The 227,198-nt window shown below is 40.8% G+C and overlaps 5 protein-coding genes across 5 annotated transcripts; 1 reads left to right on the top strand and 4 right to left on the bottom strand.

The window, feature by feature from the left end:
* Positions 1-50,926: 50,926 nt before the first annotated feature.
* On the bottom strand, positions 50,927-56,797 carry LOC142963579 (high-affinity choline transporter 1-like). Its single transcript, XM_076104080.1, has 8 exons — positions 56,620-56,797; positions 56,027-56,140; positions 55,360-55,515; positions 55,111-55,259; positions 54,687-54,830; positions 54,317-54,470; positions 52,178-52,395; positions 50,927-51,580 (listed from the first exon to the last, which is right to left on the bottom strand). The coding sequence occupies exons 1-8, from the start codon at positions 56,795-56,797 to the stop codon at positions 50,927-50,929; spliced, it is 1,767 nt and encodes a 588-aa protein (XP_075960195.1).
* A 3,959-nt stretch (positions 56,798-60,756) lies between these two features.
* On the bottom strand, positions 60,757-61,871 carry LOC142963563 (claudin-14-like). Its single transcript, XM_076104079.1, has 2 exons — positions 61,617-61,871; positions 60,757-61,263 (listed from the first exon to the last, which is right to left on the bottom strand). Exons 1-2 carry the CDS (start codon positions 61,848-61,850, stop codon positions 60,757-60,759), a joined length of 741 nt encoding a protein of 246 aa, XP_075960194.1. The 5' UTR covers positions 61,851-61,871.
* Positions 61,872-65,517: 3,646 nt separating this feature from the next.
* On the top strand, positions 65,518-69,179 carry LOC142963547 (F-box only protein 47-like). Its single transcript, XM_076104078.1, has 10 exons — positions 65,518-65,798; positions 66,091-66,252; positions 66,496-66,572; positions 66,847-66,921; positions 67,146-67,254; positions 67,404-67,583; positions 67,704-67,856; positions 67,963-68,105; positions 68,626-68,785; positions 69,079-69,179. The coding sequence occupies exons 1-10, from the start codon at positions 65,603-65,605 to the stop codon at positions 69,177-69,179; spliced, it is 1,356 nt and encodes a 451-aa protein (XP_075960193.1). The 5' UTR covers positions 65,518-65,602.
* An 852-nt stretch (positions 69,180-70,031) lies between these two features.
* LOC142963531 (ADP-ribosylation factor-like protein 6) lies at positions 70,032-72,697 on the bottom strand. The gene is made up of 8 exons (XM_076104077.1): positions 72,575-72,697; positions 72,130-72,191; positions 71,886-71,954; positions 71,697-71,791; positions 71,214-71,343; positions 70,695-70,750; positions 70,543-70,555; positions 70,032-70,065 (listed from the first exon to the last, which is right to left on the bottom strand). The coding sequence occupies exons 1-8, from the start codon at positions 72,695-72,697 to the stop codon at positions 70,032-70,034; spliced, it is 582 nt and encodes a 193-aa protein (XP_075960192.1).
* A 3,210-nt stretch (positions 72,698-75,907) lies between these two features.
* On the bottom strand, positions 75,908-206,519 carry LOC142969242 (ephrin type-A receptor 6-like). The gene is made up of 17 exons (XM_076109035.1): positions 206,441-206,519; positions 197,557-197,621; positions 173,045-173,708; positions 136,890-137,045; positions 134,178-134,513; positions 101,100-101,224; positions 99,822-99,984; positions 97,251-97,359; positions 90,520-90,590; positions 88,307-88,432; positions 87,646-87,831; positions 83,042-83,103; positions 82,327-82,536; positions 80,462-80,611; positions 77,091-77,284; positions 76,587-76,736; positions 75,908-76,022 (listed from the first exon to the last, which is right to left on the bottom strand). Exons 1-17 carry the CDS (start codon positions 206,517-206,519, stop codon positions 75,908-75,910), a joined length of 2,961 nt encoding a protein of 986 aa, XP_075965150.1.
* Between the last annotated feature and the right edge of the window lie 20,679 nt (positions 206,520-227,198).

Raw genomic sequence — 227,198 nt, 5'->3', positions numbered from 1 at the left:
TTGCCCTGCATAGCGTTCACTATGCAGGACTCAAGAGCGCGACTGAGGCTTCCCCCCCAGTTCAAACACTCACCGTCAGCATTGGTTCCGGGAAGCCAGGGCTACTACCTGCATAAGACAGAACCACGGCAGGAGGCAAGACCAGGGTCCAGATATAACCATGATCCATAGAAACCTGTGAATGAGAGCATAGAAACACTGTCCTAATGTAGGAGGTTAGAGTAAATCACAACATTTTACAGTTAATTATTTTACAACTGTATGATTATAAACACTATATTTCAAAATATCACTCCTATAAGCAAAGCTCTCTAGGTTTTACTGTACTTAACTCTAAGTAAATGATCAATGTTAACAATTTGATATTCAAGGAGTGATTTGGTAATCCTTAAATTATTATGGTGGCACCAAACATCCTGAGCCAAATTACGAAAAGTGGTAGCAGTCAAAGTCTATTCTGAATCCAAAGTTACAGGTCAGATATGCTACTGGTTTACACGACAGGAGTTTGGTGAGAGTATCTTACCCCATCTTCCTACATCGGACACACCGGCAGCCTGTAGTGAGCTCTGAGATAGACGGGTAGCATTGAAATCTGGCCAACCATCTCTACTGGTGCTGACGGCAGCCTGCGGCTTGCCCTGCATAGCGTTCACTATGCAGGACTCAAGAGCGCGACTGAGGCTTCCCCCCCAGTTCAAACACTCACCGTCAGCATTGGTTCCGGGAAGCCAGGGCTACTACCTGCATAAGACAGAACCACGGCAGGAGGCAAGACCAGGGTCCAGATATAACCATGATCCATAGAAACCTGTGAATGAGAGCATAGAAACACTGTCCTAATGTAGGAGGTTAGAGTAAATCACAACATTTTACATAGTTAATTATTTTACAACTGTATGATTATAAACACTATATTTCAAAATATCACTCCTATAAGCAAAGCTCTCTAAGTTTTACTGTACTTAACTCTAAGTAAATGATCAATGTTAACAATTTGATATTCAAGGAGTGATTTGGTAATCCTTAAATTATTATGGTGGCACCAAACATCCTGAGCCAAATTACGAAAAGTGGTAGCAGTCAAAGTCTATTCTGAATCCAAAGTTGCAGGTCAGATATGCTACTGGTTTACACGACAGGAGTTTGGTGAGAGTATCTTACCCCATCTTCCTACATCGGACACACCGGCAGCCTGTAGTGAGCTCTGAGATAGACGGGTAGCATTGAAATCTGGCCAACCATCTTTACTGGTGCTGACGGCAGCCTGCGGCTTGCCCTGCATAGCGTTCACTATGCAGGACTCAAGAGCGCGACTGAGGCTTCCCCCCCAGTTCAAACACTCACCGTCAGCATTGGTTCCGGGAAGCCAGGGCTACTACCTGCATAAGACAGAACCACGGCAGGAGGCAAGACCAGGGTCCAGATATAACCATGATCCATAGAAACCTGTGAATGAGAGCATAGAAACACTGTCCTAATGTAGGAGGTTAGAGTAAATCCCAACATTTTACAGTTAATTATTTTACAACTGTATGATTATAAACACTATATTTCAAAATATCACTCCTATAAGCAAAGCTCTCTAGGTTTTACTGTACTTAACTCTAAGTAAATGATCAATGTTAACAATTTGATATTCAAGGAGGGATTTGGTAATCCTTAAATTATTATGGTGGCACCAAACATCCTGAGCCAAATTACGAAAAGTGGTAGCAGTCAAAGTCTATTCTGAATCCAAAGTTACAGGTCAGATATGCTACTGGTTTACACGACAGGAGTTTGGTGAGAGTATCTTACCCCATCTTCCTACATCGGACACACCGGCAGCCTGTAGTGAGCTCTGAGATAGACGGGTAGCATTGAAATCTGGCCAACCATCTCTACTGGTGCTGACGGCAGCCTGCGGCTTGCCCTGCATAGCGTTCACTATGCAGGACTCAAGAGCGCGACTGAGGCTTCCCCCCCAGTTCAAACACTCACCGTCAGCATTGGTTCCGGGAAGCCAGGGCTACTACCTGCATAAGACAGAACCACGGCAGGAGGCAAGACCAGGGTCCAGATATAACCATGATCCATAGAAACCTGTGAATGAGAGCATAGAAACACTGTCCTAATGTAGGAGGTTAGAGTAAATCCCAACATTTTACAGTTAATTATTTTACAACTGTATGATTATAAACACTATATTTCAAAATATCACTCCTATAAGCAAAGCTCTCTAGGTTTTACTGTACTTAACTCTAAGTAAATGATCAATGTTAACAATTTGATATTCAAGGAGGGATTTGGTAATCCTTAAATTATTATGGTGGCACCAAACATCCTGAGCCAAATTACGAAAAGTGGTAGCAGTCAAAGTCTATTCTGAATCCAAAGTTACAGGTCAGATATGCTACTGGTTTACACGACAGGAGTTTGGTGAGAGTATCTTACCCCATCTTCCTACATCGAACACACCGGCAGCCTGTAGTGAGCTCTGAGATAGACGGGTAGCATTGAAATCTGGCCAACCATCTCTACTGGTGCTGACGGCAGCCTGCGGCTTGCCCTGCATAGCGTTCACTATGCAGGACTCAAGAGCGCGACTGAGGCTTCCCCCCCAGTTCAAACACTCACCGTCAGCATTGGTTCCGGGAAGCCAGGGCTACTACCTGCATAAGACAGAACCACGGCAGGAGGCAAGACCAGGGTCCAGATATAACCATGATCCATAGAAACCTGTGAATGAGAGCATAGAAACACTGTCCTAATGTAGGAGGTTAGAGTAAATCACAACATTTTACATAGTTAATTATTTTACAACTGTATGATTAGAAATACTATATTTCAAAATATCACTCCTATAAGCAAAGCTCTCTAGGTTTTACTGTACTTAACTCTAAGTAAATGATCAATGTTAACAATTTGATATTCAAGGAGTGATTTGGTAATCCTTAAATTATTATGGTGGCACCAAACATCCTGAGCCAAATTACGAAAAGTGGTAGCAGTCAAAGTCTATTCTGAATCCAAAGTTACAGGTCAGATATGCTACTGGTTTACACGACAGGAGTTTGGTGAGAGTATCTTACCCCATCTTCCTACATCGGACACACCGGCAGCCTGTAGTGAGCTCTGAGATAGACGGGTAGCATTGAAATCTGGCCAACCATCTCTACTGGTGCTGACGGCAGCCTGCGGCTTGCCCTGCATAGCGTTCACTATGCAGGACTCAAGAGCGCGACTGAGGCTTCCCCCCCAGTTCAAACACTCACCGTCAGCATTGGTTCCGGGAAGCCAGGGCTACTACCTGCATAAGACAGAACCACGGCAGGAGGCAAGACCAGGGTCCAGATATAACCATGATCCATAGAAACCTGTGAATGAGAGCATAGAAACACTGTCCTAATGTAGGAGGTTAGAGTAAATCACAACATTTTACAGTTAATTATTTTACAACTGTATGATTATAAACACTATATTTCAAAATATCACTCCTATAAGCAAAGCTCTCTAGGTTTTACTGTACTTAACTCTAAGTAAATGATCAACGTTAACAATTTGATATTCAAGGAGGGATTTGGTAATCCTTAAATTATTATGGTGGCACCAAACATCCTGAGCCAAATTACGAAAAGTGGTAGCAGTCAAAGTCTATTCTGAATCCAAAGTTACAGGTCAGATATGCTACTGGTTTACACGACAGGAGTTTGGTGAGAGTATCTTACCCCATCTTCCTACATCGAACACACCGGCAGCCTGTAGTGAGCTCTGAGATAGACGGGTAGCATTGAAATCTGGCCAACCATCTCTACTGGTGCTGACGGCAGCCTGCGGCTTGCCCTGCATAGCGTTCACTATGCAGGACTCAAGAGCGCGACTGAGGCTTCCCCCCCAGTTCAAACACTCACCGTCAGCATTGGTTCCGGGAAGCCAGGGCTACTACCTGCATAAGACAGAACCACGGCAGGAGGCAAGACCAGGGTCCAGATATAACCATGATCCATAGAAACCTGTGAATGAGAGCATAGAAACACTGTCCTAATGTAGGAGGTTAGAGTAAATCACAACATTTTACAGTTAATTATTTTACAACTGTATGATTATAAACACTATATTTCAAAATATCACTCCTATAAGCAAAGCTCTCTAGGTTTTACTGTACTTAACTCTAAGTAAATGATCAATGTTAACAATTTGATATTCAAGGAGTGATTTGGTAATCCTTAAATTATTATGGTGGCACCAAACATCCTGAGCCAAATTACGAAAAGTGGTAGCAGTCAAAGTCTATTCTGAATCCAAAGTTACAGGTCAGATATGCTACTGGTTTACACGACAGGAGTTTGGTGAGAGTATCTTACCCCATCTTCCTACATCGGACACACCGGCAGCCTGTAGTGAGCTCTGAGATAGACGGGTAGCATTGAAATCTGGCCAACCATCTCTACTGGTGCTGACGGCAGCCTGCGGCTTGCCCTGCATAGCGTTCACTATGCAGGACTCAAGAGCGCGACTGAGGCTTCCCCCCCAGTTCAAACACTCACCGTCAGCATTGGTTCCGGGAAGCCAGGGCTACTACCTGCATAAGACAGAACCACGGCAGGAGGCAAGACCAGGGTCCAGATATAACCATGATCCATAGAAACCTGTGAATGAGAGCATAGAAACACTGTCCTAATGTAGGAGGTTAGAGTAAATCCCAACATTTTACAGTTAATTATTTTACAACTGTATGATTATAAACACTATATTTCAAAATATCACTCCTATAAGCAAAGCTCTCTAGGTTTTACTGTACTTAACTCTAAGTAAATGATCAATGTTAACAATTTGATATTCAAGGAGGGATTTGGTAATCCTTAAATTATTATGGTGGCACCAAACATCCTGAGCCAAATTACGAAAAGTGGTAGCAGTCAAAGTCTATTCTGAATCCAAAGTTACAGGTCAGATATGCTACTGGTTTACACGACAGGAGTTTGGTGAGAGTATCTTACCCCATCTTCCTACATCTGACACACCGGCAGCCTGTAGTGAGCTCTGAGATAGACGGGTAGCATTGAAATCTGGCCAACCATCTCTACTGGTGCTGACGGCAGCCTGCGGCTTGCCCTGCATAGCGTTCACTATGCAGGACTCAAGAGCGCGACTGAGGCTTCCCCCCCAGTTCAAACACTCACCGTCAGCATTGGTTCCGGGAAGCCAGGGCTACTACCTGCATAAGACAGAACCACGGCAGGAGGCAAGACCAGGGTCCAGATATAACCATGATCCATAGAAACCTGTGAATGAGAGCATAGAAACACTGTCCTAATGTAGGAGGTTAGAGTAAATCACAACATTTTACAGTTAATTATTTTACAACTGTATGATTATAAACACTATATTTCAAAATATCACTCCTATAAGCAAAGCTCTCTAGGTTTTACTGTACTTAACTCTAAGTAAATGATCAATGTTAACAATTTGATATTCAAGGAGTGATTTGGTAATCCTTAAATTATTATGGTGGCACCAAACATCCTGAGCCAAATTACGAAAAGTGGTAGCAGTCAAAGTCTATTCTGAATCCAAAGTTGCAGGTCAGATATGCTACTGGTTTACACGACAGGAGTTTGGTGAGAGTATCTTACCCCATCTTCCTACATCGGACACACCGGCAGCCTGTAGTGAGCTCTGAGATAGACGGGTAGCATTGAAATCTGGCCAACCATCTCTACTGGTGCTGACGGCAGCCTGCGGCTTGCCCTGCATAGCGTTCACTATGCAGGACTCAAGAGCGCGACTGAGGCTTCCCCCCCAGTTCAAACACTCACCGTCAGCATTGGTTCCGGGAAGCCAGGGCTACTACCTGCATAAGACAGAACCACGGCAGGAGGCAAGACCAGGGTCCAGATATAACCATGATCCATAGAAACCTGTGAATGAGAGCATAGAAACACTGTCCTAATGTAGGAGGTTAGAGTAAATCCCAACATTTTACAGTTAATTATTTTACAACTGTATGATTATAAACACTATATTTCAAAATATCACTCCTATAAGCAAAGCTCTCTAAGTTTTACTGTACTTAACTCTAAGTAAATGATCAACGTTAACAATTTGATATTCAAGGAGGGATTTGGTAATCCTTAAATTATTATGGTGGCACCAAACATCCTGAGCCAAATTACGAAAAGTGGTAGCAGTCAAAGTCTATTCTGAATCCAAAGTTACAGGTCAGATATGCTACTGGTTTACACGACAGGAGTTTGGTGAGAGTATCTTACCCCATCTTCCTACATCGAACACACCGGCAGCCTGTAGTGAGCTCTGAGATAGACGGGTAGCATTGAAATCTGGCCAACCATCTCTACTGGTGCTGACGGCAGCCTGCGGCTTGCCCTGCATAGCGTTCACTATGCAGGACTCAAGAGCGCGACTGAGGCTTCCCCCCCAGTTCAAACACTCACCGTCAGCATTGGTTCCGGGAAGCCAGGGCTACTACCTGCATAAGACAGAACCACGGCAGGAGGCAAGACCAGGGTCCAGATATAACCATGATCCATAGAAACCTGTGAATGAGAGCATAGAAACACTGTCCTAATGTAGGAGGTTAGAGTAAATCACAACATTTTACATAGTTAATTATTTTACAACTGTATGATTATAAACACTATATTTCAAAATATCACTCCTATAAGCAAAGCTCTCTAGGTTTTACTGTACTTAACTCTAAGTAAATGATCAATGTTAACAATTTGATATTCAAGGAGTGATTTGGTAATCCTTAAATTATTATGGTGGCACCAAACATCCTGAGCCAAATTACGAAAAGTGGTAGCAGTCAAAGTCTATTCTGAATCCAAAGTTGCAGGTCAGATATGCTACTGGTTTACACGACAGGAGTTTGGTGAGAGTATCTTACCCCATCTTCCTACATCGGACACACCGGCAGCCTGTAGTGAGCTCTGAGATAGACGGGTAGCATTGAAATCTGGCCAACCATCTTTACTGGTGCTGACGGCAGCCTGCGGCTTGCCCTGCATAGCGTTCACTATGCAGGACTCAAGAGCGCGACTGAGGCTTCCCCCCCAGTTCAAACACTCACCGTCAGCATTGGTTCCGGGAAGCCAGGGCTACTACCTGCATAAGACAGAACCACGGCAGGAGGCAAGACCAGGGTCCAGATATAACCATGATCCATAGAAACCTGTGAATGAGAGCATAGAAACACTGTCCTAATGTAGGAGGTTAGAGTAAATCACAACATTTTACAGTTAATTATTTTACAACTGTATGATTATAAACACTATATTTCAAAATATCACTCCTATAAGCAAAGCTCTCTAAGTTTTACTGTACTTAACTCTAAGTAAATGATCAACGTTAACAATTTGATATTCAAGGAGGGATTTGGTAATCCTTAAATTATTATGGTGGCACCAAACATCCTGAGCCAAATTACGAAAAGTGGTAGCAGTCAAAGTCTATTCTGAATCCAAAGTTACAGGTCAGATATGCTACTGGTTTACACGACAGGAGTTTGGTGAGAGTATCTTACCCCATCTTCCTACATCGGACACACCGGCAGCCTGTAGTGAGCTCTGAGATAGACGGGTAGCATTGAAATCTGGCCAACCATCTTTACTGGTGCTGACGGCAGCCTGCGGCTTGCCCTGCATAGCGTTCACTATGCAGGACTCAAGAGCGCGACTGAGGCTTCCCCCCCAGTTCAAACACTCACCGTCAGCATTGGTTCCGGGAAGCCAGGGCTACTACCTGCATAAGACAGAACCACGGCAGGAGGCAAGACCAGGGTCCAGATATAACCATGATCCATAGAAACCTGTGAATGAGAGCATAGAAACACTGTCCTAATGTAGGAGGTTAGAGTAAATCACAACATTTTACAGTTAATTATTTTACAACTGTATGATTATAAACACTATATTTCAAAATATCACTCCTATAAGCAAAGCTCTCTAAGTTTTACTGTACTTAACTCTAAGTAAATGATCAACGTTAACAATTTGATATTCAAGGAGGGATTTGGTAATCCTTAAATTATTATGGTGGCACCAAACATCCTGAGCCAAATTACGAAAATTGGTAGCAGTCAAAGTCTATTCTGAATCCAAAGTTGCAGGTCAGATATGCTACTGGTTTACACGACAGGAGTTTGGTGAGAGTATCTTACCCCATCTTCCTACATCGGACACACCGGCAGCCTGTAGTGAGCTCTGAGATAGACGGGTAGCATTGAAATCTGGCCAACCATCTTTACTGGTGCTGACGGCAGCCTGCGGCTTGCCCTGCATAGCGTTCACTATGCAGGACTCAAGAGCGCGACTGAGGCTTCCCCCCCAGTTCAAACACTCACCGTCAGCATTGGTTCCGGGAAGCCAGGGCTACTACCTGCATAAGACAGAACCACGGCAGGAGGCAAGACCAGGGTCCAGATATAACCATGATCCATAGAAACCTGTGAATGAGAGCATAGAAACACTGTCCTAATGTAGGAGGTTAGAGTAAATCCCAACATTTTACAGTTAATTATTTTACAACTGTATGATTATAAACACTATACTTCAAAATATCACTCCTATAAGCAAAGCTCTCTAAGTTTTACTGTACTTAACTCTAAGTAAATGATCAACGTTAACAATTTGATATTCAAGGAGGGATTTGGTAATCCTTAAATTATTATGGTGGCACCAAACATCCTGAGCCAAATTACGAAAAGTGGTAGCAGTCAAAGTCTATTCTGAATCCAAAGTTGCAGGTCAGATATGCTACTGGTTTACACGACAGGAGTTTGGTGAGAGTATCTTACCCCATCTTCCTACATCGGACACACCGGCAGCCTGTAGTGAGCTCTGAGATAGACGGGTAGCATTGAAATCTGGCCAACCATCTTTACTGGTGCTGACGGCAGCCTGCGGCTTGCCCTGCATAGCGTTCACTATGCAGGACTCAAGAGCGCGACTGAGGCTTCCCCCCCAGTTCAAACACTCACCGTCAGCATTGGTTCCGGGAAGCCAGGGCTACTACCTGCATAAGACAGAACCACGGCAGGAGGCAAGACCAGGGTCCAGATATAACCATGATCCATAGAAACCTGTGAATGAGAGCATAGAAACACTGTCCTAATGTAGGAGGTTAGAGTAAATCCCAACATTTTACAGTTAATTATTTTACAACTGTATGATTATAAACACTATATTTCAAAATATCACTCCTATAAGCAAAGCTCTCTAAGTTTTACTGTACTTAACTCTAAGTAAATGATCAACGTTAACAATTTGATATTCAAGGAGGGATTTGGTAATCCTTAAATTATTATGGTGGCACCAAACATCCTGAGCCAAATTACGAAAAGTGGTAGCAGTCAAAGTCTATTCTGAATCCAAAGTTACAGGTCAGATATGCTACTGGTTTACACGACAGGAGTTTGGTGAGAGTATCTTACCCCATCTTCCTACATCGAACACACCGGCAGCCTGTAGTGAGCTCTGAGATAGACGGGTAGCATTGAAATCTGGCCAACCATCTCTACTGGTGCTGACGGCAGCCTGCGGCTTGCCCTGCATAGCGTTCACTATGCAGGACTCAAGAGCGCGACTGAGGCTTCCCCCCCAGTTCAAACACTCACCGTCAGCATTGGTTCCGGGAAGCCAGGGCTACTACCTGCATAAGACAGAACCACGGCAGGAGGCAAGACCAGGGTCCAGATATAACCATGATCCATAGAAACCTGTGAATGAGAGCATAGAAACACTGTCCTAATGTAGGAGGTTAGAGTAAATCACAACATTTTACAGTTAATTATTTTACAACTGTATGATTATAAACACTATATTTCAAAATATCACTCCTATAACCAAAGCTCTCTAAGTTTTACTGTACTTAACTCTAAGTAAATGATCAACGTTAACAATTTGATATTCAAGGAGGGATTTGGTAATCCTTAAATTATTATGGTGGCACCAAACATCCTGAGCCAAATTACGAAAAGTGGTAGCAGTCAAAGTCTATTCTGAATCCAAAGTTACAGGTCAGATATGCTACTGGTTTACACGACAGGAGTTTGGTGAGAGTATCTTACCCCATCTTCCTACATCGGACACACCGGCAGCCTGTAGTGAGCTCTGAGATAGACGGGTAGCATTGAAATCTGGCCAACCATCTCTACTGGTGCTGACGGCAGCCTGCGGCTTGCCCTGCATAGCGTTCACTATGCAGGACTCAAGAGCGCGACTGAGGCTTCCCCCCCAGTTCAAACACTCACCGTCAGCATTGGTTCCGGGAAGCCAGGGCTACTACCTGCATAAGACAGAACCACGGCAGGAGGCAAGACCAGGGTCCAGATATAACCATGATCCATAGAAACCTGTGAATGAGAGCATAGAAACACTGTCCTAATGTAGGAGGTTAGAGTAAATCACAACATTTTACATAGTTAATTATTTTACAACTGTATGATTAGAAATACTATATTTCAAAATATCACTCCTATAAGCAAAGCTCTCTAGGTTTTACTGTACTTAACTCTAAGTAAATGATCAATGTTAACAATTTGATATTCAAGGAGGGATTTGGTAATCCTTAAATTATTATGGTGGCACCAAACATCCTGAGCCAAATTACGAAAAGTGGTAGCAGTCAAAGTCTATTCTGAATCCAAAGTTACAGGTCAGATATGCTACTGGTTTACACGACAGGAGTTTGGTGAGAGTATCTTACCCCATCTTCCTACATCGGACACACCGGCAGCCTGTAGTGAGCTCTGAGATAGACGGGTAGCATTGAAATCTGGCCAACCATCTCTACTGGTGCTGACGGCAGCCTGCGGCTTGCCCTGCATAGCGTTCACTATGCAGGACTCAAGAGCGCGACTGAGGCTTCCCCCCCAGTTCAAACACTCACCGTCAGCATTGGTTCCGGGAAGCCAGGGCTACTACCTGCATAAGACAGAACCACGGCAGGAGGCAAGACCAGGGTCCAGATATAACCATGATCCATAGAAACCTGTGAATGAGAGCATAGAAACACTGTCCTAATGTAGGAGGTTAGAGTAAATCACAACATTTTACAGTTAATTATTTTACAACTGTATGATTATAAACACTATATTTCAAAATATCACTCCTATAAGCAAAGCTCTCTAGGTTTTACTGTACTTAACTCTAAGTAAATGATCAACGTTAACAATTTGATATTCAAGGAGTGATTTGGTAATCCTTAAATTATTATGGTGGCACCAAACATCCTGAGCCAAATTACGAAAAGTGGTAGCAGTCAAAGTCTATTCTGAATCCAAAGTTGCAGGTCAGATATGCTACTGGTTTACACGACAGGAGTTTGGTGAGAGTATCTTACCCCATCTTCCTACATCGGACACACCGGCAGCCTGTAGTGAGCTCTGAGATAGACGGGTAGCATTGAAATCTGGCCAACCATCTCTACTGGTGCTGACGGCAGCCTGCGGCTTGCCCTGCATAGCGTTCACTATGCAGGACTCAAGAGCGCGACTGAGGCTTCCCCCCCAGTTCAAACACTCACCGTCAGCATTGGTTCCGGGAAGCCAGGGCTACTACCTGCATAAGACAGAACCACGGCAGGAGGCAAGACCAGGGTCCAGATATAACCATGATCCATAGAAACCTGTGAATGAGAGCATAGAAACACTGTCCTAATGTAGGAGGTTAGAGTAAATCACAACATTTTACAGTTAATTATTTTACAACTGTATGATTATAAACACTATATTTCAAAATATCACTCCTATAAGCAAAGCTCTCTAGGTTTTACTGTACTTAACTCTAAGTAAATGATCAACGTTAACAATTTGATATTCAAGGAGGGATTTGGTAATCCTTAAATTATTATGGTGGCACCAAACATCCTGAGCCAAATTACGAAAAGTGGTAGCAGTCAAAGTCTATTCTGAATCCAAAGTTACAGGTCAGATATGCTACTGGTTTACACGACAGGAGTTTGGTGAGAGTATCTTACCCCATCTTCCTACATCGGACACACCGGCAGCCTGTAGTGAGCTCTGAGATAGACGGGTAGCATTGAAATCTGGCCAACCATCTCTACTGGTGCTGACGGCAGCCTGCGGCTTGCCCTGCATAGCGTTCACTATGCAGGACTCAAGAGCGCGACTGAGGCTTCCCCCCCAGTTCAAACACTCACCGTCAGCATTGGTTCCGGGAAGCCAGGGCTACTACCTGCATAAGACAGAACCACGGCAGGAGGCAAGACCAGGGTCCAGATATAACCATGATCCATAGAAACCTGTGAATGAGAGCATAGAAACACTGTCCTAATGTAGGAGGTTAGAGTAAATCACAACATTTTACATAGTTAATTATTTTACAACTGTATGATTAGAAATACTATATTTCAAAATATCACTCCTATAAGCAAAGCTCTCTAGGTTTTACTGTACTTAACTCTAAGTAAATGATCAATGTTAACAATTTGATATTCAAGGAGTGATTTGGTAATCCTTAAATTATTATGGTGGCACCAAACATCCTGAGCCAAATTACGAAAAGTGGTAGCAGTCAAAGTCTATTCTGAATCCAAAGTTACAGGTCAGATATGCTACTGGTTTACACGACAGGAGTTTGGTGAGAGTATCTTACCCCATCTTCCTACATCGGACACACCGGCAGCCTGTAGTGAGCTCTGAGATAGACGGGTAGCATTGAAATCTGGCCAACCATCTCTACTGGTGCTGACGGCAGCCTGCGGCTTGCCCTGCATAGCGTTCACTATGCAGGACTCAAGAGCGCGACTGAGGCTTCCCCCCCAGTTCAAACACTCACCGTCAGCATTGGTTCCGGGAAGCCAGGGCTACTACCTGCATAAGACAGAACCACGGCAGGAGGCAAGACCAGGGTCCAGATATAACCATGATCCATAGAAACCTGTGAATGAGAGCATAGAAACACTGTCCTAATGTAGGAGGTTAGAGTAAATCCCAACATTTTACAGTTAATTATTTTACAACTGTATGATTATAAACACTATATTTCAAAATATCACTCCTATAAGCAAAGCTCTCTAGGTTTTACTGTACTTAACTCTAAGTAAATGATCAATGTTAACAATTTGATATTCAAGGAGGGATTTGGTAATCCTTAAATTATTATGGTGGCACCAAACATCCTGAGCCAAATTACGAAAAGTGGTAGCAGTCAAAGTCTATTCTGAATCCAAAGTTACAGGTCAGATATGCTACTGGTTTACACGACAGGAGTTTGGTGAGAGTATCTTACCCCATCTTCCTACATCGGACACACCGGCAGCCTGTAGTGAGCTCTGAGATAGACGGGTAGCATTGAAATCTGGCCAACCATCTCTACTGGTGCTGACGGCAGCCTGCGGCTTGCCCTGCATAGCGTTCACTATGCAGGACTCAAGAGCGCGACTGAGGCTTCCCCCCCAGTTCAAACACTCACCGTCAGCATTGGTTCCGGGAAGCCAGGGCTACTACCTGCATAAGACAGAACCACGGCAGGAGGCAAGACCAGGGTCCAGATATAACCATGATCCATAGAAACCTGTGAATGAGAGCATAGAAACACTGTCCTAATGTAGGAGGTTAGAGTAAATCACAACATTTTACAGTTAATTATTTTACAACTGTATGATTATAAACACTATATTTCAAAATATCACTCCTATAAGCAAAGCTCTCTAGGTTTTACTGTACTTAACTCTAAGTAAATGATCAATGTTAACAATTTGATATTCAAGGAGTGATTTGGTAATCCTTAAATTATTATGGTGGCACCAAACATCCTGAGCCAAATTACGAAAAGTGGTAGCAGTCAAAGTCTATTCTGAATCCAAAGTTGCAGGTCAGATATGCTACTGGTTTACACGACAGGAGTTTGGTGAGAGTATCTTACCCCATCTTCCTACATCGGACACACCGGCAGCCTGTAGTGAGCTCTGAGATAGACGGGTAGCATTGAAATCTGGCCAACCATCTCTACTGGTGCTGACGGCAGCCTGCGGCTTGCCCTGCATAGCGTTCACTATGCAGGACTCAAGAGCGCGACTGAGGCTTCCCCCCCAGTTCAAACACTCACCGTCAGCATTGGTTCCGGGAAGCCAGGGCTACTACCTGCATAAGACAGAACCACGGCAGGAGGCAAGACCAGGGTCCAGATATAACCATGATCCATAGAAACCTGTGAATGAGAGCATAGAAACACTGTCCTAATGTAGGAGGTTAGAGTAAATCACAACATTTTACAGTTAATTATTTTACAACTGTATGATTATAAACACTATATTTCAAAATATCACTCCTATAAGCAAAGCTCTCTAAGTTTTACTGTACTTAACTCTAAGTAAATGATCAACGTTAACAATTTGATATTCAAGGAGGGATTTGGTAATCCTTAAATTATTATGGTGGCACCAAACATCCTGAGCCAAATTACGAAAAGTGGTAGCAGTCAAAGTCTATTCTGAATCCAAAGTTGCAGGTCAGATATGCTACTGGTTTACACGACAGGAGTTTGGTGAGAGTATCTTACCCCATCTTCCTACATCGGACACACCGGCAGCCTGTAGTGAGCTCTGAGATAGACGGGTAGCATTGAAATCTGGCCAACCATCTCTACTGGTGCTGACGGCAGCCTGCGGCTTGCCCTGCATAGCGTTCACTATGCAGGACTCAAGAGCGCGACTGAGGCTTCCCCCCCAGTTCAAACACTCACCGTCAGCATTGGTTCCGGGAAGCCAGGGCTACTACCTGCATAAGACAGAACCACGGCAGGAGGCAAGACCAGGGTCCAGATATAACCATGATCCATAGAAACCTGTGAATGAGAGCATAGAAACACTGTCCTAATGTAGGAGGTTAGAGTAAATCCCAACATTTTACAGTTAATTATTTTACAACTGTATGATTATAAACACTATATTTCAAAATATCACTCCTATAAGCAAAGCTCTCTAGGTTTTACTGTACTTAACTCTAAGTAAATGATCAATGTTAACAATTTGATATTCAAGGAGGGATTTGGTAATCCTTAAATTATTATGGTGGCACCAAACATCCTGAGCCAAATTACGAAAAGTGGTAGCAGTCAAAGTCTATTCTGAATCCAAAGTTACAGGTCAGATATGCTACTGGTTTACACGACAGGAGTTTGGTGAGAGTATCTTACCCCATCTTCCTACATCGGACACACCGGCAGCCTGTAGTGAGCTCTGAGATAGACGGGTAGCATTGAAATCTGGCCAACCATCTCTACTGGTGCTGACGGCAGCCTGCGGCTTGCCCTGCATAGCGTTCACTATGCAGGACTCAAGAGCGCGACTGAGGCTTCCCCCCCAGTTCAAACACTCACCGTCAGCATTGGTTCCGGGAAGCCAGGGCTACTACCTGCATAAGACAGAACCACGGCAGGAGGCAAGACCAGGGTCCAGATATAACCATGATCCATAGAAACCTGTGAATGAGAGCATAGAAACACTGTCCTAATGTAGGAGGTTAGAGTAAATCACAACATTTTACAGTTAATTATTTTACAACTGTATGATTATAAACACTATATTTCAAAATATCACTCCTATAAGCAAAGCTCTCTAGGTTTTACTGTACTTAACTCTAAGTAAATGATCAATGTTAACAATTTGATATTCAAGGAGTGATTTGGTAATCCTTAAATTATTATGGTGGCACCAAACATCCTGAGCCAAATTACGAAAAGTGGTAGCAGTCAAAGTCTATTCTGAATCCAAAGTTGCAGGTCAGATATGCTACTGGTTTACACGACAGGAGTTTGGTGAGAGTATCTTACCCCATCTTCCTACATCGGACACACCGGCAGCCTGTAGTGAGCTCTGAGATAGACGGGTAGCATTGAAATCTGGCCAACCATCTCTACTGGTGCTGACGGCAGCCTGCGGCTTGCCCTGCATAGCGTTCACTATGCAGGACTCAAGAGCGCGACTGAGGCTTCCCCCCCAGTTCAAACACTCACCGTCAGCATTGGTTCCGGGAAGCCAGGGCTACTACCTGCATAAGACAGAACCACGGCAGGAGGCAAGACCAGGGTCCAGATATAACCATGATCCATAGAAACCTGTGAATGAGAGCATAGAAACACTGTCCTAATGTAGGAGGTTAGAGTAAATCACAACATTTTACAGTTAATTATTTTACAACTGTATGATTATAAACACTATATTTCAAAATATCACTCCTATAAGCAAAGCTCTCTAGGTTTTACTGTACTTAACTCTAAGTAAATGATCAACGTTAACAATTTGATATTCAAGGAGGGATTTGGTAATCCTTAAATTATTATGGTGGCACCAAACATCCTGAGCCAAATTACGAAAAGTGGTAGCAGTCAAAGTCTATTCTGAATCCAAAGTTGCAGGTCAGATATGCTACTGGTTTACACGACAGGAGTTTGGTGAGAGTATCTTACCCCATCTTCCTACATCGGACACACCGGCAGCCTGTAGTGAGCTCTGAGATAGACGGGTAGCATTGAAATCTGGCCAACCATCTCTACTGGTGCTGACGGCAGCCTGCGGCTTGCCCTGCATAGCGTTCACTATGCAGGACTCAAGAGCGCGACTGAGGCTTCCCCCCCAGTTCAAACACTCACCGTCAGCATTGGTTCCGGGAAGCCAGGGCTACTACCTGCATAAGACAGAACCACGGCAGGAGGCAAGACCAGGGTCCAGATATAACCATGATCCATAGAAACCTGTGAATGAGAGCATAGAAACACTGTCCTAATGTAGGAGGTTAGAGTAAATCCCAACATTTTACAGTTAATTATTTTACAACTGTATGATTATAAACACTATATTTCAAAATATCACTCCTATAAGCAAAGCTCTCTAGGTTTTACTGTACTTAACTCTAAGTAAATGATCAACGTTAACAATTTGATATTCAAGGAGGGATTTGGTAATCCTTAAATTATTATGGTGGCACCAAACATCCTGAGCCAAATTACGAAAAGTGGTAGCAGTCAAAGTCTATTCTGAATCCAAAGTTACAGGTCAGATATGCTACTGGTTTACACGACAGGAGTTTGGTGAGAGTATCTTACCCCATCTTCCTACATCGGACACACCGGCAGCCTGTAGTGAGCTCTGAGATAGACGGGTAGCATTGAAATCTGGCCAACCATCTTTACTGGTGCTGACGGCAGCCTGCGGCTTGCCCTGCATAGCGTTCACTATGCAGGACTCAAGAGCGCGACTGAGGCTTCCCCCCCAGTTCAAACACTCACCGTCAGCATTGGTTCCGGGAAGCCAGGGCTACTACCTGCATAAGACAGAACCACGGCAGGAGGCAAGACCAGGGTCCAGATATAACCATGATCCATAGAAACCTGTGAATGAGAGCATAGAAACACTGTCCTAATGTAGGAGGTTAGAGTAAATCCCAACATTTTACAGTTAATTATTTTACAACTGTATGATTAGAAATACCATATTTCAAAATATCACTCCTATAAGCAAAGCTCTCTAGGTTTTACTGTACTTAACTCTAAGTAAATGATCAACGTTAACAATTTGATATTCAAGGAGGGATTTGGTAATCCTTAAATTATTATGGTGGCACCAAACATCCTGAGCCAAATTACGAAAAGTGGTAGCAGTCATAGTCTATTCTGAATCCAAAGTTGCAGGTCAGATATGCTACTGGTTTACACGACAGGAGTTTGGTGAGAGTATCTTACCCCATCTTCCTACATCGGACACAGCGGCAGCCTGTAGTGAGCTCTGAGATAGACGGGTAGCATTGAAATCTGGCCAACCATCTTTACTGGTGCTGACGGCAGCCTGCGGCTTGCCCTGCATAGCGTTCACTATGCAGGACTCAAGAGCGCGACTGAGGCTTCCCCCCCAGTTCAAACACTCACCGTCAGCATTGGTTCCGGGAAGCCAGGGCTACTACCTGCATAAGACAGAACCACGGCAGGAGGCAAGACCAGGGTCCAGATATAACCATGATCCATAGAAACCTGTGAATGAGAGCATAGAAACACTGTCCTAATGTAGGAGGTTAGAGTAAATCACAACATTTTACAGTTAATTATTTTACAACTGTATGATTATAAACACTATATTTCAAAATATCACTCCTATAAGCAAAGCTCTCTAGGTTTTACTGTACTTAACTCTAAGTAAATGATCAATGTTAACAATTTGATATTCAAGGAGTGATTTGGTAATCCTTAAATTATTATGGTGGCACCAAACATCCTGAGCCAAATTACGAAAAGTGGTAGCAGTCAAAGTCTATTCTGAATCCAAAGTTACAGGTCAGATATGCTACTGGTTTACACGACAGGAGTTTGGTGAGAGTATCTTACCCCATCTTCCTACATCGGACACACCGGCAGCCTGTAGTGAGCTCTGAGATAGACGGGTAGCATTGAAATCTGGCCAACCATCTCTACTGGTGCTGACGGCAGCCTGCGGCTTGCCCTGCATAGCGTTCACTATGCAGGACTCAAGAGCGCGACTGAGGCTTCCCCCCCAGTTCAAACACTCACCGTCAGCATTGGTTCCGGGAAGCCAGGGCTACTACCTGCATAAGACAGAACCACGGCAGGAGGCAAGACCAGGGTCCAGATATAACCATGATCCATAGAAACCTGTGAATGAGAGCATAGAAACACTGTCCTAATGTAGGAGGTTAGAGTAAATCACAACATTTTACAGTTAATTATTTTACAACTGTATGATTATAAACACTATATTTCAAAATATCACTCCTATAAGCAAAGCTCTCTAGGTTTTACTGTACTTAACTCTAAGTAAATGATCAATGTTAACAATTTGATATTCAAGGAGTGATTTGGTAATCCTTAAATTATTATGGTGGCACCAAACATCCTGAGCCAAATTACGAAAAGTGGTAGCAGTCAAAGTCTATTCTGAATCCAAAGTTGCAGGTCAGATATGCTACTGGTTTACACGACAGGAGTTTGGTGAGAGTATCTTACCCCATCTTCCTACATCGGACACACCGGCAGCCTGTAGTGAGCTCTGAGATAGACGGGTAGCATTGAAATCTGGCCAACCATCTTTACTGGTGCTGACGGCAGCCTGCGGCTTGCCCTGCATAGCGTTCACTATGCAGGACTCAAGAGCGCGACTGAGGCTTCCCCCCCAGTTCAAACACTCACCGTCAGCATTGGTTCCGGGAAGCCAGGGCTACTACCTGCATAAGACAGAACCACGGCAGGAGGCAAGACCAGGGTCCAGATATAACCATGATCCATAGAAACCTGTGAATGAGAGCATAGAAACACTGTCCTAATGTAGGAGGTTAGAGTAAATCACAACATTTTACAGTTAATTATTTTACAACTGTATGATTATAAACACTATATTTCAAAATATCACTCCTATAAGCAAAGCTCTCTAGGTTTTACTGTACTTAACTCTAAGTAAATGATCAATGTTAACAATTTGATATTCAAGGAGTGATTTGGTAATCCTTAAATTATTATGGTGGCACCAAACATCCTGAGCCAAATTACGAAAAGTGGTAGCAGTCAAAGTCTATTCTGAATCCAAAGTTACAGGTCAGATATGCTACTGGTTTACACGACAGGAGTTTGGTGAGAGTATCTTACCCCATCTTCCTACATCGGACACACCGGCAGCCTGTAGTGAGCTCTGAGATAGACGGGTAGCATTGAAATCTGGCCAACCATCTCTACTGGTGCTGACGGCAGCCTGCGGCTTGCCCTGCATAGCGTTCACTATGCAGGACTCAAGAGCGCGACTGAGGCTTCCCCCCCAGTTCAAACACTCACCGTCAGCATTGGTTCCGGGAAGCCAGGGCTACTACCTGCATAAGACAGAACCACGGCAGGAGGCAAGACCAGGGTCCAGATATAACCATGATCCATAGAAACCTGTGAATGAGAGCATAGAAACACTGTCCTAATGTAGGAGGTTAGAGTAAATCACAACATTTTACATAGTTAATTATTTTACAACTGTATGATTATAAACACTATATTTCAAAATATCACTCCTATAAGCAAAGCTCTCTAAGTTTTACTGTACTTAACTCTAAGTAAATGATCAATGTTAACAATTTGATATTCAAGGAGTGATTTGGTAATCCTTAAATTATTATGGTGGCACCAAACATCCTGAGCCAAATTACGAAAAGTGGTAGCAGTCAAAGTCTATTCTGAATCCAAAGTTGCAGGTCAGATATGCTACTGGTTTACACGACAGGAGTTTGGTGAGAGTATCTTACCCCATCTTCCTACATCGGACACACCGGCAGCCTGTAGTGAGCTCTGAGATAGACGGGTAGCATTGAAATCTGGCCAACCATCTTTACTGGTGCTGACGGCAGCCTGCGGCTTGCCCTGCATAGCGTTCACTATGCAGGACTCAAGAGCGCGACTGAGGCTTCCCCCCCAGTTCAAACACTCACCGTCAGCATTGGTTCCGGGAAGCCAGGGCTACTACCTGCATAAGACAGAACCACGGCAGGAGGCAAGACCAGGGTCCAGATATAACCATGATCCATAGAAACCTGTGAATGAGAGCATAGAAACACTGTCCTAATGTAGGAGGTTAGAGTAAATCACAACATTTTACAGTTAATTATTTTACAACTGTATGATTATAAACACTATATTTCAAAATATCACTCCTATAAGCAAAGCTCTCTAGGTTTTACTGTACTTAACTCTAAGTAAATGATCAATGTTAACAATTTGATATTCAAGGAGTGATTTGGTAATCCTTAAATTATTATGGTGGCACCAAACATCCTGAGCCAAATTACGAAAAGTGGTAGCAGTCAAAGTCTATTCTGAATCCAAAGTTACAGGTCAGATATGCTACTGGTTTACACGACAGGAGTTTGGTGAGAGTATCTTACCCCATCTTCCTACATCGGACACACCGGCAGCCTGTAGTGAGCTCTGAGATAGACGGGTAGCATTGAAATCTGGCCAACCATCTCTACTGGTGCTGACGGCAGCCTGCGGCTTGCCCTGCATAGCGTTCACTATGCAGGACTCAAGAGCGCGACTGAGGCTTCCCCCCCAGTTCAAACACTCACCGTCAGCATTGGTTCCGGGAAGCCAGGGCTACTACCTGCATAAGACAGAACCACGGCAGGAGGCAAGACCAGGGTCCAGATATAACCATGATCCATAGAAACCTGTGAATGAGAGCATAGAAACACTGTCCTAATGTAGGAGGTTAGAGTAAATCACAACATTTTACATAGTTAATTATTTTACAACTGTATGATTATAAACACTATATTTCAAAATATCACTCCTATAAGCAAAGCTCTCTAAGTTTTACTGTACTTAACTCTAAGTAAATGATCAATGTTAACAATTTGATATTCAAGGAGTGATTTGGTAATCCTTAAATTATTATGGTGGCACCAAACATCCTGAGCCAAATTACGAAAAGTGGTAGCAGTCAAAGTCTATTCTGAATCCAAAGTTGCAGGTCAGATATGCTACTGGTTTACACGACAGGAGTTTGGTGAGAGTATCTTACCCCATCTTCCTACATCGGACACACCGGCAGCCTGTAGTGAGCTCTGAGATAGACGGGTAGCATTGAAATCTGGCCAACCATCTTTACTGGTGCTGACGGCAGCCTGCGGCTTGCCCTGCATAGCGTTCACTATGCAGGACTCAAGAGCGCGACTGAGGCTTCCCCCCCAGTTCAAACACTCACCGTCAGCATTGGTTCCGGGAAGCCAGGGCTACTACCTGCATAAGACAGAACCACGGCAGGAGGCAAGACCAGGGTCCAGATATAACCATGATCCATAGAAACCTGTGAATGAGAGCATAGAAACACTGTCCTAATGTAGGAGGTTAGAGTAAATCACAACATTTTACAGTTAATTATTTTACAACTGTATGATTATAAACACTATATTTCAAAATATCACTCCTATAACCAAAGCTCTCTAAGTTTTACTGTACTTAACTCTAAGTAAATGATCAACGTTAACAATTTGATATTCAAGGAGGGATTTGGTAATCCTTAAATTATTATGGTGGCACCAAACATCCTGAGCCAAATTACGAAAAGTGGTAGCAGTCAAAGTCTATTCTGAATCCAAAGTTGCAGGTCAGATATGCTACTGGTTTACACGACAGGAGTTTGGTGAGAGTATCTTACCCCATCTTCCTACATCGGACACACCGGCAGCCTGTAGTGAGCTCTGAGATAGACGGGTAGCATTGAAATCTGGCCAACCATCTTTACTGGTGCTGACGGCAGCCTGCGGCTTGCCCTGCATAGCGTTCACTATGCAGGACTCAAGAGCGCGACTGAGGCTTCCCCCCCAGTTCAAACACTCACCGTCAGCATTGGTTCCGGGAAGCCAGGGCTACTACCTGCATAAGACAGAACCACGGCAGGAGGCAAGACCAGGGTCCAGATATAACCATGATCCATAGAAACCTGTGAATGAGAGCATAGAAACACTGTCCTAATGTAGGAGGTTAGAGTAAATCACAACATTTTACATAGTTAATTATTTTACAACTGTATGATTATAAACACTATATTTCAAAATATCACTCCTATAACCAAAGCTCTCTAAGTTTTACTGTACTTAACTCTAAGTAAATGATCAACGTTAACAATTTGATATTCAAGGAGTGATTTGGTAATCCTTAAATTATTATGGTGGCACCAAACATCCTGAGCCAAATTACGAAATGTGGTAGCAGTCAAAGTCTATTCTGAATCCAAAGTTACAGGTCAGATATGCTACTGGTTTACACGACAGGAGTTTGGTGAGAGTATCTTACCCCATCTTCCTACATCGGACACACCGGCAGCCTGTAGTGAGCTCTGAGATAGACGGGTAGCATTGAAATCTGGCCAACCATCTCTACTGGTGCTGACGGCAGCCTGCGGCTTGCCCTGCATAGCGTTCACTATGCAGGACTCAAGAGCGCGACTGAGGCTTCCCCCCCAGTTCAAACACTCACCGTCAGCATTGGTTCCGGGAAGCCAGGGCTACTACCTGCATAAGACAGAACCACGGCAGGAGGCAAGACCAGGGTCCAGATATAACCATGATCCATAGAAACCTGTGAATGAGAGCATAGAAACACTGTCCTAATGTAGGAGGTTAGAGTAAATCCCAACATTTTACAGTTAATTATTTTACAACTGTATGATTAGAAATACCATATTTCAAAATATCACTCCTATAAGCAAAGCTCTCTAGGTTTTACTGTACTTAACTCTAAGTAAATGATCAACGTTAACAATTTGATATTCAAGGAGGGATTTGGTAATCCTTAAATTATTATGGTGGCACCAAACATCCTGAGCCAAATTACGAAAAGTGGTAGCAGTCATAGTCTATTCTGAATCCAAAGTTGCAGGTCAGATATGCTACTGGTTTACACGACAGGAGTTTGGTGAGAGTATCTTACCCCATCTTCCTACATCGGACACACCGGCAGCCTGTAGTGAGCTCTGAGATAGACGGGTAGCATTGAAATCTGGCCAACCATCTCTACTGGTGCTGACGGCAGCCTGCGGCTTGCCCTGCATAGCGTTCACTATGCAGGACTCAAGAGCGCGACTGAGGCTTCCCCCCCAGTTCAAACACTCACCGTCAGCATTGGTTCCGGGAAGCCAGGGCTACTACCTGCATAAGACAGAACCACGGCAGGAGGCAAGACCAGGGTCCAGATATAACCATGATCCATAGAAACCTGTGAATGAGAGCATAGAAACACTGTCCTAATGTAGGAGGTTAGAGTAAATCACAACATTTTACAGTTAATTATTTTACAACTGTATGATTATAAACACTATATTTCAAAATATCACTCCTATAAGCAAAGCTCTCTAAGTTTTACTGTACTTAACTCTAAGTAAATGATCAACGTTAACAATTTGATATTCAAGGAGGGATTTGGTAATCCTTAAATTATTATGGTGGCACCAAACATCCTGAGCCAAATTACGAAAAGTGGTAGCAGTCAAAGTCTATTCTGAATCCAAAGTTGCAGGTCAGATATGCTACTGGTTTACACGACAGGAGTTTGGTGAGAGTATCTTACCCCATCTTCCTAAATCGGACACACCGGCAGCCTGTAGTGAGCTCTGAGATAGACGGGTAGCATTGAAATCTGGCCAACCATCTTTACTGGTGCTGACGGCAGCCTGCGGCTTGCCCTGCATAGCGTTCACTATGCAGGACTCAAGAGCGCGACTGAGGCTTCCCCCCCAGTTCAAACACTCACCGTCAGCATTGGTTCCGGGAAGCCAGGGCTACTACCTGCATAAGACAGAACCACGGCAGGAGGCAAGACCAGGGTCCAGATATAACCATGATCCATAGAAACCTGTGAATGAGAGCATAGAAACACTGTCCTAATGTAGGAGGTTAGAGTAAATCCCAACATTTTACAGTTAATTATTTTACAACTGTATGATTATAAACACTATATTTCAAAATATCACTCCTATAAGCAAAGCTCTCTAGGTTTTACTGTACTTAACTCTAAGTAAATGATCAACGTTAACAATTTGATATTCAAGGAGGGATTTGGTAATCCTTAAATTATTATGGTGGCACCAAACATCCTGAGCCAAATTACGAAAAGTGGTAGCAGTCAAAGTCTATTCTGAATCCAAAGTTGCAGGTCAGATATGCTACTGGTTTACACGACAGGAGTTTGGTGAGAGTATCTTACCCCATCTTCCTACATCGAACACACCGGCAGCCTGTAGTGAGCTCTGAGATAGACGGGTAGCATTGAAATCTGGCCAACCATCTTTACTGGTGCTGACGGCAGCCTGCGGCTTGCCCTGCATAGCGTTCACTATGCAGGACTCAAGAGCGCGACTGAGGCTTCCCCCCCAGTTCAAACACTCACCGTCAGCATTGGTTCCGGGAAGCCAGGGCTACTACCTGCATAAGACAGAACCACGGCAGGAGGCAAGACCAGGGTCCAGATATAACCATGATCCATAGAAACCTGTGAATGAGAGCATAGAAACACTGTCCTAATGTAGGAGGTTAGAGTAAATCACAACATTTTACAGTTAATTATTTTACAACTGTATGATTATAAACACTATATTTCAAAATATCACTCCTATAAGCAAAGCTCTCTAAGTTTTACTGTACTTAACTCTAAGTAAATGATCAATGTTAACAATTTGATATTCAAGGAGTGATTTGGTAATCCTTAAATTATTATGGTGGCACCAAACATCCTGAGCCAAATTACGAAAAGTGGTAGCAGTCAAAGTCTATTCTGAATCCAAAGTTGCAGGTCAGATATGCTACTGGTTTACACGACAGGAGTTTGGTGAGAGTATCTTACCCCATCTTCCTACATCGGACACACCGGCAGCCTGTAGTGAGCTCTGAGATAGACGGGTAGCATTGAAATCTGGCCAACCATCTTTACTGGTGCTGACGGCAGCCTGCGGCTTGCCCTGCATAGCGTTCACTATGCAGGACTCAAGAGCGCGACTGAGGCTTCCCCCCCAGTTCAAACACTCACCGTCAGCATTGGTTCCGGGAAGCCAGGGCTACTACCTGCATAAGACAGAACCACGGCAGGAGGCAAGACCAGGGTCCAGATATAACCATGATCCATAGAAACCTGTGAATGAGAGCATAGAAACACTGTCCTAATGTAGGAGGTTAGAGTAAATCACAACATTTTACAGTTAATTATTTTACAACTGTATGATTATAAACACTATATTTCAAAATATCACTCCTATAAGCAAAGCTCTCTAGGTTTTACTGTACTTAACTCTAAGTAAATGATCAATGTTAACAATTTGATATTCAAGGAGTGATTTGGTAATCCTTAAATTATTATGGTGGCACCAAACATCCTGAGCCAAATTACGAAAAGTGGTAGCAGTCAAAGTCTATTCTGAATCCAAAGTTGCAGGTCAGATATGCTACTGGTTTACACGACAGGAGTTTGGTGAGAGTATCTTACCCCATCTTCCTACATCGGACACACCGGCAGCCTGTAGTGAGCTCTGAGATAGACGGGTAGCATTGAAATCTGGCCAACCATCTCTACTGGTGCTGACGGCAGCCTGCGGCTTGCCCTGCATAGCGTTCACTATGCAGGACTCAAGAGCGCGACTGAGGCTTCCCCCCCAGTTCAAACACTCACCGTCAGCATTGGTTCCGGGAAGCCAGGGCTACTACCTGCATAAGACAGAACCACGGCAGGAGGCAAGACCAGGGTCCAGATATAACCATGATCCATAGAAACCTGTGAATGAGAGCATAGAAACACTGTCCTAATGTAGGAGGTTAGAGTAAATCACAACATTTTACAGTTAATTATTTTACAACTGTATGATTATAAACACTATATTTCAAAATATCACTCCTATAAGCAAAGCTCTCTAGGTTTTACTGTACTTAACTCTAAGTAAATGATCAACGTTAACAATTTGATATTCAAGGAGGGATTTGGTAATCCTTAAATTATTATGGTGGCACCAAACATCCTGAGCCAAATTACGAAAAGTGGTAGCAGTCAAAGTCTATTCTGAATCCAAAGTTACAGGTCAGATATGCTACTGGTTTACACGACAGGAGTTTGGTGAGAGTATCTTACCCCATCTTCCTACATCGAACACACCGGCAGCCTGTAGTGAGCTCTGAGATAGACGGGTAGCATTGAAATCTGGCCAACCATCTCTACTGGTGCTGACGGCAGCCTGCGGCTTGCCCTGCATAGCGTTCACTATGCAGGACTCAAGAGCGCGACTGAGGCTTCCCCCCCAGTTCAAACACTCACCGTCAGCATTGGTTCCGGGAAGCCAGGGCTACTACCTGCATAAGACAGAACCACGGCAGGAGGCAAGACCAGGGTCCAGATATAACCATGATCCATAGAAACCTGTGAATGAGAGCATAGAAACACTGTCCTAATGTAGGAGGTTAGAGTAAATCACAACATTTTACATAGTTAATTATTTTACAACTGTATGATTATAAACACTATATTTCAAAATATCACTCCTATAAGCAAAGCTCTCTAAGTTTTACTGTACTTAACTCTAAGTAAATGATCAATGTTAACAATTTGATATTCAAGGAGTGATTTGGTAATCCTTAAATTATTATGGTGGCACCAAACATCCTGAGCCAAATTACGAAAAGTGGTAGCAGTCAAAGTCTATTCTGAATCCAAAGTTGCAGGTCAGATATGCTACTGGTTTACACGACAGGAGTTTGGTGAGAGTATCTTACCCCATCTTCCTACATCGGACACACCGGCAGCCTGTAGTGAGCTCTGAGATAGACGGGTAGCATTGAAATCTGGCCAACCATCTTTACTGGTGCTGACGGCAGCCTGCGGCTTGCCCTGCATAGCGTTCACTATGCAGGACTCAAGAGCGCGACTGAGGCTTCCCCCCCAGTTCAAACACTCACCGTCAGCATTGGTTCCGGGAAGCCAGGGCTACTACCTGCATAAGACAGAACCACGGCAGGAGGCAAGACCAGGGTCCAGATATAACCATGATCCATAGAAACCTGTGAATGAGAGCATAGAAACACTGTCCTAATGTAGGAGGTTAGAGTAAATCACAACATTTTACAGTTAATTATTTTACAACTGTTTGATTATTAACACTATATTTCAAAATATCACTCCTATAAGCAAAGCTCTCTAGGTTTTACTGTACTTAACTCTAAGTAAATGATCAACGTTAACAATTTGATATTCAAGGAGGGATTTGGTAATCCTTAAATTATTATGGTGGCACCAAACATCCTGAGCCAAATTACGAAAAGTGGTAGCAGTCAAAGTCTATTCTGAATCCAAAGTTACAGGTCAGATATGCTACTGGTTTACACGACAGGAGTTTGGTGAGAGTATCTTACCCCATCTTCCTACATCGGACACACCGGCAGCCTGTAGTGAGCTCTGAGATAGACGGGTAGCATTGAAATCTGGCCAACCATCTCTACTGGTGCTGACGGCAGCCTGCGGCTTGCCCTGCATAGCGTTCACTATGCAGGACTCAAGAGCGCGACTGAGGCTTCCCCCCCAGTTCAAACACTCACCGTCAGCATTGGTTCCGGGAAGCCAGGGCTACTACCTGCATAAGACAGAACCACGGCAGGAGGCAAGACCAGGGTCCAGATATAACCATGATCCATAGAAACCTGTGAATGAGAGCATAGAAACACTGTCCTAATGTAGGAGGTTAGAGTAAATCACAACATTTTACATAGTTAATTATTTTACAACTGTATGATTATAAACACTATATTTCAAAATATCACTCCTATAACCAAAGCTCTCTAAGTTTTACTGTACTTAACTCTAAGTAAATGATCAACGTTAACAATTTGATATTCAAGGAGGGATTTGGTAATCCTTAAATTATTATGGTGGCACCAAACATCCTGAGCCAAATTACGAAAAGTGGTAGCAGTCAAAGTCTATTCTGAATCCAAAGTTGCAGGTCAGATATGCTACTGGTTTACACGACAGGAGTTTGGTGAGAGTATCTTACCCCATCTTCCTACATCGGACACACCGGCAGCCTGTAGTGAGCTCTGAGATAGACGGGTAGCATTGAAATCTGGCCAACCATCTCTACTGGTGCTGACGGCAGCCTGCGGCTTGCCCTGCATAGCGTTCACTATGCAGGACTCAAGAGCGCGACTGAGGCTTCCCCCCCAGTTCAAACACTCACCGTCAGCATTGGTTCCGGGAAGCCAGGGCTACTACCTGCATAAGACAGAACCACGGCAGGAGGCAAGACCAGGGTCCAGCACACAAGACCAGGGTCCAGCATACACTGGCAGCCTGTAGTGAGCTCTGAGATAGACTGGTAGCAATATTGAAGATGACGCGTCAACATTCTAATTCGAGAACATGCATGTTCCATCCAGCGTTCCATTCTATTCTCAATCGAATTTTATGAATTCTTTTATGAATTCACCATTTGCTAGTTCAGCGATCACCATGTTTTCCATGGCACAGTTTTCACAAAACTCCACACATTATGACCCATTAGCAGTAATGAAATAACACTGTATGTGGTCTCCAACCTTTTTTGCACCACGGACAGGTTTCATGTAAGACGATATTTTCAAGGTGTGGTGGAAAAACACGACGAAATAAAATGAAACGATTGGCATGAAAACAAATATAAAATGCATAAATAAATACAACTCACAATAACGCGGAATCAGTGGGAGCCCAGAGCTTGTTTCTCTGCAACGAGACGGTCCCATCTGGGGGTAATGGGAGACAATGGGTACATCCCAAGTCTCTTAATTGCATCCCCGTTTCCCTCACTTGGGTCCTTTCCTTGCGTCTTAGTCAAGAGGCTCAGGCGATGAAATTGCGAGAGAATCCGGTCATTTTTCAAAATAAAACTTCTTTCAGACTGATAATCAATAAAACGGAAATAATATAATATTTATTCTTTCTGTGCGGCCCGGTACCAAATGATCCACGGCCCGGTACCGGTCCGCGGCCCGGTGGTTGGGGACCACTGTGTTACGGTGACAAACCTTTCCTGTGAAAAATAGTCTTGTCCTAACAGCGACAAAAACTGAATGCACATTTGTTATATTGTCTATGTGAGTTAAAATTGTTTATAGGGCATGAAAAACAGCTATTAAGTTAAAAGAGCAAAGGAAGTTTATGCTAGAGGTGCTAAATAATTATATATTGTGATTGGGAATATTTCTAACTTTCTTGCGAGAGAGATACAACTCTCTGTTTGGTAAATATGAAACTACAGTCAGTTAGCTTAGCTTAGCATAAAGATTAGAAACAGCGGAAACCTACCAGCACTTAAAAAGGCTCACTAATTAACCTGTTATATTCATACCAAAAACCAAAGGGTAAAAACAACACATTTTTACAGGGCACTGTGGCTTTCGTTGTCCATTAGAGAGAGCCAGGCTAGCTGTTTCCTGTCTTGTGCTAAGCTAAGCACACTGGCTGCTAGCTGTAGCTTCATATTTAGCATACGGGCATATGAGTGGCATCAATCTTCCTATTTAAATCTTAGCAACAAAATTAACTATTGCTTAAAAAGCTTGTTGGTCTCAGCCATCACTTGAGATTAATCACTGTAGTTGTAGAAAGACTGAAGTGGGAGGTAGAATGAAGTCGTTGTCCTCTCCACACTTCATTCTACATTTCCTCCTCCATTCACTCCTCCAGCACACAGCTCTCGATCTCCCAGCCAATCAGGGAAAGGTGACTTTGGGGGTGGCGGGTGGAGTGGTTATGTCACTGACCCCTACAGCGTGATTGAAGCCTCTCAGTGGGGCCTCTTCAGAGACCTAGAGAGATGGAGTCGTAGATTACGCCTTCATCAAAACATTGGTATTTACATTTATTTGAATACATTTTTCAGATAACATTGTTACCTTTACTCAGCATTTATAATGGTCCACCTCTTTTTTTTGTTTATTGCAAACTGCATTTGTTTTCTCCCTGACATTTTACCTCCCCAGACTGGCAGTACCATTTATAGGTTTGACATTTTAACATATGGCTTTGACATTTTAATGTATTAATGAGGGAATTGAACCTCTCAGATTGTTCTTTTCACTACCGAGGCTGAGAGAGCGGGGTCTCTAATAAATACACAAAGATTACACTCCTGAAAGATGACAGAATATTTCATTATGTTCTGAGCTGCTGTTAATAGAGTTGGCTCTTTACGTAATAGGTTAATAGTTAATAAAAAAAGTCTGAGTGCCATAATCTCAAGAGAAGGTAATCGGAGGTTGTATATCAAACATAGCTGTAAATGAGAGGGACTAGTGAGTATTGAATCTCACAGATTTGTGATATACAGTACTTTGTGTTTGTGCGTGTACATGTGCAGCAGTGGACCCGTCCTGATGCTCGTCTATAATTGATGATGTCAGAGTCGCATCCCGTCGTTGGCATCTGATGAATCCAAACAGTTGACCTTTGATCTCAGCGACGATCCGGCTCACAGGTTGTTCTAAGGCAAGAAGCCGCCCGGTCCGCCACAAAAAGTCAGAGACAATAGACTAGCGTCAGTAGTCAGTCATCAGTTGTTTCTTATCAGTAATTATCAGTCAAATTTTGAATGGCAACTGTGAGTAGAGGAGTATAAGTGAGGGAGTGATGAGCGAAAAAGAGCAGTAGGTTTAGTAGTTTTCTCTTCCATGTCCATTGGCTGTCAGTGTGTTGATTATAAATAGTTTGGTGGCTCAGCAGGAGAGCAGCACTTCATCAAGGACTACGGGCACAACCTGCATCCGTCTGCACTTACACTAGCGCTCAGCCTTGATTACAACAGTTTTCCTCTCTTCCTCCCCCCACTCAGTTCCCTCCTTTGCCCTCCTCTTCTATGTGCTTACGGCACATTCTGCACATCCTGTAGATTCACTGATTTGTTTCCTCCAACAGCGGAGTTGAAACACGGTCACCTTTCTCCAAGATAACACACAACAAGAACGTAGAACTTTTCTTATTATTTGTATCTGGCGTTTTCTGCTGTTTTTAAAGATTTTTATTTTTTCAGTGGCGCTCTTACAGTATGTGTTGAGTAAAAACATTGAACATATTGCACTTCAATGTTTGAACATTGCATCCACAGAAATTTAAGGCAATCAGTAAATACTTAATGCAACCCAGCCTGACCCGATGGTAGAATTCATGTTCCATTCACATGAGTGACAAGCTAACAGGTGACTTCAGGTTTGTTGTTGTGGGGGGATGTTTTGCAAAGTCTTACTTTTATCCACAATTTTTCCATGCTTCCACACTTTATTCTTCACAAATATGGAATTTTGTAAGTCGACTTACAACCTTTTTTTCCCCCCTATCACCTATGTAGATGGGAAGCTATGTAGGAAGATGATGTGCCCATTCTTAATTCCAACTACAAAGCTCTGATTTGTCCAACTGGGAGAAATAGTCGTGAGTGAGCCCAACACCATACCTATTTGAATCACTGAACAAATTGGGACATGTGGGCAATTTTTCAGAGGTCTGGAACCAGCAGCTTGTAGACAATGTTTGAGCACTAATAGAGGTTTGCACTCGACTAGGCCAGTTGTTTCAGAATTGCAAACCCTTTGTCTTAAGACCATCAGTGAGCATGTTAATTTTCTTTATTGTCACTGTGTTGTACATTACTCTGTTGTGCAGTGGCCATGGAAGCTAATGTACATGTTCACTCAGCCTTGTGAGGCAGCCCTGAAATGACAGCCCTGTTTAATGCATGGTCCTTTAATAACACAACCCAACAGACATAATTGCAGATACAAAACACACACACACACACACACACACACACACACACACACACACACACACACACACACACACACACACACGTGAGTGCATGCAGCGGGCCAGTGTTGATTTCATTAGCAGCGTTGGAGAAACAGAACAGCAGCTGATGGCTTAAAGAGTGATGAGGCGTCTTGTTTCACCACTGACAGCCGTTTGCTAAGTGTGAGTGAAATACTTTCTCCCTCGCTCTCTCATGCTTCTTTTCTCTCCATCTTTTCCTCTGTTTTCTGTTTCTCCTCATTCATTGTCAATCTGCAGGAGCTGTATCTGTAGCTGTGTGTGTGTGTGTGTGTGTACATGAGTGTGTGACTCTTAACCTCAACTGTATTTCATCTCCACTGGCTCAATTTTAATCAGAGCTAATGGAAGTGCTGGCCAACGCTCAGATCAGCCCTGATCCTCAGCACACACACAACTAAAGCACCGCATGCACGCTGTGTGTAATAAAGTCCGTCCAGACAAGCTCAGCATTCGCAATAAACTGTAAACTTTCCCTTAGATTAAAGAAAAATGCTACTCAGCAATAAGACAGTGGTTTCCAAATTGAAGCATCGTTTTGGTCCTATTAATTAACTAATTGAATAATTAAGATGAACCAGCAACATAGGTGTATTCAAGTATATGAAGACATGCTTTACCCAAAAATAACTGACTGTTAACCTCCACTGCAATGGTACAGAGACTGTGGGCATTTTTGCAATGTTACAACTGTATATCCCGTCTCAATGGAAACCACCATTCTGTGTGGCTGTATTTGCTATCTGTTTGGTGCTGAGCAGGTAGTGCACAGTGTGTTTGAGAGGTTTTTCACTGAAAACAGCTGCTTGCTGCAGCCAACAGCGACGCTATGAGAGCGGTGAGAGTGAACCAGAACAGTAAAGTTGCGGGCCGAACAGATAAAGAATGAAGTCAAAGACCCCCTCATGGTCTTGGATGATAATTCATTGTCCCATTGTTTTCACATTGTCTTTTGATACATCACTTTATAAATTATAGATTATAGCTGCTTTAAGCTAAGAAAAGATTGTGCTGATTTCTTCACATTCATGTATTTTGTCTCACTTTTAGTCTATTACAATACAATACATATATTTTGTAATATTATATAATTTTTGTGCCCATTTTTGTCATTGTATATTCACTCGTACAGAGTTTGCATTCAGTGTTTTACTGCACACATTCACATGGTGTAATTGTCCTTTTTGTGTGTGTATAGCTCTGTAAAATAATGGCTTTTTATTTTGTTCATGACAAATGAAAAGTCCTGATTCAGCACTCGTGTTCAGACTTATCATTTAATACTGCTCCCTTGTGACCCCCAACAGGATGTGCTTAAGTGTAACACATCGTGGGTACCGTGAGGAGAGCTCCTTCACCGCTATGCTGTATTTAGCAACAGAATGGAACCACCCTCTATTTTTTTCAGCAATTAGGCAACATCAGTCACTGTCAAAAAACTGGCCCTGAATGGTAAGCACTCCATTAGTGCAATTACTGCAGCTTCAGAGACTGTTGCAGAAAGAGACGGGGAAACGAGGGAAGTTAATGAATTCCAATTGGTAATCCATCAGTTGTGGTATGCCTTCAGCAGGAAACACTCGCTGTGTAAAGCAGAATCTGAAAATGACTCATACTTAAAACACTACTTAAACCTACAGTATAGTCTACAATAAGGAGTAAATAATGAACTGTTAGCATTTTCAGGTGGATAACGGCAGAAACAGTAATTACAGTGTGGCCTTTTTGAGGAACTCCAGATGGGCTGACTGGGAGACTGCGTCTGATGCTTCTTTGGCTGAATGCTTAAAAAACCACTAATTGAGTAAGAAAAAGTTCCTAATTACGCAGCAGCATGGTGCCTGTTTGATTTAGGAATACATTTAAAGTACAGCTTTATTAATAGATTTGTTGACTACGGGATAGAAAGTCAGCTTTCTACACACTGTCTCCCTGATGCAGTTTGAATAGGCATCTGTTTTGGCTTGAGTCTACATTAAGCTTTATACCAACAAAAATACTATTTTGATGTCCCAAGTTGTACCAACATTTAGCAGTGGCATTTTTCAACCACGATAGCAATGCTTTGTTAAAGTCCTTGTAACAATGTCAAAATAATTTGTTGGTTTTCTACCAGCACAATCAGCAAGGCCGTCAAAACATCTTGGTCTCACAACATTTTTTGAAATGGCCACCACATGTTAACAGCGCATAATGTGGTGGTGGCGGCCCCTATTTTTGTTAAAAAAACGTGTCGGCACCACAGAAACAATGCCAGTGGAAAGTCAATTTGGAGGGGAGGTAGACGGGTCAAACAAACACAAGACTTTCCACCATGAGACCGGCGTTCGAGACTGGTGTTCCCAACTGTTGCTGAGTTATTGTGAAGTGATCTCTGTGACGTTCGTGATGTTCGTAATGGTACATTTTCGTTTTGACCTAAACTTTACGTACTTATACTAAGCTCAACCATGCTGCTTTTCCTGAAGCTAACTTAGTGTTTCGTTGACACGTAATTTGAACACATTATGTGCCACCACCACGTAATGCGCTGCTAACATGTTGTGGTCATTTAACATATTTCTTTGAGATCAAGTTGGTCAAAAATAACAATTCAAAATTTGGTTAAGTTTAGGCTACTAAGACTACTTGATTAAGGTCAAAAAGAGATTCTGCTCATGGTTATAAGAAAGCAATATTACAAAGTCTCTGGTGTCAAAGTGTGACACTTTGAACACTCAACCATCCACCTGACCTCCTCTATGACTGGTTTTCTGGCAGAATAAAAACATCACACTACTTCTGCATTTACCTCAGCTCAGAGACAGTCATTATTCACATGAACACAGGGGATTGCTCGTCAGGATAATGTAACCAAAGTTGTTTTAATAACCAAGTGGCTGATGATTGTCAGTTGACTTTTCTTTTGTTATTCAACTGTAGTCCAAAACTTCCCAGATGAAGCACTTGTGGCGATAACACAGTGAGCCAGAGAGCATCCGAGAAAAATCCCTCATGTGTTGTCTGCTAAGTAACCAGGTAATTAAGGTCAAAGGTTGAGTGACGGGTAAGTGATAAGTAGCCCAGCTCACCCCAAGGCCCTGGATAAGCATTCCTGTTCTCAACTCAAATCACTGGACAAATGAGACTGGCTATGATGGCCTTTTACAATCACACTCTGTAACCTCCTTCATTACTCACCCTGAAAGTTCATTTAACACCTTATACCTTTCTGTCCTTTGGTGCTTTTTGGACATCATACACACATTTCTAGGGGAATTCTTGTATTCTTCTGTCGGTGCATCTCCCCTCTGTGTTCGCTGATCAAGATGAACTGCAGTGTGCAGCCCACATTCAATCCAGCGAGACCCCGACATCAATAATGTATTAGAGGAGCAGTTAGATGCCTAAAGATATCAGTATTGATCTCTTACTTCGATTCAGTTTGTTTGGACTAGAAGACAAATAGCCTCTCCGCCTCTCTCTTGGAACCCATTTAATTTGACAGAAAGAGTTGCTCCACAATGTTACTGCATCTCTGCTGCTGATGTCATTCTACTGCATGCTGAAGTGACAATAACAAAGGTGGGATATTGGACTAGAAACTTTGCATTATCATTATTATTTTCTCCATTCTAGCTATTACAGCATGCTGCATTCATTCATTATCATTTCTAGCACATGGACTGACTTGACGGGCCAAAGTGAAGACTTGGAAGTGCAAATGTTCACACTTGTTTGTAGGTGTCAAAAAGTCCCGACTGGAATTTTCCTTCAGATTGATGGAAAGTGCTTTCTCTGTGAGTATGGCTTCCCTCCTATTTCTAGAGCAAGCCAATCAATTCCCTCTCTCTCTCTCTTCCACTGTTGTTTTCTTTTATAGCTGCTCTTTGTCAAATGGATCAATGCAAGGGCAACATTTTAGCGGACTGAAAGGGTAGAGAGCCTGCAAACCCCATCCGATCAAGGTTGCATGCTAATTGTGACATTATTTACACATTGTGTCATGTGCAGCATCTCTTGGTGCAGACTATTTTTAACGCTTCTATTTTCTTTCCAATCTCTGCGACACTGTTTTATTGCGTGGTTATTTTGGGTTGCAGTCATGTATTCTACGAAAGTCTGTTCATGAATGTCAGAAATTGGAGTTTAAATGTCAGCTGGTAAAAAAGAGATGATCAAAATCTTACTGAATGAAAATCAAATGAAATTACTTTAGTGCATAATTTCAAATGACACTGTGTTAAAACTTAATAGTTACATTTATAAAGCAAGACGTGTTTCAGTTTTTTTGTTATTTGTTTCTCTATTTATTTCTCAAAGAACCCAATCACTATATTTTTTGTCTCTAAGAGGTTAAATCTAGATGTTTTTGGTTACTATCTGAACTTTTGTAATGCAATATACCTCTTCACATTGATATGATTTTAATGTGGCATGAAATAATTCATGTTATTGAATTCAAAGGGCTAAATTTAACTTAAGTGTGACCATTATTGTGTATTTTATGTTTTCAGTGTATTGCTTTTATATCTGATGATTTTAATGTAAAGTGTCTTTGAGTATTATGAAAAGCGCTATATAAATAAAATGTATTATTATTATTATTATTATTAAGTGTTTCCTTTAATTATGATCCAGCAATTATGTTTTTGCTTTGGTTTCATTACGTCATTTCAAATCTTCCATAGGGATATGTGGACACGCTTAAAGAGAACAAATGTGCTTCCTGGTAAAAATAATTGTTTTATCTACTTCACGTATTGCTGCTCTCTACAGTTTTTGTCGTGTTTGATTATTTCCAGAAAATACCTTTGTTTACTTGATCTTTTTCCACAACTACTTTTACATAAAAGACAGCACTGCGTAGATAAATACATTAGAATGAAAAAGGCTGTACGATCTTTTTTTATCCAATATATACAATGTATAGACTTTATACTCTGCAACCAGTTTCACCGTGTGCTTCTCAGTCAGAGAGTCATGCAAATGATGTGCCACTGCGCCAGCGTCCATTCTGGGTCAGCTATTGTATCTAGAGCAGGCAGTCCTTTTGAAACTACTGGCTTGATGTGCCTCTGTCACTCACACACACACACACACACAGAAACTCTGAGTGTGTGTGTGTGTGTGTGTGTGTGTGTGTGTGTGTTGTTTTCCGACCTTTAGGGCTTTATCCATTTAGCTCCTCACTCTTACTTCCCCAAACCAAAACCCACCACTGTCTAGACAATGATGATGCACAGAAGCAGAGAAGAGCTGCAGTGTTTTGTAGCAGAAAGCACCAACTGCTACAGTCAAGATGTATACGATGAACAGAAGATAACAATAATTCACGTCTTTCATTTAAAATGGAACAACAGACAGAGGAAGGGTTTACCCACCATGAAACTAATGTATTGCATGTATGTATGTATGTAAATACAGTCTTAACCCTACAATCATAGTAAAGGAAGAATACAAATCTTAAACAATGCAATTTCCTTTTTATTGATCTCAATTTGAGAGCCATTCCTCTGCATTTGGAAAGGGTGTCCCAATCCGTAACAGGGGCAATGAATTGGTAAATGGGTTAGCTCATGTTAGATTTAATTATCTTTTCCTCTTTCAGAACAGGTAATCTCATTATCCTCTGCTTCCTGTATGGAGTAGAGGGAGACATGAATTGGAACTGCAACAGAAGTACTGAAAGTACAAAAAATGTGACCGTGACCAAGCCTTCTCTTTTTCTTCCCAGCTTATTTGTGTTTCTGTCAATCACACTAACTACAGAACAATATCAAGTAAATAAGCCCAACTAATTCTACACTAATTACTGCCACTCATTTAATTCTTTCATGACAACCGTCCACAATTAGTGCAGCTGAAGTTGCATATGGGCTTGTTTTCACCACATAAACAAGGAACTCTCTTCCCGGCAGATATTTAGAGTAATTACATTATGGGAGGCATCATTTAAGAAACACATAAATACTCCCTTGTTGATTGCACTTTCTAAGACTGAGCCAGCACTGAATCAATAGGCCTTTTGTTGCTAATGGGAAATATGTCAGAAGAATAGGAGCTTTGCAGAACCTTTTAATATGCACATTCAGATGCAAAGTGAAAGGTATAATGCTCTCAAGGCAGTCATTAATTGACCAAAGGCAGTGTAATGGCAACACGGCGTTGGATAGAATTTAGTGTGACGCTAACCCTGACATATTTTGAATTTTCAAAGTTTATTGTCAACAATAACTTCAATGAACAGACTCTCCTGGGTTAAACCGTGGCCACCGATTACAGCTGTTTCACCTTTGTTTCTCATAAATCACATTCTTTTCATGGTCTCAAATTGCACTAAAAACAACCGCTCCACTGGCCATCGCTGTTGAGAACCAAACACCAAAAAGAGAATGGTGTCAATTGATCATCTGAATTTATTCAATAGATGTTACTCTGGAGGAAACTTTCCATAGTGTTACAAGGTCTGGAGTGGACAAGACATGTGCATTGACAAGGACGGGAGCGTCTAACAAAAAGATGTTATTGATTGCATGATTGAAAATCAATCCATCCATCCATCTATCCATCCATTTATGTATCTGAACAGTGTGCTCTGCCTCTGCTATGTACTATAATTAGGTTTTGTTGTAGCACTTTTTAATTAATAATCAATTATTAATTGATTATTAATAAGTAATGTGTCTGTTCAATTAGTGATTACTTATGAGACCATGGGAATCACCGGGCCCAACATACTGTATTCTGTTGTGCTCGTTGTAGTCACCATGTTTCTGGTTTGACACACACACACACACACACACACACGCACACACACACACACACACACACACACACACACACACACACACACACACACACACACACACACACACACACACACTTCTCTATAACCAAGAAGACGGCCAATATCCAGAGTTACAAGAAACCATTCCTCTTGATTCATGAGAGATGTAAAACCGGAAGATATAATCAAATAAATAACCAAGACACTGGCCAACACACACACACACACACACACACACACACACACACACACACACACACACACACACACACTCATCCATCTCTGTCTTTCTGTCCGCCTCTCTGGGTTGCCTCCTCAGCAGGTGTGTGTGTGTGTTTGTGAGACGACCGGGGACATTGGCAAGTTAAACCCGGTCCTATCATATGTCATCTTTAAATGACAGTGTCGTAAAGCATTACGGAGAGCAGAGTGGAGGAGAGGGGCCCTGCCAGGGCTTTGTTAGACAGATGAATGTTTCTGCCCTGTTAGCCAGCAGCTGGTATCACTTCTAATCAGAAACACATCCTGCCTGCTGCAACAGGTGCCCTTCAGCTGGGGGGATAAAAGAACACAGATACTGTTTGACCGAGACCAAAACTGATCATTTGGTCTTCTATTCTATTCTATTCTGTATTCTTTATTTTATGAACTATTCGCTTACGTTTTAAGCACAGAACTAAAACTAGGAGGCAATTAGACTAGTTTAGAATAAAGACGGAAACAGCTAACCTGGCTCTGTCCAAAGTATAGTCTCTACAGTTACGACAAGACTCCAGGAAGTGACTGCATCCTGCCAAAAAATGCTACATTACAAAACTCCCCATTTAGCTTTTTATACAGATTAAACAAGCAAGATACAACACATTCATTCGTGAGCCTCGGAGGTGCTGATGCCTTCACCTATGCTAAGCTAAGCTAACTGCCTGCTGTCGCTAGCTCCATATATTGCATACAGACATGACAGTGATATCAATCTTCTTTAACCGCATACTCCAAAATGCAGAATTTTAAAAAAGTTGCTCACAACGCATTAAGGCATAAATTAAACACACATTCACACCATCTGCAATAAAGCCTTTAGTAGCCACTAGGGGGCATGGGAAACAAGTTGTGAACACAACACTGACATATCATCACCTTTTCATAGGTTCTAGCTGTCTATCTAGCTGTTTCGAGCTGGACAGGTAGCGTACATTCAGTTCTTAGAGGTTTTTTTTTCAGCTGCCTTTAGTGTCTGGAAGAAACGCTATGAACCAGCTGAAAGATGCTGTAAAGTGTAGCAGAGAGATAATTCTCTGTGGGTTCATCACTAATGATCCATTTCATTGCAAGTAGTCATGTGATCTATTGTTAATATGGAGCGAGCTTAATGTAAGCACAGATGAAAGATCAGAGTATGGTATAAATTAAGGGGTTTATGTATACGGTTCATATGTGCATCTTACATACAATGTCCTTTTGAGCACAGTGGGGATAATCAGTGGAAGAAGCGCAGAGTAGATTAAGAGCCTTACTTTTCGTTCTAAAATGGCACAGCCAGGCATTTTTGAGTAAACCTCTCCAATTATAATTTCAAATGGGATAAATCATTTATTTGGCTATTCATCATCAAAGTGGAGAATGAATAAAGAATAATTTTGTCTGTGCCAAGTGAATGTGTTATTGAATGAGAATTGACAACTTCAGTTTGAAGTAAAATATGTCTTTTCATTTCTTCCACATTAATGTATGAGCATCATATCGCCTGCCAGCACTCATCTTTTTATCTCAGCCTTGGATGGCGCGCCTGAACTCGTTAGGTACCTGCTGCTGGAGGAAGCCAGATGTGCAGCAGCGGTGAAGCGAGACTAAAGACACACACATAAATGTGCTTTTACTGTATGTCTCGAATGTGGCTTCAAGGCTGCACCTCCTTCCCCCACTCAACATTCAATATGAGTCCAGGCATTAACTAAATCACTCTGAGGGATTCCCCCCCCCCCCCAAACTGTGGTGTAATATAATTTGTGGATCGAAGGGAAGGTTGTGTTGGTTCAGCTGATTACGTTAGCAATGCTGTGACGAGAGTCAGCTCCTGTCAGCTCTTCAACAAGGAGGAACAACAAGCTTTAGGCATTCAGGCTTTCGGAGATGGATGTACAGTATATTGGTGAGAAACAGGAGTTGATTATAATTGATTCTGAATTGTGACCAACTTTACATATGAATAATAAGATAAATAGTAATTTTCCCGGGGGCACATTTGTTTTCACCTTAAACTTTAAGGTTTAATGATTGGCCATCAGAATAGAGCAGTTTATTTCTGCCCCACAACTGTTACACTGATTTATTGTGAAATTTGAAACGTGTTGCACTTAGCATGTGACATTTGTTGGAACCCTTTGCTTCACATTTCATACAGTGTGTTACATTCACAGTCTCCTCTCCTCTCCTCTCCCCTCCTCTCCCTTTGGGCCTATTAAGGCCTAATTGGAGCAGTGCCACTTACCACTGATGGGATCAATGGGACAACCAGCAGTGGATACACATCATTTGCATTGCTTACTGCAGCACATAGACAGCCACCGCAGTGAGTGCAGCGGTAATAAGAAAGTCTGCAGAATCTGTCAAAACAAAGAGGTGCAGCGGAATTATATTCCATAATGTGGATGGTAGTTTTCCACAAGTGAACCAGATACGGTTGAATGACAAAAAATGAGAGTTTGCTTAAAGTGCAGTGCAATACATTAATATCATTGATGGCATGCAGTGAATCCTGATGAGAGTGGTGGCAGATTCGAAATAAAGATTAAGGAAGATAATTTATGGTTAATGGTGGATTTTTAATTTGTGAAATGTACAAGTGCAAATGCACACACACGCACGCACACACACACACACACACACACACACACACACACACACACGAATTGAGGTGGTCTTTCCTCGCGGTGCTGCAGTGATAGGAAATCAATAGGTGCAGTGTCAATCACATTGAATCATGAAAGCTACTGACATCTGTCAAAAGTCAGTCTCACTGCAACAGGAACAAAAGAAGCTGTTTGAGAACCTTCAGGGAAAAATAAATCCAATTTGCGATCCGATTATGGAGAACAATTAATTTGGCATCACAAATGAAAACACCTGCGGTTTGTCCAAAGGAAAAAAAAACAGTTTGATTGCTTTGCTGGAATGATGATAGATGGGAGGCTATATTACAGAAATAGAGCGTTTTGTTTTTTGTTTTGTGAGATAACATTTTTTTTTTAATTTGAGGTAAACATTAAGGTGAGCCCTACCAAAAATGTCCATTTCCAAATAATTTTATCACCATCATCCATGTTTTTGACTGACACCTTGAAATGTGCTCTTTTCAAGACTTCAAAGAAATAAAAACAAAAGGGATGTCAATAAGTACAAGACATACGTCCCAGTAGGGTCTGACAGCTGAAAGCTGCTATGTAGCAGAAGAGACAAGACCAGAAACACTCACCATACTGGACAGGCTCGTCAATACATCTCATACACAGTATGCAGGTGTGACTGTGGCTAAGTGGAGAGCAGGGCCGTCCTTCAATCAGGGGGTCGACGGTTCGATCCCCGGCTCCAGCTCTGTTAGTCGCATGTTAATGTGTCCTTGAGCAAGACACTTAACCCCAAAATTGCTCCCGTAGCTGTGCCTACGGTGTAGAAATGTGATAGAATCTGAATTGTAAGTCGCTTTGGATAAAAGCGTCTGCTAAATGACTGTAATGACTGCACACATAAACCCTAAAAAAAATCCATAGTCATGATGATTATGCCATAATTGTATTTTGAGCTTAATACGACATAGTTTTAATGTATTAGACTAATATTCATATAGTAATTTTGTTCACAAGTATGATATAAAGACACACTTACTTCTGACTTCTTATTAACACGCCTCTGCAGTCGCTTCCACGAGTAAGTGAATCAACAAGCGTATTAGTCAGCATCAAAGTGATGTTTGCAATTTTGGTGTGATGGGTGAATGAATTCTGAGAAATGTGATTAAACTGACGTGAATGTTTGTTTGACAAAAAAAGATTTCAGCTGATAAAGGGCTTTGAAGTAACTACTTCTGCTTTTCCATTTCCACAAGAAACGCGGTATACCTTCAGTAAACGTGGCAGGGAAAAGGGAATATAATAAATGATGGTGCACGTCAGTATGACTGGAGTTCACTCAATTACGGTACATGACATTTTCCATGGCTCATTTTCCAACCTGACAGTGCACCTGCCCAAAGGTATTGTCCAGAGTACATCCAGATCGCACACCACAGACATAACTTCATTACACTCCCAGAAGAACACCTGCTTTTGGAGGAGGTGCATTAGACATAATCAGCCATGACAATGAGGCAGAGTTTAATAAAGATGGTTGCAATGTTCTCACATGATTGACTTAAATACAGTTCTCTATAATTTTACAAATCAGAAAGTGTTGTGAGAAATGTCAAGGGAAAATAATTGGAACATTTGATTATTTTTTACCTTTTTAATGCTGGCAGGTTGGACCACAAGGAATTAACTGTCAGAAAGAGCTCTCTCTGCTTGTCTGTGTGTATTTGTTGTGACTAACTGTCTAATATGAAACCCACTCGAGACTGAAGGCAGGCTGCTAATGACGCAGCTGAGTTGGAAACACAAAGGAGTGAAGAAAAACTGAAAATTTTCTCTCCCAGCACAGGGAGTAAAATCATAATGTCAGGAGGATCTTTATTCAAAGACTGTCGGTAGCGTAGTCTTTCACAGCTCAGATCCAGCTGTCTCACAAAGCAGGGTTATACTTAATAATGTCGAATATGATTATTTATAATATTGAAGCTTAGCTTAGCGTAAAGAGTGGACACAGCTAGCTTAGCTCTGTCCGAAGAAACAAACAAACTCCGCCCACCAGGTTATGTGGCGTATTGCTACGTTCATGTCATTTTATTTAGACTGTACCTCATGTTAGCCTTCCTCATGTGATGACAAAACTTCATAAGCTACAATCTATTGTTTTAAAGTTTGCTTGCAGAACAATGTGCTTACCAAGTGATACATGTCTGTTTATCCAGTTTCAGTTTGTTATGGTGCTATACTATTCTGGCCACAGCTCCATAACACAACCTCCAATCATTTATGTTCCTGTCTACAGTATTGTCAGCATTAATAAAATGTACCCTGGAGGGCTATGTGTGTGTGTGTGTGCAATTTGTGCAAAAGACCAAATAGATAGTTACGTAACAATGGTTTAAGAGACTATCTCTCCTGCAAAGTTATTTGACGACACCAGGCAAGTTCAAGAAAAGGATATCGGCAACAACATAGAGCAGATGGTACTTTTGTAAGCACAATTATCTCGCCAACAGACTGTCAATCAGTAACAGAAAACAAATGGAAAAGGGCATTAAAGTAATTGGTAAATTGTTGGATTGCCTAGTGATCTCTGGGATGTGCAGTGCTATAATTAATACTCTGGATGGATAAATATGAAAATAAAAAGACAATAAACTGCAAACAAACAATATGCATTACAGCCCCAACAGGTTTTACAGATTGACACTGGTTGTACTCTTGAAGAACCATGAGATCAGCTCTTAAATGATAACGGACAGAAGCAAGGACATAGCCGGTGGGTGGAGACTCTCAGTCCAGCCCATGCCTCATATGAGCTAAGGCTGCGACAGTAAATGTCTGGCCTCTCCATTCATTTCTTCCTCCTTCCTCTTTCCCCCACTTATGATCTGAGAAGTGGAGCACTTAGTCTAATGCGAATAATGACGATGACTTTTTTCCAGTCTTGCCATTATTGAAAAAACAGTAAATGAGCCAAGATTTATTGCTATAAATTACATCATCCCACTCTGTCTTCTTTAGCTAGACCTTTGTTCTTTTTGTTTTATATCTTATCTTTAAATGGTCTCAGGTTTCCAGGTATGCTGCATTTAGGACTCCACATCCTGTCTATCTGAGATAAATTCACCTCAGTCTAGCTAGCATAGCCAGCACATCTAAATACAATTTTAAAAAGCAATGCTAGTAAAAGACATATCCTCCACTCGTGCTACTGCAGTGTATGGGCACTGGAGTTGATCTTGACAATGCATTTAATTTACTAAGACAGCTTCCTTCCTTCTCTTCTGCTCCTTTGTTCTCTTTCAGCCAAGCCTCTTGGCCCAAAGCCATTCGTAGCTTTTACCACCTCTTCCTATTATCCTATCAGTTTAAAATGTGCGAGGCTACCTTCTCTTGGCTCATAAAGCCCCATAAAGAAGTATGGATAGCTTTTAACAAAAATGGTCCTCTCTCTTTCCCACTTTGAAGACTGATTGATTTAGTTTATTAACCCAAGCAGCTGCCTCTGTAGATTGATACCTCTGGCCCAGAATTAAACATTAAAGTAACACCTTCCCCACCAGCGCCGGTCCGGATCAGCCAGTCAGTGTTTCCAAATGCATGGATGTCAGTGTAATGTAACAGCAAGGAAAAGCTTTTAATTAAATTGTCTGAAGGCATAAATTATCTATTATTAGACACTAAATCATAGCTGTTATAAAAAGCTCAAAGCAATTCAAATGTAGAATAATATGTAATCAATAAATAAATAATAAGGGGTGTCAAAGAGTGTAATGAGTCGGCTTTTCATCAGCACTTCCAACTGCTTTCCTGACTTTTTTTTTGTCATTTTAGATAGAATAAGTCATGAGCTGTGCTGCAGGGCTGAATGTATGTGTGTGTTTGTCTCTCTCTCTCTCTATGTGTGATTTACATACCACTGACGACGTTCCGGGAATTTTCGGTTGTTTTAAACACAGGAAGCGTCAGTGACGACAAAGCTTGAGTCGTGAAGCCTGTGGCTAGGCTGTAGGGTCAGATAAGGAGAGGAGGGACGAACATAGCTCATTAGAGGGTTTTTTTCTTTTTCTTCAAGGGATTATGAAAAGGCCAATGATAAATCAAACATAAAATACTCTACACAGGAAGAATCAGACCTGTGATCTGTTTATCTGACAATTCACACTATCATGCAAAAACAATGTTCTTGCACTGTACAAGATCTCTCCTGCAAATCTCGAACGCAAATCTCTCCTGCGTAAAGGGCTAAATTATCATACATATATCTTAAAATATTAAATGGTAAAATAAAGAAATAGTCAATATATAGTCAATATATCTTGCCAAGCACGAGTTTTCCTCGAGATGGATCGTGGATGTGCCAGCATTAGTTGAATACGAATATATTCTTGCATGAGACTTTTTTATAATGTGCTTTTATAATTGACTTGAAAATGAATAACTATTTCCCAAAGAGTGTATTCGTGAGATGATAACACACTTTAAAACATTCCTCGGTATAATTTCAGTGTTCAGACCAATCTCATGTCTGTCACCTGCAGGTGAATCATCTGCCACTGTAGCAGGTTTCATTGACACTAACACTTATATGTATTAAACCTGCCCACCTGCCTCAATCTTCTTTCTACAGACTAGAATAATAGCTTTCTGTTAGGTGTTGCTCTGGAGGCGAGGAGGGTGCACACATGATTCCCACAAGACGAAGCATGTGACAGGGAGAGGTGTTACGTCTACACATGAATCAACTGCCTCGTATCAGCCTTAGAGATTGAAACACGACTGTCTCAATTAAAACGAGCAAGACTGGAAAGCACATTAGGGATTGTGATAGAAGTGTCTCTAAATGGCACCATAATGACACAACCAACCATATCATTAGTGAGAAAATACTAACGAAGATTAAAAAAAACAGCGTGGAGCTCTTTCATAGATTCTTATTTGACTCATACACTACAATAAGCATCTATATAGAAGCACTCGGTGACTTGTCAAATATAGAAATCCTAGAAAGGCAGAGAGCGAGAGAAAGTGAAAAGAACCGAATGTACTCAGATAAGAGGCGCCATGCTTTCATTTAATACCCTCAAATTACATTAAAGACCAACTAAATTGTGCTTTTATAAATCCTGTGATGCAAGTTGATAAATTAAAACAAGTGGTTTATCGTTGTTATTCATATGTTTTATGTAAGGATTTTGTTTCACAAAATAATAGGGTTTTGTCGGAAATTATAAATATGGTCAATAATAAGAGGGTTTGACATAGGAGCAACATTTACTACTGAATTTGTTCAGTTGCATTTTATTTATTTTTGTCCATCCTGGTTTCCTGATGGTGTTGTTTTCCCATTACTTTAAGTCAAGTCCCAAATATGTTTTAGTTATGACTGGTTATTCCATTTCACAATAAAACTAGTTCTAGTCTAAACCTTGTAATATACTTCAGGTACAGTTAAAAAGGAACTTCACAAAATATAATATATTCTTTTCTCTTCTACTTTGAGAAATAACACAATTTGAATGTTTCTTCCATCAGAGAGGGGTCAGACTGGTGTAGACATGCTGGGATCTGAGAAGTGTGTGTGTGTGTGTGAGAAAGATTGACAGCATCGAGTTTCTGCAGTCTAACAATTCTGAGGCAGGCGTTTTGATTGATGCGCCCAAACAGGCGGCAACCTCTAGATTAAACCCTCCACCAAACAGTCCACACTCTACACACAAACGCACACACGCACACGAGCACACACACATCCATCTTTCCATATTTTTTTCATATCTTCTGAAATTATGTACATATAGAGAGAAAAAAACAAATGTGCTAAATAATATAATTTATTCAACTGACCTTACATATGTTTACAACTATACTCTTATAGACACTGCATGAATAAATAAATAGCTGTAAGTTCACTGTAAACAAACATTTTTAATGCTGCATTTAAAAGTAGACTAAATCGTTTCTATACTTTTTTGGTATGTACATTTATCACACAAAAATACAGCATCATTGCAATTTACGACATGTAGACAGAGTTGTGCCAGTTCAACGTCTGACGTAGATTCTTTTCTGTGTGCGACACACGTTGTGAAGCTTATCTGATGAGGAGGAAGGTTTACATTCACAGTTGAGATTGCCTGACACTTTGCATAACATCAGGCCAGCAGTCGCCCCATTCAGCTTCAAGCTGACGTCATCTTGGTGGCAAATCATAAATCCCACAACTGTATTTATGTTTTAGAGACGAGATAGGATCAGGCTTGGATTTGGTGCGTCTTACTGTACCTCAGCAGATATGGCTGCTTACAGGGATCAAGTCCGCTTCTCTCTAAAGACTGACTATAAGGCCAGCTTGCCGCCTTAAAGGATAAGGCTGGTGTTGTACTAGATTTCTCTTATTGCTGCCAAATACCTAAGACCAAAATCAACAATGAATTGATCCTACTAACAAGTATCGTCTGAGCAGCTAAAGCCTGATATAGCTTGTTCCTCCGAGCCATAAAGCTCCATTGTTGTCCAAGAAACTATTGAAAACACATCAGTGAACCACACCTTCACACTGGATAATATATATTCCTTCAGTAAGAGCAACATGGGCACTGTAGTTTAAATTGAGTCAATTCCATATTTATTGTCCTGCTGCTCTAAATACCCAATAGGATGCCTAATTTAGAAATAGACTCCAACAAATGCACCATTTACTCCTGTTTTCTGGAAACTGCAGTGCCCAGCTATATGTTGCCAAATTGTTCCACCTTTTAAAAAATTACACTTTATATTTATGACCCCTTTTTAAAGATTACACGTCTTAAGTCGTAATGAATGGGCTTGCGGTTGAGCGCCATAGATCGGGTCAGGAGGTCAGAGAATAGTGAGAGACAGACAAATACATCTTTTGTTTTTGGTCTTAATTGTTGACAATAAATTAAATATGGAATTTCAAAAGCCTTATCCTTTAATTAACTGAAAAAGTGATCTCTATAAAAGTGGCCACTTTTTTCCAGTGTTTCAAACCCAGGAATTCTCCATGTCTGACCTTTAAATTAAGGCGAGTCCATAGATTTAAAAAGACACCAACAAACGACAGCAATTCTTAGAGGAGAGAAACACAAAGAAGTCAACTGGACAGTAACACTTAACAATGCCAGAAATCACGGTATGAAGTGACAACTCCTTTTGATTCCGGTCATACGGAGCAGCAGTGTGCCTGGTCATTTGAAACAGCCAGACCTGGGAAAATGTGAGGACTGACGTTGGGGGAATTTATGAATGATGGTGCTCAATCACTAACAAACTTTGAAAATTCATCGCTGTGAATGACACTGTCAAACAAACCCTTATAAACCGCAGTTTCAAACCTCTTTGCGGCATTAATCAAATGTCCTGAGGGCTAATCGACTGGGGATCGATAAAGACCGGTGCGACTGACACCATCTCGGGAGGAACAATAATTTCCTGTCTCCGCTAACCTGCTGTGGCTGGCCAGTCAATACAGGTTTAGGATGAGCAAAGAAACCATGATAGGCACAGACACACACACACACACACACACACACAAACACACACAAACATACACACGCATGTTTCAAAATAGCGTCTGTGTGACCATTTTATATATCAATGAAGTACACCGTTTCTTAATGCCAATCATTAGTGTTTTAGATTTCTGAATTCTCATCCAGGCTGCCATTAGGTTCTATTCATTTATATATATGTATATATATTATATACATACATATATATGTACATAAATATATATATATACATATATATGTGTGTGAAAATGAGCTTGCAAAAACATCATATGTGCTTTAATTGATGTCAATGTTATCGTAAATGCAGTTATAAATGCACATTAATTCAAAGATGCACAACACAATCGTAAGTTTGACAAAGACAAAGATTGCAAATTGATTTTCATAACGTATGGAAATGAATGGAAGCCAATGGCTGCTTGGAAAGTACACAGGAAAAACATTAAACAATCCAGGTTTATATTGAATACGTGAATCTGCAAACATCAGGGTGGTGTGTAACGAAAGCTGAGGCTCTGTCGGAGTGAATATTAGACTTACATTCCTAACGTGGACCTTGATTTTACCTCAACCATATTGTAGCTCCAACACGGGGATGTTGCATTGGACTATGCATTTCAAACATGTTGACAGTGAACGTTGAAACTGTCAAGACTGAATGGAATCTGCAGAATCATCCAATATCAACCTTCTGTTTGGCGAGTTTGGTAATATCACGGTGGCATGTGGTTCTTAAATCAGCACTTTTTGAGTCTGGAATTAGCGAGATTGACAGGAGGATTAAGAGCAAGGTGAACATAAAATAAGAAATAGACAGTAACCTAAACATTCAGTACAATGTATCTATCTATACAACATAGATCCTACAAATATTATTGCTATTAATAAATTGACTCTATGCCAAATTAAACCTCACAGTCTGTGAAAAGGTTTCAGTATATTCACTGCTTTGTTGCCACACTCAAGCACACACACACTCACACACACACACACACACACACTGCTATTTAGACGTGGACACAATTCCTTTGTTAGATATTGCACTATTCTCATTACCCGCAGCAAACCCTTGAAGACGTCATTGTACACAGCAGCCACTATTTTTCCCCTGAAAGTCCCTCATGGTTGCAGCACTTAAATTAAAATGATTATAGTGGTTTTAGATTCACAGAGTCACGATTTGAAAAAAAAAAGAATGAGTATGTTATGCTCGACACAGCTAATCTGTCATCTTCCTGGTTCTAGGCAAGGGATATCAAAAAAGAAGGAGGCACCATGTAATCAGCATAAAACAAACTTGTGGAGTCACTCGGAAGCCACAGCAGATTTCTGTTGATTTGGCTTCTGGTGCGGCAGTAGCAAGTGTCCTGAAGAATGTGGATGCCCCTTAGATTATTCCTTCTTCTTTAAATCCCTTGGTTCTAGTATTCTTTGTGCCTTTGTTGCCTAGTTTTCATTGTGAAAAGCCTCTGGACTGGATGCCCCATCATCACTGAGGACCTCAGTGTTGATGAATGTCCCAGCGAGTGACGCACCCAGGACCTGCTTGACGGGCACCATCTCTGAAAGAATGATGTTGTCTTGGTTGCTCACCAGCGTGGCTTTGTCCATGATCTCCTGGCTATGCTTGGACACCACGGCGTCCAGGAAGTCATACTTGTGTGACCAAGTACCGCTTTCAAACAGGTACTTTGTCAGGTAAGAAAAGGCCACATTTGCCAAGAAGGATGCCAGCATGGACATAGTCTTGAACGGAAACCTCTGCTGGATAAAGTGCTCTACATCCCCAGTGACGTGGTGGATCCTCTCCTGGGTCACCCAACCGGGGTAGTAGATGAAGGGGGGGAGTTTGAGGTAGGGCTCCCCTCCACCAATGCGCAGCAAAAGACCAAAGATATAGCCAGCCACAGAGCCATAGGTGTTGGTGCCCTTGACGAATAACACACTGAGAAGTTGGGGAAAGATGATGACGTAGACCAAGTCGGAGCTCAGGTACCACAGGCCATACACGGATCCTGTTAGCAACGCCATAGCAGTGGCAAGAGCTCCGAATACAAAGATGGTGAAGCGCATCACCCAAACAATCTCCCTATCTGACGCCTGGCGGAGAGAAGAAAGAGATAGCAGAGTGAAGAGGAAAAGATCAAATGTGGACTACAGATAAGCTAGTGGCTCTATGAGGCACAGTGGTGCTTTGAATTAAATGATAATGTCAGTTTACATTCTCTGATGTTTAGCAGGTGTAATATTCACCAATTTAGTTTAGTGTGTCAGCATGCTAACATTTGCTAATTAGCATTAAACACAAAGTACAGCTGAGACCGATGGGAATACCATTGCAATTAGTTGATGGAGCTTTATCAAATTTTGTGGTAATCTGTGTGATAGTTGTTGAGATATTTTACTCAAAAAAACGTGTTACTTTAGGGACTACTTCAAAGTCATCAGGATGTTATTTTGAAAGAAATAGATTTCTCAGTTCTTGTAAGTCTGAGCTTGTATGTTTGAATGTTGTCTCAAGGTTTTGGAGTCTGGTTTTGTATGTTCAGCAAGAAAATTCATCTGACATATTTGTAAGACACTGGGATGAAACTATAATTGATTTATAGATTATTTGACTGATGTTTGCAACCACTGGCTTAAACTGTGCAGATGTGTGTTAGCATCATTGTTGTTTATTGTTATTGTTACTCTTACCGACTGCCGGAAGGCGAGCTGATAGATGTTCCTGGCAAACATGGAGCTGGCTGAGAGAATGGATGAGTCTGCCGATGACATGACCGCAGCCGACACCGCGCCCAGACCAAAGAAGGAGATGTAAGGCGGGCAGAGGTGCTGAAGCACGATGGGAAGGATCATGTCTGACTGATCCTTATCCTTCGGAGCGAGCGACCCATAAGAAGTCTGGTTCCAGTCTAGAGGAAGAAATGGTAAAAGATAAGTAGAAATATAAAGGCATATTTTTGGACCTCTGATGAGTAATATTCTCTGAATATCAGGATTATCTATATGTGCAAAATAAAACAAAAATATTTTCCTTAATTACTAAACTTGCGTGGACTTGTGTGAGGCAACAACACAACATAACCGATGTTGAGCAGGCTGTACCCATGTTCCTATGTTAAGATTAATAAAACTATGTTCCTGCTCAATTTGTTGAATTTGAAATAATAAAAATTACTTTATTCCAATTTGTGTACTGATCTCTTAGCTTTCAAGACAAAAGGCTTGACTCTGAGACTTTATTATAATGCTCCCTGTGGACACACCTGTTTTAGTTGCTGTGAAACAAAAGGGCTTCACATGTCTGGAATACAGCAGGGATTATAAATGTAATGCTGTGCTGTTCGTCCAAATACAGGGGAAAAGCAACAGTAATAAGAGGGATGCCAGAAATAATAGATACTTATTGAAAATATGACATCCATGCAATATTAACTATGGCTAATACACTGGTTTGTGCCTTATGGATCATTGGTCCTAATATGAAACACGAGCCAGTATTGTAGAATACATTAGTTTAATTGCATTTTAATTGTAAACGTTATTAATCATAATTTCATTGAAGCCATTGGAGCCATGGGAAGCCATTTATTATGATGAGGCATTTTGAGCTGGTTATCTACAGTTGGCAAAGATATAATTTTTCATGTTTACCATGTTCACCATTATAGTTTAGCAGGTTAGCATGCTAACATTTGCTAGTTAGCACTAAACCCAAAGTTACACTGTGACTGATGGGAGTGGCAATAGTTTCACAGGTATTTAGTCATTCACCAAAGTATTGTACAAATTTAAATATTGGCCGATCATCACCAAAGTTATTACAGTTAAACCTGATGGGAACATGAATGTGTGTATCAAATTCATCCAATAGTTGCTGAGATATTTCAGTCAAAACTGCAAATGTGGACTTCATGGAGGCGCTACAGGAAAAGTGATGGGATCATCAAAGTCATTAGGATTCACTGTCTGGGAACAATGAATGTCTATGTGAAACTATCAGGTCTAACTCCATAGTGAAGGAATACGTACCTCCTGCCCTTCATATACATCCGCCCATTCTCCACTGTTGCCCCCACCCTCCCACTCCCAAAACCTTATTTCTCCTATCTCTCTTTCCCCCTTAAACCCTCTGACATCCTTCTGTCTTTTTGCCACTTTTTTTTATCCTTCTCTTCATCCTTCTGTTTCTTTCTCTCCTTCCCCTGGATATTCACAAGCAGTGGCTGGTTATACATGAAACAGCTTCAGACGGACCAGATTAATTAGCTCCTCTTCAGATGTAATATTCACTAAATCGGCATGGTTTGATGACTCTCTCCTCTGCCCGTCATGACAGGATCCATCTGATGTTGATTATACTGTATACATCTGCATCTGAAAATAAAGCTGCTGGGGTACAAACAACCCAGGAAGGCCTCGTTTTTCCTTTGATCACAGTTTCCTGTTTGAATGAAGGATCACATTCCTGAATGTTTTAATTGTCTTGTGATCTTTCATTAACTGCTTAATCAATGTGTGTGTCTAAGCACATCACTCATGGATCAGTGTCTGATATGTTTGTGTTCATCCGTGATATAATGGCTGCGATCCAGACGCCACTTTGTGTGTGTGTAGAATAGAAATTTGGGTGCTATTACAGTTTGGTCATTTTTGTGTCATTTGTAGGCATCTAATCCAGATGTAAACAACATGCATTCAAAGCTATGTGATCTGAATCAGTACTTGGATTATGTCCATTTACAACCAAAGGACAATAATCTTGATTTATCTGAACAGTATTTTACACAATGAAGCTGTACCAAACAATGTAATGTGCATGTGTGTATTTACCAGTGGAGGCCCCTATAGCTCCTATGAGGACAGAGGGGACGGCCATGACCAAGCAGCCGAAGGCAGCGAGGAAGGAAAGGACCTGGGCGTAGGTAGCTGAAGAGGCAGAAAGAACCCGTTGAAAATAGACCTGCCAGGGAATCCCCCCCAACATCTAGAAACAGAAACACCATAGTAAATACAGACACCAAACCAATGCATAACAGTCAGCAAGACCTCCACAGCTCTGAAACTTACTCTTGGCACAACAACAAATGTGACAAAGCTGTTCTGCAACGGTGCTTCCAGTTATTCTAAATGATACTCCTGTATCTTAAACAAATAAAGTAAAATGCCTCTTAATGAATCATCTGATAAAAAAAAGGCTTACCAGCAAACAGAAGTTGTCCGCCCAGAGCCATTTGTCTTCAGGCTCGATCTTGCCCAGCCAGGGTGACTGGTAGATTACTTCCTTGGCTGTAATACTGATGTCCGACACGGCAGGATTGGACAGGGCAAAAGGCACGCTGATCCACTGATGGAGAGGAGGGTATCAAAATGCAAATAGTTTTGATGTTATATAGATATTCTGTGATTTGATTATGTTTCCACCGTTAAAGTTCTCTGACATTGGATTCAAGTTCTACTCATTTTTCCACAAAGTCTGATAGTATTTCAATACTAGGTACACAGTAGACTAGTGTCTGTAGATGTAAGTATGTAACCCTGTTTATGCATACAGAAGTCTATCCAATGCTGGAATTCATTGCCATCTTTAGAGTCCATGCTGGGTAGACGTTGACTGTGAAACTCACCAAGCCCAGAAAGATACAGAAGAGCTGGACCACATCTGTGTATGCAACAGAGTAGAGTCCTCCAACAAGCGTGTAAAAGATAGCTATCAGGGCTGAGATCACCACCGACATGTTGATGTTTATGTCCACGATCACACTCAGAGTGGCACCTGCAGGACAACACATTCAGATCATGAGTTTAGTCGTGTAAGTGTATTCATTAACATGGACGTGTTATTATTTAAGTGTCCCTGTCCAATAATCACCCACCCAGGGCAGATAAAATGGCTGCAGACCAGAAGATTTCCCCCATGAGTGCAGGGATGAAGAGCAGGCCGCCCATCCTTTTTCCATACAGCTGCTGGAAGGGATCCAGCATGGTGACGTATCCACGTGAACGCATGGGCTTGGCAAAGAAAAGCCCACCTGAATGATTTCAAACAACAAGGTAAGGAAGACAAATAGGGTGAGAGACAACTGAAGTGTATTTCACGGTCGCTGAATCAATTAAATTATATAATATCTTATATATCGTAACTTGACACACAATTTGTATCTGGTGCATAATTTGCATGTAGTGACCCTATGGAACTTCCTGTTTGTGTGTGGCTGAAGCACTATAGTATTCTTGTTTATGATATACTGTATTTCTATTGTCAAAGTTATGTCATTATTGTCTGGTAGGCTATTGCAGTTTTAGGTGCAGATTAATTTGAAAAGTCTACACTGCATCGCTACACAACAATGTTGCAGAGTGACAAAAATCAAAGCAGACATGATGATCACTTTGTAGTAAAAGGCCTAAAAACATGCAAAACTACTGGTATGGTTATTTAAAAGGTACCTCAATGCCTTCTCATTATACATGGTTATTCAATACACTGGCCTTTTACAGTATAATTAAAGAAAGGGCTTAAACAAAGACACTGGCTCTTACCTACTACCAGGCTGAGAGCGTATCCAAAGGGTGCCTGCGCCCAAGCAAGGCCGTAGTCCGGCAGGTAGACATACTCTGCTGTCCCATTTATGTAGCCCCCACCCACCCAAGTGGCTGAAACCAAGAAAGAACATTTAGTAAAAAACAACAGTTTGGTGCATGTCATGTTGCAGAAGACAATTCTAATAACAAGAACCCTACAAGTCATGGTTGTATATTGTGGATGGAAAGGGATTCACTAAACCGGCTTGTAGTTGTGAATGTGATTTGGTAAAGATCCAGCTGAATACATTTGGTGTGGGGAAAACAGAATTGAAGTCATTCAACAATTACACGGGACCTCCGGACTCACGGCACATATTTAAACTTACGGAGTTGATTTAAAACGTATCAGCAAAAAGTTGCAGCGTCTTTAAGTGTTCAGGACTTTATTGATTGTAATTCTGAAAGTAGTGGTAATCAATTCTATTTGTGGCCGCAGTGCTGCCCGTGCGTAAACGACTGAGTTGGTGGAATTTATTGTTTTTTCTGACCTCATATGTTGAACACCTACCAACAAACAAAAATTCAAAGAATCCCCGTAACCAACACACCGGTCATTGTGAATCCACCAACGAACAATCCGATGTCCCTTCCCCCGACCATGATGCGCTCGCTCTGGTCTACGCCAACACTGGAGTTCTTGTTCTTCCACGCGGCCCAGATCCCAACAAACAGAATCAGGACGTAGAAGATCACGATAGCCACGATACCCTCGACGTGGATGGCCATCTTCCTTTCGTCCGCTTCGTCCCGCCTGAGATCAAGTACTGTTGCGCGCGGGGAACTGGAATCTCATGGAAAGAACTTTAGAAAGAAAAGGAAAGAAACACATTTATATGGTCTTTGACTTATAAATAACTATTTCACTGAAGCCTCACCTTGTGCCACACACATTTTAGGTTAACGGCACAGGCTGACTGCAATTAAAGTGCTTCCATGTGCATTACAAGGAGATGACTAAACTCATATGAATAAGATCTAGTAATGTGATCACCAACTTTAAAACAATACTATCTAAACACTTTATGTAAGGAATCCAGATTCTTAAAAGTGACAAGATGTAATTTGTTCTCATGTTGAGTGAATATTTCAAACTGACACCCATTGATTCCAGTTGGAGAATACAAAGTTATTTAAATATGAATTTCATGTTTTCTACATTGATCAACTTCACGCTTAATGCAAATTTCTATACTATACTATAAAATCTCCGGATCACCAAAATATAGACGCACATAATTAAAAATCTTGCCGAAAGTGGCGTTTTTCCCAGTTAAACCTCACAGATGGAATCAATATTAGAGAAATATATATAATTCCAATTTTTCTACAAATAATTAAAGAAAACAACATCATAACTTGTAACCCACATTGCCGGCTGAAATCCCCTGCTTTTTCGAGTCTAATTTTTATTTTCCTCCCCTCACTGCTTGAATCCAAATCCTTTAACCAACACAATTAAGTAAAGACGAACAGCAGGTGCTGAAAGCCTCTTTGATTAAAAAAACAAAACATACAATTTTCGTGTTTTTCATTTCGATGTTTATTTAAAACTGCGAAATGTCATATTTCAACTTTAGCTATAGAGTGGATACCTTACCGTGTCCCACTGACGCGTGAAGGGGAACAAACGGCACTCCATGTGTCATAAAAACAAAAGATATGAATCCAAAAAATCCCAAACCAGAAATAATGGTATTATTAGCGTTACGCTTGTTAAGCTTTTAAGGCAGTTGAAGATGTTTTATGCGCGCCTTTCTGCTCGCTTTACAGACTTGACTTACTCCAATTATTCTGCCAGTTTACTCACGCGATGTCTATTACATTTTAATGTTTCTTAAAAAGTCTTCAGGTTGCTCTGTGGCATAGTATGGTTAATAAAATGGACCTACATGGTTTTTGTTTCGTGCGTAAAAGTCCATTGATGCTTCCCAAACGCGACGCACCGTCAAAAAACTACCAGAGGAGACCTACAACAGATGCATAAGGGTTTTGTGTCCGATGTGCGGCATCACTAGAATCAAACCTTTAGGTTTCAGCTCCCCGTTGCGCTGACACCATGGTTCCAGGAGGTCAGAATTGCATTATTGATCTCTCTTTAAATCAACATCTGTCACGATGGTCAAATGCAATTCCAGTGAGCCAACACATAAAGGAAGATACTATAATAAACTGACATTATCTTACCTTTCCTTTGGAGAAAAATCCAGCAGCAGGTCCTCCAAATAATATTATTGGAAAACTATTAAGGTACCAGAAAAAGAATCCTCTTGGCCGAACAAACACAATTCTCCTATGTTGTTTTTTAAGTCACCAAGGCTCGACGGAAAGGAGAGAGAGGGAGAGGAAGAGAGCGAGGGGCGAGGAGAGAGGGTGGAGGTGGGTGGAGATGAATGGGAGTGGTGGGTTTATTGGGTGCTGTCAGGGTGAGTAGATGGTGGATGAATGTCTTCCAGGGCAGGACGAAAATAGCATCTAATAGAGAGTGGCATGACGCACAACCTGTTCGGGAAAGCTTTCCAATATCATAATATCATATTGGCAATAGAGGAAATCTTTGCTCTGCCAGGTTATATTTCAGGCCTGATTTATGATCTTGCTCCGCAATTATTGCCTCGCGTTTATTCTGCAGACGCTGGCAGTAAGGTGGTAATGTTGAGGACGTAAACCCCGCACAGGAATAGATATTTTTTTCCTTTCATCACTCACTTTACGCACGCACGTTTCTTTCGTCCAAGAACACAACTCACAAGCTTTTGCATTTTTACATCAAAATCAAAGCATCATTATGGTCACATTTAGTACACTTGAAGTCGTATATGTCTCCAAATCTGGACTTGAATGCACCAGGACATAGTAATAATTGAGACTTGTTTTATTATATACTGATGATTAAAGTAATCGAGTATGAAACTTGTATTCGCTGTGTATTGTAAGTGCCATGTGAGTCACAATATTCTCCTATGTGCTACATATATCTATGTAAATATACTTTATAAAGTTATCTCGTATATGGACTGCTTTCAAACCACAACAAGAAAAAAGATCTACAATCCCTACTAAAACATCTATCATTCCAATAGGCTGTATCCTTGGAGCTGTCCATGGTGCTGAAAATATGCCCTCAACTTTTACAATCACTTTCATGTGATATTTCCGTAGCATTTTTCAAAACATTTTTTAAAGAAGTTTCATACGGTTGATCTCCACAAGCAATCGGTACAGCAAGCATTTTCCTTATTTAAACTCAAAAACTAAAGTGAATTCATTCTTTGGGCTTTACCGGCAATTTAAATGAGCTCCTTGTCGATGCTGACTAGTCTGACTACTGGCAATAAAAGAAGTGACTTGCTTGAATTGTGACGGGTCCTCTAATTGAGTGTCTGTGTGGCTGCCAGACAGAGGGCAGCTCTAATTGGAGAGTTTTCTAACAAACACGTCCACAGTGTTACAGGTAAGCGAGCATCCTGGAAAGCCTCAGAGGAGTCGCATTCAGCCTCCACAAATGGTACAAAATTATCTTTCCCATACTTGACTTAAGTACTCAGACTTTGGGTAAGATCCATTCATAAAAAGTGCCATTATCTATTCTACACAATAGCATAGCATTGTATAATAAAAATGAATGAATAAAAATGAGTTCTAACTGAAGGCTTTAGGCTGCCTTCTCCAAAGACCTTTGTCACCATCCAGTGGCTTTCTTCAGCTTTACATTCAAAATGTCACAATACATGAAAAGTTGGACAGAGAAATGCCAAATTCTAACCCCAACCCTACTGCAGCAGGGTTTCCTGAGTGTTAAAAGTAAATAATCAACAATGGATTTTTGGGCCAAAAAGTGTCACTTTGTCACCTATTGTAGGTTTTTGTCACAGCAGACGTTTGGACGTGCCATAGGAGGAAAAGCACAGGTGGAACTAATACTGTTAACGATGTCTTTTTTCCTTCATGTATCCCAGTAACCCAGGTCAATCAATGTCATTAATTACAGCTGTGTTTTTCTGACTTTTACACGACAGAACATCTGCTTTATCAGCTCATTAAAAACAATAAAAAAGTATTTTATAAAGTACTCCTCTATGTTTAAATCATCAGAAATGGCCATTGTTTTTTTTAATTTTCTTTGGCATGAAAATATTACATAGTGAAAACATCATCAACAACATAAAACATCATCCATCTACTTTAAAAGTAATATAATATTTGACAACAGACAGAGTTAATCCCAACAAGAGAGTAGGCTAGAACAAGGAAGTGACAGAACAATAGCTTAACCATTAACGTGTGTTTCAGCATACGATGAGGAATTTGTATGTGGTTTCTTCTGTGGCTATTTGCAGTAACATATTGCCACCTTCTGGTCCTTTGGTTACACAGCAAGAGGTCAACAAGCTTTGAGCTCTCAGTTTTCTCTCACACACACACTGTGAGTTATGTTTGGCAATTAAGCTCAGCCTAGAACTGGTCATGTTAAAGTTAGAGGAAAGCCTGAGCAGATTTTGATATCCTTTCCAAATCTGATTTTTGGTCAAACATGGTGGGGTAACTTCTTTCCTTTTCCATTTTTTAACTCTTTTTTTTCAGTATAGAGGCTAAAATACTTGTTAAGATATTACGTGGGAGAAGTGTTCAGTTTTGGTCTGTGCCGTATCTTTTTAACAGTCTCCATAGTTTTGCAGTTGGTGGTCTTAGACGTAGTTGTTGAGCCTATAGCCGCTGCTGGAAAGGGAGCAAAGTGAGGGAGCGCGATTGTCCTTCAGGGCCTCGGGGGGCTTGTAGGGGGGAGCGGGAGGGTATATGTGGTTGAAGGCAGAGGGAGGTGATAACGGTCGACCCCTCTGCACATGGAGGGGCCTCCGTGACCTGTCGCTGCTGCTGCTCCCGCATAGCACCATTCCTCCGGTCAGACTGACGCAGGCCGAGGCGTAACCGAGGTACACGGCCAGGCCAATCTCACACTTCATCCCGCTGGGAAGGAAGGGGTCGTAGAAATCTATGATGACATCGTTGGTGGTCCAGGACACGGTGACCAGGCAGAGCAGGCCAGCGCAGAGAAAACATATCCCCCCACTTAGCACCAGCGAAGACTTGATCGAGGAGTCACGGACGAAGCGGGTACAATTCATCCCCGTCACCGAAACCAGAGATGCCAGGACTGAGGTGACGCAGGAGAGCACCATGAGCGCCCGGGCAGCCTAAAGGGAAGCGAAAACACAAGCACTTCAACAGTGGGATTAAAACCGATTCCTATTGTAGCCCGTAGGGTTAGAAAAGTGCAACTGCTTGGTCATACCGGACCATCCATCTATATATCTGGGCAATGCAATTATTAGGGCAGCAACTAACAATAGTTAAAAGCCCAAAGATATTTAGTGTACAATGATATGAAACAGAGAGAAGCAGAAAATCCTCACATTTGTTGAACATTTTTGCTTGAAAAACCGCTGAAAAGATTATAAATAATCAAAATAGCAATTCATTTTTTGTTGTTTCCCATGATTAGGTGCTTTGGATAAAATACTTTCACTAACTGGTGAATGTGTCGTACCTGCAGGTCGCGTGGCAGCGCCAGTAGAGATCTGTACAGCTCACATTGGTAAATGCCAGTGCTTTGCCACACACACTCCATCCACAGGCCTTTCATATAGGCGGTGGTTGTGATGATGTTGGAGCCCACATAGGCTGTGCTGCGCCAGTGGGGGAGCAGAGTTGCAACAACAGTTCCTACAAACCCCAACAGTCCCAAGAAGAAGCCAAGGAGTTGAACCGCCGTGCTGGCCATGATTTGCTCACCGGGATGGATGTTCAAACTGCAAAGTACAAAGTCACACTTATAAGTCACTGTTTATAAGTGCGTAGGAGGCACTTAAGAGCAATTGGATGTCTCAAAATGCATGTCATCAAGCAGGCTCATGAATATCTATTGGATCCACAGATAACATGAGTAAAAGGGAAAATCGACACACAGGAACGCCATGTCGCAGCATACAAAAGAAACACTTTCAGAACAAAACTTCAGTCCCGCAGGCTGAAGAAGAGGCTGGATTCCTCTTGTTATCTGCATGGTCCCCAGCAGTACAGTCAATTCCACTGAGCTTACATCCAGTCACAGAGTCTGAGCCATTCCTCAAGTGTCTCCGGAGTGCGGGCAGAAATAGCTACGGAAACTCTCTGGCATCAGTCTCTGGTGAGTGGCAGGTGACTGCATCTGTAACTAATGAGAGCAGTGTTCAGCTTCACCTGTTTAACGCTCTCCTCCGGAGGGCAAACCACAGCAGTCTATTTGTTAAGCTCCCCACCACCCCTCAGGAAGGAAGAGAGAGAGAGAGAGAGGAAATTAAACATTTACAGGAACCACCCAAGCTGAGAGTACTGTTATAAACCACTAACTTTGAACATTTGTCACAGCTCTGCAGGGTATTTGAGAGAGAGAGGGACTGAATGACTTGATGACAGAGCACTGAGCCCCAAACTGTGACAATAAGGGATAGTAGTGACTTATGTTGTGATAATTGACCAACTCATATTTTGTCCAATTTGATCTCTGACCTGGCGCTCAGTTCTACATTCATAAGTTCACACAGGATACACTCTAGGTAAGAAACCCATTTGGTAGTTAAGCATTTACTTCTGTTCCTTCTCAATGTTTTGAACAAAATGTTCTCTACCGCTTAGTTTCTTTTTTTTATAGCGCAAGTGAAAAAACCCTGAATAATGTGGGGACACATTTTCGAACAATGACTATCAAAGTCTCTGAAAAATACATCAAACAATCAAAATGTAATTTAATTAACTGAGGAATAATACCTACTTAAATGCAAAATCCCCTGTTGCCTCGGCAAGAATGAAGCAGAGCGACTTTAAATGTCAAAACAAAGAAACCAAACTGCGCTCATACATTGTTTAACTTCCTCAGAGAACAGTGGCTGTTTACAGAGCCTGATTATTGTTCAGCGTCAGACCTGACACTGCTGGGGCCTCTTAGAATATCAGATACAAGCCTCATTGTGTTTACTTAATGATTGACTACACTGAAGGCATAACTAGTGAGCAATAGGAACAAAGGCAAGGCTGTGACAACCATCTTGTTTTTGCTGTTGGTTTACCCACAAATCAGCCCACCCAAGAGCAAAGCCAAATGTAATATTCATATACTTTTTTTACATTTCACTTCTTAGTAAAAGCTCTCCACATTGGGATACTCACCAACAAGGTCACAAGAGGACTACAGATCCATGATCAGAGGTGTCCAGATGGTACACTTCCAAATAAATAGGCCATTGCCACTGATTCCACACTGTCCAGCTCCTTCTGTCTCCACTGCTGCCTCAAAAGTCAAGTCTATGCTGCGGGAGTGTCAGATATGTGACTGGTCAGTGTTAGATATCATCATCGTCCTTATCCCTGTCAGCATCAGGAGCATCGCGTTACAGATGACATGAGAGACAGTCCCGGTGATGGCTTGTTGCTCTCTGGACAGATAAACCCGTGGACCCGGAGGCAGAGCAGTGTTTCCAAGCAGAGACAGACAGAAGAGATATTGTCCTCACCGGTTGTGCTGTTTTTTGCCTCAATAACTAAGCTCTCTGGAGCTCCACATCTGTTGAAATGGATAACAAGACAAAATGAAAAGAAAGAATGAAAAATTCAATGACTTAATCAGTGCATCAACTTAAAGGCAACGGGAATATACATCAACTACAATTAGGGTTCAAGTTGATAGCCAAGCTGTACTTTATGCGGTGCTGTATGTGTTTGTGATTGCGTGTGTGGTACCTACTGTCCTGCAAGCCAGGTGAGGTCATTCAAAACGGGTTCCTCTGAGGTCCATCTTCTTCCTTGGCAGTTCTTCTCTCTCTCTCTCTCTTACCCTCTGCGCCCCGAGTGTAACCTACCGTGACATCCTGTTGGTATACAAGGGCATTTTCCCAGCCCTTCCCCTGGGTCCCTTATGCAGTGTTCACTTCTCTGTGAGAGCTCTGTAGAGAAGGGATGATCCTCTCCAAGGTCTGCCTGTGGGAGACGCCATCTGAATGTGGAACACTTAATAGTCTTAGTTAAGCAGAATAATCCTGTGATTAGCAGCTGAGCATAGCTGGTCTGTTGTGCACAGCGCTGGAGGGGTAACACACAATCATAATAGTGTGTGTAGTACGGTTCTTCATTTTTTGTGTGTGTATTTATGTCTACAGAGGTCTGAAAAGCTGGACTTTTATACTGCACATATCTTTTTAACTATATACAAAGGCATTCTCCTCGGAAATATAATAGAATATCCCATTATATATATATATATATATATATATATATATATATATATATATATATATATATATATATATATATATATATATATATATATATATATATATATATATATATATATATATATATATATATATATATATATATATTTCAATAGGTTGGCTTTTAACGGAATTATTTTGTGCAGGTTGCATGTTTTTTCTCTCAAATATCAAATAGTAATCTAGCAGTAACAGATTGCTCCTACCATATTTATTTACTGCATAACCAGTTATCTTAAATGCCCTATACTACACCCATACAGGTGTTTTGGCTGAATAGTTATGAATGTTATGTTATGAAACTCGTCTGTGATGTTAATGTGGCTTTAATTAATTCATGATCTAATCAGTTAGAATGGCAAACACCTGTGTGGGAGTGCAGGGCCTTTAATGATATGTAGTTCGTACTATATTTTAGGAATGTTGTGGAGATCCGTACACATATATATTCTATTATATTTCCGAGGAGAATGCCTTTTAGGCTACGTTTATCTGACGGCTCAATGTATCGTTACACACTTCTTATATACAGTCTGTGGTTACACATTAATTAACTAATTCAATAATTGTATACCATTTTCTTACAGAGCTGCCTAATTATTACTGTATATAGCATTACTATTATTACGCTGATCTATTAAGTAGAGGCCAAGCTTGATGTGATCTGGGCCACAGTACTATGTAGTACTATGTACTATGTACACAGTACCATTTACTATCACAGTAAAGTAATTTGTTTCGCGCCGTTGTCTAATACCACGGTGTCATCAAAGACATCTAGTTGACACTCACTCCACTATCTCAGAAGACTATCAACATCACTAAGTTAATAGTACTGGTAAGATACTATATTAATTTATACTATTAGCTTGTATTGCTATTAATTATATGTTTCAGTAAGAGACTACGTCAACTTGAATGTTAATGAAACCGCTACTATATTCATCTAGTTTGTCAGGAGTTTAGTTTATAAGTTTAGCTAGCTAGGTTAGCTAGCAATACTGACTTAGCATTAGCCGCTCCGTTAGCTATACTGACTTAGCATTAGCCGCTCCGTTAGCTATACTGACTTAGCATTAGCTGCTCCGTTAGCTATGCTGACTTAGCATTAGCCGCTTGCGTGAAAGGGGAGTTTTTGTTTTTTTTAAGCTAACGTTAGGTTAGCTTGAAAGTTTCTTGTAAAATTTGCTTTATCTTGTTTATTACAGTCAATTCAGCGGTGCAAGTCATGGTGAGGAAAGCCACCAGAAATGCGGTGAACTACACACTGACACACAAGTCCCACAAGAGGACACCTCGTCGTCGGCCACGCCCGACCAGAACCATCGTGACCCGCAGCCAGTGTACCGTCGACACCACTAGCGGCAGCTTCTTCCACAGTCTCCCGTCAGAGGTGTTCGACATGATCCTGGATAAACTGTCTAGTAGGTGGAACTAACATCATTTAAACTTACATGTCTGTCAGAGTTTGTTTGAAACGTTCATGTATTTGGGATATTTTACATTTAAGGCTTATACTTACAGTAAATATGAATAATATGATTCATAAAATTGTACTTCAACTGTTTGTTCTAACACATTTTTTGAATGTGTGTAACAAAAATCCAATTCTACCACTACTTTTAGGACACATTTGGACAAGTTAGTGAAGAACTAAAATGTCTTTTCAGTCTACATATTTGAAACTTGATAATAAACAATGTGTGCGTTTGTCAGTGCTGGAGATCAGTGTGCTCAGCATGGTGTCCAAGGCAATCACGAGATACATTTTGGACTACATCTCCACCCTGGCCTGGAAGAATAAAACGATCATTCAAAGCTTTCACCACTCCACCTGCCTCGAACAGAGATCCACGATTGAACACTACAGAGACCTGGGTACGTGGATATGCATATTTAGCTGAATGCTTTACTTTGTATAGCTCTTCTCCAGACTTGGAAGTTGAAATTTATAATTAACAACCTATTGATCTGTGGCAGGCATATTACCTATAGGCTCTCCTGGCATACACTTGAATGACCACCGTACAGTACGATGGACAAGTTACGCTGTCAAGTGAAGGGAGAGGAAAGATCAAAATCTATTTAATTTGACAATGTGCTTTGTGTTCAATGTCTCAGGTTTGTTGTTCAAGAGATGTACCCTGTTGCAACCAACAAAGGACAGGTTAAAGTTTATCTTTAGCAAGTTTTCACAGGTAAGAAAAGGAGAGGTGAGAGGACGAGCCAGCAAGATTAGATAATGTCACACCAGGCTGAACTATTTGATTTATTTAAGACTAGTCCTGAAAAGCTAAACGGTTTCCAGAGTGTCATTTGACCTCATTACCTTTGGAATGCTGCACATGCTTAAATTGCAATGCTGTAGCTGAAACGATATATTATTCAGCCCTAATATCTGTTGATCATAACCTATGTCCTATGCTAATAATAAGTCAAAATAAATAAAGTTGTCCCACTGATCTGTTTCAGATTCCCTGCTTCCTGATGGAGCAGTGTTTAGCACCAGACTGCATGGGCTTCTCCAGCTACGGAGTCTTCCTCCAGGTGAGGGCCTCATATGAAGATAAACAGTTCAACTGAAGCTTGGTTGTGATTAAAGGAAAATGTAGAAACACAGAATATATGTATGGTTGAGAAATCGCAGGCTTCTTATGAATCACGTCTCACCTTTGCGTGTCATCCCAATGTCTGGAAACAATTAAGCAGGGAAATATGACTCTTTTCTGCCATTGAAAATGTTACGTTATGTACTGTTGAATACTTCACAGACACTGATCGCAGGGTGGGATGAGCTGGAGTGCCACAGAGTGTTCAACTTCCTGAGTGACCTCACAAATCTGCTGCAAAAGATAGAGGCCGTCATCATGGGGAAACCAGGTGTGTAGAGGTGTAACATGGAGAGCAGTCCCATCAGAGAGGATTATTTCTTTATACTCTGGGCCTTTTCCTCTTGAGCCTCGTTAAAAGTCTTAAAAGACATGATTCCAAAAAAAAACATGTTTCTCTATTCCTCCGTCTGTCCTCAGGGGTGAGGTGGGACCAGAAGCTGCAGCTCCGTCTATTCTGCCGTAAGGTTCTGTTGGACCCGTGGCCGAGCCAGCCAGAGTGCCAATTCTGGCTGACGCAACTCCTGAAGCCTTGGCCCATGGTCAGCCAGGCACACCTGCTGTTCATCCTCTACGGACCTCTGATGCCAGAGGGTGAGGGTGGTGTGTGTTTATTTGACTTCACGAGAACACATTTATCCGGCTGATTTTAGTTTAGTTGAGACTGTTGTTGGAAAGCGTGGCTTGCCTCCTATTCAGCTTGTTTTTCTTCCACCATAGCAGGCACCTTCGAGTGGCAGGATCTGGTGGAGAGGGGGCTGCCTCACTGCGCTCTGTGGGACCTGGCCAGGGCCATCCTGCTGCTCTTCGGCAAACTAGAAGCCAAATACCAGACCACCAACTCCCTGCTGGCGATCTTGGAGGAGCTCATTGGTATCGTACTTCAGTGGTCCTAATGTTTTCACGTCACAGATAAACACATAGTAGTGTTACGGACCCCCCCACTGATTGTATATATGGTCCTCCTTATAATCTCCAGTCATCCCTCAGCCATGGCATGTGGAGAATGTGGCTCGTCTGTTGGTGCTGTGTGGCAGCAGTCTCTGCTACACCGTTCTAGCCAGCAAGGCCGTCAACGGACGAATTCTCGAGATCTCCAGACTGATTGTGTACATCATACTGGTGAGGATACTAGTTGTTTCATCATCAGCTCGAGGAAATTAGCTGGCATTTTGGTTAGTAGTGGTATGTTGGACCGTTATTGGCTTTTAATTGAGAATCAGGTGTAGGCCAGCATTGTACAGTTGATTAATAGCAGATTAAACAGATTCAGGACAAGTGTGCATCCAGGAATAGCTTGATGCAAACAGTAAAATGAGTCATCTTAACTTCATCAGCTATCGCTTTGCCCTGGTGTGACTCATTTTGTCACGTCTGCTTATTCCTGTTCAGGGTCAGGGGGCTGCAGCCTGACCCAGAATGCACTAGTCAGACAGATCTCTCTTCTATTAAAACAGTCTCCAGTTACCTCACTGTCATCTCCGGGCTATTGGAGTAACTTGTGCTGTTCATGGTGCTAAATGTATTTATTAGTTATTCCGTTACCTCCTCAATCAGATGCCATAACAGTTTATTTAACATCATTTGTGCTGTGAAAAGGACTATTGGTTCAGCTTTCTGTTTCGTCCTGTTCCATCCTCAGGTGTGTGAGAAAGACGGCTATCACATGACGTGGGCGGTGAAGATGGTGCAGCAGATCTGCAAGGTGTTCAGCACGGCTCCTGAAAGGTTCTGCTTCATCCAGCAGCTGGAGAACATGTTTTCAGAGGTCACCAGGGAGTTTTTTGAGATGTCTGTAATAGGTGAGGAGGATAGGCTTCCTGGAGTGTAAATTACATTTTTTATCTTTTTTCAAAATGATTCTTGGTTCCTAGTAATAATGGTTCCTTGCATCGAGAAATGTAATACCATACTCCCATACCGTGATATTGTGATATTGCAATCATAAAAGTATGTAGAAAAGACAGACGTAGAAATGTTTCTTCTTGTTAATCATATTGGGACCACCTAGATCGATCTTGAATACCTCCACAGTGCCTCTGGTTCACATTAAAAGCAATATAAAAAGTAATTAATCATCATCATGTGTTTTCAGTAAACCATCTTGACGACAGGGAGACTTTCCAGACCCTGTGTTTCCTCATGGACTCCAGTGCTCGCTTCCACACCAAATTCCTCCACATGTTCCTCAAATAGGAACGACGCAGATAAAGTGACACGAGGAGGAAGAGTTGGGGAAGAAACAGACGTCAATAATGAAGGGGTTAACTAAAGAGAGGGAGGGACCCAAGGATGAATTTGGTTTGCAATTCATTATATACGATAAACAAAACTGTTGGTTGAAAATAGAGCTGTTTAACTACTTTGGACAAACAGCATGGTTATTTATACACATTTTATATTTCTCCCAAAGTTTTTAAATCTTGCTCTTCTTAAACATCTTGCATGTTAATGTTTATAAACTGTATTTAGTATTTTTTCATAATTAATATTTATTCTTATTTATTATTTATTGACATTGCACCTTTCTGTAAATATAGTTGTGATACAATGATTACATTGTGTTTTGCATAATTTATTAAATTGGTATTTTCAATTATAATGTTGTCTTTATTTTGTTTTGTGTATTTTCTGGCTTCCTTCTTACAAAAAATGAAACGCAGCACAAACTCAGCAACAAGCTTTTATTGTCCTCCAGGTGGTACAATATTCAGCACAAAAACAGTTAAGTTGATCATGGAATGAAATATAAAATGTTTGAATGTTGCTTTATACAGAAACAACATTAAGGATATTTATGAATAACATAGGTAACTTACTATCTGTGGGTGCTTTAAATATTCACATTAGAGAGTAGTCATATACCAATTACAATATTATATTCTGTTGTTTCATAAAAACATGGTGTCAAAGTCGTAGCGTGCACAGGAGGTACCAGACTATTTGACGTTGTTGTTTAAGGCCTACAACATCAAGTGTGATGAGAACTCCAAGTGGTAAATTAGATCCGGTTTCCAAATCCACATCGCGTCAACGGTCACAGGCATTTCAATCATTCACAAGCTCATTGTTTTGATATGATCTGGCAGGAGAAACAAACAAAAATAGATATTTTTTAGAAATTAAATCTGGTTGTGCTTTCTTTGTATGTGACGGATTTGGAGGGTTTGGGTGCAAACTGAAAACCATGGAATTAATACGAAGATTTACTTTTCAAGACTTCAAAACTTATTTGTAGCATTTTTTTTTGCTAAAATACGACAGGTTTTGGAGAGCGTTCGATGGCTCAGATCAGGAAATGTACACAGCACATACGTTCAAATTGGACAAGGGGGGGGATCAAAACTAAACGTTTCACAGACCATACAGTTGGATGGGATTTATTTCTGCCGTTGAGTAATTTCAATAGTACATGATTTTTCTCTTTAGTGTTATTTACAGTCAATCAAAAACCTGTTGTTTGGGTAATGCTCACTTGGCCTACCGTGACTTAAATCCCATCCAGAGAGATGCTGAGATACAGTCTACCACCACAATGACTTTACATGATGATACTTACTGTGCAATTTGTTCTACGGGTATGAAAAAAAAGACATGTCTTAATACAGACAGCACTTGACACGATGACATTAACATCTTAGCACAATTTAACACCGCCTTTAATTTCTTCTGGCCAAGTATGACAATTTAATTTAAGTTACTGAACTTTACCTTGTAGCCAGTCCAGCCCTTCCTGCAGGCCCTCTCCTTTAATAGCATTGCTGGCACTGAGAAAAATATAAGGAGATGTCGAGAAGTTAATCTGCTTTTGGCGCACGTTCACTTTCTTATGACTTTTCTCGGATCCTGGCTGTTTAAAGCTGTCCTGCTCTTAATCCATCTGCCTTCCATCTGTCTAATGAGTAAACAGGATGGTAAACACATGTATACAAACTAACCAGGCGGTGCCTCCGAATAATATTTAACCCGAGCCATGGAAAAGGACAAACAAGCAGATATTGGAAACAGGCCCAGGAAGGAGTGAGTAAATATGCATGGTCACTTTATTGTCTCTGTTTAAGACTTTAAGCTGCAACTCTGGAAGCATACAATGTTGTGGATGGGGAAGGGGCAGGGCTTGGCTCAGTTCATATTTAATCCAAGTGCACTTCCCTCAACACTACCTGACACTAGCATGATTCCTGTGTTCGTTGTAGGACTGTATGTGTGACCAGAGGACAGATATTTTACCAGATGTTCCAGGGTTTGTCTTTGATGTTCTCTAAAGACAACATCTGGGAGACCTTGACAGAAGACACGGCATCCCGCAGATCCATCTTGTTAGCAAAGAACAATACAGGCAGCTTTTTGCTGCGGATATCTGGATTATAAATCAGACATGAAGGCCAGTGAATTATCGGACAAAAATCATATTTTTATCTATACAATAATTAATTAGTGTGCTGAGTACCAGCAGATCATTTAAAGTTTGATAGACACATTTGATAGACACATTTTATCTTGATTTTATCTGAAAACACACATGGTTTTAACATGCCAGATTCAGACTATGCGGACACTAACAACTGATCCCAGGACACAGTTAGTAGTAATACTAATGGCAATAAACTGCTAAAACTGCATTGTTTGTTATGAACCCTGAACTATGCCTGATAGCATAGTTTACAAAAGGCCTAATATAGTAGAAATATAGTATATGTCAATCATGCTTACCTTCGTGGTTGAGAAGAGTATCTAGTTCCTCTTTGGCAACAACCATTCTCAGTTTGTCACCGCTGTCAATGACAAATATGATGGCATGACTTTCTCTGAGGAGGACAGAAGAATAAGTTAGAATTGAGTCTTGGGGCGGCAACGAGTTTTAATATTTGATGAGTGACGGGCACGTTGTGTGTCTCATACTTGTAGTAATGCTCCCATAGGTTTCTGTATCTGCTCTGCCCAGACATATCAAAGACTGTAAAAGACAGGCTGCAGAGAGAGAGAGAGGGGGAGAGAGAGAGAGAGAGAGAGAGAGAGAGAGAGAGAGAGAGAGAGAGCGCAGACAGCTTAGCATGTTACTCAATGGTGTTTTAGCCATTGTTTTTTATTCCATGTCTGTTAATTACTCACTAATAAATATGCATAATTGTCTGTAAAATTCTACCTTGAACTCTTGAACTTTTCAATGTTGAAGCCAATTGTTGGGACTATTTCTTGTGCCTGTGTCTGCATTCACCCGCACACAGAGACAGAGACACACACACACACACACACACGCGCGCACACACAAACACACAAAAACAGACAAGTAACGGCAAAAGTATGTCAACAAGGAAATAGTATAAGGAAAGTATGATATGGGCTTTACCTGACTAACATGTTTCCAGTCGGGTGACAATGGGCCTAAATGATTCGAATGCTGAAAACAAGCAATCGATGAATGATTGCAGTTAAATAAAGGAGATTTTGACAGGCCTTTGTCACAGTATTTATCCTGAATGATAATGGTATAAGATTTTGTTTTTTATGCATAACAAGATTGTGCCCCCACATGGTAGACTACAGTACACAATCGCCTCTTATAATAAGTCCCAGTTTCATGTACTTACATTCGACGGTTTGAGCTGGTTGATGATGGTAGTTTTGCCGCTGTTGTCCAGTCCCAAACACAAAACGTTGACCTCTTTCTTCCTCAGGCCGAGCCAGCCCGACAGTTTATCCAGCAGCCCCATTAGACTTGATCGATGTTATACCATTTAAATGTTTAACGCATCACCCCGTAGATAGTCTGACTACTGTAAATTAAATATACTGAATTTGAAAGTTGTCATGGAAGTAAACAATGATGATAAACACAGCCGTGGACTGCGTGTTCCCAGTACTTGCTGTGAAAAGTGTCCCAAGCTGAGATGCCGCCTGGGCATCCCAGCTTGGGACAGGTAATCCTATTAAGGAGAATTAAGCTCTTTGAACCACCCGGTGACCTGGTCATGGAGGTTGCGGCTTTCTATCCTATGCATTTGATTTACTAGTCTAACGCCTAACCTTATATTATCTTAATTGGAGCCACTATCTGTTGTGTCAGTCTGTTTGCTATACACTAATTAGAGCAATCTGTGATAAAGTGTTTGATGTAAATCTACAATGAATTAGAAATAACAGAACAAAATGTCACAGTAAGAGAGGAGGTCGTAAATATCTTTAAATGTGGTCACTATATAAACTATATGTATGAGGACATAAAGCATATGTAATCATAATGGGTTTTTTGAAGAAGGGATAAGGCAAACTCTCAACAGAAAAAATATTACATCCAATCTGAATATTATTTATCTTTTACATTTCCATAATGATTGCAGGAATTAAATTTGGGCTTCTCACGTGTCAGGTCTGGAGCTGGTCAGCGGTCCAACAGCTCCATCTTTTGGTTATCAGTTCTGTGTACGACTTCATGGAAGCAACCAGGTTAAAGAGGTGGTGCAAGACTGATACATTCAACAATAGGTTACAATAATAGCTGTATGAATAGATGGGGCTTGATTGCCTCTACGAGCTTTTCGTTTCACAACCTGAAAGACATAGGATAGCATTTCTTCTTTTGAATCAATGCTGTTTTTATTTTAATTTTAAAATGGCAACAAAATGAAATGAGCAGTCAACCTCCAGAACTGTTCATCTTTATTTGCAAATAAATATTCGCTGTAACTGCCTCTTACAGTGTGCAAGATCTACAACATCTCTTTGGAAATTATAAAAAAATAAAATACAAGAATTATAAGTATACTTGTACTTTGTACAAAAGAACGTTCTAACATTGCTCAGCAGTAGAACATGCTAAACAAACAGCATCTGATATTCTCCTTATTCTGTAGAGGGGTGGTGAACGTGAGCGTGTGTGTGTGCAAATCTGTGTGTGTGTTTGGATGTGTGCGGGCACCTTTCCTATTCCTGCAGGCCGGGATGCATAACTACGCCGTGACCGAAAGGCACAGATCTCTGGATCCAGTCTGCCTTTCGACATTAATCATCAAGCCCCGGTTTGCAAGGAAATCCACGGCTGTAGAAGGGCGGTCGCTCTCTTGAATATGGAATACAACTCAAACTAATGGCTAGGTCCCTGTAACGGCACTGAAACGTATGAACCACTCTAAAGTGTTTCTGTCTTGCATGGTTAACAGACTGTAAGGCATTCTGTGTGTGTGTGTGTGTGTGTGTGTGTGTGTGTGTGTGTGCATGTGTGTGTTTGTTACTGTTGATGTTAGAATGACACATGATGAGTTATGATGCTGCTGTTTGTGTTCATTCTCTCTCTGCCATCATAAAAGTCACTTACTGTCTCTGCAGGACCGCTCTGTCCTGGTCACACAAACCGAAGTCTACTGCCTTTTTCTCACCGGTTTCCATCCACCAGGTGGAAGCTACTTGTGCTATTCCCAGCTCAACTAACTAATTATATTCTGCAGCACTGCCTATTCACCACTGACTAAGCGAATGAAGAAAAATGTTGATTCTAATGGCAAACATCTCACAACTTGACATCACCTACTGCAGATCCAACAGTTTTCATTTCAGACTACATCTATGTACACTGGTATGCCATACTGCCACAAATTCCACAACCTTCACAACAATGTAAGAACAGACTGGAGTAGAATAACATTCTAAAATCCATCCAGTAGCTTTGCACCAACAACAAATGATTCTGCTCTGACATCCTGGACCAACTTTGTCCCAGAGGTGCACTGCATTAGTGTGTGTGTGTGTGCAGGCAAAAAGAAAACATGAATGTATATGAAAGCATTTCGGCTCGTTCTGAAGAACCATATAAGTCCATGTTACGTCTCCGGACGATTTCAAACATCTCCTATCTAAGCTCTGTGAACATTCATATGTTGAGACGGTGGAGATTGTGTACTTTCAGGCAATGTATAACAGTCACAATCCAAAATTAATCAGGCTTTTCACACAACTGTGAGCACGCTGGTTGCTAGAAATCGTCGGGATGGACTTGTATGGTTGTTCATCTGAAGGCAACGGATCCAGTTCCGCAAGTTTAGCATGTGACAATAAAAACAGGTGGATGGTGTGGTGTTGGACTCATGTTTACATGTCAACAAGAGTTCTCTCATTGCACAATTCTTCATTTCTCTCTGAGATACTGAGGTGACTGCATAATACTGTATTGCTGATTTGGATAAAAATCTTACATAAATAAAACATCTTTAATAAGATCCAGATTTACTAGGGCTTTCACATACAGGACTGCACATATATAGATATTAGGTTATGATAATAATTATTGATTAATTGTCTATACACTTTTTAAACATTCAAGAAATCTCCGTCGCTTGCTTCTCACTTCTTTCTTCAAGTATTAGCATACCAGATTCTCTGCAGAGAGGTTAAACTAAAGCAATGCAAATCATACCATCATGATATAAATTATCAAACTCCAAAATAAAAGATATCGAGGATACTTTTTCCAAATACGTTTCGATTGCACACCCAATAGCAGCTAAATGAGCACATAACTCGGAGCAAGGAAAGAATACCAACAAGAAAAAAAAGAGTCAAAAGATTCAGTAGATTATGTTTGCAAATCTACATCTAGATATTGTTGCTCCACACAAAAATGACTGCTGCTGCAACAAGGCATTACATTCCCCTAAGAGAGGGCCTGGGCCAGTCTTTAAAGTCTATCAGGCTGCAATAGTCTGGCAGAGCCAGGTATACTGGGTAATGGGTGTATAGTAGGAAAACGTCTGTTACTACTGGATGTGAGGGAGACCAGGGGGCAGTCGGCTGTGGTAGTCTGTCCGGTGACCTCCTTTATGAGGGGTTTAGACTCAGGCACAGGCTGTAGACTGTCTGTCCAAAGGTCTAGACTTCACTTCCCTCTGGTCCATCTGTCTGTCCATCCCAGGTTGTGTTACAGGCTGTCCTCATACATGGAAACCCTTCTCCTGTTCGTGCAGTAGCTGAAGGCGGAGGGTCTGAACGCTGCTGGAGATCCGCCTCTGGTGGCCGATCAGCTCCACCCCTATACGCCTCACATCTCTAGGCCGAGAGGGAAAACACAAAAACACACACACGGGACGCTTTGAGTCTCACTCGTGAGGACTTTTCGTTGACTTCATTCACTGCAGTTTTTTTCAGGGCGGTCCACTGAGTCGGGCAGGCAGTGTTTACACCGACAAGTGTGCTATGAGCTTCATTTATTGTCCTCAGTCATATATGGACTGAGTGAGGATTAACAAAATAATTTCACCGTGCACACTGAGTTTATGTGAGACACAACGTTTCGGTCAATGTGAAACAAAACACATCTTTCAATCTTCACACACCCAGTTTGAACCACCAGCATTCTGTTAAAGGTTTAAGTCTCAACATGAATTTCAGATAACCCCGATGACATCACTATGACATCATCAGGGTTATTTTTAAAAGCTCCCTCATAGAACCACAAAATACATTCACAGTTTGAATTGTACTCCTCGTAAAAAATTAAACTGAACTTCATGACTAAAATTAGTCCCTTTGAATCCCCACTTCTACTAAAAAGATAGTCCTATTTGGTTTCAGGCAACTTAATAATAGTTATATTTAAGCTCTGCTACTCACTCAATACTCATCCTCGCAACAGAATCCAATGTGTTGTAGCCAGCTGCCATGAAATTGCTCTTGTACTGACTCATCTTAATGGCGTCCAGCCAGTCGCCGATGGAGATGAACATTGGGTAGTCCATATCGTCCCCTGGAGATTCTGGAAGACTGATAAAAAAAAAAGAAGGATAATGTCAGATCCTGCCAGTATTTCTAAAGCATCTCAGAGGTGGACAACTGACCTTACTGGTTGACAGTTCTCAGAATGACACACACTTGGTTTTACTTTAAGGCGTAGGAGTAAGAGCATGTTATGAACTTTTATGGACTTCTACCAGCAATGTCACCCTATCTTTGCCTCTGGATTTAGAAGAGATGTCCTATCATAGCTCACTCTTTATTGCAACTCAAATAACTCAAATTCAGATGCTTGAAAAATGTGGTCCCCTGTCACCTCTGCTCAAATGAACTTACAGTGCAGTTACACTTTAAGCACTTCGAAGGAAGTCTTCAATACTGTACCTCTGAATATCCTCTACCAGCGGCAGCAGGCTGCTGGGGTTACGGATCAGTTTATCCAAGAAGGAAACGACATCGGTGAATTTGGGCCGATGACTCCTCTCCTTCTGCCAGCAGTGCAGCATCAGCTGGTGCAGGGCCACAGGGCAGCCCATTGGTGCAGGCAGCCGGTAGCCCTCTTCAATCGAGAGAATCACCTGGAGAGACAGTCGAATGTGATGAAGGACGAAGTCGAAATGTGGAAGAAGGCTGCCGTATTAGAATTGAATTAACTTGAAAATGGATCGATTCGGTGGAAAGTTTCAGAGTTGAAATTGAAATTGTGATTTTTATTTGATCTCGCAGACTGTAGCAGACCAGACAAAGACAATAAACCTACTGACCTATATGTAGCATTGTTCTGCACTGTACAGATTTGTCTAAGGATATGGGGTTTCATTTACAAAGCTTTATTGCCACGAAGTCAACCTACTGAAATTATCAGAACATTCTTCTTTAACTTGAACATAGTGTTTCACAAAATTAAAATGTCTAATGTATGCCTTTATTTCACATTCATCTACTGAGGAGATTCTATTTGTGTGGGCCATTTCTTCCCCTTTCATTTTGTGCAGATTTAACAGTGTAGTGTAACAAAGAGTCTACAGCCAGGCTGTGTGAGGCTGTACAAATGCGATATGAATGATAATGCTAAGATATGAATCAACAAAGCCAGTAGGATTCATCCTCTGGGGGATCATTTTTTTTTATGGCAATCTATCTGATAGTTGTTGAGTTTAGTCTCGACCAAAGAGGTGGACCAACTGACATTTGCTAACCTTTGAGCCATGATGCTAGCATCGACAAGGACATTTTGGGAAGACTAAAGCCTGCAATAGCTTTTTTTTGGCCACTTGAGGGCAGCAGAAACAAACAATATCGACATATCATCACCTTATGAGTTGATACGGCGTTAGTGTTAACAAACAATTGCTTATTTACACATCCAGCAGTTACGGAGTAACTTTAGCATTTCATTTGAAGTCATATTTGTGGCCAACTGATGAATGTGGGTCTAATATTCATTTTGTTTTAGCTCTGCTTTGATCTCCACCAACTCCTGAGGGATGTATTTGGCTTGTTTGCTGCTGAATGCTCCACTATGATCACCATCTAGTCACTAACTCTGTCCGTCTGCTGTTTGGTGCTGAGCAGCGCCTTTTCAGAGCTTTTTCACAAGAGACAGCCAACCTAAGTCTCAGTTTGTTCAGCGACGCCTTTCACATTACAGTACAGTCATTTAATACATTGTTTTTGTAAAAGAAAAATATTAATTAAAGCCACTTTTAGATACATTAACAATAGCTCTGCCTGTCCATTTGTAAGCCTGCAGCAAAGAGGCAGAACAGCAAGCATCTCCGTATTTAATGTTTTGTGTAAGCTTCTATTATTCCCCATAATCTCCTCCTCCTTGGATGTTTGATTTCCAAACAAATAAGTTTGAACTTGGACTTTTATCCTTGTGCCCACACCCAATCTTTACTTACAATCTCTTCCAACAAGAGTAAATCCCGTCTTTATCTGATCTGATAGCGTGTGTTACTGCTGCCTCCATAGATCTCCATGTCATATCTGTGAGTCTACGAGAAAGTAGAGATCCATGTATCCTTGTAGGGAGCAGTGGTAAGTGGCTGACCAGGAAGAGATAGTGTTTGGCTGGTTTTTGCGGCTTGGCTGGCCTTTTGCTTTGGAAAGCACTTCTAAGCAATTCCCAAACAGCAAAAATCCTCCCCAAACCCTGGGACCTTTGTGAATGTGTGTGTGTGTGTGCATAGATGTGTACGAGTCTGTGTGTATGGGGTTGAAGGGATTACGGTGGAGCTTTCACACTCAGCGGAGAGAGGGATGGATCTGCTTCCGCCGTGGCCCCTCCAATCCCTGACCACAGCCCAGGGATCAGCGGGTTGCTCAGCCACACTGAATCCACAGCTTTAAACTCCCCCTCGATCGGCCTGAAGTCCTCTGAACCTCTGACCTTCAATGCTGTTTTCCTCTCCCTCTCACTCATCTTTTTCATCCTTTTGGTGAATCTCACCAGCATATCTGTTCCTCCCCTCCTCTCTCTCTCAGAGGCTTTTCATGTTAGAAAACAGTCAGGGAGCAGGTTAAAGAGCAGCAATTTTAACAGATATAATGGAAAATAAGCTAAAAATTTACTCAGAGGAGCAGGGCTTGAATTGAGGAGTCAATATTGAGGTACGCTGCAGTGCGAGAGGTTAGAGAGCCAGGCTTGTGAGGAGAATATTTGTGGAAACAACATGAACAAGTCTCTTTCATCTGCAGGAATGATCACTGAGATGCCTCAGAGAAATTCACTTAAAGGAATAGTTCACTGTTTAGGTAAAACACCAGCATGTTCAAAATACACTCTGTGAGTTAGCAGCTATGTCAATTGGCTCAATTGTAGCCAAGACAGTAACTAACGACCATTGACGGCGCCAAGGTCACTTCACTTTGAGGTATTTAGTAAGATTTCTAGAAGTTAACATCGTTCAAATACACACATATTACACACTTATAGGGGCTGATTTCTGAAATTACCTAAAAAATGACTGCTTCTATATAGGTAAAAAAAATAAAAGCCAGCGGTAAAATAATTTGGGATCTTTGAAATTGAGATCTTCATCAAATTTGTTCATCAGGGACCTTGTACCCAAAATATGAACCTCAAACCATTATTTAGGCTTTGAGCTAACTTCAGTCCCTGGGCAGGTAAACATGGCTCATAATGACCTCAGCATTACAGACCTGTTTACGGCCCTGATTGTAGCATCCTGTCACCACCAGGATAAACAGGATAACTATTATTGTTGCTTACACATTTAAATGAACTGACTGACGTTTGTTTAACATATTTCATATACAGTAGGCTTTAGTAGTTGTTATTCATTCTCTTGGTACACTTTGGCGACAAACACTATTGTGTTTCATACCAATAAAGCTAGTTTAAGTGATCAAAAAAAAAATAGACATAGAAAGTAAATAAACAAGATATCAGTCACCACACTGATGCCTATTGTCCTCTTCTCTTCCACTGCAGTTGCTCTAACACTTCACACTGAAAAACTTCTTTGTGCCAGGGTGACTCAAAGTGTGTTGAATATAAAGTACACTGTATTTAAGACTTACTCACTTGGTGGCAGAACCTTTTTTTGGATTAAGTCAATGAGACTTGAGAGATTTTTTTATTGAGGAAGGAGAGTGAGGAGGAGATAATGAGGTATTCATGCAATTGGTACTTTATCGTTCTATTTGTAACACTACATTAACATTTTCCAGATTCCCATGTGACACAAATACACGTAAACGACCGTTGTTATGACTGCAATACTCACATCCTGGTTGGACATTTCCCAGTACGGCCGCTCCCCATATGACATCACTTCCCACATGACGATGCCGTAACTCCAGGCGTCGCTGGCCGAGGAGAACTTCCTGTATGAGATGGCCTCGGGAGCAGTCCATCGGATGGGGATCTTACCGCCCTGTTCACGCACAAATACAGTAAATCATTCAAATCATTGAAAGTACGTCTCACTAGCCTCAACCCTGCAAACATCACTTTCCAGCAGAGTTGTGACTGAAGAAATTAGCTGTTAAAGCGTGCAGAGCCATTTTAAAACACACTTAGAATATTTCATAAATTCTGCTGTCCAAGTGCTCTCCTATTCTCAATCCTGAAACTTCATCAATATCTCTGTGTTTATAAATGCCAGAATCCACCTCATCTCACCTCACCTCACCTGTCTCCTCTCCTTTCTCCACATTCCCTCCTCTCTTCTCACCTCACCTCACCCTCCGCTTTCAACCACAGTGCTGTGGAGCAGAAAGCTAAACTTGGAACCGTAAACACAGCATTTCCCTCCCACAATAACCTCAATACAAACCAGGAAATGGAGGTCACTCAGGGCTCAGACAGATTTACAGAGCAGCGTCATTTCAGTTTTTGAAGTTTAGCTTTTCGCTATCTAAGGCAACTCCATCTTTCACTGGCCTCAGGGGAGAAGGCAGAAAGGTAAGAGTGCAGAGCATCAGACTGTCAGTTTGCTGATGTCTCAAGCTGACATAGATACAGTGGCATCAGTCTGTAAACTCAATCTTTAATTAGGAAAGACTCATATTTGGAGGAAAGAAGGAACATACGTTAGAGAATAACAGTGATAAGATACAACAACAGCAGGTAACTGATTTTTGTTATGCGGTGATACAGGGAGATTCAGCCACAGGACAGCTGGTAGGGAGTGTCTGTCTAGTAAACTCTCAGTATATCTCTGTTATTAAATTTGCTGTTTGTTCGGTCTCCACTCCTGTGACTTTCATAGTTCAAGATTTGCAACTCTTCTTTTAATGAGGTTCCCTCAAAAAAACAGGTGCAGAGCAGGAGAAGTCAGCCACCTGTCAGTGAATATGACTGAACTGGGAAAACCTTGAATCCTTGTTATTACTGTTGTGGTAAAGTCCTCAGTGGGAGGTCGGAGCTTTCAGCCAGGAGACTGCAGTCCGTGTCCTCAAACCAAGGAGTTATGTTGCCTGAACATAACAGAGCACTTTTCTGTTGTGTTGTGTTTCAATTTCGAAGTAATTTTAAGCCAAACCATGATGCTTTATTTGACTAAAATTAACAAAGCTGTTTAATTATCTAAACTTAACAAAAAAGTTTTGTTATTTTTTGTTTCAATTTCCAACGTTAACCACTTGTTTCAAACAGTTTCAAACTGCTTAAAACTGTGACCGTAATCCAGGAAAAAACACCTTTCCCTCAAAATGTAATTGAGAGTTTAGTTGTATGGAAATGTAATTTTGAAGGAGACAGGGTTGCTTTTTCAATTGACTGAATTTCCAACAGAATAGCGAGTATGAGCTGAGATGTTGTCGTGCTGTGGCTATTTGTACTTCTATCTGTGTCACTATATTTGCAGAGCTAAAACATGCAAAACCTGCTGCTGAGAAAAGGAGGACAACAGTTATCTTTGGTAGACCACAGCTATATTTTCATCGTAGGCTTTTGAATGCAAATACTAAACACATTTTCCCAAATATTGTATTTGGGTTCAGCAACATGCCTGCCTTTCATCTAATCCCAGTTTGGAGCCTGTACTATAGGGTATATTCCTTGGAACAGGATTACCTCAGCTTTGTTAAAACCTGTAATAAATTAGTATCAGCTGCTTGGTTTTAGAGGGTTGTGTCAGGCGTGTACCGTTGTGGTGTAAGCAGCCTCCGGGTCGTCCTCCAGGACTCGGGACAGGCCGAAGTCGGACACTTTACACACCAGGTTGCTGTTGACGAGGATGTTTCGAGCTGCCAGGTCTCGGTGAACGTAGCCCATGTCTGACAGATACTTCATGCCCGAGGCGATGCCACGCAGCATGCCAACCAGCTGGATGACAGTGAAGTGACCGTCATGTTGCTGACAGGAGAGAGCAGAATACGGAGAACAATGAGTAGCCATTTAAAAAGAATTGAGACAGCACAGACAATGAGAAAGAAAAGGAGTGTATGACGCTGACAAAAACCTAATGGTGTATGGAGCAACATAATATTCTATGTTGAAATACTTCAATGATTTTGTAAAGGAGATCAGAATTATGCTGGCACTTTATTGGCAGGACAATATGTTCCCATTCCAGCTTCTTGAGAGACAGAATGAAACTGCCTGTTTTTCTTGCTCGGTCCACAGCTGTGAGCAATATCCTTAACCTAAGAAGGGTAATCTTGCTATCCCGCCAGCAACAAAGACACACAAGGTAGTTTTGCTTTAACAGACTGAGACAAAGGCCTTTAGAAGATATGTAACGGCTTCATCTTTTTTTCAAGCTATACTTATATCAGCTTTTTTTTGTCCTGTGTAGTTTTCCCACAGAAAACTCCTCCTGAGGCTGAAAGCAGACATAAACACGAGTCGCAACACTCACCCTCAGAAACGAGTCCAGCGATCCGTTTTCCATGTACTCCACCACAATCATCACAGGCCTGCCTGCAGACACACAAACACAACAAACTGCTTATTTCTACAACGATTTTATATTTGCTATTATGGATTTATTCTACTAAGGAGAGTGTATAGCGGAGGGCGAAAGACAAGACAGAAGAAACAGAGCAGAATAATGTAATGACACCTTCGCCACTTCCATTTGGTCTGTGATTAGATTTTCTTACAGGTTTTTAAAAGTTAATATCAAGATTAATTAAAAATCTATTTTATTTCACCATTAAAAATGCAAATGAACTGTAATCATATCCATTATATCAGCTGTTCATGATGCTGAATAAATCTGATGTGATTATCAACAAAGTGACACGTTGTTGACGCCCCCCCCGTCATTGTGTGTGTGTGGTGGGGGTGCCACCATACACACACAATTTTCAAATTTGCATCTATTATCATCTATTATGTACGCATCTAAACATGTGCATACAGATATCACATGACAACATGGAGACATACGTTATTGAACGAAGGTCGTCAAACTATTAGTCAAGAGACGCTGGTCCCAAATGATCCCCCGATGAAGCACAAGATAACGTTCGTAGGTGACACATTGGGCTCTGGTAAACACTGTCTGACAAACTGTGTGTGTGTGTGTGTGTGTAACTGCCAGTCTGAGACAAAGAGAGGGTTGGGGAAACACACAGGCCATCAGCAGTCGATTGATGCATTGAGTCAAGACGCTCAATTCATAAAACTCTTCCAACCCTTTGAACGGGATCTGTTCAGGATTCAGTTCATGCATGACATGAAACACTAGTTTAGAAACAGGTGCAAGCACAGCCTTTTCTTTCCGAATGTTATTGTTTCCCCACAGAGTATCCCTACGGTGTTACAGATTGACTGGTTTACAGCTGGGAGGCAGTTGTCCAGGCCTGTGTGCCGCTGGTGAGCTGTAAACCATTCTGAGCTGCTCTAAAGAGAAATAAAAGTGTTACTGTAGTGAAGTAACACCTTGATACCACTCTCCAGATTCAACTCAGCTTTTTTTCCTCACGTAGGAATGTGAAAAATCACACGGTGGAAGGTATCACTCACATCTATAGTGTCAATGCAAAGATTTGTGAAAGGATTACTTTAATACATGTGAATGGCTTTGTAGGATACAGAGCATTTCCTGTTTCATAAAGAGCATATAGCAGTGTCACTGTAGTTTCACTTTAAAGATCCGAATTTCAGACAAAGGATATTTCACAGCTTGTGACATGTGACAACTGGTCTAAATGACATCTGTCACCACCACTTCACCCCCTCAAATCCATGTCTGATAATTGCTGTGACAGACAATAACAACCACAGTTGGCGGTGTTAGACAGTGGACACAAATGTTATTGTGCTACTTCCATCCATCAGCTCCTCAAAATCTCATACTATAGCTTCAAATATAGATGCATTCCACATTTTCTCTTCCGGAATAACCAGGACCGTTTGGACATTAAGATTGATTTGATGTGAATAGTTGCATTCAAGATGTTATGATGTTACAAAATGCATTTAAGCAAAATTCTGAAAGTTATAATTTTTTAGGTGCAACTTTTTCCCGAACAATTCGGAAGAATGGGACGCACCCAAACTTTGATGCGCACATGTCGAATGGATCGGCATTATAACACATTAGGTGGGGTTACAAGCCAGCATGACAGTTCATTTACTCGCAGGGCTATTGATGTATAAATTGACAGCGAGATCGACCAATCTGTTCATGTACAACCCTCACTTTGATTCGCTGGGACTGATAGGGTTAGGGGACTCAACATCTCATTGGAGGAGACAGCAGGTGAGACTGCTGGCAGCACTGAGACCATTCTGCCTGCACTCGAAAGCAGACAGCATACCACACAAAGTCAGATTTATGCTTCAATAATACAGTATGTTTTAATTGAAAAAGAGGGAGGCTTTGAGGATGAGTGGTGGTGGTTTGGCAAACATCCCAGTCGCCAGAAGAAATGTTGGCATCGTACGTTTCTGCAAACCACAGATACATTCAGTGTGGACATTTCTGAACCAAAAATACGTTTCAGGAACGTGAAATGCAAGGTGATTAAGGTTGTGAACGGTTGGTTAGATTAAGGCAACAAAACTACTTGGTCAGGGTAGAAGAAACATCATGGTTTGTGTTATCGTTATCATTGAACGTGTATATTGCGAGTTCTAATCTCTTGCAGGTAAGGAAGAAAACTGATGAAAAAGTTTTTGTGGCTTACAACTTTGGGAAAACAGAAATATTGACTGCGTTACATTCACTTTTAAACAGCTTGAATTTGTTTTACGTTCAAAACAACCAAAGCTGAATCAAGCATCAACATCAACAAGGGAATGCTGATCCTAACTCCACACTGCTGTCACCAGAGAAAAGAAGGCATGGTGGGTATATGGATGGATGGATGAGAAGACTTACTTCAGACCAAATAGGCACATGATGTTGCTTTTTTTTTTTTGTATCATCACACCCGTAAATTTGCAGATACTTTCCCCCCAACACCAACCCAGGAGGGACAGGAAGGAAATGATTTGATCAAGCTTGGCGTTTTCTGAGCTAATTAGCAAGGCCCAGAAACAATATGCAGTGCAGCGCCTGAACAAAAACAAATGCACCTGTTTGCCAGAGTCAAATGTGTCACCTGTTATTTCGGAGCAGGTATAGCAGTCAGTCACAGCACAATACACTCCATAATTAGTCTCTGAAGAAGAACAACAGATGTAGGGAGTGAAAGATGGAGAAAGTGAGTGAAAGACAAAGAGAGAGGCAGGCAGACAGAAAAGGGATAAGAATAATGTGTCTCTATATATGATACCCCCACTGCCAAGCACAAATGGCTTTTGATTGCATGATTTGGTGTATTGTCTTGTGCGTGTGTGTGTGTGTGTGTGTGTGTGTGTGCATGCACCATTGGAAATGGTTTGCTCTGATAAATTCCTCTCTTAAAAACGCAGACGACTTACAATCCGTTAAATTGGTTAGTTCTTCTTATGTTAGATTCAACCATTTTCCTGAATATATTTCATGCTTTTTACTTTTCATGTGATATTACATACGTATAGACTTTATTTATTTTCATGTCAAAGTATCGTTTACAAGTTAAAAATGATACTACTTGTAAGAAGTGTTCTACATGATTAAAACTGAGAGTGGACTTTCTTTTACTTTAAAGCCTCTCAGGGGAAAACATAAGAGAGAAATTAAGAGTTCAAGGGTTTGTGGTGTTGTTATTAAAAAGCAAAAGAAATCATAATAATATGAAGAGAAGTAAGGCCAGATACAACATTTTACTGTGATTTGATATCTACAGCTGTGAAAATGCTGCTATTCAGAAATAAAAAACCTTCGAAAGTCTATTCTGTGCAGCCTGTCGGTGCTGTTGACCTCTGACCTCTGCTGTGATGAAAAATCCTTCCCAAACACAGTGACTCAAAATGGTTTTATTCTTTTATCATCAGATCTCTAACCAGAGAAATCATCTCAGTGTTGTGTGGGAGGATTTTTTTTCACTCAACAGCTTCGGTGATGATCAACTATAAAAACTACAGTTAAATCTATCCATGCAAAACATCAGTAATCAGCAGCCTTTCAAGACCCTTATCAGCTGAACCCTTGTCAGCAGGGTGAAGCTGAGATGTGTCCTCTATCTACATTCGGGGGAGGGGAGGGGGGGGGGGGGGGGGGGTGCACATTTATATTCACAGCAATGTCTCAGTTTATACGACCCCTGTAAAAACAACCATATGTTGTGCAGGGTGAGCCCCGTAAAAAAGAGCTCGTTAACAACACAACACACACTTTTTGTAGGTAAAGCCTATTCCTGCACAACAATCGGGGCATTAGACCTAACGTGAACATGCATGCACTCACACACAATATAAACGCACAAGCGCTATGAGCATGTGTAGAAGATAATGCATGCTCCACACGAGGCGTAAACATGAAACAAAACTGTGCGAACAAACAACACAACAGCTCACTTATCTTGTAAATACCAAGAAAATCAGGTTTTGATTTGTTATTCTACACCAAAAAAAATGCAACCTTAAAAAAATGTTTTACTGCAATTTACCATTCGGACATCCAAAGCCAGGAATTTGTCCATCAGACTGTGGTTAACACTGTGGTGGATAAAGAGATGGCAATTTCAAATGCTCTTGTTACAATTTATTTTGCTTTTAAAGCGAAGTGCTTAATGCGAGTGCAGCATCTGGGTCGCCCCCAGACAACACAACTGGAGGGAGTTGTTTTTAAGGAAAGTGCAAATATTTAAATGACAAATTGTTCCTAGCTTTGTCTCTGTGAGGTACTGGAAATCTACATGGACAAATGCACCACACATCCACAGAAGTAGCGTTGCTTTGGATGGGCACCAGCGTAGTTATTTGAGTTGAGTGACAGTGGTTGTTTCTCATGTTTAGAACCACATTGCGACTCAACATATCTACTTTTACAACACACATGAACATTTTAAAATAGAGTCTGACCCATATGAGACTGCCAAATGTATCTGAACTTAGTTAATTGACATCTCCGTTAATCCTACTTACTTTTGGTGACCACGCCCTCTAGCCTGATGATGTTGGGGTGGTCAAACTGGCCCATGATTGACGCCTCGCGCAGGAAGTCCCGCCTCTGACGCTCTACATATCCGCCCTTCAGTGTCTTTATTGCCACGGCGATCTCCTTCTTCCCCGGTGTTCTCAGGCGGCCGCTGCACACCTCGCCAAACTCACCTGAAGCACACAAACAACCACACTCACACACACATCTTATCACCATCACATATCAGAGGCAGCACGGTCTGCCACCTGAGGGCACTGTTGCAGTTCCCATCTAAACTCCAGCATTATTGCCTCTTCTCTGATTACTTTAACTTCATGAAATTCTCTCTTTCACCTTCTAAGAAAAGCCTTGAATCTATTGTTATATTTTCTTTTGTTCTCTAAACCGGTTAAGCTTTAATATTCCTACAGTCTGCGGAGAGAAAATGAGACCGAGACACTGGGAAATGGAAAAAAAAGTCATCCTCTTCAGTGTGTACAATGGTAGTAGAAGGGGTTCATAATATTTATACGTGTGGAATGAAAATAGATCATCTCCTTTGGCATATTCAAATCTATTGTTATTCTAACCAACATGAAACGATCCTCTTCCATCCACATGGCGAACGGTAAAGACACTAGTGTATAACTGTGTGTGCGTGTATACCTGCTCCGATCACCCTCTCGATACGGATCCTGGAGGGGTCGATCTCCTTGGTGAACTCGTGGACAGCCTGCGTCGGGTCTTCATATGTATCAGGGTCCACATAGGTCTTTATTCCCGGGAAAGGGACTGTGGGACAGAGAGAAAGATACAATGAGTTACAGTGTGTGTGTTTTTAATACCGTGACCAGGCTGCAAGGTAAAATTGGCTAAACTTAGATGACCATTTTTTAAAACTCACATTGATTTGAATTCAAATGAAAGAATATATGAAAAAATTGGCTACTGCCAATAACAGCTACAGTACTGCTACTGCTTTTACCGCCATTATTACTATTTCTACTACAGCAGCTGCTGCTGTGGCTACAAATACACTCAACAGTGAACACGGGAAAGATTCTGAAAAATAAATAAAAAATAAAAAATAAATTGACATATTTTGGTTTCGGTGGAGAATAAACACACAAATAGGAAAACAAATGAATGTGAGGCTGATCTTTAATATATTTAATGTCAAAATAACAAAAACACTACCAGCTGAAATACGCTGACTGCACAGGAATGAATAAGTTGTAACACCGTAGCATCCTATCGACTAAAACTAGTCAGCAAGTGAGTAACAGCGCATCACAGGACATTACATACTGTATATTTAAATACCACACGCACATCTCTACCAAAACAACGCACACACACACACACACGCACACACACACACACACACACGCACACACACACACACACACACACACACACACACACACAGCTGTCCTTTGCTGAGAATCAGCAGGGTAGCACACTGAGACAGTTTTTTAACCGGGGCGAGGTTTCAACCCCTGCTTTAAGCAAGCGTCCACCCTGTTGAAGTGTCCTTGAGCAAGTCAGTGACTCTTTAACAGGCCGCTGCTGTTCTGCCTTCTGACCCCGACCTCAGTGGAAGGGAGGAGGGGAGGGGCTGGCTCGACAAAATGTGTGTTTGTCCTTCAAGATCGATAAAGTGTCACAAAACCAAAATAAAACACAATGAGTTGTCTCTGATGTATGAACTGGCACCGGCAAAACCCAAACAACCATGTATTCCCCTCAAAGTTTCTGCTCATTACCACAGCCAGGGCTGAGACAAGACACAGGCACACTCACGTATACGGTTTGTGTTTTAATCTTGGCTATCAGAGCACTATGTGGCAGCTTGTTAGCCACCTTCAGAAAACAAATCTGATGTATATATTTTTTCTGCCTTTCTAGCCTCAATCTAAGTGTCCTCTTAGAACGGCCTCATTTGTCTTTGTCCTCTCCTGTCTTCCTCTACTTTTCATCCTGGTTGCCCTTCCTATTCTTGTTTCTCTCTCTCCTCTCAGTTTCTCCTCTAGCAATCTTCCCATGTCTCGCCCCAATCTTTGTCTCTATGCTCACTTTCAAACATCTTTTTTTTTTTTTCACTTTACAGCTCTCATTACAATTTTTGTTTTTTTATGTCGGAAATGAAAAGTTGGGTACCAAAAGACAAAAGAGAGGCAAAAGAGACAGAAGGGTACAGGAGTGCAGAAGCAGACAGCTCAGGGATGCAGCTAAGTGACCAGATTATTCAAAAAGAAGAAGAAATTGAAATGAAAATGAAAAATGCTCATGTAGAACATCAAATGTTGAGTGCTGGAGAGGAAGGAGAGGAAACAGACAGATGAAGGAGCATGGTGGTTTAAATAATTTTGCTCCGTTGACTATGATATAAATGTCACATTTCCTACTCTTTTTCCTGGTAGTTCTGAGACAATAGCAAGTCAATATTTGTGCATTCTGTACAAGGTTTGTGTTGGAGGCAAAATTCAAATATGCGTATAGGCACAGAATCACATGGGAAATGATCCATACAGCGCTACAATTTGCATGTTGAATACAAAGAGAAGAGCACGTGCTAGCCTGCTACACTTGCTTCTCTATTTATTTGCAAAGACGCAACACAGAATAAAACTCTTTCTCACTGGCAAAAGTCATTTTCAACACTAACATTATGCAATATACCGAACAAATTTTACATTTAAATATAACACGTAACACCTTGCGAACTTCCTCCTACCATCATTACCATAAACATGAAAATCAATTATTGACTCAATATTTTTGCCATGTGAAATTTGCAAAAAAATAAAAAAACTGTCACTGAGAGAGAAAAAACAACAACAACAACAAAGAAGAGAGATGTAGACAGATTGATTTACCAAGTCCATTCTGATAATCGGTCCTCCTTTTCTCCTCTGAAGACATCTTGGCCTTAAAGTACCACTGACACCTGGAAAACACATTGATGGACAGAGTTAAAGTCACAATCTTGAAAATCAGTTTCGTTCTCTTTGGCGGTACCTATGACGATAAGCGGTAATGGCAAGTGGGTTTTGGATCTCACTCCCCAGAGAGCCACACAGTGGCAGTAGATCTTGGGATTGGCACTTGTTGTTCTTGAATAATTAAAATAATCCAGATTATATCTGTGTTCACTGCTGTTTCTTATTGTTTTATATTGAGTTAATGTAAAGCACTTTGTAATCCATGTCTGTCACATATTCTACGGATATAGACAGTGAAACTGTGGTGAAAAGTGTAATGGTGCTGGTATGATGTCAATACGTGTTTGTGTGTTTGAGCTTCTGCAGTCAACACAAAAAAAACGTGATTCTTTAGGAGGACTTTTAGCAGCTCTTTTCTCACGTTTGCAAGACAGAGAGAGACATAAATGTTATTGTTATAGTGACACCTTCAGATGAACTGGTACTGCTGGATGTGACAACAAATAAAGAGTTCATACGGGAGGTTGCTATGAGGTGTTAGAGGGAAAAATACCACAACAAAAACGTGTGAGGAAGAGAGAGATCAAACCATTCAGACATAAACCAGAGAGAAAAGACAGAGAAAGAGGTGGCCTGAAATCTCAGAGGCTAATTAGCCTACAATCCATTACATCTTCATTGGAACACAGATTAATACAACCAGTTCATGAAAGCTTCTGAAAAACTTCTTTCAGGTAGAAATCCAGCACTCAACAGGATCAAACAGCAGCGAAACAACACAAAGCTATTGTGTATATGACCTAGAATGAAACAGAATAAAACTAAACAATATTAGAAGGTTGTTTTATTATTGCAGCTCATCATTTGAAGAAAGTTGTTGGCAGACGGTGAGCGTCAGGCCTTGGAAGAGATGGTCTACAGATTAAGTTAATGTGATGCAAATGGAAGTGGTGTGCAGAAATATACACATCAACACACAGATTCAAAATTGTTGAGAAAATAAAGTAAATGGAACTTAAAGGAATAGAAACTCTTTCACAGAGAGAATTAAATGCATCCACTGATTCAAAAACTCTGTCGTCCTCCTGTGTGTGTGTGTGTGTGTGTTTATCTGGGCACGGAGACAACGAGAGACAGTCAACGACTGATAAAAAGCTGATGCCAAGAAAATCTGAAAAGCTGAGAGATTAGATGACAGCATCTGCAAAAGACCAGAGAGGAATTTATCCAAATACGTAGATGCTTGGATGTTGAAATAAAAAGTGAAGAAAACACAAAGTACCCCGTCAGAATCACACAGAGCCAAGAAGAGCGCTCATGGCAAAGTACAGCGTGCAGACATGAATTTGACTCAGAGCTCACAACACATTGACACAAAATACTTAAAAGGAACGCCAACTGTAAAGTGTTGAATACATAAATAATAACTAGCAAAAATAAAAAAGAGGGAAACCTGAAAACAAGAAGGTGTTTGATGTCATGTGATATCACTCTCATGCTAATCCGTTTGAGATTTAGATAAAATTATATAGTTATTGTCATCTTCAAAGTGTCAGACTATGTGTACAATGTGCCTGAAATTCTGTTTTACTACACAATCATGTATGTGGGTCCCCCCCGTGATCCGTTACCCTAATTGCTATAAACATAACATTGACACTATCATCAACTTATGAAGTTATGTGGAACCTGCTAGCATGTCATGTTTGTGTCCACATGATGACTGTCAGCCCAGTATTCACTCCTTTCAGCTCTGTTTTGGTCTCCACCAACTCCTGAGTGAGTTAAAAAAAAACATTTTCTCTTTGTGTTTCTTTTGTATTGATCAGCATCTAGATTTCCGATTTTCCTAAAGGATACATTTCCTCTGTTCATAATGTGAAGCAAGGGCTGCTGCCTCGGTAACTGTTTTAATCAACATAAACAACATCCAGCAAGCAACGGTAGAGAGAATTGTACTGCCTAATAAAGTGGCAAAATGATTCGATAATGTACGGTGAGATTGAATTAATCAGGAGTCAAAATGGCCACAATGTACTAGTGGAGAAAGTGTGTGTAAGCGCTTGCTTGTATGAATGTGTGTGGGTTCATGTGATCATATGTGAGCATCCTCCTCTTTGAAGACTTAACATAATCCGGGTTGCCACATTAGAGCAGGTGTCAGGGGGCTACGAGCCGCAGGGTTGCCAGATTGGGCTTGGGCTAAGTGAAGTCTGTGGGATCCTGGACACTGATAGACAGAGCCGATAACATGACGGCCAACACTGGCTGGGAGGACAAGAAGGGGATTTGGAAAGCTACTGTTGACCTCTGGTGATGGGGTCAAGCTGTTCATTAAAGAAATGGTGGCATGTGCCTTTATCAGTCTTTTCCAGTCCTATCCTCTGATCCCCTTTATCCGCCTTTCCCCCTCTGTCTCACTGGCTTTCATGTTGAAAAGAGGCCGCACATCCAGACACAGACACACACAAAGACAGTTATCACACACAAAGACCTTGGCTTCTGTCACCGCTCTCTGGGCTGCTGAGTATTGTTACATTACATATTCACAAGCACTTTACACACCCACACATACACATGCACCTCGGTAAAAACAACCTTGCCAAGAGCCCTAATCAAAGCATCAGTGTAATTCAAACCACTCCTCTCTGGCCCCAACATCCCTCACAGTCACCTCACCATGGCACAACGCTCTGCTGCCACAGAGGGCACAGAAAGGAAGGATGAAAGATAATATGAAGAAAACGATAACAAAAAAAAAGTAGCAGAGACTGACAGGCAACTCAAGGATAAAGAGCACACATACAGTAAAACTCTTCAGCTAGGTGTGCAGTCGTGACAGCTTTGCTCTAGTTGAAATTTAACAAGAGCAGATGCAAACATAGATGGAAATCAAGGACGCTTTTAGGGCAACCAGGTGTGAAAACTCCTCGTACAGCGGGTCCTCTTATATCCGCACTTGTGTTGTAGGACCGTACATCTATGAGGGCTGTGTGACTGAAAGCTTTCTCTGGCAGCTCAAATGTATTTGGAGTTTTTTTTTTTAAATTGAAAGAGAGTGAAAGTCCCTCCTACTCAGGGCAGAAGGATCACAGATATGATGGATCGTGATATAGTCAGAAAAACACTCCAACTGCTGCAGCGACTGCTTTTAGCTAGATTGAAGTAAAAAAAGGCCCTTTTTGTGCTAGAATGCAAAAAGTCTAAAGGGCTTGTTTTAGCTATTGCAGCTGGTGTGTGTGTGTGAGTTTTTCATACATATACCAGTGAAAAAGACACTCCTACACACACTGGGATCACATCATACAAATAAGAAGAAAATTATAAATCCCTGCCATAACTCTATTGCTTTCAGCTTTTTCTAAGGCGATGGCCTTAAAACTCTTTTGGCATTCACATCATGCTAACGCTAAAGGACTTCCCTGTGAGGTAGTGCACCTTGTCTGATGAACACATTGATCTCATATCTGTGAAGTTCACTGCTCACCCGTGAAAATTCTCTGGCAACCAGCACAGTTCAATGCGTAAACGAATATGCAAGTGTTTACCGCTGCAGTTTCTCTAACGGGTGCCAGATCCCGTTGGTGCAAACATTTGCTAAAGCCAAAGTTAAAAAAATGAGCTCAACTGATATTTAGTACATATAAGTGTATTGCTACTCCAAAGTAAGACAGAGATAGAGGTATCAAGGCCCCGTACCACCAGAAAGTGTCACGGCAAAGTTCATCCGTACGTCCTCACAAAACAGGCAGTGGTAGAAGCTTGGTGATTTAGGGACTGCTCACAAGTTGGTGAAGCGCTGTGACGACTGTTGGCACGCTTGTTAAGACAATTTAGACAGTGAATTCAAGAGACATTTTTTTAAACATTGACTCCTGTCTCATAACTGTCTGCAAACCATTCCTCTTTAGTGGAGCGGTTAAAACTCAAACAGAGGAGAGTTCAATAAAAGTGTGTGGTGCAACACAGCCAATAAGATAGAATAGCTTGCTCCAAGGCCAGAACTGTCAAGATGATTTGCTATTGGTCAATTGTGCAAATTTGTGTGTTGAACAAGTGAAACGTTTTGTGGATTTATCTGCCAACGCAACAAAAACTTTTTAAAAACTTTAAAAACTTTAGTGTGACCAGGCCTCCAGGAAATAAAAGCTAATGATATTTCCAATAACTTTCGGCGGATAATCTTTTAAATACAATTTTTTCTGCGATAGAACATCATCACATAGGAACAAAGATGGCGCTGGCTGTCGTATGGATTTCAGCTTTGGGTTTTCCTCACCAATATTATGTTAAAGTTGATTGTAGTTGCAAATACCTGAACTTGAATGTCAACTTACTTAGCTACCAATTGTTACCAACTACCGGCTACCAACTGTATTTTTTGGAAACAATCCTTCTCTTGTGATACGTCTTGGTGCTAACCTTCTGACGCTAGCACTAACTTAGGAAAGGGAAGATAAAAAAGAACCATCGTCGAAGAACCAACGATAGTAATCGATATGGAAACTGATACTTTAAGAAAAAAGAGAAACATAAGTATGACTTTTTACTTTTCTTGCAAATTCTCCGAAACTATCTAGCAAATAGATGAACCCATACATCACAATAGAACATCTATCATCTATAAACACTTTTAGATTTCTGTACAATAAACGTTCATTTCAGGTCCTTTATATTACTCTTAATATTTGCACATGCTCTCAGAGGCTGTGCTTTTTTAAAATGCAAATCCGACCATAGCAAATCATCTGGACCCTAAATTTAGCAGAATGTGCAATCAAACACAAGTATCATATTTGCTCCTGATTCTTTCCAATCCTCTCTTTTAAAGTGTCCTTAAGACAACTGGCAAACTTGACTTTAAATTTCCAAATGTGTCTCTCAATGTCTATACAGATTGTGAGCATATTTACTTTGTGTTTTACCAGAGATGGCACCATGAGAGAGAAATTTAAAGCAACAGCAGTGTTGACAGAAAGGTTTATCTGTTACTGATTAGATTTAGTTTATTTGCAAAACTGGAAACCAGTGACAACATATTAGCACCATCATACCTTTAAAGAGGCTGTTGTCAATGTTTTATGAAAAAAAAAACCCCGTATCAAATGACAATTTGAAAGCCACGTGACACCTTTTGAGGGGTCGGTTGTGGTGATGAACCTACAGAGAATTATTACCTGAATAAGCAGCCCTCAGCTTTACAAATGGAGCTTTATTGGGTCCGGCTGACAACTTTATTGTTTTGGTTCACTCTCAACGGACTCATAGAGCTGTTTTCATTGACAAACGTCTAAAAACCTGCACTGTACACAAGCACCAAACAGCATACAGACATATAACGACTAGCTGAAGCATTTAGCAGCTAAAGAGCCAGATATTTTCCTCAGGAGTTGGTAGAGACCAAACCAGAGCTAAAAGAAATAATAACATTGGCCTTACATTTATCAGGTGGCCGGACTCCAGATAAATGATAATGTTGCTCTGAACTGCTGGATTTGTAAATAAGTAACTGTTTGCTGACAAGGATGTCGTATGAACTTAAAAAAGTGATAACATGTCGATGTTGTGCTCACAACTTCAAACCACTGCCCCAAGTGGCAAAATAAGTGATTGCAGGTTTATCGAATCGGATTCGATGTTTTAGCATATCTGTAGAAGTTAATGGTATTACGTTAACTTTCCCATGTTGGAACATTGAATATTTGAAGTAATTGATGCAGATTGAGCTCTTGTGTTGTAAATATAGCTCCCTACATTTAAACATCGCTCTTGAAAAATACAACAAAAATACAAAGGAAATATTTATGATGTGAAATGGCACATTATTTAGCCTACAAACCTTCTCAGCCTCACACTTCTGAAATGAAGTCCTTTTTTTTCTCACACATTCACTCACACAAAAAGAGAGTCTTGCTTTGCCTTTCATTTGCTCTCTGAATATTTCTGTCCATGTGTGTGTGTCTGTGTTTTTACCTCCGCCATTATTGATCCATGTTCATACATGTGTGTCTTGTTTGTGCTAGATGGGCCATAAGCAATGTAATGGTATATAATAACCATAATAATCATGAGATTATGTAATAATCTAGGCTGCTCTAAAAATGGTTTCTTGTGAGGCTTGTGCGTCATACGCAGAAATCTCACAAAACACATTCATACATGTGTGTAAGTTCACACACAGATCTCACTAATAGACGCGTGCACATATCAAACCAGCCTTCCTCAAGATGTTTTCAGCATCACTTCAATTTAGGGGTATAGAAAGTCCAAAGGCTGAAGCAAAATGTAATCAAGTCCTTTTTAATGCAAGGTTTCTCCAATTAGCTGAAATGCAGAACAATTACACTGTAAGGCAAGGAATATGACGGTGTTTACAGTACTGTAGTTGAAGGAAGAAACAACAAGTTGTTGCACAAACCAAATAGGCCTTTTTCAAAGCAGACATTTTGACATGATTTGCAGAAACACCACAATTCATATTTCTAATAAGAAAAGCACTCTGTGTACGCTGGCTCACTGACAAGGCTGAAATGCACCCTTAAATGGATCAAACACAAGTGTATACTATTTGTAGCAATATATCAGCGGCAGACAACAGTGACTGGTTGATTTTAAAAGTCAATATACAGGCAAGACAGTACATCAAGCTAATGAAGTGCTCTTACCTTCCAGTGATCAGGAGGAAGAGGGTGAGGATGACGAGGAGAGTGAAGCCACCAACCGCTGCTGTGACAATGACCAACACCTGGCCTTGGTCAGAGGCGAGGTCTGATGCTGAAGGAGAATGGAGGATTTGGTTTTGGAAGAAGGGAAAAGATGTAGGGTTTGGGCAGAGACGATGTGAAAAAGAAGCCAAAGAAGGATGGTGATGAAAGGGAGAAGAGATGAACGATGTTGAGCGGGAAGAGGAGAAGTAGGAGAAGTTGAATGTAAAGAGAAGGTTCGGATGATAAAAGCAGCGAGGAGAGAAAAGAAGGAAATTAGACGGGAGGCCGTATAAATTGAGAAGAAAAAGCAAATTTTCATTCAACATCATTTTCAATATTCCTCTTCATCAATGCACCATACATGGACCATGCACGCTCTCTTGATAGGCACATATTACGGAGAGATGTTTGATCAGCTCTTTGTGATGCAAAAACCCCTCCGTCAGCTATCATACTGGAGTGATTCATATGCCTGCTGCTGTTTAATTAATATTATTCATTCATGAAATTGTGATTTAGTCCATGATCATTTGGTTAAATTGGTGCCATTTGATATTCATGATTTTCCTTTTTCTGTGTCTTGTCACAAGGCTAACGAATCCAAGATAATTGAAAGATGATTGCTATTACCAAACTTATTTCTATAATATTTCACGCTCAATGAATATGAATTGGAGATCAGGGTGCGTCGTAGCTAGCCAAAAGAGTGAAGTTCATGCTGGTTTGTACGGTATGCGGGTGTGTGGCTGTTCAGTCAAGAGCATGTGTGTGCGCGCAGGCAGGGTGTCAAAAAAATGTCTGTGTGTGTGTGTGTGTGTGTGGCTAGATAAAAGTAATTACACACCACTCAGAGGGAGGAAGAGTAAAATTGGCGGTGGCTAGATCACACGAGACCATGCACCCAGACGTCAACTTCACACACTCTTCACATCACTAACTAAGCAGATGATGCTGCTGTAATGATGTGTGTGTGCGTGTGCGTGTGTGTGTGTGTGTGTGTGAGAGAGAGAGAGAATGGTGGTAGAGGACAGGATGAAGAATGGAACGTGAGGGATGACGAAAACAGATGACAGAAGAGAAGTGAAGACAAACAACAGAAAGAGACAGACAAACACAGAGACCGACGGAAAAACGAACGCATGACTGACATGTGGACAGACAGACTGACAGGGAAGGAGTGAGCGGCAGGGGCCGAATGTGCTTTCTCTTTCAGATAAAAGGCCAGGCAATACAAAGGCTTGGCCAAGCACCGTCTGATCCACAGATAAAGCAAAGCTTTGCAGCTTTGGAAGGAAGAGGGCCACTGAGCCAAATCACCCCTCAACAATACCTGAACCAACATAAAAGGGCAGCTGGACCTTTGTATTTTATGAGTAGACTTGCAATAAAGCTACTGCTCAGACGCACACAAAAAACACTGATTCAAAATACACCGACCATCAAGACTGTATTGTCGGACTCCTTTGTTGATTGTATTCAATTCTTCAATTGCCATTGCAACTGATATTCTGACCTTTAAGGGGTTTAGGGTTTGTGAATGCAACCTATATGAAATTCATACAGTAGGGAGGCCAAATGTTCTGGCTGCAATGCAATCACTGTTTAATAATATCAAACAAATGTCTTGATGATATTTAGCGTCATTATACAATGAAATCAGTTGTTAACAAAGATATACAAATCTTTGTAGTCTTCAATACTAAAATTTAGCATTGTTTGAAATTATTATGCTTTAACCCTTTGCATTAAAAGGACTATGTGACTAATACTTACACAAATTGAAAGCCGAACACTTTCCAATCATAGCTTCCTGTAATTTTGAAATCTATTAAAAAAAACCCCACTTAACAGGGTAATGTGGGAGTTCTATTCACTGTAAGCAAAGTAAATCTGTTGCTAGAAAATAGTTCAAAGTTAAAACCCTACTATGGCTGCTCTTGTTGGTGGACTCATATCCAGGCTTGTTATTTGCTGTTGTGCTCATAGTGAAGGCTGCCCTGAGCGCTGCTTCAGGCTACAGGACATGAACTTCATCTGACCCTGAACTGATGCTTGCAGCATCCTGCTGCAGAATCTCAGCCTAAGTTGTTATTTTTATACACAAGCAAAGGTCTTAGCTGGTCTTAATAGAGCCAATCAATATGTGGTTTTTGAGACTGCTATTGTCTGTTCTTGTAGACTATGTAGACTAATAATGGATGGCTGATTCTTTTCACAAGCATCATCTCAACTAAGAGACACTGAGAGTAAGATGTTTTACTTTCTGCCATCACTTTACATTTTTTCAGAATGCTTCATCTTGAAAAGTTCACTGCAATGAAGAACGTCACACAAGCCTGATGTTAACCATGATCTAACCACAGACTCGTCCTGATTTAATTGTTGTTTGCAGGGGTGAGGTGCAGCCACATGCTTTGGAGTATTTTCCATATCTTGTCATTTTGCTGTGAAAAGAAGTACACACATTCACACAAAGACAGGTGTATCCCTGCCCAGTAACACATGCTGTAGATGGTCTCAGGTACTTACAGTCTCCTGTTGTTTTGTATTCATATTTAGGGGTGTAGGAGCTGTATCCAGCTGGCGTGCGGGTGCGTACACAGAAGACGTACCAGGTGGCTGGTTGTAAACCTGAGATGATCACACTGGGAGCCTTAGTGCGCGTCGACGAGTAGCTTAACTGCTCATGTTCCTGTAGGAGAAGGTGGAAGATGTTTGAAATATTCAAAGCAATTTGTTGGCTAGCTAGCTAGTCCAAATCAGAGTGAAATTTATACTTTTGGTTAGTTTCCTATTTAGTCTGGTTCGGTTTCACAGTGCACTCATTAAAACGGACAAAATAAAATATAATAAATAATAAAAAATAAATAAAATGAAATAGTGTACAAACGAGCAGGGCCCACTTTTCCTTCACAATTTTTGTGGACTTTTTATTTATTTTTTAAACATATTCTGTATGTCTCTTCGGCCCAGGTGTCAAACAAACATCAGACATCTGCAAGAGTCCAAGTCACGCCTCTCCCATCACGTTTACCTGTTGTTTACATGTTCATTACATGTTGTTTACCTGTCCCAATCGAACAAGTTACTATCGTCGTACTGCCTAGATATCATTGTCTTTTAAAATATTGCTGTGCACATAATCATACAGAGAGAGTATAAATGTCTATTCAGCTTAAAAAGGGTTATTATTTGTCCTTGGAAGCATATTCGGAGTGCTTTATAATCATATAATGGGAATTATAGACTGTATTTGTGCCTTGAGAGTCTTAAATTGCAGGATAAATACCTACTGTACTCCTTATAGACTTTTCTGATCACACAAGCATGGGCAATCAGGCATTTCAGGAAAAAAACAATTAAATTAAAGAAGCTACATTTTAATTGGTGATCATGAAAGCATATATCTACAACTGAATATATCTGTCCAACAAAACCTCCACAATTTGAGCTCTTATTGAGCTTATTTGAATGCATGAGCAGTATCCGCTGATGCTGTGTTGAAGAGCTTTCCCTTTCACGCACTACTTCCCTTTATTTGGACAACATCATGGATAAGCCGTTTTAGCAGGACAAAATCCCGGGTCAACTGTGTTTTATGTGACATTTTAATCAATGGACTACATTGCTGTGCCAGGATGTTAAGACAGGAAGCGCCATGAAATATCTGTTGATTTTATTATAAATAACAAAACAATGAATGGAGGACCTGTAACAGCTTTTACACACTTGCATGATCTTTATTTTTCCACTTAGAAAATCCTCAAAAATATGTCTGAATAAATAGTTCCAAATAAGTCAGTGTACCTTCTCATAATATTTGATCTCGTAGTCGAGGATGAGCAGGGATGTTAGTTCGGGTTGCTGCCAGGAGAGAGCAATGCTGTTTGGGGAAGCCCAGTCCTTCTTCAGAGTCCCAACCAGGGACGGACCTGATATGAACACAAAATACACAGCTTTAGCTACATTGTCTTTACTATAGTCATATGAATTCAATAAGCCCGGTCATCTTTGGTGAGTATCTTGAAGCATCAAGTTAATATGGTTATTGATTTTTGCAACGGAGGTTGGCACACCACATACGTTTCTTTTTACACACTTGGCCTTATGTGCAAAAAACCAAGCACTGAGCTGCAAAGGGGATTTAAATTGAAGCTGATTTGAATACATGACTCCCCTCCAATCATTCAGCCTTTCTAATTTCTTTCAAGACTAAGGAAGAAATAATAACTACAAAAATACCACAAACCAAATATGTTTGGGCATGCTGGTTATTTCTATATGGGAAAGACTTAAGACCGTCATACAGCTTGATACAATTTGATGTATGAGGTGTGTGGTCGATGTAGCTCTGCAGTTTCAAGGTGACGTTGCCGTTATGTGGCAGCATGCGCTGTAACCGTTTGGCTACCAAGGCGCCCCGGTTGATCTAATTCTAAAGATACAAAAAGAGAAATATTTAAACAATTGAAGGTAAAAATGATGAGTATTCACTTTTACTTGAGGTCTGCAGACAATTTGTGTTCTGTGTTGTTTATGTTGCAAGTCGCTGTCATGGTCCTTGGATAATGGATTATATTAAAATGAAGTTTTAATGCATCAAGTTAATGTGAGTTAATGAAGCGTGTTGTTCCTTTGTTGTGCAAAACTTTGGTTTAGGACCAAATACCTGTAAAACTAATTACTTTGTTGTTTGTCTGTGTAGTTTGTGCAAATTAGGAGGGAGCTACAGTAAAATGATGCCACCGATTATCATTATCAGCTAAATATCAGTGTGCTATCATTGTTATTATTGTCAGTCTGTTCACTGCTGATGCTCTAGCCTATAGGTACAGCCTCACAGAGCTGCTGGCGTGGCTGCAGACTCTTAGTCCTGTTGATCTAAGGAGAACCAGTTGACCTCAGCAAGCTGTCAGTTTGACAAGAATGTGCACTGAATACAGAGTGAGGTGTTTTTCTGTGATGCAGCCAGTATACAATGAGGCTGTATAGCACAACAAGAAATCTGGTGGTTGACAACGTGTGTGCAAGTGCACACACACACAGTACATTAACACCTGTCCACCTCGTCAGCAATAATTATCACACATCCATGCTGACACTCAATTATTGTATTTCAAAATAGGCTGGAGTCCTTTCAAGTCACAGGGAAAATGAAAACATCTACACAGCTATTTCCTTCTCCCATAAGATCATCTTGTTTTAATTGAAAATAAGTTGAGGAAGCTACATCTTCTTTTCTTGGATTGAATTGCATTAGCTGTGCTCTATGAATTTTTGCTGTGTGAATAATTGCACTGAGCTCCCAAGAGAGGTCAGCAGATGTAACTGCCCAGAGAGCCATTATTGTATATCATCTGATGTTACAGAGCTGACTCGTTATGTGGATATATAACGTAGGCCTGCTTTTCTCAGGTGTATACAAAGTAAAACTATGCCACATATGCTATTTAAAACAAAAGTACTCTAGAGTAGTATGCCTGAGGAATGCAGTCCTCACTTTGTCCGAGGCTGCGTACACGGGGGATCAGAGATGGCGGTATAGAGTTTGGGGTTTGTGGAGGTGAATCTTGGGGTTCGGGCGAGATGACATGAGAGCAGTGGGCTGTAGGAGTTTGAGCTTGTTAGCCAGAGACCTACTGATACTAATCTGATAGAAAGTAAACATGGTCTATTGGTATATTGGAAAGCAGGAACTCAAGAATTTGAAGTGTTTGAGCTTGGTTGGTAGGATACAACTTGCAGAAAAAGAGCAGAAATGCTCAAACTCTGTGGATACAAGTTGAGCTATATGAGGACATGTTGTGCTCATGGAACTGTGGTTCCAATATGATAAGAATACCATTTCAATAATCTTAAGTGGCATTGTGATTGTACAGTATTACAAAAATAAATGTGGACACTGTGTGTGTAAGCAACTAAAAGTAAGTGTGTATTTCAAAAGGCGGCTATCTAAAAAACAACTCTCATTTTACGGAAATACTTCACAAACATGTAGAACGTTATTCACACGCCAAGCTCATGATGCCTGTGATAACAAATTACTAAATAATGCTGTTAATCAAGCAACCGACAACTCGGGTCAATAATTTTAACTGGATCAAAACGTAGTGACGGGTCAAATAGGGCTTGAGGGTTTAGGTTTACAGTACCGTGCAGCATCCAGCACTGACATTAAATGCATTTTAATGCTTGGCTTCTCAATAATAACCACCAACGTAATAGCCATTTAACATTTGGTAGGTTGTCTGAAATGTTAGCAAAAACAGAACAACATAATATCACGCGTGAGTGAAAACGACTAATAATATTAGCATAATCAGCAAACTGAAAGGGTGTGTGTGTGCTGTAAGTGTATGTCGCAGTGTGCTTTATGCGAGTACATGTGTATGTTTTTACGAGTATTTATTTAGTACGGAGCAGCCGGAGTAGAAAATAAGCAACACAATAAGCCAACGCTTCTGACATCTTACTAGGTGTTATTATTACATATAACCTCTCACATGCCCATTTCACTCAGAGCATGCTCGTATCCTCTGCTCCGTCCCTCCTCCGTGGCAGAGAAAATTCATCTCAGGGGGATTTTTATCTGATCTAAGTCTGTATAATGAAGCACTCTGATGAAGCTGCGGCGTCGTGAGGGTTTCCTGCGCTGCCAGCTGGGTACAGCAGCGGCGGCAGGGTGGTGTGGTTTGAGGCTAGAGTCATGCAGTGGATGCATCAAACAAAGACACAGCAAGACGGTTGGCATCTGCTGTTAGCATATTGGCCCCTGGTAGGGAGCAATAAACACCTACCTAAATACAATCTCCCTCTGACTCACAGATTCAAATCAGCCTTCTACCTCATGGCACTGCACCAAGCATACTCACACGAGTTGTGCAAGCTACGAAGAGCACACAGTTTGCAGGAAGCTAATGCACACAAGACGTGTGAACACACAAGCAAAAATAGTCGATAGGTGACGTGTGTAAAGCGTTTGTTGGAGAAGCAGGGGTGGCAGAAAATAATAGCCAGCAGAAATGTCTGTCAAGAGAGTCTGTCAAGAGAGAACTCATAATGACACAGGACTCAAAAACACAATCACTCGTAAGCTACAGTTACTTTAGTTGAGTCATTTTATCAAACCTTAAAAAAAATACATACATATTTTTTCGACCAGAGTCTATGTTACTTAACTCCTGAGATGGAGTATGCAACCGGCTTTTGGATGACAATTAGTGTTTAATACATTGCACATTAAAGCTACTACTACGAACTTTCATTTTGTTTACTATTTTGGTGCTCCCTGTGGATAACATTGGGAGTGTTTCCTGGGGCCCAGCTCGCCACCTCCCGCTGGAGCTCCGACTACAGGTTGAAGGCAGCGACAAAGTAGGATCTGGGTCTGTCCGGGGTCGGCTGGAGTCTGAGCTGAATTAGTTTTTAGTCAACCTGCATGATTTTGTCAGATTTTGCCAGAATAGGACTCATATAAATACTCATCTATATGACATATTTATCCAACCAAGCACAGACATCATGTCACAATAATTCCACTTCCACAAGACAGAGATGAAACAATATGAAACTACAACGTCTGATTCTGTGAGCATTGTGGTCGAATGTTTCCAAGGGCTGGAGTACGAAACACATCACTGTCTCCAGGCATTGGCAAGATACTTTGAGGATACAGGACACACAGCAACCGCCTTTAATGATTCTGTATGTGGGTTATTAGAGCTGCAGTATGAAATCTGCCAGAGGAACTCAGGAGCATTGGAAAGCCATTAGAAACACCAGTCAATTACGATGCCCGATGGATAGATTTTCCAGTCAAGCGTGGTTAAGCTAAACATAAACTAATGGGGAGTCTTTAAATGAGCTTGACCTGCATATGATTTTAATTAGCTTTCCTGCCCTAAAGGCTTCCATTAACTGTTTGAAAAAAATCAATAGAGCCCGTATTGATGCTGTGCGAGAGCTTAAACGATGTCCTAACACTCCACTGATTCACTGCTGATAGAGAGAGAGAGAGAGAGAGAGAGAGAGAGAGTGAGAGAAACACACATACACAATATAGGTGCTCTTGTTTACAACAGTCATATTGATATGTCTGTCTCTTCTCTGGATGTCTGGTTGTGTTTGTCTTGCGGCAGCCCCAAATTGCTCTTTTAGCATACGTTTTCATGGGTGAATAGCATGAAAGATATTTACTGGAACAAACTCACGCATGCTCACATTTGCTGTGCAAATATTCAATTCACCTGAATTTGATTTAATTTGATTCAAAGTAATTCAATTCAAATCGATTCCGGGCGCCGCCTTTCATTGACAAGTATGTGGCGTGCTTCAGAGGCACTTCATAGTTGCTTCAGGGAACTAAGGGAATTAATGAATGAATTGAAGTTGTCTCCAATGTTAACACTGGGACCTCAAGTAATCAGTTGGAGCACAATGTCTGTGTGTGTTTAACCGTATTGTGAGTGTGCTGCTTTTACAAATTGAAATGACATGGGGTCTGCCTTGGGGACTATCATCGTTACCCTTCATTAATGCTGGAGGTCCTTCCCATTGCACTGTGGGTCGTCTGCCATGAACTCCATGCATAAACACAGACCACAGAGACCGGACTGTCAAATAAACTGTAGGGCCTAGAGTATAAATAAGTGACTGATCTGCTTAACTCAATCAAACACAGTATAATTGGAATTGTTGCCTCATCAGCACTGACCTCTGAGGTATCCAGCTGGAAATCAGATCTCCTTTCATGTGTTTGTTGGGCTGTCAAGATTTAAGGAACATTTTGACACTGTCAGCTTTCTGGCGTAGAGTTAGATGAGAAGGTTGATACCTATCTATGTATGTGCTATCTATGTAACCAGCTTTGTATTACTACAATGCAAGTAGTATATGCAAATGAAAAACCTCCCTCCAACCTGCCCCCACCCAGAGCCTCCACTTTTCCCCACATACCACCGACATTGCAACGATACAAAGCTGGTTGAAAATCAGAAAAGTTTCCCTTCATATTTGGAGCTACAGACAGGAGGTAATTAGCTTAGCTTAGCATATATACTGCAAGCAGGGGGAAACAGCTAGCCTTGCTCTGTCCAAAGTACAAAATCTGCCATTTAATATGTGGTATTTCGTCTGTTTAATCCATACAAAAAAACAGACGTAGAAATGACTGTTAATCGTTTTACAAATAAAGACTATTTTGAAAAAATCCCTCCTCCTGGAAAGTTTGAAAAGATTGTCCCCTCCTAGCCCAACTCATATGTGGGCGAGGAATGTGATCCATGACCAGATAATCCTAGTTTATAAAAATGCACCGGGGTGACGCTACAGACATTTCATACACCAGACCTACAGTATATATCCGTCGACCTAAAACTGCACATTCAACCTGCGTTGGACCGGTTCTTATGAGTCAGCTGTCACTTTATTGGTCACTGTGAAAAGAGGATCCCACACCCTCTTCCTCTCGTCCACATGAACTCTTTCTCTCTGTCTCTCTGACTGGAGGAGACTTCTGTTACTTGGATTCAGTGCAACAGTATCACTTAATTTCCTCTCAAAAAACTCAATATTATGTGTGTGTGTGTGTGTGATAGTCTTTGGCAGCACCTTTAGTGTCCCCTTCAGGAATTACTTTTGAGATTTTCTTATGTTTATTGTCCCCCCCCAAACAGTGAAATGAAATATCCGCCTTTGGACACAGCCTTTGTGAGAGAAGCTTTCAGATTAGTGAATCCATTTCCCAAGGAGAGTTTCTATCAATTTCAACAAGAGATTTCTGCTTTGCTTGCACTTTTGCAGCAAGTTTGCTTCGAGAACTTTTGAGAGCTTCGGATTTAGTCTTTAAAGAGGATACTGGTCATTGCATAGCACCTGTTCATGGCATATAATGCCTGCTTCTGAATCCATTCCACTGTGTACCTATAGTAGCTACACATTCCTTCATCTATCTCCTTCTCTACAATCTCCATATAAAGTGCTGCAATTTGCTGAGCCAATCATCTACGGCACTCTCTCTCAGCTACTGTGGTGATATGGGCTTCTTTTTGCGGAGGCATATTGTTGCTGCCTGCAGTCTTAGGAAAAATGGATGTGACCCCTATGACACTAAATAGCTGTCAACTGGATCTAAACTGGGACAGTTTCTTGTTCTCCCCCCGGTACACCTGCAATCCCCCCCTGCTGTGGTGGCTGTCTCTAGTATGACAGTGGAGAAATGCTCCTAAGACTCCTTTGCCCCATCCAGATGGTGGTTACAACAGTCATCCGGACCATTTATCATGTGTATCTGCTGAGTACGGGGAGTTAACAGGTAATTAAAATCATCAGTCACGCAACAAAAGCAGGGGGAGCAAGAGGCGGAGTGAAAAAAAAAAGCTAAAAGGAAAGAGACCTTTCTGCAAGTTAAGAGCTATTTCCACCCTGTTTTTGTGGCTGCGAGTTGTGGTAGGAGAGTGGAGACTAAGACAATAGGAGTAGGGAAAGTGACAAAAAAAAAAGAAACCCAGAGAGACAAAATAGAGGCCTAAACAGCAAACAGCTTGTAACATTTAGACGTACAGACAGATAGACAGATACAAAGCAAAGGTGCTAAAATCCCGATCAGAGCACTCCCAACACAAAGCAAAAGGGAATGTTGTCTTCTGTCTCGTGGAGGAGGTTTGTGTGCTAGCTAGCGTGTCTGACACTCTGAGGTCCCGTCTTTAATAGGGTCCCAACTCGCCACTGATCCCTCTTGTTCCCATTTAATGGGGACGTGGAGAAGCAATGACGTGTGGGAAAGGCCAGTGAAATCGGCCCTATACTCGCCACACCACAATCAATACTCATTTGGTCTCCACCTCTCTTTCCCCAAAAGTAATTAATGAGAAGAACGGAACTATCTGGGCGCTGACAGCTGATTTCCCTGCCGGTCGCTGTCCTTAACACCCTGTCCACTTCTCCTGCTGCTACTTAAAAGCTTCATTATGGTTGAAACCAAGCATTCAGTATTGGAAAGTGACACAGATATGGGCAGACACAGATGTTGATGCGCATAATGTCCTTTTAGAATTAAAACCTAAAAGAGGAGGTGTCATTCTCACCCGTAGTCTGATGAAATACACATGCATTTGTGCTTGTATTTTTATTCTACATAAATTTAATTTGCAATATGACATATTGGTAGACACCTAACCATCCGTGAAGTAATGTACGGAAACATTTTGGACCATCAATGGAAGGATTATTTGAAAAGTAAAAGTCACAGCCCTAAACCAAAACATTTGCATTTAATTCAGATTTCACTATGACGGTGAACTTGATGGTGATGGCGATGGCAGTGGTGGTTTTGATGATTAGGATGATGGGCTTCAGAACACAAATGTTCTTTTACATAATGTATAAGCTGTTTTAGCAGGTTCCTACATAAGAACCAAAATTGTGGAGAAAAAGAAAATACAAAGTATAGTTAGCAATGCATCAGAACCGAACAGAAAGTCGCTTCTTTTTTCAGTCGCTTCCAAACCTCCTCTCCTCTCTGGATTATAATGCATTGGGTGAAGAGTGGAGTGCCACTGCAGTGGAGGTACAGTATAAATAGCAGTCGACCCTCCTATAGCACCCAGAGCAGACCTACTGCAGCAGAACACACAGCAGGCGGAGCGGCAATACGCTCTTTCATACAGAGCGGATTTCAAGCAGAGCCTTCCGTACACAACCCTGCTGTCAAAGTCAACCATCCTGGAGTTAAAATAGCCCGGACAAATGCTGTGTGAATGGGTCATGAAGGATGCCTTGAATGCAGAATACAGCATGTACTTTAAAAGCGCTCATAATACACAAGGTGACAGTAAAGATGTTGCAGAATAATGAAGTTCCCTTTTGGGCCAATCACCCGCAACGTCTAGAAATGTGTAAAAGGTCACAGTTTCGTGTTTTCTGTGGAACAACGAAAATGCCATTTTGCAGGGATGTTTGTAGTACCTGTTAATCTTTTTCTTTTGTTGGTGTGGCAACTCACATTGGTTGACTACTGCTGAAGGTGGCAAATGAAGGATAATATCACACCTACAGTATTTAAAGATTCACAGTTAAAAAATGGCTGACATGAGAAAGAACGTACAAGCAAATGCATGAGTGGTGACTGACGCGTAGTGTACATGATGCGTTTTACAAAAAGAGGCAGCGTAAGCTTGATAAAAGAAGGCTCGTCAATTGTTTCAGTTGTATTTGATGTCTCACTCTGAATATATTTGAATTCACTGTGGAAATGGAGTATAAACTGTCAGAGCTTAAGCTGGGTGTGTCTTTAATGGTTGCTACAATGTGTAAAGGTCTACAGAGTTTGAAGTTAGAACTGCTGTCATTATGAATGGTTTTATGGAGTGAGGCTAATGCAAATTCATTCAAATGAACTGAAGCGACAAAAGGCAGTGGCAACTGATTCATCTAACTTTCAGAAGACAATGGAGCTGCATTCTTGGGAGGAAATTCTACCCGAAGATTGAAGAGGGGATTGAGGTGGGAGTTGAGAGAGAGAGAAAACTTCAGAGAACATCCATCAGGATTGCAGAACAATGAATCCAATCACTCTGTATTAATGAGTCAATGCTTAAAATAGTTCCCGTTGTGAGGTGAAGTCAGTGGGGGGGGGGGGGGGGGGGGGGGGGGGGGCTTCCTGATAAAAGTCTGGGCATAAATCATTTTGTAGAGTAGAAATAGCTAATCTCTTTTCCTCAAACTCCCCACCTGCTCTGAACACTGCTGAATAGCGTTTGCTGGGGAATAGCTATTCTTAACACTGACTGGTGAATAGGTGACTTACTGTGTGTCTGGAGGGCTCACAGGAGCTGGCTGCAAGATACTGTAAATGGCCACACACACAACACTGTACATGTGGGCAGCTCAGTGACGGCTATCAAATCCTAAAGCGAAAAAAAGGCTTGAAGGTCTTTCTGAAATCCAACATTCAGTGGTCCTCCAGATGCTGAATGTCCAAACTAAGCAGATTTGTTGCGATGGGGATTGTAACATGTGATTTACTCATGCTATTCCTGTAGGGGCTCCAATGGCCTTTTAAATACAGTTGCAACAACACTATTATTTCTGCAAATGCATCATCAGTGCATCTATGGTTCAGACTGAAATATCTCAACAACTATTGGCGGCATTGCCTTGGACTTTGGTCCAGTTTGGACGTACAAATGCCTTTCATGATTTTTTTCTTTAGTGCTAATTAGCTAATGAAGCTCTGGCGTAAGTTCAGTCAGGAAGACTATACTCTTGTATGCTTAGGCTTGTACCGTATTTTCCGCACTATAAAGCGCACCGGATTATAAGGCGCACCTTCAATGAATGGCCTATTTTAGAACTGTTTTTATATATAGGGCGCACCGGATTATAAGGCGCATAGAATAGAATAGCGTCGTAAGCGTGTCTCTTCAAAGGTGCCATTTTGGGGTCTTTATACACACAAGTGGTGTTGGACTAGGAGTAAGCACAGTACCGGTGTTTACCGCGGTGCAGCTTTGTAGTTTACCAGTCGTACTGAAACATTTTGACAGAGCGCCGTGTACAACCAGTATGGATCAACCAATTAACCAATTGATCCATATATAAGGCGCTCCGGATTACAAGGCGCACTGTCGTTTTTTGAGAAAATTAAAGGCTTTTAAGTGCGCCTTATAGTGCGGAAAATACGGTAGTTTATTTCTCATACATCTGACATTTACTACTCCTCACGCATGCTCACCCATAATTTTCCTTGCTGTCCTTGATCAAACGTATATAACGTATAAACGTATAAACGTATATTACCTGTTCTGATCGGCTGGTCTCCTGGTATCCAATAGCACAGCGACACAATTGCATCGTTAGCCAATCATCCCGCTGCTGTCTCTTTTAAATATGATTGTCTCTCTACCTTCAGTATGTTCATGCTGCTGTTACGCGCCCCTCCACCTCTGCCCAGTCTTCACAGATTCATCAGCTTCATCAACTCATCATTCTATCAGCCTCATCAGTCACCACCACCACCAGTGTCTGGACTCCACGGGGGGGTTTATCTTGCTGCCGGCTCAGGGCAGACGCCCCTCGATTACAAATCTCCCCGTAGAGTCCAAGACTCTGTCAAGACTTTATCATCACATATCAACTGTTAATAATAAACAATTATCTTTTCTTCATCTGACTTGTCTCTCCTGATTGAAATGTTGGTTGGCTGACATGCACGTCAGCATCCATCGTGGACATGTTAATGTGGCCCTCCTGCACCTTCAACACATGAAGAGAAGCTATTTCCTGTAAAGTAATCACAGTAGATCAGTAAGGGTGTTCTAATCCTAATACATGACATCTATCCTGTGTAGCAAACTCCTCAAACAAATGCACCTCTGACCCTGAGCGAATCCTTTTTTGACATATTTTTGACACTGGTGTCAGACCCTGCAATGCCCTGACTAAAAATAAGCCTTGACGGCAATTCTACATTGCACAGAGCCTATCAATTACATGTTTTTTCATACTGATCTCACAATTAATTCACACTAATCCTTTATGTGTGTTCCTAAAGTTTGTGTTGACTCTTTGACTTTGTCTGTAGCCCACCCTACCTGATGTTACCCATATTAAGCAGGTAAGTATTTGTCTGAGTACAAATAAGCAGATACAGGGCCAACATAGGCACAGATCTCCCTACTGGGCCCAGCTGTGCTAATATGCCCCCTCTCACCTCATTTTCACTTCTTCTAGCCCTTATCACCTCTGTCTTTCTCATTGTCCTCCACACAAAGTATACCCAAACCAAACTCTATCTAACGTATAACACACTGGATGTAATGTTACCATATCAATCCACATTTTCCAATTAAAAGCAAATTGCAGATATGTCAAAGTTCAGACATTCAGTATTTATGACAATCGCTTCTTGCATTGCAATTGTGGGACTCGGCATCTGTTGTTTTTCTCCACGCATGCAACTAGTCTGAGTTTATGTACTGTATGTATGCTTGTATATGAGTGTGTGTGTGTGTGTGTGTGTGTGTTGTGTGGTAGCAGCAGGTCATGGGCAAAGATAAAAGAGGGCGCTGAAGTGCAGAAAATGGGCAGGGGGCAACAGATGGGCCCAGGTCACATTAAGCCCCATGGGAAGCCAGCTAAACAAACCTGCCAACAAACATAGTGAGCAAACACCTGCTAACATCACATCGCAGACACACACATTCATTATGTCTACACAAGCACACATCGTCATCCCGTTACGTACGGTGCATTTCATTATAAACATACCCAAGCCCCTCTTGTACATGGCTGCGCAGCCTATGCCATTTATACTCTTGTAGGAATAATATATTTAGCTAATTGTCTGGTCACTTCTTATATGATGCAGTTTATTTAATAAAACCATTTATTTAAATTGGTCACGTTGTATTACTTTTCTATGTGGAAGCCACCTTAATTTATTTCTGAGCAGAGACAACTGATTATTCTCTTTTTTTTCTCAAGAAAGTTGTCATTTAAATGCGTTGAATATTGAATAAAAATCACGATAATCATCTATTGTTGTTACTACTGATTATCAGTACACAATTAGCCTTCAAGCTCACATATTGATCCAACCACTTTCAGAAAAACCTGTGAACAAAGCCCCTCAATGTCACACTACACCAATAGTATAGTCTGAACTTATCTTGATGAAGTATTGACGTTTGCTAAAACCAGCAACAAGTGAGCAAAGATAGAAAACCTAAAACCGAACACTAACGTTCCAGGAAATGTCCAAATCTGTACTGAGCAAGAAGGTAGCTGTTCAATTTAGAAACTACATCAACGCTGCTGCTTCACACTAGAAGTGTTGCGGTGGTTTGGCATTGCAGAGCTTTTAATGTGTTAAATGTGAAATAAATAAGTAAGAACATGAATGTTAGAGTGACATAAATGCCAAACAACTTTCATTTTTTGTTGTGCTTTCCCCAGTTGCCTCTATCACAAGGCAGCCTGAGTCAATTAATTTAATGATGTTGTTAGTGCTCTCTTGCGTAAAGGAGCATGAAATCCCATGATAACATGGCTGAAGAGTTACTGTTACGGTCGATGAAAGAGGTCTCTTCCATATCAAATGAATAATGTAGTTTTCAAGGCAGCTTTTGCCCTTTGCACTTTCCTTGAAGACTGTGGGGGGCCAAAACTATAGAGCTTATACAGCATGCTGTGGAAACCCTGCTCTATTAATCTAGGGTGTAGAGCAGAAATGTATGCTTTTTGAGCCTTTTTCTTAGTCCATATAATACTGTAGGTAACCAACAGAGGCAACCCACAGAGTAAATCTGTTGTGTGTGCTGGTAGTAGTAAATATGACTTGGAAAGCAATGGCTGATGGGAAACACAGAAGATCCTGATCTTACGTTCTCCCTCTATCTTGTCTTCTCTTTTCTTCTCTTCCACTCCTTCTTTATTTATCTCTTTCTTTCCCTGCGTCTCGTTCTTCTCTTCTCTCGCTCTTTCTCTTTCCAGCGCTGATGGCGGAGGCTGGATTGTGATCCAATCACAGGCTGGCTGCAGCAATCACCGTCTGCTGATTGGTTTTATAATCCTCACTCAGGATCTCAGATGGGAGCGAATCAGCTGGCCAAGAGGTGCCGCTCTGAAAGCTGTCCTACTGATGCACACACTCATGCACCCATATACACTCACATGTGCACGTCTTAACACACACACACATACATACATACACACACACACACACACACACAGACTTTCTCCCTGCATCTATATCACACTTCTTGACTCCACATCATTGCTTTCATTCTCTGTACAAAAGTCCTCGATGAATGTGTGTGCATGTGTGGTGGGATGGCAATGAGGAAAAGAGAGCATTCATTGAGCTCAACTTCTGTATCTGGAATAAACTGTTGTGTGTGTGTGTGTGTGTCTGTATGCTTTTAGCTTCGCTGTATGTACGTGCGTACATGTACAGTAACAACATGGGCATCAATACATCTTAGAATATGATGCAAGACTGCATCCTAGCACTGCAACGCCTCACTAGTGCACAAAAGCGCAGGATGAAGTGAAATATAAGCGAATGCAGCAACGCTACACACACACTGCAGCCCAAACTCCCAGATTAATAAGGTGAGCTTTAACTCTCATATTTAAACATCCAGAGAAGAAAAAGCTAATCTTCAATGCACAATATCACAGCTGAATCCCAAAATACTCAGAGGTACCAGAGGAGGTTTGATTTGCCTTCTAACATGGATAACCATCTGAAAAGAGAAAATGTAATCAGGCAATAGACACAGGTGCTGTTCATGAAAAATACAATAACTCATACATAAACCCACACACGAGTAGCTATAGAAAAGACTAAATCCAAATATGTGTGTCTGTGTGTGTGTGTGTGGTACTTTATGTCCGTATTGTCACAACAGGTCCCTTATAATCATGTACGTATATTGTGCCTAGGACAGTTAATACAAGATGCAAGACCTTGACAATGCCGTGTGTTACATCTAATATCCCATGTTCCACATTGTGCGTTTCAAACTCAAATCTTTGCACCCTGCTTCGGGTCTTACTTTCTGTGTCAAGCATCAGCTTGTAACGTACTGTATGTCCTATTTACTGTGTCCTTGTCCTACATTTGTGTGAGTACTAAGACTTCTACCAGTTATGCGAGTGTCTTCCTTGGCGTCTATCAAAATGAACTGTACAGGTGTTGAAATATTCATTGCAAGGATTTTGTCCGGGAGGGACAAAGGGTAATTGGTTTTATATTAGCGTACAGAGTTTTGAAGATAATGCAATGAACTGCTTGAAATGTCATTCTACAAGAATATTTCAAACCAATAGCCCAAAGTAGAGTCAGAGGATTCCAAAAAAAAGGGTTAAGAAGCATCATCAAGTCACACGTAATTTTAGTTTCTCAGCAATTGACAGAGAGGCAGAGATGTCAGGTATGTTGAGGTGGTAGCACCATCCCACGGGTAATCAAACGTCTGTAGATGGTTTAAAAAAAAATCTGCAAAATACTTGCTTTAAAATAGGAATGGATCAAAAGATACGAAAAAGTCTGCAGGGTGTTAGTATTTTAATTGCCACCACTGAGCTAGCAAAAGCTACATTGAAAATCACACACTGAGTAAAATATATGCACACACTGGGCTTTAAGTGGACAGCCCAATGCTCTCTGACTGATAGCAGCCATCCACCTGCATGTGTGATGGAGAAGGAGAAGCGACAATGGTGTTCATAAATCACAGTCAATGTAGCAGTCATTGCTATGGTTGCCTTATCAAAATATGACCATTACTTTGAAGTCAACAGTTAAACTGCAGAAGTTCCACCACTAACTGTACGGTCACCCACTCTGCTCTTCTCTACCAGTGCGAGCTTGTGTTTATTCCCACCTAGGGCTGCTCTCCCTCTCTTCAATTTCAGCTCACAGGAATTCATTATTACCGCCACTAATCTCCGGAAGGTACCACTTAACATCTGATCTGTGAGTCAGTTTTCCCGGTTGTATCCAACACTGGAGCTGCCACAGTACACTGTTGTATTTTTCCCTTTTGTTTGAGTGAAATGTTTCCGGAGTTCTTGCTCTTCCAGTTTGACTCAACTGGCACATTAATCTCTGTTTTTGTGTATGTGTCCAGACTGTGATTTCTACCTTACAAGATTCCTTTTGCCGTGTATTCCAATGTCCTGAAGTGCTTCGAGAACAACAGAGAAATAAAATGTCTTTGTACGCACACTAGTTTTTTTCCTACTAAAGCGTGGGTTGGATCCTTTTAATTAAAATAATTAAAATAATTAGAAATGTGTGTGAGCAGAGTTAAATGTAGTCTTTGATAAATAAAATTGAACACTGGGACAAAATGTCTAATATTCATTCCGTTATTAACAGTAGATATTTTAGCAATTCATGACAGAACAAAGATCTCGACCTTGCATCCTGCTTACAGAGCAGCTTTAATCTTTTATCTTTATGATTCTGGGCATACTGGACACAAAACAAACATTTGCCACGAGGTGAAACATTGGCCAAGTCCCAATGCATATTCTCAAATTTAGCAAACAAAAACACACACATACAGACACAAGTGAGTTTATCTGCACCCACTTTTGAGTACTGCACACAGGCACACACATCTGGTCCCACAGCCTCACCATTAGCTCAGTGTGTGTGTGTGTGTTCACTGGGGTGAAACCAAGCCACTGGGAGCATCATTCATTCCAGGCCTGGAATGTGAGGCCAGGGTCTCTCATGAAATAATGCATACACACACACAAATACACACACACACTGTCCCCATGAGGTCAGTCTGATTAGCTGGATTTTGGGCAGGCATACCCTTCACTTCCTGTCAATGACAACATGGGCTGGTAGCCGCTACGCACCACTGAGTCTAAATCCCTGTCTCTTTCTCTCTCCTCCTGTTTTTGTCTGTATCTCTCTACCTGACATGTTTCTAGTGTATCTCTACTCCCAAGTCTTTGCAGCCCCACCTCCCCCCAAAAATCTTCCTCTTGTATAGATGAAACTTTAATGATTCCTTTGGGGGAATTGGCTTGTTGCAGTGGAAAATATATAGACACTGCAATAATAGGATGCAAGAAAGAGAAAATGTTTGGGTTTGTGTGTTTAGGGAAGGAGGCACTTTGTTCTGCTTACTCATTCTCGCCCTGTGCAAGGGTTAGTCTAATTTCCTTGACTGACACAGTACTTCTGTCTTCTTTTATTTAGTCTGTACCCTCTGTGGGCTTCACGATTCTAGTTGTCTCACTATGTTAAGTGTTACATACATGAGCAGACTCTCAAATATACAGGTGTTACTCGGTTAAACGGTACTCAACCATTGCTTGAATGGGTGACGACGAGTCGGTTAGTAAGCTGGACTCAGACACATTGCATCTTTACAAAATAAGAAATTTAGCCGTTTTCTAAACTATTTTTTCCCAAAAGGTTTGCATATATTTCAGATGATGTAACATGTTATTGGCCGGAACAAGTTAGATATGAGGACCAGCTTTGTTTTTTATAAACCACCCACCTCCTCTGTCTCCATTCCTTCATGTCTCTCTGGGCTCTAATCACACAGGGGACCGTCATCCTCACTCTGTCTTTTAATCCGTCAGTCTCCCTTTTCTCAAACTACACTTTTTTTTTTCCTGTCCGTCAACCCCCTCAACACATTCCTCTGTCCCTTGGCTTTTGGTTGGTAAATCCCTAAAGATGTTCCAAGACAGCTCGCTTGGACACGTTTCGCTTCAGAGTTGTGCCGTGTTTCCTCTGAGAGCATTTAATAAAATCCCATCAAATAAGAGAACAAAGGAAATAAAAAAAATCACTTAAAAGACTTGGTTGCAGGGGTATGTTTTTACTCACTATCTGCACCATCATTCAGCACCATCAAAGTTGACATCATTGTGCTTCATAAAATGTCCCTCGTGTAAATGTCAACGTATGAATGATACAAGTCAGAGTATTACCGGTAAAGGAGTGAACAGTAAGTCTGTGTATGACTGTGATGTGAATCACTAATTACTGTTGCAACATTTTCCAACGAGACTGTTGCGCTTGATAGAGAAAAGTACGCCTGAGATATAAAAGTATGAAGAAAATTGCTTTCTCTCCCACAGGAACTTGATCAAATTTTGACAGTGACAACAGTCTGACACAGCTTCATTCCATGTGCTTCTATGGTGGCTCTATGTAGCTCTTTACAAGAATATTCACAGAATATTTTACACATCACGATGAGTGACCAGGCAGGGGTTGACTGTCTTACTCAAGGACACTTTGAGAGGAAAACCTTCTGGTAACAGGACTGTGTAGTCTGTGGGGATTTACTGCCAGCGAAGCATGCGTGTGAGTTATGTGTGTCATCCATCTGTGGTTGTGTTGCACGCACGAGAACTTTCGCACACACAAAGTGGTGAATAGCCTAATTGATGGGCATTTAATGTCCACACACACATACAAGAACTAACAGATGTGGTTTCTCCGTGAGACTTAGACAATAGCAGATACCTGGCCATCAGCAGGCTCTAATGAGTTAATAGTGTGAGAATCAATCATGCGTAATGGAAACAAATGCACAAAGGGAAGTTTCTCCAGATACCAAAGTGAGTAAGACTGGTGTGCAGAACTTTGCTGAGTTTCTGTCGCTTGTTCTGTTTCTTTTCATCCATGGATTGTCCCTCAAACTCTTGATTTTATTTTTATCCTTTACACTGTTTGGCTCTGTACTCCAGCACGTTATAATTTAACTGAAAAAAATGATTTCCATGCTGACATTAAGCTTTAAGGGTGCATTAGGTCTCCACATTTAAATTGGTTGACCAGTGTACAACTCACGGGCCATTTTTTACATAGTCTGTCATTTTTCAAAGACAATAATCCTACAGATACAGCATAAGCAACAGTGGGATGTTCTTGACCAATCAAGTCAATCAACAAAAAAAAAAATCAGTCAAATAAACGTCATCACAACACAACAAAAGCCGTCTTATGAGCAAAATGCTTTTTGACTGAACTGTTCATCTCTCTTATCACTCAACCTCCTCATTTCTCAACTTGTGCTACTCTCAGAGTACTTTAGCTTCTAAAGGCCTTCAGCATTGGCCTCCATTGCATTTGTTTGCTGACCTTACGCAGCACTGTACAGACACTGAGTTCTGGCAATCGGCACTTTAATCTGAGTTCAAAGCAATGTGAGACAATTAACTGCGCTCCAAAAGAGCCCAAATAATACGTGAGGACCAAAAGGTGCAACAATATTTTATACTTGGAAACAAACAACCTGGATAGTCCTGCCAACAAATGCCAACTGCAACTGATCTGTGAACTAACCAACAGGAGTACAGTAAATACAATATAAATATGCATTACACAAGCAACAGACAAATTGGCAATCTAACTTGAGCCACTATTGTTGTAGTTCTTGCTACAAAAGTTAAATTGCTTTTATTTCAAGAGTTGATGATATCTATTTGTGTACCCAATGTAAATATCTCTTAATGATGGATATACAGTATTTGTCTCAGACTTAAGAGCTGCACATAGCTATGTCCTCCAGTGTGAATTCGTTCCCCTATAGACTGTTTATAGGTGCGATATATCAGAAGGCTTTCAATGGTAATCACCAATGATGCTGCAATCCCAACTCATTTAGGTCACTACACTATAGCCCAAGCCAGTTTGATGGAGCTATAGTCATTATGTATTTTGTGTGTGTGTGTGTATGTGTGTGTGGGAAAGTGTGTGTGTGTGTGTCTTACTCAGCATTATCACTCCATTGCAGGTGCAGGGTTTTTCACAGAGCCCTCCTTCTGTTGTGAGTTTGTAATGCATGCATGTGTCTGCATGTGTGTGTGTGTGTGTGTTGTGTGTAAGGTGCTATTTGCACAATTGCAAACGCAGCACTCCACTCTTCCAATACATACAGTGGTCCCTCCTGACAAGTGCACTCAATCATGCAAATTTTTTACGAATACAGCATTATTCAACTGGCGTGGACAAAACTGCGAGTTTACCTCCGTAAACGTATGTGAAAGGTTGAGGAGTTACGAGGACACTTGTGTTTGGCTTTCAGGTTAATTCATACAAAGATGTAACATGTAAGCTATTTGACCAGATTATTAGTTAAAGAGGTTAAATCAATTTTGTAGCTATACAATGATGCCAAACCTCCTTGCTACTAAAACTTTATGTTTTAAGTACAAATTCTGTCTTGTGCCATGCTGCAATGTTTAACAGTGCCTCGCATACCTGATTAATTATCACCATTAAAGTGATAATTAATCAGGTCTCAGCTTTCTGGCGCTCAGCTCAGTCAGCTGCTTTCATTTCTATGATTTGCAGGATAGTACAGTATAATAAGGAAGCTTATAGACGGGGACTTGGACATGACATGATGTCTTACCATCATAAACAAAGTCAACTATTATACATATTAACAGCAATGCATGCAAAAGTAAAGGCAAAAAGACCAGAATGAATTTATATAAACTCACTTGTGTGGGTGGACATTATGAAAAATGGGTAGTTCGGGTGAAGCTACAGTTTACTGTTTCAACTTTTGTCTTTCTTGTCTGTCTTTGCCTCTTTACAACCAACTGTTCTTTATAAAAAATTAAAAATAAACTTAACCAAAGGAGCTTGGTGTCGTCTTAAACTGACGGGTTCATGGGCAGACCGGTTTCTATCTGGAGATTAATAATATGTCTTGAAGACAGTGGGAGCCAATCGTTTGTGCTCGTGTCTCCTCGTTCTCCTTGAGGACTTAGGAATGAACATATTCAAAGTCAGGAGAGCCAGAGAACAAACAGCATTATGCACACACTCAAATAACGTACTGTGGCACACTACACACAAGCACCCACCTTTTCCCCAACGCACTCAAAGTGATAGGTGAGCTTGAAGGTTTGTCCGCGTTATAAAGTGTGTAAAAACCAAACACATATTTACCGCTGAGACCTTCTCATCTGCTCAATAAAGATGAGAGGAGCTTCACAGCGCAGAGCGACTATAAAGAGATTGAAATTATACTGGCATTTCAGTCTTCCTGTGGACACCAAGCACTTGAATGCAACAACAAAACCCTGTTTTGGAAATACATTTTGTGAATTATGTGCTGTGGTGTATAGCAGTGTATTAAAAAAGTCCCCCAAGTTCAATAGTACTGTACTTGCTATGCCCACATGTTGTGGAAGTAATAAAAAAAACAAAAAACATTTGCAATGACAATAAAAAACATTGTAATTGAAGGTAATCTGGGTTTTGCAGATGATCCAATATCAACAGTCTGTCTGATGATAGGTTTGGGATATGGGCACGGTTGAAAGAATTACTGATGATTTCACACGAGTCAAGAGAGAATATTGTATCCGCAAAAGTGTCGTGTAGAATTAAGACTGAAAATGCGTCTGCTTAAAAAGTAATCTTACATTTCCCACCAAGGACCGAACTATATTATATACATATATAACAACTAAATTAACTTTTACCCAACAGCACAAAGACGATACAGTGTCATCTTGTCCTTCCTCACCTCCACTATCTTCGCCTTTTCTGAAAAACTGTCCTCCTTTATTCCTATTCTCTTTCATCTGTTTGTGTCCTACTTCAAAGGTTGCTGTCATGATTACAGACTGGGGAGCAGAGACAGAGATACTGTAGGTAGACAGCGGATGGACCAGAGAAGAAGAGGAAAAGAGGTAGAGGCGAAAGGGCAGGGTTACACTGAGAGTGAATGCCTTCAAAGCAGCGCAGATTGTTACTCAAAGCACAACAGCAGCTGGCAGCTGGTAAGTGACAGTGAGTCACATTTGGTCCCAGTTTAACTGCTATATTCTATGTTAGTGTGAATCTATGGCTGCTGAGTCCAGCAATATCAATAAGTAAAGCTAAATATATGTTAGCCGTTAGCCGTTCGCCGTTAGCAAGCTGTCTTTACTGTGTTGATGTCTGAGGCGGTCACACAAGAGAACATGGAGGAAGCTATCTGTCTCGCTTATTCAGTTTTGGAAAGGTCTTTTGTAGCAGATAGGGCTGAATAAATCCTTTGCTACTTCACTACTGGGAAAGAAGGACAAGTTTGTGGAAATAATCTTCAAGTAAACACCACACAGATGATGATACAACCGTGACCGCTCCAAATGTCAAGGATACAAAGTCAAAGATAACAATTAATAACAAGACAAAATGTGACTTCAAGGACTACTTGTGTGTGTAGGCTTGAAATTGAAAGCGGCCATAATCCATATTTTTATAATGGATCATATTACTTGTATGCATAAAGGGTTGCTTGCAATGACGAGCCCATAATAATCAACCAACTCTGCAGTTCCCTTCAGCAGCTTTTTAGTGCTTTTAAGCTCACTCCTTTAGTCTCTAATTTATCTGTTTCCGGTGATTGCAGGTTTAAGAAATCATAGCAGCGACTGAGAATCTCCATAAAAAGATAATAAGTTGAACTTGAGTTTTAATTGTGTTGTGAAACTACGTCACCAGCTATACTGTAGTGCTAATAGTGCTAAAAGTCCACTTGTACGTGTGAACAAGCTTGAATAAAGTATCTGCAACAAGCTCAAATACATTCTACAAACATGAAAATAAGAGGTTGAACTATCCGTAAGTCACGCCCATCTCCCTGTCATCTTATAACACTGCTCTCTGTTCTAGCATGATATGAAAAAAAAAAAAGACAAGACTGCAGCACAGGCCTAACACAAGATTGACTACAGAAAATCCTCTGTGTTTCTCATGTTTAGGTAAACACAAGAACAAAACATGAAGAGCAAACGCTTCATTGTGTCCAGTAATAGAGCTGAAGCCTGACCTGATGTGCTTGGCATTTATCACCAAGGTAACAGAGACAAGAATGAGTGTGAAGATGGAGAGATGATGGCAGCGGGTATGCCAGTGTGGGGAATATGATGGGATTGGTCACCCCTGGGTGCTGTGGTCACTCAGATGGGGTTGGATAGGACCACAAAGAAACCATAACACTGGTGTTTGAGGATAGTTATACTCAACAGTAAAACCTCCATGGCAAGTGAATCGTTCAGCTTGTGGAGCGTTCTGTTACAATCACTGTGATGGAAAGAGATTGATCTTGATTCCACAAGGAAACAAGGCAACATTTTCCTTCTTGCTTTCAAAAGTTCAGCAGCCCTGCAGGCAGAGAGCCCTCAGTAAAGTAGCAAAATAAATAAGTTATTGCAAGTTTAAGTTGTGTTATTTACAATTTTATACTCTCTGTTCAAGCTAGTTCTGTGGTCAGTTGTACAGTTTATCAACAGCAATAAGCAGCACTCCTTTCACCATACAGGGAATCATATGAACCAGCTAATTAAACTCTCCAACAAATAAGAACAGTTGACTCTTGCTAACGCTAACATATGAGCATTGATTGAGTGAGCAAAGAGTGATGAAGATACTGCTGCAAAGTTTAATCATCATGTGTTGCAGAGCTTCCCACCATCCAGCGGGAGCAGACAGGTTCATTAGTGACGCAAACAAGAGCTGATGAAATTTCGATCTCCACCATTTCCCAAGGTATCGTCACCACATAACTAACAAGACAAACAAATTAATTGGGATCACACTATTACTAAACGCAGACGACATTGCAATCATATTTTCCAAACACCTTCACATTAAAACAGTAAAATGAGATCCATGTTTAATATTTATTTTGTGTAAATAACACCTTCAACACTTTTTTTTTTTGCTGTAGTGACAAACTGCAAAAGTCTTTCATGCTGCAAAGTATTGATACACTCATTTCCCCCCCCCCCCCCAGGTAACACTTTCACGGAGTATAGGGAGTCTTTCATCTTGTACTTCACTGATCATCGTAAGCACTGTATTGCAGACCCAGTACGGTGCTTGGGGACAACAAGAGGGTGCAACACAACACAAAGTGCAACTCGGAAAAATCACATGTGATCAAACTGAAACAAAATGTTACGTAGATTCACATGAGCTGTTTATTGGCCAAACATTCAACTGAATAGCCTCATGAAAACCAAGCATAGCGTTCAAATACAACTAATCACTAAGTGGATGAGAGAGTGAACATTTTGGATGACAATTAATACTATCACGTAATATATGTCGTGCAAAAATGGGAAAAATACTATTTTTACTTCACAACTTTGAGAAGAGTTCGGATTATTTGTATTCTACCATCCAGTATTTTATATACATTTGATTACAGAACTTGTACTGTATATTATGTGGAACATATGCTATACCTGCAGGCGAAGATAAAACAGACCAACACTAGAACACAAATAAACTGCTATATAGTTTTTAAATTAAAAACCTGCTGTCAAAACAAAAAATATGATTGTATAAAATTGAGTATTAACAATAAAAAGAGCAACATGAATACAACAGTAATTGTAATCCCTTAACTATCATTTATTTCCTGTGTTATCAGGCTTCAAGAACTAATTTTCTTCATACTTTACTGCACTTATCATATTCAAACTGCATTGGCATTATAATGGTGGCGGGGTGGTAAAACAGATGCAAACAAAGTGCAAGCTATCGGAAATATTGATTTTGTAAGACAAAAAGATCAGACGCGGAGATAACAAAAAACAAATTTGAAACATGACAATTTACAGATAGGATTGTCGAGGAAACTCATCCTTGAAAAGCACAAGGGAATAAAGCTCAACATTGTGATTAAAATGAGGCCTTTAAACTTCAGCCTTAACGCAGTGAATCAATGCAACACAGCTGTCTTAACACAGTAAAGTATAATGGCATGTAGTGACAGTGCTTACAAAGATGAACACAAGACAATTCAAACATACACATTGCCTTTATGTAAAAGTGTGGGAGAGAAAGATAGACGAGGGAGAGGCAGAGAGAGAAGATACAAAAAAAAGATAAAGGCACATCAGCAGGATAAACACTCTGATAAATCACTGTAGCGGCGGGAAGCTGTCGAATAAATTTATCCCATCCCATTGTCCCCCCCTGTATCTCTCTCTACAGTTGGCATCAAGAGCGGGTGCCTGTGTGTGTAAGAGAGAGTGATGATGAAGATGACCCTGGGACTGAATAGTTGCATTGATGTATACAGCAGCATAAGACGTGTGCACACGCACACAACATCCACGACGCGAAATATTCCCTTGACAAATCTTCACACACACACACACACACACACACACACACACGCACGCACGGCACTGGGTAATTGTGATCCTCTGGGGTCAAACTCTGGGCTTGGGTGCCAAGGGCGAGAATTCCTCACAGAGAGGCCGATAAATCAACCGTTAATAAGCCAGCAAGCATGGAGGCTGTATTTACGACCGCTCTCTCCACAAGGCCAGTGCCACCAGCCCAGCTGTGGTCGCACACGCACACGGACACGGACACGGACACATATACTAAATCTTTATCAGACAGAAGACCCCCAAGATACACGTGTATGTCAATGGAGAAAAAAAAAACTTATAATGTGATATATTCAGCATTTTTCATCAGTGACTCCTTTTTCCTATTAACCCATAATGGAGAAAGGATCGCAGCTAAATCTACCCCACTGACACACACTCACACACACACACACACACACACACACAGTGGATTTCAGCCATCTCAGGCAGATCTACAATGGTAGCAGCCGGAGCTCAGCACAGCACAGCACAGCTGAGAACAGTATTGATTCATCCACGGAAAGTCACCTTCCCCTTCACCCCACCCCGGCTGGCGCCTCAGGAACCCCGGTCATTCCACTCAGCCAATTTGTATGGCTGTTGTTATTATTAGTGTTTCTCCGGCACAGCGCTTTGGTCTTGGGGCACGGACACACCGCTTTATGATGCCGCGCCTAATAAACATCATTGTGATTTTCCCAGGCTAGTAATTAAGTGTGGGCCTAATTTGTCATAGTTAGTTAGAGCGTGGCGCGATGCCGGGAGAGGGCTGCCTGGGAGGGGCCCCGTGGCTGAGAAGGGCAGGAGTTTATCACACACTGTTCATTTATAGCCGGTGCTGCATAATTACGCTGGTGCTGGCTTGGGGCATGGCAGAGGGCCATCGCAGATCAAGGTGGGCCAGAGGTTTTCCTATATATACTGTATATTCTGACTTAGACAATTTTGTGCACGTAATGCTGTCAATATTTGACACTTGGGTGTTTGACAACCAACAGCAACTTTAATTCATTCTAAAACCAAGATTCTCTTGTCTCAGGTGAATTGAAACTTACCCGGAGGGTGTAAGAATAGAGGGTGTCGTAGGCTGTACAGATGGTTCCGTGATTTGTGATATTTGGCTATAGATAAAATGACTTTACTGTTCATGATCAGTACATGCACATTGATGAATCTGAACATTGTCATAAAACAAAACAAAATGAAAACAGCTTCCGAGGTTCTGAAGTTCAGTTTACTCCCTTTTCTGAAACTGACAACATCTTTATGTAACCGAGTATAGAGTTGGGCTCTGTAGGATTGCTTTATTCCCAGAATTACTTTCTGTTGGCTGAACAATGTATCAGTCGGAGTAATTTTGCTCGGACGTGGTTCTTATTGGCTGTATAAGGCAATGCGGACTTCCAATTGGAGAGGGAAAATGAATAAGCTCCACCCCCTCTAGGTAGAAGTTTTACTGTACTGAATAAGAAAAACAAAACGGGTGCTACTCGAGTTATAGTTCAACTAAAACAAGTGGTAGTTGGTAACTTTGTCATACAACACTTATTTGAAGAAGAAAGGAGTGATCCGAGGACCTGAGCGCCAAGAGTCAACCCCTGAGGCAGTGTCCTTGGCTAGGTTTTGAGATTCCCTGGAAATACCCTTAGATTTAGGATTTTGAATTATTTTTGGGCATTTTGGACTCGACACTGACCTATCTGACTGAAGATAGCTCACCTGACCACAACAAATGAGCAGTGTTGAACTCAAATGAACGGATCAAAAAGAATCCTGAACTCTGCTACGCTTCAGGGACATATAAAAAAAATACTGTATGTGTCAGGTAACCAGTGTCAAGGAATTTATGCTATGTGTTCACACTGCGAAAAAATTATTGTCGCACTGAATACATTACATACGGTATCCACTGGTTAACACTAAAGGGCCAATTCAGAGAGGAAACTTTCGTTCTTGTCTTTGTGCAGAAGTCTTCAATATACATTTTAAACTTAAAGTTTTAGTTTAGCTTTCTGTCTTCATCATTCTCTCTTTTACCCCTTCCTACGGATTTATATATTGGTCCTGAGTATATTTGAGTGTGTGAACCCTATGTTGGTTACATTTACTTTGCCTAAAACGTATTAAATGTGCCGACATACCAGTGTTTATTCTGTGACCTTTTAAGCTGAGAACACCTAAAAGCCCTCTTGTCTGATTCAGTGTTTTCAATTGTGTTTTAAGGACTGTTGCCTTTATATTTGTCTCTCTTTCTCAATATGTCAACCCGTCCTGAAAACTGTGTGCGAATGTGTCAAAGCATCAAGGAGCTCATTAACTTTTTACAGACTTTAAAGTAAAACTGCAATAAGCCTGAAGAGGGGAATGTGACTCATATAACCAAGTTAATCATTTTCGGAGATATTGTGGGTCCAGACACATTTGTAGTGCCAGTGGTGATAAAGGTTTTGTAGTGTAGGGATTGTTAGATGCTAAAACATTTCATACACATGCTCTAAACAAAGATTGCTGCTCTTTATGGAGTAACCGAACAACATGTCGAAAAAAAGAGTTTGGCATGTAAAATAAAAAAAGACAGAACTGCAGAGAGGAATGTCAGTGTCAATATTCGGGAAATGCTCAAGACCACCACTTGTCCCAGTTGGTTTCCGATATTAGCAAATAAAATATTTATCACAAAAATAAAGAGTAAAAGGGACAAGGCTTAAGCTCATAAAATCATATTCTCCAGAGGGTCTCCAGTTCGGCATTGGCTTCCTATTCCTTTTAGAATTCATTCAAATAGGTTTGATTATACTTCAAGCCTGTCTCCTTTTTATATTTCGGATACTCATGTCTGGTAACCAATAAAGACCCACAGTCCAAGCACAGAACCAAAGGAGATCATGCTTTCACTGTTTAAGCTCCAACACTTTGGCACAATGCTCTCAGTCTCAGGTCAGAGCCACCTTTTAAAAATAATTAAAAAAAAACAGTAACTGTCACTCCTGTGAAGTCTGGCATCTTCATAGTTTGAATACGATTGACTTATTGCAGTGGGTTTAGGGTGTCTTTATTTATTCAATTTCTTAATTCTATATGTTTAACCATTCCTTAGAATGGATTTAAATCTATTAGAATACCCACAGTGGACTACAATGAAAAATATTGCAATGACTCTAGTCTCTTGATATACTTCTGACACTACAATACTGTGGGGATAAGGTTTGTCGTAATGGGCAGCATCCCAGAGCGTTCAGCACCGACGTGTTCAGCTTTGCCATAGAAACATGATTTCTATTAATCTTTCATCACTTCACCCCATTCTGCACACCATTAACTCCAAACCCTCTGTGTGCGTGGTGCAGCTTGGCAAGCACATTCTCAAATCAATTTAGTTTTTGATGAAGTCTCAGATTATGCACGGTGTTGGCGTATCCGTGTGGTTTGCACCGTTTACTGGAGAAAGTAGACGACGGCTGAAGATGATAAAGATGCTGATGGATAAAACCCGAGGTGATCAGTGTTATATGAGAGCCTGCCATTACACCAGTTATACACAGGTCTGATTGTATGCTCTGTTCCGTTTAGCTATGATGATAACACTAACATGACATCACCGTTAACCCCGAAGTCATGCACGGGTTAGTTATTACATGCAGACGTGCACACTTTCATGTCGACTCTGATTTAGTGGATGCTGGCATAATGTGTTTGCGCAATTTCTACATCAGCCTTCAGGTGAGTGAAACAAATGAAAATGATCTGGACACTTGCAGTCAATGCCAAGTCAATGAGCAGCACTTCCCCCGCCAGCTCCTCCCACGTTATTCCATATCATCATGCAGATCCCAGGTTGTTAGTTTTACCCAGCGGCGTTTCATCTACAAAAGACCGTCTGATTAGAGTCTCTCAAGTTGCTGCAAGAATATTCTGATGCGTCGCCGCGAACGGAGAACCCGATCTGTCTCTGATTGCTTTCAGTGACATACACAATTATCCAGCTGCTTCCTGTGATTAAAGGAACACTCCTGTTTCTAGGCCATTTCCACCTTCTCCTTCTCCGCCTCTTTGTCCTTCGCCTCTTTCTCCTTCGCCTCTTTCTGCAGACATACACCTGTCCACCCCCTCTCACCACTTATTCCTCATTATGAAATACAGCTATTACTTCTGAGATCACCCCTGTTCATACGTTGTATATACACATAGACAATGTTTTTCAGATTTATTCAATGTAACCACACATATACATTACCACACACTAACACATATTAGACATTAATGACATTGACTCATCTCCAAGAAATGTTTAGATTTTGAGTGTGTAACTTACAGACTCAACTTTTCCTCTATTTAACAAAACTATGAAAAGTTTGTCCGATTTTTTTAAGTTCGAGTCTGAAATTGTTTTTTTTCACTAACGCACAAAAAAGTTCTGTCAACTTGACCCTTAACCCTAAACCAACTCCATGTGAGATGCAGGACATTCTATCTTGTCTGTAAAGTTGTAAGATGGTGTGAGATGAGTTAACTTCTCAGTTCAACCGAGTTTAAGAAAAAACAACAACATAGAAGTATGCTCAGTGAAGACCTGGTATTGACAACAGTTGGTAGTTGGGCTTCATTGCCTGATCAATACAGGTTGAATTGTTGTATGGCTGGCAGTCACATCATCAATGCTGAATCACAAATTAGAAAGCTGTGCCAAAAGTGCCTTACAAAGGAAGAGTATGTGAGAGTGGTTGAGATACTTATCTTTACAATGGTTTGTATTGTTGCTTATTTATCGCAGAAAAGACTATTTGAGTCATCTAAGACGCATAACAATCCGGAGTCATGTAACTTTCTTCAAATCACAGAAAAATAAGGTTTCTAGAGACTTTTTAGTATAAGTGCACGCTGTTTAGTATGACAATAAACTAAAAGCATTCATAAACAACTTAAAGTGCCAGCGAGTAGGACTTTGGGGATCTACTGGCAGAAATGTAATATAATATTCATAGCTATGTTTTCATTAGTGTATCACCACATGAAACTAAGAATTGTTCTGTTTTTGTTAACTGAGAATGAACCCTTCACATCTACATATATAGAGTTGGTCCTCTTCCACGCAGTCCGCCGTACTGCACCGCCATGTTTCTGCCATGCTCTCTAGCGAAGGGAAATCTGCAACCTCAAGCTCGACGCCACTGAATCCTACACACTGGTCTTTAAACTGAGATCCGTGGCCAGAAAAGACCTCTTCAAAAATGAAATGTTATGCATACTGTAACAGTGAACATGCATCTAAAAAAAACAACAATAACCTGTTTAGTCTTAGCGTCTATCAGTGTGTTGGTGCTGTATTTAAGCTGAAAAAGTTTTAATTTTCCCACTCTGTGTGTCTGCATATTTTCCCCCGCACTCTCTTTATCGCCTGCCCACATTTCTTGTTTACCCTTTTTTAAATTCTGCCAACCCTTCTTTGCTCTTTCGATTGTCTCGTCACTCAAACATCCTCCGCTTCTCTTTTTCTATCTTTCACCCTTTTGTTTTTCTCTGTCATTTCATCGGTCTCTGTCCAGCTCTTCTTCTGCTCTCCTAACATCTCTCTTCCTCTTTATTTACCTCTCAGGCTTTCTCCCTCATTTTACTTTTCCTCTGTTCACTTCGCCTTCCCTTCCTGACCCAGTCACCTACTTTGAGAAGGGCACCCTGGGTTCCCTCAAGCAAGGCAGCACGCGGCAATTACATTTCTTGTCTGATGTCTGCTATGCTGATGTCTATTTTAGAGCTATGTGCAAGTAAAACTTCAACGCTGGGGAGGATCAGATGATTTTTTTCCCACCCGGAGTTCCAAGGTGCAGTTTATAGATGGTTACGTTTCCGGCTGCAGATGATGGCCGTCAGAGTTTCTACGAGCTGGTAAGAAAAAAGTTGCTCGATGGATTATGGCAGATGTGAACCTCCCAAAGGTGTAAACTTATAAGTCTGCCCGATCACGGCAGTGCCACGTTCCTGGTGCCGACTTCAAGAACTGCAAATGCGCACATGATTTCCCCAGACTCTTTTTCTCTTTCTCCAAATATGAGGAGATTTACTCCAGGCCAAGACACTCCCCTGCTGTTAATCCTTATGCTTTATAATTCTCCACACATAGTCTCAGTGCATGTGTGTGTGTGTGTGTGTTATAAAGAATGATGCTTGTGCATACATCAGATATGCTTCACTGTCTAAATCACAAACTATTGAAAAGGTTACGCCTGACATGAAATTATCACAGGCCTTAACTTCTATATGCCACTCATGAATATGGACGGTACAAAGCAGCCCATCATAGGCACGACAAATCATATACTAACCCCACTGACACAAAGCATTTACCAAAAGGACCATCTGCATTTTAATGACTACGTCTAATTTATCTAGGGCCAGCGTGCATTATCACAGGAGACTCTTGATTCCTTGCAACACCGAGAAATTCGCACGGCTGTCTCGTTTCTGCTGACGGCAACGCTATGCTAATAGTGTTAGAATTTTTCCGTACACCTTTCCAAACAATCACAGAGAGGTTTAGGTGGATGTATCTAGGGAAGCATGTGTGCAAAAGTATTTGTTTGTGTGCATATCACTGCAGTCGCAGAAAAACACACATCGCCGCAGCATCCGAGTTTTCCTTTTCTTAATACATTTTGCATGGTTATCTGAGTTGAGTTATGTTGACCACATGCACACATTTTATCTTTTCCGCCAATGTGATTCTTTATCAAAACAGTGCGCCTGGCTGATGGACCTGAGCCCTCTTCCAGTATCATGTTGAAGCTGCTGTTAATCAGTGTTTGCATGACTGTTACATACTATAGAAAAAATTGATGTTCAGGACAGGTTAGACAAATGTACTGGGTTTCACAGTGCTGTGTGTAATCACCACTTCAATACCCTTTACTACAACTGCAGAACAATCTATTTTACAGTGTAAGCAGTTTAGGTGATAGACTGGAACGGTGGTCTGTATTAGTCTTGTAATGACAGGCAGAGTATATATCACTGCACCGTAAAGCCCAGTCCGTTCCTTCTACAGGTGTTTGTGCGTATGGATACATCACATGGGTTTGTCCAGTTATGGGTTCATTTTCCCAACAAGTGTGGAGGTCAGATAAAGAGGAATTGCTAAGTCTTTTTCGGATTGGCGAAACAAAGGAAGTTGCACTGAAGAAGAGGCCAAATTACTTTTTTGAGATCAAAGACCTTTGGAGTAAATATATTTCACAAAAGCAACCTACGATGTATTTCAATGTTCCAGATTAATTGTTTGCAGGATAAACCCTGTTGAGACGCATCATTTCATTTTCAAGAAGATTTACATTTCATTAAAAAAGGACTGATGCAGTTTATAAAACTGGTCTAATCCATAAATAATTATATGTTAATCTCATATTGACAACTGACAGTAGTAATTGCCACTGTGTGGGCTACTTGTGGGCATGAATCATCGTCCTCCATTCCCAAAAGAGACAGCAGGTCTTATATCCACCTCAGTGGAAAATCCTTTGAAATGAGCTCCAAGTTGAGGTGTGAAAAAAAAAAAAAAGTTTGACTGTGTGGTGTGTGAAATAAAGCACAAGGTTGGTGAGACTTCCCAGAATTCTGCTTGTCACACTTGTGTAAGTTGTATCGTGAGATAAGCACAATGCAATTTGAATGGAGATGATCACATCATTTAAACCAAAACACCAATAATTTTACTTAGTTTGGGTAATTTATATTGTATGCTACATTATAATATAATATTAACACATGAATGACACTGACCATTGACTCTCTGACCAAATGCTCATTCCTGTAAAGGTGATGGTGGTAAAATACATCTTCAGGCTACTTATCAGTGGCGCATGGCCAGGAATCTGCCTCTTCCCTTGAGCATGTTAAACAGCTGCAGCTGGGTATATTAGCGCTGAAATGGGTCTTGTGTACAGCTTGGGGACCTGCCAAGACCATGCGCTAAACTGGGTATCCTAATGGTATAAAAAGGCTGCATGTAACACTGAGTTACCTGTTAAGGCCAGAGCTGTCCCCTGTGACACAGAATAATGCTTTTAATGTATTTTGGCTGTATGAGAAAATGTATTGCTCCCAGACTCCCACAGCAGAAGGATGGGGGGGGGGGGGGGAGGAGAAAAAAGAAGGGACGAGAGAAGAAACAAGAAAGAAAAAACAAAACAAATGTGTTTGGAAAAAAAGGCGAGAGAGAATAGTCAAGGGAGGAGGGAGAAAACAGAAAACACAGTGTTTGCAAATCACAAATTAAAAGCATAAGTGTTCCCATACAGACCACTGTCACAGAAGAAATATGAGGCTTTCAGCTTAAACATCTTATTTGGAGCAAGTCGGCAGGTAGAGACAAGCTCTCCTTGGCCTCCTGTCATCATTTACAGCAGCAGTTAAGGATGCAAAACTAGAAATACCAGAGGAACATAAACTGCAATGTCAACCCTGACTTTCTCTACCATCTGCATCAAAGGCTACATCCAGTAAAGATTGTGTTATCAGCAGTTTATTCAAAATTAAAATTTTGCACAGCCCCACAATCCAATAAATTGGTTATTTTAAAGGTCTGCTATACAGAATTCATTGCTTATCTATTGCGGCTCACGACGTGCCGACTGCTGAGACGACGGCTCGCAGCTGACGGTGCTAACAGTGCTAGCATTACAAACAATACAAACATTTCTCTGCTCAGAAAGACATTACTCCACTGTATGTTTACAAATAGTTGTTTGCTGCTTTGTTAATGCTGTGAATATCAAATTTAGCAACTTTAACAATATCAAATATCTAGAACTCATGGACGCATGGTCTCCAAAATATACAGTGCTCACTGGTGGTCTGGTCATACACTTTAGGAAATAGAGAACTCTGTTCACATTGATTTGCGGAATCGTGTGAAACCATTCAGGAAGGTTTATTGTCTCATATAAACATTGCTGCATTGCTGCATTGGTCACTACTACCGGTGGGTAAAAACTCCGCAAGGTGCTTTCTAACAAATGCAAAAGATCTCTTCATAGTTCCATTTTCTGTACTCTATCGAAAGATCTGAGAAGAAAATATTTTCCTTCAGGGTTTATAAGTCATGAAATAAAACAATGCTGTTGTGCTGTATATAGGAGGTACTGCAGATGTAATCACAGTCACAGTGTTGCATTTAAAGTGACACAAAATAAACTCCCAACATCAAGTCAAATTCAAATATATACTCACCACCCTGATCAGTGCTGACGGTGATGACGGCTACCTGTCGAGGGAAGGAGCTCATGTCTGAAACACCATTGAGGGACTCGATCTCAAAGGTGTAGTTGGCGTGCGCTGAGAAGTCCATGACAGTGACAGTGGCGTTGGTCAGGCCTAACGGTCGTGGTAGGAAACGGAGCTCCTCCTCACAGAAATGGCACTGGTCGGACTCGGGGCCACAGCGCTTGCACTGGACGTTGTAAGTGAGATCCCGGCGGCCCCCGTTGTCGCTGGGAGGTGACCACTCCAGCATCAGGTAGGTGTCGTTCAGGTTGAACACCAAGTTGCGCGGTGGAGATGGAGGGCCTGCAGTCGTAGACAGAAAGTTAATGAATAGATGAATCAGTTATAAGGTGTTAGGCTGATGTTAAGAAAAGAAGATACCCAATGAGCTGTGTGATGTTTAAACAATGGATTGTTTTATGGCTTATCAGCCCTGGTGGCAATGACGTCTTCCTACAGAACCATTTAAAAGCCTAGTAGACGTTTCTGTTTTTAATGAGGCTTTGTAGAAAGTTGTATGAGGATGATCTTTTCTTTCACCTTCTGCTTTTATACCTCTAAGGGTGAATTTCTGCTATTTCTTCACCTTTTATTTTATGTCTTTAAGACCTTCCAATGCGCAATCCACCTCCCCCATTACCACCATTACTTCCAGTGCGTCCATAGCTGAAAGTTTTCATCTGCCGCCAGCTGACTTTACTCCACCGCCGCCAGCGTCCAGACTCCAGGGGATCCTGTCCTATCTCCTGTCTCCATCAGGGACCATGCTTAATACAGGTGCTTTAATCTGTAGATTCTAATCGCTAAAGTATTTTTCTGTTGCTAACCTCAATAAATATATTCATACATTTCCAGTTGATCTCTCCTTTTTGACCCCTGAGATACATCACATCTAAGACATCGTCCAAAATGCTCTGCAAAATATGAATCTACCTCTAAATACATTGCAGTATAAAATTGTTAAAGATCCCCTATACTGCTGTACCACATAACTCTATGTATAAACTCTCTCTAAGCTATTTCACCTCCCTCACATTTCGCTTGTTGAGGTATTTTTGTGCTCTCTATGTGTGTGTTTGTGTGTCAGGGTCAGTATTGTGCTATAGCACGCAGCCAGCTGTCAACAGGGTGGAGTTAAAAAGCCTGAGGGATTTGAACAGTCCCGTCCTGCCAAGCTCACTGTCTGCCTAGACAATGGGATGCTTCCCTCTCCTCCATCCGTCCATCCCTCTCCCTCCCTCCCTGCCTTTGCTAAAACTCTCAGTAGACAGTAAAGCTCCTCCTACCCCTCCTCGACTTCTGTCAGCGAATGTCCATTCTCTCTCTCTTTATCTGTTTCTGCGTCTATCGGCCATTATCTCACCTCTTCTATTCTCTCCGTCGAGGAGAATCCACCCACCTCCCCTCTCGCAGAGCAACCCCACTGCCATCAATCAGCTCCTATTCTCCTCTAGGGGGAGATTGGTATCAGCACCCTCCTTCCTTTCTCTCTTCACTGTCTACTCCATCCAGCCTTTACACTTTCTCTCCACCTTTATCTCTCCTCCTGTGACATCCTTTCTTTCTTGCTCTCCGCCTTTGTCTTCCTCTCAGGCCCCAAGTCTTTAATCTATGTTTCTTTTCTTTTTTTTTTACTTAGACATCAAGCTAATAGTTTATGCTCTGGCCAACAAGCTGCTGATTAAAAATGCATTATGGGTAAACACAGAACTCACAGCTTGTTAGAGTAGATAGTCTACACCTCTTAGTTTGCTGGGTTGTAACACGGCCCACAAGCCTTTATACACAGTGTTTGTACCGGGAGCAAAAGTGGCGTTGGAGATTCAGGATGTGCTTTTGCCTGGAAGATTTAGTTCAACAACTAACAACTACAACTGTTGAAGAGCCCTTGAAAAAGACACGATGAACAGAGTTTATCTATATACTGTATATTTTACTCAAACCTAATCTCCAAAATGACCCACCATATTGAAAGTAGACTTATGGCATTGTGCTGGTGTTATATTTGTATATACATTGTTATTTTTGTTAACTGGTCTTTGGTCTTATGTCAGGGGTAAAACAAAGATCTTGAAATAACACATTATTTTTACTGAAACAGGTTTTATGCTGTTCTTGTGATTGGCATATCTGTTTGATCAGTATTTAAAATATATATACTGTGTACACTCGCAGCTTCTCCACAATGACTTGGCTTTGTCTCTCCGTAAAAGACAAATACACTCTTCCACCCTGTGGAGCTCTCAGATGTGGCCCCAGTCTATCTCAGTGACAGCTAAATAGCTTTTTAATTAAAGGAGAATTAGTCCGGTTAAACTGTAATTTAATGCAAATATGAAGTCGTAATGACAGTCGGTAAATCATCAACGAAGACGAGGCAGCTGAACAAAAGCCATGTAATTCATCCGGTGCACAATTTTACACCAGATACGTCCTGCAGACAAGACACAGCTAATTCTGAGAGACCGTAACCAATAGCTTACCCAGACTGTCAGGCACACACACAAGAACAGAGATCTTTAACATGTATTCATAATTTAGATAGTTGAAGTGATGGCAGTGAGGCTCAAAGCTCTCCCATGACATCACAAAGGATGACTAAAAGCTTTGAACATCTATGTGGTTGTGTGTCTCATCAGTAATGAGTAAGTATCAAGCCCTGTCTGCTGGTATACTCACGTGTACAAGCCATCGTTGAAGGATCTCTCTCAGCCCTGAAGAAGCCTGTCTCACAGCGGCAGACAGCAGCCCCTTCCCCGTAGCTGACACTATGCGGAGGGCACTTTGAACACTTGGTGTTTCCAGCATATGCCTTGTAGAAGCCTGGGTGGCATGCTGGTGGTGACAGGATGACAACATGACATAAAGATGAGAGCAAAGCCAGACCATGTTGTGGGCACACAGGTTAGAACGTCACATGGAAAGATCACATATCCTCGTGATGTTTCCCAACTCAAGAGGAGCCAAGCGGACACATATTGTTAATAAAACCAGCAATGACATAATGTTTCTAAAATATGACATCGTATTTGTTTAAAGTAGCCATGTCTAATCAAGAGGCATTGGATTGGCCTTGTGTCTGTCATTATCCATCAGGAATTCAGCATTATCAGTAATGCGAACCCTGTATGGTAATTATCAGACTTTTAACAGATTTATGAAAATCCGGTTTGTCTTTTCAAATATGGAAATTAATGCATCAAGGTTCACTAAAATAAAGAGACCATCTGCTCTGTTTTGGGGAACTTTTACTCTTCGTTTTAAAAAGTATGATCTTTATTTGACGTGAAAACAAAAGAAGCTTAACAGACACACGATATTTATTAGGTTTTTTTCTTCATTAGAATGAATGAACTTCGTTGAACTGGAGTCGAACACACTTGCAATGCAGGATCCTACAGAGACTTTTCTTCTCCCTTCCTAAATGTCAAAACAATGTTAACGTAATGTCATGTTAACACCAATGCTTTTCCTACTCTTACAAGAGAAAAAATATATATTCAAAATATCATGAATACTCTCTCTACATACTCTCTGCTCTGAGCAGGCAAATGATATCAGTTATATATCATGTTGAAGCTGAGTATTCATTGTTAAAATAATTAAAGCAAACATAAATAGCATTGACATTCTTTCCACCTTTTCAGCTTAGTTAGTTAGATAGCTGCATAACTTTTCACATTTCATTTTTGAGAAAATATGTCTAACGCTGCACTCTCTCCTCACAAAGAGAAGTGTTTTAAACTCCTCGGTTTGAAAATGTTGCCAACACATTTGAGTGTTTTTCTTTAATCCAGTGCTAACTGCTGAAGGGATTCCCTGCATGAAAGAGTGTAATGAAGAAGCTCTCTGTTGGTTACACCTTCACACAACCACATGTATAACTATCAAACCCAGATTGTTTTGTATTCAAATTCACAAAACAAATAAAGCAAGTGCCAAGAAGGCCAAAAATGCATGCCTTGTAAGTTTTGTACCGTCATAGCATGAAAGTATGTGTTTCGACACCTTTCCCAGGATATAGAAGATAGGAAAGGAAGCACTGAAACTCCTTTAAAAAAAAAAAAAAACACTTAATTAAAGTGACTGACTGCTCCTGTGTGTGTTTAATTCATTAAACATACAACACAAAAGCTTTCCTTATTAAAAATACTAAGAAAATAAACTAAAAGATTACAAGAGTTTACAAAACTAATTAGACACCAACTGCAATGGCTTTTAATAGCATTTTCTATGTCACAGAGAAGTGTAGAAGTCTCCTGCCTGGTGAGATTTCCATGGCTGTTCGGTTGTCACCAGGCACATCGATTTAACAAGGTAACACAAGCTGAGCCATTTGGAAATTCACCTTGAAGCACAGAGTGCCTTTGTGTGTCTCCATTGCTGGCTGTGATAAATGGAGCTGTAGGGAGGACAAGGAAGCGCTTGAAACCGCGACTGCTCTGATCAAATGGGGACAATTAGGACAGAGGCAAAGAGGTTTACACACACACACACACACACACACACACACACACACACACACACACACACACACGCGAGTCTGTGTGGACTTTTTTAGTCTTCATCTGTAAAAGGATTGTTTTTGTTTATTTACACAGTTGAAAATGGCCACCCCTTTATTGTAATCAGGTCTTTATCAGGTCAGGTCTTTAATGTACTGATCAGATTCTATTTTACAATAATTGGTATCTATTTCTATTTCAAAGTATTAGTGTGAGTAAAATAAAGAGTATTAAAAAATGCTAAAGACTGACCATTGATTAGTTCAAAATATTCAAATTGATATTTCCCTTCAAAAACCTGACATACACCCACACATTCAGCTCACACAAGCACATACTGTACATCAGTATGATAAGTAAGCATCCCCTATGGCGTACCAAGGCTGCCTCCGTCATTAACTTCTGATCCCGGCATGTCCTTGAGTCAAAAGGCGTCAGTCAACTCCCCCACCTCACTAGACCCTGTTTTAGACTCTGTCAACCTAATGACGCCTCTGCCTGACCTTCGCTGAACTGAGGGGATGTTTCTTTTCGAACCTTGCGGTGTCCTGCTGCAATCTGTCTGGCCGGGCTCTGCTCCAAGGCCACGGTGGTGCTGTACAATGACTGACCATGCATCACCAGAGGATGGACACACACAAGGTGGCAAGGAGGTTAGCACACACACATGCTGGTAGGCACACACACACACACACACACACTCACCAGTAGACAATGCAAAATTGACATTGAACTCGTCAAACGTCTTGAACTTGGAAAAGGAAGGAAGTCTGGGGATTTCGACGATTAAGCAGCTAGATGCTCGATGGCTGGTAAATGGACTTGCATTTGTAATGCGCCTTTTTTTAGTCTTTCAACCACTCAAAGCACTTAACACTACATGTCAGCATTCATCCATTAAAACACACATGGACCATATGAGTATTGCAATTATTGCAATAAACCTCTTTTTATTTCCCGTTAATATACTGCACGTCAGATCCATGCAGATGAACAAAAAAACTGTATTGGAGTTTGCATATTAGACTGCTGATGAACAGTGAGTAGGACAGCCAATACAAAGTAGCACAGTGGAAGGAGGCAACAGGACAAGGTTGAATGTGTGTGATATGTGTGTGTGTTTCTAAAATCAATCCCTTTTTGTAACAGTTTCATCAGGGTCATAGAACTTTCACAAAACATGTAAAATATGAATACAAGTGAGAGAACTATTTTCTATATATTTAAACTGAATGTACCGACATGGAATATGCATAAAGCAATAGATACAGTTATGAACCTTCATAATGCACTCAGACATGTCTATTTAAGATTGGCTGTATTAATAAACATGTGTTTTATTAGTTTTTATTATTATTACATTTTAATGGTAAGTACAATTACAATCCATATAGTTGATCACAGTCAGTCAACTCTTTTAGAAAATAAAGGCTACACAGTGTTATGACCATCATGATGCCTATAAATACAGAGCTCATGTCTGCATCAGCTGTACTTATATTGAGAGAACAAACTGTATTCTATGTTTGTTGATCCTCACACCAGAGCCTATGACAGATAAAGTCAACATGTGGGAGCACAGAGGAAAACAGAACCACTGCTGATGAGTGAGACTCAGCGGAGATCACTGATGTATCATCAATGTCATTCATCAAGCATGATGGTCACTGAATTATAAAACTGCCTACCTATATTAAATATAGTCACAATCTTTTATATTATATTTATCTCACATAATGCATTATCCAGGCAGTCCATTATAGATTGTGGAAAATGTTATTAAAGATAGTGGGTGAGATATAAAAATAAAATATGTTGTGGATTCCTTCCATATCAGACACAGTGAGTGGATGTATACTGTACACACCTCTGAAGCTAGCTGAGGTGAGCAGGGGATGAGAGAATAGTATCCTGACCCACTGGCCTTTGGGGCTCTGATGTAACTCTCGGCCCTCTACCCAAGGTTAATGAGCTCTGGAAGTCAACCAGAACATCTACATCTCAGAGTCCCGAGCCGGGCCCTGAGACCCAAAGGCAGCAGATTGGTTGGTGAGGCTTGCCACTTCATATTCATTGGACCTGAACAACACCAGAGCAACTGGCAGGCAGATCATGTACGGGGAGTAGACCTGTCTGTCTCCCTCTGCTTGACTATTTGTCACTACTACTGTCTACGTTGTACTGTATGACCATCTGCCAGAACTTCTACTCACACTTCTTTACTGGTTTAATAAACACAGAGGTTCGCTAAGCTGTGGCCCCTTTGTTTAAAGTGGTTGGAATTTGTTAGCCCAGTATCCCGAGAAATGTATTTGTGTCCAGTGATGACGTTCAAAGCCCGCAGTGCAAAAGGTATTTTTTTTATTGCAACCACAATCTTTCTCCAGATTGTATCAAATGTTTTAGTTGCCTGACACTAACCTACCGCGCATGCAATTTATTTCCAGAAGCAAAATCTTTCTCTATCCTTGTAGTTGCCATGCCATATTGTAGAAACAAAAATAATTTGAAAACAAATGTTGCCATTGAACCTGAGGTTTTGCAGAATCGTCCAATTTTGACCTTCTTGTCAGGCAATACGGTTGAAATATTGAATAGCCATCTTCCACATTGTATAGACATTTACTTAAGATTTCTATTGAGCTTTACAATAAACAAAGCATTACTCACTCAGTTAGGTATCAACATTAACATTGGACAAATTACTGTGCAATCGTGGCCTTTAAATGAAATTTAAACATAAAAAAGCACGAGGTTCTGAATGATGTTTAGGTGAAAACCATTAAAAAACTATTAATGGGGGCACCTTGGAGGTCTAGGGGTTAAGATGACAAACATGGACCAAAACATCCCTTTGTTGCATTTTTGTCATTCCTCATCTCTCTCTCTCCTAACTTCCTTTCATCTCTCTACTGCAGCAACCTACTGAAGTCGTACAAATATCCAAAAACAATGACATGCAAACACTAAATACATGCTTTATTTTATAATCTTTACACCTTATTTAAATAATGTATGCAGTCAGGCCCGATCAAGCCTTAGTCACTGGATGTTTCCCTGACTTAGATCTGAGCTCATTTCAAGTAGCTTAGCTTTGGAAGGTTCACATTTTAGTGTCCCATTAGGATCTAGATGTTGTGATAGACATCCTATAACTAGAATCACTGAATTAAATATCAGTGTAAAATATATCACTGGCAATAAGTCCAACGCAACAGATTCCATATTATAAGCTTCTTCTCTACTGGTATCTGTATATGTGTGTGTGTGTGTGTTGTGTTTGGAGGCCTATGTGTGCATGTGTGCATGACATTCTTTGCAGTGCACAGCCGATGATGGTGGGAGCCTCTCCCGGTGGTCGGCGAAGAAGAACAATTCCAAGAGGAGCACAATTCTGCAGCATTTACTTGCAGAACCACATCAACAAATGTTGCAGAATAGTTCAGCTCTTGAAATCAAAGGCAGCGTGGTGAGGAGGCGATGCAAAGGATGAGAGATCATTGCAGAGAGATGGTAGCGTTATAGGCGAGAGATGCAGCCGGAAGCTTATTGCATATGGGAAAAAAAAAAGCAGGACTATTTTCAATTTCATTCCACACAAACATTACCCTCCTCAGTGCCCCTTGTACAAAAGAAAAACTATGAAACAATACAAATAAAAGCCTTATTGCTTTTTCTCTGTGCTGACACGGTACACATCTTGTCCACGCATATCTTATCAGAATAGTGCCTATTCCGTTTTCCCCTTTCTCCATACATGAGAATATTCATCATACTCCAACAGGGGAAAATTACAAGCTATTTTCCTAGCTCATACATGTTGTTCTGATTCACTTGCCTGCCGACATAAGTGAGATAGATTAAGACGATACAGTACCGTGATACAAACAGTACTGAGTTCTCTTATGTCCGTGAGCCATTCAGGAACAACACTCTCAAACACTCCGAGTGAAAAACCCTTCTCTGTCCTCTGTGTCAGGCCGTCTCTCTTACTCCCACCTGCCCTTAGCTCTCTCCAACACATCTCCGCTGGAGTGTTGAGAAGAGGTGTTAATCAATTAGTGAGAGAAGGGGAAAAGCAGGCCAGGTGTGTGAGAGCCAGTTATTAACTATACAACTTTGATCTTCCTTCCTTCACTTATTATGTATCGTAATCATCGAGATCATCATCATTAATCAGTATCGTCATCTTCAAAACTTATGTCAACGGTTTGCCGAGCTACTTTCAGTCTTTTACTTATAATTTAAACCCGTCTCTCTACTTCTCTTATGTGTAGTATATTGTAGATTGTACAGTGTATTCACATTATATTTCCTTTCCTGTGTGTTATAGGTATTATGCTCTTCATAATGTATGCATGGAATATACTGTATGTGTTTTGTATGAATACTTTCTCTGTATTGCATTATATAAAACATGCAACAAGTGCATGGTTTCCCCTAAATTTGATAAAAAAAGACAAATGAAATAAAAATCTATTTGACCTTATATGTCTTCCACTTTGCCTTCCACACCACATGCACATGTTTGCATGACCTGAGCAGTGTTTAAAAACGTGCTATTTCAGCTTTCTCTTGTATAGGCTTTCAACCCAGTGGCTGGAACCCTCTTGTATTCACTCGCTCCTAAGTGCCTCCTGATTTTAATCTCTACCATGGCATTTACGGCTATCGGAGTGCGGTGGCTTTACAAAGCACTAATGTTTACCAGCAACGTAGTGAAGGCGAACTGGGACACAGCAAGCTTCCCGTCTCTGAATAAAGTTAATTCCATTAATGCAAATCATTCACTATTTCCGTTTAACTTCTTCCTTTATGTACCCTCTTGCGACAATTATTTGAACTTCTTCTTTTGCATTGATTTTTCTCCCCCCTCAGTTTAATTAGACTGGTATTTTGTAGCATAAAGGTTTATTGCATTGAATGAGGCTTTGATAAGATACAATGACTGGAGATTCATAATTGGTGATCACAGGTAATAGAGGTAATAAGCTCTTTTAACGCAGGCCATTTTTGCTGGTAGAAAAAAAACCCAAGACTATTAACGAGGATAATCAGAGCTAATTATCTCCATTGACAACATGCAGACTAGGGGATGTTTAGGACTTTATAAAGGATTTGAATCACTTACACTTAAAGCTCTACAGTACCATTCAAATCACTGCTTAATGCAATGTCTACTTCAACTACAACAGGAGAGTGTTTTTGTTAAATACTCATGCCCTTTTCCATTCTTCTGACTCTCTTCCTTCTCCAGGCCCAGTTTTCATTGTTGTGTATTGCTCCATTGTGCTACTAGTTTTCAAAAACATCAGAGGATACCTTTTAACTTCTTTGTTACTGTTGAAAAGTGGAAAGAGAGGTATTGCTCCATTGTGCTACTAGTTTTCAAAAACATCAGAGGATACCTTTTAACTTCTTTGTTACTGTTGAAAAGTGGAAAGAGAGGTATTCACTGACAATCAACACCACTGAAATATTGTCTGTACCGCGTGCACAGTAACTCAATTCAGTTTAAATTTTTTGTGATTTTGAGACATGCCCATCAACCAGCATGTGTCCTTCTTTTAAATCATTGTTGCAAAAAGATCCTGACGTACTAACACTTAATACAAGCTGGTGCTGTTGTTGTGTGATATCAATGGACTGGTAGATTTCTACACTTCAGGAAGATTAATCACAACAACATCAGAGACGCCTGGCATCAAAAGAAAAGTATGTTTTTTTTTCCTTTATGATTGCTATTCAACAAACATTAAAGTTTCAATGTTAGCATCCAGGTTAGTAAAATGTATTGGTGCACTGGATTTAGCTATTTTAAGGGAGATAAAGGTGAGAGGGGAGCAAAGACAAACCCCGTAAGAAAACAGAAAAGCTAATTAACAGCGGGACAATGAGATAAAAAGGACAACACACACACACAAAAAAAAAAGAGTAAGAGCCAGTTTTCACCAAAGACAGTGCTGGCTCATTCAGGGGCAGCCGTCGCTTATATATCAGTGACATTATCGGAGACACAGATCTTTTTATGGACTTTACAGGGGTCAGCCTCACTGATCCCTTTATGGCAATGTTTATAGCAACATAGAGAGAGTCTTGTGCCAAATGAACGAACAGAGTAGTAAACTTTACAAAAGACATCCGATAACTCAGAGAGAGCAGAGACTACCTTTTAAATCTTACTTTAAAGACAAAACAGTGGCTCGAAGAGGCTTCGGGATGGACAGTAAAGCAGTGTTTTTATGGCCTGAGCTTGACTGATGAGATAATGTCCTGACTGGCTCCAAGAAAGCACTGACCTGTATTAGGATATCTCTAATGCATGATCAACAGTAAATCTATTATAGTGCTTATCGTTGGCTAGTGGGCATGGACCCCATCAGCTACTAGTGGAATGTCACACTTGTTGCCCTGCGAGCGGCGGAGTTTAAGGATGGTGATGTCGGTTGGTTGCTTTGTCCATCTCTTGAACGGTTTTGGTCCAGATCAAGAAGTCTTAAAGGAATAGTCTGACATTTTGGAAAATGTGATTTTTTTTTTTTGCAGAGAGTTAGATGAGAAGATCGATTCCAGTCTCATGTCTGTATGGTATATGAGCTACAGCCAGGTGACCTTTACTGCTCTGCTTAGAATAAAGACTGGAAACAGGGGTACACATCTAGCCTGGTTCTGTTCGAAGGAAAGTCCGCCAAAAGGAAAAACTATTTCTTCAACAACCACTGGTCATATTGATATGTATATTGATGCATCCCATATGAAGATTTCTGTTGATTTTGGTGAAGTGCTGCAGTCAGGTCGGATGGTCGGAGACAAGATGTCTGGAAAACTAATGGCTATAGGGTTACGAGAAATTTGCTGTGAATTTTCATTACCCCCCCCCCCCCCCCCCCCCCCCGAGTACGCATGACACAACTCTCCATTGTGTCTCAATCCTTTCCCATTATTACTACCTATTTGTGTGGCTTCTTTGTCTTTTGCTCTACCAGATACATCTGCAGCATAATTTTGTCCCTCTGTGAATGTCAGTTTACTGAGAGCAGATTCAATCTGCTGTGAAGACAACAATATGCAAATGTGGTGTCATCAACAGAAAGGCTGTGGATATGTTTTGTGATATCAATATGAGATATAAATCCTGTGTTTTTTGCTACATTTACAAGAAGGCAGCTCACGTATAGTAGGAGCCTTTATTCACTGCCTCTAAAATAGTTTGCCTTTCGTTCACATTTATCCCCGTTTTCCCTGTTACTAAGTTTCATTATGATACTCGCAAGGCTATATGTCTCTTGAAAAGCAGAGAATGCTTGTCAATGTATGGGGCCCTAAGAAATTGAGGGTGTTATGAATATTGGCATGACTTAGCCCCAAACTTTTCCCTCACTCGCTTCTTCCCCTCTGCATGATTGATGGTGATTGGGATTTTAACACGCTGTTAAATCGACAGCAAATCGTCTTTAGCAGAGGTCGCATTAGCATAAAGGCCTTCTTGTGGAAAATAAACAACGGCAATGTCTTCTCAAAAACAGCACAAACAAAGGAGGGAGATAATGACATGGCAGCCCTTTAGTAACATCAACAACAACATAATGGAGCTGGAGTGAAATTAAAATGGAGCAGTCAATTTAAATGCCTTTGGTGATGCTTTCTCTCTCTCTCTCTCTCTTTCTCTTCTTTAAATCTCACTCTCACAGACTTATGCAAACAGGCTCAAATCCAATCAAGTGTATGCATAAGGGAAACATATTTACAGATGCAAAGAAGTATACAGTAAACCACGAGCGTCACGATGTGTAACTCAGACTTGCAAGCCAAACACGCTCTCACGGCGTCTCTCACGGACAAATAGCACAAAGAGAGAAGTTGTTGCTGTTGACAAAAATGAGGGAGGTGACAGAAGAAAACATGAGGAAAATCTCAAAAGGTGCCTGACAGGCTTTAAAAAAGTTGTTTACGTGTTGTTGTTTACGTGTTGCCTAACCCATATACTCCTCTGATAGACCAGTATATTCCAAAACAGATCATACTTGGAGTAAGGAAAATATAAAGGTAAAAGGAAAAATAATGATGATAATGATACTGCAACAGAAAAAAAGTGCCAAAACATTCTGAGAAGCAGCTGTATGGAAGTCAACAAGTGCAGCAGCATGGTGCGAGTGAAGTGATAAAAAGTTGCTCTCACATTTTGAGTGTGAAGGCGCTGTATATATCTAGGAACAAATGTGCAAAACTTGATGGAGCCACTCTGATTTGCACAACAGAATGAGGGAAACGACGACAGCGTCATATCACTGTTGAGTCTATCAGCTGGGAGACGCCTGATCTTCTTCTTTGGCATTCAGACACGTGAAAAGACTTGGCCTTGGTTACTGATGGGGATTAGTTTAACCCTGCATGGCAGCAATTAATGGTAAAACAGAATGGATGAATGGTTTTGTGTTAACACTGACAATTGTATGACAGTCTGCCCAGGAGATTAGAGAAGCAATGTGGGCAGCTTCGATATTTTGGCCAGGGGATGGTAAAAATGTCAAAAGGGAAGATCTAGACAGGGTTTATCCTATGGGGAGCATAGAAGAGCTTAGTTCATTTCATAGCAATCTGCCCATTACATTTTGGATTACGTAGTACTATTTTTGAATGACATATTTGCCACAAGGTTCTTTCTCTTTGCTAAAAAGTAACCGCAACTGTAAACCACCAGGAATGGAGGCCAGTCGATGAGCTAAAGGCAGGTTTGTCAGGCACAACATGAGATAGGTGTGGCTATGAGAGAGTAGATAATATATGACAAACAAGACAGAAGTAGTGGATTGAACCACATTTTGGACACACAATAGTGTGAGGAACATGCTGTGCATGCAGATCGACAGCAATGCAGTTTCTTTTACAGTTCAGGTGATTGTGTTCATTATCGAAACCCATTTTAAGCGACATGAGTCAAAGCTGACCCCAGCTGCCTTCCTCCATGAAGAACAAAGACCTGATTTAATTTGTTTCTTGTTTTTACAGCCATTACTTAGATCCACAGTGGTTGAGGGTTTGTTACCTCCAGGAACAATTAAAACAATTTATTAGCCACTGTAGAAAAACATTGCTGTAGAAATTAGACTTAGAGTATGAAGTTGTAATATAATAGAACGTGTAAAATAATATTGATATTAATCAAATAAAAAGGCCATTATATAATTAAAACAGCAACAACAAGATGTTATAATTATCATTGTTAGTAGTAGTAGTACCGTAATAGTAGTAGTATCATCATTTTGACTTGTTTGTTATTGTACTTTAGGGTTCTGTCAGTAGAAGTGTATTGCACTTGCTTTACTTCATGGTTGGTGTGCTACTCTACACTTAGTCTGGTCAGTTGCAATTTGTGACTTCGTTACCTTGCTTAGCAAAACACAGAAAGCTCTCCAAGTGCAGTCATCTGGGGTGATGGAGTGCGCCTTCATGGGACTAGCGGGAAGCATTTGCCAGTAATTAGGGGAGAATGAGCACAATTGGAGCACGAGCTTCTCTTGTTAATGATCTGAAGAACAGGCTCTCCCTGCATGCTGACTTAAATGACAAACACACACATTTCCAAACTCATTCATACTACCAAAGTTGTTTGACGTCATCACAGTTGTGTTGTATGAAAAGCAGCTTCATCAAGTGACATCTGACAAGTGGAACTGATTGAATCTTGTTTCCTTTGAACGCTACAGTGACGTGTCAATCAATGGACCAAAGAATGGACGGCGATACAATGAGGCAGAGCCGGGAAACATTTGCAAAGCATTCCTTTCCCTGCACTCAACATAAACAACACATGTACTCGATCACAGATGATATAGGGCGTGCTAAGTTTAGAGGAAATACTGTTCATGGGCTTAACAATGTTCATTATGCTTCCCACTTTTCGCACAGGGCAAAAATCAAGAATTTATTCTGCTTTCCCCCTACCTGCCTCCAATCTAATAAGGGAAGGGTCCAATCACAGTAAAGGGGGGTCCTTGCCTGCCAATTGCAGCCACGCTGTGGCAGTTGAATACAAATGCTGCGCTCATTTTCTACATTCTACTTTACTTCTAGAGACTTTTCTACTCAGATCTTGTGGACCTCAAGGAAAGCTTTGCTGCTTTGTACAAAATGAGCTGTTAGGAGTTGTTGTTGTGATAGAACTGTGTGCACAAGTGTGAGTGTATGTTGCGTGGCTCGTGATGTAACACACATTTCACCTGAACAATGTGATGCGTGGCAAAACATCTTCTTGTGCTCATAATGAGCGTCATGGGACAGTGCACCAGCCAGCGTGTTGATGCAGAACTAGTCATGAAAAAGTGCTTGTTAATTTTATGCTAATATTAGTCAGATGTTCTCCAACAGTTGCTAATTTATTTTTCCATTGCTTTGATTTTTCTTTTCTTGATAAACAGCCACTATTAACCCGACATCGGATACAGAATGGCAGCTGGTCGCTGGCTCTACAACTTTGATCTGACAGCATGACGGCAACACGTTTTTTACAGCAAAGCTGGTTTGTGTGGTGAAATCATTTCCATACATACAATTACAAAATCAATGTAGCCCAGCATGATCAGCCTTACAGCCAGCGTGTGTGGTTTATGAATCATTTTGCTTCTTAGAAAGACAGAATAAACGTATGCATTGTTGTACTGGCTGAAGTTAACATAACAACTATTTTCAATACTCCTGAAAATAATATCAATACAACTAATAACAATACCACCACCACCACTACTACTATTAGTAATAATAATAATGATAATACATCCTCAGACACATTGCATTGTATCAAAGGTGGATCACATTCACTGGATCATAACTGATACTTATTAAAAAACTCTAATTCATGGACATATAATCCCAATTTCCACACACTTCCACACACAGATGAGCTGGCAGTATATCCTTTTCAGATCCCTCTCTGATCTATAGAGTGTAATAGTGTTTAATAAGGCTGACATTACGCTGGGATAATCCCGCTCTCTCATGCACCGACACACAACCAATTCCATTTCCACCGCCTCAGCTGTTTTCTCTGCGCTCCAAAAGCTCATTTCAAGAAAAGGAGGCCGGGGCGCAAAACGAGGCCTCAAATATCAATTACCAATGATGTGAGAGAGGGGAAAAAGCTGAGGGATGCTACATTTCCTCAAATCCTTCGCTATTCTTTTCATTTTAGCTTAATATGTTTTTTTTTTATTATAGAGCGATAACAGCATATGATGAGGAAAAAAATTATACTGATTGGCCTAATATGAGACCTATAGGGGTGGCAGAATTGCAGAGCATTCAAAATGTGTACGGCCGCGATTGTGTGTGTATTCATTTCTACAGTTGTGTGTGGACAGAAAGAACCAGTCGAATGTTATTTGCATGAAGGAAGGATCGGGGGAAATTCTGCAAGTCTCTTGATTGGGTTTTTTTGAGTCAATTGTATCACATTTCAAGTTCTCTGGAAGGCTGCCTTAGCGACTGAGAGTATAAATACCAAAAGCAGCTTCAGAGGCATTCACCAAAATGAGAGATTTGTGATGCTCATGACTTTTCAGCATGTCTAACATTGTGGAACAAGGCCATTCAGTCTTTATAGACAACCTAAAGCATCTTAAAGCCAATTCCAGTGCGTACTTGAGCCCAATGTAGTTTTTCGGACAGAAGTGCTTTCTTTTTAAGTCCCTGTCAAAACTCTGGCTGCAGCCTCCCTACAGACTTCTGAGAAATACCATTATAGTAGACTCTTTTACAGTTTGCAAAAGCCGATATGGCTTTGGTAAACATCCTCTTATTTCTGCAATGTTTCTATAGTGATAAATCATTGATTTTGAAAGCTGGAGTCACATCAGGCAGACCGGCATTTCTTCCAACTTTATTTGTAGTTTTGAGAGACAAGAGACCTTGTTTTCTTAACACTGGAGTTTCACCCCTTTTTGTCCCTTTTTGTTTTGTCTCAAGAGATGAAAAGCATTCAGAGGTGTGCAGTATGTCCACGAACAGATTAACCTGCTTGGGACCCTGGTGCCTTCAAGTCACGCACAGTGCACACAGTACACTGTAGATTGCAGCTTCATTGTATTTTATTACAATATTGGAGTAGGCCCAAGGTCTTCTATATGTTAGTTTGTGGATGAAACATGACTTTAAAACTATATTTAAACTATAATAATAAAGTTGTTAGAATTAGATTTTGTCACATGGCCCATCTACAAGTCAGGGCCAAAAAAGATTAAGTAAATTTGTATATATAAAGACCTAGTTGATATTGTACTTTAGTAGTGCAAATTGTTGGTTACCCGCTTTGCCCAGGTTAGTAATCCAGGGTTGAGAGACATATAGCTGTGTATAAGCATCTTAAATGTTGTGTTTCTGTACATGTCAGAGTCGCAGCATGTAGAAATTAGATTAAAGGGGGCCAGGTAGCAAAAGACGTCCGATTGTATAGAAGTCTATGAGAAAATGACTCTACTTCTCACTCGATTTATTACCTCAGGAAACATTGTAAACATGGGTTTATCATCTTAATCACTAGTTTCAAGTCTTCTCCAATCCAGCATTATGTTCATTAAGTACATTGTGGTCCCAGTCTAGAGTAAAATAGACGATAAAGCAGGTCGCTACCACGGCGTTGGAGTTATCTATGTCTTCGTCTTGCATTTTGGTCAGCTAAAAATGTCCTATTCGGCATTCAGTTGTACTTAGCTCCACCCTCTTGTCACTTCTGGATGCAAAAATCCAAGATGGCGACGGCCAAAATATCGAACCCGAGGATTCAAAACGGCAGTCTACTACGTTCACTTCTCAAATATACAGTCTATGTGTGAAATGCTTAGTCTATAATCAAAACTCTTCTTTTTTGGTATGGTGCACTGACATTGACCTGGCCTTTTCTTGTTGATGATTTTGATTCCCAATGTTATTATATTGAACAGCAGATTTTGAATGATTAATTAATTAAGGAGAGTGTCATTGACAAGAATAAGAGAAAACAACAGCCATTAGCTGGGTTACTCTGGCATGCAAACACAGCCACTGTCCTATGTCTCTCTTTCCATATACGTAAGTGAATTGAGAGCGATAAGGTTTGTATGAATTAATCAAATATCTGTGTATTACTTCCAATATTCTCGCTGAGGAGGGCTCAGAGTCGGCACGCAGCTTGTGCTATTACAAATCACACCGCTGTCCCCAGTTTGCGTAATTAGTTTAGTGTTATTGCATTCTCATGGAGCAGAGGGTGTAAAATGTGTTATTGCTTTTTAACTGAACACAGTGGGTAAACTAATGTGCTCAACATGATCAATAAATCATATCTGAACACATCAACTCCCTGCCAACTGGAAAATGAAGCAGTGGCTGGGCCTCTGCTTGCAAAATAAAGGTCTGAATGTTGTTTGTGCATGTGGAATATATTTTAATGTGTAATATGTAAAAACACTGTGCATTATATGCATTCCACCCATGTTGTCTTATGTAATGAATACAAGGTTTGTGCATACTGTTGGTGCCTGTAAAACAAAAACAAAACACCTGTGGATCAAAAATAATACCAGTTAAAAGCAGCTCCTCACATGATCTTCACAGTCTCTGTGTATCTGCCATCACAATCTTCTCATTGCTCATCCTGTGCTCCTTTCCTCCCACACAGTGGGTGGCTGAGGCAGTTGGTCCGCTTTGTAAAAGCCTCCTGCAGTTCGCTAATCATGTTGACCGCCAGCTACCAAATGAATGCTGTCACTGGTGCTTGTTGGACGCCACCGGTCCGAGCAATGTGGCTTCCAATGGCTAAATGGATGCACCACAAGGGGCCGTTCCTATCATAGTCTGTCATACAGACACTGCCCTCATATAAAGGCCTTTTTGAATTCAATTTGAAGTATTCTCTCCAAATCAAGGATTTACATCATACTGTGTTACATTCTTATTTTCATATTCTACCGAAATTAATGAAAACCAAAGGCTGCGGAGTGTGGAATATGGGGGAATGATATGACAACATGGCAGGAGTGGAACCCTGGTCATTGTGGCCTCATGATGCTGTATATACATTAGCCTGCGACCAATTTGTACGGCATTGACCAAGCTGCCATGACAATGCCGTTGTTGAACTGAGAGATGCAGACTGAAGACCTGAAAGCCAATGCACAAATGACTCAAGAGCCAAATATGAGATTTTTCCCATTTTTCTAATAGTTTATTACCACGATATTTGAGCTTCACACTGCATGGCACTGCTTTCTATTCTTTTGGGGTTTAGTGTATTTGCCAATATTCAGCTCAAAGCCGGCATAGTAAAGTTGAACACAGTCACAAAGGCTCGAGGGCTCGGTACTCCCTCCGGCAGACATAAAGTATATCAAAATAAGCATATTGAAATTGTTCAAAAGTTGTTGAATGTTCAGCTCTCCAACAAGTTCACTGAGACAAAAAGTTCCCTTGAGCCAGACCCTGTCTTTGCTGAATAAAAAAAAAACAGAGAGAGAGAGAGAAACTAATACTCCATACTAAATAACTGACGAGCTCTTATGTAAATCACAACATAGTTAACAGAGTAGCTCCGCCTCTAAATAAAATACAAATATCAGACAACATGGCTCGGTAAAGGGATTTAATTATGTACATATCTGTGCGCTTCCCTTGCAATTAAACCCCAGTGGAGTCCTCCAGCAGTTCAAACATATTAGAAAAATGTCTTGTGTCAGAGGATGATGCCGCAGCCCATTAGCCTATCCACAGGCACAGAGAGGGTGTGGAGAAGAATGAATATTGGATAAGACTTTATTTCTGTTTCCCAAGCAGCACTTTGGCTGCAAGTTTGTGTATGTATGTTTTCAAAGTCACCCCCTTAGGTCCCATGTAATCGGAAAAAAACACAGACTATAGGGAAACCTATAGCGACACGACATGCAAACACTTATGAACACATAAACATACAAACACAGACATACAGAGTCATGCAGTACGGTACCTACTGCACCACACACACACACACACACACAAACCTGGCAATGCAAGAAAGTTGCTAAATGAAAACTCCCAGGCTATTTTCTTTTCTTCCAACTTCCTGTTAAAACATTGCTTAATGACAGAGCGGGGGAGAGGAAGATTTTAATTAGCCAGCAGAGGAAGCTTCATTAAATCTCTCCTTTTCCATCCTGCCAGGCGCTGTCCTGATACAAAACTCTCACTGCCATTAGGACTACATAGTGGCAAAGGGAGATCAGATAAATCTTCCACTTGACACTGCTGATGGCATGGTAATTTTCCTGTTATGTGTGGATATAATATAAGTAATTTCCATTGAGATCTTAGATTGCACAACAAACACTGTGCAACAATGTAAACGCATAACACAATGGGGGCTTCCTTTATACTACATTCCACTTGTTTTTCACAGTTTCACTCTCCTTTTTCTGGGAAGTATTAATCGTTGTGTTACATCTTGATATTCTAGCACTATACTGAGGAAGTACAGCACTTCCAGGTTGCACGACACATTAGCAAAGCACACATACAAAAAGGCCTGTGATGTAAAACGGAAGAAGTGTTTGGCCCGTTTCCAAACTTCCGTCGCAATTATCTTTATTTATTTATTGAAAGGCAAGTGTGAGAGAAATGATGCTCATGCTCTTGTTACGTTTTCAGAACCAATTGGTGAGCGATTCATAAATAGTGAAAAAGAGATGAGCATATAAGATGAGCTGAGCAGTTGAAGAAGGATGAGGAAGAAGAGAATGAGTAGCGGCAAATTTACAAAGTGAATAAGTTATATAATGTCTGCATCTTGCTCTAAACACACAGACTGAGGGATGAATATGATCCCATATACCATTTCTGTCTTTACGTGCTTTTAAATTGTATGCACTCCTCCCACATCTACCGAAGGAACACAACTACGCACACACTTTTCCTTCTCTTCCCGTAATTCTGCCTCTTTTCTATTCATCTGCTAGCCATCACAGTATATCACTTTATCCCTCCTTCAAAGCTCCAGAGAGACGACTGTTACAGAGAGAAAAGTGAAATGAGAAATTCCCATTGCCACCTAATTGCATGGCCAAATCGATCCTGTAATAGATTCCTTCTCTCTGACATCCAGTCTCACTGACAGCACTATCAGACAGACAAATCAGAACACTGAGTGTGTGTCTCTGTGTGTGTGTGTGTGTGTGTGTGTGTGTGTGTGTGTTTGTGTGTGTGTGGGCCGTTCAGCCTTCAACATAGCAGGTTCAGGATGGTCAGACATCTGTGTGATTGCTTAGAAGCGAGAGAAAGGCAGATTGAGGCTCGGCAATACACACTTCCTACCGTTTAGTTGGAGATGAGCTCAAACGTGGGCGATCCGAGACCCAAATAAAAAAGAAAAAAAGAAAAATTGGAAATGCAAGATAGAAAATGCGACTGTGAGAACTCTGTGCGCTGGATGGATGCATTATGTAGAATGCAATACAAAGCCAGATCTAAACAGTAGCATCTTCAATTGTAGTATAGAATGTGTTAGCAATGGTTTAACTGATACCGGCTTTTGATTACAGTAGATTTAAAAAATAAAATATATACCTTTACAAAAAGCACTTGAGTAACCTACAGGTCCTCCCGCCTTTACTCTGTGACCTGCACATAAAGCAAGAGGTCAAAATCGAATTAGCGATGTAGAGACTTGCATACGGACGCAACTTTTTTTAACACAATCTCAAAAAAGCAATTTCAGAGCTTTCAGGTGATTTTCAGGGATCCGCCGTCGCAATCAGTCGTCATAAAAACGATAATTCCTTTTGTAAGAAGCTGCAGGCAGCTGTGACTCCGACAAACACCTGTTCTCCAGCAGGTGACCCTCCTGAGCACCCGAGCAGCTGCAAAACAGAAGTCTCAAAACCCTTCAACTGAAATCAGCCACAGCCATTGTCCCTTTCCTCTGTCTTATCTTCTCTTGCCTGCTGGATTTCCAGAAGAGGCTGAGGATTTCCTCCTCCTGTACTCTGGAGCAACCCCCCCCCCCCTTGAGTGGAATGCACAGAGAGGCTAGAGACCTGTGCTCCCTCCTCTCTCTTTAGGCCTGTGACAAAAAGCCTCTCTTTTCCTCCCTGCAAGAGCAAACCGCAGATGTGAGGAAATTGTCTGGATAAAAAAACGTCTCCGAAATGCAAAGGAGAGCACAAACTCTGTCTGTCGCTCAGCTTTGCTGTAAGGAACACAGCTGAACTCTCGTTTTGCTGGAAAACAAGAGTTGAAACCGTACGCTTTGAACTGTGCAACAACACTGTTGAACAACATAACTAGCCAAAGGTCTGCGTGTAACTGTATGACAAGCGAGCACACAGAAACGGCATCGCTGCAGCATTAATTCAAATCCCCCACCTTTCTCTGTGCCTGTGCCAAACCCAGAACAAAGGACACACAACACAGTGCAGTACCTGGCTATGATCCTATATAGAGACAGACACAAGCACCAACACACGCAGATGCTCACGCTTGAACATATAGTTACACTCTGTACTATTAAGGGACTTAAAGGGATACACAATTGTATTATGTTCATTTCAGTACAAGTTTTATTTCTTCCTTTCAAGTTCTTTAGAAAAAACTGATCTTGATATTCAGTGAAATTTTCAAGCACCGGATTCTGGATTATTAAGTCATAATTATGCTGTAAACATATCTCAAAAGCATATCATCCAACATTCCTGCTATGGCCTTTAAATTAATTTGGGCATGTTACAGTACTTACAGTTTATTTAGTGTACTCTCACTGACTGCATCAGCATATTAAACTGCTTCTAAGCTAACATACTGTAAACAGTCCCATTCGACATTAACACCGTTTTTAGTTGACTTCCTGCCCCTTGCTGATGAGCACTAATTCCACATGGAGCCTTCCCAGCTGCCCTGTTCTTGCAATTCTACTGAATAATTTCTAAGGTTTGAACGAACATGTCAGTAGGAAGATGAACAGCTTTCCCTTGTAGACTCGCACACGAAGGTAATGAACTCCTCAGCGGTAGGTTTATTAAAAAATGTTTTGGTCAGAGACGGTGATAGTGCTGACAACATGCAGAAGTCCACTACTTTGTTTTGCAAGGACGTACCTCTCCTACGCACCCGTCCACCTTTTTGGTAAAGTTTTAATTAAATGCCCTTGTATTGTCAGCCTAAATAATTAGGATGTGGAAATACAGGAAATATGATGTCCCAGCGTCAACAAATCAAGATCAGATACTTATGAAGAGGCAATAAATGAATTACTGCCCGGCGCTGCTGCACATCTTTTAGTCTCTCCCTGGAAGAGAGATCAGTATCAGCTGGATTAGTGCAGGGGCGAACACACACACCCACACACACATACGCACGCACACACACACACACACACACACACAGACACAGACATACACACAGACACACACACACAGCATGAAGCAAAATGATCCCTTTCATATCCCCGTACATGAACTGGACCCCAGTTACTTCTGCACCACTGCAACTCCGATACTGAGACTGTGTGTGTGTGTGTGTGTGTGTTTCTTCTGTTGCCTGGAGCTTTGAAAACAACAGCAGCTGCAGGTATTTTTCACTTGCAGCACCATTTCTTTTTAACTTGCGTTGATTGAAAGGAGACAAAGAAAGAGAAACGGTGAGAGAGAGACCCAGGTGGCCAGTAAGTGGCCTCTTCATTGATTCTGTGGGCAGGTCTGTGTGTGTGTGTGTGTGTTGTTTTTATCGCTGTGTGTGGAACGGCAAATAGACGGTAGTCAGGTTTAGAGGTTTGGGTCTGACACCCTGGGGTCTTCTGATGCCCTGACACCCACGTAATGTTAATCAGTGTCTATGATGCTGTTAACACTCAAGGGACTCATTTACAGTACCAAACTTATTTTAAGGTCGACAAGAGTATGGTGCCAGACGAATAAATTACATATACACAAAAATTACTTAATTGGGCACTTTCACAAAATAAATTTGCAGCCAAAATACAATGTAGTAACCCAACCTTTTTACAGTATGTTATTTACAGTATGTTATATACACCTCGAGTGTGATGCAGGTGTGTCGAACATTTGCTAAAGAGATATAATGCATTCAAGATGCATCTATTGGCACCTGTCAAGTCAATAGTATCGTCTATTTTAACAGGACTGCATTTTTAGCCACAAATTAAGATGAAGGCAATTAACACGTTATATTATTCTCTTGCAGTATAACACTGGTAGCAGTACTACGACACGTTCTCTTACCACTCTTGTGCACAGGTGTAGTTCAGCCTTTTTACTTCTTATTAGGGTTTAATATTTGAATGAAGCCAAACAGCTGTGTGTGTCCTAAATGTTGAGTCTCATGCTTTGCATTATCCTTTATCTTGTTTTTCAAGGTCAAGAACATTCTGTTAATGTAAGCCAACATGGATGGCTTGAAAATAAATCCAACCATACAGTACATATACAATTGAACATCTACAATTCAATGACAACGGGGAGAATTCCATCTGCTGAGGAAGATCATGTCTTATGATAAAAAGCTACAGAAAAGCTACAGAATGAACCTTAATGTGAGACTGATCTTCAGCTGAAAGCACGTTGTCGAGGCTGTCTGTATTGATTTGCAAAAGTAAGCTAAGTAAAGCAATGCACAGAGAATACGATCTATTTCTTATTGAGCACATCAATTTTATTTTCTCTTATTTTGGGATTTGTTACATACTGTATATCATGTATCGTAGATGACTGTACTGCAATGCATCGCATATCATAAATGTACGGAAAATGTAATAGTCTTTTATCTTGAGTTAATTAACCCTTTTAGTGTGATTTTAATAGATCCTTTACATTGTTTTGGGGTTAATACATAATATATATAAAAGTGTATATCTCCAGTGTGTGCCCTGCTGTGTTTTCCTGGTACAAAAAAGTACTTTCAACTTTTTGACGTACCTGGAATGCAGCATAATATAGTGTATGAATGTCAGAAAAGGTGATGGCACTAAGCAGTCTAATTGTAAACACTTTCATCGTTTTCTCTCACCGCTATACCTTTATTACCTGCTGTCACTCTGAATAAAGACAAGGAGAATGCTTCACTGATGGAGACACAGGCAGATCAATCCCCCATAAAACAAGCTGTATTGGTTTATAAATCAGGTCTCCAGTCTCTGCCTCCGGCTGCCCAATGAGCATACATCAGCTTGAGTGGGATGAGCTGCCTACTAGCTGCAGCTGGTGATAGATAATGAGGACGCGTAACCACATATAGTACACACACACACACACACACACAGCAAAGAATAGGAGAAAGAAATACACACATGCACATACAAACATGTGTAGAGGAGATTCAGAAAGACACTCAGTCTACCACACAATCTCCTTTACGAAACCATACATCTAAACGCACTCACAGACTCACTAAAAGTGTACACGTGAAAAATCATACTCATACGCCACTGCTTTTCCTTCTTCTCCTCCACAGGCACACACACACACACACCTACACACATATATTATGAAAATATAAGATTGCAAAGTGCTCTTTTGTCTCTGTAACTGTTGGCCTTTACTGTGGCATAAAAAGACACTTCTACATTTTTGGAGGTTATGAGAATTTCAGATGAACCATCCGTTTGACTAGTTGCTGAAGCCTAATGGTGCAGAGCGTTACCATTACAAAGAGTAATGACGGTTTGAAATGGCTCCACTAAGGGCAATATTCTAACGTTCAGCTGATTTGTGGCCAAGTACTACCACTTAAATTGCAACTTCAAATTGTACACGGGTGGAACCAGTAAAAGTAAAAACTCAAAGTGTGCGTACAGAAGAATGAATATACATGACGTACAGCATGCACACCTTTGTCATTTTCCTCCATCACTATTCTATTCCTGCTCAATAACTGAACACATTTAGATACTGGCATTATTTATCGTACTGTGCCTGGCAAGATGAACAGACAAAACAGTATAAATATTGCATTATGGCTGCCAACAACCCTCAGTGAAGGATGTGGGGGTTCTGTGTAATAAGTCGATGGCTTTAGACATTTCTCCGTGTTCTGCGTGTAGGGATGTTACCTTCAGGCCTCTGCTGTTCCACACGCGCTGGGGATGGTGTGTTCCAGCCATAGGACGTTTTCTAAGTGCAATAAAGTTTTTCTCTACTATTTCACACCACACTGACTATATATCCTTTGGGCTTTAATAGATGATTTCAGTTGCAATGATCTAAATCTTTTGAGCCAGTTTTCAAAATGGTATAGAAAAAGATATGTAAAAACTCTTTAAGCCCTCTCGGTGACATTTTCATCCAAGCAAACACTGTTCTAAACACTCGCACGGTGAAAGACGTTATGATCTCATGTGTCTTGAATATGGGTGAAAATCACCTCTAGCATGATTTACCACCATTACCTCAAACTGAATATGATCAGGTCATCTACAACTTCACACTGTAAAATCAGTTCAACATTTTGCTATATATGACATGCATGACAAAATAATTGGTCTTACCTACACATGTCCTTTCATTTTAACCCTCTTTACCTTCCTTTTAACTAGTTTTATAAACCCTTTTGTCACTGAAAAAAGAAATAAAAACCCAAGAGACGCTCTACACTCAACTGCTACAAGACTTAAAAAATGGCGACTTGACAGCGCCCTTAACATTACTACCAGGAAAAGTAATTCCTAAGATGTCTATGTGAAGTACAAACCACGAGAGGAATGAGTCACCATCGTTCCCAGCTCTTCAGCTTTAAACTTCCTTCCCTCTAGTTAATCTCACCGTGAAGAAAACCCAATTACAGCTACTCTATTTCATCCATGTCCAAAATACTCTTCCCATGCCTTAAACCCACGTTTTAGCCTGATCAATGAAGTTGTCAGCATGAATTCAAACAGATTCCATCCGGCAAATTCTGAGGGTTCATTGTACGTCTGTACTTGTCGGGGGGAGGGTCAGCCAAAGTTCAGACCTCAATCCACCCCGAGGGGAACGGTTTCACACCACGGCCTTCTCTAGAACTGACCCAGTTCTGCTATCGCTGCTTGCCGCATTCAACGGCTGGATTAAGTCTATCCACAGGACATTTGTGCAAGTGTGTGTGTGTGAGTGTGTGTGTGTGTGTGTGTGTGTGTGTGTGTGTGTGTGCAATTCCACGAGTGTGACTAACAAGCTTGGCTGTTGCAGTCCAGCAGATTGAGAGACACCTACCGCTAGTTAAAGCCTTTCATACCCTGGGGTCATCTGCCTCTCATGGGGTTAGGAAGAGTATCAATGAGGTGAAGGTACTGACATTTTTGTAAAAGTTGGAATAAATCCACATATTTTGTCAAATGGCAACAAATTGAACGCAGCAACGCTTTTCATCAGATCGTCTTAGTTTTTAAAATCAAAACATGCTTCAGTCAAAAGCTGTACGGAAACCGCAAAATTTGATATAACGTCCTGATTGTAAAAAAATTAATTTGATGCGCTAAATGACAACGTTACATCCCTGCACCCTGTTAGAATATTTAAATTGCACACATGAATGGTGTTTTGTGGTTGTTCAGAGCATGCTTGTGTGTTAAAACAAAACCTAAAATAGCTATGATTTATACTTGCGTTTCTGATTAGAGGTGGTTTGAACAGGTGGAAATGCATCACAAGTACATTTTCATGCCAACATGACCGAATCAAAATAGCACTGTGCCGTCTGTTCGGGAAAAACACAGCCTCATCTGTGCCACTCCACCCACTTTGGCGCAAGTAAGCTCGCTTGGAGCCAGAAAAACAGGCGCCGGTGCAAAGAAATCAACAAACGGCCAACGGAAGTGCCATTCCTTATGCGATTACTCTACTCTCAGATAAGTGCCGGCATGAAAATAAAGGCCATAATTAAGTTCAGGGGAAAGAAAACCTAGTCACTTTCTGGGACTTTAACAAATGTGTCAACCTTTAACAACAAACTGGCAGATTAATTATAGCCCCACATTTTGTCCCAAAATGTGACTCTGAGGTGTGGCAAACTAAAAAACGTTCAACGTGGTAATAGTCAGCTACATCTGTGTGCTAAAATAACAAAATCATTGCTTTAAAGAAGGAAAAAACGATGGAGCAAATGCATGATATCTGTATACAGGTGAGGAGTTAGCTTGTGCATTAGATGGGTAATTGTGTTGATGGGGCGGTAAGTCAAGAAATTCTGGCTCATGTATCAGTATGCATGAGAAAAATCTGGATGGTGATCGTGATATCTTAATTAGAACAACTTTCAAAACCCGTCTCCATCCCTCTTGCTAACGAGGGCTGCTTATAAATCATTCACTTTTTTACATGGCTGATGAAACATGTATGTTTTAATTATTGGACACACAAGTAATAACTCTTTTACTTTATGTCTGTGGGATAAACAAACTGCCACTGAGACGAACATAGTCATCACAGACGCTGAACCCCCGATAACCCTGGTGTTTTTTCTCTCTTCTCTATTTTTCTTCTTTGCTAGGGAGGAGCTGTCTCCAGCTCCTAAAATGTTCTTTCATTTATGACAAGTCTGCTCTTCAATCCAGCCCTGTGATGTCTTATCTGGGCCATGTCGCGCTATACGTACCCTTTAATGACTAATTCAGTCTCTTGGTCTCCTACGTACCAAAATAGAACACACACATATGAGAAAAAAGGGAAATCAATTGAAATGTTGCAACGTCTGACAGGACTGTGCTGGAGGAGAAAAAAAAAAAAAAAAAAAAAAAAGGAAAGAAAAACATCATACGGTGTCGCTTGCTTTTGTTTTTCTGAGTGAGAGAGTATGCGATGCCGAGACAGGCAGGAGCTGTATGTATGTATGCCGGGTGCCGGTACGTTGGGGAATTTTTTTTTTTTTTCAACTGTCTTTGATCACTTCCCGGCTTTGAAGTAACTCTCAGCGAAGGGGGGGGGGGGGGGGGGGGAAGCCAAGCAGAAGTCACCGCAAGTTCACATCGCAACTAGGACTCGCAAAAAAACTGCAATCTGCATAATTTATTCTTTAAACTGTTAAAATGCAAAAAGATGAGGAGATCTCTAGGTGCCCAACAAACCCCCCCCCCCTGCTTGACAACTTCAATTAAACACTCTCCCTCTCCACATTTGTTCTCAATTACAGTTTGAAGAGCGACAACATGAGAGCCTCCTAATGTTCATCAAGTGACTGATTTAAAGAGAGACGGTGGAAGGTAAGGCACCACCGGTTCGGAGAAATGTAATTGATTGAACATTAAAAGAGACCTAATACTTACTAACACAATAACACTTATTATAACCTTAAACACTTAGCCTCTTTCTTGCTACGTAAAGGTGTAATATACAGGATTCAGAGCATGACTACAGCCGCAAACAACTATTGCTATCTAAAGATATAGTGGAGTAAGTCACTCTACCTCTGTGTTTGTTGTTAGTCAAGATTCCCCATGCTTTGTTGACATAGTCGTGCCGGCTGCGTGTGCTTTTAGTGCATGCTCGTGCATGTGAGCGGGCCCCACAGTGGCTAGCTCATCTCTGCCGTTCTGCACTGAGCTCGCATGGCTGTTATGGCTGATAAGGCCGTCTCGTCCGACAGCATCATCATGGAAGCGTAGCACCCACCCACTTCGGTTCTCCGTCAGCTCAACACTGTTAGCTCTGTCAGCACTTTTGTTGTAGTTTGCACTGTTAGCAACGTTAGCTTCTAGTCGCCGGCTCAACTGTCGCCATGTTGACAGCTGTTGAGGGGCATTAGATATGCTCCCAATCCCTTATATTGATCCTTTCAAATTTACCCAACCTCAGTTTCATTCTACTGTAACTCTGATTATCTCTAGCCATTAGGTTAATCTCAAACTCGGTTTTTCTTAATGTGAAAAGCTGTCACAATGTCCTCACAAGAACAATGAACTGTCAAAGGTTGGTCCTCACAAGGACCGATAAGCTTGGAATCAGGGGCCCACCGTCTCTTCACCTCGACTATGAACTAGATTGAACGTCATTGCGTCACACAGCAGAGTGTCGAGTACAGTAGATTCAGTCAGACTACTCAGTCTTGCACAATTTACATTATAAAGATAATTGCTTTGTTTTGTTTTTTGGCTTGCAGAGAGAATTTGAAGATGGAAACCTAGCTTAAATTTGGGGCTCAAAACCATAGTCATGTTGACAATAATACTTTATTATAAAGCAGTATGTTGGCTTATTAACACTGGCCTCTATAAACATTGCAATTAGGATAAGACTGACTGCAGAATAGAGGTCAGCTGCTATTGCAGGGAAGACCTAATGATTGATGGTGGAGTCACCGTTATGTTCAAATACCTCTATTTTATGCATACTCTGCTATTTAACACATATCACTATTGGTTTAAAGCCTTGTCAGCGATGTTGGGGGTCACACTTGGTTTCTCCCTGTCTGCAACTGTAAGCGAGTCAGTGGCAAGATCAAGCTGTGGCATGAGTGGGAAGATGGCCACTGAGTTCATGAGGAAGACCCCACTACTCTTCACTCACTGCCACCCACACGACAACCTCCGTGGCCTGCTACAAATGGCACCCATTTTTCACTATGCCAAGAGGCTATTGATCCCAACTGCATGGTCAACAGCTTTCAGTGGGACAAAGGAGTTCCACATGTCGAGGATACAGTCAAGGTCTGTGGGATTTAAGGACCACGTCAGCTTACAAAAGCAATCGTGAGTCAATTCAAACATACACTTAAACCACTTTTCCTTCCGAGTTGCAAACAAGCAACCTGCCAACGTACAAACATTGCAGACAGATTATGGCAAGGTTCTAACTCTTTCTTCAACGTCAACTTTTTTCTTTTGATTTGGAATAATGTCTAATGCATGTTTAACATTTTCAGTGATTATTGGCTGCGCATGTTGACAGCATGTAGTGACAGACAAAGGGGCAGTGGGCAGACAGCAGCTATTTACCCTGGGCATTATTCAAGCCACATCATGCTTTTTGGCAGGGAAGCCTCGCCTTTCAGTGGCACACTGAGCTTAATGAGGAAGGGGGAAATAAGCATTAGCATACCGTCAGTGTTCAAAGAGCTTTCAATTATATTGTTCTTGATGGCTGCCGAGGCAAATGCTAATACAATGACTGTGTAGACAACAAACAAACAGCTATGCATTGAAATACAGTCGCACTGTATGATTTGCATTCACGTGACTATAAAGTACACAGGACTGTGAATACAAAAACTCAGTTAAATGATGGGAAATTTATAGATGTCCTCATGTCTGATAAGAAATGTCCTGAGGAGCGATGGATATGTCGGGAGAGAGAACGAGAAAAAGACTAAGACAGTCGTCTTCATGCTGTAGGAGGAGAAACTCGAGACCCTGCCGAAGATATACCTCAGCTTTGCCCTTAGGAAGAGACGTGTCCTTCAGAACTCCTTCAGTCCTTCAGTGTGTGTGTGTGTGTGTGTGTGTGTGTGTGTGTTGATGCTGAATGAAGTGGGGTTAAATTTATCTAACAATCTCCGATTCGCTACAAGCCCTCTCCATCTCTCTTTTCCAGACACTCCCAATTAATCCTGAAGGGTCATGCTTGTTAAACTAAAACTATCCTTTTCTGAAATGTCACAGTGTCTCCCTGCAGTGTGGCACGTCTGTAAACAGCTCTGTTGCTCTGCCCCCTGGTGCGTCCCCTTGTGTGTGTGTGTGTGTGTGTGTGTTTGTTAGAGCATATTTTGCGAGAGCAAAATGTTGCCTCTTGCACCAACACCAACTGCTTGAGTGCATTTTGGGCTTTTGTGTGTGTCGTGGCTGTTGTTGTTGACCAAGATGGCAGGTGGTTTGGTGTGTGGTACGGGCTGTTCTGTCTTTGCCTCGGCGTGTGTTTTCGTCTGTGCAGCCTCCCCCCTTGGTGTATGTGTGTGTGTGTGTACGTGACATCTCATTTGGCGGGCTGACAGGTTGAAGGATATGTGCTGTAATTGTTGTCTGACTGTCTTCATGCTGTAATTGAAAATGTCTTGTGTGAAACTTTCTCCAGGATGTGTAAACCAGCATGCCAATTAAGATTAATACAGCTGCTCCTGTTTCCTGTCCAATTACCGATGTGAAGCCCACCTTTTAGACACCCAATGTGCATCAAGTGAGATCCTGGGCTGTCTGAAAAAAAAAAATGGCAGCATTTTCGGTGATTTAAACATTCAGAGATTAATTGTGATCTCAGATTAATGTGATATTTTATGTCAAGAAAAATGATGGCAAACATGGCAAGCTTTGCTTCCGTACACAACGGAGCCATTCAGTCTAGCTTTATTTTATTTATTTTTTTATTTTTAAATTGAATGGACTATAAACTACCACAAGTCAAGTTACAAAATGTCACCGCATGTTGTTTTATTTCTACTCTTTGGGGGTATTCATCATTCTTTAAAATAAGAGGTGCACAGTAATTCTCAATGTGTGTGGCACGGCATTAGTTTAAAATGTAAAATAGATTGCTTTATTGCTCCAGCCCAACACTGGGGAGAACCACTTCTGTTCAGCACATAACAAATAGCACCCTGCTCCAAATACACTGGTGCACACGCACATATAAACAAACACACACACACACACACACAAGCACACCGTGATTACATTATTCATAGCGCTGCAGAGAGCTCTCCCAGCAAACACACAAGAGCTGCTGTAAAACACTGAGTGGTAACAGCATCAGCTAGATTGTCTTACAATAAGAGGGATGGAGGGACGGGGAAGGACGAAGCGAGAGAGACCGAATGAATGTGTGTGTCAATCATTTAGGTGGCGCAAGGCGTCTTCTTGCATTAACACCAAGGATTGCTCTTATTGATGTTTTGGTCGGTTTGTGTGTGTCCGTCTATGTGCAGCTCTATATTTAGCCATCGGCATAACAGCCGGTTGCCTGCCGGAGGGCTGGAGAGGTGCCAAGGAGGAGGCGGAGGTATATATTATGCTTTTATTAGTATGTATATAATAAGTAATATAGACGTATATATATACTGTATATATAAACATACAAACAGACATACAGAGAGAGCAAGAGCGAGCACGAGAGAGAGAGAGAGAGAGAGAGGCATGCACACACACACACCTATTAGCTATGCTCCTGGAAGAAAATAATAATTAACAATATGATATTTTCGTCAGCACCACACAGTGTCCCCTTACATGCATTTAAAAACAAAGAGAATATGCCAGGGTGCAGAGTACATAAAACATATATTTGTATCACAGTTCAAAGAACTATGCTCACCCCCACTTGTAACAAAAGACACGAGGACACAAACACTTAATGGAGATAAATTGTGTGAGGATCGGTTGCATTACAAAGAAGCACCTCTTTGTCTGCTCTCCTCTGCTCTTTCTCTCTCTCTGCCTCTGTTGCCTTTCTTTCTTTAGAATGTGCAACACCCAATATGAAACTTTATTAAGCTGCATTAACTCCAATTGGCATGAAGAGCTCAAACATATCGAATGGAACAAAATGAAATCACTTTTAAGAAATGACAGTATTACAGCCTATTCATTAAAATCCTTTAAATTACAAAAGTTACAAAACGTGGTGCTTTCACACCTGCGGTTCTGTTCATTTGGTCTGGCCCAAGGGAAGAGAAATGATACATTGTTGCATTTCAATTCTGGTCCAGTTGCTGTACACACAAGAGAACCACGAGGAGTTAACATGAAGTCATGACAGTTAACTCGTTTGATTGGACAGTTTTGGCGATTGTCATCCTGCACGTGGGGAAATCAAATTCCAGTGACAGATGTCGATGCAGCGCTTATATGCCTCTGATGTGTATATTCATGTTCTTTGGTGTCACAAAGAGCTCACAAAGAAATAACTGATCATAACCATTATTCTATTATTAGACTGCAAATCGGCCGCATGTTACGAATAACAGTTAGAGAAAAGAGGCACTTTGTACTCTAATGATTTGGAGCTTATTAATGTAGGACCTCGCCATACACGTTTTAATGGTCTTAATGAACTGACAAAGTACAGTGAGTCGGACACAAGCACAGCAGTTATATAAGTTGACCTATTAGGCAGGGAAAATATCAGTGCGGATGTGTGTCCTTGCTTTCTGAACAGAGTTCACAAGATGGATTTATTAGTATAGTATAGTTCAGCTTTTGAAATGATGCTAAAACAATGAATTGCTCAAATAAAATGTGGTTCCTGTAACAGTAAGGGGGAGTCAGATGTGGAACATGAGAGAGAGACAGAGAGAATATAAAGAAAGTAGCACTTTGAATGATCTTGAGGAAAAAAAGCTGAAAATGACACAGCAAAGGTACAGTAAGAAAGTTAAAATGGACTGTACTGTACTGTAAGGTTGCCTGCAATTTAAAAGGAGGGACCAGGGTCTACATTTTGTTCCTGCAATAGTTCTTGGCCCTTCAAAAGCCACTGACCCATCGGTGTAAGTTTCTGAAGGCCCAGGAATTATAGTGGCAGAAATGGCTGTGCTGAGCATCACTCAATGCTCATTGATTCGATGCGGTTACATACTAAAGCAAAAATAAATCACTCACTAGACTGAGCTAAACTTTCTGGAGTGTTCAGTCCACCTGTCCACCTCTGCATGTCTCCTTTTAATTCATTCGTGACATCCATTCAGACAAAGAGTCACTCCACGGTGAACGCAAAGAACAACACAATGACTCTGCGTGGTTGCATCGTCATGGTTGTGTGTGTCTCCAACAACGCTGTTGTTCCTGGAACTATTAGGTCAAAGTATGTGTACCCACATTCACGCACACTTTATATTTTACTTTGCCCCCGCAATGGTTTGTGGTATCATATTTAAACGATAATATATTTACTTATTTCTTCATAAACAGTTTTATTCTCCTTCCATTGGATCTTCTAATTACAAAGCTGCATTGTGAATAATATATTTGGGCAGATCAAATCAATTAAAGAACTAATGTGCTAGTCACAGCTGCAGATTAGCGCTGAGCCATTAGCAGGACTGTGTATTGGGTCATCCGTCCTTGTGCGCTTGCACAAGAGCAATCAAGACCGCTCATGAAAACATATCCATTGTGCCACTAGTTGTCACTTCTGTACCACAAAGCCAGCTGGTGTCTGTTGTGATCAGAAAATGACATTTAATGTTTTAGTCTCGTAACCAAACTGGTAATTGTAGCTTATAGAGTATTCATGAAATCGGACATTCTACAGAAGGTCATAAGAAATAAATGTGTGCTAAAAGGAAGCGGTCACCAGTCTAAGTCTATACACGGAGGAGCATGCCAGTTGAAACATGGCTTGTACGGGTTATTGTTAGCTGATAGAGTTGATTACCTTCAGCCTCACTGCAGCACACTGACACCCAAACTTCATCCAGGAAATTAATACGGGATTAGAGTACTATTGTGACCAAAAGCACTGAGTTTGAATTAGAGAAAAAGATTATTTGGCGTTAGCTGGGTGGAGAGCATGTCCTTGTTTTCCTACTTCAGTGGAGCTGAAGTCTTTTATTTAGACTCATCTTTTCTCTGGGACAAATAAAGTTTTTTTTGCAATTCAGAACTGGAGTGTTTGTTTGTTTGGGGTTGATGGTTTGGAGTTATCTTAAACAATTTACATACTAAACAGAACGGCAGCACTATGGGGATCTTTGGCCCACACTTCAGCTCAGCTCTGTTGCAATCTAAGCAGGATGGAATCACCTCAATATTTTATTTCTATTTAAAAATGCATTTAACAGTTACATTTTAGCCCTTAACTATCGGTAAATGTGATTGATGCTGCATTCTGTCATTCTGTTAGACTGTTTGTGTTTCCTGTGCCACCGAGAGGGTGCTGTTCCTCTGCTGTCTACCGTCTGCCTGATTCCATTAGAATGCAGTATCACTGTTAAGTGGGTGCATGAGCTACGTCAGAATCAGAATCAGCTTTATCGGCCATGTATGGCATATACATACAAGGAATTTGACTCCGATTTTTCTGCTGCTCTCAACGTACATACACAGAAATAGACAAGTAAACTAAATACAGGGATAACCAAATAGAACGCAGGTAAGCATTCACATTTAACTACCGTGTACACATAGACATCTCATGTAACACATCGTCAACCAAAGAAGAGGAGCACAAAGCTCAATCCTGTTCTTTTAAAAAGACTCATCAACGAGGGTATTTTACCGAAATCCCAGATCATTCAAACCCATTATTATTTTCCAGCCAAGTCAAGCAGCCGTGGCACTTAAGGGACCGATTGGTTGTAAACTGGGAATTGAAGCATTAGCTTAGCCAGCCACCTCAGTCTTTCTCCTTCAATGCCCAAGGCGTTCCAGTGGTACCTTGTGCGGAGGCTTTTAATAAAGACGCTTGTTTAAATCCTGGAACAATGAGCAAGGGCTGCATTTCAGGTCTGACATTGCAGTAAAATGCCATCACATTGCCCAAAGGGCTAAACTTAACCCAACTGTGAAATCTGATTCTTAGAGAGCGAGGGGTGAAGGATAGAAAGGAGGGAAGAGGGGAGGCAAGTTGTTGTGGTCTGTAGGGCCTATAGGGATGCCGATAGGTGACCGTGTTGGAGTCACTTATTGTTGCAAATGGAAAAGAGCAGAAATTACTGTTTTTTAACATAACTATGATGGATATGACATGAAGCAAACACATCCAAGAGAGATTTAAGGTTCGCTTTACATTTACATTTGGATACGCACCACATCAAACCATCACTTCTTTAAAAAAAAAAAAAAAAAAAAAAGCCTGCAAATATGTTTCAAGCTGCAAGCAAACTCACTACGCAATATGTTTTCCCCTCCAAGTCCTCAAGAGTCTATTCATCATTATAACGCTTTTTCTGTCACTAAACAACTATATATAGAATTGGGAAGATTAATAAAAACGGACGGACATGAATGAAGTAACCAGTTTGGTACAGTCCGGCTCTAATCACAGCTGCAGTTTAACCCCTGGCCCACTGATTGCGATGCAGCTGCGAGTGCAGCTGGGAAACGACGCCGGTCCGTGTCACAAGATGAATCGTAATCAACTGTATACAAGGACATCTGGTTCTGGATGGTGGGAGAAGAGCAGTGAATAGTCTTGAAATCGTTTTTGGAAAGAGCACTAAGCAAGGCTGTAGTTTGCCGTGATGTTACTTGTTGTAGCTAGTTTCTCTGTTAGCACATTGGCCAGCTTGTATGTACAGTAGATTACAGACATGTGTACCAGTTGACCTGACATTAGGCCTGTACATGGCTTGAAAATAAGTTGCATTGGACCTTCATGAAGGTATTTTTCTTTTTTGTACTATTGCATTCCCAGTGAGTATTACTACCAGCGATAACCCAAAGCTCATATCAGAGAGTTGAGGATCAAACTGCTACCAAGCCAGCCGAGGTAATCTGTCACACCAAGGTAGCCCCTGGGACAGCGGGTGGTAGTCCACTGATATACACAACAACATTCCTAGACGCTTGCACGATATCACACACACACACACACACACACACACACACATTTTCTCTCTCTCTCTATATATATATATATATATATATAAATCACACAGACACAGTACAAATCCACTGAAAGAGTTCCGATTCTAGGATCTTCATCTTCAACACAAGACACAGCACTAAGTTTCACTTTATGACAGTTCACTAATGCACCGCTCATGTTTGGCGCTCAAAAAATTCCCCAACTCATAGAGCAATACTTTTGTCATTTTAACCATTTGGGAGAATTCTAAACTAAAAAAGTAGCTATTTCAAAATGTACTGTTTAGTATTTTGTGTTCACACAGCAAGCCCCTAAATATTCTAGCATATACTATAACCGGAGATAATGCTGAGTGTATCTTAGCCTTGCAAATAGGATCTCTTTGGAATCTCTGCAGTATGCAAAAGACCAAGACAATGAAGGACAAGTAGCAAAAGTAATGTCATGGAATAAAATATATTTGATAGAAAAGGTGTTAATGCATCACATTTTGAAGACATTTTAAATGCAAATGTATTGACATGCATGCATCTGTGCACAAACTAGGATTGGGCAATTGGATGAATATATCGGCTATCAGCGATTGGCCCGAAAGGGGAAAACAGCCCGTAGAGCCTGCATATTTCCACATCTGACTCAGTAAACTCAGGGTTTATGTCGACCAAACCAGAGTTGGTGATTGTTAGAACAGTGGAAAGACTAACAAAGATGGTTTTGGCGAGTAAACTATGTTCAATGACTTAACAAGGCAATCAGGCCGCTCTTAGTTCAGTGAAAGAGGTCAACTTAAATTCAGAGGTTGTATTTTTCTTATTATTGAGGAATATAGGTTGAAGAATATTTCCTTTCTTGACATTTTGTGAGTTAATTTTGTTTATTTACTAGACTAAAAAAAGGAAAGAGAGCTCGAGGAACGTAACAAACTTGCCACTCGGACACATCTTCCAGCTGACACTACGGGGGAGAAATGTCCCCTCAGTGCTTTGTGCCAGAAATTTCTTTTTTGCCAGAAATCTCTTTAGGTTTAGGCAACAATTTTCCTTGGTTAGGTTAAGTAAAGTTCATGGTTTGGGTTAAAACAAACCCTGTTTAGCAGAAATCCCTGAAGGCAAACTTCTCCCACGTGTGGATACATCAGTAATTTCCGGTTGTTCTGCTGACGGTGGCCGCTTGGAAGATTTTAACACATTGCCCTACCCTAGCACACATACACTAATACAGCCTTAGACATAATCAGCGAAGCTCTTTGCCATCACACTAACACAACCCTAAACACTCTAATCCCCCCACATTAGATCTGATCTTATTCTCCACAGAGTTAGCAGGAAGCAATAACCGGGGGGAGCGGAGGAAAATGAAGGAGGGGTAATGAGGAGCAGAAGGGAATGAAGAGAGGAGCTGAAAGATAAACTTGCTTTTATTAATCATTTGTGTATGACAGCACAGCAAAAGGGTCTCATAGAAAGATGGACAGTCACTGACACATACTGTATCAGACATTATATCAGACACTATGTCACTGGCTGATGCTTGAATATGTACATTATATTAATTAGAGGAAACTGACTTCCTGGACGGGTTACTATATCATACTGTATTTCATACCATATTGATGAAAGATTATAAGAATAAAGAAGACTGTGAATTTGATAAGGCGGGAATATACCAGGAGTCACTAATGGCCGCGTTCGGACCAAGACGCCGTTATATCCGGACCTATAACCGATAGTTAATTGAGAGTTCTAAAACTAAAACTTTAACGAAATGTGGCTTTTATAAATGGCGCAGCTTTTCTAGTCGCGTTTTTCTCTGCATTGCAAGAGTTGCTGGAGTCTTAACACATGCTACATTGATGAATGTAAAGCAAAATGAATGACAGAATGGTTGAAAAACTCACCAGCACACGAGCCATCGATCTCCTCGTACGCAACGCTGCAGACGCATCTTCCCAAGGGGACCAACCAGTCTCCATCAGCTCCACAGAAGAGTTTGGGTGTGTCTCTTTCTTCAGCATGGTCAACACAAGCCCCCCTCACCTCGACCAATGAAGAAGAGTCCACACGAGGCACTGTGTCCGGAAATGAGGCCAGGTTCCTCAGCGTGAACGGACATTTCTTATAGTAAACCCTCACTGAAACCAAGGCAATGCAGGCACCGATATCTTGAAATGCCAGATAGAAGCCCTTTCTGGTCATGGGTCCCACCTCGCGCACCTCTGTGTTGAGCTTAAGGATGCGATCTCCGAGATCCATCTGAGTGAAGCTTTCATCGGCAGCGATGGTGTCGATCTTGGTGTACTGTGGGGGCTTGAATTTGACAGCGTGAGCCTCATCGGTCTCATGGTAGAAGAGATTGAAAGTCTCCTTGCAGGTACCAGACACCCAAGGGATGGAGTTGCAGTCACGCAGGGTGAAGCGAAGCTCCACGTAGATCTTTTGGGCAGCCTGCCGAGAGATCCAGTTGGAGCGAAGCCAGTTGTTCTGGTTGGGCTCCATCACGCTGCAAACCTGGAAAGTATGGATGGGCCGGTTGTGCTCGTCCATCTCCGTGATGGCGTCCCACTAAACAGGAAATAAGAAGGGAATGGGGGGTAGAAGATGAAAGAAGAGGGAAAAGCAAAGAATCGTAATTAATTAATCAATCAATAGTAATTAAATGATAAGACCAAAAGTATTAAGTCCCTGTGGTGGCCCCAACAGGCAAGTCTGTCAATATAAATGTGATGGCCAGAATGAAGAACACTCTGTTGTTTTTACTAGTAAGGTTTTAAATTTAAATTTTGTCCTGATTGTGGCACTTAAAGATATGCCATGGGGTCATTGAAATCCAAAAGGTTCGTCCCTTTTAGAGGACGAATATGATCAGCAAATTGAATTGCAATCTGCCTATTTCCACCTACTATGGGACACCTTGTGTAAAGGTGATATGTGGGCTAGAAATTGAATTGAGAATTAAATTGAGACTGTCCTCCCAAGAAGAATTACGTTGTTGATCAGGGTGGATGGATAGGTTAACAAAACATTGGACCTTATCGCAGGAGACTGCTGTTTCTTTTGAATTTATAACTGTAGCCATGATGACAAAGCTCCTTTAATGTTGGCTTTTAAGTTTAACCAACCAAACCACAAAAGTTCACTAACCGTATCTACAAACTTCTTAAACCAAACCAGGCTTTTTCCCTAAAATTGTTTTTTGTGTCTAACCAAGCCTACCCAACTAATTCTAGTTTCTGCAGTTCTATTATTTCTATGTTAGGACAATTAGAATAGATTAGATTAGACATTGGTATTCAATGAATATTCACACAAATTTTTTTTCAAATACTTTTGATCATATCAAGTCAGACATTTAGTTGGCGAGACATTTCAAATGATCAACGGACAGAATATTATATAAAAAAACATGCTGTCTGACTCCAGCTGCCTAGTCATCAGCTCTGCAACTCCCAGGTCACATGATCAGGGAGTATGGCAGCTTTGCAGGGTCATGAGGTTACCTGTCCCCATGTTGCCCCCCATGCTGCCCCCCATGCTGCCCCCATGTTGCAGGGTCATGAGGTTACCTGTCCCCATGTTGATGGGAGAGAAGTTAATACGGGGTTTTAGCCCCCAGGTCCCGCACGGCTCTCTGGTTTTATTAGAATGGGGACTGGCTACATGGGCGACCCCAAAACCACCCAACACCGACCTCCAAGAATGAAATGACTTGCCTGGGAAAAGGGGCTCTCAAATCACTCCGCTTACAATGCAGCATTGGAGCCTCCACAAGCTGCAGTGTTTGCCTTTGTGTGTGTCTGGCTTTATATTTAGACTGATATCCAAACCATTTTGCTTCGTCTTTATATGGTGTGGGTATGATTTTAAACTATTACTACTCCTACTATTACTTCAGCCACAGTAGCACACCTTAGCACACCGTCTTCTGGTATGAGCCAAACACTACGGTCAACACGTTTTCACACAGACAAGCAATAGATGCAAGTGGGAGGTTAGGTGAGGAAGTCCAACAATGAAGCTATTAATTACCGACCAACATAACTATCATTTTGTGTTTAAAAAGTGAACTGACTTTAACGCACGTACACAAACACACACTTTATGTCCCCATTCTCCGGTCTAAGAGAGGAGACCCATTCTCAGTAATGGCTGGAAAACAACTCCTTTATAGACAAACACAGTCCAGAGAGTTGCAATAGAGCTGCTGGTTAATTTACTAATACTATTTGCCTGATAAGCTCGTGCATTTAATAAGCTGTTTTGCACTTAGCTAAATATTACCTCTTGATGAGAGTAGTAATCAAAGCCAAATGTTTGCTTTTACACACTCATTATCCTTTTTAATAACATGTTCTAATTCAATCATCCAAGGGCGACGGGCTTTAATCTGCTCTTCCCTCGAGGTGTAATTGTAGAATTACAGTCAATCAAATGGATTTTGATTAGATGTGATATTGCTCATCACCTGTGAGGCTATGCACGATGGATTTTGTTGGGCATACAAAAGAACCGCAGTAAATCCAGGTAAAAAAAATGCTTAATGTGTAATTAAAAGCCAAAAGATGAGGGAATTTCACCTCTGTTAACTTTGCAGCAAAGAAGGAACAGTATCACAGATTGTCGTTCTATTGTGTCCAGCTTTCCACATTAATAGCATAAACAGTGGGTGATGAATATTTAGATTTTAGTAAAATCTGTTAAGTTTATTCATAATCAGATTCAATTTATTTACCAATAAGTACATATCTACCTTCATATTTGCCTTGCTTTACTGTACATACTGTATTTCTGACTTAAGGAATAGTTCAGCATGATGGGAGATAAATGTATTCACTTTCCTACCGAGAGTTAGATGAGAGAATTAAAACCACTGGCGTGTCTTTACTGTATATATGAAGCTACCGCCGGCTAGGCTTGGACAGTATTTCGGCATTCGGGCAGAATGATTTTCAATACCGCTGAACTTTCTATTCGTTTGTATTGATGTGATATATTGTAGAGCACAGTCCGGCCACCAGAGGCCGGTCTCTATGGTGTAACAGGCGGAAAGTTGCAACACCCTTGAGCTCCAACGCTTTCTTTTAACAATAGTAAGCGCTACAGTTTAGAAGCGTTACTGAAGGAATTGAGATTATACAGGACGACACCTTGTCTTGGTTTAAAAAGAAAATGTTTGACACTTCCACACCGGAGACATAGCTTGGGAATCAATTATTCATTTAAATGTATGGAAACAAGAACAAGCTTGTCTTTGTTGAACACACAAACACACTGAGATTGGTGATAAAGGTCTTTCTACAAGACATATTGTGTATCAATGGCTTCAAGCTCGAAGAGATAAAGAAGGGATGACACTTTGTGTTTAATAAACCAGATGATCAATATTGTTTGAAATTCTGTACATTTTTCAGAATTTTTCTTCACCAAATTTTCAGTTTCTGCCAATTATTTTAAATTCAGTTTATGGTGCTTGACTGACATAAAAGTGAAGTGTGGTGTCAAGTGTCTTCATTAAACTTTATGTTCCTATAATGGTTGCTAAAGGGCAACCAAGCAATCCAAGGAACCCCAGTCTATTGCCTATTAGAAGTGACTGTTACAGAACCTGTGTTTGTGTGCTAACACATAGCAAAGTCAGACATAGCCTTCAGCCTTTCTTCTCAGGACATTTAATAATGTATCAAGGCTGGTTTCTATACTTAAGGGATTGGAGGTCTAACATCTTGATTAGGACTAAAAACATTCTTTAGTAACTAAGTAGTGTGTGAAAGTTGTGTTAAATCGAGAAAGAGAAGATAGAAAGCAGGAGATAAAGAAAGAGATGAAAAATAAAACGTGTAAAGCATGCATGGAGGTATGTGTGTTTCATCAGGAGATACTAGAGAATTACTAAAGTTAGAAGGCAATTAAATGAGCTCAAACGACACTGTAGATAGACTGTGGCCAGAGACAGAGAGATAGAGGCAGAGATATTGGTGTGGTGTCCTAAGGGGGAAAACAATCCACGGTGATAGGAGCATATTGCTACTCGAATCCCCAACTAAATACCACTCACAGATGATCTAAAAGCCTCCAAGACTTCCACATCTTGTCAGCTAGCTGATAATGTCAAGCAGCTTTGTGGTGTCAGCACTTTTAAATAAGTCACTCTTGCTGCTTTACGTTTACAAGAGCTAGAAATTGAGTTTTTCCAAGATGTCTGACAGGCAATGAAATTGATTTCCTCTTAATTGACTTCAAAATATAAGGGTCGTTTCAGCGACAGCATCACACCTTTGGGCCAAAGCCTGCAGTCCCTTTGAAATCACCAACCTGACAGGACCTTCGCCACTTTATTGTGTGTGTAGCCTTGATGTGTCATCTGAATAAGAACTTCTTTTTCAAAGTAGAAAACTTGAAGTGAAGCCACCTCAGTAACTTGCCATCCAGCCTTAACATGCATAATTGAAAAACGGTCAGAAAACGAGGCTGATTGATTGCAGCCTGAGACCAAAGCCCTTATAGCCCATCACTCTCGCACATGAAAGAGAGCCAGTCATTTTACTGGCCACTCGCCCGGAGATGAGCTCCTTTTATTTAAACTGTGAAACCCGGAGCCCTATGGAGAACAGCACTTTTAAATATAGTGTCATAAACCGCTCCGCTCGTCCTCGATTGAAATTAAACATTTAGCGATTCCTAGCGTTCCATTTGGTTGGGTCTTAAAAAAAAAATGAAAAAAAAAGAAAAGAATAAAACACAATTTAAAAGTCAAATGTCGCTCTATGCAAATTAGAGTGTGTTATGACCGACTATTAAAAAATGACTTAATAATCAGGCCTATTACTGAATGAAACCAGTGGGGTAGGTTAAGGAGTGGAGCTTTTAAAGGTGTACTATCAGACTGGTAGGAGACGTGCGTGCTCATTGTGTAAAAATGTTAAAATCTTTACAGATTTGGCTAACACACACACACACACACAAAGTATAATACCCACTGTAGGAAGTAGCAAGGCAATTCGTTATTTTTCTTATTTAGGAGATTCTACTTTGTTCAGTTACTGTGTAGTGGAGCAAGTGGCCATCGGAAATGCAACTGATAGCTGTTTCATTGATACGATGAAACTATGTGTCTATGCATGCGAAGTATGAACTAAAATCCCCCAATTCACTGATACACATACAACCGTGTGCACTTGTGTTGTAATATACATTTGATTTAATTACAATAAACATTTGGACATTGGGATACTGAATTTGTCCTAAAAATATGTGAGCTATCTGTGTGCCTGAATATTGAATAATGAAAATAAATACAGTACACCTTTTCATCCGGTGGCTGGAATTCAGCAGGCCCCACAGCAATGTTAGGGAGGAATTACAAATGTCCTATGGGAAACAAGGACACTGCATATTGTATATTGTTGGTGTGAAAGACGAATACAGTCAAATCACAGGTGTTCATTTGGGCCACAGGAGACTTGGTCTGTATAAATATTTATAATTAAATTTTCTTTTGTCATCACCGGGGGATTGCAGGACACTACAGTGTCCTGTAGCCTCACCTGCTTTTCTTAGAACAAAACAGGCTCCTGCTGTGGTCACACACACAGTCAGTGGAGTTGGGAGCAGGTGTGTTTTTCCCTGACTTCCTCTCTCAATTGAAGCAAAGATAAAGACTGCGGAGAAGGAAAAAACAACTAGCCAACATGAACACCCTTAGCTACTTTCTTTCTTCAGATCATTCCCACTATCCATCTTTTTTGTTTATCTTTTTGTGTTTTCTTTCCCTCCTCCAGACAACATTTTCGACACAAAACATTGAAAAACAATTCCTTTTTGCCATCTTTGACACAACTTGACACACAGAAAATAAAAGCCTGCTGTGCTTTACTTCATCAACGTGAGGACAAACTCATTAACTCTAAAACAACGAGAATCACTCCCTCTGCTGGACTCACCCCTGTGGGGTCATTTATCTCTCCTGTCCTTTTTGCCATTAGCTTCACAGCCGGGTGATTAAATTATAACTATATATCACATTACAGTTTGTCTGGGAAAAGATACCACTTAGCACCACCAACATGCCACACTGCCGTGTGAAACTCTGAATACACATTCAATCCCATCAATGGTACGTTAACACACGTCGAAAGGCAACTTAGACATGATGCAGTTAATACTTAATCTGAAGGGTCTGAGTCTATTAAGGACATTTTAATTTGTTTTTATGTTAACAAGAAATATTGCATATTGTTTTTAGGTGACTTGTTATTTCTCCATAGTGCGCATTCTTTAATATCCAGCAATTAATAGCTTTTCTTCCAAGGTTTTCCTCTCTTTTCTCTGTTGTAACATTCCTTGTATATTCTTTTCCTCTGCTTCTGTCTTTCTTTCTCTCTCTCTCTCTAATATATCGCTCCATTATTCCTCCATCTGTCTCTACTTTTCCCCTTTTTATTCCCATGTCTTTCTGTTTGTCTCATATCTGATGCCCTCTCTGTCTCTGTCTTGCCCCATACACTTTGTCTCTTACACACAAGCATGCATCTTGCTGAACTGTGTGTGTGTGTGTGTGTGTGTGTGTGTGTGTGTGTGTGTGTGTGCGTGCGATGCCACTGACACTGGGAATGAGAGATTTTTATTTAATCCCAGAGCCTCCCTCAGTGATGGATGAAAAACCTCCGCCTCCACCTCACACACACACACACACACGATAGCAATAGAAATGAGGGAGATGGATGAGGAGTCTTTGCTCACAGGGGAACTTGATGTCAGCTCTTTGACTTTATGAGAAAAGAACAAACAATAAAAAGAAAGTAAAACAACTGGAATGGAGTGGGAAAAAGTAAGAGAAAAAGGCAAATGCAAAGTTAAATGTGTTCTTCCAGCATTTTTACGACTTATGAATATTAACAATCACTGGCTGGAAATTTGGACCGTTAGAGAGAGTGAATAAAATCACAGAGCACCCACCCCTTCACCAACCATTTAATGTGATTTACTCTCAGAGACTATCGGGAACATTGAAATATAAAACCACTTTATTACCTCCAAACTAACGAACTCACCAAATAACATGAAATAGAATCAAATGTATTTTACAATACCGGTGTTTGATTGCAAGGCTGAACAATTACAAATATGATATCTGATATATTTTAATATTAAAAAAATCTCACATTATAGACGGACAAAGCCGAAGTTGTTTTCAAGTACAAGCTTAATATTAATCATTCTCAATAGTCAGAAGCATTACACCATTATTTGCCCAAAAATCTATGCCCTTGTGTGTGCATTTTATCACAAATGTGTGTGTGTGTGTGGTTGTGTTTCAGAAGTTGGTCTATAGAGGGCTCATTAGAGACAAGTGGGGCTAAACTGATTGTGGCTAACAGTGCCGACAAGACAATCGATACGTTGATTGGGGAATTATGGAAATAGATTTCCACTGTGTTTAGGACTTCTAATTCAATAAGTAAAGGTGTGACGATGAGGAATATTGACATCATTGGACACTGGACAGAACCTGCATAACAATATTGAACATGTCAGATAATCCCTAATATTGACACCATAATAAAAGGAATGAACCGCCTATTTTCCATATTACAGCCTGGTGGTGGAACTACTCATTGTGAGTACAGAGCCAGTAATGTTAATGTTGAGTTTGAATCCTAACTTTGCAATCGGTTTTATCTCTGCTTCGCATTTCTCCTTATTGTGTAGCGGTCAGTTTGTTAGGTTGGTGTAAAATGATTGAGAACTGTATATTGTCAATTTTGAAACACTTTCCTTTGGAGTTAGATCAACCCTCTAACATCTGGAGGAGGCTACACATACATCATGTACACTTGCTCTATTCTCTTTAATGGATCTATAAGCAGAATTACTAATAATTGCAATCTATAATTATGAGGGTTTGCTGGTGGGATGCAGAAATAAAAATTCTGAAAGAAGCTGACTGAAAATACCAGAAGTCTAATATTTCAGTAAATTATCGTTATAATCTTTATCATTCAGACCCAGACCTGTACGCCAGATGGAGCACAGTGTTGGTTCAGACAGTACACTGAAGTTACACTTGCTATAGCTGACTGGCATCATCTGTTTCATGCATGCTTCACAATCACTGGTCCATTCACAGCTGTGTGGCGATCAGCTGATTAGTAATCTCCATATTCAAGGATTTCAAGGATAATTTATTTTTTTCATTATGCAACACAGGGATGCGCAATGAAATGCAGTTGTAGCCCATTTGCTACACAATCGTTTTTTTTTGAGAAACTAGACTTTTTAACACTTCAAACAATAGCTTCCATAGTTTTATATTAGATGTTTTGTTTGTACCAGAGTGTGCTGCTTATCATGTGACTTGTAAATTGGATGCAATTTTTATTAAATCATTGTTTTATTAAATCATTGTTATTATCTGGTTGTTTGTCCCTGCTCTTTAGGGACTGATTCATCATTTTAAAACAAGTAAAATGTAACCCACATTACTCTTCACACACACACACACACACACACACACACACACAGTATCCCACTGCCTGTCACCAGCACATCCCCAAATCAATAGGAGAAGTGAACAGTGGTGAGCAAATGAAATCCAAAGGCCCTGTGCTTCACTCAGTCCTGCATCCATCACAGTGGATGGGTGGCCAGCAGGGTGGAGCCAGAGCACCCGCGTCCATCTGTCATCCCCGTGGTGCTCTCACAAAGTGACACCCCGTTGGCGATGGCCTCAGTCATCCTCCTAAGAGAGCCGAGGGCGCTGAAGATAGACTTCGACCTGTGTTGACATTTTAAAGACTGCTCATGTTGGACTGATGTTTGCTTGGAGCTGATATCCACTATCTTTGTGTGTGGCAGATTTTTTTTTTAGAGCAATGAAACACCCAAATGACACAGATTAAGTGGTTCCTCCAGAGTTGTATTCTGGCCGTGGTTTAAACACCTCGGAAAATGAATGACAAACCAGTGAGCAAGACTAATAAAGTCAAAGTGTTCCCTTGAGGCGTTTGATTGCAGGTTTAACAGACTGTTGAGTAAATTCCGCCCACTACCCAGGAATTATTTCTTTGGTCAGACATTGCCACCGTAATAATTTACCCATACACCTCTATCATTATCAGAGGTGTGCACAGCCTGGCTGCTCATGTCAAATATAAGCCCATGTTCTGACGATACAAGGGCTAACCCTGGCTTTCTATATGTTTTTAAAACCCGGTTTGAACTCCGCTTTTACCGTCTTGTTTGGACAAGCAACACTTCTCGAAGCTGCAGCACACGGAGCAAACTTTCACAATGCACTGATCTGACAGACGACAGACCGAAGCAAAAGCCAACAACAAAGCAAACAGCTCCCTTCTGAAAGTATAAAGCAGGTTATTCCACGTTTTGCCCTCTGTGACATCTTTGCAGAGTGTGCTTGTATACACTTCTGTGAGATAAGAAGATATTACACTGAGGCATTGGGGGTACAGAATAGAGAAGATATAACAGTTTCACATTTCTAAATGTATTAGAACTGAACCTGAACTTAACCTCAAGCCTCACGACAAAGGGGAAAAGAAGAAACACCATTGAGACTGAGCCTGCTACAGTATGTGGCAACTATTCCACCAGCCCAGTGCAGTGATCAGAGCCCCCTTATTTCAACATTCATGATCCCTGCATAACAGAGCTCATCTATGCTAAATGAATTTGCTGTGTAAAGCCACGTATGTGTTTTCCTTCAAAAAACAAATATGGCTGGCATGGATGCAAACCAGCCACATTTCTTCAAGTCAAAGAGGTTTTCCTTTAAGAAAAGACAGCCTTGTTCCCCACACTGCATCACAAACATCCACCCTCATGAATTGTTTATGAACAAAATACTGAGCCCCACCCCCTCTGGGGCTGCCATTCTCACCTCTGACCTCCTAATTGCAATGTTAACTAAAAAGATATCCACTGTGTCACATGGTGAGATCAATTCAGTAGGTAGTGCCTACTTTAGTGCCCGACTAAAGACGCTGATATTGGCTGTTCACAATACATTGCAAAAACTTTGGTGATGCACTGACTTTGACCTGTAGCACCAACAGCAGATTGATATTATAGTTTTGAATGAAATGTCTCAGCTATTGCATGTATTGTCATGATATTTGGTGCACACATTCATGCCTCCTTCAGGATGACCTTTAATAACTTGCGTGATCCCTTCATTTAATTAATCTAGCGCCGTCATCGGGTTAAAATTATCATTTGTCTGATTTGTTTAAAGACCAAATACCTGCAAAAATGACATTCCCATCAGCTTCAGATACATTGTTTGTGTCTTGTTAAAGTGTCTTATCAGCATGAAATACATATTACAAGTAAATCTATTGTTCCTTCGTAGCAAAACAAACTGTATTTCGAGCAAAAGCGATAGGAATTTTTTTTTTAAATGTAGCAAACAGAAATATAATGCTCGACTAAGAGTCAGGTAAGAGCGCTATTCTGCAATGAGAGAAACTCATGTAATGTCCCTGTTTCAATTACGATGTCTTTTTGGAACTAACAATTGTCTTAGAGCAAATTCAACCCTCAGGCTAACAAAAGCACTGAATCCCTTGATGTTTGCACATGAAAACTGCCAGATATCAAGTCACAATGAACATACAGCATCTTCACTGTTGGCAACACTATAATTTATCACTAGCTTCAAAAGCCAGATGCCAGTAAAACCCTATCTACCTGCAGGTTTAACACTGGATAAGGGCATGAACCTTGTCTCCGTTCAACCTCTTCTCCTCTATCTCATTTGCCTAAACGGTGATATGTCACACGTTGACTCTGTCTCATCTGAGCTGACACAGCTTCCCCCCCCCCCCCCCCCCCCCCCCACCACCACCAGCTCAGGCAAACTGTGCGTGGGAAAAACGAGGGGGAAAAGAGCTTGTCGTTTTACATATCTATTTTTGCCAAATATTTTTGGCGGGCGGGCAGGCAGTCTGGAATGTCAATGTTTGGCTCAGCAGCCTCTGACTGATGTGAGATCACAGTGACGGCTGCACACAGCGGTACACACACACAGACTTTGCCAGTGGGTGAGGTAGCAGGGTGCAACCATAGACAGCTTAGATAACACCAGGTCACCCAGGTAGAGGAAAGCATGCTGCACAGACACACACAAATAGAGTCTACCCAGAACATGGATTCAATTTCCAGTTTTCTTTAAGCTCAAAACAAAAATGTAGCTCTCAAACAGGGTTCTTTGGAGCTACTGCAGATGTTATTTTGTGCTTTATGCTGTGAGTCTTTAAATAATGAGAAGAGTCTCTGTGACTCTTAGTTCTGTCTACCCTTTAACCTATTCAGTATTGAAAGCTAATCTTTTTCTGATCTGCACTCGTGATTCAAAAGCGGGGGTCTAACTGGTATCAACTTTAGCCAAACACTGGAGTCAATGATAAAGACAACTCTGGCATTTTAAACTGTAGAAGGTCAGCACTATCTCATTCGCTCTCTCTCTGCTCCAATTCACTTAAATTCAAATCTGCTTTTTTTGGTCTGACAGGAGAAAGTAAGTGTTGTTACAGCAGCCATTTGATTTCCTACTAAAACAAAACTGAATTAATACCTCAAAGTACAGCTCAGGGCAGCAGTATTATGAGGAGACAAGCTATGATTAAACAGAATAAGTGAAATAACTGCGTCATCTGGAGTAACATTATAAATATCACTTGTATTCAAACGTTTAATTTAGTTAATTAAACTGCCCTCCCTCTGCAGACATACAGGATGAAACACACGCAAACACAACTGCAACACATTGCCTCTTGCCTGTTTTCACAGTCTGCTGCTCTCTGTTAAGAAGAGGCTGTCAAAGAGACAGAGAGAGGGAGTTGAGAAAGAGAGGCAGTGAAAATGAATAAAATGGGAGAAAGATATCAAGAGGATGGGGAACAAGGAAGATGAAGAGTACCGGAGTCACAAGACAGTAAGACAGAGCGGACAAGGGGTAAAGAGAATGTGGTGCATACAGAGCTGTTTGTAACAATGTGTGAGGATGAATGTGTGTGTGTGTGTGTGTGTGTGTGTGTGTGTGTGTGTGTTGCAGGACTGCTGTATGCTTGAGGGCCAAAGCTTCTCTCGTAACAATAGAAAAGATAAGGAAAAGAAATTGGAGGACAGTTTTCAAGGGATGCCTTAGGATAAAGATTGAAGGTTAAGGTGAAAATTAGGATTACTGTAGGCTTAGGTTGGTGGGATGTAGCTTAAGCACAGTTTTTGCTGTGAACAGCCTGCGACACCTGACATTGAATTAAATGCAAAAGTAAAACACAAAATGGGGAAAAAAACTAAATAAAGAGTACTTGCCTTTCAAAGCCATAACATTTCCAAAGAAAGGTCCAAAATATAGTCCTCTGCTATTTTGATAATAACAATGCCATCCATTAATTGTCTTGCCTTTTTCAAAGACATAGACAGATAGACTTTAAAAAGATTAATCCAATACATTTTCCTGACAAGTGACCTTTCCCTGCTGTGAAAATAATGATAATCATCTTCAGAAGAAACTAGAGAGTTTGGTTGCTTACCCCCATAAATGTCGCGAACAAAATAACAGAATCTCCTGTCAGTGTAATACAATACAGTTCAACAGCACCACAGGCTGCAGCTTCCACAATGATCATTCAGTCGAATGGACACCTCTAAAAGACAGTCTCAATAACAACGAAACGTTCATTAAGGCATTTTGTATCATTTGTATTAAGTATTAAGAACATACACAATACATTTTGGTAAGAGATTTTAAATGAATGCGCATGTAAAGGTTAGCCCAAATATCTATTAGGGTTCTTTGCTACTTCCAGGATTAACAACATTCTCTGCCTGTCTGTCTGCCTGTCTGTCTGGTGACAGCAGGAGACATCTTCCCTTAGCAAAGCCATCTGACTCCAGTCTGTAACGCTTAAACAAGCTTGACTGGAAATGAGTGCAGACAAAACGGGATTGTCTGGCCGGCTCGATCAATTAGGACAGAGGGAGCAGCACGGAGAAAGGCAGAGAAAGCATGCGGTGCGGCGCGGCTTTCAGCATCCTCAGAATTTGTATAAAATGTTAAGTGCATTTTAGAGAGCATGCCAGACAAAACATTAATCTCAGATGAAACCTAATCCCTCTAACGGGAACCATCATCTGACCCGAAACGCCCACACACACCTCACCATGTAGGATTCAAGATCTACACTGAAGTGGGACTTGGAAAAACAAGATATTTCTCCCTCAAATTCTTCTTTCTCTGCTTGTAAAAGAGACAAAGAGGATGAACTGTTTGAGCTTCAGGGGAGGAATCTTAGCCAAGTGACCACGTCTCTTGTTTATCACAACCCTATATCATTGAAGGGGATTGAGAAGAAGAATATAAATGAGATACAACCACATGCAGAGAAAGGTTGCTTTGGAATCATTTGCACAAATGTTTTCCACGATAGAACAGTAATAAGATACACTGAAATATGAATACAGATGCTACAATACCATTGTTTTCCTTCCCAATACTGGGAAGTCATTGATCTGTCTTTGCTTCACTTTCTCCCCAGATATGTTGTTCGCAAGTGTGTTTTGGAAGCCTTGGAGACAAATGATATTGGATGCGGGGACTTCGCCATCATTGAGGGTTTAGTAAATTAAAACCAAGGGTGAAAGGGAGAAGAGAGGAGGGAGAAAGGAGGCAGTTGTGTCCTGCGGTGCTGTGATCAATCTTCTACCCCAGCATTTTGTTACAACATGCAGCAAAACTCCTATCCATCCATACCCTCCACTGTTTTGAATTGGGATTGAGGGGATTTGAGAGGCGAGTGATCTATATTCAGATTGAATGAGCTGAGATGTATGGTTTTCTGTTTCCGCCGTAAGCAGTTTTACAAAGAAATATGTTAACTCTACACAGCTACCAAGATAAATAAGCTCAAATATCAGTTGAATCTGAGAGACCATTAAACACGGCACATTTCTCACTGCCTCCCTCTGTTCATGGGACCAAGGTAAAAACAAACTATGAATATGGATGCACATTATTTGAACCCATTGGAAACCATTTTACTTTTTAAATATGAAAGGGAGCCATTTCAATTTTCGGCATGACAGGATACGTGACCTTCAGCAGCTGCAACAGCCCACTGATGCAACAGCATCAATGACGGTAAAGGGTGTAATCCATGTGTTACACACATAGTCGTATCTAAGACTTCGCCCATTGGTTAGTGGACTGCCATGAGTTTGGCCATCTTGGTTTATGGCCGTCGTCATCTTGACTTTTTTGCAACCGGTGAAAGGAAGTTACCATATCTGGAATGGAGAAGAGTGACGTAGAGGCGCTGTATACGGCTCTGGCAGCGGCAGCAGCCTGTCAATCAAAAAGTGGTCATCTTTATTGTATGAACTCCTGCTGAGATGCAACAATGTGTCCAGAAAGAGGGGACCGATGGGATATATGGTGATTGATAAAGGAGTGCAGGAGGAGGAAGACGTCACACAGATTATGAGGTTATTATCTCTAAGAGTGAAAATTGTCTGAGTGTGATTAGAGGATGTACATATAGGGAAATCAAGAGCTTCCTTTCATTTGGAAAAGGGCTTTTTACTGTATACAGTTCACTGCATAGAAAGCATCGTAAAACTTGGGTTTCTGATTTGTCACAACTAATTAAGATGTTCTTAAACCAGTTCCACTAACCCTTACAGACTCACAGAAGTGTCTCCTGCTAAGTTCGCAAGGACTCAGGACTGTCCCACTGTGACATAAGCAAGAGTTATACACCCTTTCTGTAATCCACAATTCTGCAGACTTTGCTCAAGGAAATAACCCACAATGCATAGCGCTGTGGGGTTAAACCAGTGACCAAGGGCTGCCCTGATGGCCAAGGGGTTAAGGAGACATCCATAAATCGCAATGTTCCCGATTCAGGTCCAGAAGGGGGCCGTTGATAATAATAATAATACATCAATTTTATATAGCGCTTTTCAAAATACCCAAAGACGCTTTACAGGGCAGAGACACACAGAACAAACAAACAAAAAAGATGATTATTCCCTAACCCCTTCCTCTCTTGTTTCCTGTCATCTCTCCACAGACTACTATCTAGTAAAAGTATAAAATGGCCGCCCAAAAAACAAACTAGGAGCATAAAAAAAATCAACATTTGTTACAAGCTGACAAATAGAGTTTTCATTCCAAGATAACCAGAGCTGTGTTTTTGTCTTATAATGGCATGGTGGGGATTTTCAAACACATTGACTTGGTTCAAAAGTACCATTTTCCTTCAACAGGGAGCGAGCATGTCATTTCATTTTACGATGAGTACGATTATTATTTTAACGGTCCACAGTAATGTCTCAATCAAAGTTTTGTGATTTCATAAAGTGGTGTCCCATTCCTCATACAGTAAACGTTACACTCTCCTTTGTCATGTATTTGTTCTATATTTGGATGGCTTTGGAGGTTTTTTTGCCTCTTATATGGCTAAAAATATTTAAGGACATATAAAACTGTTGATTGATAACAAAGGAAGCATTTATATAAAGTGATAAGTACTTTCTTGTAGTTCTACTACCAATAATGCATTTTCCATTCTATCTTGTCACTTCCCTGACTCCATTGATCAGACAGGGTATATAAAATGTCAACTTTGTGTTGATTAATCTCTGTTTGGAACCTTTTTGTTTTCCATTTGAAAGTGTCAGGTTGGATTTTCTTCAATGGCTCCTTCCGAGTTCACAGACACGTCGATGCCCAAACAATACAACAGATGACGATGCATTTTGCTCTATTTTGACAAGAGAATACAATACACCATACTGTAGACTGGGAGTTACATCACAGTGTGTGGGTGTGTGTGTGCGTGTGTGCACATCTTCCCTTGGTTTTCTATCAGACCACAGAGTGTGACAAATGGATGTGTCAGATCTTGATGGAGCACTGTGATTGCTCTCCTAGCACAAAGCTATTACAAGACTATAGACAGCTCCAAAGAAAAAAAATCCTGTTTCAATCAACCACACATAATCTGGGAGACAAAGAACGATGTTCAACTGTCGATAGAACGAGTTGGACTCTCATCCTGAAGGAAGATCATTTTCTAATGCAGAGTATTTCAGAAAGCTGAAATCAGATTTGTGTACAATTTGTACAAAACCTCAAATATTAACGATTGCTAAATCTTCCTAAACCACACTGAAACGATTTCTCCACTCAGACGTCTCAAATGTCAGAGATGTTATAAAGATGGCGTGTCATTTAGTGGGATTATGCCTGTCAGGGCTTAAAGGCATTAAAACAATTTGAAAACGAAAGACTGATTCTAAAAGGCTTTATTACAAGGTCGAAATAACAGAGCAGAAAGCCTCTGCTCATCTACAGTCACATGATCGTGTGTGACTAGCATTATGGGCACAATGTAGCATCTACAGTACAAACAATAACACGTGCTATAATTCCTGGTTGAATCTCTCACCAGCAACACCGTTTTTTAAGTACTTCCACTAATATGTCCATGTTTCCTGCTTATAGGTTAGTCAAGCACCTGTCTGGTGTGACCAAGATGTAAGGTCTTTTTTAGGGGCTGTGATCAGCCTGCCGGGCACTGCAGTTAATTCATTGCTAGTGAATTGCAGAGTTGAGGTTCAGGTATGGAATACAGTAGAAATGCCACAGTGTCACTGTAATATGATTTTTTTCTGATGCAAGTCAATTGAAACAGACAGGAGTAAACAGCCTAGTGGAGATAAAGCACTGTGACCCTGAGCAGGTTTTTCTCTACCTGGGCAACCTCGTTCTTCTTTGGAGCGCATGTGCACATGAGGATGTGAGCAATAGTGTGTGTGTGTGACGTTTGAGAAAAAACTCCCTGTGTAGCTGAATGTGTAGAGTAAGAAACAGAGGAATATCAATGCACAAAGTGACTTTGTATGATCCTGTTTCTGTGAGTATGAGTGTGTATCTGCAGATTGTACCCGTATTACAGAGTTCTTGATCAGTTCTCTCCGTACAATAACAAACTGTTTAAGAATGAAAACTTTACCAAACAATTTGATTATTTTGTATATCAGTCCGCCATGATAATAAAAGGAAAATAACACTGAAGGATCATAAAAACAAAGGCATAGGTTTTTTCGGGAGTTCCACATTTTACATGTTTCCATATAGCAATATTAGAAGCAACAGTTAATCACGGAACTACAGAAAACCTTTAAGAGAGTACTTTTACAGCAGTATATACATTTGCTAAGATACAAAATGATCAGCCTGAAGAGCCATTTTGATCTTGTGAACGTATATGACCAACTATGACTGTGTGAATATATAACTTCGGATTATCTGCTTGTCTGTGCAAATGCATGATAGACTGCTGGAGTACAGGTATAACTGTGTAACTACCTATAAAAAAATGAATGGATTCCTGGCTTTAACCTTTCCTTGTCCAACTGTCTTTCTTTCTCGTGGCCCGTCTCCTTTTGGCTTTGTGTTTAGAGTTTTCTTCCAATATTTGTCAGCTTATCTTAAACCAAACACACACACACACACACACACACACACCTAGTTTTTTCCCTTCCAGTGCATTGACGTCAATATGCAGCAGAGGTAGGACGAGGGGAGAAGGGGAGGGGATAGGGTTGGTCAAACTAGAGAAAGGTGGAGGGAATCAGAAGACACAGGGAGAAGAGGATAACAGAATGAGAAGAAAGACAAAGCAATTTAAGAGAGAGAAAGATACACTTGTCAATTCCAAATACCAATGTGCCATGATCAGCTGCTCACATCACCAGAGGAGACCACATCTCTGTTAGTCTTGTCGAAATGCAAGAACACCACATGAAAAAGTGGTGCTACAGAGTGCTTCTCTTACGACAAACTGTTGTAAGAGTAAGTAACCCAAATGCTAATTTTGGCCTTTGGGTTACTTAAGGCAATTAAATACAGCTGCTATAATCTGCCAGCGGCTCCATTTGTCATTTCAGTCAGCGGAAGTGATATTCAGCACCAGAAAACCTGCTACTTGTATGTTTTGTGTCATGCTCTTTAATAAAAAATAACAAGGAAAGGATATTTTCAGCGTATTTTAGCAACTATAAAACAAATTTCAAACAGAATCAGGCATTAGGGGTGAGATTGGTTCAGGTTAGAATATCAGGGTAAGCCAATCAATCAGAGGCAGAGTAGGTTAGTATTGTATAAAGACAGATTCCAAAAGTCTGCACACATTTTTACAAACAGTATTTTTCAAATAGTATTGAATAGTATCTAGAAATGTCTCTATTTAGACTGAACTTTTGACCTGTTTGTATTTGAAACATAATGTTCAAGATTTTCAGAGCTTTTCAAAACTCTGCCTGTCTTACAACAACAACATGTTCTATTTCTTTCCTCTACTTCCCATATTCACGTATGCAGCTCCTGCATTCAGCAAGGCGCTAATAACCTCCTCACTCTTCCCTCCCTTATTCTCTCCTCTTCTTCCCATTTGCATCCATCCAGTGCCTCGATCTCCCTCGCTTCCAGTGTCTTTCTCAAACTCAGCCACACTGTATTCCTCGCATGCTGAGGGTAAGCCCAAAAAAGCTGTCAGAATATGTTCTGCTGTCAGCGAGAAGCCGAGTGGGAGCGCATTAGATATTGGCCTCGGTGTGTCCCTGACAAGAAACAAGCCAATTAAGGAATCCCCCGGCACTGCTTAAGCCCGGTTATGGCAGAGGTCCCTGAGACGAACACTGGTGTGCTAAATCATCATACCTTTTTTATATTAGAGCCTCCGTGGGGAGAAGTGGAGTGATTCTGGATTATTCCCTTTTTTCCCCCCCCTCCATTTCGCAGCGCTGCCGGCCATCACTCAGCAGCACGCCTTAGAGAAGTTTATCTGAGCTATGAAGGACACTGAAATACAGATTTTCCTCTCTCTCCTCCTCCTCTCTGTTGTCCAGGGCTCACTCTCAAGGCTAATAGTATTAGGGATGCGGGAAGTACTTTGAGATAAGCCTCAGGTCGTGTAGTTGCAATCAATTACTGTGGTTAAATATTGCAATAAAAAGATTACGGATTAGTATTGGGGTGAAGTAAAGAGGCTTGAGAAGGCGTGCAAATGCTTTCTCGGGTGTGTAAGCAGTTGAATGTGTTTTTGATGTTTGTTATATCCAATCACTCCCCGACATGGCCTCCTATCTTCCTCTGTATCTCCTTCTCTTCGCTCTCTCTTTTCAGCCCCGTCCCTCCCCGCCCAGTACAGCCCCTCCCCCCCCCCCCCCCCCCCCAAACTCAAAGCCGGAATCTGACGGCAATCCTCTGAAAACTTTCCCCAAAACTGACAGACCTATTTGTTCAGAGGACTTTATGTCAACTAGTGGCTGCCTGAGCTCTCTCATGTTGTATTGGGAGAATGATAAAGAGAGATGGGTATTATCGTGGTGCATCATCACTCAACAACACAGTAGGAGGCTGATGGCAAAAGCAACAGTAGCAAATTCATAAATGATTTGGAATCCAAAACTGTATGGATACTATACTTTGCTTCCCCAGCCTATCAATCACTAATCCATTTGTTTCTATTGCTACAGCGTCCTACTTAAACAATGTGAAGTAACTCGATGCCATAGATGAAAAGGATATATGACATATAATATGTACAAACAGCCCTTGTAACATAAAATGCTAACCATTCCAAGTAGGATTCTAATACGTTTGAAGATACAATACATTGCCACGCAGATTAATTTCTTTTTTTTTCAGTGTAATCAATCCATTCTCACTGTGTCATCTTACTAGACACAATTGCAATTCAAACGTTGCTGCCTTTGGGGCTTTATGGCAACCGTATTGTCATGAGGGTAAGACACACGCCGCAGTACCTTCAATGGGCAGTCCATGTAAGTTTAGCAAAGAGGCCTGTTTTCAGCAGTGGCTGACAAAAAGAAGACACTTAATTGATTTTTCAAATTGCTGCATCATATCTACATTACAGGCTGCTATTTAAGAAAACTCCTTTAAATGTAATCTGCACCCCCTCACCTCTTCACAAGCACAAACACACACACTCTGAGACAGATGACTTGCTCTGAGCTGAGCACTTGTGAGGTATTGAGGTTGCACAGCCTAATATTTGACTGAGCAGTGTTACGGCAGCAGTAAACCATTGTGCCCCCCGCTTACATAATGCTGTGTTTATATGCCCCCGGTAGATTTGACTTATTGGCTGCTTGGGATCTCTGACAACAGATAAAAATAGGATTATCTCCCTTTATGATGGACAACCATCGCTCTTTGTGGTCTCACCTGCCTATGCTCAGTTGCCATTATGATGTCAATGAGTGAAAACAAAAGGCAACATTAGGCATTTTTAATCCCTAAAAGCTGTTTCATGTAATTTAATAAATAAACTGTTCCTCTCCCTGCTCCCCACCCCATCCCCACCCACCACTGGGAAATGACTCATGCATATTTCAGCAGTGTGTCTGCCCATTCTGAGTGGAGCTTATTGTGGCTGCATGCAGACGCCAAATCAACCCTCTTTTCCTTCTCCTCTCCTGTCTCTCTCTCATTCACCCCTCTGACGCTCTGTTCTTCATCACTATTCAGCATTTCAGAACATGGAGGGAAAGGCTGAGAATAGAGACACACATCTTTGCCTCATAAAAAAACAACCTCCCTACATCTTTTCCACTGAAGAATCAGCTTGCCGTTGGCGTTCTCAAGCACGCACAGCTATTAACTTTTACTGGAGGAAAACTTTGCAGAATCAAAGTCCTTGAAAGACAGGGTATAGAATAAATCAATTACCGTTCAATATGCATAAATCTAATGAGTAAAAGCTTTGAGGGTGAATGTGTTTTCTGACTCTGAGGATATTCCCACGTTGAGTAAAGTCATTAACAAACATAACAGTCCGCCGTCCATGGTTTCCCCTTGTGGGCCAATAGAAACAGGTCTATTTACTCTCCAAGCAGAGCAGGTAAAATAATCAAAGAGCACCTTCCACTGAAGGCTGGGCATGACCAAGACGTATGATCATGTTTACAGTGTGTAAACACCTGTTTTAAGCTTTCCAGTGAGGTGGAGACAGACGCCTGGGGTGAGCAACTGCAGGGAAATACATTCGTGATGAGGGAGACCAAGCACAATTAATTCATTGATTGAATTACTCAGTCTTTTCCCTTCATTTTTCCATTTTAATGAAAACTATTTTACCATATCTACAGTGTCTCTTAGTTGCAAAGATGTGGCACTTGTGAACATTAAAATCCCAAATTTGCTTAGCTAGGAAGTGTAAAGAAGATGAGGGGTCCTTTAAATGTTTACTTTTTAACCTGCTCCCAAGAAATATTATATTGTGCTTCAAACGTGGCTGTTGTCGGAAAACAACCATATCTCACAAGTTTGTTTCATACAAAACTTTTTTTTCAGTCCAAATCAATCCAGTGATAGTTGTCTGTACAACTATGGGTGGAGTGCAATCAGGATATGCTGATAGCTAATTCAGCATACTTTTACAGGTAATAATTTGCCAAAATGTCAACAAATATATATTTTTACTCCGTAATGGATGCAACTTTAAATGTAGCAAAGTACAGCGATATACTAAAGTAAATGAAGTTACAGCTAACACAGTCTAAAGGCTTTGCCATAAGAGGTACTTAGAGTAGTAAAATTACCATTATTAAAAAATTAAACAATTGCAATTCAAACGTGGCCCTGGTGTAGAATGCGATTTCCATTTCTTTTGGTTTTGGCATTGAAGACTTTTCCATCCTCTTAACAATAGATTTTACATTTTGGTCATTTGGCGGAGGCTCTTACCCACAATATTTGACAGTGAGTAAGCAGTTCTAGGGCTTCTGTGTCTTGCTCAAGGGCACTTCAAAAATGTTGGGATTATGCAGAATGGACGAGAGAGAGAGAGAGGGGGAACACACACCAGTGTTGGATAGGTGCTGACCACGGTGAAAACACAAATGTAAAGAACGCCACAGTGTGCTGTGTTTTAAAGCTGGCAGGCCACCACTGTGTAGGCTACTTGTGGTTAACCTTCCTCTTCTACAAAACCACTCACCTCACTCTCTTTACAAGGGTTGTTTACTGGCTTTTGATGAAAACTCATCCATAAATATTCACCCCAATTTCCACTTCACCTTCAAATTCATATCATACGACCAGCTATATTCCTGGCGAACTCATCATCAGGTAATCATGTTGGAGCAGTTGAAATTATTTTAATATGTGCATTGGGCAGGACTGACTGGCAGCGGTTCATATCCGGTACTCGAACCAGTGTGCGAGTCTGATAGGCCGCTACATGGTGTGCTGCTGTATCGCACTGATACCAGGCTGTGTCTAATATGGTGGGGATTGACTTCCTCTTGCTGGCTCCCTGGTAGTGAGGGGGATTTAAACTATTTTACCTCCCCAGATCTTCACACCTTCCCTCAGGCCCTCTCACCTCGATGCCTTAAATATTAATGGTAAATCGGAGGATAGCGGATGAGTGAGGATGGGAGAGCGCTGACAGCTTAATCATGGAGGGAGCAGCCTCCCTCTCTCCTCTTCCTTAGTGCTGTGGGCGGCTGTCAGCACGACCTACATGATGTAATCACCTCCATAACCCTGATATGGGCCACCAAGGGCCTTGCAGGGAGAGATAGAGAGACAGAGAAGGGCTGGGGGGACCTTAGGTTTCTTCCAGCAGAGGATCATGTAAAGTCAAAACCCATGGAGACTTTACGTGGAGTTGTAAGAAGAGTGGAGGATGGAGGAAACACTGCATAGCTCAAACAGGAAAGATCTAATTAATTGTGCTTACTGCCAGGCCTCTCAAACATTTAAACACAACCTAAACAAGAGTAGGAGCTGTTAGAACCGTCTGACTATTCAGGCTGCTTGAGGTCATTTATCTCTTTGTTTTTTTTCTCTTTTACAGTTATTGCCCTTTCTCTTGATACCATTTTTGATTACCGCATTCCCGGGAGATAGATGGAACAGTGAGTTCAAGATGAACCCCTACTTGAAGATTTGGTTTCCAGCTAGCTACTATGCTATCTTTGCACTACTTTGTGTTGCCGGTACTGCTCGTAAACCCTTTGAGTCCTTGCCTTTTACAAACACAGGTTCATGGCACGGTCACTGGATCTTAGCAGGAATATTGAAGATAACGGAGGAAAACGTCAGCGTTCTGGGGACAAATATTCACTTTTTTAATATTTTTTATTTTGGATGCATATGTTAAACGTTTTGGCACTACAGAACCCGTCATGCTTTGGGTGACACACTAGCACTAGCTTCTCACGCAATTTATGCTCACACTGTAAACATGGCTGGACAATCAACTGCAGTAAAACAAAAATGATAAACATAATTTTTCTCCTCAACAGACTTATTTATGAATCTTTATTATGTCGTGAGAGATCACGACTGATAAGATAGCACACGGATCGTAATTGCACCCACAAGCAGAAACCTCATTGAGTAAAGAACTTGACATTTTGAAAGACACTACATAAAAGAAGATTAAAGCCCCAGGCATTTTCCTGGCAATGAACCATAGATTTGCTACACGTATACCTGGGGAAAATGGGGAGTTAAACATGGTCAAACAAGGACTGCTTATAGTCAGAGTTACATGGGTTGCATGGCAGGACAATGGAGGTGAAAAAAGAGGTGGAAGTAGGCCAATTCTGCATTTGTTGTTCACTATATAACAAGAGGACAATTTCAATCCCTCAGGTATTCTGACAGAACATAAGAGAGAGGTTTTGATACAACATGAGGGTTTTGATCTGAGGATAGTACAGTTTGGTGCCAGCGCATCTATATTTCATTGCTATGATACCTTCAGTTTGGCACTTGCTGCAGTTTCAAAAGTTTTGATTTTCAGTTGGACAAGATACTTTTAAAGAGCTCGAGGCATTTACTGCCAAAGCAAAATGGGAATACTCTTTTGGGAAATTGACTGACCAAAATACAGAATAAGGTACAGGCCATGCAGTTATTTCTCCACTAGTAACTGAGAAACAAACAGAGGTGAAAGGGAAACTTGAACACTAAGTTTTTGCAAAATGCATTTACCTTTGTGAGCATCGGATGGACTCTATATGCTTTCCTTTGGCTAACATTTAAAGAGTCATTAAAATATTTCTGAGGGCCTAAAGGGACGCAAACTATTGACAGGGGAAGATTGAACAGCATAGGGGAAGCTTCCTTAGAGACCTTGGCTCATTATCTTTCTCCAAGTTAGAGTATTTCCCATGTGGACAAAGGGGTCTGAAAAAAACCCAGGATGTGAATGCGAAACAGATCCCTGCTACCCATTCTGGCCTGTTGAAATCAATATAATTGATGGCACTGATGCAGATATGGTCATGCATTTATAATAAGGCGCACTGGAAAGTAAGCTAAGGCAAGAGTTGCTCCCCTTACCCCGTTTATAGGATACGTCTTCCATCCAAGCTCTCCCAGCACAGATGTTGTATCCAGCAGCACAACTGAAATGGGGAAAAAGAGGCAAGAGAAAAATACAACCATTAGCAATCTGTCAAAACACAAAAAAGTCCTATTTTCACACGGAAATTGAAATATCAGTCATAAGCGTGATCATTTCGACATTTTTTTATATTAACAGAACTGAGTTTCATGAATAAATATTTATGAGCATACAGTCGGAGCAACATTTTTTTCCACTTGCGACACAATTTGGGGATTGATGGATTACAGTCAGATTGCTGTCCAGTCCATTCCCTCCCCTGCCATCCCTTTCACAGCTTTACCCCAATCTCATTAACAACAACAGGCTTTTCTCCTGCCTATGACTGAGCCTGTTCAAGAGATAAAATCAGGGATGGATCTCTCCTTAACCCTTCTTATTCCCTGAGAATATGTTTCATTATGCTAATTATTAATCAATATTCTGGTATGGTTTTTAGGTATGTAAATCAGAGCTTTGGTATAGATATTAATATACAGTGACATTAATATTGGTACAGCATGATATTATTGTCAGTTGACTCTAACCTTGCAGGTAGTGGTAAAAAGCAAAGCAATTTTACACTGGAACTATTGCCATCCTTGACAATATTTTGTCTTGTTCTCAAGGACAGAATATTTAATAATTCAGGAGGTACGTGTCTCTCACGAAGACAAATGATATACAGTGAAGAGGAGCAGACATGGCTTCCTGGATTTACCTTTAGTGTGATGCCAATATAATTCCACTTCAATTAAAAAAAACAAATGTTTATCTACAGTTGTGACAACATTAGGGAATAGACAGTAGACACAAATGTTGTATTTTCAAAATCCATACATATTACATGGATGCACTGCATCAGGAAGTAGGTATAGGGAACCAACTGGTATTCAGGGCCAGAGTGATAGCTGGCCGAAAAGACTACAACACTAGACTCAAGAGGCTTGAGTCTAAGCCAATCATTTCTCTTACGAGCTATGAGTCATCAAAAATCAGTGGACAAAACTTGTCCTTGAGTAGCCATTGACTTAGATCTTAAATGTCAAGCTGTGAATCCCACATGCTTTATACTGAGACTCATTTCTGACAGATCATAGAGTATTCTTCTACTTGGATAACGACTGAGTTTTAAGCGTCAGTCAGTCAAGACCGTCCACTTAGAGCTCTGTAAGTGGTCCTTGGGGGGCTCATTATGCCAACACAACTTTCTATCAGTGGAAATATTTCCTTGATAAATCCACATTAACATCACTGCTTTGGGATAGATAGTTCTAACAACTGAATGTACATCAAAGGAAGTATTACTTACAATTCTTTTGTATTATCATTTGCAAATTGATAGTAACATTTTGAAATTAAGTCGTATTTTATCTGTGAATGTACTCTGACAAGATGAAGGCAAGCATAAAGGAAGAAGGGACCGTTTTGATTGTCTCTGTTCCCGAGCTACGAGCCAGTACACCTTTGTTGGAGCGTGGTTGACAGACATTGTCCAAGCATCTGCTCACTGAGCTTTTCATTGTGCTTGCATGTATGTGTCTGTCATATACAACTAAATGCTCCTGCACTTCCACCCATCTCCCAGAGAACTGGTATATACTATGACACACTGCACGACATAGTTTAACACCTGTTTTGGATCGAGCCAAACGAGTGAGTGTATCACGACATCCAAGAGTTAAGAAAACCGTCCAGGATATGAGACCCCGAGTTGTCAAAAAATACAGATTGATGCTCGCAGCGTCAGAGTGGTTGTACAGCAGGCAAATGTATAAAAAACAACGGCAGGAAATGATTCCTTATTCCGTGACTTTGTGACTATGTATTTGCGAGGTACTCTGCAACAAATATAGCATCTGCTAACTGCTTTAAAAAATATTCCTCAAAAAAACTAGTCAAGAATGCAATACAACCTGCTCCTATATGAACTTCTGCTGTAGATTCTGCCATAATATAAAAAGGGGGTTTTCACAGGGACTCATATAACTCTTTCATGGAGTCCCACGTGTCTAACAGTAAAATGAGGAATTGTTGAAATTCATTATAATTTTTGAATCCATAAAAAAATATCCAAATAAAAGAATGCCTTAAAGCAGAATTATTTAACATTTGACCACTGGGGCAGTGTAACGAGCTGTAAAGAATGACATATCATCACTTTTTAAATGAATATGCGTGGCAAACAGTTGCCTATTTACACATACAGTATAGTAAATATGAAGCGACATTAGCATTCATTTGGAATCGTGTTTCTGGACACCCACTGAACGTAAGTCCAGTATTCACTCTCTCTGTAACTCTGTTTCTGGTTTACACAAAAACGTGAATGAAATATATATGTATCGTAAATGTTAAATCCTTATTTTACTACTTAAGCACATGTCTCATTTCCCCACCAACCAAAAATCCATTGACATATGCAAGGAGAGGTAAAAGCAATGAGCTGCTGAGGTCATGTTAATGGAGCGGGAACTCGGAGTGTCCCAGAGAATGTATTCTAAAACATAATGTGTGCTTCCTGTAACCTGGGCTATAAGTGAGGGTTTTTAAGGAGAGAGAAATGTGTTTTCCCTTAGATTTAAAAGGCAGCACTATAGAAATGTTGTCTGTAAAAATCCATATTCTGTGTGAATGACTGACAGCTGGGGATTGGTAAAATCAGATTCCCTAAGCAAAAGGGAGGACTCAGGGAAAGAGACAGACATACTGTGCAGCAAGAGTAAAAGACAAGAGCGTGAGACAATTTCATGCAATAGTTGACAGTTTACTAGTCATATCTAAGGCCTGACCAATATGCCTTTTGATTAATACCAATAGATTTTGAGTAAGGTTTCTGATTAATGTTATCAAATTATGATAATTGACATAAACTCCATCATTTTACTCCTCCTATTACCTCAGCCAAGGAGGTTGTGATTTTTGGTATATGGTTTGGTTGTCTGTCTGTCTGTCAGCAGGATTACAGAAAAACTACTCGCCCCATTTTCCACAAACTTGGTAGAAGGGTGAAGCATGGGTCAAAGGAGCGAGTCTGGATCACAAATACACAAATTTCACTCTTCACTTTCGCTAACATTGCGAGATAGAGCATGTTGCCTTGGCAGAGGTCTGCGCTCACCGAGTGACCTTGTAGTTTTTTGTTGAGAAAATTTGAATTTCAATAGGTTGTGCCTTTCTATTTGTCAGACCATATGACATCAACTGCTTATACCTACCCAGTTCTTCTTCTGTTTATTCCAGACAACTTGAAGACATAAAGTTAATGAAATCATGTACTGCAGATGATATGTCATGATAAAGATTTTACAAAAGCAAACAGCACATTTACTGAAACCTGTTAAGTTATAGCAATCTGAGGCTAAACTGTAGCAAATGGACATTGATTTACATGAAAATGTAGCAGATGATGATTTAAGATGATTTTATTGATTGACTATCCTGTCCAAAACAGCAAAGAGAAGTCAACATGCAGATATTTTCATAGTCTTCTTCCAATCTTGTCCTCTCTGCTTTGCCAGCTTGGTTTAATATTTTTGTCTCTGTCAGTGCCAGTGCCATGCTGGACGACTAGCTGGCAATGCAATGGTGTTAATGGACACCATTTGACTACCGTGGGCAGGTAAGCACTACGCAGCACAGTCCCTGGAGGATGGCCTAATTACTGAGAATTGCAGTGAGCAGTTTCACACTACACGTTGCTATAAATAAAGAACAGCTGATGTACATTAGGAGGCAGTGTGGAGAAGTATCCAAAAGAGAACTTTGCAGCGTTGGGCCAAAACCGTGTTATTTAAACTTTATAAGAGCTAAGAAAAATTTGAAACAGCCGTTGCAAAACTTGTACAACGCAACAAATTGTGTCCCGGTCTGGCGAACAGACAACAGGGGATGAGCCCAAAAAACCAGAATGAGCAAAACGACATGAGAGAGGATCAGATAAATCAGACTATTGCACGAGGGATACAAACAGGAAACGTAGCAGACAAACTGACAACCAACAGACAAAAGACAAGACTGTAAATTCACAAGAAACTAATCAGACATCAAGACACAGGTGGGCAGACACAAGGGCAGGCTGATAGGTGGAAGAAACACGAGGGAAAAGAGCAAGGCTGACGAGACAAATCCAACACTGGTAATCCACAGGAAAAAAAAGGAAAACAACAGAGACAGGAAGTCAAACAAAAACAGGACAAAAGAGGCAGGGAACTTCAAAATAAAACAGGAAACAAACTAAACCAAAACCAAGATCATGGCATACTGTGTATTGAAGTGTGACAGTACAGAGGTGATTGATCTGTACAAAAGACAAACAAATGTTTTGGAATGAAACACCTCTGGTGTGCTTTGAATTGATATTAGAGGAGTTACAGGTGTGAACTAACAACAGCAAACTGAAAACTATTTATTAAATTTAAAAACATTACAGACGTGTGTGCACTTTTCCTTTACTGTTTGTGCTGGCTGGGTAGATGTCTACTGAGCAGCGCCTGCGCATACATAGCAATCCATCCTCTCTCTCTCTCTCTCTCTCTCCCTCCATAGAGTTATCTTTCAGCGAGGCACCCACAGACCCTGCCTGGAGCTGAGGGTCCTTTGGGACTTCCACTGGTTGGATATAAATAGAACATGAGCTGGCCTACTCATAAATATATGGAGCTACAGTCGAATGATGACATCTCCTGTCTGGCCTACAGCTTTCTCAGGCCACACAAACACCTCAAAATAACTACAGCCCGCACAAAAGACCCAGAGCCAGTCTCAACCAGTGTTACATGGTGCAAATTAGAATAGGGAACAGTTTGAGTGTTCAGACAAAAGTGATACCAGCTGTCTCAAGGTGTATAGGCTATATCTTCACCTCGTTCAAGGAGTCCTACAAAAAAAGGCTCTTTTTGGGGGGTTAGGGTAACATGTCTCCATAGGACTGTCCTGAATCAAAAAAACGACCTGATATGTTGAAATATAAAAGAAAGATGCCATGAATTTAGTGTGGCTCTTAAAACATCCATTATTGTGGCTGATTAGGTACATTATATGCATTTGCTTCTAACAGCACATTGGTTTATTTTGTGGAGAAAGATCGAATAAACATTTTTATATGCGGTAGAAATGTTTTTTTCTCCCTTGAACTATGACTCAAAAAGCAAAGCAAGCCTTACTTCTAAACAGAACCATTTATTTTGCAGGTTCCCTACCACCCATTTCAGTGCACAGCGAGTCTAATGACAAACAACAGCATTTGATGAACAGAGACTTTTGAAAATTGATTTTGGTGAGTATTTAAGTGAAGATTGCACACTGTCATTTAGTGGTGTAAACAAAGTGCTGCGCTCTCAACAGAGGGGATGATATGCTGGTGTAATGGAAGACTATCCATAGCAAAGGAAACCTGACAGGCATGACAAGATTTTCAACACTCTTTCCGCTCCGCAGTCCGCACTACCATCAAACAATCAACAACCGACCCGTTCTCACTCCTTGGTCTCACAGCTTGATCAGTGGCCCTTAGCGTCTGATACACAGCGTCTGTAGTGACGCACTGCTCTGCCAACTAACTCCAAAGTATAAACCCGCCTGCATTATTTTTAGATGGTCAGAGAAACTGACGTAGTATTTGAGAGCAAGTCTGCTTAGTTTGTCACGTCAGTCGCTAGTCCCATGACTCTTTAGACATTTGTTAGTCACGTGAGTCGCTAGAGTCCCCTGACTCTTCCAAAACTGATGCTAAAGGGGTACCTAGGGTGTCATCCGCTGTGAGTGTTTGTAAATGAGAGATTAGTTAAGGGAATGAATACCAATAACATGTGAATCATCCATTCAGCACTCAAGTACTGCTGCTACAATGTTGAGCGTAAGCATGTTGCAGTTATGGCCTAACATTGGCAATGAAAACAGGTGTTTTTAATCTGCTTTCAAAGGCAAAACACCTGCAGTGATATCATTGATCAGAGCGCAGCTAGAAGTGCTCACAGAGTGCAACCAGCAGTCTTCAATGAGATAAGCTTTAAATCCCCTTTTGTATACAGTCGTGTATATGTATGTTACTCACAAGTAAGAGAACATTTTGTAGCTGCTTTTCAAGATTTGCGTACAGCAATGGACAGTTCTTACCATTTTTAATTCATAGAAATTGCATTTAAAAATGAAACAGCATTCACTGGATACTATTTGCTTGACTATTCATGAGTGATATGAGTTATTTCCCTCAAGTGTAAAGTATGAAGTGGATCTTGCACACCAGGCAGCCATCAAGCTCACGTACAGCACAACTCAACAATCGTTATCGTAATGCAGGAATGCCTTTGAGAAAGGCAGAATTAATTTCACCTTCGTGTAAACACATGTGTATTACATGTAGCAGCATGTGCTTCAGGGTGGAAACCGAGGGAACTTAAACTTGGATAAAACTACATTTTACAGCCATTACATAGCTTACTAGTACGTGCACAGCCTTGTACGTCCAGGAAGACAAATCTGAAGAACATCCAGGTGTAAAAACTAATATTGAATTGCTTGTTTCTGAATTAGTTTTCAGAAGAAACCCCAACACATGCATACTGAAACTGATTAACATGGATTGACTGATTGATTGATTTCCTTGACAGCACACTGCTGGTGACATCTTGTTAATCTACAGCAGCGTTGCTGATCTTGGTGCTCTGCGGGTGGTTCCAATGAGAGCAAAAGCTTCATACGGCCATCCACATAAATAAATGCAAAAATCTATTATTTAGATGATGATCTCATAGATCTTTTTAAGTCTAGCAATCTATATTTGTAAGAAGCCCAATAGACAGTTTCCTCCTATGTGTTACTAACTGGCTTTAAACTATCAACAATCCAGCCGTGTGTCATTAAGATGCATTTCACCAACAAAAAAAATAACAGTCACATGTGGTGTTTTGATCTTACTCCCATTTCCCAAGGATTGATTGTTTTCTTGATTTTTCATGCCTGAAAAAAATAAATAATAATCTGAACAATGTCAGAAATGTGGAACAAAAACATCTTCTACTGATTTGCTGGGTATGAGCAATCTTCTGCTTGGGAAAATTCTACAAGGGCTCAAGAAATCAGGTTATGAAATGAGATTTGTGAATGTTCATTATAATAAATATAGCTGCTGCCGACTTCACAAGGGACGGAAATGGGGGGAAAAAAAGGCTATTAAAAGTAAAGATTATGGGAAGAGATCTATTGATGGGGGGGAAAGGGCTTGTTCAAACTTGGCAGTGAGTGAGTAGAGATTTGTTAATAACTGTCTGCAATCCCAGTAGGGTTGATGTGAGGGATCATCGGATGTGTTGCTGTGAGCGGAGGCACACAGGCGAGAAGCAAAAGGTGATTGGTTTTTATTGTTCTCCTAACAGCTGACATCTCGTCCGATTTTGTCTGTGAAATCCCCAATCTTTGGAGTTCCGAAAAATGCCCCCGTGTAATGTAGCCCAGCAGGAAAAACAATAGGTGTACTTGTTTACCTTTCTGGTCATGAGGTGGCTGGATCTCAACGTAAATTGGGTGCAAAGGTGGAGAAAGACACTTTCATTCATGCCCCCCTGCGCAATTTAGTCTCATCAATAACCACCATCTGAGTTATCATCAGCTTTTTTTTATTTTTTTTATTATTCTGAGCTGCACCACTCTGTGGTAGACAAGGACCTGGTCCCAGACCCGTCAATATGAGAGACTAAAGTACAATAGAAAGCAGACATCAGTTCAATCATTCAATCTGTGGCAGAGAAAAACACAGAGTGAGGCTGTTATGTAGCAGCTGTCTTGGCAAATATGGAGTAGCATCGCTCTTATTGAACTGAGAGAACAATAAAATATAACCTGGGGGTAGCAGATCCCGCTGTGTCCCGCACAATCAATAAGACTATTTTAAACCTCATTGATGCTGCGTGTGTGTGTGCACACGGAGCCACGAAGGAACACTGACACACACACACACACACACACACAGAAGCGTGTGACCATACGCACGAACACTCAAGCATCAAATAAAAAGACAAGTGGAATGCAAGCTTATGCAGACGAAGGGCACGTGCAGGAGCGATGCCCTGTGTGCACAATGCCACTTCGACACTGTACCCACACATGTGGTGTGGGTACAGTGTCATCATGTGCATTTAGGAGCAAACACAAAGTGCACACACAAGGCCATTTACACGTGCACACATGCACACACACTCTCACGAATAAGTGCATCTTTGGTAGCTCAGAACCTTTTACTGTGTGTGCACAAGACAGACACTCAAGTCTGCACTCAAACAGGCGCACGCACATTCTCACTCTGTCACCCACTTAATGATTCAATCTGCGGCTGATCTGTCTTACTGTCTACTGTGTCTGTGTCCGTCATTGTGTGTGTGTGTGTGTGTACTGCAGAGTGAGTAATTAAAGCAGCCTCAGGTTTGTCACTTCAGCAACTGATTTCCATAAAAACTGTATTTCATTTCATTATGTTTCACTGTTGGGATAAAAACTGAGCTGAGGCAATCCATTGAACTCCACTGGGAAATAACAAACGTTTAATCTGAATCTTATCACATGTGCAAAGTAGCAATTATTAAGAGTGATAATATATTTTATTTCACAAACAAAACATTGCCATAGACATATACATGGATATCAATAGTGCAGGAGCTTTTCTAAGTGATAGTTTGCTGCCTTGATGTTTCTTTTTTTGAGGTTTAACCACTTACTTTTGTGGAGTCTGTTACTTTAGTGGTTCCTGCAGTGGCACCGGTGCTGTCTGTGCCAAACAGCGTCCATATGAGACGTGTTTGAAGCTAAGGAAAACAAGTTCAGGGAGGAGCGAATCATTAAACTCACCTTGGTTGCTGTTGCTGAAGCGAGTGAGGGAAAATCCAAGAAAGAGTGAAACGAGGAAAAATCTGTTTCCAAAACTCATGTCTGCTGCAACATTTATCACCGGCCTTAGACGGGGTGCTTCTGGCAGAGAGGTAACGTGGTCAGAGAAAAAGCGCGGCTGGATCCTCCTCAAGCACCGATCCACTGGTCCTTACATTCGGTTCCGGTTGGAGAAAACTGCCGAGGGACAGAACATAAGGAGGTCCATACCTGCAGGCAGCGGCGGCGGCGGCGGCGGTGGCACGGAACGGACAGATTTTGGATAAAGTGGGCGAGAATATCGAAAGTGAAATCGAAATTTTCAGACAGGTGAGAAACACCTATGGCTCGGAATAACTTTGCAGATTTCCCGCGGACTTCAGTCGCCGGTGTGGCATTGTTTCAAAGACACTCTGAAATGTCCACGTCAATCTAGTGCGTCTCCGTAGCGCACGGAGTCGTGACAGACTTTAGAAATCCTGTCAGCAACAAGCAATGTGGCGCGGACTACCGGCTCCCTGTCTCCAGCCCGGTCCGCTGCAGCAGCGCGATGGGGCCGGTGAGCAGAGGAAATGGTTCGGGGATGCAGCGAAGGAGCAGCTGAAGCGGCGGCTACAGTGGGAGACTGTGCGCATCTGTGCAGGGTGCTCGGCACTAGAGGGGGTTAGCTGACAAGGCAGCGGCGTGTGTGCGTGCGTGTGCGTGTGCGTTATCTCATTGGTTCAAGTGCAGGGCTTCCCAAATTGTTCCACAAGGACCTCAACATGGTCAAATAGACTTGTGATGAGCCCCATCGGAGAGAACATGCCGTTAGTACCTGTTACTAAAATATGAAGGTTATGATAGCTTCGTTTCTTGTTTGGGGAATTAAATAACAGCAATGTTTAACTGAACCGTTTGAAATAAATGGCCAATGAAAAAAAATTGAATAGATGCATTTATTCTAATCTACTGTAAAACGCTGTGTTCTGCCTCTTCTTTTACCTGCAGGTAAGGGGAAGATTCACCTTACACCTCAGTTTTAATCAGTAAATCTGAACCTTGGTGGTGATGTCACCTGGAGACAAATTCTGGGACCCCCACAGACAGTGAATTATGGAAATTCCCATTGGCAGCACAGTGATTTATTGGGATGTGCCCACATTTTTGATTCTTTGATGACTACATATAAACAATACTACATGATGAATGTACAGTCAATTTAGTACAAATTGTCCAATTCAAAGCGTGTCATCCGATGATTCCCTCACTTAAAGTCATGATGCACTGATGTCTTGCTTAGGGGCACTGGTTGGGTCACTGGTTGGCCTCTGTTATACTCTGTTATACTTTCCACAAGGATGGCTGCACGGACATAAGCTGATGTGGAATTGTGATGAGTAGAGTTTGGATCTTTTATACTCCCTGCGGCAAACCGACATTCTCAAAGCTCCTCAAAGTTCTCCATTTCCTCTGCCCAAACGAGTCTTTTGGAAAACATAGGATGTGCACAGACAAGTGAAAACTGAACCCCCGCAAAGGGCCATGTCTGATGGTGTGACGTCACTTTGGCCATGCGGACACCTGCGACCTTTGCAGATGCAGCAAGCAGAAATCCCGCTTTACTTTGTATTCATTGAAATAATCAAAAATATTTTTTTTAGGATGGATTTTGTATTTCATCGAAGCCCATCAAGTATAATGCTATTGATATTGGAACACTCCGAAACATTTTGAGAACAATGCAGGTTATCACCTGACACAACACACTTAGTCTCGGAGGAAGTGTAGCTCCACATCCACACATTTGCGGCGCATCCGTGAGCTGCTCTGCTTGCCAAGCGGCCAATGTCAGCCAAGACTAGGGAAGGTCTTCTTCTCATCTTCATGGACGTCTCATCGAGTGAGTAAGCAAACCCTCCCCAACCTGACGGGCTTAAACAAAGCGATGCCTCTGTGATGAGACCCAGTCAATCAGGACGTAGGGACAGCTTCCTGTCAGCACAGAGGAGGTAAATACATCAACATTGCAATCTGTCACCACCACTTAGCTCCCAGCCAATCACCAAACAATGCAGAGAAGCTGCCAAACGACTACTGACTTTGTGCTGCTCAATGAGCAAACACATTGGAGGACGGAGGGTTGTAGAGTAGAATATATTGACCACAGCGGCCTGCTTTTGTCTATTGTAGCTGGATTGAGGCCGCACACTCTACAAAAATGAATCAAGCTATTAACGTCACCGGGCAGATGTATGCTATAAAAAGATGGTTACATTTTGTAGAAATTTTAGACTGGTGGCAAAAGTGTATTCTAAGCCCTTTCACACAGTAATTTGTGCCTTTATACCTCAACGGCAACCTATTACATGACAGCAAATGTTTGCCTTTCTGCCTGAAATTGCTTATTTTCCATAAACTATACTATATTTGTCTATGGTTATGAGTAAATCAACTCAGGAATACACAATTTACTACTACTTCTTACGCTATTTCTACTAATACTACAGCTAAAAATGCAAACCAGGACATATTGCTGATTACTTAAATCCTCACTCATGCCTTTAGAAGATGATAATGGAGCAAAAAGGGCAAACTGATGAGAGGAGGTCCTCTACTGCCACCCCCCCATTCAGTGATTTGGTTTATTTTACTGTAATGTTGGTCAATGAGGTGTGACTGTAGTGTACAGGGAGCCTAACTGTGAGCTATGATTCCCCGTGTCCAGAGAGAACAAGCTCAGTCCATCTGTACTCATCACGAGCAAAGAACTGGAACGAGACGACATCAGCACAACTGACAGAGCCAATGAGACTTTATACCGCGTATAGCTTCACTAATGTTCTCTTCCCAATGTAGTGCCAGCCCATACAGAACTGTCCCACACGTGGATTGAATCCTAACTGTTACAAACTTCGGCCTAAAGGAGAATTTCACCCCAAATGCTTCTCAGGATGAAAGAGGGGAGGAGCACACACTGCAGTGTTGGAGAGGTGCTGACCACGGTGAAAAGAAACATAGTTGCACAATCCGAGCCACGATGCAAAAAGGGGTTTAATAATTTACCAATGTTTTGACATGACAGTCTTCTTCAGGGTATTGAGGGACAAAAACTGCTCCACAGGCAATAAATACGGGATAAGACACAGGTGGGCTCAATCATATGGAGTATGATAACCGTCCTTAATCACATATTGTTGGCAGAGCACATAGGTACCTGATTCATTAGCCATTTAAAAAAAAAGTAATAACGCTAATGGAAGAAGCAATGATAACATAAAGCTATTGTGGTGAGGCAAGAATGTATCTAAACAACGTCTGATGTGTCTTTCTGTTAAATATGCAATGCACCTCGCATGATACTGAGCTGCTCACACACTTGTATAAATATTTTATTAGTAAGGGTTTTAATCAAGAGTTTTAGCTTTTTACGTGATGCCCTTAAACTTAACCCCCTTAAACATTGACGGGATACTGACAAGAGAACAATTTTGGGGGAATCCACAATCATGTTTTCGTCTGACAGAAAAATGTTCTGGTTTACAAATATCTCATATAGTATCTCAGCTGAATAACAATATAGAATTCTACCTCAAAAGCCCAATTAAGTACAACTCTCCAATTCAAGCCTAGTAAAGATACTGGATGTGAAGCTGTCTAAGTTATAGCGCAGTTAACAGTGTTGATCTAGTTTAGCAAGAAAATGACACCTGAATCTCAGTGTTAATTACCCACTGCTCTACCATTTACACAATTTTGCTGATAGAATTATATACAATTTATAGACATTCACGCAGCAATGATCTAGTGGGTTTCAGCACATTTGTTTCCATGGTAGGAGGTACATAGCACCTCATTCTGCAAAAACCTTTGAGTCTCAAAGGATTTGCACTGCACCGGTAAACCCATTTTCCTATTCTTGATTATTACATTGGCCCTGAGGAAACATCCAGCGATCTATGTGAAGATCCATTCTGTTGCCCAAGACGAAGATGACAATGAATATTTTCAAATAGTATAACTCAAAAAGGTGACAGTGGAATAAAACAATTTCTCGAAACCGAAAACCATGATTACAGTGCTTCGAAATTGCCTGCAGCAATTTACAGTCTGCCTTGTCTTCCAATTTGCTTTTTAAAATCAAGCTCAGCTTTTGATTTACATGACTCGTTGGTATGGAGCTGTCTGGTCTGTAAACACAGGCCCCCGAGGGTGGAGCATTGACCTTCACATGTACAGGCATGGGTGGACGCATTGCTGCGCACCGACTCCAACTTCTTACACGCTTATAACGTCAAACCAACAGTTTATTTTGTTATTGTCATATGGACATTTAGGCAAACAGACAATAGCTCCATTGCCATTAGGGTAAAATCAAGCATGTCCCATGTGCAGAAAATTATCCTAATCAACCTTCGACAACTGATTTTTTTTGGCCACTTGTGGGCAGCGGAGACGAGCTGTGAACACAACGCTGGTGTATCGATAAGGCCAACTTGTTAGCAAACAGTTGTTTATCCACAAATCCAGTTACAATGTTACAAATCAACATAATCGTTCATTTGCCATGTTTGTAGCCACCTGGGGAATGTGAGTCCAATGTTCAGTCTGACTTTAGCTCTAGTTTGGTCTCTACCAACTCCTAGGAATATATCTGGTTCTATCTGTGAATTGCTCCTCTCTGTTCTCCAGCTAATCCCTTACTACTTATTTTAACCCAAACCACAGTCTTTTCCTAAACCTTACCAAATAGTTTTGTTTGCTAAACCTAAAGTTGTTTTGTTTAAATTCACGAAGTTAAGTTTAACTTTCACTTTCACAACCACCAATTGTGCAGTTTGGCCCAGAAACAGATAACCACTGATTACACCCATTCAATTGGCTAATTACATTAAAAAAATGCCCGTGAGAGCGAGTGTTGTTGCTGACTTGGCTTGTATTCATGTGCAATGTGTATTTGTCTGAAATCGGTGAAAAAAAGACAAAATGACTTCACTGCAGCATGAAGCTGGAAGCTGGAAGCTTTCTGGGCTGATTCTGTCTGTAAAAGCTGCCGGCATCTCAGAAAGACTAAACATGAAGACTAGTTTCCAGTAACACATTCCCAGTGTTTTTATATATTTTGTGAAGTAGAATTGTACACAGAACGTGACATAAACTTTGGTTTTCATACTTGATTTGTGATGCACACATCTCAAACTGTATATTTTTATATTAATATACTTTGTATTTTATAATTTGATGACATGTCTACATTTACAACACATTAAAATGCTTTAAACTGTTACTTACCTTTAAGATAGAGGGAGTTTGTTTCAAATAGAAGACTGTGAATAGGAAGACAGGGATAGTCAGTATGAAATGTGATGAAAAGAAAAGTCCCCTAGTTAACGAAACTGCAATTTCATTCATAGAAATCCTGTGTAATGTAACACTCTGCAACACCAATTGAAAAGTGACATCCTCAATTCGTCTGTCCCGACTTTGATATTTTTATCCTGCATTCTTCTTAAACTGGTGTGTTCACAGTAATAAATAAACACGAAGCCTAATCTTGATTAAACCGTAATACCTGTCATACTTGCAAAAAACTCCATGTGAATTTTAAACCGTAAAGAGAACTTTATTTTCCTCAGGTTTCAGTCCCTGTTAGGGCATTCGGTCCCAAACAAAGAACAGAGAATCAAGAGCACAAGCTCTCCTATACAGACCAATTTTCTATTTTCTTTCCACCCAGAATGACTTGCGGTGTCTATCTTACTGCATACAGACATGCACACTCTCATACAGTAGCTACACTATTGTGCTACACTTCTGAGGTGGCCCACCTCCCTGGCTGCCTAATGGGCCATAGGCTCTAATCTGGATGGCCACGGTGCTCGGGAGAATGAGCAGAGCAAATAGAGAGAGCAGCTCATCAGGCCTGCGAGCCGGTGTGTCGGTAACCCCAGCTGTTAAAGAGACATCCGCCCATCGTTCAGAGATGAAGGAAGGAAACGGGATGCCTTCACAGGCAGGGGTAATTTCCAGGGACTGACAGCAGATAGCTTCTCATAAACAGTTTTTTTCAACCTCCATAATGTCCTTTCGGCTATTTAAAAGGCTTTGTTTCGCTTCTCTGTCTCCTGGCTATGATAAAGATACATTTTTTAAGATTATTTACCTGTTTCATTAAAAGCTTATTTCCATCCTTACAGTAAACCTTTTTTTAGGGTAGAGATACCATACATATATGTACAATATGTTTATACTACATAGCCAATTAGAAAGACAGTACAGCGTGATAGACACCTTCCAAAATTTGTAAATGTAAATAGTTGAATGCTATTCAGCGTAATGCAAAACATAAAGAGTCTTCTAATAGGCTCTTCTACTCTTCAGATAAGAGGGACGGAACAACAAACCCTTGAGTACAACGTTGCACACTTATTTGCATAATCTCCCATAATTCCTGCAAATTTTCTTTCATTAAAGGAGTTCTGAAAGGTGTCCGGGAACAAATCCATCACCGTTATCAATTGTCTGTAAATGCAATGTTCTCTAGTAGAAACGGAGTATAATTTTCTCAGTGGAGTGCCATCAGCAAGCCACTTGTCTTGCAGAGAATGATTATACAAGCAAACAATGAACGACACTCAGCCAATCATGTTCACAGTACAAATGCAAAATGAATCCCACTGGAAATTATGTTGTTGATAATAATAAGGAAGCACAATGTCATTATCACCCGTTGCAACTTTTTTTTTTTTTTTTTTTTTTTTTTTTGTTTCTGTTACTTTTAGACAGGTTCTGTAATTGCGGTCAGCAGTGATCTAAGGTGGCATTCAGCAATTTGACAGCTCCTGAAACCTGCCAACACCTCACCCTCAACCCCAAAATCTCCATTAGTAATTGACAAATGGACGGATTAATGGAGTATAAAATGATCCATCCATCACAGGGGCTAAATGGGGTGAGAAAGCACCACTCTGTAAGACATGCCTTTTTAGAGCCTGGTTCTCATGACCTCTGTGTAACTGGATACAGCAGCGGTTGTCTTTATTTTTCCTGCTCTAAAAACACTATTTCAGCTAAAAAAAAAAAAAAGACTGCTGTTATAAACTGTAAGTTAATTGAATTTGTACTAAAACCAATAATGAGTACTGATGGAGCTGAAATGAACTGAACTGAAAGAGCAAGGGGCCACCTTGCTCTTTAACACTGACTGACAAGTTTATTTACAAGTTGTGGCTATAGGCTTCTAATCCTTTCTTCATGAGTCGCAAGCAAAAAGTTAAGAAAAATAGAGCTAAATTCTTAATAGTTGACTATATGTGGTAATCTGTGCTAAATCTGTTATGGATTTCTAGTGAGTGTTGGTGAAGGATTGGCCGAGTGGTGGAGGTAGATCAGGTCATTTTCACCTGGTGTCTAGTTTATTTGCAGTTTACAATGACAAACAAAGCAGCTCAAAGCAGTTGTCAAAAGAGCATACAGAAATCCATTGGTCAACATAAGAAAACCTGGGTTAGACCCATGGCTCTTTGGCAGCTTGCTCATAGCGCTTCCAGCAGGTCTGCACCTGAACTAAACCAACTTTCAACTCCCTCTGGAGCTTTTTCCTGAAACATTAACAGTCAAAGGGTTTGGGGAACATAAAAAAAAGACGATTTCCCGAAACAATGAAAACCCCTCCAACCAACACGATACAATCTCTCCCTACTGTAAAGCCCATTGGATGCTCCCTTTTCTTGTGCATGTAATGTAGATGGGACTTGTTATTGAAATTGAATGTATCTCATATGAATTAGGATTAAATGTATTAATAATTACATTTATTGTGTAGATAAGTGTGTGTGTGTGTGTGTTATTTCTTTAACAATGTGGATAATGACAGTATTGATACTGAAATGACTACTCTTACTAGGATACCATATTATGCTCACTACGCTCATTTATCTTCAGGCCTTAAGGGACATTATGCAAAGAAGAGTGGTGCAATGATGGTTAAAACACCCAGAACTACAACACCTCTACATTGCCTGCGGGATAGAATAGATAATAGAATTGCTGGTACTAGTGTGTACCAGGCAGTGTGCAATCTATTTGTATAGTGCACGGAATAGCACTATGTCAGTGGGTTTTAAATAATGACAAGTGAACTCAAGTTTTTTAATTTTGGTATTGCTAATATCTCCAGCTTTAGGTTTACACAAATATTTACGACAAATCCAATGTTAGTATTTGGCTAAACAAGGTGAAATGTTGTTTATTTGATCAAATTTGGAGAATATTCTAAACCAAACAAATCCATCTACAATGACTTCTGACAATGGATTTAAACATTGTTGTTTCTGGCATGAATCAGTTTAACTCAAATGAAAAGAAATAAAGAGACCTTTGGTGCAATAATCCAAATAATGTGCATGCTCAGTCATTGGATTACCTGATTTAGAAATAAAACACTAAAGGGGATTTAATTATTTGGTAGAAGTAGATAGAAATAAAAGTCATGTTGCTCTAAAGTGTGACGAATACGTATTGGTATTATATCTTTGTGTTTTTGACAAAATCACCCAGACAAGGGGATGGCATCAATACCTCTACGTCAGCACTGTTACACAGTGATTTGATGGATTCTGGGAGAATTTCCTGTCCCCTTTTTAAGATGCCTGTCCATTCCCATAACCTGAGGGATTAGAGGGACACGTCCAACTCAGTTAAATCAATGGTGGAGGGGAGATAAACAATGACGAGGCAAAAATCCTCTGTCACTCATGGACAAGTGCAGGTTTGTGTGTGTGTGTGTGTGTGTGTGTGTGAGAGTGTGGACAAGCATGTGTGCATACGCTACTAGTGCCAACATGCATGTGTGTGAGGTGAAAGGCCCCACTAATAGTTAAGTGCTATACTGCCTGATAAATAATGTAATAGCAGTGTGTCTGTGCTGCTCCCTGCCTCTGTTGAAAATACATTGTCATCATACAGTGGGCACAGTTGATCCGTAAAGTGAAATAACATACCTTAGCATGCATTAAAACACTTATGTTGCTAAAAGTCATAACTGTAGGTTTATGCTATTTATGTATGCTTTGCCTTGCTCTCTTACATAGATTAGAAACAAGCATGCAAAGGACCTTTTTATTTAAGGCCTTTACACACCAGGGATTTTTTGGGGGGCAATTTTTCAATTGTTTTTTACTGTTTTGAATGTGATCATTAAAATCAAATCTTTTTGGAAGTGAGTTTGATTTTTCTAAACTTTCCTACAGTGAATAAAGGAATCAACCATCACATTGTGCAAAACAGACATATTCAATACGTGCAATATATTGTAAAATAACATGGAGGCTCCGTAGGCCAAACCAAGAAGGCAAATTGTATTACTCCTTTCAACCTTAATAAAAGCAGCGCATTTCAAATCCCCTCCCTCTGTGTTTACCTTTCACAATAAAAGCCCTAGACATGTGGTATGCGTAACTGTTTACCAAAGGGAACTCAAATTTACTCAGCATTTCACTAAAAGGATCCTTAGTAAAAAAAACGTACAGTAGCTTAGGTAAATAAACAATTGACCTCAGATAAACTGCCAGACGCTGCTCTGGGTCAATAGGATCCAATGCGACCCTCTGCCTTCACGAATCTATTCAAATCTTTTAATATAAAAATTGTTGCAACTGTCGCAAATTTTCATCGCTGCCCGGAATAAATAGCCTTTGTGACATTTATTTGTAACACCCTCAGCGTATAAGGACCTTAAGACTTTACTAACGTCTTTGAAAGCTGATACATTTGACATGGATAACATTTATCTTACAATTCATTATATGGAAGCATACAAATGATGAGGATAGGGTTATTTCAGAGGATGGATAGAAGCAGTCAGACTTGAAGAGCTGTCTCATTAGGCTATCGCAAGTACTTGTAAATAACTTCACTGAGAAGGAAGATAAACATCAGACACAATATAATCTTTTAAGCCATTTAAATACACTTGTCACCAGGGGCCCGCTGAATTATGAGCAGCAGCAGCATTTGTGAATGACCTTTGAGTCTGAGTGATTTTGAAGAGAGGACTACTTCTGGTTCTTATTAAAGCTTTAGGAAGTTTCCTCAAAGCAAAGTATCCAAACTTGAAAAGAAGTCACTTCATAACAGACAAATAATAAAAATAATATAAAAAAAAAAACAGTGAGAGGACTCTTACATTTGATTAAGAAGTAAAATGTAAATACAGGAGACTGTAGAAGAACAAGTTCAAAGGTAACATCCACAAAACTCTTCGAAAAAAGTTACAAATACTGCCCGGCTACTTAAAAAAAAAATATATATATATATATATATATATATATATATCCTGGTTTATTTCAACAGCATTCATACTGTGAAAGAAGACATTATTGTGTTATTGACAAAGCATTCTTTGTGGCTATTGGCTGTCATTATATATGATGTAGAACAGGCTTGATCGTAGCGTCTTGTCTATAGCGGGTCGCCATAGTTGTTATCACTTCTCCGTGGCATTTTTAAATCTACGTTTTTCTTCTTGCGTTAGTCTTTAAGCTTAAAGCAATTTTAAGTTTTAAGTTTGGGCTAGCAAGGTGATGGTTGCTAACACAGTCTTAAAGGCATCACAATTTAAATATCAAAACCTCATTTTAACATTGGAGGCTTCACTGAGCCCTCCTAGTGGAGAGGCGAGGCAGCATAAGAAGTCGAGGTGCGTCTCCCTTTTCAAGCCTTAACTGTATTCCAGCAGTGTCTCCCTTTCTTAGAGGGCAAAAGTAGGCCAACAGTATAATAGCATTTTCACAAAGCTGGCAGATCATTCAGATCTAATGATCAATATATTAAATATTTAATCATATTTAGTCTTTCATTAGTTGGAGTTATTATCATGCCTTTGTCCATTTCACAATTTATATGTTTCCTGGTCCTCTTGCTTTCTACCGACTGAACAAGAGAGTGAATAATTAGCTTGAGCTATCTTCTTCACGTTAGCATTATGGCAGCTGACATGGTAATAGCAGCCTTTCAGAGACGGGGAAAGTGTACAGAGAAGAGTGTAACTACTCAGAAAGCTACTGCCTTATTTAACACTTCTTCACTTTCCTCGAGTCGGACTCTATGTCCACAGCTGTCGAACCATATTCACCCTCACGCAGCTGCGCACACAAACAGGAACACACAAATAATAATAGCAATCCAACTTTCATTTAATTTCAAAGCTAATTTTGTTGTTTTTGTTTGAAGACAAAACCGTCTGATAATACAGCATCAGCTACATCCACTGTGCAGTCTATTTCATCCCATTTCTAACCTTGTAAAGTACTCTCAAGTTTGGGAATAGATTACAGATAGTGTAGTGCCAGGGACTGTTGCTAAGCCCAAGGCATATTCCTATAATTAGCACCGTAATAAATAGCCACAGTCTGTACTCTTCATTTCTCCTCATCCTTCGGCTAGTGATGAAGCGCTTACCCCTTCAATTAGACCAGTGATGACAAACAGCAGTCTTTTCCTACATTCCGGCTCACTGTTTATCATTTATCATTTACATTTTGGCTTTTGCCATGAATTTCCCGAGGATCAATACATTATAAATGTTCATATTGTATCACAGCTCAGTGCACATTGTTTTCACTGGCGAAGTTAATGCTGTGACAAAGAGGATATGCAATGTCCCGAATGGGGAGGGACAATAACATTGTCTACTGTTTCACTCTGCCATTTGTGAGGCGCTCTACCTCGGACTGATTGTCAAACAATCTGACACAGTTGCTCAGTCCGATCCCTGCAGTCATCAGAAAGAGCAGCACTCTCAAGTGATGGGTTTGATTTGTTCCAGAGAAGCAAGCTTCCATCACTATATACTCTTTTGAAATGAAATGGTAAGAATGGCTTCTTGAATAGCAAATATGCAAACTTGACCTTTTTCTCCTGACAAAATTGATTAATTGGAGGTCTGCATGGATGGGTTTGATGAGAGCAGCCAAGTAGAATCATAGATTTGTGATGGCCCGCAAAGAACGGCTAGACGGTCAATATAAATATGCATATAGTGTATTTCCTGTGTGCAAGTGTTTTGTGAGATATACCGAAAAAATGCACATTTTCAATCCATCTCTCCCAAAGTCAGAGAGCAACCAATATGAGACCAAATTAACAACCCAACAAATGAGAATATTATGATACAATAATTGAATTACTGTTTTTTTAAGTAACTATGAATTTTAGCATCAAACATGTATTTAGAAAACATTTATTTTTTCCCAATTGTATGGTGAAGTTTGCTTTTGGTATATGCATTTAGTTATGGTTTGGAAAATACATATTTTGAATATGAATATCTCCTCACACTGTCCAACCTGGTTTATCAAAATGCTCCATCTGCAGGTTTTGCAGGCCAAAATCCAGAACAGCACTTTCAAATCCAGAACTTTCCAGTCTGTAGACCCAAAGAAGCCCCTGATGTTAACTTGACTGACTAACGGCTCATGTCACTTCAGAGTGACAAACGAGTCCCGTGACTAGCGACTCACGTCAGTCATGTCACTAATGACACTAATGACTCATGTCACTAACGACTGACCTCATGACTGACGTGACAAAATGTTAACGTTTACTTTTAGTTTCGCTGAAAGAAAGCCCTGTGTTTGTCTATCCTCCCGCCTGCCTTGTGTCACTCTTTAATTCACCAGTCGCTCCAAGCGTCTACTAATGAGGCTGCTTTGCTATACATTGGAGTTAGCTGAAAGTGCGGCGCATCTATACCAGACACCAAAGGGCACTGACCAAGCATCAGAAGTGCTGGAGTTGGGTAGAGTGACATTTAAGATCATCCTATTATTATTATCTTGTAATAAGATGATTGTTGCAGACCTGGATTTAAGATATTTGATAGCAAAAACAATTCTAGAGCAAATACTTCACTGCAGTTGTATAATAGATTAATAGGCCACTCTAGCAGCATGAAAAAAAAATCACAGTTATGAATAATATTGATGATAGCCCTGAAGATGGCAATTAAAAGGACTGTGCTCTAGTCAAGCTGGCATTCTACAAAAACTATAAAACTATAGATACAATTTTTTTTTACAATTACACTGACAATTAATACGCAGCTCTTTAGTGCAGAACGGTTATTTTCAATACATCTGATCCACTTCTGGCAGTAATATATATATTTTTTTTCCTCACTTAAAATCATTTGAATTCATGCGAAAGTTATTATCATAAAGGAAAACTCTAATAACATGCTCACATTATAGAATATGCTACATTCATCAGAAGTTTAAAGTTCCTATTATGGATGTAAAAAGAATCGAGCTCTATCCTACATTAATGTATGCCGTTATTAGAAAAGTAAGCTGGTGTCGCTAAAGCATGCATGGAGCTAAGGAAAGCAATTAGCCTGGCAATGAAAGAGGGAAGTATGTGTGTGTGTGTGTGTGTGCAACCCCCCCCTGCTATCATTCTGTGCACGTTGGTGGGCCCTGACCAATCAAATCGTTTCAAGCTGGGTCACACATAAACAGGTCCCTGTTTGGAAAGCCAGGATTCAGTCTGTCAAAGCCAGGAGCCAACAATCTCTCACTCTCACTCTGCGTGTGTGAGCATGTATGTGTGCGTGTTTAAATACGTGTTTGTGTGAATCAAAAGACCAAATCGACAATGTTGGACTCAGCTGACAATCATCTGGTGCAGTGGACCAAAGGCATGTGTTGAGAATGACCTTGACTGTCAGTATCAGTGTCTGAGAATATCACAGAAACTCCTCACCGCTGACAAACACGCTGAATATTAAGATAACCTTTTCTCAAGGTATTTCGGTCCAAATTTTGGAAATCAAAAAAAAAGTGGATTAGCACCTATTGATGTAAACATTTACAAAAAATATAATAACACCTGAAAAATTATCAAATTTGCACTGAATTTAATCAAAAATGGAACAAAACCCAATCTTGTTATACCTTGATCAATAATGTGATACAATATTCTGACTGATATTGTATCAATATGTTTTACTAATAACGTTCCTTTCAAGTGGGTCATTTGTTTTCAAAACTGATGATAATCATTTTGACGGATAATGTCATAATGTAAAAAGTATGCTTTTTTAACTCAGAAATATATAAAGTGTGCAATTATACAAAATCCATCAACAAGCATTAACATCAACTTCTAACTATCATGTAACATATTGGTCAATAAAAGAAAATCTAGCTGGAAGCAACCCCTCTATCCAACTCTTTCTGCTATCCTACAGACATCTGCAGGAATTGATTCTGTAATTGATTCTCACATATTATCTCATGTGATGTGATTCATAAACAATCTGTGTTTTGTATTCTACACTGGAATCTATTCATCAAACCAGTCAAATGGTGCATGATTTGTAGCTTTATTATTTTAATAAGTCAATGATAAATGTTTAATTATATTTCAAACATTGCGTTTCTATTTTGAGTGTTTCAAACATGTCAGGTTCTGCTTCTCCACAACAGAATAATATATAATATTGTAACAGACCATAACATTATCACACAGCAACAACACAGCGTTAACTTACCTTAACACGGTCTGTGTTTGTGTGTGGTAGCATGACTGATTTTGCCATTAGAAGCCCCTAATGATCATTTTACGCTCATTATACCATAACTGTCTGTGGCACCACTGTTATCCTCAAATACCTTATTATGCATTACCCCTTTCTCTCTCTCTCATTCACACTCACTTAGGTATTCTTGTACTCAAGGTCTCAAGCTGACCATTTTAACCAACATTGAGTCCTTGATATCCTGCACAGCTTAGAGCAGTGTTTCCCAAAACTTTTTTCCGAGTAAACCATCGCAACTCAATTCATTATAGGACTTTTCTAAATTATGAGAGGAGCAGATTTGAGTGAAAATTCCTGACCAATTTTACTGCCATTTCTGCAACACCTTATAGTATCTTGACTAGACCAACACATGCATTTGGACGGAGTTAACAGGCTATCTCTATCTATTCCTTTCATTTCTTCATGTGGTGGAGTTCGTTTGGTAACACATTCACTGTAAGACTGATCAATACTGAATACTGACTATGATGACGATATACCCTAAACTGACAGTATCGTTACATTTGTACTGGTTTACATACAACTATTGGTGGTTGTTTAATATAGCTATGATCATGACAATTTTTGATTTCTTAATATTGTTTTGTTGAGTTGTACTGTCCCACCCTCTAATAGCTCTTTCAGAGACTTCAACATGACGCAAGAAAAACTGAATATCAGAACCAATTTGTGGACACGGCCAACATCAGTCTAAAAACTTTGATATCTGTAACACCTGGAGAAAGAGCAAAAGGGATTTGGTACTGGTATGATCTTTTATCTATGACATGATGTCATTATATAATACCAAGCATGTGTCCACATGATGTATATCTTGTGTTTTCTATAAGGCATCCTCGTTTTTTTTTGGGGGGGGGGGTACATTTGTTCTCCCCTTATTTACACAGGGAGAGGTAAAGATGGACTAAGGGAATAGGACAGCCTCCTCCTCCTCCCTGGCTTCCGTGACTATCACAAGGATTCAGAGCTGACTCTAATTCAACAGGACTGTCATAGCTCATGAAAAAATCATGTCGTATAATCAAATCGGAGTAAAAACCCTGCGCTGGGCCTCACGGGAGTCTCCGCGCGCCCTGAATATTTCATGTAATGGAGGCTCTCACCACCATGGAAACTCTCAACAGTTCAGGATTGCGTGCAAATATTGACTGTAGTGTGCAGGGCCAAGGGCCGGGAGAGGCCGACTACGCAACCAAGCCTGAGTGAGTTTTATAAATAATGGTAATCACATGTGACACCGCTCGCAGCAGGGGGGCTCGTGGCCACTCATATCCTCATACTGGTTGATGTTACTGAGTGCAGTGGCAGAGTTAAAACTGGGGAAGGCACAGCTGAGAGAGAAAGTGGCGGCGGATGAGAGGGAGAAAAAAAGTGCCCTGATGCATATGAATTGACAAATGTCTGTTTTGGCTGCTGAGAATGGAGCTCAATTGTAGGTCTGAAGAAACATCAAAACACAATTCAGGGTTGACATCCAGTGGGCGGAGGAGTGAGGAGGGGTCTGACAGTGTACCCAGGCTGCAAGCACTGCACTGCGGCTAAGCTCCTGGCTTAGCAGGGCCTTCTCCTGGTGCTTAACACAGAGTCTGGGTATCCAAGGAATGAGAACTCCGTGAAGTTGGGGCGGTATAAAGTTACAGTATCATGATGTTCCCTGCAATTCCTGTGAGAGCTGTTGGGGCATGTCCAGGTCAAGTCTCAAGTCTATGAGAGTAAGTCTCCAGGTCAAGTCTTAAATCATCAGATAAGTCATGTTTCAATTTTGACAGAGAAAGTCTTATATCAAGTCTTAAGGCAATCTCAGGTCCTTTTAAAGGGCATGCTCAAGTCGAGTCTCAATTCACACAGTTATTTTAGGTCTACAATTTAGAAATGGCAAGTCAAGATTCTTTTGTTTAAGGTCTCAATGCTGACAATTAAAACGAGGGTATGTGACATTTGAAAACCTTTCTGTGATTTATTCAATTGTTTTTAGACCGACTTACTAGACTTACTTATTAGAGTTTTTATGTAGTACTACCTTGGGATGCAGTGAGAATCCCAAGGCCAAAATGTAAAAAAATGTAATTTCTGTAACTTAGTAGCCCTCATTAATTATCAATGCCCCATAAATATAAATAAATCGTGACATGTAAAACTGTAGCTGGAGCATGCTACTTCATTACACATGGACTCTCGTCTGGAGTAGACCCATTTTAAATGATGTGATAGTGATCAATGACATTTTCTAGCAGAGAGCCAGACCATATGATCCTTTTATTTCTCCATGTATTGGCTGGGTACCTTGGCATATGTAAACACACATGGTCAAGCACATGTAGCAACCACACACACTCACTCATCATTCCGAGAATAATCCCTATACTGCAGATGTTACAAACATCGTTAAATGAAGTGCAGTTCAGACAGACAGTGTGAAAAGCAAACTATATATATGTGCTGGTAATGGCTGGGAGTGGTGCCGTTTGCATGTATTATCTGCACCTCTCAGACGTGGTAATTGAGACTCAGTGCTGTTATGAGTCTGGGTGAGAGGCAAATAAATGCATCTCCTCACAGCTAATGCTGAAATCCGATCCTGTCTGCACATATTTACTGTGGGCTGTGTGCTGTCTGTGCCCGTAAGCCTGTGCATTACGCCAGATTCATCAATCGCCTGTTTATCTCGCCAAGTGAGCAAGACAAAAAAAAAAGACCCGCAGTAAATTCCCATTATTAGATGAAGTGTGATGAGGCCATGGGGGTAGAGGAGACAGACAGCATGGCTTTGATACAGCAGCAACCCTCCAGACCGCGGGTGTCGTCTGTTGGGGCAGATCATTAGTGGTATCACTCTGAGATGATGTTTTACGGTTTGGTGCGAGTTGATTTACTCTGATCAATGAGGGATCTGACTCTGGCGAGTAGAAACACAGTAAATTTTAACAACAGCGATGTTATTAGCCTCATGGTTCCTGGACTGTGAGGCCAACAAAGAGTTTACGACAAGCTGCTTCACATTAGACCTTGGCGCAGATGACTCAGGCTTTTAAACTGCAATCCTGGAGTGTCAAAAAACCACGACACAACCCCATAGTGGATATTTCATGCAGCCTTTCAAATTTGTCACAAAGTGTACAGAGTCTTTAATCGTTTCACCTCGGCCTGGAAGTAGGATCAGTAATATTAGTATTGAGATTAATTTGTGTTTTTGAAGTGATGCTATACCAGTTTATATGTTGGTTATAAGAAGAGCAACTTTGCTACATGCAAATTACTTTGCAACTGCAAACAAGACACCCTGATTGGAGCTTTCAGGACGGTAAATTTATTTGAGTTTAACAGTGGAGAAATATTGTTCCAGTTCTACAGATCCATCAGTGAAAACGTCATCCAAGGTATCATCTCTTTAAGACTCTGCCTCTAATTTATTGCTCCAATGTGTGCAGGTTCACCCAAGGGTAAAGTAATGGGTCAGTAACTGCAAAACCACAAAATGCACAGTTTCATTCTATCAATAAAACACCTAGCACTGTGTACCGTCTCACAAACCTAGTGTTTTGACAATCACGTAAATGTATTGTTTTTCATTTCACTAAACTTTGCAGACGGATGATCACAGATTTACTAGTTTGAAAGGATAAAACTCGAGACAAAACTCAAAGCAAGTATATTTTATTGGATCAATGTTAACATAACATATAAAGTAGCATCAGACAGAGAAGCTAGCCTTAACACACAGGCAAGGACAAAGATCACCAGTAAAAAAAAAACATACAGGCCTTTGGGTGCAAGCTGGAACTCATAGATTGTGAACAATATGTCTACATACGGTACAAATGAATACCATGATTACATGAGTGCAGGATACCAGACTCCTAAAAAAGTTTGTGCTAGACTCCTCATTCATGAGCTAACTTCAAATCACATTCACGAGACAATTTGTCTAATTTGATTTTAGAGGGAATGGTGCATAGTTACAAAATCATTTCACAATAGGTTAATAGCAGACCACCTCAAGGTGTCACTCAGAGAAAACCAGGACATTCTGATGTAGCATTTCAAAATTAAAGCCCTTCAAAATCTCATTAATGAGCTAACTTCAAATCCCATTCATGAGACAATTTGTCTAATTTCAGGTGGTTATTACCCCCGTACCCTCTTCCCAAAGTCCTAGACACTCGGGACTGATAACCATCAAACTGCAATGACCGCTTTAGTGGGGGTAGAGCCCACTCCCAAGGCGCTAGGACCTTCCTACCAACCTAACCCTAACCCTTATCCTGTGCTTGGCCACGCCCCCAGCCCAAAGCAATGGGAGTCTATGACAGCTATACCAAAGGAACAAGCTACAGCCACCAAACTTGAAACAAAGGTGCTATGGAGTGCTAGGAATACACACACACAATGTCAGGAGTCTAGCACAAACTTTAAAAAAGTGTGTGCTAGACTCCTCATTCATGAGCTAACTTCAAATCACATTCATGAGACAATTTGTCTAATTTCAGATTAGATTTGAGAGGGAATTGAGCATAGTTACAAAATCATTTCACAACAGGTTAATACCAGACCACCTCAAGGTGTCACTCAGAGTGTACCAGGACATTCTGATGTAGCATTTCAAAATTAAAGCCCTTCAAAAGCTTTGCCAACTGTATAATACAGTTGAAATAGAGTAAACAGAAGCAGGTTTCCTTAGAGTGTGAGTAGAAACCTGTTGGGGAACAGCAAACAAACACCCCGACGGCTGAGAGCATGGAGATGAATATTATTTGAGTGAAAGGCAGACATTTCTGCCAGTCAACTCAATTCACAGACTCAGCTCCTCAATAGCTTTACTCATCTCAACAGCTATTTCATTTACAAATGAATATGAATGTAATAGAAACCTGAACATACTGTAGGATTCATTTGGGCGGTCAAATTGTCTTATTATGGGGTAAATGATCTGTATCTCAACCGCTTTGACCTTGCAGCTATAAATGGGAAAATAGTTTCCTTGTCAAATTTTGAGCTCTGGGAAGCCAGTTGGTGAACCTTAAACAGTACAGCGGTGCAAGCATTGCATACTACCATTTTGCTATGACCACAAGAAAGGGATTGTGATTAGTGATGACTGTGATGATTCATTTCTGTTTGGTCTATGAGAAATTATAATAGCCAATGTATAAGATAGTATCGTATAAATATTAACTAGCCTTTCACAGGCTACTCCGAAATATATCAATAAATTCCGAAAAAGATATCAAAGAAATAAAAAAAATCTTCACAAATGGCAAAATTAGATTTCTTAAATGCTAATGACCAGTGCTTTGTTTTTCAGAGACGGTGCCAAATTCTATTGTAGAAGAAAACTTCCCTGGTGAGAACAGCCAAGATAACCTGGCTCTAAAGTTACAACACAAGATAACCACCTGGCCTTTAAAATCATTCCCAAGAGAAATTTCTCTCTCGCTCTCTGTCTCTCTTCAAAGTGCAGTGTGGTGCTTCAGTGCCATCACTTGCCTTCCCCTGATGTCACATTTGACCTCTTTCTGTTGCCTCTCCTAAAAGGAGGCAAGCACGCGATCCTGTGCTGCAGGGAAGACGCAGCTTATTATGTCATTCATAATGCATGCATAAATGCCTATTAGTTCATGAGGTTTAATTCCACGGCACTGCGATAACACATGTTTTTACATACCTTACTCTTCTGGTGTTAAAAGCTTTGAATGTTTGTACAATGGTATTTCTTTCTATAAAAAGGGATAATTGCTGTAAGACCCAAGACAAAAGAAAAATGTCTGTCAATTAATAATATGACTCATATTAGCATAGCAAAAATATTGGTAACACCTTATGCCAATGTCTATGCATCATACATATGTTTAAAATGTTTCATCTGCTTATAGCAGTGTATAATTATAGGCATGAGCACTCACAAAATACTGATATCCTTGTTATAAAGTATTATGAATATTGCTTTCATGTAAAGGTATTTTTGTAATGTAATACAGCCATTTGATAAGAAAATATCAAATGTGACTAAATCCAGAACCTTATATATTTGTCCAAAAATGTCAACAAAACTGAAACCGTTTTTCACAATTTATAATGAATACCTTTAAATAAGTCTGTGTGACTGTGTGCAAGCAGTCTGATTTTGTTTCTCTCTATCCTTGTGCACTTCACCTGTTTACC

The sequence above is a fragment of the Anarhichas minor genome, unplaced genomic scaffold, assembly GCF_050575085.1.
Source record: "Anarhichas minor isolate MPS153535 unplaced genomic scaffold, ASM5057508v1 ptg000004l, whole genome shotgun sequence".
NCBI classification, from domain to species: domain Eukaryota; kingdom Metazoa; phylum Chordata; class Actinopteri; order Perciformes; family Anarhichadidae; genus Anarhichas; species Anarhichas minor.
The sequence above is the reverse complement of the archived record's forward strand: the minus strand, read 5'-3'. Positions and strand labels throughout refer to the sequence as shown.

Bases quoted from the DNA above. Each gene is read 5' to 3' on its own strand.
- LOC142963547 (XM_076104078.1), top strand. From the start codon at position 65,603: ATGGTGAGGAAAGCCACCAGAAATGCGGTGAACTACACACTGACACAC. The intron at 65,799-66,090 runs GTAGGTGGAACT...TGCGTTTGTCAG, and splicing joins GATCCTGGATAAACTGTCTA to TGCTGGAGATCAGTGTGCTC. The intron at 66,573-66,846 runs GTAAGAAAAGGA...GATCTGTTTCAG, and splicing joins TCTTTAGCAAGTTTTCACAG to ATTCCCTGCTTCCTGATGGA.
- LOC142963563 (XM_076104079.1), bottom strand. From the start codon at position 61,850: ATGGCCAGCACGGCGGTTCAACTCCTTGGCTTCTTCTTGGGACTGTTG. The intron at 61,264-61,616 runs GTACGACACATT...GCTTCCCTTTAG, and splicing joins CGCTGCCACGCGACCTGCAG to GCTGCCCGGGCGCTCATGGT.
- LOC142963531 (XM_076104077.1), bottom strand. From the start codon at position 72,697: ATGGGGCTGCTGGATAAACTGTCGGGCTGGCTCGGCCTGAGGAAGAAA. The intron at 72,192-72,574 runs GTAAGTACATGA...GGGTGAATGCAG, and splicing joins ACCAGCTCAAACCGTCGAAT to ACACAGGCACAAGAAATAGT. The intron at 71,344-71,696 runs GTAAGCATGATT...TTTATAATCCAG, and splicing joins TACTCTTCTCAACCACGAAG to ATATCCGCAGCAAAAAGCTG.
- LOC142969242 (XM_076109035.1), bottom strand. From the start codon at position 206,519: ATGAGTTTTGGAAACAGATTTTTCCTCGTTTCACTCTTTCTTGGATTT. The intron at 80,612-82,326 runs GTACACGCCTGA...GTGCGTGAACAG, and splicing joins AGGCTGCTTACACCACAACG to GGCGGTAAGATCCCCATCCG. The intron at 76,737-77,090 runs GTACAGTATTGA...TTTTTTTATCAG, and splicing joins CTGGTAGAGGATATTCAGAG to TCTTCCAGAATCTCCAGGGG.
- LOC142963579 (XM_076104080.1), bottom strand. From the start codon at position 56,797: ATGGCCATCCACGTCGAGGGTATCGTGGCTATCGTGATCTTCTACGTC. The intron at 56,141-56,619 runs GTGTGTTGGTTA...TCTTGGTTTCAG, and splicing joins TGGTGGATTCACAATGACCG to CCACTTGGGTGGGTGGGGGC. The intron at 55,516-56,026 runs GTAAGAGCCAGT...GAAATCATTCAG, and splicing joins CGCTCTCAGCCTGGTAGTAG to GTGGGCTTTTCTTTGCCAAG.